The sequence below is a fragment of the Danio rerio genome, chromosome 5 (assembly GCF_052040795.2).
Source record: "Danio rerio strain M-AB ecotype USA chromosome 5, GRCz13ab, whole genome shotgun sequence".
Taxonomy (NCBI): Eukaryota; Metazoa; Chordata; class Actinopteri; order Cypriniformes; family Danionidae; genus Danio; species Danio rerio.
This window is the reverse complement of record NC_141025.1, coordinates 32,138,474-32,426,831: the sequence shown is the minus strand read 5'-3', so window position 1 is coordinate 32,426,831 and position 288,358 is coordinate 32,138,474. Positions and strand designations below refer to the sequence as shown.

General features: G+C 35.8%; 2 protein-coding genes and 3 long non-coding RNA genes across 17 annotated transcripts in view; 3 read left to right on the top strand and 2 right to left on the bottom strand.

Moving 5' to 3' along the window:
* camkk1a (calcium/calmodulin-dependent protein kinase kinase 1, alpha a) overlaps positions 1 to 117,237 on the bottom strand; it is a 136,524-nt gene extending 19,287 nt beyond the window's left edge. For 2 of the 9 annotated variants that reach the window (XM_087251877.1, XM_087251881.1), the window contains exons 1-14: positions 116,646 to 117,237; positions 108,880 to 108,977; positions 61,094 to 61,150; positions 43,905 to 44,250; positions 29,984 to 30,031; positions 29,745 to 29,798; positions 21,921 to 21,972; positions 21,630 to 21,763; positions 16,647 to 16,683; positions 15,255 to 15,276; positions 13,614 to 13,702; positions 6,851 to 7,050; positions 4,276 to 4,329; positions 4,018 to 4,091 (exon numbers count right to left, since the gene is read on the bottom strand). In XM_087251877.1, the coding sequence (XP_087108003.1) occupies positions 4,018 to 4,091; positions 4,276 to 4,329; positions 6,851 to 7,050; positions 13,614 to 13,702; positions 15,255 to 15,276; positions 16,647 to 16,683; positions 21,630 to 21,763; positions 21,921 to 21,972; positions 29,745 to 29,798; positions 29,984 to 30,031; positions 43,905 to 44,189 (1,049 nt within the window). In that variant the 5' untranslated portion in view covers positions 44,190 to 44,250; positions 61,094 to 61,150; positions 108,880 to 108,977; positions 116,646 to 117,237. 9 annotated transcript variants of the gene reach the window in all.
* A 1,680-nt stretch (positions 117,238 to 118,917) lies between these two features.
* Positions 118,918 to 124,846, top strand: LOC147844017 (uncharacterized). The gene is made up of 5 exons (XR_015491306.1): positions 118,918 to 119,026; positions 119,140 to 119,240; positions 119,590 to 119,659; positions 120,152 to 120,253; positions 124,709 to 124,846. It is a non-coding gene; the product is annotated as an uncharacterized LOC147844017 (long non-coding RNA).
* An 8,369-nt stretch (positions 124,847 to 133,215) lies between these two features.
* LOC147844016 (uncharacterized) lies at positions 133,216 to 139,672 on the top strand. The gene is made up of 3 exons (XR_015491311.1): positions 133,216 to 136,456; positions 136,656 to 137,763; positions 138,290 to 139,672. It is a non-coding gene; the product is annotated as an uncharacterized LOC147844016 (long non-coding RNA).
* On the bottom strand, positions 138,774 to 239,301 carry atp2a3 (ATPase sarcoplasmic/endoplasmic reticulum Ca2+ transporting 3). Of its 2 annotated transcripts, XM_087253580.2 has the most exons (22): positions 238,933 to 239,301; positions 209,635 to 209,652; positions 207,242 to 207,324; positions 199,344 to 199,448; positions 196,528 to 196,666; positions 186,774 to 186,854; positions 186,590 to 186,675; positions 181,580 to 182,044; positions 168,072 to 168,160; positions 167,845 to 167,947; positions 163,507 to 163,638; positions 159,842 to 159,958; positions 159,534 to 159,752; positions 156,056 to 156,391; positions 153,853 to 154,073; positions 149,884 to 150,086; positions 149,697 to 149,782; positions 146,287 to 146,420; positions 144,402 to 144,519; positions 141,787 to 141,904; positions 141,586 to 141,614; positions 138,774 to 141,488 (listed from the first exon to the last, which is right to left on the bottom strand). In XM_087253580.2, exons 1-21 carry the CDS (start codon positions 239,048 to 239,050, stop codon positions 141,610 to 141,612), a joined length of 2,976 nt encoding a protein of 991 aa, XP_087109706.1. In that variant the 5' UTR covers positions 239,051 to 239,301; the 3' UTR covers positions 138,774 to 141,488; positions 141,586 to 141,609. The 2 variants fall into 2 exon arrangements, with proteins under 2 accessions (XP_087109706.1, XP_087109705.1); XM_087253579.2 differs by lacking the exon at positions 141,586 to 141,614.
* Positions 239,302 to 239,303: 2 nt separating this feature from the next.
* LOC147844015 (uncharacterized) lies at positions 239,304 to 271,367 on the top strand. Of its 4 annotated transcripts, none has more exons than XR_015491307.2 (5): positions 239,308 to 239,537; positions 243,226 to 243,346; positions 259,562 to 259,667; positions 259,750 to 259,889; positions 266,468 to 271,367. It is a non-coding gene; the product is annotated as an uncharacterized LOC147844015 (long non-coding RNA). The 4 variants fall into 4 exon arrangements; XR_015491309.1 differs by having other exon boundaries at positions 239,326 to 239,531; XR_015491308.1 differs by having other exon boundaries at positions 239,400 to 239,537; positions 259,750 to 259,818; positions 266,468 to 267,956.
* The last annotated feature ends 16,991 nt before the right edge of the window (positions 271,368 to 288,358 follow it).

Here is a 288,358-nt window from a genome sequence, read left to right as displayed (position 1 = left end):
TTCATATACACAAGCATAGCATTCACAAAACCACCATGTGTTGTATCTTTTTCAAATAACATAATTTCAGCATTTGTTAAAAGAAAACATTTATTACCTGTATAGTCTAAAACATACATCCATTATACATTTAATAGCACTAATAAATGTAAAAAAAACATTTATATACATTTTATAGCACTAATGGCACATATGCTGCTGATGATGTGAAATGATTTGATCTGACAATATCAAACATATTATGGACAATGTATAATATACTTTATTATAATATAGAATATATTTTGGGCAATATATATACCGTCTTTCAGATGAGACGTTAAACCGAGGTCCTGACTCTTTGTGGTTGTTAAAAATCCCAGGTTGTCCTTTGAAAAAGAGTAGGGGTTTAACCCTGTCATCCTGGGCAAACTTGCCCGCTGGCCTCTGTCCATCATGGCCTCCTAACCATCCCCATATCAAAATTGGCTTCATCGCTCTGTCTCCTCTCCACCAATCAGCTGGTGTGTGGTGTGCGGTTTGGCGCAATATGGCTGCCGTCACATCATCCAGGTGGATGCTGCACACTGGTGGTAGATGAGGAGATTCCCCCAAAAATGTGTAAAGCGCTTTGAGTGCCCAGAAAAACGCTATATAAATGCAGGGAATTATTAATTATAATATGATGCAAAATTGAAGAACAAAATGTAAAGGCTGTTTTTAGTCGGTTTAATTTAAGTGCAACATGCAAATGATGTGTTAACTCAAAGATGAAAACGTGCAGAAAATATCTGTTGGCTGAAAATAAATCTCAAATATATCTCTATATCTATACAACTAATTCTTCTTGTGCTTAAGGCAAAGAATTAATGAAACTGGGTGAAGTTCAAGCTTTAAAAGGAAAGCAAAAAAAAGTGTGTAGAGAAGGCTATCAGATTAGGTATGCTGATTTCGGTTAATTTTGATAACCGACAACTGCAGCTCGTTAAACGAATATTAACCGTTAACTGGTCAATTTAATATTATTATTCATTAATTTTCTTTTCGGCTTAGTCCCTTTTTTAATCAGGGTTCGCCACAGGGGAATGAACTGCCAACTTATCCTCCAGCTGTAACCCATCACTCGGAAACACTCATAAATTCTCATCCCCACATATACACTACGGAAAATTTAGCCTACCCAATTCACCTGTACCACGTGTTTTTGGACTTGTGGGGGACTTGTGGGGGAAACCAGAGCACCTGAAGGAAACCCACACAAACATGGGAAGAACATGCAACCTCTACACAAAAATGAATGTGCTATCCACTGCGCCACCGCGTTGCCTAATATTATATTATTATTTAATTTTTTAAAAATTGTTTTTCACTTAAATGACAAATTTAGATTACAAAATGAAAACACTGACTGAATCCTTTTTAAAAACCAGAATAGGCAGTTTTTTTCCCCATCATATGTTTTTTTCTTTCTCAAATAAAAATAGCAGGCTACCTCAAATCGATCCGACACTGAAAATATGTTAAGTATTGTGTAAGTATAGGCTACTATAGCACATAACAATTTTGTTTTTTACATATGATATTGTATTAATTTACATACATGTTTTATAAACTGTAACATTAAAAACAACAATAGCCTCTTTTTGTTGCGGAGTTATCATTATGCATAAATCAAGAAAATCTTTGGATTTGTCTGATTTGTACATTAGGCTGTGTAGGCTTTTTTTTAAAATGGATATTGTATAAGAACTATAACTAATAACTTTATTTTGTTATAACTATTCAAAACTTTATTTTGTTACAACTATTCGTACCTGTCATTTTCCAAAAGGAAAAAAAGGTTGGTTTGTTGTTTGTACACTAAATCATCACAACTTTAGCCTATTTGTGGTATTTATGAGCTATGCCAGAGCGAACTCTGATGGAGAGGAAATCACGACGCTCTGATTTGTGACCGGTTTGTTTTCAAAACATCGCACAAGTTTTGTTTTGCAGCTTTTTTCTCCAACTGTCAAGAAAACAGAAATCAGCATCAGCGCTGGTTTGGCATTAACACTGTCTCAAACTTTGACCAGCAATATTCTTCTTAAAATATGAAGAAAAAATATGTCTGTTGGCACGTGTGGTTGCTTGGGTTACCATACCGCAAGTAAATAAATATGGGTTGCACATTTATGCAGCCAATTAAAAAAAATATATATATATTTTCTAATCATTTAACTTATACCATTAATCGGCTAAAAACACACCCTTTCAGTTAACGTTGAATGGGTTATTTTAAACATCCCTATATCAGATGGTACAATTATAGTAAAGTTTTAAAGAAGTGTTTATTTTAACAACATTAAATTGGCAGACAAGGGAATATCAGATAATGCAAATATAATACAATTCACAGTTTTTGGGGTTAGTACAATTTTTCTTTGAAAACCTTGATGTACATTTGACAAACACATTGATGCTATTTTCACCACCAAAATAATCACACAAAAATATAAAATAAGAATGGTTTTATTCATCTGACATCTAACATAGGCACCAAAAACATAGATAAATCTGACAAATATGACAGTTTTGTTTTCAGTTTAATTTGTTTTTTGATGCCAATGTTAGATGTTGATTCAATATAATTTTGAAATCAAATCAATTTTAATTTCTGATGCATTTTTTATGCTGTTTTGACATTAAGGTGCATGCTGGGTAACCAGACCAACTGTTTCTGTATTAATAACCAATGGTGTAAATAGTTTTATTTAGGAATTGTAATGTGTACTTTTACTTGAGTACCCTGAGTACATTTTCACTTTTACTCCACTATTTTTCTCCGTTCTGCAGTCACTACTTTATTTTTTCTTGACTATGGTGATTGGCTTATTAGAAAAATTAGTCGCATCATACTGAACAACCCCAAGACATGGGTGCTTTATAAATGTAGAAAACCATCTGGAAGCATTAAAAGTGTCCAAGAAGATGTCCAAAATCTTTATGCGCAATGATCAAGAGACTGTTTAGACTGCATGTCACTGATGAGACGATGAAGGAAGTTTACTCTATGATGACTGAAATGGCCAAATGCCCTTAAAAAATGACTAAATCCACTACAGAATGTTACATTTTCAAACAAACGCACAAATTGCATGTAAATGCAGCAACGCCTTTCACAAGCGTAATACTCACTACTTTAATAATAAAGTACGTAATACTCAGTACTTTTAAAAGGGCTACTTTTTACTCATACTTTAAGTAATATTTACAACAGATACTTTTTCTTTGCTTGCACTACATTTTTGGGCTGGTAAAGGTACTTTTACCCGAGTGTGAATTTTCAGTACTCTTTCCACCATTGTTGATAACAGGAAACACTTTCAAATCAGCACATAAGACTAATTTTTGTGCAATCATGTGACACTGAAAATAGCTTTTTCAAAGGAAAAAATGTAAGCTGTAAAATGTTTTTACTTTACATTATTATAAACTATGATAAATTAATTTCATAATTTTACTGTTGTTGATGAAATAAATTCAGCCTGTGTAAAAAAGAAAGTCTTTTAGAAAGTGTAAATGTCAAAATTATAAATGATAGTGTACACAGCATATGATATAAATCACATTCTACTAATATAAAAATATCTGATAATTGAAAAACCTAAAATATACTGAAGGGTTCTGCTGGCAAAAAATACTGAGAGCCCCTAGTCATGTAGACACTATTTTACTGAGAGCCACTGACACTGTGATATCTTTCAGTTAGTTCAGCCACTGAGAACACAACACGGAGCAGTGTGTGTGTGTGTGTGTGTGTGTAAGATAGACAAGTTGCTCTTTTATTAGCTGATGACTCCAAACACAGGCACCAGATGACATGCATCCGGATGCCCTCTGGTCTTTCACACACTTCATCAGCACATCATTTAAACAGACTTGCACAAGCATACACAAATATCCTGCATAAACCAACATGAATCAGCTTCACATTCGCTGCACTCAAACATCTCTGACATTTCCTTTCTCTGCATCTGTTCCTGTGGGGTGACTTACGTGTCGGGGAACTCCACCACTTTACTCTTGATCTTATTGTGAAGAGCCAGTATGTACTCATCAATAAATGGGCACTGGAGGACGAGGAAGAGAAATAAAAAAAGAAGACAGACGGATGAGTGATCTAAATCATCAATCACACAATTGTCACCGCAGTAGCAGCAGCGGCAGCCCTTCCATTGATCATTCTGATATATAATACCACAATGAAGAATTACTGCTATCACTCTGATCATATCAGCGCAAGAGGAAACTCACCTTCCCATAGACGAAACAGTAGAGGGTCACTCCCATTGCCCACACGTCCAGAGCCTAAACAGAACACAACTTCTGTTATAGTTATGCAGGACAGTTTTAGGGTGCATTTACACTAGCTTGGTCCACAACCGGGTTCATTTGATGTCAGAGTTCTGTAGGTTTAGCTAGTGTGAACGTTGCATATCTGTCAACCCTCCTGTTTTTCCCGGGATTCTCCCGTTTTTCACAGTTCTATCCGGTTATCATCCCGTAAAGATATTTTCCCGTATTTTTAGTCTTTCTCTGATGGGTGGCAAGTAAACATTAAAGAGCAGAGCCTCCCTATACGCAACCCATACCACCGAACCACCAGAGGACACCCCTTGCTCTTAAATGGTCTGTTCTGTGCTTTTGTTTTATTTTGGCATGAAAATAGTGGGATTCTCTTTTCTTTTTATTACAGGTGCCGTCTCCCCTCCTATGCAATCTTAAAAACAGTGTTGCGTGACTCTGACACTGTTTCCCAAACAGATTCTGTACATGTGATTATTAAAGTGACACCTGTTATTTAATGTAATTAAAGGAAAAATCAAAACAAATGATAGATTCATTCGGTGCTCTTTAATCAAAATGTGTAAGTTATGCAGTGGAGAAAAGATAAATGAGGTTTGATAACTTGATTCTATTTCTTTAAAATAGCTATTAATTTGAATAAGCTGAACTGTTTGCTAAATTGTTTGCAGCTAATGCATATTATTTAATTTAATTTTGTTAATAATAAAACATATTACTGACCTATTTAACTGTTTATTTATAATGAAACCGCTCCAGAAGAACATATTTAGTAATTTGGGGATCCTGGGGACCAGTGAACTGTACTTGACTCCACATGAAATAGGTTGTCTGGAGTACAGTTCGTGCAAACTCTGGTAAGGTTCACTTCTGATATGAATGCAATCATACCAAATAACAGAAGTGAACTGCCAACTGTTCCAACTGTTTTCATAACGATCATTCATGTGTGTATGTCTGTGTATCACCTGCCTTGGTGACAAGTTGGACTGACCTAATGCGAACAGTGATAATGTTTGCTTGCCTCCACCAAAAACAACTTCAGGTTTTAATGGTTTTTGTGGCAGATAGATGCAAGTCGCTCTCTGTATTTTGGTTTTGGTAGCAAAACCAAAAGATTCAGTAAAAGCAGAATGACAGTGATATGCGTATGTCTCCATTTTGATGCTTTGCTTTAATGGCCGTCACCTAGCAACAGCTGTACATAAAACAGCAGCTTGATGATGCAAACATACCAGGGATCAGAAGGAAAAAAAAGACTATGTGAATACAAACCAGCTGATGGGGGACAAGCGAACTTGGGTTAGGACCTGGCATTTGGACCAAGTGTGAAAGCACCCTTACACACATTGACATTTTTTAAAGAAACATTTAATCTAATATTCAAATAGTTTTGCCAAATTTATGATTTTCTTTTTTTTTTTTTTAATGCAAAACTGAATTTTTTTAATTGAAATAATTAGAAAAATAAAATCTGTATATTTTCAAGAACTTATTAAATTTTATTTTTATCATATTATAATTATTTAAAAAACTGGAAGTTTAAAAGCACTAAAGAAAGTATAAATTTGTCATCTTTTACATTATTGTCAATATCAGTATATATACATACACACATACATACACACACACACACATACATACACACACACACACACATACATACATACATACATACATACATACATACATACATACATACATACATACATACATACATACATACATACATACATACATACATACATGTGATGATTACAATTATTTTTGTGATTTTCAAATTCACTTTTGATCAATTTATAGCATTTTAGAAGAGTAAAAGTAATAGTTTCTGGAAAATAAACAAAAATGTACAGTACTTAAAATTACTGTTATTTATTTAAAATGTATACTGTCATCAGTGCTCCCAGTTGTGTTAATATTCGTAATGTGACAAAAATAAAGCCACTATGTTCTTTAAAATAAACATATTTTATATTTCATTTATTTATTTTTTTATGTAGTAGCCAAATGTGATGATTGCAAGTTTGATGAAACTGTGGTTGAAAATGTGGTTTTAATTGACAAAATTATGTGGCAAAAAAAGGATTTCAAAAATCTAAGAAATTAAGTTTGCAAAAACTGGAATAATCAGTTATTAATATGTTACTGGTTCTCATTTGCATCTGATTTGTAGCCATTATAATGCACAAACAGAAATGAAACAACTGAAATGTGGAACACATATAAAGTGTAATATTGCTTTAAAAATGAACAAAACATTATATTATTTCATATATAAATGTATTATTATTTACAACACTCCAGACATCACTTTGGGCACTACGACATGGCCACTACTACAGTAAAGAATACAGCAAGAATAAAATACTAGTTAAAAAAGAAAAGTTAAAATAATGGGTAATGTAGCAATATCTTATTCATAAATAAAAAGTCCTTTAGAGAACACTTTTCAATGATATCCTTTACAAAATCTGTTTGAATGATTGGCCCATCACAACCCATCAGCACAGCCACACATTACCTTTCCACTGAAGCTCTGCCGGTTGTCTGACAGCGTCTCTGGAGCCATGAATGCAGGAGTCCCTGCAGTGCTGGAGAGCAAGGCATCGTTCCCCTCAAACTGGTTACTGACCCCAAAATCAGCAATCTTGACATGGCCGTCATCTCCAAGCAATAAATTTGATGGTTTGATATCCCTGTGAACGATCTTCTGATAGTGCACTGAGCCAAAAGAGAGAAAAAAACAGTAATGAATAATGAGAAATAATATTCAGTATGCCATCAGTATCTATAAAGAGAACAATGAGCGGTTTCAGATAGTTATTTTGCTGACTAGATTTAGGAGATCAATCAAACTCATTCGTTTATTCAGAAAAAAATTTTAATCAAATGAGGAATATATTTTAGGGTTATCTCTATTTTCTACAACTCCTCCTAGGGATTTTGGGATCAACACCAAAATTGGGTTTTGTCATCTAAAGGCCTTGGTGTTGTCAAATTATGATGACTGAGTTTTTGTCGAAGGGCATCTGTTGCGGCCACACAAACTTTGATGTTTCGCCATGAAACAGGAAGTTGTTATAACACAAAATTCACATGTTTGATAACAGGCTTATATATATATATATATTCTTTTTACAATATTTCCCAAATGATGTTTAATTATTATTATGTTCAAGTCTTATTTGTTTTATTTTGGCTAGAATAAAAGCAGTTTTTAATTTTTAAAAAACATTTTAAGGTCAATATTTATTAATATAATTATTAATTATTTAATTTAATTATATATTTTTTCGATAGTCTACAGAACAAACCATCGTTATCAACACAACATGTTTTTCTTTTTCATTTCATTTTTGATCCAAGGAATCACATAATCAAAATTTGAATCAGATAGATTTCATGATTTTCTTTCAGTGTCACATGTTAATTTTTTTTTTCAATATCATCAATACAAAAACTGATGGTTGTTAATTTTTGGGATATAAGAGTAACAAATTGGTGATTTTTAAATTATTATAAAGGGTAATACATAAATCAATCATATAATTTTAATAATATATAAGTTATAATATTGTGCAAATTAATCAAATCTAACCTCCTCGATCTGTATAATCTTAGTTTGTTATTAATCTATTCGTTTGACAAGTTATATTTAGAAACATTACAAACAAACATTTTTTTGTGTAAGAGTGAATCTTCAAGGCAAAGTTAGAAAATTATATTATTTGGAATCAGAAAAAAAAAAATCTGAACATGAAAACAAATCCAAACTAACACAGCATTGCTTAACTTTGATAGTTTTGGTCTGACGTCCCTAGGGAAGGAAAGCCATTCCAGACTGGAACACATGTTAACATTGTTATTAAAGATAATCAAGTCAAAATATTGTCATGAATAGCAGCGATGTGAGCTAACAAAGTAAATAGTGCAAATTTAGATTTCATGATGGCTATTAAGCACAATTGAAGAGGCAGCATAAAATCAAGTGTGTCTGAGCACAGGAGGTCTCAGCTTAAATCCAGCAGAATAGCTGAAAAAGGTCACGAGCAGAAGCTGAATTTGACTGGTTAAAAGATGCCTCAAGTGGTCAATCAGAGATAACCTGTCCTTCACTTAACATCTTTCAGTCATGTGTCATTACTGCTAATATATGACAAGAGCCACATGTCAGACATCTTCAGATGACAAGCATGTTAATGAAAAAAGAAAACCCATTAAGGAACAAAGACGCGTGTTCAAAGTACTAGCAGGTTATTGAATATAATTATTTCATCAAAGTCAGCAAGTGGTGAATGTGACACAGAAAAAAGCTTATGTAAGATCATGACTATACGCTTTTAGAGTGTTGTACAGTAGATGTGCTTCTGCTTCTTGTGTTATATGTGTTTTCAACATTAATAAACATAATAACTGTAATGACTGATTTCTACTAAATAATTTCTTTTCCACGTTGACAGTACATAATATTTCGCTGGGTATTTTGCAAGGTACTAGTATTCTGGTGAAGTGTAATTTAAAGGCTTAATTAGGTTAAAAAAATAACTTGGCAAGTTTGGTTAATTAGGCAAGTAACTGGATAACAGTGGTTTGTTCTGTAGCCAATCTAAAAATATATTAGATATATGACAGCGTCACCAAACTGTTGACTTGTGCCTAAACCATTCAGAAACTGAATACCGTATATGCGACCTTAGGTTCACAATCACCTGTTTGTCTTGTTCGTATATATATATATATATATATATATATATATATATATATATTAGAATCTTGCTGGTAGAAGTAGGTCATCTGGGTACTTCTCGCCTATACTGTTTTTCAAATAAAGTGAATTCAGACATACTACTTGGCTCGCACTACAGTTTTTAACAAACCATGTGGTAGGGAAGTATGCGATTTCGGAAGTAATCGATTTTTGCCCTCAAACAGTAAAAATCTTTTTAAAATTGTAAAAAAATACAAAGCAAAACACATTCCAACTGGCATTCAATGACATTATCATCTGTGGAAAAAATATCTTTTAAGCATATTTTAAAGATTTACTTCTTCTTGTTTGATTACATCATAACTTTAGTCTGTACATTTATTTTAAATTATAATAATGTTTAAAATGCCATCTTTATCAATTCAGTTACCGTCCTTGGTGTGAACGTCCTAAATTAATAACAGTGACATGGCTCCCTGTTGCAGCTAGCATAGTGCTAATGAAACAAACAGAATATGGATGTTTCCTCTGATCGCAGTCCACAAATTACCAGCACAAACAAAGGAGCTGGTTGTGAACAGACTGATTTGTGCAAATGGCCTGTTGCCATCCAGACGGTTGCCGTAGCGAGTGTTGCCTGGCTAGTAGGATTCAAATGAATTGATGAAAGCCGCGTTTCCACTTGATGAGCAGAAACAGACACTTCAATCAACTCTGCTGAGCTCATTCCTCTTGTTTGAGCGGCCATCTTAATTAAAGGTTCAATACAATTTAGGCTCCAGCTACATACATATTGATTAGCCTAAACATGTTTAACATTGTCTGCACTACAGTGTAAATGTCTATTTACAGTAGGTATTGAGCTCTGCTAATTAATTAATATTTACTCACATGGTTTAGTTTAGGACCACTTAATATATTTGTGCAGGATTAACTGTTGTTAGTACAGTATGTGCTGTCTTTAACAAAGACTATAAATATCATTTAAACTGTAAAATATAGTGTTATTAATCATTTTAATATGATTCCTTTTAAAAATAAGACTATAAGGGCATACATACTGTACAATAGAAGTGAATATACCCTTAAAGTATAAGGTGTTTTAAGGCATTATTCTGAAAACCCATTGTTGGTTCATCCTGGTACTTGGTCACACTTTATTTTGATGATCTATTTGTTGAATTTAAGTCAAATTGCATCTATATGCCAACTAATTCTCATTAGAATACAAGTAGACTGTTCGGTTGGGGTTAGGGTTAGTGTAAGTTAACATGTACTTGCAAAGTTTCTTATAGTCAGTTAAATGTCTGTTTAGCAGCAGTATCAACAGCAATTAAGGCAGTCTACTAATGCTCAAATGCACCATCAAAATACTGCGTTACCTGGTACTTTAATTTATTGAATGTAGGGCCATTTTGGGGTGATTTTAAAGCAAACTGCTCGCATTAATACATCTCATATTTGTATTATTTGAGGAGTAAAGTTGTTTAAATAATTTTTAATTATTTAAGGGTTTATACTGTAAGCAGTATTTGCAACCTTTATTTAACTACTAAATATGTACAGAGGGAGAAAAAAGTATTCAACACGTCATACTTTTTTCTGTAAAATAAAATATTCTAAAGAACCTGTTAACATGGAATTGAACCAGATTTCGGTAAAAACCCAAACAATACAAACATAAAAATAAAACAACAAAAAAATCTGGAAAAATTGTTTCAGTATGTGTAATAACAATGGAATGACACAAGTAGAAAGTACTAAATTACTGAAATGTATTTAATACTTTATATAAAAGACTTTTGTGGTGCTGGCAGCTGAAAGCAGCCTCTCATATGGAAAACAAATTCATATGCATTGCACAGGTGTGATTTCCTTTTCACAGACTTTGACATCTTGATGGTTCTGTGAGTCTCATCTATCAAATCTAATTTTATTTTGTATATTTTACTGGATTTGAGTCAGGTAATTGGCTGAGCCATTTTGCAGCTTGATTTTCTTTCTCTGAAAGCATTTGAGAGATTCCTTGGCTGTGTTTTGGATCATTGTCTTGCTGGAATGTCCACTTTGGTTTCATCTTCATCATCCTTGCAATGTAGAAGTTGGACTGAAGCAGCTAACATTTATTTACACTGATGAAAGGAAGAAGGTTGCTGAAGAACTGCTGAGAGATTTCTGTTGCCGTCTGGGCTTTCACTGCCTTTCTATACCTTCCTTTCTTTATATGTTCAATACTTATTTCCGGTGTCATTCTATTTTATTACACATAACTTCATTTGTAAACTAATTAATATTATTTTATTATTAACCAGGTTTATTAATAACATCTGGTGAAAACTTCAAGTCAACAGCACCTTTAGAAATATGTTTTCTGAGAAAAATGGTGAAGTCGTCAAAACTTATTTCCTCCACTGTACATGAGGCATTTACAGAACATACATTTTAAAGTGATGGGAGACGAAATATACAGCAAACTCAGATGTTTTCCCGACCCAAAGAATTATAACAATGTTATCATCTCATGCAGCAAAAGTGTAGGTGCTGCAATAAAAAAGCTGCATGATAAAATATAGTAGCTGCAAGTTTCCTGCTGACATGTTGCAATACCCTTCTTTGGCATGTAAAGATTTATTTAACATGGCAACTGACATAAAAAATGAATTATTAAATGTTGATGCAGACTGGTGGTGTGTGTTATCAGTGCTTGTAAACGTGTTCAGTGCTTAAACCTGAATAGAAATATTTTCACTTATAGAAACAGAGAAACAAGAACACTGTGGTTAAAAAAACTAAAAGACTTAAGCAGTTTCATAAATGTAAATGATTACTCATCTCTTTGGGTCAGTGAATGTCCACTGCCAAAGATTTAATAGACACGTCTGAATCATTTTCATTTAGGAATAACATCCCACGGATGTATGGATCAAGATTGTGAACTTTTAATGATTATATGTCCAGCTCTAATCAAATATAATGCCAAAGATACTGTTGGTAAATGCTGCTTGGCTTTAACTGCAACAAGAATATCCCTTAAGGGGTTTATTAATTATAAAAGTCAATTTTTTAGCTTATTAATCAGTATTAAGGTAATAAATGGGTTTAGTTATTAGGTAGGACTACGGATGTAAGATCATGCTGAATATGCAATTTATACAGCAAGTACCAATAAACATCCAATATCTTAATAACAGGCAGGTAATAAGCCACTATTTAATAGGGATAATTGATACTTGAACTAATGTGTTAAACCCATATTATTACACTGTATAACCCAACAGTCAACTTTATCAAATGAAATAGTTAAATCAAAATTGACTGACAGATAATTCTACTCATTTAAAAAAGAGTTTTGAACTCAGTGTTAATAAGGTATATAAATGCCTCATTACTTCAACTTAAATGGAGTAAGTTCACAGTGCTCAAATAAATTAGTGTTTTTTTAAGTCAAATGGTTTGATGCAGTCTGTTTCCTTAAATGGTTTCAGTTGACTTAACATATTGGGTTTTACAATAAAAAAGTTGGTTTGAGTTCTTTTAATTTATTGCGTTTTACTGTGCTCAAATTGCTTCATTTACTGAAATGCATTAAGTTCAAAGTACTCATTAGGATTAGTTTTTGAACTTTAATGGTTTGTTGCAATCGGTTTCCTCAACAGTTTGAGTAACCTTAATTTTTTGGGTTTTACAGTGTAGTTTTCTAAAAGTTTATGTTTTAATTAAATAGGTCCTCATTCGCAAACAAAATTCAAACATTGGTTGAAGTCAGTTTGAAACTGTAGTTTCTTTTGGGTATCTCTTTTTATCCCTTTATAATTCAGAACAAAAATAAAATTATTTTGAGTTTATCATGTATATATAAATATTATTTATAAGCAAATCCCTCTGTAACATATTCTGAACAGATATATGAATAAAACAGCAGTTTTGTGCATGTACATGCAGCTAAAGTTCAGATTTAAGGCTCAGCGCAGGAGAAAAATTTTTTTTTTTAAAAACAACTGTTGAAAATATGTATAGTCATGGAAATCTACAGATTATCTACAGATATATATATATTTTTTTACATAAAAAACCCAAAAATAAAACCTCAAAACGAACAGGCGCATGCAATAACAGTGTTTATGCCTGCAGTGCCTGGCCTTAATACATCATGTAATGTTATCTTTATGCAACAACATGACATCTAATTTCTTGTAATCTACTACTTCTTCTTTTGACAGATGAGAAGATCAGAAAAGCCTTTAGATATAGCACAGACGATGACCTCCTCTATGCACAAACACACAAGCGCACTGCCACATTCGCTCACTTCATTAGCCCAACGGGACGCCATGATGTAGTTAAAACAACAAACACAGAGACTGAGCTCTCTTGGGCTTTTATTTTTACATAAGTAATGATTAATGTCTGCCGCTCGTCTGCTGGAGTCTGCTCCTCTCTTTCCTCCTGGGGTTTATTTAACTTCAGACGCTCGCTTACAAAAACCATGTCAAGGTGGTCTCCTTAGAAACTAAAAATGGAGCCCACTGAGGTCGATCATTGAAAAAAAGCTTTTCAAATAAAGGAAGTGACTCACAGTACTCGATGCCCAGGACAATGTCTCTGAAGTAATGGCGGGCCTGGTCCTCGGTGAAGGGACTGTCGCTTGGAACCTCCATTACAGGCCTGGAAAAAAAATGGAGACACTTTATTGAGTTAACAGTAACACTTTACAATAGGAGTACATGAATACTGATGCATTCATATGTAAGATAAACATTACTTTATTATGAATTAATGATGAGTAAATGCAGCTAAAACCTACTTGTGAAAGACTATGCTTGTTGTATCAAAAATGTAACATATCAAATATACTGTAATATGTATAGTGAGCTGTGTATGGTTAAAGGTGAACACGTTCTCTTTTTGTTAGTCTCAATGAGTATAAATTTAACAGCAAAACAGCACAAAAATAACAGAAATATTGCTGCAAAGTTTGAAAAAAAGTCACAGCAAAAATAAATAATTTTAGTCAGCAATAAAGAAGTTTTTCCTTCACAAATTCCAGAAGGGCCTGCATGGTTGAGCACTGAGCAGACAAAAAAACAAACAAAAAAAAACACCTAGAGACAGGTACTGGTATTTTAACAGGTACAGCCTGGAGACTGCAGTTGATTGCCGGTTGACAAGCGGGAAAAAAAAGGCAGAGAAAAATAGCCATATTAATAGACAAATTCCATGAAATGATGTGATAAAAATGGTAGAGAAAAAAATATCTTGATAAATGGGACGTAAAAATGACCACCAAAAATGCCTGATATACTTCGACAACAAATATATACAACATCTGGAATAAACCTTTTAAAAATCCACGATATTCAAGATTTTCCATGACCAGTGGAAACCCTAAATACATTACAATCAATTCCAAAAGTTGAGTTCACAAATCAAATGTGTGACGACGTAACACTAGGCAACTCAGTTGTGCGACTGTGAGAGAACAGAGGATTCTGGGAAAGCAAAGGACTGCAGACACAGTGGATGGAAACAAACTGTGACTCTGAGATTTACATATAAACCAATCACAAAAACCACTTAGCACAAAACAAGGTCCTCAAAGGCCATTTCATTCATTACCCACAGGCAGTGAATCACGATTGAGCAGAAAGGCCAAACATATTCAGCCAGGTCTAGTGAAAATAGACCATTCTGTAATTATGCAAAGTAACTTCTAATCTGCTCTTTTCAAGGCAGAAGCTCGCAAACACCAGAGACGCCGAACAACACATTTCTCTCCAAAACAAAGCCCGGCCACTTGGCACAAACTCATAATCAACCAAAGTAAAATGTCACATTCGAAAAAATATAATAAACTAGAAGACTGTTGCCCTTTAAATGAGCTTTTTGTGGGTTTAGAATGAGAGAGAGCAACAGAATAAATACATTCTCAAGTAAAGCTGAAAAAATTAATCGTTTGACATGACATTAAAAAAAACTATTCAATTACAAAAACCTAAAGAACTGATCTAGAAAATGAACTGAGAGACTGAGAAAGAGAGAACATAAGCATTTAATTGATCTCTTTGGAACAAGATCTAAATGACGACAGATACGCAAGAGAAGGCAGTCAATGAAGGAGGGATGAGGTGATTAATGGAACGACAGAGGATGGAAGATAACATCATGAAAGCATCAATTACGCACAAAAGATGACTAAGTGGACACGCTGAACACTCACCCTTTCTGCATCAGCTCAAACACTGCAGAGAAATCAGAAAGAAAGAATCATTAAAGCAAAACCATTGTGAATCCATTGTGAACAGGTATATTTGGGTATTGACAAATGTATTATCCGCTGCACTTTATGTAACACAATGTTCCCGGTTCTTATTTACGATGTCATCATATCCTCATATGACCCAGTTTGCGTTTTAGAAATTTGATGTGTGCTTTTATTCGCACCATTGCTTAGTGGTGTGAAGTCTTTCAGGATTTTCTTGGAGTCCATCAGCTCAAACGCTTTATATTCATTCCTACAGTATGAGTCAGTAGTGAGTCACACAGACTTGCATTTGAAACTGTTATTCTACAGAATCTCACTTCAGCCCATTAGGAAGACGGGCCGCACTGTTTGATCTGTTTGAAATGTATGCCATGCTCTGCTTTTCATTAAAAAAGTAAAGTTTGTAATGGAAGACCTCAGGGGTTTCAAACTGACTGAAATCTTGTGGTGCAAAGTGCAATGCAATAATCTGTTCTTGATACATTAAAGAGCTACTTCAACACATGATTTAAAGAGAGAGTTCACCTAAAAATCTAACTTCTTTCATTATTTACTGACTCTTGACTTGTTTCAAACCAATTGTAGTTATTTGTTCCGCTAAAGACAAAATAAGATATTTTGAAAAATGCTGGAAACCAATGACTTCCATAGTATTTATTTTTATACTATGGATATCAGTGGTTACAGGTTCCAAATATTCTTCAAAAACATCTTTTGGGTTCAACAGAAAAAAAAAATAGATAAAAAACATTTATTTGAAATACAAAGCTTTTGTAATTTTGTATATTTTAAAAGCCAATGTAATAAATCCCTACTAAATAAAATTATTAAAAATACCATAGATATAATCAGTGTTTTAGACTAAGTATGTGTCGCATTGACACAAAGATAATCAATCACGTGCTAGCTACAACAGTTTTTACACATACATTTAAAGTCAAAATTATTAGCCCCCCTATGATTGTTTTTTTCTTTTTTTTAAATATTTCCCAAATTATCTTTAACAGAGTTATGATCTTTAACACATTTTTACAGTATGTGTGATAATATTTTTTCTTCTGGAGAAATTCCTATTTATTTTATTTCGACTAGAATAAAAGTCGAGTTTTAATTTTTTAAAAACTATTTTAAAGACAAAATCATTAGCCCCTTTAAGCCATATTTTTTCTAAAGAACAAACCATCCCTATACAATAACTTGCCTAATTACCCTAACCTGCTCAGTTAACCTAATTCAACTAGTTAACGCTTTAATTGTCACTTTAAGCTGTATAGAAGTGTCTTGAAAAATATCTAGTCAAATATTATTTATTGTCATCATGGCAAAGATAAAATAAAAAAAGCATACCCATATGAAGGTTGTCCTCTGCTGGGTCATCCAGTACCTGAAAAAAGAAAGTTTATTAAAACACCATTTGCTGCACTCACTGTATAATGATACTGCACAGTCACTTTTTTACAATATGGGCACACTAAAAGGCATTAAATAATGCATAACTAATGCACAGGTAATCTTGAATTAATGTATGACTCATAAAGAGTGATTACTGCATCAGCAGCAACTGAACAATCTATATGATTCATAGCTTAAGTAATCAGTATATTATTATTAGTCAAATGTGCCACAATCTATTAATTTCCTCTTATTTTCAAATTATCAGCTCTATAATCTAAATGCATGGTCTAAATCAGGGGTTCTCAAACTTTTTAGCCTGCAACCACTAAATTAATAACTCCAGTGACTTGTGAGCCCCATTATGCTCAAAGGTGGTTATAAACATACAAATATTGTACACAATGGTGCACACACACCAACAGGAACTACCTGTATAGTATATAAACACAAGCATATTAACAACACATTGCAGGGGTCTAACAAACAAATAATTTTTATAACCATTATTCATTGTTTCACTTAATATGAATGAGAATAATATTAATATTAATAATTTAATATTTTTAATTAATAATAATTTTATATGAATAAAAATTAATCACTTAATGAGAAAGGTTGGCACAATGTTTACAGCACAAGACTATTCTTGGTATAATTATGAAGATTATCCTCCATGTTCAGTCGTGGGCTTTATTTTTTATTTATGTGAGTGCCATAGGATTGTCAAAGTTTAACATTGTGCCGTAAAACAAATCTGCTGCAATTAAAGCTTTTGCTTTGACGTTAATCTTGCATAATAACCACAGGGGTGGCAATCCAATAAAAAAAAAAATTTCAAAGGCTGATGGCTTTTTATTTGCATGGTGTTTTTTTGTTACTATTAAATATTAAGTATGTATTAAATATATCATAAGGTAAAAACAAGTTTTATCTTCTGTAGGTTATGGATAAAATATAGTAATCCTAATAGTTTAAAAACATAAATGAGACTTTGCTATTTTAGGGATGGGAAAAAATGGATGTGTTCTGGTCATATTATGCATTAAACATGCTGGATTCCACCAAAGCCCAATGAGATGAAGACGACACGAGAGTTGTTAGTGATGACTGAGTCCTTGTCTTCTGGCATTGCAAGAATGCCAGTAAAATCTTTGTGCACTGCTGCGCATCCCTGTCTGTGCAATAAGCAATGCATACGTGTTGCGAACCTTCCTATAGGCGCATATGGCTAACAAGCTCTTTAAATAACCACAAAAATAATATTGCATATTTACTTTAGACCAGCGTTTAGTTGGTCAATTGCATTCTCTTTTTCAGTTGCCTCAAAATAGCAGCACATCAACAATTCACCTCCATTACAGATCAGCACACCTATGGGTGCACAAACGGGTGTGAATGCATTTGCTATCCAAACAATATGACACTGGATGGAAAATTATACCTATGCCTGGCTGAAACTACATAAGACAGTCAAGAACTTAGTAGAGTGTCAGCTAGTTATAAACCAATGTGTGCAAATATGATATGACAGAAAAACTAACACCATTGACGAGTAAGTCACTCCGAACCTGCTAGAAAAAGTTGCTTATTACTGGAAAACCTTGACAAAAAAGATGCACTCAATCTGAAAACAGCCAAGCTCCTGGCACAGGCCTCTACTTTTAGTTTTACACGAGTGATGAGATTCGATAAGCATCGGGTGCAGCTCATCCTTCACTGCCAGCAGAGCTCCATTTCTGTTTCCTGTATTAAGGCTATACTTGAGCCGGCAGCCGGAGAGCCGAGGAGATTGGAGTGTAGGTGGTTCCTCTTCCTCACTTTCTAAGTTTCCTTTAAACATTTTTCATGCTCGGATTGAATGTCTCTCTTCCATGCACCCTCTCAGCCCTCTTTTCTAATTTTGCTGACGTACGTGGGAGACGCTGTGATTGAAGAGCACTCAGACAGAAAAAGAAAGATCATTTTTTTTCTTTCAGCATCCCTCCTTTCTACCTTGCTTTTCTTCATCCGGCCATCGATTGCACTCCTCCTCTCCCCACCCCATTCTGAGGGCACCGAGGGCATCTCTGTTCAACAGATTTACTCCTGGCTGATTTTCAGCATTGCTATAATTTCATCCTCTCTAGTCTGTAATTCGGCTTGGTTCTTGAGGGTCTAAATCAGTTAAATTCAGTTCCCATTTATATTTCCTCTCCATTTGTTTTAAGTGTCTTTGCAATTCTAATCTAATGTTTTTATCTGACTGCATCCAAGACCCAGAGTCTCCTAATATAACTACAGCAGCAAGTGTTTATTAACCAGTTAAGCTCTGGGGCTATTTGGGGTAATTCCGCCTGAATTTGGCCTTCCGATTTAAAAAGCTTCCCATACCCACATGCAGAGGTGTAAATATAAAAGTTTGGTATCATTTGAATGGAAACTCTTTGAAATTTCATAAAATACAGTTGAAATTGAAAACAATTGTTGTATATGTTGTCTGTGTTATAATAAACACAAAAAATGTGATTTTTTATATAAACTGAAGTTTGGAAATGTGTAACTCAGGCCTTGAGTGTTCCAGCACCCTGGACACAATTTTATTTCTTTCCAGCAGGTGTCAGCAAACACAGGAAAAATTATTTATTTCTTTATAATAATTTATGTGAGAGTTATTCTATTCCAACTGCAAGGAGGAAAAATGCCTTTTTTTTTATTTCCGCCTACCTATTTTGATGTCTCCCCATACCCTCATACAGTACAATAAATGCAATATCTCAGTGTCATTTTACAGAAAACCCTTTCAATTAAAAAAAGAACTGCTGAAAGTGATAAATAATATTATATATGTTGTCTGTCCTATGATGAACCACCTCAACACAAACTGCTTTTAGTTTTTTGTTCTAAAGCCTGATTAAAAAGTGTATAACTCAGGCCCTCTATGTTCCATCAAACTGCAGATTGTTTTGATTGTTACCAGCATTTGTCAGGAGAGACTAGAAAAAAGCATTTTGTTTTTATCATGTAGTATGCAATAATTATGTTAGTTCAACCGAAGGGTGGGAAATCAACTTATTTGCTTCTGATCTGTGACTTTTACGCACTCTGTTTTGGACACCTCTCTTCCTGTTCGTCATGCAATATCTCAGTCACTGATTGGCTTATCAAGGCTCGCGATACATCAGCGTAAAGCCGAGAATCTCACCTTTGTGATATGTAATACATCTGGATAGGTTAAAGCTATCATATTTTCCTGAATTTTGGAATATTATGACCCTAATTTGTTTCGTTTGGCACTTACAAAACACAGCAGGGGGTTACTGACACATCCTCAGAAAACGCTGAAAATGGACTCATTTTGCAGAGGACAACCTAACGTAAAAGATGATGTAGCTTGTTTGGCTATCTGTGCTATCTCCTGCAGCTCACGGAGCAAATAATCAATAATTTCCCTTGTATGTTTCCAAAAAATGAGTTTATACTTTATGATTCATTTTTGAGTTTAACTGGTTAATCAATAAAGTAATAATAAATTCAGAAAAATATTCTGAAGTAAAAAAAGAAAGAAAATAAAAGTAATAAAATAAATAAACAAAATAAAATAAATAAATAATAACATAAATAAATAAATAAATAATAAATTAAATTAATAAAAGAAAGAAAGAAAATAAACGTAATAAAAAATAAATAAAGGAAATAAAATAAATAAATACATAATAAAATAAATAAAGAAATAAAAGAAAGAAAGATGAAGTAATAAAATAAATAAAGGAAATAAAATACATATACTATAAATAAAAGTAATAAAGAAAGTAAAGAAAGAAAAGAAAATTAATAAAAGAATCAAATAAAATAAACATATAAATAAATAATAAATAAAAGAAAGAAAAGAAAGAAAGAAAGAAAAAAATAAAAGTAATAAATAAATAAAATAAAATAAATAAATACTAAAAAATAATAAAAGTAATAAAATAGATAAAAGTAACAAATACACTAAATAAATAAATAATAAAATAAATAAATTAATTAATTAATAAAAGAAAGAAAAGAAAAGTAATAAATAAAAAATAACATAGATAATAAAATAAATAAAGAAAAGAAAGAAAAGAAAGAAAATAAAAGTAATAAAATAAATAAAGGAAATAAAAAATAATAATAAAATGAATAAATAAAATAAATAAAATTAAAGAAATAAAGAAAGAAAAAAAAGAAAAAAAAAGAAAATTAAAGCAATAAAATAAACAAATTAATATATAATAAATAAAAGAAAGAAAAGAAAAAAGAAAAGAAAAGTAATAAAATAAATAAAGGAAATAAAAAATAAAAAAATGAATAAATAAAATAAATTAAATTAAATTAATAAATAAATAAAAGAAAGAAAAGAAAAAAAAGAAAATAAAAGCATTAAATAAACAAATACATAATAAATAAAAGAAATACAAGAAAGCAAGAAAGTTATAAATAACAAATAAAAAATAAAATAAATAAAGAAATAAATAATAAATATAGAACATAAAAGTAATAAAATAAATAAAAGTTACAAATAAAATAAATAAATAATCAAATAAATAAATAAATAAATAAATTAATTAATTAATTGATAAATTAATAAAAGAAAGAAAATAAAGACGATAAAAGTAATAAAACAAATAAAGAAAGAAAATAAATAAATAAGATAAATAAATAATAAATAAAAGAAAGAAAGAAAGAAAGAAAGAAAGAAAGAAATAAAGAAAGAAAGAAAGAAAGAAAGAAAGAAAGAAAGAAAGAAAGAAAGAAAGCTTGTTTATTCAGAAAGAGTCTTAAAAGTAACGTTTCAATGGATGAACGGAAAGAAAAAGAGAAGTAGGCTCAAAGAAACTATATTTTAGATTTGCTACTATAAACGTGTTATTAACTGGCACTAGTCATTAGCTGAGGATTATAATAATGAATGAAATAAACTGAATTTCATTTTACCTCAACAAGTTTAACTATGTTCAGATGGTCCAGTTTTTTCAGGATTGCAATCTCCTGGTAAACTCTCTCCAGAGGACCGAGCACTTTAGGCTGCTCCCCCTGGGCAGCTTTAGGACCTCTGGGAGGAGGACGTCCTGCACGGGGAAAGAATGACATTTAAATGGCATTAAAATTAACTGAAAATACTGCTTCAGTTAAACAGAGAAATGCTTCAGCATCTGCTCCAAAAGGACAACATCTGCTAAGCATAACATCTGCATGCATTAGAATTTAATTTAAAGCCATACATACTGGGAAATCCATACTGCTTCATCAGCTTCTTCTTAGATACAACTTTCATTGCCTGCAAAACAAGACAAGATTCAATAAGACAAATCTTACCAAGATTACACAAGTCTGATCTAAGTGAACTAGCTTATTTCCACCGCCCTGAGCATATCAAACGACATAATCAACAGATTTTTTTTTCATCTACATACTAATCAAACAAAGCTTTAAGAGAGTTCAATCAACGACACTCGAGATTCCTCTCACAGCAGTGCTCCTGCGTAGGTGATTGCTAAAGTCAATGTGGAAATGTGGTCACAAACAGTGACTGACAGACTATAAGAAGCTTACAAATCCAAGAGCTTGTGGTGTACATGTGATTTATTTTTACACTTTTTGGGGGGTAACACTTTACGTTCATAAGACTATGATTAAACCTTTATGATCATGACATCACGAATATGAATGAGATTCTAAACATGCATACGAAATAAAAGGTTCTATTTTTAACAATCTAGGCGCAAAGTCTAAAGCGCAAGGCGCAAAAGCATTAAGACCATGTCCGAATCCACTTTTGATGTTATAAGGATGGAAAAATACGGTATAACAGGGTTGTGCTTATTCTCTTAACGAGTTATGGATTTGTTTTGAGCATAACGTGCATTAAACCAATAGGAGTGTCATCTCAGATTTCCTTTAAGAGTCAAATGCGTCACACCATGGCATGCGCAGGTTTGTCTCTCTCTCTCCCTCTCTAGAGCTGCGCTTGATTGGGGTCCAGGTCCAGCTGTGTAGCGAGTGGGAGCGTATATACAGTAAGCGGAGGAGAGGAACAAAGGATGAATCTTCTGCTCTGTGCAGTTCGCAAAGCTCTGCCACTGCTGTTGTTCTGAGGAGCTCCTATCTCCTGCCCAGACTATTTATTGCATAAGTGTGGTGTGGTTGACTGATTTCGTTAGCTAAAAAGTCTTTATTTCTTTTCTAACTGCTCGCTGTATTTTAATCTGAGCCTGTGTGCTTTGTTTTCACTTATATTAAAACTATATTATTTTTGGATAATTGAAGCAGTAGGTTGGAAATCGTCACTTATTTTAAAATCCCGTTTTCTCCTAGTTTGCCTAGTTTGTGGCATGTGAGGGAGAAAGGGAAGTTTTGTTGTAATTTTATTTGGGGTTCTTTATTTTTAGCAGGTAATTTAAAATTATTTCCAAATAGGTTTGCTGTCTTTTTGTTTGTTAGACAAAGAGATGCTTCCAAGATCTTTATTGTTAAACATAAACCTTGTTATTCCTTGATAAACTGGTTGTGATTATTGCGAGCTGGGACAAGAGAAGGGGAAAGCCTTATATTTGTCATCTAAAAGTTTAATTTGTACTTTTGTTATTGTTCCCACCAGCCCTAGACTGGGCGGGACGTAACACACCAATAATATTGTTCTTGAAATTAACAGGTGGTACAAACTGAAATGTCATTGAATATTGATGATGTTGTTATAAAATGATTTACCAGCGTGCTGACATTATTAATGAGAAACTTTAATGACAAATTAAATTCATTCTATTGAAAAATATCCAAGACAATTCTAACAGTCTCATGACAATCACATATATCAAAGATTTATCAAGTCATGTTGTCTTGGTAGGTCAAGGATGTTACAGATTGTGATGTATTTGTTTATGCCAAGTTTTTATAAAGACATCTCAAACATGACATAAAATGACATAACTGAGCAATTGACACTTAAAGGCAATTTATGTTCATAAGCATGCATAAAACCTTTTATATTCATGATATGTGAAATGTAGTGATTATAAAGTCATGTCAGTCTAATGAACACCCCATCAAGTAAAGTTTTGTCTTTTTTCTGGAGAAAAAAAAACAACATATCCAATCGCCGATGCTCGGATCAGATGTCTTTATGTGCAATTCAAATGTTAATCAGATAAATTGCTTTAGCGCACAGAGTTTTTTAAAACTTGTACTTCCATGGAAACAAGTATTCAGTCATCTGCATGTTTTTTTTTTACAACGATAGATGTCCATTGCAGAAGAATTGTGCACCTGTGTCTTTTTATCGGGATGAAAGGATGAGACATGCATACAGCACGCAAACAGAAAATTTGGAGTCTTATGTAACGGGGAGAGTGCTTTCTCTGAACCTCTGCCACTTTTGCTCATTACAGTCAGAGAATGGCAGTGCAACAGGCTGCCAGTTTCTAGCACCTGCGTAAAACATGAGGTTTCATAATGAGCAAGTGTCTGATAACTTCAGAATTTATCCTCGAGTTTTTCATGACACATTCACATACAGTCAAGGAGAGAAATTCAAAGCCTCTTGAATCCCCGTGGTCGGTTTCATTAATTGCTCATGCTACAAAAATCCAGAATGACAAAAACACAATGAGCCTTCATCTTAAAACTGAAAGCGCACACAATATTACACATAAATCAAGACATTCAGTAATGCGAAAGTGTTTTTCTCGTCTCTCTCAAGGACAGCTGGAGGAGGGCCATGTCTGCAATGCTGACGAGTTTAAATAACTCAGTTCGTCGAGAAGTGAAGAGGAAAACATGAATGTTTTATGAACATGTCAGAGGTGGGTGCGATGAAACAAAATTGCTATTTAGAATGCAGTGGATACAAAATGAACTGAAGCCTCAGAATATAAACAACTGGGGAACTGAATCAGTAAGCAAGCAATACCCAAACACTGTTTGTTATATGGGGAGATGGAGATATATTTCCTGTATACTGTAGTCCACATTTAAAAATGACAAAACAATATTTAAAAAATATAATATTTTTTTATTGTACTGTTTGATTGAGTACAGTAAATGCAGCCTTGAACATTAGAGACATTAAAGGGATGGTTCATTCAAAAATAAAAAATGTACATTTCATTTTCTCACTCTCACATCAACTTCTTTCTTCAATGGAACATTAAAAGAACACTTCACTTTTTGGAATTAGGCTAATTTTACAACTCCCTCAAAGTTAAATAGTAATCTTTGCCCTCTTCTGTTCAAAAAATGTATTGCAATTCGTTCAACAATTCTACCGGTTTGAACAGTCACATATTTAAATCGATTATCAACTGACTCACGGTGAATTGTTACATTCCCATTGATCAGTAAGTAGAGGTCTTTGGAAACCTGATATATTCATTTTATTATAAATATTTCATACGTGTATTTTAATACAATGTGGAAGGCTGCATTCACTTGGTCAAACAAGCAATTTTTGCTGCTCAAAATGAAAACAAAAAAGAATGAAAAACATTAAACAAACAAAAAATCTTTTTATTTTATTGCAACTACAGCATAATGAACCAGAGATGACTGAATGTTGCAAAGGAGGGAAATTAAAACGAAATTTTAACAGGAGGATGACTGAAAGAGCAGGGCAAGAGAACACGCAGAGAAAAATGAAGGACAAGTTTTAATTTCAGAATCCTCTCTACCTATAAAGAGTATGTGAACGTGTGTTGCTTGCCAGAGCACTATTAGCCTGCGCACAGGTCTGTGAGGCCAGTGGAGTGTAAAGGCCAGAGACGAGGCCAGTCTCACTCTACTCTGCCTTTATGAAGGGATTTGATCTCTGTCCTCTGTTCATCCTTGCTGTTACAAATCCACACAGCATGAATTAATGAATGGAGCTGGGAAGCGGGAGCTGTATTTTGCTTTCAGACACACTGTTTATTATGACAGATGATTATGAGGACGAGGAGAGGAAAATATTCAGATGTGATCAGTACACCTGCAAAAAATATGAATTATAAAGAATGAATACCAAATGTGAGCACTTTCATATGACGATACATCCTGGATTTGTGCATTTTGATCCAAGCATAAAAAAAATATATATATTTTTTTTTTTTTCCACTGTTGAGTCATGCAGTTTATTGGTCATATATACAGTATATATGCTTTGAAAAGAAGAGGATTCTGCAGTTGAAAGCCCATTCTTTTCAAGGTTATGATTTCAGCTGTGCCTTTCTCCTGTTGCGAGAAGTGCTAGTTTGAGTGTTTGTGGCCTTTTTCTCAGCATGAAGAATCTCATCTGACCTCTCTCATTAACAAAGTGTTCTCATATAGTGAACAGGCTTTCAATGGATGTAAATTATGTGATGTAACTACTTGTGAAAGTGCCTGTCTGAAATATCTGAGATAAAAAAATAAAAAAATTAAATAATAATAATAAAATAAAATACAATCACATCTAGCATCAACAATAATGTGTCAATCTAAGTCATTTAGGCCATGTTTACACTTTCAGGTCTTGATGCCCAATTCCAATTTGTTGCCTATATCTGATTTTTTTGAATGTCCGTTGTCCGTTCTTTCAATTGGGACACATATCTGATTCATGTGTTTACACTTGCCATACAATTTACGACGTTTCGCATGCATAAAGGCAGGTTCTAGCATCTGCGCCACACTAAGAAATTGTCTTACTTTTAGCTCTATGAAATATGCGAAGATAACCCAACTTTAAAGTGATTTTAAGGCGGAGGAGGTAAAGGGCAGTCATCGCATCTTGCGCCTATGGTTTATGTATGGTGTGCTCCACCATTCATGAGGAATTTGTGGGTACGAGAGAGATCTCAGGTCTGATGGGAGCAAATTGTGGCAGGCTTTAATGAGAAGCAGTGGGTTCAAAATTTTAGGATGAGCACACACACACACGCTCTTGCTTCTACGTCATTAAACTATGAAGAAGTACCACGTTGTTGCAAATTTAATGACGTACTACACGGAATGCCTCAAAAAATCTGCTGTTTACATGACTGTCACATTGTCACATATCTGATTTATACACACATATGAAGGAGGCCTAAAATCGATCTCTGTATATCTGAATGCATGCGTTTTTTTCATGTTTACATGGTCATTGAACATCAGAATTGGGTCACATTTAACTGGCAGTGTAAACGGGGCCTCCGACTTTCTTATTAAACATCATAATTATTAAACATAAAAATGGCATACACAATTATAATAGTTTGAAAGTGCTGAGAAGAGTAGTTTTGTGTCATACTGCAGGGCATTTTCGGATATGCAGCTGTTTTGGCACATTGTTTACAACTGTTAAGGTTCCTTTTGCAGCTTTTGTCACAAAAAATAAGCACAGTTTAGCTTATTTTAAGCTGATTAGTGCTGAAAATCTCACTTCCTGTCATGCTGACTGCAGGAAAAGAGAACATTAAAACTTCTATATTAATGCAACTAAAAAAAATCTTCCTTTTCCTGATGTAAATGCTTTTTAAAAAGCCTGTCTTGACTTCATGTGGGGAAATGTTAATTAGAAAGAGATGTCCATAAAAAGTCAATTTAAAAAGTATTTTCCATTTCCCATATTCTACCACAGGGCTTGGTGACAGAATATTATCATATTTAAGATCAATTTGAAAGCAAAAGGGTGTTTTTTGAAAGAGATGCCAATTAGATATATTAGGCTTTTATTTTGATATATATTAGTGATTTTGGTCTATATGACTATTTCAGTTTATAACGAGAATAGGGACAACACTAAACAAATTGCTAAAAACTTTCTATGTATCATTTTCTGCTCCTAATTAGAACACAGCAAGCATATAAAGCAAGCTTTGAGAAGTGCTGCTAATATTTATCAAGCAATAAAAATCCCCTTTCCTTAGGCCAAAGCAACGAGTCTGTGAAGGACTGCTGAGAAGAATTTTACCGTAGAATGACATGACAGTCATTTATGACATTATTGGTGCAACCCAATTTATATACCAGTGTACTATTCAAGCCGCTTTCAACATGTCTGAATAGTGTTTACAGGACAATCTTGCAAGAAACCTACATTTTCACTTGTAAAAAATGTGACAGGGCCTGAACTTTAAGCTTGTCTTCCTGAAAAAAATCATACAAAAACAAGTATAAAATCATACAATTCATTGATAGAATGCATCCTTAATCACTGTCTGCTTCTCCTCTGTCAAATGATGTCACTTGATGACACAAATGATGTCACTTCCTCAGTCATAACCTTAAAAAATGAATGCAATTGTGACAGGACTGACAGAAACAGTAGTATTTTTTGTAGAAATTATTTATGATTTAATCAATTACTGTGAATTATAACAACTTAAACTTAGTTGTTTAAGATTTTTTTTTTAAATAACAGTTTTTAGTAAAAATGAATTATTAAAGCTGTAGCTTCAATTGGACTGAGGACAAGGACTTTGTAAACTGTGTTTTTAATAAAGAAAAACAATCTGAGAAGCAAACGAATTACATATTACTTTACAGAACAACTCACAGAAATCAACCATCAGTCCATTTCAGCAATTGTTTTGGGATTAAATTTATTTTTTAATTATTTATTTTAAAAATGTATTTATTTATTTATTAAACTTATTATGCACTGTATTTCTGTTTTTATTTCAAGAACAGATAATGCACATTTCTGGAAGAATGTCACTTACACTAAAAAGATCAAGATAAGATCTATGACTCGAACTTGGGATATACCCGAAGCGCAATGGTTGTTCATGTTGGCCTACTTTCCATAAGGCTATCAGAACCTACATTTATATGATATATTGAATACATGTACAGCATAATAAAATGTGAAATATCAATATGAAAATTGCACACTTCTGCCAATGAATTCAGTTTATGTTACTGCTGTAAAACTATAGTAATAGTTTGTGATTTGTGAAAAGAAAAGCATTCTCAACTCAGTTTATTAACTGAATTGTTGCACAATAATTCCGCTGTTTTTCTCTTCAGTGCTCTGATAAGTTTTTGATCAGTTGCTGACAAGTTTTCTAAAATATGGCGATACATCAAACTCCAACAACAGTAAACAGACATACTATTTTACCCATTGATGTTTTTCTCTGCTGCAGTGTAAATGTGTCCCGGTGCTGATATATTTTTAATAAATAACATTCTTTAGCACGTTCATTATTAAAATGTGTTGAACTTGTGTTATAAAGACTGTTAAATCATACTGTAATCACATTTCCTTTGTAATGGTTTACTCCCAATACTAATGACAAACCTCCTCCATTTACTCTCATTTACATTACCATTCTATGCATCCTGCCTGTTCTCCATCATTTCTCTTTTCTCTTTTTACAACACTGTAAAAAGAGATAGCTGTTGTCATGAATAAAATCAGGTACAGTAAACTCATTACGAATAAGTTTGTACACCTTACAATATTTAAACAAGTGATCCCAACTTTTTAGCACATCAAGTTGTTAAACTAAACAAATTCAAGTAATCTTGACTTACACTAATATGTATTTACAACTTTTGAGTGGTCATGTGTCAAAAGCATGTTAATGATAGAGAATGGTGAAGAATTAAAACTTAAGCATAATCAGACATGAGCATAATAAATCTGAGTTTTTTTATTCTTTGATGTTCAAAAGGTATAAATATATTAATATATTATAATATATTAATATGAAACAATTATATAGGCTGCAGGGTGGTGCAGTGGGTAGCAAATTTGCCTCACAGCAAGAAGGTTGCTGGTTCGAGCCTCGGCTGAGTCAGTTGACGTTTCTGTGTGGAGTTTGCATGTTCTGCCCGTGTTGGCGTGGGTTTCCTATACACACTTAAAATTATTACACTACTTAGAAATTTTAAGGCAATTGGTTTCCTCAATTTTTCGAAGGTCAACTTATAACATATTACAGTGCATGTTGTTCCTTACTTTTTTTTTAAAGCGTTAAAGCGAGTTTAAAGCGTCACTAGCATCAGAATTTTGTCCACGCAGATCACCTTGACAGATCTCACAGCACTGCACTAATCAGATGATGCAACAAGAACATGAAAATAATTATAGCTATTTTAAAGGGTACTTACGTAATATTTGTCATCATCTTCATTGTATGCCAACTTGACAACACCATATGAGCCCTTTAAGAAGCGGATAGAGGAAAAAACATGAGTCAGACTATGAGACTATGCTGAGGGTCAGAAAGGGTCAGTGTCTGCCTGACTATATGAAACGCAACATGGCCATGGCATTTCACTTGATTGCTTATGCATGTAGACTATACAAATGACACAATATGAGAATGATGTATTATAGGTGCGCTTACCTTCCCAATCTCACTCTTTAACTTGTACTGATTAAGCTGGATGCAGTCCTAAGATTGAGAGATAGAGAGAGAGAGAGAGAGAGAGAGAGAGAGAGAGAGAGAGAGAGAGAGAGAGAGAGATGGGGGGGGGGTTGTTGGGGGGGGGAGAGAGAGAATTGAATCAATCCCAGCTGCGCACACAAAGGAGCTGTGGCACAATATTAATATATTACACACCAGAGGGAACGTGTAAGCCAGTTACAGGCAGAAAAGACAAATCTCTGCATTTGTCTCACAACCTATTCCACATGGGAAGAAGAGAAACTGAACAGAAGAACAGAAACTATGAGAAAGGATTTAAAAATAACTTTTTGTCCTGATTGACAATGACTGCAATTTCCCACAACATTACATTTGACAGTTGGCAAAAATTTGGTCTGCTAAAGCCAGTGTATGATTTGGATGTAAAACATTTTGCAGCTCTGCACAAGAAGTTTGGACAGAGGAGAAATGGTTGTGCCCAACTGAGACGTTTTTTCCCCCTTAACTTTCGTCAATTCCACCAGTAAAAATGAAAATCACACTGAACTGAACTAAACTGAACTTCAACTCTGAAAACTGGACTGACACAGTTTTAATTTACTAGAACGTCTGTGTTAAGCTGCTTTGACACAATCTACACTGAATTTTAAATGTAGACATATTTCCCTCCCAAAATAAATCCTAAAGAAATGTCTTTAAACTGAAGAAAATACCAGTAACATCCCTCATCAACACCAATTGAGAAACCACCAGCACAGTAAAGCAAAGACTAAGAGGAACAGGAAGAATAACAAAAGCAGAACTAATGCGTTAAAAGAGGAAAAAACACATTGGAAGAGGAACATCACTGAGAATATAATGACAGATAATGACACATAAAAAACACAGGTATGGATTTTACACAGATACTTGTATTAAAATAGTTCTTATTTAACCAATGCACATTGACAATTTTGGAACTAGTTAAATAAAAAGGAATAAGAGGTAAAAAGTTGACAGAGTGAGAGAGAGAGAGACTTTACTTTTAAACCCCTTTTTAATATAAAAAAATTCTCAAAAAAAAGCAAAAAAACATTACATCTCAAAACAAAAATACATTATTTAAGTTTCTCATTTTAAGATCAGGACCATTACCTGCTGCATTGTGACTATTACCACAACAATAGATCCACATGCTTCTCCAATGTCTAGATAATTACACCACATTTTATATCTCTAACAAATACAGAAAAATTAAGGCATATCAGAGAGAGAACTCCCATCTGAAAACAACAGCAACAAAATATGTATTAGCCTGTCATAAACACAGAGAGTCAGTAAGTCCGTGAACAAAACTAGTCAGAGACAGTATTAGAAACCATCTGAATAAATGTACAGTTTTATTCATTGTTATTATTTTTCTTTCATTATCTTAATAATCACTAAATAATGCTTTTCTGTTCTTAACTGTGTATGTTTTTATCAAAAAATTTTATAGTTTTTTTCATGTATGTACATATATGTATTATTTTACTATTTTATTCATTATTTTTATTCATTATTCTGTACTATTTTATTAATTATTTATGTAATGTGAACTCAGAGAGAGAGAGAGTGAGAGAGAGTGAGAGAGAGAGAGAGAGAGAGAGAGAGAGAGAGGAAAGTTAGACTCCTGGCACATGCTCAGTGAGTCCTGCACTGCAGTAAACCTCCACCTGCACACACAAACAGATGGTCAAAACTTTGCAAGTACCACAAGCAGAGGACAGTACTTTAGCTAGAAATATATTCAAAACTATTTTGATGGATCTTTTTGAATTTCTTAGAACACTTCTGATGAAGCGAAACAAAAATTTTAGTTGATACCGATAGGTCACAAAATACTTTTGTGATATGGTCAATAACTTACACTATTTCACTATACACTATTGGGTGTAAAACATAAATGAAATGAAAATGAGTAATACTACTTACATTACTTATCAAATATTCATCATGCTATTCATTCTTTTCATTCCTCAATAATTCATACTGTCACGGTCTCAACAATGAAGAACAATAAAGCCCTTACATGAAGCAAATTACATGAATATTTCATAGTAATCTACACTTGCCTATATCTCAAAATTATTTGACTTACAGGCTCTATGCACAGTAATACTATTCACTATTCACTATAATACTATTCCATTTAATATTTTTATTATCTACATTACTAGCCAATTAGCCAAATTATAAGAGCTTTGCATATTACAAAAAAAGATAAATATTTAATTTATTTAATATTTAATTTCTTAAATATTTTATTTATTGTTTGCAATGCAAATTCAATTAAATCCACTTTATTTGGTAAACAAAATAAGTCTCTCAAATAATATATCTACTAAATGACAGAAAATATTTCTTTACAAACTGTATTGTAAATAAATCATAAAAACCTTTTCATATTAGTCAATAATACTACTGTAATTCATTTATAAACTGAATAAATATAAATTTTCATAAATAAATAACACAAGCAAAAATCATTGATGGGCTAAAAATCTTCGGAATTCCCTTAATGCCCTTAATGCTTTTGCACCACGCGCTTTAGACTTTGCGCCTAGACCATTACAATAGACCCATTAAAATTTGTATTTTTGTATTTTTTTTATTTTTGTATTTTTAGTTACAGCGTGGGATAGTTCTTTTTTCTTGTTCATGTTGTCTCTCAGTCATGTAAATCGAAATTGTGATGTATAACTGGTGGGTTCTAAAACAAAAAAGGCATAACAAATTAATTTGCTTTCTGTCTAAGTTCCTTTCCACACACAAGCACAGGTTTTCCAGGCTGCTAATGCTATTGTGTAGCATGTAGCATCAGGTAACACTTCATAAACTACAGAGCTCATGTTGCTCTACATATGAAGGACTCGTGGAGTCAGATCACATCTGAGCTCAGTCACAACAAATAAATGCCATGTCTACTTCTTGTCAAGACAGAGACACATCCTGAGGCAATAAGAACTGAAGGATTGCAAACAGAGAGAATGAATGACAGAGCAATAGACAGGGTTAAAAGAGTTCAAAGAGAGTTTTCACAGAAGGAAAGGAAACGTTTAAGCGTGACAGTTGCGGATTAGCACACAGGGTCAGTTTTCATTTTGGTTCTCTTCCAGGTTGGTCCTTTTTTCATGTTAAACCCGGATTAGACTGGATTATCTTGGCTTTAAGAGTGATACAGCATATTGTGCATTCAAATGTTATACTGCGATAACATCTGGATCACAAGGTGTAAGATGTGTAGGTCTGTGAGCAAGCATTTACGAGAAAGGGCACAAGTACATTATGGACAAAGGTGAGTGACGGAAAAAGTTAAGTCGAACAAAATGGAAAAGGGCAAAAGGGAAAAGGAAACTGAGAAAAGTATAAAGGGAATGCTCGTAAAAGCCAGAGAGGAAGAGAAATATCCTGCGATGTGAAAACCTGACAGTCAATTGCTTTGACTGCTGCATGTTCCCTAAGCAAAAGCACCTCACATTACAGTTCACACTTCAGCTGGAGTGTCAAGGAGAAGAGAGGAGTGGGTATATGACAGCTGTCTGAAGTCTGAGCGGGGAAACCAGACAGCTGTTCTTTAAGAAAGAGGAAACAGTTGAGACGTGTGACTGGAGGAGGAGAGAGACGGTAAAGGAGAGACAATGAGAAAGGATAAGATGGGAACAAAATATCTCAACCTCAAAAATGAATAAATAATTTCAGATTTAAAGGGTAACTGCTAAATTTGATATGTACTGTATATCTTATATCAGTGGTTCTAATGTTGAGATATTTGTATTAATGCAATTGAAAAATTGTATATCTATAGTTGTTATTACTGTAATTTACAGTTAATAATTTGCATCATATACATCTAGACCTCAATATAACAGATTATGTAACTCGTCCCATCCTGCAAAAGGTATAGTTCACCCAAAAATGAAAGTTTACTCACTATTTACCCTCTAGTGGCTCCAAATCTTTATAAGGGTTTTATTCAGTTGAACATTAAAGAATATTTAATGAAAGAAAGCTGAAAACCTGGAACCAATGACTTCCATAATAGAAAAAACAAATACTATGGATGTCAATAGCCCCTTTGACACATATACAGTGGGTGACATTTTAAAATGAACATTACTGCCGTGCCTTGTGCTAAAGTAAGAACGTGTTTTTAGATAGAACAGCAGTTTGTGACCATGCCGCCAGGAGGCACAAAGGGATGGGATGCGAACTGACAGAAATGTGCTAGCACACAAATAAATGTACATCTCAAGATGCGAAAATGTTCCTTCATATGTTTACACCGAAGTTGTTCTCAATACTTAAGCATCTGCGGAATTTGTAATGTAGTCAAATGTGTAACCATTTAGCTGTGGTTAGCACTTCTGTCTTTGGATGTCTCTGGGACAAAAGCAGCTGCATGAATGCTAAAGATTTAAAAAAAAAAAAAAAAAAAAAAAAAAAAGGAAAACCATCAACAAAAGCCTGGCCCCTATTATGTTTACAAATACAAGCGCAGCAGTTTAGAGGCCATTTATGGTTAATGATGTCAGAAATTTCAGTATTTTGGAATGATTGTGTGAATGGTATTTTCCGGAAAAGCGCTTTTCTTAATTTATCGGTAAAGTAGTTCTGGAAATTTTCTGGAAATTTACCAGTATCACTGTGTGAATGGGGCTAATAGCTACTGGTTTCCAGCTTTCTCCGAAACATTTTATTCAACAAAATAAAAAAAAATTCAAACAGGTTATTAAAATGATTTAAAATACAGAGAAGCATATTTAATACTTCTTTACTGTGTTAAGACGAAAATAAACTGCTCTTAATTGTAACACAAGTTATTTAATCAACATTTAAAAATACTTTTGCAACAGTATATATTTCCCTGATGTATGACTGCACAAAACCCTTCTAGAGTCTAATGAAATGATTTAATAAATGCAAGGATCTTCAACCGGTTTGTTGTCTGACTATTGATACCAGCATTTGGTTATCTAATGAAAAGTGTGGTGGAATGAAACAGTTTGAGCAGATATTTCTGAAAAGCAATCAGATATGACATGTGTTCGTAGCCCTGGAAACTTCACAGCAGCTCACTGACAGTGGGCAAATTCCCAAGAACAATACTAGCAAAGTGAAGTGGGTCTGTGAGAGAGAGAAAGGGATGCCTGCTGCGATTTGTGCTAGAAGTATCTTTACTGCGGTATTCATGTAATTTAAGACTTTCAACATCACTACATGTGATATGCTCTTTTGCTCCAGCCCCAACGCTTCTGGTTTGCTCTCTCTCTTGATTTCTGATCCATGACTTCTGAAATACTGTCTCTAAGTTGTGTGCACCAGGGAGCCTCCTGAATGAACTTCCGGAAGATGTTAGATGTCTGCTGTGGTCACTTAGATTTCATTCAAAATGCATGAAAATGTAGGTCAAATCTATTTTTACCCATATGTGATTCAGATGAGTGAAACTTTTACGTACTAGTTTGTGATTATGAAATCTATTTGTGATTGTGATTATGAAAAATGCACGTGAAGGTGGTCAGTGGAGCACAGGGATCTATTTTAATGATCTAGGCACAAAGTCTAAAGCGCATGGCGCAAGAGCATTAATGGTGTGTCCCAATCCACTTGCGCTATTTTAAGGACAGAAAAATACGGTTTGGTCTAACAGGGTTGTGCTTATTCTCCTAATGAGTTATGGGTGTGTTTGAGCATAACAAGCATTAAACCAATAAGAGTTTTATCTCCTATTCCCTTTAAGAGTCAGTTGTGTCACACCATGGCGCATTTGCTATTTACATGGCTGTGGACTTTGTAAGAGGAAAACCCGAATGCTTTACTAGGGAGAAAACAGTTAAACAAACAATCTGTAGCAAAGATAAAGAACAAGCCTCGTCCATTCGGCCTCTTTACTTTCTGTTTACTTTACTTTTACTTTTTACTTTACTCCTTTACTTTGGTGGATAAGGAAACAGTGTTGTACGCACTCCACTGAAGATCTCTCTTATCCGACATATTTAATATTGTATATTTGATTTGTTTCAAAACTATTTCTAAATTCAGTTCTAATATCCAGCAAATGAATAAATGAACAATAATAATAAAGTGTGGTCAAAAAGTTATTTCCAAACAGACATCTTATTCTTATGCCACATAAGGTGGACAAATCTAAAATAATATTTATTTAAAAAAATATAAATATGATTATCATAAATAATAATAGTAACATTATACAAATGCAAATTGTCATGAATAAACTGAAAAAAGTCCCCCGACATGAAGAAGGCATGGGGATTTTTTATATTTATGTAATAAAAAATAATTTTTGTAACATTTTAATCTTTTATTTTTTCATATGTAAAGATATTTGTGTATTGCTGTACATCCTGTGTGTATTAAGCAATGTGTAGGCATTTGTACCACATAGGCGTATAACTAACACGCTCTGCACTAGACTTTAGACCAGCTTTTACTTGGTCAATAGCGCAGTCTATTTCAGTTTCTCAGAATAGCAACACAACAACAATTTTCTGTCCTGAGAATGCAAGCTGTCAAGTTGACAAGTAAAAAAAAGGGCGTGCTGCACTTTTTATGTCGCTAGGCAACCACTGAATCAGTTGTGTGTTGTGCGCAAGCGCTGCTGTTGATATTATCTGTCATCTCTACTGCAAGACTGACTGGCTTCCAGGCCTGGTCCTTTTTAATAATATTGTGATATTCATGATTTGTGCAGTCATACAGTTCCAGATAAGTTGAAACAATGACCACTTTTCTCTCCTCCAACTTTTAAAAATCTTTTTGACAACACAAACACTGCTCTCACCGTAACGAAAAAACAACTTACTCAGCAAGTTTTTTTAACTCAGAGTTTAACTTTTTTAACAGCAGGCACAGGGTGCAAAAAAGCTGCTTCTCGCTGCAAAAACAGCATTCGGTGTGATCGGCCCCTTATTGTCATTTTTCAGTACTGTGAGTGATCTGTGGACACTGGCTATTCAAGTATAAAAAATAAATAAATAAATAAATAAATAAATAAATAAAAATGTATTTTGGTTTTACATTATCATTACACTTTAGTTATATGCATTAAAAAATTTATTAAAAGTAATTTTCCAAAAAAAAAAAAAAAATTATTTCTGAATGATCATGTAATTCTATATCTCAATAAAAATTGTCTTACAAAACTTTTTCAATTCAATTCAGCTTTATTTGTATAGCGCTTTTACAATGTAGATTGTGTCAAAGCAGCTTCACATAAATGGTCATAGTAACTGGAACAGTGTGGTTCAGTAACTGGAACAGTGTGGTTCAGGTTTTAGTGTTTAATTTCAGTTCAGTTCAGTTTAGCTCAGTTTAGTGTGATTTAATCATTACTGAGAGTTCAAACACTGAAGAGCCAATTCATCGATGCGTAGCTCTACCAATCCTGAACCATGCGAGCCAGTGGCGACAGCGGAGAGGGAAAAAAAACTTCACCTGATGGGAGTGAAGAAAAAAAAACCTTGAGAGAACCACACTCAGTTGGGCACGACCATTTTAATTTCTCCGCTGGCCAAAAGTCTTGTGCAGAGCTTCATTCGCCGTGGTTAAGGCTTTTTTCATAAACCTTATGAAAAAATCTACTTTTTTGAACAACAGTGTATATTTAAATCTCACTTATAGTTTCTGAATGGAGAAAAAAGAATCCTGTGTAAGCTGTGTATATAATGTACAAAGAGGTATTGAATGTAATACAACTCCCTGAAGATTCGCCATCCAATAAATGAAATGAGACATTAAAATAATACATTGAATCTAATAAAGCACAAGCATGACTTTCCCTGCAGAACAACAATCAATACGCATCGCAGCCTTTTCCTCCGGTGATAACCATCTCACAGGCGCTTTGCGTAAATGATGGCAGAACATGTGAGAACGTGGGAAAGATACATTGTGCTCTACTGATAATCTCTGCTTTATGAGGCTTCCTCTAACTATCAGAGATGATATCGATGCCTGCAGCCATTCCTGCCACTAAAACAAATAGCACAGAGATATAGAAGATTAACAATAAGGTCCTCAGAAAAGGAATGTTGGAGTTTTTTTTCTTCATTTGCTTAAAAAGAATGAGGGCTCATTAAGCAGAGCATGTCATTAAAAATAGCTTTCAACTGATTATTCAGAAAGGAAAATAGAATTACTTTTGTTTAGTCTGAATGCATTTACATCTTTTATTTTAATAATAATATAAATAATATAAATAAGAAGAAGAAGAAGAAGAAGAAGAACCATTACCCATTAAAACCTAAATTCTCATAAACATAATATTTAGAAGAAATGTGTATACTTTTTGAGCTTCAGTGATTAAATTCCTTCATGCAAAGACAGCAAATGACTTTATCAATGTTAAAAGCACATGCGCTCACTTCTCTGCAGGGTCATGATCTGACCACTTACATATTCATTGCGGCCTCTCCATTGCTTTCTCTCTTTGTATTCCCATTGCAGAAGAAAACATACTAAACCAGCCTAAACAACTCTGCAGATTCATAGCAATCTTATGATATGGTGGCTACATATGATTGGGTCATTCAAGAAGATCAGCTGGATGATCAGCTAAACACATTAAAGAAATAGTTTGCTCATAATAATATAATAAACACAGTCTGCTCGCACATTTAATGGCTGCTTAAAAGTTGCAGGGGTTATTTATATTTATTTATTTATTTATTTATTTATTTATTTATTTATTTATTTATTTAACCAGGAAGAAGGTCTGTTTATAGTTAGTGTTGAATTTAAGTTGGGTTGGGTTTTTCAACAAAAATTATGTTCCAGGATCGACGTAGATGTTAATCCATTAATTAATAATTCATAATAAATAAATAAATAATAATGATAATAATAATAGTAGTAGTAGTAGTAGTAGTAGTAGTAGTAGTAGTAGTAGTAGTAATTAATAATAATTATTATTATTAATCCAGAATCACATCGTACTTGGTAAAATTATGACGTGCTGCGGGTGAGTCTATTTAGGGAGCGTGTCTAAAGGAAACATCAGCGTTCATCTAAAAATGCTCAGCTGTGAGCATTTCTCCATTTGTCTGGGCATTAAAAAAATGCAGAGCACTTAGTGCTTTGTGTAAAATGAATGCTCAGTGCCTTGCCCTACCATACCGCTGATATTCTAAAAAATGCAATGCTCTCATTGAAAACAACTGACAACTTTTGCTTAGAGAAAAACATGCTTTAGTGGACAGTGGACACGCAAAATCTAAAGACTGAAAGGTTCTCTTCGATGTCAATCATTGGAGCAGACTGAGAGCAGATGAGGAAAAGTCCAGCTAATTTTCCTCTCACAACCCCTGCCTTTCAGTCTCTCAGTCCTCAGACAGGCTTAAGTACCATTAAAAAAACACAAATATATTGTGTAACCAAGAAGAAACAGGGCCACTCACACACAGCCATAGCACACAGACCACCTGTGCACATCTGAACAAAGGTTTTCTTCAACAGCAGCATGTTGTGAAGAGGAAGAGGTGCTGAGGCTGTGTATGAATGAAAGGAGCCTTATTAAAGAATGTCTGTGTGGGTCACCACATGACCTGGACACTAATCACAGGAAATAAGTTCTGCTTCAGGTACACACACACACACAGACAGACAGACAGCACAGGCTCTTTATGCCACGTTTGATACAACTTTATACTAGAATGAGCGAACAGATACTGACTAAAGAGAATGACATTGCAAATCAAGCAACAGCAATCAATGCCGATTAATCATCAGTTTAGCTGAAAACGAGTGATTTTAATTTGGACAGCACTACACTCATTCTCTGTCTTAAAGGGTCCTTTCAATCAAATATGAAAATTAGCCCATGATTAACTCACCCCTAAAGGCATTCTAGGTGTTTATCACTTTTTTCTTTCAATACAATCCAATTTGAGATATTAAGCATTTCTGATGGATAAAGTGGGATGTATGCAAAGCACATACAACATGGAGGATTGATCCAACTGTACATACGGCATATGCTATGCGTTCTACCTCATCAATCAGAAAGGCAGTCATTCATAAATAAACAAGTGACAAATACACAAAACTGCATCTACAGTGTTAAATATGGATATGTTTCTTACAAAACCTCATTGATTTACTACAGGAGACCTATATCCACTGTGTGCGGCACTTTTTATTATGGATGGATATAATTTATTGGAATGCTTTGGACAATTGAAGAGAAACGCCCACCTCTTGCCAGTTTAGAGCTTAAACGAGCCAGGACTACTTTTTAAATGACTCTAATTGGATTTGACTAAAAGAAGAAAGTCATATACACCTAGAATGCCTTGAATAATTTTTTAGATAATATTCATTTTCAAGTGACAGTTTTAAGACAGGACCAGAGTTGTGTGCAATGTGTTCCACAGTACCACGTCACTGTATTCAGATTACATTTTAGGGTAATGCAGTAATGTAACAAATTACATTTTAAATTTGTGTCATTTGATTTCAGTTACTCAAGTCCATGTAATTTTGTTACTAACGTTACAAATATAGTTTTTGGATGGAAAGAAAATCTGCAGCAATGCCAGTTAATAAGCATATGCTTTTAAATAGCTGGAAAAGTGAGCTAAAATGATTGCAGTCGAGAGTGGTTGCTTCTTCTAGTGAAAATACAAACATTTGGATTTGAGCGAAAAAACAAAAATATTGCTGCGAAACACAGTCTATGTCCAGTCTCAAAAGAACTTTCAACTTCTGTAATCTCGACCAGTCAACCAGACTTAATTAGAAATCATTCTAAATCAATACTCGACATCAAGGAGGACATTGGTGCCCACAAACACAGTGGTCCAACTCAACCTAAACAGGCTAAATTGGATTTTTGTGCGTACATGAAGAAAAGCAAAGCTAGAGAAGCTTACATGCTTATGGGGCTGTTCACACATTGCTTATTTTGCATGCACACAAATATTACACACGTCGACAATTCCCAGGCACACCCAGTTGAAAACGGCAAATCACATGACAAAAACTGAAAAATTGGCTACATAATTTGGAATACAATATACACATTTCGGTAGACTGAATACCTCAGACAAACACAAAGCACACAAACACTGCAGTAATTTTTCATACCATGTATGTTAATACAAACAGATATCCAGAACTAAATGTCTTCTTTTGTGTTTAAAAAAAGACAAACAGGTGTGCAACAAGTGAATGATGAGAGACTTTTAAGTTTTGGGCGAACTCTTTAAATCTTTCGAATATGTCAAGCTGCTGTGATCAACCCATTTTATTTTTTTTTCAGTGAATATTAAAGCACTGAAAGAGTTGCAGTTTATTTAGTATTTTTTTTTAGGTATATTTTATATGTTTTATAAGTAACTTCAAAGTAAAGTAACTGGTAATCTGATTACTTTTTACATTAAGTATTTAGTAATGTAATCAGATTACAAATTTCCAGTCAGTAATGTGTAATCTATTACTTTTTAAAAGTAACTTACCCAACATTGGACAGGACTTATCTAAATAACATTTGAGTATTTGAATTTATAACCTAATTAAATTACTATCATGATTACAAACACCATGGGCTAATGATGGTTAATACAGCAAAACCATGGTTTTGAGGGAATTATCTATAGTCAAATATAGTGTTTTTATAATAAAATATAGTACAGCAATTAAATTATGTTTTATATTATGCAATTATACATTTGCAGTTAAAACATTAATTAAGAGTAACACTTTAAGTATTAGTAGTATTTTGAGTATTAGTAGACTGTCTGCTTAATATCTGTTGATGCTGCTGCTAAACAGACATGTAACTGACTAAGAAACTTTGCAAGTACATGTCAACTTACACTGACCTTAACCCTAACCTAACAGTCTGCTTATAATTTAATGATAATTAGTTGGCATGTACAGTAGATGCAATGTAACTTAAACTCAACAAACGGACCATCAAAATAAAGTGTGACCTAATTAAGTACAGAGATAAAGGTGAACAATCTTATCTGACACTAATAGGCAGTCTATGTTTTACACTATCGCAGAGTAAATGGTGGTTCATTCTGCTGTGGCGACCCCTGTTAAACAAAGACTAAGCCGAAGAAAAGAGAGTGAACTGTTTACACGATCTGGCTCTTGATTCTGTTTATTTATTTTTGTCAAGGCCAGGAAGCAAACACAGCTATAATGAAGGCAGAAAATGCACTCAGTAGTAGGAGAGTCTAAGGTAGCTCACAGTGGCCAAACAAACAAAGAAAAAATATTGTCAGCAATCCCAATGGAATCGGACAGGATTGGATTTCTCAGAGAATCCCTGAGCTTGGCGAAAAACAATAGGTAATTTGCTCTGAAATTTTTATAAAGGTTGTGAGAGAGTACATCTACAAAAAGTGCATGTGTTGAACATAAATTTCTCTAATGCCCTTCTAGTAATCTAGTTCAACCCCAACAGAGCTTCAGTATCAAACATTATTACTGTGCATTTACATCGAAGGCGGTGAGAGTGTCTAAGTTTGCTCTTGCCACCCTGGCGACTACGCTGTCTGCTTTTACTGCTCTGCTATTTTGATCTCGTATTCAAATGGGCCATTGCAGCAAAGTAGTTACATACATACATAAAAACATGCTTTCTAGCATAAAAACGTTGTTGATCAAATTCATTTAACTATGGAAAATCAAGTTGTTGCGTGTCGTGTTTCGTTGCTTCAATTATTCATTATAGGTCCATATCTGAAATATTCTGAAGTCATTAAAGTTAGGATGAGATTTCTGCTTTTTAAAGAAAAAATAACATTAATGCAAATCAACTCGCTAGTATTTTTTTTTAAACTGCGTCCCTGTAAGAAAAATCTTAAAAAATAATTGAAAATCCAGCGACCTCAATTATCAAACCCTTGGGAACAACTGTGGTCAGAACTTTTTGACTGGTTGCCGCCCAACCACATCATAGCTCATTACCATAAAGTCGACTTGATTTCAACTCTCCTTGACGCCAGCGAACATCAGCAAACGCGTTGCGTTGCTCATCGCCAGCTCTCATTAAAAACAAATGACTTCAGGCTAATTTGACGCTCTCCTCGCTTTTGGTGTGAACGCACAGTTACAGAAATTGCATTTTTCATAATTACAATATAAACAAAAGGTGGCACAGTGGCTCAGTGGTAAGCACTGTCGCCTCACAGCAAGAAGCACGCTGGTTTGAGTCCCGACTTGGCCAGTTGGCAATGCTGTGTGGAGTTTGCATGTTCTCCCCGTATTTACGTGGGTTTTCTCTGGGTGCTCCAGTTTCCCCCACAGTCCAAATACATGTGGTGTAGGTAAATTGGGTTCGCTAAACTTTCCATAGTCTATCAGTATGTTTGTGAATGAGTGTGTTACGTCCTTTTAGACGAACGTTACAGTGAGTATGGGTGTTTTCAAATACTGTGTTTCAGCTGGCAGCTATGTAAAACATATGCTGGAATAGTTGGCGGTTATTACCGTTATGGCGACCTCTGAAATAGAGACTAAGCTAAAGTAAAATGAGTGAATGAATGTTTAAACAAACAGGTGAATGCGCTTAAACTTTCCTATTAACTTTCAACATATTTTCGAAAATCTAGGAATTATTTAGTTCCACGAATCTCACAAAGTTTAAGTAATCAGGTTAATCCATGCACAATTCATGTAAAATTATGTAAAAAATAAATTTTACCACCTATCTTTTAATATATAGCCTTTGCACTCCATGTAAAAACATTGATACCCAAGAATAGCTTTACTTTGGAAAAAAAAAAAAAAGGTTCAAGAGTTTACTATATTTTCATTATTAGTAAATAATGCTATAATAGAACAACATAACCAAAATGTTTCCATCTAAAGTAAAATATAATGTTGAGAACCAAATGAAGTCTCTCACCTGTGAGTCTGAGATGGACACTCGTTTGGATTCGATGGTCGGCTGTCTGGCTATTCGAGAGGACATGTACGTGCCTCTCTCCTGAAGTGACATCTTCCTGCCAGACAGGTGTGGCCTCTTGGGTTGAGCTTTCTTGACACCCATCCCGTTCTTCAGCACACTGGAAGAGCTGTCAGGCCCCAGGGACATGACGGACATCCTGTCTGTCATCTCAGCAGTCTGGGAGGAGTCTGGGTCACGCTCCACCCTCACGCCACCAGGACCACTGCTCATCGCCATCACCATACAGGACGAGGGCTTCTCATTAATTGTTCCACCTCCAGAGCCGGTTTGCAGTTAAAGAAAGCTGTGGGAAAATAAAAATACCTTAGTAATATGTAATATCGACAAACTGTTAGATGATGTCAGTCTTTCCTCATTTAGGTAAGCAGATGTTGTTACTTATTAAGCTAAAATTTACTTCTAAACCAGGTGGTACAACTTCAAGATGGCCAGCAAGATGATGAATATGTGATTACTTATTTAATTGCATTTCCCCCTCAATCCCTATTTGTTTTATCGAAGAACATACAGTACAGTCCTTAAAACTCCTGTAATCGTAAAAAGAAAATAATATTTAAAAAAAAACGTACTGCACTTTTATATATGCATATTATAAGTGATTTTTTTGGGAAATACCCATCGCCATTTAAGCTTTGGTGATGAACAAAAACATACATATTATATTAAACCTCAAGCCAATGTAGTTTTTTACAACAGTTCTGTCTGGTTCTTGAATCTGATAGCCGTGCGATATTTTGCAAATTACAGCACTCATACAGCCTCCTAACCCTTCACTCTAGTGTATTACTCCGCCCACAAACAGCGACAAGCAGAGGACACTCTACAGTTTGACAAATATTACAGCTGTTGGACAACATAATGTACTTTTGAGGCTATTTTAGTCAAGAATGTAGTTGTTTAGATTGCAACTATGCAGTTTATTTATAAGGATAGCGCCTATTTTTAAATATTTATAATTTCAGAGACTTAGTGCATCAGCTGCCATCAGCCTGTCTGAGCAGACAACAGAAAGCGACAGTTGACGTTCCTCCACAAGATGGCGACAGAGACCGCATTATAAGTCCTTACAGGAGAAAAACAGCATTTTCTCAGCGTAAGATTCAAACTACAGCAGAACAAATCATTATAAATCATTATAAATCAGGTGAGTGACCCTAAGTCGATCTCTCTCTCTCTCTTAAATTTTGTACTGCTGTTTTGACGTTCACTGTATTGACGTAGACATGAATAAGTGAATGATGATAATTGATATGCTATTTTCCTGTAAAATAATGTTTTTGAAGCTAAGGGTAAATATTTCTTGTGTGGTTGATTATGATATATCGAAATGAAAAAGAGACTGTTGGTAATCATCAAGTAGCTGACCAGCTAATTGACAATATAACAAATGTATTTTTTTAATGTTTTGGTCTGTTGGAATTTCATTGTATTAATGTAAATATGCTATTTTCTTGTGAAATAATGTTTTCGAAGGTGAGGGTAAATATTAGTGTGGTTAGTTATATGTGTTGAGGTGAAGGTGAGATTGTCTTTAATCATCAAGTGGCCATCAAATGAATTTTTTATTGTTTTGGGCTGTCTGATTTTCATTGTATTGATGTAGACATAAGCAAATAAAGATAATTGATATGTTATTTTTCTGTAAAATAATTTTTTTTAATATAAAAGTAATTAGCCCTCATGTGTTTATTCATGTAATGGTTTTTAAAACTCTCCGTGTTTGATTTACTTTTTTATACACACAATTATGCTGTTGGACTGTTGTATAAACACAATATTACACTCGTAGCAGTGCAATATGGCTGTATAATGACCTGTGGCCTTGAGCCAATGCATGCCTCCCACCAGTGCCGATATACAGCCTTATTACACTGCTGCTCGATTGACATTGCTCATAAAAGAGGCTACTTTCTTTCACATAGTTAACGCATGTGAATTATACATAATCTTGATCTACGTAATCATCTAAACTCAAACACACACAAAATAACATTTGACAGTTGAATTATTGACTACATTTAACTACGTTATTCTCTTAACACAGAATAGTAGAATAAGTAGGAACTTAAATCCTGTCACACTTGTCTAGCTTCAGCCTGACAAAATAAGATTTTGAGTGCACTTATCTGTATATTTTTTCATTTCTTAAAATAATTTTACTTAATTCCATTGTTTGGTTTTAGTGGAGGACTTACAAGCAAAATATTAACAATGTAAGACTTCTCTCTAAAAACACAACGATGGACGTGTTTTTCAACCTAAAATTTGAAGGCAGAAAGAAAGAATGTCAGTACTGGATATCTGGTTTTGTGTACTCAATTTCATAGCTGTCATTTCACTTCTTTCTCAAAAAGTAGAAAAAAATGAACTCTGTGTGAATATTACCAGCCCTCGACTTCATTTTGGACTCTAATGAGGGTCAGTTATGCCTTGATCATGCTCTCCATGGCATTTTTCTGGCATTAACTGTGCAAAGGGTGTGAATATTACTAGCAGCAAGGTGCCAATGAAGTCATCCATACATGACCAGCTAATTGAAAAAAAAGAGCGTTTCTCGGGGAGCCCAATTTCCTCAGACGGGGGATAATTAGGAGAATACACTGTGAACAAGAACTGCTTTGTACTCACGGACTGTCTCTGTGTGTGCGTGTATGTCTGTGTGTGTCTGTGTATTTCCCTTAAATAACTCTATCTGCCCATTCATCTATCTATCCATCCACCTGTCTGTCTGTCTATTTTTCTGGGTGGATTGAGACAGGGAGTTTTTTCCTCTACCCTACACAGGCTGTGTGTGAGATGGATGCCTGAGGCCTATTGATTTAAACACACTGCAGAGTCAAACTCAACCTTACTGAAACACAGCTTTAGAAAGCTAACAAATCATTAGGAGCATTACAGGACCCTAAACCCAAACTGCAAACTACAACAAATCATGAGGCAGTTCAATATACTAACATAACAGGCCAAAACAAAAGAAATATGCAAATATGCAAATGATGACACTTCTATACAGCTTAAAGTGACATTTAAAGGCTGAACTAGATTAATTTGGTTAAGTTAGGGTAATTAGGCAAGTTATTTTATAACGATTGTTTGTTCTGTAGACTATCGAAAAAATATATAGAGCTTAAAGGGGCTAATAATTATGACCTTAAAATAGTTTTTAAAAAAGACTTTCCCCAGAAGAAAAAAATATTATCAGACATACTGTGAAAACTTCCTTGCTCTGTTAAACATCATTTGGAAATATTTAAAATAAATAAATAAATAAATGAATTAATTAATTAAAAAAAAAAAAATATATATATATATATATATATATATATATATATATATATATATATATATATATATATATATATATATAAGATTCATTAACAAAACAAAACAAATGACAAAACAAACAAAAGTTTAAGTTAAATTCAATATGACTGTTTTTGTCAAAGTTAATCACTCCAACCACTTTCACATTGTTCTCCCTCTCTTCATAAATGGGATGGTGCGCCAAATTAAAGGTTAGAATGGGCCAACTTTTGCCCGCGGGCCCTAGTTTTAGCGATTTTGGACTAAAGTAATGATGCAACAGAAATAATCAAATATCTACCTAATGTAACATTTGTAGAAACTGATGACTTCCAGTGACTACTGTACCTCAAGTGAGATAACCCAAAGATTATGCTAGAACTTTTTATTTTTTGCTACTCAAGCATGTTAATTAAAACAAAACAGAAATTTCAACTCATACTATATTCTAACCGCATATATACAACACAAATAAAAGAAATCTTTTACAAGTTAAATGGAGATATTGTCCTAACCATCTGTGACTATGGCAATGATCACCTCAGGTACAGATTACATACTTTATTTAGTGTTAAATGCTACTAATGTGAGTTTTAATACCATATTTTAGGTGACATTTATGTCATAGTTTTTTTTCTTCTGCAAAAAATATGAACATTTCCGATAAAAATGCTGACCTGGTGGGCATAAGACACTTCTTTCAAAAACACCTTAACAACCTCAAACCTTGTAATGAAATGTTGCAACATTTCTTGTATGAAGTGGCCAATATATTCAAATCAAAAACTCATTTAACATGCATACAATATATTACCAATAACACCATCAAACACAAACATATACAGGTCCAAAAACTTATTGTGAAGCTCATAATGCAATGCTTATATATAAAATATCAAACGGTATGTTCCTAATTGGGCCGTCACTGTGGCCCAGTGGGTAGAACGATCGCCTCACGGCAAGAAGGTCGCTGGTTATGGGTCAGATGGCATTTTTGTGTGGAGTTTGCATGCTCTCCCCATGTTCGCGTGGGTTTCCTCCAGGTGCTCTGGTTTCCCCCACAAGTCCAAAGATGAATTGAATAAGCTAAATTGTCTGTAGTGTATGTGTGTGCGTAAAACATATGCTTGATAAGTTGGCGGTTCATTCCGCTGTGGCGACCCCTGATTAATAAAGAGACTAAGCTAAAAAGAAAATCAATGAATGAATGAACCATCAAACATAAAAATAGTCATATAAAGGTCAAAAAATTACTGTTAAGCTCATGATGAAATGCTCATAATCTAAAATGCAAACATTTACAAAAACATCAAATATTATGTTTCTAATAACCCACATTACCCTCCAAATCAATCGGTTTATGTCAAATAGTTATATCATGTTTATTGTCTGATATTCAGGGCAGATTGAATATGCAAATAGTTCACACTTTAGGTGAAGTATCCAGAATTTGCACAGACTGAGCAGGTATCTCTGTTCCCTCTTCTCACATCAATGTGTCTCTTATGATCAGACATTGTTCACTTCATAGAGAGAGAAAATCAAAGCAGAGCTGGACATCTGTTGGACTCTTTGTTTTACAGATAAAAGAGGTGAAATTACAAAACATGCCTCTTTACATGGAAATCAGGAGATAAAGTAGTGGGAATGAATTTCTTTATACTGGATCATAATAGAGTTTCACACATCTTTCTGCAATTCTTACAGTTATTGTCTCATTCTACATGCAAACCGTTTCAGAGAATCTTCTATGAGGGCATGGAGAATTACCATAGGAAACGAGGCTGAAGAATAGAAATGTCATCACAACTAAATCCTTTCTGTCCTACAGCGAGGCGAAGAGACAGGCTCTGGAAACAGAGCAAAATCCCTTAATGCAAATGTCAGGGGAGCCACTCTCGATTTGATGTATTTGGGACGCACTATCTTACTCTATTGCTCAAGGTTATCTGTAATATACAGGCCGAACATGAGAGTTTCCTTTTCTAAGCCCAAGATGCCTTTTAAAATTTTCCCAGGTGAGCCTGGCCCAACGTAACTGAATTTAGATGATATTAAAGTGTTTTACTGGTCTGCATTGAACAAAAAAAAAAGTAAAAAGCCAGACATCTGGTCTGAGCATATAAACACAAATCTAAAAAAAAATAATTAACCAGAAAGACTGATATTCTGAAATGAATAATGTTATTTGAATCATAATGAATTGTTATTTAGCAATTGGCTAAATTCTCTATCAATCAAACTAGGAACTAGAAAGTATAAGCATAAGCAAGCATAAGCAAGCGTCAAAACACTCGACTGCTTTGTTTAGATTTTACTGTAGTAACTATAACTTTTACTTTTTAGTCAGTTTGTGGTCTCATTTTATTTGTAACACTGTAAGCTATGACATCCACTGGCTGTTTACTACAAAGATGCTGTTTTTGCAAGTAACATGGTAAACAATGTAAACAACAGGTCTCTGGCAGAAACGGTGATTTAAACAAATAATTACCATCCATAATTCAAAACTTTTATGTCGGTTGACTAAATGTGTTCCATAAGATGTTGTTCTTTGGACTCTTACCTTTCAAAATAAAATCTGATGTACAGCATTGAATGTGTGTGTCTTGTCATTACAATGATATGCACTCCATATCTAATAAGCATTTTCTTTAACTAACTTGCACAAATATAGCAAATACATTCCCATTGAAAAACAACTAGCTGTAATGGCTGCTTAAGGGTTGTAGCTTTAGACCAGTGGTCACCAAACTTGCTCCTGGAGGGCCGGTGTCCTGCAGATTTTAGCTCCAACCCTAATCAAACACACCTGAACCAGCTAATCAAGGTCTTACTTCGTATACTTGAAACATCCAGGCAGGTGTGTTGAGGCAAGTTGGAGCTAAACCCTGAAGGGACACCGGCCCTCCAGGACCGAGATTGGTGAACCCTGCTTTAGACTGATGTATAGTTTGTCAATATTACTTGTGTTCTTTTTGATGTAGTCTATTGGTAAACACTGAAAAGTGCAAAAACAGCACCTCAGTGCATCCACGTCCGTGCTGGCTAGTGATTATTCTGTAATATAAACATGAGTTGAATACATTGTTAAAAAAAAAAAAAAAACATCAGAGAAATCTTAAATATTATTTATTATTATTTCTTTACACATTCTGAGATAAATGTGATTTTTTTTCTTTAGTAGAAAATTAAAGAAGGTTTTCTGTTAAAACCATGGTCTCTGCTCAATCATAAAATGTCAGTAGCTTAAATTACTTTTAAGAGTAATTATTTTATTAAGTGGGGCATTGAATAATGCAATAAAACATCTTTAGGAGTGATCTAAGAGATTGCTCCAGGCACTTAGTGGAAGCTAGAAAAGATATTGTCATCTAAAATAGGTTTTTCAGACCATTTGCAGAATTTGGAAGGTTTTCCCTACACTGTAAAACCCAACAGTCAACTTTATCATATGAAATGAGTGTTGTTACTGTAACTCAAAATTGACTGAAAGTTAATTCTACTCATTTGAGAAGAGTTTTGAACTCAGTGCTGAAGGTAATGAGTTAATTAAATACCTCATTACTTCAACTCAAATGGAGTAAGTTCACAGTACTTGTATAGATTAGTTTTCTAACTCATGATTTGTAGTAATCGGTTTCCTCAAACGATTTGAGTTGCCTTAACTTAAAGTACTCAGTTGGTTTGAGTTCTCTTCGTTTATTGTGTTTTACTGTGCTCAAATTGCTTCATTTACCCAAATGGATTAAGTTTTAAGCACTCATTAGGATTAGTTTTTAAACTGAAATGGTTTGCTGCAATCGGTTTCCTCTGATGGTTTGTGTTACCTTATCTTTTTGGATTTTACAGTATAAGCATCAAGTTCGGCCAGTTGTTTGGCCCATCAAATCTACTGTATTTTGGAAGATCAAGTGCAATACCCAAACATAACAAATGCATATGCAGGCAAAAATGAAAGTAAAGATGCAAACACAGGAGTTGTTTAGTGTTTCTTGTGAACTGCATTTTAGATTACAAATTGGAGAGATATAGTCTAAACAACTTTTTATTTTTGGTGTTTTTAGTGGAAATACTGTTATTGCATAAATACCCTACAAATTCATATCAAACTCACAATGAGGTAGTTATACTTTCTCTGCTTTTAAAATGTTTATCTCCATATGGGTGTGTTAAATCACCCTTTAGGAGACCGATCTGCCATTGTTGTGGTAATCTTTAAAACCATTATACATTAACCATCAACTGTTTGCACACTACAGGGGCAATTATATTTCACTAAACAGGAACAAAATGAAACGTTACAGGTTGTCCTACCTGTCAACCAACTAGCCCACTTGGCTATTCAAAGCACCCAGGGTTCTAAAGGTCTGATACAGTGCATATACATGCACAGCAGTTGGATTTTTGAATAAATACTAAGTTTAAGCCTTGGTTCATAAATATTAATTAGGCTATGTGGATAGAAAGTCAAGCAAGACTATTTGGCAACATCAATACTATCCAAGTAATATTCATGAGTAGTACTGCACAATCAATCAAAATGAAATTGGAATTAATCAAAAGCTGCGATTTTCATGTACATCTTGACAAGGAAGCACAATTGTGAGACAAGTAAATCTCCTCTGAAAGTCAGAGGGCGCTCCAAACACTCATAAAGAAACCAAGGAAATCCCCATTTTTTTGGCAGTTTTTGAAAAACAGAAGATTTAACTGCTTTTCACTGATTCAATGTGACTAATAATCACACGACTACAGAGTGACCTCAAAGAAAGATTGATTTCAAACACTTGACAGTAGGGATGGGCCGGTATAAGATTCTGATGATATGATAACCTTGGATTAAAATATCAAGGTTTTGCACTGTTACGGTATCGTAATTACTACTTTAAAATATGTTTTTTTTTTATGTCTGGGTAAAAAAAAACTTTTCCCCATTGAACACAATATATTATATTATAAGAAACATTTAAAATATTTTGGACCAGTAGCTTTTGATGCTGAGGATCCTTTTCTGCTGGAGAGACTGTTGCCCTAACAAGCGTAACAAAATAGTGGTAAAAAAACATGTAAACCCCTCTTAAAAACAAACTTGCATATACTATAGGAACGGTATAACAGCAAATGTTGGCGATTTTAGAACCTTGATATTTCCTTGAAAATCCTTGAAAACAGTTATCATTCTATGCCTTCTTGACAGTAGGTTAAAAAGTGAGTTTACAATAAAATTATGTTTTATTAAATGTAATAATTTCAGATATAGCAGCAACGGAGAGCCACATGGAGAACCTATGCAAACAGCTGATATTGTCACAAAAATATTATCTTCTATTTCATCATTGCCAAATTAAACTGTGATTATTCATACAAAGTTGTGTAGCTTGTCAAGGGTAGTAAACGCTGCATTATCTGAAAGCCTGTGCTGGAGATTTACAACTGATTAAAGAACTAGCTTTACTCACAATATGCGCATACGGTTTGCTTTTGAATTATTATGTTATTCATAAGCCATGAACATTATACTAACATACAGGAAGCTTCAATCTAAAACTTGATTCAGCATTTAGTTGTTTCCTTCTACCTACAGTATTTATATGCATATTTTGATATAATAAAAAATGCTCAATAAAAATGGCAAGATGCACATACAGTAGATTTAGAAAATAAGCATAAAAAGATGAGCACAAATGAGCAGGATAAACTTTTTATAATATAACTTTTTTCAGATATAACTTTTTATCCGATAATAAAATTGTACAAAAGCTTTGATGGAAACACATTTACCGAATTAATACACAAAGTAATATGATTTTGTTTTTAACAGTTTACCTAACAACAAAAATGGCCACAACGCGTTTAATGGACAAACCAGAGACAGACCACATTATGATATATCTAAAATGTTGTTTTGGTCATTCTAAAATCCCTTAGCCAAAATCCATGATTAAAGTGGGTTGGTATTATTAAAAAGCATTATTAAACGCTTACAAACAGCAGTCTTGCACCTCCAAAAGTCACCACATGTTCATTGCACCGAGTCTTCCGAGGCGCAAACAATTTATATAAGAAAGGCTTCTCATACAGTACTGCAGTAAATTGGCCCACTTGGCTATTCAAAGCGCCCAGGGTTTTAAAGGTCTGGTATATATACAGTACATATCCATGCACAGCAGTTGAATTGTTGAATAAATACTAAGGTTAAGGCTTGGCTCATAAATATTAATTAGGCTACTGTATGTGGGTAGAAAGTCAAGCAAGAATACTTGGCAACATCAATACTAAGTAACATTCATGAGTAGGGCTGCTTGATTTAAATAATGGACAAAGCATTGGACCAACCACATTATAATATATCTAAAATGTTGTTTTGGTCATTATAAAATCCCTTAGTCAACCTGTCAACAAAGTGGGTTGTTATTATTAAACAGTGTTATTAAACAATCCCAAATAGCAATCTTGCACCTTCAAAAGTCACCACGTGTTCAATGCGTTGGGTCTTCCGAGGCGCAAACAATTTGTTATACAAGAAAGACTTCTCATACAGTAATGCAGCAAATTCTATTTTTCTTTTTTGATATTTTGGACCAGTTTATCAGGAAGTTACAATTTTGTTGAGTTTGACTCATTGGATGGAAAGGTATATAGTCACAAAGGTTTTATGCAATATTCCAGTTTCTGCATAATTCTAATTTGTATCTTTGGATGGAAACATAGCTACTGACTGAAAGCACAGTTCAGAGAGACGGTGTTTCAGCACTAGGTCAAAGCACTGTCCCACTGCCAGACTCAGCACTGGAGCAGAGGATTCAGGACGGGGCTGTTTCTAGGGCATACAGAACAAACACATATCCACGCTAAAACACCTATTAGAAATGCCTCCTCTGGGCCGCCAGAATAGGCAACATAAAAGAATTCCTGATTCATCTGGACTGAACTTCAAAAACAGAGATTTTGACTCATCCAGACTGAACCATTCACAACAATGGAAAGTGGGAGACTAATGTTACAAACTGCAAGTCTTAAGAGCTCCAAAATGACTTCAGTCTGCCTATCTTCACATGCAATCGGTGTTCAGTGTCACTCGCATCGCTCACGCAGAACTCTGTAATGAGAGCTCAAGAGGCCTACATAAGACTTGCATCTGCAATTATCTAATCTATGAATGTTTGCTTTTCTGCATTATACAGTACTTGCAAAGTGTTCTATGTTAATGTTTAAATAGGAGGGAAAAATCAATATGATTAATTTGCTTAAGCTGGAAAATGTTTTAGTTGCTAAAATCTTTAATGAGTTCATGTGAGAACTGTCAACATGTATTCAAATACATTTCCAGAAATGACATAATTTCATAGGATGTGTGAGAAGCAAAAGAAGGATTGAGTGTGCTTATAATCCATGCTTACATTCATTACACTCTGTGAAAATCAATGAGTTTTCTAAGATGCCACGACAACGTGAAGCCTTTTTATGTGAAAAAAAAAACATTTAGGATATATTGCATAGTTATTTACTGTAAATGTAAGAATGTTTAAGTTTTTATATGCATTGACTTAAAGGAATAGGTCATCCCAAAATAACAATTCTGTCATCATTTACTCATCCTCCACTTTTTCCAAACCTTGTTTTTTTCTTCTGTTGAACACAAAGGAAGATATACTATGTTGGAAAAAAAGCCATTGACTTCCATGGTATTTTTTGCTACTATGGACATCATGGCGTTTTCTTTTTTTACCAATATTTCTCAGAATATCTTGTTTTGTGCTCAACCTTCTGTGCTCAACTTTCCTGGGAAAGAAATTCCTAAAAGTCTAGAACCACTTGAGTGTAAGTGAATGGTGAGGAAATGTACATTTTTGGGTAAACTCTTCAACATTAATAATGCAACTGATGCAGATATAGAGAGCTAATAATATGGTCATATATTTATATTTTAGGAAACCTATTGAAAACTAAAAACTGTACTGTCATTTAATAGGCAAACAACAAACAATGTACTATATTTTTCAATTCAGTCATTTCTCACAGAAGTATGAGAGCTTACATGTTGAACTTTTCATCCACATAGAAGAGCTTACTCACCTGTGGATTACCCATTATTATTAGAAACAAATAATATAAAGCCAGCTGTGGAACAACTTCTTCATTTCAGTGGTGTAATACATTTATTAAAGAATTATTTTAGCAAATTTTTCAACTCACTAGAGTTATAGAGTTGAGTTTAACCACTTCTGAATCTATTCAGATCTCCGGGTCTGGTGGGTGCATTTTTAGCTTAGCTTAGCATAGAACATTGAAACAGATTAGAGCATTAGCATAATTAGCATTAGTGAAATTGGACAATTTTCAGTAATATCATTGTGCCAGCTGTGGCCATGGTATGGCAGCAACGTATTTTTTTTATTTAAGCAATATGGGCGATCTCACTTAGTGCAGCACTGGGTGGGCGACAAGTGGAGACAGTAAAAAAAAATATGACCCTCAGTAAAAGCTTTGCAATACGATTTACTTTTTGCAAGTGTTCGAGTGGTAATCCCAGAATAAAGACTTTAGGGGGGGATTCACATTAGGCGTCTTTTGCACACGCATGTTTGTTACTCTCTAAGGGTGCTTTCACACCTGTGAATCGATTTCCTTTGTTCCGAAACAGGGATTCAAATTTTTACATTGTTGCTCTTCGTTCTTGGTGCAGTTTGCTTTTACATGGCAACATTTCTAAACGGACCAAAATAGCTAAAACAAGTCACGTGCGAGTAAACTCTCCTCACATTGGTCAGAGTTTCACAGTTTATTTTATTGATCCACTCCCGAGTTTGTTTTAATCGAGCCAAGACCCCCTCATTCAGACTATCCCGGACCGATTGTTTTGGAGTGGATCAGAGCGCGATTGCTGGATTAACATATGCTAAACGAACTAAGTGTATCCAAAACAATGCTGGTGAAAGCAATCTAATGCATATGCGAAGAAAACCATTACCACAGGCCTCATCCGCTGCACTGCTCTCGATGTGAATCCTGGCTGTTTACATGCACTTCAATGAAATACACATAGATAAAATACGCTTATGCGCTGTGAAACTGAAGTAACCAGAGTAACTTTTGTGCAGAGGTGTTGGCAAATACTGTACTGTATAATCTATATATATAATATGAAGTTCTTATTTTAACTAAGCATGACTATGAAGCAGAAAGGAGGGGTAATGAGTCAGGGAGGTAGGACTTCATAACATTAATTCTCGGTCATGAGTCTGGTCTAAGACAACAGATAATTCCATGAAGCATTTTTTTTTTTGTATTCTATAAAATTGTCAATAACATTTAAGCAAACATTCTAGCAATGCCCCTGGGTTTGGGTTACTCTAATGGGCTATATGACAATATAATTAATGACTTTGCAACAATGTTAAAAAGGTTCAGATGTAGTAAAATATTAGAAACATTTCAGTTTGTTTGTATCATGTCTGAATTGATTGCTTGAGAGAAAAGAGAGTGTTCCAATGGGAGTAATAAAAAGTCAACCACAGTATTTGTGGTAGTGGTTCTAGTTTGGGGGGTGTATAGGTGGTAGTTCACCCATAGGTGCCATTAAAACTAGAACCACCACTGATTACGGCAGAATGAAAGTGAAGTTTAAAGCCATATCGGTCTATAAAATAACTTCTCAATTTCCGCCAGCCTTGGTGCACAATGTAACTAAAGAAATGTTAAGCAGTAAACAGGAAATTATTGTAACTCTTTGGTTATTTTTTTAACATAGATGCTAATGTTATGACCCGATTCAATGATATCTTCTGTCATTTGACAGTTTATGACCTTAGCATTGATGTATTAATGAGACATTGATGCATTGTAATATTCATAACTATTTGCTATGGTTGAGTCATGGCCTGAGGAGAGTATGTTAATGTTCTTCTCCCCCACTTTTCTTTCTTGTTTAGCTGGTTTTGGGGGTTGGTTTTCACTCATTGACAATGCTTTGCTCAGGGTATAATAAGGAATGGTAACTGTTGATCTGGGAGGATGGTTTTTACTCTGCATCTCCCGCACATCGGTGCGTAGCCTTAAATTTTAACAAAGGTTAAAGACACGTTTCATCGTCTTTGTAACCCAGCAGTTCATATGTTACAGCTGTTTCTTTATACAGTATGTTAGTTTGTTTTATTCTACTGTCTGTATATTTAAACATGTAACTTAATAAACAACTTTGCCTGCTTTAGGGTGTTGAGATTCTTTCTCTTTATCAATAATAACAACAACTTTAATGGAGTCAGATTAACTACAATGGAGTCAGATAAACGATTTAAACACGCCATCCTTTAACTGCTTTCTGTTTCTGATTATTGGCTCAGAATAGCAGCGTAAGCTTCAAGCCTTACAGAAAAATGATAATGTTTTAACTAAAAGAATATTCATACACACTTATAATTGGTTGAGGATACATAGTCAACTTGATCTAAAGTGTTGACCAACTTGTCTATGGACAGTTTAGTTAATAGCTAATATACATTTTTGGTTTCCACACAACTCTTTCATGTGGTCCCAACACAAATCGATTAAATTAGCTTAATTGTTTTGACAAATTTAAGTGAATTAAACATAAAACATTTAAGCTGACCCCTCCAAAAATACAAAAAACAAAAAACAAGAACTGTGCTGATTTAGCTCATTTTAAAAAGGCAGCAAAAATGTATTATTTGACTTACAAGCTGAATTTAGCACATAAAACTTATTCAAACACTTTTACAAAATCTGTACAAAACGATGTGATAAACTAAGCTTTCGCAGCTCAAATAACACTAAACATATTTAGCATTATTTAAGCTTTCACAGCTCAAACAAAACTACATCTGAGGATTATCCTGCATGTTTTCTGGTGATTTCTTTCAATCTCTAAATTACCCTGTCACTACTAGGCTAGCGAGTTTACTTGACTTTCTAAAATCATCCAGGCGGGCCTGTCAGCTCCTACTAAAAAGAATATAACTCACACCCTGTTTTTCTGTGTGTGCTTGCGAGTTTGCATTCACAGATGCTTCAATTGTTTTCCCAGGTGCTGGATATCCATTTCAATCCAAGACATCTGTATGCAGTGTGCCGACATTAGCGCACAAACACACACACACACACACACCGATTTTGCATGCATTTGCAGAGTCGGGCTCCAGCAGGCGTCCTTGTAGAAGCAGTGCATTTATGTGGCTGTTAAAGCGAGTCCCGCTGGATGAGAAGGATTTCAGAAAGCTGAGAGAAGGATGTGTAGAGGGAAAACAGGAGGAGGAGAGGTGAACGACTGCAATGCTCCATGCCCACGTTCAGCCTCCTCTCACTTCAATTCATCAGTAAAGCTTTGATGCAAACTGTGAGGGAACAGAGCCCAAACCATTCTAGCGCTGTTTCAGGCGGTGGGTGGGTGATCTAGAGCGGGATCTACATGCTATTAGACAAGATAAACAGCAAACTAGTGCTCCGCTAAACACGGGGAGAAAGATATGCTGCTTTGAAATAGAAAATAATGAATGGTGTGTCTTGCAATAAATGTTCAGATCTTTTTACAGCTTAGGCAGTGGTTCTTTGGTGGAAGATCTCAGGGGTCAACGAAATATGGAAAAAATAATAGCGCTGATGGAAAAATATAAAATCCAGTGATATTATCATGCAAATAGCAGACTTTTAAAAAGGGTTGGAAAATCATGTCCAACCAAAAATCATGAGCACAACTACTGTATACTATTATTTACTATTAGTAAATATTATACTATTAGTACAGGTATTTTTTAGTGACTAACAGTTTTATTGATGCTCAGGGAATTTTCAGAATGGAATACAGAACACAACTCTGCAAAGAATCAACATTTTACACTATTAACAAACCCAACCCAAACTAATCCCTAACCATGACCTAAAGGTCCCACTTGGCTATCATTAAATACAGCTAAAACTCCCATTTTTATATAATTAGGAGAAAATTTAAATAAAATACTATAAAAAAATGAATAGGTAAATTCAGTCAATAACATATCACATTTGCACTGTCACAATCATTACATTTCTCACACATTTATTACGGTTCCATTTACAAACAGGTTAAGTACTTGGACCATTTTTTATAATATACTGTAGGTTAAGCTCGTCCATTTGCTTTTTTTTCAAATTCAGCCACCAGCAATTTCTACTGCCCATTCTTGAAGGGAAGGGGCATCTTCTGATTTCCAGCTCCTATAAGAATTATTTGTCTGCCAATCAGTAAAATGGTTTGGACCCAGGTTTTATGTTTTTTTTATCATTTATTTCATCGTCTGTCACCTAGTATAAACAGTCTTGGACATAGTGAAATATGTTCATCTAAAACCAAGCAAATGTGTTCATGAACTTAAAGCTAAAACCATAGCAAAACCATAGAGACCATATAGCTAAAACGCTCTAAATCACCTTTCTCGATCTTACATCTCCAACAAAAAAAAGTGTATATTTTAACCTGAGAGTACAGGTATTTTTAGATTAAAAAATGAAAACTTTACAAATTTATTATGCAAAAAAAAAAAAAAAAAAAAACATTTTCTTTATTTTTATGTATTAACTTTTTTTTAATTGGAACGAAAATTTTTATATACTAATAATAATACTATAATAATATATTGTAAACAACATAGTGATAATATAGTAATAATATTAGCTGACAGTAAAAAGTATCCGATAATAATAATAATAATAATAATAAAATGTTTTTTGTGCCATGAATTATTATCTGATCAGAAGATAAATGTTACACAACACTATTTTAACATTAATGTAATGGCTGTTGTACTCTGCTGATGATTATGTTTTAGTTCTGTTTATAATAATAATAATAATAATAATAATAATAATAATAATAATAATAATAATAATAATAATAATAATAATAACAATAATCACAATAATAATAATAATAATAATAATAATAATAATAATAATAATAATATAGTAAACAACAAAGTAATAATATAGAATAATGTAAACTGATAAGGGTTTATACAAAATATAAACAGCATCTACAATAATATAATAAAAAGTATCCTATAATAATAATAATAATAATAATAATAATAGTAATAATAGTAATAATAATAATAATAATAATAATAATAATAATAATAATAATAATAATATAGTAAACAACATAGTAATACTATAATAATAATATAAACTGATAAGGGTTCATACTAAATATAAACAGCATCTTCAAAATTATAATAAAAAGTATCCTATAATAATAATAATAATATATTGTAAACAACATGGTAATAATATAGTAATAATATTAGCTGAAAAGGGATTATACAAAATATTATGAACAGCATCTACAAAATAAAATGTATAATAATAATAATAAATAAATAAATAAGTAAGTAAATAAGTAAATAAATAAATAAATAAATAAATAAATAAATAAATAAATAAATAAATAAATAAATAAATAAATAAATAAATAAAACAGCGCTAAAACATATTAATCTGAAGCGTGCATTAACAGCCATTACTTTCCCTTTAAGAGTCTGTAAGCTGTGAGGGCGAGGGGGAGCTGATGAGATGAATATTGACAGGCTTTAAAGCGCTGGAGCGTACAGTGATTGAGGACACGGCCAATGTACATGCAGATGAATACAAATGGGATTTCACACATGGAGGAACAACTAGACAGATTACAGTATGAGTGCCTAATTTGCAGATGCTTACGGTGGAAGCTGCCCCTTTTGCACTGATCTACAAACATCTTTAAAGTGTGATATTTTAAAGGGACCTGTCAGATTTAACTGTAAAACCAAGCAGTTGAAGATAAAACTCACCTCAGTCTTGCAGCATTCAACGCTTCCTCCACTAGTCTCTCTGAAGCAGAAAGGGACCTGTAAGTGATACAAGAAAACTAGTATGAGTTCATGTCAAGTCACTATTCTAAATAAATATTGTGTACCAATCCTGAAACCTGAGCTGCACTTCCTTCACAAAGTACATACCCTTAAGCAATGCTGGAAAGTCATACAAGTAACTTGAATATACTGTACAGGGGAATTCATTCAAATATTGTCACTTAATGTAGAAATGGTTTAGCATAACCTGTAAGAAGGAAAGTGGATAATAACTGAGCGAAGGCACAATTCACTAAGATTAATGAATCAACACTTTTTAATGTAAAATGTGCACTAGACTGCACAGCGTATCTAGATATGCCCTGATTTTAATGCTCTCTTACATCATTTGATGAATTACTGCTGCCATGATCACTGGACGAAGTAGACAAATAGTTAAATAGATGAATAGAAATTAATATGAATAGAATAGAATGAATAGAAAATTCATTTATGGCCTGGTAAATAGCACAGAATTTTGTGTAGATAACTATAAGACTGTTCAGACTGCATGAATTTTCAAAGTAGTCTTGTCGTATATGCTATCATATTACAGGACTATCTGGGCTAGCGTTCTGTTGGTACTGTGTTTACACTAGAGGACGGATAGGCGACGGGGGGTTTCACTCTAAATGACATTACAGTAGGAGAATCCCAGACAACTTCATCTCGGTCCCCCACACTATGTTTCATAACCAAACACATGTGAGAAGTGACATGGAAACATTGCGAGATCATTTAGTATATATTTTGTTATTACCATAATGAGAAAGTAGTCTTTAGTGAGGTAGAAAATGTACGTATTTTGCTCATCTGGCCTTTTTTAAGGGAATTACAGTAGCAAATTTTTCCTCAACTCTTATCTTTTTCGACCCAGTTGTGATGTTTCTCAGATGACACATCAAACAGACACAGGTGCTCATGACAAATTTCCACTAGTTTTTCTTTCAGCTCTTGGGTCCAAATAGGCAGAAAAGAAGCCCTTAACTTCTCACCCAGCATACCGCTAGCCTGCAGATACACACTATAGTGAATGCTGCTCTCTCATTAGCAGTAGGTAATCGCCATTGTTATTTCCAATCAGAACAAATTCACACAGCATGATTCGAATCACAGACAGGTACAGAAATTTAGCATGCCACATATCTTACGGGTGTCGGTGACTCATCTGGCCTAGATCCCCCATGAATGCAAACAGACACAGCTGAAGCTATTCAGGACTAATTACAAACACTATTTGTACAACTCTCAAACACACACATACACATTGCTGAATCTTGTTTAACTGTACTGTACTGTGACATTATGACATGTTTCCCTTGCCTTACTTTGCAGTGTTGTGACCTTTGCTTTGTTTTTGCGTTTTTTTACATTGCTTGCTGCTTGTACCGATCATTCACCTGTTTATTGACCACGACTCTGGATTGCCCGTATACATCTGTTTGACCCTGTTGATCGTTGCCTGCCTGACCATTTATGAATAAACCTTGCATTTGGAGCTGCACATTCGTTGTCAGCATTCGTATCATTACGCTGGAAAATAAAACTGAATTTAGAAACAGTTTTGAAATCTTTGCACTTAACAAACTTAATTAAATATGTAGGCTAATGGATGTGTTCAGTGGAATGCGTACAATACCGTTTCCTTATCCACGAAAGTAAAGGAGTAAAGTAAGAAGTAAAAGTGAAGAGGCAGAATGTAGGAGGCTTATTCTTTATCCTCAGGCTGCAGATGGTCTGTTTAACTCGTTTGTTTTCTCACTAGCATTCAGTTTTTCCTCAAAAAAGTCTACCATATACATAGCAAATGTGCCATGGCGCAACGCAACTGACTATTAAAGGGAATGGGAGGTGAGACTCTACATGATTTAATGCACGCTATGCTCAAAACAAACCCATAACTCATTAAATGAATAAGCACAACCCTGTTAGGCCACATAGATTTTGCGCCATGTACTTTAGACTATGTGTCTAGATCAGTGGTTCTCAAACGTTTTTCATCAAGTACCACCTCAGAAAAAAATTGTCTCTCCAAGTACCACCAAAATGAGCAGTATTGAAAAACAGTAGCGTAGTAGGCCCAGTAAAGCAGCTACAACTCTGCACAGTTAAAAAAAAAAACTAGGCAGATTACCTCAGAAATATAGGCTATATGTCATTTATAGCATATTATATACATCATTTTTGATCAATTTTGAAATGTGTGTAGCATATACATGACATATTTCATTCCTCTGCGTACCACTAGAAGGAAGCCTGCGTACCACTAGTGGTACACGTACCACAGTTTGAGAAGCACTGGTCTAGATCATTAAAATAGCGCCCTATGCGCTTTATTCAGTGTTAAATACTACCAATGTACATTTAATTATCATTAAACCTGACATTTGTTACCATACTACTGAAATCAGAGTTCATCTCAGATATTAAAAATAAAATAATTAGCAAACAGTGAAAATGAAAGTCAGAACTGTGACCAACAACATTAGTCACTCAATAGCTTATTAATAATGTTAAAGAAGTTCAATATCTATTAGTTATATCAAAATCCTTTACCATTTCATTTAGAGTGCAGTGGCTGGAATTAAAATGTCATGTCACGTTGCATTTAGCGCAGACAGCCAAATTGCTCGTCTCTGAAACATGTCGCTTGATGACACAGTGTAAGTGGACATCGATGGTGTGTTTATAGGTACATGTGAGCAGTGTGACATATTTTTAACCTGCCTTCTACAGCGTGGGGGTGTCAGAAGGTTGGAAAACAGTGTACTCAGTGTTACTCAGCCTTTTCCAACTTCTTTTGCTCTAAACGAAGAACAAAAAAGAGCCTCGTTTGAAGCATACCAGGGCCTTTAGTGAACAGAGGAGAGCTGCAGACAAGCTCAAGTGTCTTCACTCAGTACGACAAAAATGACCGACCTCTTTTCCAGCGGCAATCCAGACCTCCCTCTTCTCAGAAACATGATGTAGACAAAAAGGCCACTTACGAAAAAGTCAAGCCCTCCACATACAGCGAAACAACTCGTCTGCCTTGTCCAGAAAAAAAAAGAAGATGTTAGAGTCTTTCCACTAAGTCTGTGATGTTGGAGGCCTGGATTTCAGGGCAAACGTCGGATGCGGCACACATCAGAAAGCTCCCGGGTCTGGTTTGCTGTCTTAAGCCACAAGTCTTAATTTCAAACATGAAGCAGCGCCATTAAAACCTATTCAAGTCAGCAAGGGAACAAAACAGAGCTGCCAGAAAACTGGAGTGGGATGGGGATTTGGGAGGAGGCTGTCAGAAAATGCCAGCGTGAGAGGATGAATGGCCAAACCAACACTATTCTCAGAGAGAAACTTCAATTGTATGCTTGGCGAAGATAAAAGAAACATATCAGCTTTGCAGTAGAGAGACAAAGTGAGAGATGCCCTACTGGATATCAGGCAGGTACAACAAAGGCAACCGCTTGGAGACGGTCTGAAACCAGACACTAATTTAGAACCATGCAGCATTTCACACATAACAGTGCATGGAGACCGCAGGATCCTAAAAGCAAACGGTCCAGGATCTCTGCTGTTTGTCCACTTAAAGGGCCCCCTGGAACATGAAATGTGGATTTAATGGCCACTTATGAATGACAACAAAACCTTTTATGGATTACACAGTTAGACATGCTCACATCAACAACCTGCATGAAGATATGGTAGCTGATACTGTTTTATTGAATCTACAAATACTGCTAAACAAAATAATGTTATTTTAGTTTTATTTAAAAAAAAAGCTTTTTTAATTACAATAATTGTACAACATGTACACTACCTGACAAAAGTCTTGTCACCTATCCAAGTTTTAGGAACAGCTAATAATAACCTGACTTAGTTGATCATTTGGTATTAAATAATAGTGGTGGCTTAGACTGAGAGTATCTGTTTTGCTTATTTGTGTGTATATATGAGGAAGGAGGGGTATAGATTTATTTATTTATATACTCATTTGTTTTTAGTATGTTGTATTCTTATTCCATGTTTGTGATGACTGCAGCTGAAAGCAAGAGCCCAAGACAAATATCCCTAACTGGGACAATAAAGTTTTACCTACCTTACCTACCTACCTATCAGAAGTGGCTTATATGAAAGGCAAAGTCCTCTAGATCATTCTTATTTTAACTAAATAAAATATGAGCATGCCTTATTTTTAATTATTTAATTAGGACAGTAAGGTCTGACTTTGCTTAGACAAAAGTCTTGTCACTTAACAAAAAAAAATGTACAGTCTAGAATATAAAGTCATGGTGCAGTGGAGAAAGAATATAGTGTATGACTCCCATGAGCTTGGAGGACTGCATCCATACACCTCTGCAATGACTCAGATAACTTATTAATAAAGTCATCTGGAATGGCAAAGAGCACATTCTTGCAGGACTCCCAGCGTTCATCAAGATTCTTTGGATGCATCTTCAATGCCTCCTCCTTCATCTTACCCCAGACATGCTGAATAATGTTCATTTCTGGTGACTGGGCTGGCCCATCCTCGAGCACTTTGACCTTCTTTCCTTTCAGGAACTTTGATGTTGAGGCTAAAGTATGAGGAGTGCTAGTCTGCTGAAGAATTTGCCCTCTCCTGTGGTTTGTAATGTAATGAATAGCACAAATGTCTTGATAACTCAGGCTGTTGATGTTGCCATCCACTCTGCAGATCTCTCGCTCGCCCCCATACTGAATGCAACCCCAAACCATGATTTTTCCTTCACAAAAATGGACTGATTTCTTGAGAATCTTGAGTTTATGCAGGTTCTAATAGGTCTTGCAGTTTTTGTGATGATTGGGATTCTGTTCAACAGATGATTCATTGTAAAAAAAAAAATAACTACCTTCTGACACTTTTCCAAATGAAATGAAATGTCAGGTTTATGTTGATTGATATTACTGTGGGAAATTATTTTTTTATTAGGATTTTTAAAAATATGGTAAAAGTGATTCCATTTTTACATCTTTTTTATTTCACAAATACAGATTTTGTCAATGTCTAGAGTTAAAGTGGACGTGTTATTTCTACAACAAAACTCTTTAGAAGGCCATTTATTATTTTCTCTTATCATTGGTCATAACAAGAGAATAATTGTACCAATACTAGAATCTGTGCATCTCTCAATATTACTCAAATTAAGCCACCAAAATAAATTAATACATAGTTTATGAATGGTGGCCTTTTACTGGCAAAACTACTACTGTGGTAAATTATTTAAAAATAAATAAATAAATAAATAAATAAATAAATAAATAAATAAATAAATAAATAAATAAATAAATAAATAAATAATATTTTATAATTGATAAAAAAAATATTTTAAATCCCATTATAGCTAAATCTAATATATCAAAAATACAAAAAACAGTAATGCTTAGAAATAGTCATTTAAATGAAACATTAACATTCATTCATTTTCCTTGGGCTTAGTCTCCATTTCAGAGGTCACCACAGCGGAACAAACCCCTAATTATTCTGGGATATGTTTTACACAGCGGATGCCCTTCCAGCCCCAACCCAGAACTGGGAAATTAAATGAAACTTTTTAACTAAATTTTGTAATTGGTTTTACAATAAATTTTATTCCTGTGATGGAATAATTATTTAGTTTTTCGTAACACATGATCATTCAGAATCGTTCTAATATGATGGTTTCCACTACATTCATTCTGCCATGGCGGGGTGCCACACCAAAATCCATTCCCACCACGGCATTACTGCTTCTTATTCAAAACATTTTAGTCGTTGCTTTTTTATAGCAGGTTATAGTCGCACCAAAATGTATTAAAAGGTAAGTGAACTATAATAGAGTGAATTTTCTGTAATGGTAATAGTACTGTGTGATATTTGTTTAAGACTTTAAGGTTACACACTGTACATGCTGACTGACTGATTGACTGACTGAATATGCCAATTAGCTGCTCTGGAAACATTTATTATTGTTGTTGTTGAAAACAGCTGTAAAAATAGAATATGCAAAGGTGCGGCATCCAGTTTTACTTACATTTTTGTCATAATTGAATGCATCATTCTAAAGAAAAGCAATAATTTCTTTTTAAAAAGGAAAAATATCATGCTGAAGACTAACTTTACAATGGTGTTGTGCAAAATGTTATTTAAAATGTACTTGGCTCTTAGGTAAATATATACATATAAATAGTAAAACACCTGAAAAATTTATGTAGTCAGCATAATATTGACCTCATAGGAGAACATTGTTGCCTCTACTGTATATATCCACAACCGGATGAGCTAGTGCAATATTCATCTTTTCAAATATAAAGCAACATGTGATTAAAACCAAGGCTGAATCTATATGAAGTTCACAGCATCACATATCCAGCTAACAGCTTTAATGTCTGAAGCCCTGGGCATGTGCAAAGATCTTTAGACAGCACTGCATATAACCCTAACAGCTTTAACTAGCAGTGATGTGTGAGTTAAAGTTGGGGAAAAAATGAAGATTTCCTCACTATTTACTCCCCCTTGATTGGTTACAAACTTTTCACTTTTGGGTGAACTATCCCTTTAAGCACAAACCACAAGCATAATTTTTATGCGTGATAAAAAAAAAAAACATGTACTAATAGTGTTGTGTCGTGTTAAATCTTCAGTATGACAGTAGATGTTTAATGGTTAATCCAGCATAATGGTGGATTCTGATCAGCATATCCAGGCAGTAGAGTGAATGAGAGAACGCTTCATTCATACAGTAACGGACAGCACGGACTAATCCTCACTGCTGATGTGCTCTGATCAGACTGATTCATTAATCACTGGTAATCCTACACTAAGAACGGACACAATGTGAGGACAGAGAGATCGAGAGGAACAAGCTGGAGTGACAACAGGAAGTGGATTACAAAAGGGAGGAAATCAACAGTGTAATAGAGGAAGACGGAAAATAAACTAGCGCTCTAAATAATTCCCAAAACATTTCAGCAGTCATTGTTTACATGCTATTTATCACAACTGATCACATATTTGCTAATCTGAGAAGACCATTTCGAGTCCTTACATCACTACGTCAAATGAAAGCACTGAATGAACTGTGGTTTCAGAAATCAATACAATTTTATTTCAAGCACAAGTCTATCACAGACCCTCAATCATAGCAATCTTAGACTATCTCTAGTTCTGTGTAGTGTCTTGTGTGCATTGTTAAGGTGCCATCAAGTTGCCCGTCACTGCTATACAAGAAAATAAATTACATTGTAAAGGTCAGTTTTTGAAAACTGACAAGAAAATGAAGAGATGTGATGGGAAAATCATAGGAAGAGCTCTTAGAATCTACTTTAAAATCAACAACAGCATTATATTGCAGACATTAAGCCTTAAAGAAGGATCCATTTCAAAATGCGCGCACACACACACACACACACACAAGAGTGAGCGTGGTTCACATGGGGGCAGCAAGCAGGGAGTGTTCATTTTCCCTACAGTCATTTTACAATCTCAGTTCTCCTCCTCTTTATCTGTAGCTTCTCATCTAGCCTCCTCAAAGAGCTTTTTTAAATAATTAATTTAGATTCATAATTAAAAGTATTTGGAATCATTTATAAATGTCTGTTTCTATTCTCTGTATAGATAAAGTGTGTAGAACTGTCTCGAACAGCACTTCTGTCACATTTAATGAGGTATCTTTTTAAAAGAAAAAAGAAGCTAATTAGAGATCCAACAAATGTTTATTTTTTAATAATTAATTAATCTTCTGACTATAAGAAAGATTGATCGACTAATAAGCATTGAATATTTCAGACTGGAGTACTGATGCTGAAAGCTTTGCCGTCAAAGGATTAAGTATATTACAAATGCAAAACAGTTCATTTGCAACATTATTTCACAGTTTATTATTTAAAAATCATTTAAATGTAGCTTTTATTTCAGTATTCAGTTTGATAAATGGCAGTTTCTTAAACCATACAGTTGAACATTTCTCAAATGTTGCTTACTTTCCAGCACTGGAAACATTAGTGCAATTAAAGCTGAAATTAACCATGATAAATGAAATGAAAGCATGTCGCTTGAGGTCAGGGGTAAAATTGGATTACACGCTAGGGAACCAAGCTCGAGATGTGGTTTCATTTTAAACTAAAACCCGAATAAGCAAAAAGGACATACACTAAGGCCATTTTAATCCTTGAGAACCACAATATTTCAATTAGAGACCTCCTTTTAAACTTGTACAACCAGTTGAACAGGGTGTTTGCCATATCTGATGCTACAGCTACTCTATAAATAACAGATTGTGTTTGCACTGTCAAATTTTAGACAGCACCAAAACACTTCCCATCTGGAAGCTCTAAATACTCACAAGACACAGCGTGTGTAGTGTCAGGTTTGAGTGCATCAGACTGTAATCCGGGTCACTTTAATTGAATAACGCAGATTATCTCATCTGCGATCCCAGTGAATCATAGCTGCCATCACAAGTGGACATACAAACAATGTCTACAGACCGAAAAAGATAAGTAAAAGATAGATTCGAGTACAGAAATAGCAACAAGCACATTCCCAGCCAAATGCCCGACTAAACCCCAGCTATTGAATTTGTGATTAGCAAGCTAAGAGAGGTAGAATTGCCTTATTTTATGTACTCACACAGACCAAGGGTTCGCTGACGGGTTGGCTGGTGGACAGAGGCATGATACGGCTCTATGGGGGGTGCGGGAGGGGACCCAGATGATGAGAAACCCATGGGAACATCCAGGACATTCCCCTCCCCGCACTGCATAAGACGCTCCTAAGACCTCCAACACATCCACTTTCACAGGTCACCGGCTGTCCACAAACAGCCTAACAGTAGGGGTGGAGGAAATGGGGAGGAGCTTATGATGCTTTCCCAATCCTTACACACAAGCAAAACTTAGTGGACGCACTGCCAGGATGTGCTCTCTCAGAAATGAGGATGCAAAAGCTTTCACTGGGGTAATACAATTGAAACCAGAAGTTTACATAAACTCTAAAAAAAGGAACATAGACATTTTTTTTAAATGTCTGATGGTAAGTCATACTAAACATTTACTATTTTAGGTCCGTTAGGATTACCTAAATGATTAACATTTACTAAATGCCAGAATAATGAGAGAATTTTTCATTAATTTCTAGACAGTCAAAAGTTTACATAAATTTCCTTGGTATTTTTTTAGCTTTGCTTTTAAACTGTATAACTTTAGTCAAATGTTTTGGGTATACTTCCACAAGTTTCTCACAATAGTTTAAAGGAAGTTTTGCCCGTTCTTCCAGACAGAATTGGTGTAACTTAGTCAGATTTGTGGGCTGTCTTGCTGGCACAAGCTTTTTCAACTCTGCCTACAAATTTTCTATAGGATCGAGTCAGGGCTTTGTGATGGCCACTTCAAAACATTCACTCTGTTGTCCTTAAAGCACATTTTCACTAATTTGGCAGTATGCTGTAAGAGGCTAAATTATCATATGCATTTGTTTATATGACAAAACATGTCTTTTTGACTCAAGAAGGGCCATACTGACTTCAAAGGCAGATACTGATAAGCTCAGAGCCTGATATGTGGACTTTGGGGGTTTTATGATGTGGTCACATGTTGATTAATCAGTTTGAATGTCTCAGCATTTGGGCTTCAGTCACATGGTCAAGAAAGATACAAAATAGATGTAAAACTCTGCTCTGTCTTTTTTCCTGGTCTGTCTTTTCCTGGTTGGCTTCTCTCCTGCTCTGCTCCTCTCCTCCTCTGGAGTCTATCTTCTCTGCCTCTTTGAGGCCTACTTGCTCTCTTTGTCTCTCCCTCCCTTTGTCTCTCTTTCTACCTAAGGTAACTCTAATTTTACATTTAAGCTGGGTACAATTTATATCATATGTTTTATCATTTCATATTTTATCATTTTATACAGTTATTTTGAAATTAATTCAGTTGTAACCATAGAGAATTATTGTCATTAAATCATCTCATTTTCAGGTATTTGTGAATTACTTTTAATTTAACATCAACATTTAATTGTTCCATATTGCAATACGATACAATCACATAATATCAACACTCTCCCACATTTACAGCTATTAATGCTGCCCTTATTTCCGCTTTTGGTATGAGATTGAAGAAGAATGGTTTGACTAGAAATGTACAGTTTTTTTACCATCATGCTGATTCTAATGCTTCCTGCTTTATAATGCATTAAGCACATTTTTTTCTCCAAGTATGAACCTTAAGAAAAGATCTAGCCTTACCTAAGAGAATAAATCAAGGATGCTGCATATAATAGCTTAAACACATCTCTTATAACCATTTAGGTGTAAACATGTCATGGCCAGAAGCAGCTTTACAGAAAATAATTGATCCATTCATTTCACTCTGGCTTAGTCCCTTAGTTATCAGAGGGGTCGCCACAGCGGAATGAACTGCCACAGAAAATAATATAAACCACTTATAAAAATTATTATGAAAAATTACAATGCAATTTGGAAACATTGCAAATGTTGAAAGAAGAATTCAACATGTCTCAATCAAGAAAAAGATTGGAGCTCACATTTGATGCATAAGAAGTTAAAATGCACACCTATAAATCTAATGCTTCTTTACTAAAAGGAAATAGGCCTATAAACTACTGTTTAAAGCAATGAGTGTATTACAGAAATCAGTTGTTATTTGTAAAAAGGCCTAAATACTTGCAAGACCATTTAAATATTTTGCTGGCTTACATCTACTGACAGCAGATCCCTCAATAAAAGAGAGAGGGATTTGCACCCATGATATCTTTACTGCTTTATTCATTTAACCTCAGAAATGCAATGCTCAGACCCTCACTGTGCCAGTATTTTAACTAATTTTTTGGGGATCCCAGGGTCGGTATAAATTTGCAGGAGACTCTCTGTGCTTCCGGGAGAGGTCATAAGGTTGGATAAGATGATATATAGGGGCGAACGCGTCACAGCAGCTCAAAACACTGGAAATACAATTGCTGCACTTGCAACAAAGAGAGCATCACTCGCGCAAGTGGCACCAATAAACTAAACAGAGGTCACATCGCATATGTTTTAGCTGCTCCTACACATCATTTACCTGTGTTGTGGCTGCTGTAGGCTATGCATAATATTCGGGAGTGCACATGCATCTTCGGTTCTGTCAGGTGTGCCGTGCGCACTCTCATTCTCATACAGCAGAGTGGCTACTGTATGAAGAACTCCACCTTGCGCGATTCAGAGAGCAGAAATGTGTAGTTGCGTGACCATGTGGAGAAAGAAATCACATGCCGTTGTGTAAATAAGATATTACATACGGTTATTTAGCTTATTTATTAAAAGAAGTTATGATCTGGCTTTATATTTGAACACAATTAACTTGACTTCAAGGGGGGCAGGGAAAGCCGTTGGGAGTGCGGGGCGCCCCCCTAATATAATGGTAGGGGAAACACTGATCATTGTAAATTAATATTATCTACTTCAGTCCAACATCTACATTAGCAGAATGATAAAGATAAAATCAGAGTGGACATTTCAGCAAGACAATAACCTAAATAATCTAAAACACTGCCAAGCAAACTCTCAATTTTAGAGAAAGAAAATCAAGCTGTAGAATGGCCCAGGCAATTTTCTGACCTAAATCCAATAGCAAATTTAAAAAATAAAGATCAGTTTGGATAGACAAAATCCACAGAACTTTTAGGATTTCTACATTCTGTGAAAACAAAAAAACACCTGAGCAATGCATGACTTCTTTCTACATATGAAAGTCGTCATTAAGCTGCCGGATAAATGTGACGTGTTGAATACTTATTTACCCCACTGTGTGCTTGTTTCATTTGACACCCCTTTTATTGGTTGCTACAATCCTATAATCTTGTTATATATAATTACAATATATTTGTTACATTGGTTCATGAGAACTATGTTTGTGTTTTGGGCCATAATAATTGCCAGTTTTGCGTTCACACAAGTAGGTTAATGACATCAAAATAGGAGATTTTTTTAGTTTGGCGCCTTAACATAACAACATTATTTGTCAAAATGTATTTATTGTACCTTAAATTCTATTAGCAACTGAAAACTAAGAAAACCTTGTGGAAAAAGAGACTTTCCCAATGGCATACTTATTAAACTGTATTCCTGAAAGTGTGCTTGACCATGCTTGATGACTACATATGTGCAAAGATTAACCACGCTTTGGGGGATCAGATCCATCTGGGGACATCCCAACTGAGAAGCGCTCGAGAGAGAGAAAACACACTAAATTTAGCCGATGGTAGGCATCATTTATAAATGATGAATGGTGGAATAGCTTGCTTGTCCTGTGAAAGTCTGGACCTCAACCAACTCGCACTGTGTGCCTCTAAAAACAGCCCGGCGAAGAGGAGGAGGACAGTTCTTGCACATAAACACACACAAACACAAACACACACACACAGAGCTCTTCCTGCAGCTGAATGCAATCCCTTTACATAACTTAGTGAGACACTGAGACACTAGAAATTAGCATGTACTCTGTGGTCTGGCATTTAAAGGGAGCAAAGTTAAATGTAGAAGAAACAACAATAGCGGGGTCTCCCTCATATTCTCTGTTCTAGTGGCTTGGCTGCTATATCAGATGCAAAAGGACGTTTTAATGAGAAGATTTACTTTGAGAACTACAAAGGATGGAGATGTCTCAAAGACTGACAGTGTGGGCGAAAACAGACCTGTGTTTGGACAGCTATCATTCAAAAACGACTGAATCACTTTTCCAGCATCAGGTGGGTGGCTGAGATTTAGGCAAGACTTGCATTGGACAGTACCGAGTAGCACGCTATGGATTTGGGTAGCTAAAATTGCTAAAATAAGTTTAGATAGCAGAAGTCATAATCAGCTATGAGTTATTTGACATTAGGTGAATGGGTAACTTTTTAGTTTACAGTGTGTAACAATGCTCATTATTTAGTAGGGGCTAATTATCTGACTATTATTAATGTATTGGCTGCTTATTTGTACGTATGAAGTACATTTTCTGCATGAGTGTATTCTACATCCCTAATTAAATGTAACACCTAAACCACACTACTACCTCAATGACTAACAAGCAGCACATTATGAATTCACTGAGGCTTGTTCATTGAGCGAGAACTGTACTTAAAATTAAGTGACAGGTTAATGTTCTAATTTACTACTATATTTCAGAACTTTTCATTTACTGTAATATTTAACAACAATATTGTGTTTAGTAAGATTTTTTAAATGTTTTTAAAAGTAGTTTTGAAAGGCACCTATGATGAAAATCATATTTTGTAAGCTGTTTGGACAGAACTGTGTGTAGGTACTGTGTTTCCAAAGTCATATTGGAGTGATAGAAACCCAATAAGCCTCTTTTTATAAATCTCCTGACATTAAAAAAGGATCCAAATCCCTTCCATTTTGAGGCCCACTGCAACGTGTCATAGAAGTGCGGTTTCCCCGCCCACCAAATTGATTGACTGCTGCAAATTAACATGTCTACATAGTAACACGTATGATCAGGGCCGGCCCAAGCCTTCAGGGGGCCCTAAGCAGGATTTTATTTGGGGCCCCCTTGGTGCAACAATATATCTTCAATCCTTGATAATTCGCACACTATAAATTTAAAACACTCATTATTCACAGTAGCTGTGTTGCTTACATCATAAAATATATGTTTTAAGACAATTCTAACTATTATTCTGCAGAAACAACTTCCCATTGTCAGTGTGGAATTGTCCAAAGTCAGTGTGGAAAACTGATTAATTAAATCAGATCTTTTGTAAATTTAGGTAAATATCTTGGCGCCTGAGTATGTAATGTGGTCAGAAATAACACTATAAATGGGCATATATTTTGTCCCACCACTAATCCACAACTCAACTAACTAAAACGAAAGTCACACAATAATTTCAAGCACTCTTGGGGGCCCCCTGGTGGCCACGGGGCCCTAAGCAGCCGCTTAGTTCGCTTATGCCTTGGGCCGGCTCTGCGTATGATCGTATCCACAAGACAGGACATGCGCAATGCAACCTGGAATAAAAGATCTGTTCAGCTGTCTGTGATCATCAATCATCATCAAATGTGATCATGAATGAGTTTTACAGAATTAAAACATTTTAAAACAGTGCATGTTTATAATGAATTACAGCGATTTTACCATCTTTACTTTATCACCACAACCGCATGTCAGTACAATTACAGTATAAAAGAAGATGCTTCAATCCCGGTTTGTGGACATTAAATCATGTTTATTTTGTACATTAACATAACGGATATCCATACAGCAATGGATATTAATGTGTATCCTGGAAAAACAGTGCAAAGTTAAACATACATGCTGTGTGTGTGTGTGTGTGTGTGTGTGTGGGCGTGAACTTTGTAATGACATTGTGAGTTACTCATCATCGCAGAAAGGCTTGAATTAACTTTACAACAAATACATCAAATAATCATTGGGAAAGTTCTTCCTGTAGTATTTCTCACAAACGTTATTTGAGATCCGTTTCCTTCATGTCTGTCACTCTGCTGTTTATCTGATGCAGCCAGAGATTGAGGCACACTGACAGGCTCGTGAGAACGGTGGGTGGGGAGAACCAGCATGTTTTTCTTTTTGAAATAATATTAAATCAATTTATTCAGTTGACTTAAAGCTGAATTTTTATTTTCAGCTTTTTCATTTCCATTACTCCGTTCTTGCATTATCCCTTATGAAATGCATTATTATTTGTTTAAAACTGATGTGCTATTTTTGGTGGAAACCACAATAAGTCTTAAACAAATTTTAGTATAACATTTATTACAAACAGAATTATTCAAAAATGTTTCTTTAATTTTTTTTTAGTGCACATTCATCAAACATGAACTAATGCAAATTTTAACTTATAAATATTAGTCAATAAATATTAGTCAATTTGGAAATGAATAGCCAAGAATACAAATAATGTGTTCTGATAAATAGCACATATTATTGCAAAGTATGTTTTTCACCATCACCTTAATGAATGCAGAGGCATTTGGATGCATAAATGCAAATAGGACATTCTTTCTTCAAATATAATAAACAATATTGACACATAAAACTAAACAATTAACTTGAGATCGAGTTTATGGTAGGAAATGAATGTGTGTCTCCAAGTACATCTTGTGAAATTTACCATTGCCTGTGTAATTATGTCACTCTTCATCTGAGCAAATCCAATTAAGGCCACTGGAGGCTTGAAAAGAGAAGAGCTGGAAAACAACTCAACATGGACTGACTGCCTGTGTGTGTGTAAGCCCATGTGAGTGTGCGCAATGTGAAGAGAGATTTAAAAAAAATGCCTTTTTTTATTTTCTAGTTGGAAAAGTGGCTCAGTGATTAGCACTGTCGCCTCACAACAAGAAGGTCACTGGTTCGAGTCCCGTCTGGGCATTTCTGTGTGGAGTTTTGTATGTTCTCCCCATGTTTGTGTGGGTTCCTCCAGGTACCACGGTCTCCCCCACAGTCAAAAAACATGCAGTATAAGGGTGCTTTCACACCTACACTTTTGTTTCGGAGCCTGTCTCATTTGCCCAGTTAGCGCGGTTTGTTTGGCTTATGTGGAAACAGGAATCCAGCTAGCATCCGCGCCAAATCAATCGCTCCGAGAACGCTTAAATGAGGTTGTCTCGGCTTGATTAAAACGAACTCTGTAGCGGATCGATTATAGCGTATTGTGGATTTGTAATATGCATATGGCTATATGATGAAAGAATTCTGAGTAGGGTGGGAGGTCATTCCAGACATCCCAAGTCTCCCGGAAGTTTTAGGAGTCTCCCGCAAAGCACAGAGACTCCTGGATGCCCACAAACGAGTAAAAATCTCCCGGAAATCGTGCATCTCCCTCCCGCTCCTCAAATACGTTGCGCACCCTTCTCACCCCTCCACACCGCATCTCTCCTCACTCTACAGATACGTCGCGCGCACCTAGTCAAACACCACCAAACCATCACCTCCCCTCACAGCTGAGCGAGACTCTGCAAAATAAACTATGAAACTTTGACCAAGGTGAGGAGAGTTTACTCACACGTGACTTGTTTTAGCACTTTTGGTCCGTTTAGAAATTTTGCCATGTGAAAGTGAAACGCACCAAGAGCAACAATGTAACAATAGTAATCTCTGTTTCGCAAGAACTGAATTGATTCACACGTTTCTCTGTAATGTGTTGCCGCTGTAAGGATAACCGCTATGTAAAATATATGTTAATAGTTGGCGGTCCATTACGCTGTGGCAACCCCTAATAAATAAGGGACTAAGCCGAAGAAAAATTAATTCATGTTTTGGAAATTCTAAAACAATTCAACAAAGGTGCAACACAAACAAAAACACAAGTACAATAAATATTTCAATGTGCAAACTGTAGATAGAAACTTTAGTGCAACGGATAATGAAACAATGCAGACAATACATCTGTAAAGTCTAGAAAGGCCAAATTTGTGTTTATTTATTTTTTGTCAGTGCAGTCATTGTTGAGCATCAGGTGAGATTTTGCCACTTTCTGTTGCTTTCTACACTGTTCCAACATCTTTACTTCCACAATCAACTCAATTCACACCTCCAGCAACACAGCATCGATTTTCAGTCTCCAAATGTTCCTGTGTGTGAACCAGTTGAATTATAGGAAGTTTTCCTCATATGAAACACTGGATTGGACTGGATATTGGTCAGATTTCTTTAATACTGTCAATCATGCATTTATCCATGGTTTATATAATCAAAGTTGCGAAACAATTGTATAAGACTAACCCTAACTTGACCCTTCAAGAATTCTGACAAGCAGCAACATACCAGACTTTATCTTGAGCTTCCACGGCAGATCAGATAGACAGAGTACTGACACTACAGTAAATGTCAAAATGTTTCAACCGACCAATCAAATCAAAGAACCCAAGTTTTACTGTACAAACAGTTCTTACTGTGCAATCAAGCATGGTTCAAGACAAAGCCACTTGATGAGTGATGAGTTGCACTATTTGTTTGATTTAAATAGAATGTTACCACATTTTGTCCTTTATTAATTCAATAATTTATCATGTATTTACATAAGGGCTGCACGATATTGAAAAAAAAATGACATTGTGATATCTTCTTTTTCTAAGATATATGTTGCAATATTGAATATTTAATTTCACCAGATGAAATGAATAAGTCTATTTGGAAAGAATTCATAATTTTCGATAAACTGGGATGATTTTGTAAGGAAGTGCATATACATAAACTATAATAAACCATTCACAAACATTGAGAAATATAGTACAGCAACACCACTGTGCAAACAAAATATATAGTGTAACATATAATATATTCTCCATAGTAAAAAAAAAAAAAATATATATATATATATATATATATATATATATATATATATATATATATATATATATATATATTATGGTTCGAGGCTCGAACCAGCGACCCAGCGACTTTCTTGCTATGAGGCGACAGCACTACCTACTGCGCCACTGCTTTGCTGGTTATTAAATCAATTAATGTTATTAGTTTATGTACTAATATTCTAAAAATATATTACAAGGTTATTAATTTCATGCTACAGATCATTTATGTCAAGCTGGTATCATTTCAGAGTGTGAGTTACTGGAGTGCGGGTCATAAATGACATCAAATTCCCGACGAGTCTTGCGTGTGTCTGTGTTTGGTGTATCTTGATTGTCATTCAGTCTGATATTATGACAACTGAGATCTTAAAGTGTGACATGGAGATCATGTTCTTAAAGCCTGACAAGCTACAATAGGAAAGGAATATTAAAAATAGCACAGTGTGAGCTGGGCTTTATGCAGTCCTTATGAATAAACAACTGAAAAAAATCAAAACCGATTAGCTTACAAACAATAACTGAGAAATAAATTGCTAAAACTACTGAATGCTCGTACCAATCCTCAAACAAAACACATTTCCTATATGCAAAAGTAGAATCTGAGACACATTTCTATAATTAAAAACTAGACTCATTAGTATTTGAAAGTATAGGAGAGTTGTCTCTTCTGCCAGTCTGTAGAGTGGACTATTCATTCCAGCATTAAACATGACTAAAGCTGAGATCTGAGTTTCACTCATAGTTGAAGCTCTTTGAATGGATAGAAGTTAATCTGCAGCTGGGCCTCTTTACATCCATCTAACAGATTTATGAGTCCTCTGTGGATTATAAAGCTTTTATGTTCCATGCAAATGACAATACTGCAAAAATGAATGCAACTCATTTACATTATCCTTAGTGTTTGGGAAAAATCCAACTAATGTTTTTTACTGACTGGCTGCTGTATATTACTGCATCTCACAGGAGCAATAAAGACACTGCTGAGCTGTTTTTATTCACCTAGCTGTCAGACAATATTAACATAAAACAGCATTGCTTTGTCATTAATTAAGCATAAAGCCATATACAACATACTGTTATATGGTCTGTGTGAACATGGACACTAGATTTGGTCGAATGTTCTCCGTCTCCTCACAGTGGTGTAACAAAAGGACAGCGCTTTTATGGCGAGTTGACAGCTTCCTCTGAAACACTATGTGTGGCAAAAGGTCATTGTGCCAAAAGACAAACATGATGCTTGCCATATCAAGAGATACAAACACCAGAGACTAAAAACAGATCCACCACTGCAGTAAGGCCAGGGAGAAACAGCTAGCAGTGGATTTGGGTGTCTGTAAAAATCGAAATTTGATCATCATACACTGAAGGCTGGTTATTTTAAAGAGTAAGTTGGTAAAAGCGAACAGGGAATGTGCAAAATACTTTATAAGCCAAAGGTTTATTGCTTAATGTCACAAAAAGAGTAGCAAATGAGGTTAAAACAAAAACAGATCCTTGGATGTATAAGTGAAATTATATATTTTAAAAGTTTAAATCAGGGCTTCTCAAAGTTCATTCAATCTGGACCAGACTCTATTTGTTATTGTAAGACCATGTGTGAAGGATTCTAATTGTGGATTTCCTTCATTGATAAATGCATAAACCTTGTAAATCAACTGTTTAGTTGTTTGAATTTTTGTAAAAAATAAATAAATAAATAAATAATGACAAAAAATGACAAAATATATAATGTTTTCCTGTTGTCATGACATGCAGTGATCATACGAGACTTCACATGATCTAGCAGGCTAGTCGCGCATATGCGCACCGGGTTTAACGCACCACAGCAAAGAGATCATTTGAATGGATGAAGATGTTGGTCTCGTGAAAAATAAAACTTGATGAAGAGAATAGACAGTTTACCACAAGCTAGCACAAAACCATCCTGCTTGATTTGTAATGAGAGAATTGCAGTTGTATAGGGTGGAAACGTGAAACGTCACTATGAAATTAAAACGTTGACATTTTGAACAGCAGTATCTACAAAATACAGATACAAGGACTGCAAAACTAAAACACCTAAAGTTTTCATTACATACATTCCTTTTATAATTTTGAGGGATTTGGAAAAAAAATGTTTCTGTGGGTTTATGTATATTGAATTAACAAAAACATACAGAGTGTCAGTTTGGCTGACAAAATAAAACAAAACAAAAATAAATGAATAAATGAATAAAATAAAAATAACTGAAAATTAAAATTAAATTAAAATAAATAAAACTTAATTTAAATTAAAATTAAATTAAAATGGAATAGCATTAATTTAAATAAAACAAAATGAAATTTCATTTAATTAAAAAAATTAAAATTGGTTAATAAAACATATAAAGAAATACATTAATATGAATCCGTCTTTTGGATGAGACCTTAAACCGAGGTCCTGACTCTCTGTGGTCATTAAAAATCCCATGGCACTTCTCGTAAAGAGCAGGGGTGTAACCCCGGTGTCCTGGCCAAATTCCCTTCATCGACCCTTACCCATCATGGCCTCCCAATCACCCCATTGGCTCTATCACTGTCTCTCCACTCCACCAATTGCTGGTGTGTGGTGAGTGCACTGGTGCAGTTGTCCTGTGGCTGTCGTTGCATTATCCAAGTGGATGCTGCACTCTGGTTGTGGTGTGGAGAGTCCCCACCCCCCTCATGATTGTGAGCGCTTTGGGTGTATGGCCATACACAATGAATGTGCTATATAAAATATGCACATTACATTATATAACATAAAAAAATAATTATTAAAATTACTTACATGGGAAAAAAAAAAAATCACAGTGCCAAAAACAAATAATAAAAAAAATAATAATAAACATATATAATATAATGTATATTTAAGAGTAAAAACTGCTGCACTTAGGAACTTTCATGAACTTCAAAAGGCCACACAAATGTTAATATGAAAACAAATTAAGCTTTTTGCCAAAACAGTGGTCTGATGTGAAGAATCGGTTTCTGCCTCATGATAAAAGTGTTTTGAGTCTCTCTCTCAGGATCCAGCTGTCTGCCAAAGCAGGCCAATCCATACAGATGGGAAGGCAATCTGTTTTAATGGCTCATTTCTAATCACCATATTAGAATAGTTTTCCCAGGACCTGATTTACATATCGCTAGCATTTGTCATGTTTCTCAAATGAGGTCTAGAACCTGAGCACGAAGGTTTAATTAGAGAACGTCAGAATCTGCCATTCACTTTCCGGAAGGTTTCAAATGGCAAGCAAATTAAAGAGCAAATAAACTTGCTCTGAAAACTACTTTTAAACATATGCACAACATTTCATTAAGACTACGATTATTATTAAACATCATTGCAGCAAGAGTATCATCACTCTAGCATGATTGAGGGATCATTTACAATTAGACAACAGTTGTTATTGTATTACTGTATGTTTCAAGCAAGATCGTTTTATGGTTGTTGGTAAGCAGATGGTTAATGGTATCCAAAGTCTCTCAAAATATTATATACTCACCATCCACATTATTAAGTACACCTGACTTAATCCTTCATGGCATAGATTCAACAAGGTACTGGAAATATTCCTCAGAGATGTTGGTCCATATAACCATGATAGCATCCCGCAGTTGCTGCAGATTTGTCGGCTGCACATCCATGATGCGAATCTCCCATTCCACCACATCCCAAAGGGGCTTTATTGGATTTAGATCTGATGACTGTGAAGGCTTTTTAAGTAAAGTGAACTCATTGTCATGTTCAAGAAACCAGTCTGGGATGATTCACGCTTTATGACATGGCATGTTATCCTGTTGGAATGCTTTCATGTTTTTGATGCCAAAATCTGACCCTGCCATCTGAATGTCATAGCAGAAATCTAGACTCATAAGACTCAGGCAACGTTTTTCCAATCTTCTATTGTCCAATTTTGGTGAGTCTAGAGTGAATTGTGGCCTCAGTTTCCTGTTCTTAGCTGACAGGGGTGGCACCCGGCCTTCTGCTGCTGTAGCCCATTCGTCTCAAGGTTGGACATGTTGTGTGTTCAGAAATGCTCTTCTGCATACCTCGGTTGTAGTAAGTGGTTATTTGAGTTTCTGTTGCCTTTCTATCAGCTTGTACCAGCCTGGCCATTATCCGCTGACCTCTGGCATCTGCACCCACAGAACTGCCGCTCACTGGATATTTTCTCTTTTTCAGACCATTCTCTGTAAGCCCTAGAGATTCTTATGTAAAAGTACTTGTATATTCTGTCTTGGGTATTGTGTATGGTTCAGCACATATGTGCACACATGTAGCAGAATGACATTAAAGACTTGAACTTGACTTGAGAGAGCATTCATGGATTTAAACAATTCAATGGCTTATAGACAGTAAATGGCACAGAATAAGCCTTAAAGGTTACCAAAGATGCAGAAGTAAATATTCATTTTTGATACAGACTACAAATGCAAACAGATTATAGCAGACACCAAGTATACAAGTTTGTAAAATGTACAGTAAGCTTACAAAACCATCTCAAATGTTTGCACGCAATGTTGCAGCAGCATATGTGGTAAGCTTTGATACTTTTAAGCAAAATATAACTGACTGAGGATGATGTTGTGTCCCCACTGTTTGAGAGGTTTCCTTTTTAGACTGATTAGGATACAGTCGCCTTGCGTACTCTTTCGGTTTAAGTAAATAATTGATTCTCTTCATTTTTATAACCATCTTCGAGAAAACTTGTTGATTTCTCAGAACCCAAAAGGAGAGGGGAACATTTTTTTCTAAGCGCTTCTAAAGGCGTTCTGTCTCCCTGTAGACACGTCTGAAAGCGTCATTGATGGCTTTCAAGTCATTGCCGATTTGAGTGAGATAAAGGGTATTTGATCTCCTCAATTTTCTTCCAACACTCAAGTGGCTTAGAGTCACTGTGTAAGTATTCCCACCGTGACCACCTCGACACTTCAGAGACAATAAAGTCAGTACTTCACAGATGCACCATTTATGACATTGCTAATGCTACAAAATGATTTCATCATTTACAAATCGTCCTTTCTCCAAGGATTTATTTGCTTTATTATTTATTATACAAGTATTTTCTTGTTTTAACTGTGAAATAATCAACTGTTAATAGTTCAATAAAGTTATTTGTCGTTCAATATTTAATATATTTAAATATATAATCTATTAAATGCATTCAGTTCTATGTGCAACTGCCTTATTGTCAATAATTGTTAATCAAATCAAATGATTTATTGAATTGAACAGTTTAAAACTACTTAAAGGCTTATCAAATAATTAGGAGAGTCAATTTTGGGATCAATTTCTTCATTTTATTATTAAAAATATTATTATTATTATTATTATTAGTAGTAGTAGTAGTAGTAGTAGTAGTAGTATCATTATTGTGTAAAATCTACAACTCATGCAATCCAGTGTCCTCTCTGAGGTTTAAGCTATATACTTTTTCAAGTTTTAATGGTTTGTTTCTGACTTAATATCTTTTTATATGTCTACAATACGAGCTAATGTTTGTTCATTCTTGCTCAATGTTTATACAAATAAATAAATAAATAAATAAATATTGCAATAGGCTTATCAAACAGAGACTTATAATTATTTGTGTGTATAATGGTCACAGATAGAAGTTATTTCACCATAAAGACATCCTGAAACATTTACAATGCAGATCTAGCTCCTCACAGTTTAAAACATGCTATTATTTTCAACCTTACTGAAACTTCTGAATTGTGATCTCCCGACTTTTTTTAAAATTTACATCTTTGTCTCTTAACTTGCAACTTTTTGCATATAAAATGCGAATGGCAGTTCAAAGCATTTTTTTGTTCACATAATCCTGGTAAGTGCAAGCAATTACAACACCGAGGCACACTGTTGCAATAGTTGTGGTTATGCTGTTTTCTTCTACCACTGAATCTACCTCAGGCTCATATGCAGCACTATCACAGCTATCACTGCTATCAATAAACAGAATGCTGTAAAAGAGGTTGTGTACATGCTGACATAAAATTAGCCAAATAGTCATTTGTCTTCATGTTTCATAAAGAATGAAAAAAGCGATAAAAAATACAGAATTATATATTATTTATAAAATATGAAATTATTATTATTTTAATTATTATAATTATGAAAAAATAATTATTATTCACCATCCCATCCCACCCCCAATTTTTTTCTTTCTTTGTTTTTGTCTTGATAACTTGATAGTGGATTTCTAGTTCCGATTAAAGTCATAATCGAACTAAACAGAAATCAGACTACAACATGTGTAGTATGCCGGTTTTAGTCACATTATAAAAGTGTAGTTTATCAACTATTACCATCATGTAGGATTGCATTGCTGCTTTTTGCGACAGGATATTTCATACACACACACACAGCTCCGAAATGCAGAGATTTTATTTTCTCACATTAAAACAACACTCTTACACTAGTCCTTATTTAGTATTCAAATCCAATATCTCAGTTCGTCATTGAAGCGTTGGGGGGGCACAGAAAAAAACTAAACTCCAGAAGAAATGTGGATAGTGTGATAAAGCAATTTCGTTAAACATGAAAGGAACATTAAAATAGCAACTTGTGTAAACACCATAATCACACCCTAAACGTTGTCTAAAACTCTATGAGCAATGAGTAACATTGTACTTTATCACTGTATGTATACAGTACATGTTAAATAAGTTACATTTTGCTTTGCTTTGCTAGCAGTTGATTTAAACTGTAATACATAAATTATAGTGGCTTAACTTTAAGGAAACAATGTTGATTATGCTACAAATAAGTTTCTGCAACTAAATATAATAATAATACAAATAATTATCATTTAAAAACATTCATGCAAACAGCAATAATTTACAAATGTAATGATAATGTACATCATTTAATAATGATATCTACAAAATTCACTTTTTTGTTAATTTTTTGTTAACACAAAATAGTTTTATTCATCATAAACATTTGAATTTAATTTAATTATATTTGTTAATAATCATTATTAAAAATGCATTCCCATTCCAAACATTTTAGTTAATAAACAAAGGCTGTTTTACCAAAGGAAAAAAAAACACCACCTATGCATTCTTACTCAAGTACCCTTGTTGTGACTCCAGCACATCTGCTATCTTTGTTAGCATTTAGCATCACGGATTTGAATCTTTCCACAATGCAAAGGTTTGCTCAAAGTTTCCCTCAAAATGTGTTTACAACGTTCCTGCCATCTGTTGATGGAAGAATTAGTCTCCAGATTGAGGGCTTCGGGGGTTGTTTATTTCCAAACCCGGTCCTCTAGAGATGTGATTAATTGGTCGGTGAAAACATATCCCTCTCCATAACTCCAGCAGCAAAGCCTGGCCTTCGCGCACATGGAGATGACCAAAGCAGTTTTCATCATCTGAAGTCTAATAAGTCATTGAATGTTGAGTGCTCTAATAGTTTCGAGCTTAGATCACTAAAGTAATGAAGTTTTGCCATTTCATCTGGCCATCTCATTTAGCAGTGGCTCCCACAGAGAGGCTTCAGTTTCCTATCTACCTTTGCTTTCTGACACAAAACACTCAAGAAACAGAAACAGAAGCCTTTGAAAACAGCAAAGAGAAAAGGTCACATGTTCCTCCTTTTTGATTAAAGCTTGTACATTAAAACTTAATGTACAAGAATTATTTAATCAAATCACTTTTATTGTCATGTCATTAGCAGCATGTGTGCTATGATGAGTAAAAAGCTTAGATGCTGACTCCAGACAGTACAAAATACAGTGCAAATACAACGACAGCTGGGAGCTCGCAATACGGTGGCCATGCTCAGCGCCATCTATTAAAAAAAAAGATGTTCAAATTAATTAATTTAGAGTTTTGATAAAACTATGATTATTTCCTGATAATATCCGTACCCACATTTTATGCAGAATGCATTGTATGCATGAATGTATGCAAAGAAACACATGACACATGCATTATCCACCTCGCGCCTTATGGGTTTGTTTCTGTAGGTTTTTTTAAAAATGTTTTTGGAAACTTTAAAAAATGGTTCGTCTGAAAGCGCCTGGCCTGAGGTGGAGTAAAATATGGGGTAATTTTAATATTTAAGTAAACTATTCCTTTAATGGAAATTAAAATTCTGTCATTATTTACTTACAATACACTTGCCCCAAACTTACAACATTTGTGCTTCTTTCTACTTTTGAACTAATAAAAAGAAAGATGTGAACGTTAGAATGTTAGTAACAGTTACACATTGACTTGGCTGACCTTTTAGTTTTTTACTAATATGGATGTCATTTATCTATTCATTCATTCATTTTCTTTTCGGCTTAGTCCCTTTATTAATCTTGGGTCGCCACAGCAGTTCCAGCCGCAACCCATCACTGGGAATCAATATGGATGTTAGTGACTACTAAAATTCCTCAAAATATCTTCTAGTGTAAAAGAGAAAAAAAGAAACTCATGAAGGTTTGGAACTAACTGATGTCAAGTAAATGCTGAATAAATTGTCATGTTTAGGGTGAACTGTCCCTTTAATACATTTACAAACTACATTGGGCCCGTTTCAGAAAGGAGGTTAAGTGAAAACTCAGAGTATTTTAATCCTGAATGAAAGTAACTCTGGGTTTTCTGTTTCAGAATGGCAGGTTTGTCTAACTCGAGAAAGCAGGGTAAGTCAACCCTGTTTCTGAAAGAGAGATAACTTTAACTCGAGTCAGTTACTGTGGTAACTTACTCTGTGAAACCTGGTCAAGAGCAGGTTTTATTCTCTAAACTCAAAGTTTCTGTCGGCCTCCTCCCCTTTTTTTTTAAGATGAGGCGGTATTTCTCGCCTTAGCCTTACGTTTCCACCCACCTATTTTAATTCTCATTTTTGAGATGCGCATAAAAAAAAAAAAATAAAATAAAAAAATTGGTTGATGGAAACATCATTATGCACATAACTTTTGAAAATACGCACAAAAACGCATGCATAACTGAGTAGGAAAAACTTTTATTCGATAGAAAAGATGCGCCTAAACTTACAGTATGTGCATTAAAAAAGGTTTGTTATAAGAGATCATATGATGATGAAAATGTGTGGGAATGGACAAAACAGCAGGCTGAGCACACTGCAGAACATCTGACATGTTGATTTGGTCATTCTAAAATGCCTTAACCGTTTCAGTATTAATGTTATTATATTTTGAATGACCTCCAGAGCGTCTGGAGCGTGTCAGAGCGTCTGTTTTCCTGTGTCTCATGGCTTCAAATGCCCCCATGTGTTCATTGTGTGTCAGCATTGTCTTCTGAGGCGCAAGTACATTTATTAAATAAAGAAAAGAGTTACACAGCTTCTTCTACTTGGACGGAAATGCTGTTTTATTCGCACATCTTTTATGTGATAATCCAGTTTTGCACATAAATTTAATTAATATATTTGGATGGAAACATAGCTTTTACCTACATTTCAGCCACACAAAGAACTAAGTCACAAACGAGAATGGGTTGTCCTTTTTTAAATAAATAATTAGCTTAAATTTGCAATGTCCTTCGACAGGGACATGTACGTTTACTAATTAATAGGATTATTATTTCTTCTAAAAACTATTGTTTAGTTCTGCTTACATTCTAAATATCATCAACCTCTATCACTTAATCAATAAAAAAGGCAGACACACAAGTGCACTTTTAAATCTATTAAAACTGTTCAACGTGTATAAAAGTGGGAATGTGTACAAATTTTATAAACGTCACAAATTACATTACTAATTTTATTATCCTTAAATATTTAAATACCTTAAATGTAAAATTATGCATTGACTTGAGCAGTTGTTTTCCCACACTAACTGTCTCTGTTTCCCTGATGCAGTGGTGTTGCTTTTTGAAATATATGCTCAGATTTGCTAAGACTTTGCATAAGCACATCAAGTTCAGCTGGAGAAAGAAAGAGTGATCTCTTTTTTAAGATGTTGCCATAGTCACTCGTAATATCTGCACTCTATTGATAATGCCTTGTTATAGTTGCAGTGTGTGCGCCTAACTCTGAGTTGGTCTACTCAAAGTTGATTGACCCAACTCAGATCCGCTATTCTGAAAACGAAGAGTTTTTGATCTCTCGGTAAATCAACTCAAACTTCAAGTTTAAACGCTGAGTCTGTTGAACCTCCTTACTGAAACAGGCCCTCCATCAGTACAACACTTTGATGGAATGCTGTATATTTAAAAAATAATTACCTAAAATAATTTCATTTTAAATGTCATGACATTTAATTTTTTTTTAAATCACTTTTCTTTTATCTTAAAAATGTCAGTATTTAATTACATGCTAAATTGTTTCCGAAGTTCACATTTTGAGATTTTCAGACCTTGATGTCTCAGACGTTTGGATACAATGGCTAATCACTTATGGGCCGGAGATGATCTAATGGCAGATTTTCACACTGAGCAATAAGAATGGGAGACAGGCATGAACCATCTGCTCCATCCGCTGCTTCACCTGTCACTGAACACAACAACAACAAAAACAACATCTCCACAATCTGCAGATCACTGTCTCAATAGGCAAATCAGAGCTGTCTGAGCAGAGAAACCTGAAACCTGTGATTCAATCAGTGCAGAGGAGCTCCCGCTGTTACAAACACACCTGCAAAAACTCCAAACCAGATCAAATTCATTTCACAAACAAAGACTGGCTGTTGTGTAATAAAGCCTTCAGATTTATGCATGGATTAAATGCTACAGCTCGAAAGTCTACGTTTTTGAAATGTATTTTAAGTCTACTTTTGTTTAATATAGTGAAAATCATTTAACACTTTGATATCATATTTTTAACTTTAGTTGATGCGTAATGAAGCTGTGTGAACATAAACAACATCTCTGAATGTGATATGCTCAAAGTTCAATGCACAGGGAGACATTGGCTTTTACAGAGTTAGCTTAGCATCTGGGCTAGTGAGATCACAAAGGTCTTTATTAATCTCTATTAATCCATTTGTTTTATTTAAGATCATTTATAATTTTTTTATAGCTGTAATGCACTGCAGAATCTGACAGATTGATTAGATGTGGACTGTAGAACAGTCATCTGAAGTGTTATCATACAGTGTTATGCTAGATTTTATCAATGGTCTTGCATTTACTTACACAGACTATATCTGAAGTGTTTGGAAGTAATACTTATTGGCTCAATTTATTACAGCTGTTTAAAAGTCTAAACACTTTTAATATAGTGTACAGCCAAGCACATGTGGTCAAAATACAAACGAGTCACAGGTGATAAAGTATTGAGTGTTTTCCCAAAGTAAAGTGTGTCTGAGCCAGGTCCAATGAGTGCAATGACGCGCGAACAAAATGGCGACGGTTGACCGCGCCTACTTGTGGCTTCTTTTGCACACTTCAGAAACCTATGGGTGACGTCACGGATACTACGTCCATATATTTTATAGTCTATGGGTTGAAGCTAAAATAAATCACAATAAACAAAACTAAATGAATTTGAAAAAAACTTTGCTGGAAAATAGATTAAAAACAAAATAAAGAAAACGTACCTTCCTACTAACAACACAGGAGAAACCAACCATAATAAACACAGGCAGCAAGCTTTCTACGCATGTGTTAAACAGGGAGACAGAAAACAGAGTTCCTCCTGTTAGAATTTACATATTAACAATGGTTTCTCAAAACGTCAACAAAGCAATATCAGCAACAAACACAGTCACTATAGCCTACAGTAAGTACATGATGTTCATTTCAAATTACTAAAAAATGAGACCGTAAAATAATCTGCAAGTAAAAAGGTTGTCATGAGAAATATTCAAGTAAAACGTTTATTTTGTAGACAATGAACCCAAAAAAAAGACTTCAATGACATTCCCTGAAAGCTTTAAATGGTGAACTTTTCGCATTGCTTTAACGTATAAAAACTAATCTGGCTAACAACTTACTTGACCTCATGCTAGTTTTAAAACATTATAATAGATAAATGAAGCAAGTGGATGACCTGAGCCTCATCAGCATACTCAATTTCTCATGCGCTCGCTTTCTCCTCTCTCTCTCTCATGCATGCATAATGGAGATGAATATTTGGGGGAATCCTCGGGCTCAGGGATTAGCATTAGTGATGTGTTTCCACAGACCTGTGATTTCTCTCTCCGTCGGAAGAAGAGCCTGGAGACAGTGAGTTTGTGGAGCACACGGCTGCTGATAGCAGGTTCTTAACTCTTCACTTCGCTCACACAGACTCAAATGCACTGATCAAAACAGCTAAATCTGATGCAACACAGGTCCTTTATCTTCCGATAAATTGTTCTCACACTGATCCAGAACTGAGTTTTCAGTTATATTTTATATTTATTAAAAAACTCATTAATTCATTTCGACCTTCAGTCTCTATTTCACAGGTCACCACAGTGGAATAAATGGTGGAACAAAACAGTTCCACCTGTTAAAATTAAACAGAAAAAAGTGAGCACTGGGGTTTTCTTGCTTATTCCTGCTGTATAGAATCTGTATTAAACGTGACCCCAAAACCAAGGTACCAGACTAGGGCTGCAACTGACGATTATTTTAATAATCGATTAATCGATGAATCCGATTTTGAAAAAAAAACATTAATTTCCAAACGTTTATTTAAAAAAGCTCACCCCAAAGCTGGTATAATAATAATGATGATGATAATAATAATAATAATAATAATAATAAGCATAATAAAAAAACTAAGTAGTTTTGTCCTGTTTTCAATCTAAATATCTACATATTATTAAGTCAAGATGCATACTAGACACATGGAATAGCATAAGAAATTATGTCTTGTTCTCTGATAAAAAACACTTCAAAATTAAGTAATTGTTTGTATAAAACCATTTTAAACTATTAAATTAAATCATTTGCAAATTTTTTGCAAATTGGGCAAGAAAAATAATCTTAATGAGATATAATCTCAAACAGAAGTTTTACCAGATCACATAAACGTGTAAGTGATTGTGATCTATAACGTGAGATGGGCGTCGCCATGTTTACTTGCGGCCGCATGTTTGTCTTATTTATAAGAAGCAGAACACGCAGAATTCAACATGTAAATACACCAGTTACTCCCCAAATACATGCAAGTAAATGGCTTGTGAACTTAGAGAAGAGTAGATTTAACTTTACAGTTACTTTAACTATGTGTATCTGATATGAATAAAACACATCGGCAAAATGCTGCATATTTGTGATAATATTACACGTCTTTCTCAGTGGGGTTAAGTTGTTTTCGAAAAAAAAAAAAAAAAGTTCTTTTCTGACGGTCCCTTACTGGCACTGCGCCAAATCTGTTTGATCTTAAGTTGCTGCTCTAAATCAAGCTGGATAACGAGTAAAACATCACCACCAGGGACTATACGGTCCTCACTTCAAAACGGAACAAAAGTAGGATTCTGTAGTATTTACCCAGCTGTTGAACTCCCTTCATCCTCATCCCTGTCTATGATGCGCCGAACTCTGTATCAGTGCGCGAGAGAGAGAGAGAGAGAGGCAGTGTTCACTCCGCTCCGTGCTGAGCTAAAGTTTTTTTTAATAATCAAACATCCCCGTGTCGCGCGACACAACAAATTAATTATGAAATTCGTTGCCACCGCTTTTAGTAAACGATTTTTAGCGATTAAATCGATTTGTTGTTGCAGCCCTATACCAGACCATGATTTCAGTGTACGATTACCAGTGATGGAAATAACAATGCTATAAACAAATAGTGTTACTAACGGGGATAGTTTTTTTTCCAGTAACAAGTAATCAATTGAATTACTTTTTCCCGTAACCAATATTGACAATAAAATACGCATTACTATAATTGAGAATGCTCAAGTGGTTAACATGTGAGCAGTTTTTTTCTCAGCCAGCCATAGAACTTCTCTTTTCTTTATGTATTATTCAGCAGAGCGTGAACTTACCTGATATAAAATGAAAACTGCAGAGTCAAGCATTTTTAATTAGTTTCTCACTCCATTTAGTTCTTCTGATGGCTGTTAGCCAAAGACGTCTGCGGTTGGCTTTAAAAGCAGTGTGGTGTACAGTAACATTTAAGTTTTCTATTTTTGGACTTTTGATTTTTTCAACCTACTGCACAACAGGACATGTTTACTATTGCAACTCGTCTTTTTTGCAACCAGTATGTGCAGTTGAACCGTTTGACGTCATGTGTGATGTAGGTTGGTAATTCCTTAAAGTCATTTGAAATGAGTTTTTTCTTTACTTTTATAATTATGTAACTTTTACAGTTACTATTTCCGACTTGTACTAACTAACAAGTTACAGTTACTAACTCAGCTACTATTTCCGAAAAGTAACAAGTAACTATAACTAATTATGATTTTAAATGAATGTGCCCAACACTGACCAATACACCCCTAAGTAGACATAATAGAGAATAGATAGTAGAGCGTGTTAGAAGTACAATGTCAAAATACGTTTTTATTTTTATTTTTTTTGTAGTTTTAAATTTGAACAGAATGCAAAATTAAACTAAATTAATTAATAACTAAATTAAAACATTAACTTAATTTGCTTAATGTGTTTTTGGTCTACTGCATTCACGTGTGAACATTGTGAAAAGAATCATGGTAGAAACTGAACAATACATATTATATATGTCTGTTAAAAAAAATCACAAAAAGCCTTTTTTTGATTCCCTTCCCAACACTTTTTTGAAAATTTGAGGGAACATTTTGTTAACACAGCATCTGATGCATTATGCAACCACTGTTTCCTCACAGGTACAGTAAGTGCTGAAAAAACACAATCCAGCCAAAGAACAGTCAGATATCATCCAGATACAGAATGCATATTAATATCAGGTGTAAAGAGGCCACAGAGAGGAAGAGACAGACAATGTGACGGTGCCCTTTGACACACAGAGGGAATTATTTATGGGAACAGAGCGTCTCGGAGAAGAGGATGGCAGTAAGCAAGAGCACCCCGACGGGGGGCAAGAACACAAACTAGATCTGTGGCCTTTTCAAGAGCCTGAGATACAATCTCACCACTAACTGACAAGAGCAGGTTAAAGAAGCTCCGGCTCTGCGGCGCAGGTACAATTACAGACCCATTTCACATGACCGCTCGGGGAGCCGCACATAGCCTGTTAGCTTTTATCCAGATAATAAAAAACAGATAAAAAACAGAACTGGGAACAGGTGAGAATGCAAAAGATAAGCAGGAAGAATGGTTAGCATATCTCGATCTTTCCAAAGAATACGCGGACATGAAAGCAAAAGTCAAGGATAATTAGCCACAGGCACGCACACATAAACACAGTGTTGATGACACCTATGATGACTGGATTATTCTCATGGGTATACTGGGGAAACACACTCAAGCATCACTGAAGCAAATACTCTGGAAGCTGCGTCAACAAACCTTAGGTTTCCTGGAAGCTCTTATTCCACAGAAGAGCCTGGGGAAGATTCACGCTGTTATGACGCTGTCAAGACTGACTAGGAAAACTCACCGGCATTTATACTATGAAAACTGTAAACAAATCATTATTGATTCTGAAAATTCAACAGATGGATGAATAAAACCTCCCTAGACATTATTGCATATTTTGTCCAACAATAAGCCTTTGTGGACACTTTCAATAAGAAAGGGTTTTATCTTTCAAATTCTCTTCACTTTATTAGTTTTAACATTAAGTAAAGTTTCACAAACTAAATTCGAGAAGAGGCACGTGAAGTGATTAATCATGGCTGGTCTCCCATCTGCAATCATTAGTAAGCCAGTCATATGAATCTAAATTTACTAGAAATAGCCTGTCTAGAATAACTCCCTTATCTTTGTTTTCCGAAGAATACCCCTATCCAGGCGGGATCAGTTACCAGGGGGAGTTCTCAAGAACTACCTGATCTCGTACCCCCTTACAAGCTTTTCGATCAGGCAGGAGCCCTGGGCTCAATTATCTCAGAGCTCAGGGTTCTCTCCTGGGACAGCATGCCAAACCTAATATCATCAAGCAATATATCCAAGTGTGATCTCTTGAAATGCTGTTTTGATGCTCTTTGATGTGAAAAAAAGGTTTAAATTTATTTTTGTCACTTTTTCCTCTTTTAAGATGAATAATATTCTTAATTCTCAATGAAATGGTTTAAGGCTAGTCCTATTGCATATAGTATTTGAGCTGTCATAGCTGAAAATGACTTGCAGTGAGATGCTTAATGTATGTCAGTGCCATTGTTTAGTCTCCATGTGCACACCAGTAATGTTTTAATGCATTTTTATAAAAGTGTCTATTTCACTAAGACTAAAAATAAAAACTCCATCATTATTTATTTTCCCTCAAGTGGTATTCTTTAAAATATGATATTTTGAAAAAACACGAAAACCTGTAACCATTGACTTCCATAGTAGGAAAAACAAATAATATGGAAGTCAATGGTTACATGTTTCCAGTTTTCTTCAATATACATTATTTTGTGTTAAATAGAAGAAAGAAACTCAAACAGGTTTAAAACAAGCAAAGAGTGAGTAAAACATGACAAAAGTTTCAGTTGTGGGTGAATTATCCCTTTAAGCTACGCCCTGTTTGTTAAACTGGGCCATAAAGTTTCAACACTCTGATGTCTGATGATTGCTTAACTGGCCACTAATAATGTTTTCAGTTACATTTATGCATGCTGAAAGCTTGTAATGAAGGTTACTTCATGTACTGTATGCTGATATCCTTTTTTTCTCACTTCATATGTTATTTATGCTGAAAATCTAAGATTTGCTGTTCTTGTGTGATTTTTGTTTGATTTTCTCAGTATAATCTTCAGTGATCTACACTATCGGGTCGATTTGCCATTCTAATAATACCTAAATGTTGAACCTGCTCATCTTAAAGGTTAAATGTCTGTCACAATATATTGCTATACCTTTAAATTAATGCTAGATGATAGCAAAAGTTTTGATGTGTCAAAACAGATTAAACACCAGCTGGCAACAGAACAGACACAGAACCTGACACAAAAAATGTCAGTATGAAGTTTGTTATGGGCACCACACAGCGACACGTAATACAATAGTTATTTTTGTACTGCATTGTATTGTACTGATGTTTGCACCACTGGAGCCAGAACTGAATTTATGCCTTTTCTAAAACTCTAAATAAAGCATTTCATTATGCAATCTCAACAGTCAGTATGCAAGTCACATCGCAAGATATGCAATATTGAGTCTTAGTTATAGTTAACCAGGAGCTACAGAATTGTATTTAATCACTGTATTAATATGGAACATATAGTTGAAGTCAGAATTATTAGCCCCCCTGAATTATTCGCCCCCCGTTTATTTTTTTTCCCCAATTTCTGTTTAACGGAGAGAAGATTTTTTTTCCCAACACATATCTAATCTTAATAGTTTTAATAACTCATTTCAAATAACTGATTTAATTTATATTTGCCATGCACTCTCAGAAAAAAAGGTACAAAATTGTACCTTTTAGGGTACAAATGGCCCGTCACTGGGGTGGTACCCTTAAGGGTACAAATTTGTACCTCTATTTAAAGGTACAAAATTGTACCTTCTACATTTGTACCCTTTAAGGGACAATTTTGTACCCTAGACACTGAAGGTACAAAAATGTACCTTTTTATATTATATAGTATTTTCAGGGTACTGACCCAGGCATTTTGATCCTTTGGTGACTCCATGCACAAATAAATAAATAAAATATTTTGGTTCACAGATGTCCATTTTTATTTACTAATGTAGAAATATTTCATTACAACTCACAACTGAATGTGTTAAGAAATAAAATTACACAGCAAGTATAAAGCAGACATGTAAAACAGTAAAAAGAACAATTTAGATAAGAATAAAAACTAAATAATCTACACTTAATACAAAGACCACAAGAATACTGTTTAAGATTTATAAACACATTACACAGGCTACATCAAGTACTGCACTTCATAAAGTCCAAAGTGTTTGTCTTTAGTCAGAATACTCGGTCATAATAAATAATTTGTCATCAACATTTTCTCTGAATTTCAGAATGAAGGCAATGTTTCTCTATAAATTGCTTCAACAGTGCAGAAAATCAAATACATCAGTAGCCTCTTCCTCAACATCAGTAGATTACTCCTCATCATCCTCAAGTGGAGTTGTAATTTGTTGTAACACAATATGTTTATGCTTTTGGTAAACATGACATGTAAAGCACTCATATCTGGAAAATGCTCTTTGATAGTCATTAGGACCACAAGTTATTTAAAAAGTTGCTTTATGCATGAATGATAGCAGTGTGCTGGATTAACTTGATGATTGTGATTATCCCAAGAGCATGTAGAGAAACAAAAAACAAGGTTGATCACTCTGGTAACTGGAGTAGATCGAGGCTTGTCACCGTCCACCGTTCATTCAAAACATTCCACTGCAGAAACATCAAGGTGTTCTTCTAATAAGATGGATATGTCAAAAATGTATTCGTCCACATCATTAGCCCGGCCAATCGCAATCCCATCAACTCTGAAGACTGCCGTGACTCGTCTTGTTAACACAGTTGTCCAGTCGGTGGCCTCCTCCTGTACTTGAACTGTTAGATGTTGTGAAGATGATTCACTGTAAATGACAAAGCAATAATTACATTAATATCCGTCACTCTATCACTGATGAAGAGAAAATCAACATGCATAGAAAGTTAAATAATTAATATTCACTGATTAAAAAAAAAAGTATCACAGATTAAAGGACTAATATAAATTTCATTCATTCATTCAATTTCTTTTCGGCTTAGTCCCTTTATTAATCTGGGGTCGCCACAGTGGAATGAACCACCAACTTTTCCAGCATATGTTTTATGCAGCAGATGCCCTTCTAGCTGCAACCCAGTATTACGAAACATCCAGACACACTTATTCACACACACATTTATACACTACAGACAAATAAGCTTACCAAATTCAGCTATAGCGCATGTCTTTACACTTGTGGGGAAACCGGAGCACTTGGAGGAAACCCTCACGAACACTGGAAGAATATGCAAACTCCTCACACAAATGCCAACTGACCCAGCCGAGGCTCGAACCAGCGACCTTCTTGCTGTAAGGTGACAGCACTACCTACTGCGTCATGCTAATATAAAAAATATCAAGCATTATAAAATGCATTTATCACAGCATATACTAAACAGAAAACAACATACGCACCTGAGCACAACGAAATGTTGAAGTGTCTCGCTTAACAAGGCTGGCAACATGAGAAGTGCTGCTGTAAAATCAATTCCTGGAACATAAGATTTGGCATACAAACAAATATGAATGAATCCATAAAAAGCTAGAATTTAATAATAATAATCAAGTGGAGAAAGTTTAGAAAGAGTACCTTAGAGTCAGGTCCATAGCATTCTTCAGTTGATCTCTCATCTTTCGATGAAAACCTAGAAAATAATTTTAAACAGGGTGTACATTTATTGTTGTTTGTAAGTAAAAACCTACAAATTTAAAATAGTATGTAAGCCATTAAAACCATGGTATAGATAATGAGACATACTTACATCTTGTAACTGAGCCATGCTTTCATATGACATGCCTTCATTGGTCTGATGCTGTTAGGCTGCATTCTGTTGTTCAATCTTGTCCTGAAAGACAATTGGAAACTTCAAAAACTTCTGGAAAGCAATAAGATAAAGCCATAACTATTTACTTATTTTGAGATATTAATAAAATAGGTAAAATAGCTCAAGGTACCAGTTTCAGAACAGATGAGACAAATTATTACATTAAAGAACAAAGTATAACTTAAAACGTCGATTTATACAACATGGTATGTTAATAATTCTACATTAACATAAGTATAACGATAACCGATAGTAAAGCACCAACAATTCTGGACATGAAAGTTTGTGGTCACTCCTCAACATTAATGTAACTTAGACACTGAAACGAAGATATGTACAAGCATACACACGCCACGTTTGTAACTAGCCACGTTTACATTATCAGTCACTTTGTCAGTGACAAAATTGTGATTTTTCTTCACAAAATGGCGGTGTAACTTATATAACGTAACCGTCTAAAATTACATTTCAGCGTTCAACCGTGGCTAGAAAAATGGCCTCAAAATAAAAAACATTATCGATAATTACAAATTTCCAGTATTAACAACAAAAGGTTTTATATCAAGGTATATGAAGACTTTAGTCGCGCGAGCTCCGGGCCACACCGCACATTACTCACGGGTCACGGCCCGATTCCGGTGTTACGGTTTAACTGGTGACCGTGTTAACTGGTGTCCCTTTCCAGATGTAAGCTATTCACGTTTGCAGATTGGCAGATTCGTCACTTTTTCACAGCAACAAAACATGTCCATACCAAATAAAGATTCTTATTACTTGGTGTCAGTGTCATTGTGTGCATTATTGATTTTAATATCTGTGTTGCAGAACAGTATATAACCAAAGTAAATAAAAAAATAATTAGAATTTACATGTCTTTAACAGGATTCGAACCCGTGTAGTGAAAAGGTTTAGCTCACGTATCACTCAACTTATCTAACTGAGCTACTCAGAACTTCAAACAAAGCGGTTTGTTTTAATATGTTTGTCAATTAAAACATGCCTTGCTGTGATAACATGACCCGTGTTAACATGTTACCATCGATGTTAACATGTTTACATGTTGTTTAGTTACATGTACTCGCGTTAACGTGTTTCTACAAACTCTCCCGCTGATAGAATAGCTCTATGTGACTAAACGATCCTTCATCAGTTGCTCAAACCATGTTTTTTCTTAGTTCTAGACTCATGTCTACCTGTGCCTTTGGAGTCGTGTTAACTCGTGACCCATGCTCATACATGTAACGTAAATAAAGATTTTATCCAAAAAATGAATACAATGACGATATTATTATGCAACATATTATGTCTAATATATATAATATATATTTCATATATAATATTATGCAACAGAATATTAATTGAAAATAGCAACATTTCAATGTATGATCTTGGTCACATCTGTATCAAGGTACTTATGAACATGATTTGTCTACATACGATAAAATTACTAAAAGCTGCTAAGCCTGCATCAGTGCTTGATAGCTCAATTAGTTAGAACGTATGTTCTTTTCATGCTTCTCTTTCGTTAGTAGGTTCGAATCCACATACGAGTTTTGTTTATGTAGCCTGATTTTTTTAATTCTCTTTAAAATAAAATGGGGGGACTGCGATTTATAACGTATGCTTATTTAGCCGAACAACGTAGTCATTTAGAGCTATTCTGAGAAAATATCAGCTCGTGTAACTTTGTAGACACAGACTAACACGAGTCAATGGGACTATTATATTCTGATTGCATAATATTCTAATATTCTGTTGCATAATATTATATATGAAATATATATTATATATATTAGACATAATATGTTGCATAATAATATCGTCATTGTATTCATTTTTTGGATAAAATCTTTATTTACGTTCCATGTATGAGCATGGGTCACGAGTTAACACGACTCCAAAGGCACAGGTAGACATGAGTCTAGAACTAAGAAAAAACATGGTTTGAGCAACTGATGAAGCATCGTTAACGAATAAATTTAGTCACAGAGAGCTATTCTATCAGCGGGAGAGTTTGTAGAAACACGTTAACGCGAGTACATGTAACTAAACAACATGTAAACATGTTAACATCGATGGAAACATGTTAACACGGGTCCACAACCACAGCAAGGCATGTTAACTGACAAAGATATTAAAACAGACCGCTTCGTTTGAAGTTCTGAGTAGCTCAGTTAGATAAGTTGATCGATACGTGTGCTAAACCTTTTCACTACACGGGTTCGAATCCTGTTAAAGACATTTAAATTATAATTTTTTTTTTATTTACTTTGGTTATATACTGTTCTGCTACACAGATATTAAAATCAATAATGCACACAATGACACTGACACCAAGTAATACGAATCTTTATTTGGTATGGACATGTTTTGTTGCTGTGAAAAAGTGACGAATCTGCCAATCTGCAAACGTGAATAGCTTACATCTGGAAAGGGACACCAGTTAACACGGTCACCAGTTAAACCGTAACACCGGTGCACGGATACGGCAGCGTCGCGCTTCTGCCGCCGCAGCTGGCCCGAGTGTATTTTGCTAATTGGGTTGCGATTATATTCCGCCGTGGCAACACTTATTAATAAAGCAGTAACGTAACTTAAGATTTAAGGCGCGAATACGCAACGTAACTTAGGCGACAAAGGGAACTTTTACACCGAGAAAACTAACAGCATATAGTACTCACCGTCTATAACGTTATGTCCCTCGGTGACTTCGATATCACATTGTATTAACTTCTTTAATAAGCTGCAGACATCTTAGCAAACTCCATCCTGCAGGCCAGCCCGGAGCACTTAAAGCGGGGGAAAGCCGAGACCCGAGAGTCAGACAAAATCAACAGAACACGGCTTCACATGGGTAAAACCGAGACTGAAAATATATCTTTAATACATTCTTACCTGAAAAGTGTGGACTCCAAAATAGACTTCTCTTTGAAAAGCGTGCGAAGTTCTGTGTAAACAGCCAGCATACTCTACCGACCGCCTCAGTAACAAACACTACTATAACGTCTCAACAAGCCAAATTCTTAAAGAGACAGCAACATCACCACCTGTATGAAGATGCTGTCACTCTGCATGGTTCTTATTCTACATCCTATAAACTATAGGGTCTTAAACAGTAAGCAAAGACCAGTATTTACGTTTTTAATGATTAAAATTACATTCAATTATAAATTAAATTATTAACATTTTTGAGAAAAAATGTAATTTAAATACATGAAAAAAAATTTAATTATTAAAATATTTAATTCAATCAATTTTTTTTATTTATCATATTTTTAAATTATGTATTTTAGTATTAATGTTTAGTATTAATACATTTAAATTAGTGTTATATAGTGTCTTGATCTTATCATGAGCTGAGGGTACAATTTTGTTCCTATAGGGAAACAAAATATATAATTGTACCTTTAAAGGTGCCAAATTGGTCCTTTACGGTACAATTTTTTATCCAAATGTGCTATAAAAGGTACAAAAATGTACCTTTCAAACCTAAATCTGGACATTTGTACCTTGATAGCACATTTGGGTACAAAATTGTACCCTAAGGACCAATATGGGACCTTTAAAGGTACAATTTTATATTTTGTTCCCTCTAGGAACAAAATTGTACCCTCATTGTACCTTTTTTTCTGAGAGTGTGATGACAGTAAATAATATTTGACTAGATAGTTTTCAAGATGCTTCTCTACAGGTTAAAGTGACATTTAAAGGCTTAACTAGGGTAATTAGGTTAACTGGGCAGGATAGGGTAATTAGGTTTTTGTATAATGATGGTTTGTTCTGTAGACTATCGAAAAAAAGTTAGCTTAAAGGGGCTAATAATTTTGTCCTTAATTTTTTTTTTTTTTTTTTTTTTTTTTTATAAAAACTGCTTTTATTCTAGCTGCAATAAAACAAATATGACTTTCTCCAGAAGGGAAAATATTATCAGACATACGGTGAAAATTTCCTTGCTCTGTTTAACATACGTTGGGAAATATTTAAAAAAGAAAAACAAATTCAAAGGAGGGCTAATAATTCTGACTTCAACTGTATATAATTTTTGACATTTCTGTCTTGTTCTAGTCCAAATTGTCACATGCAGTAGCAAGATGATGGACAACAGAGGTACGGATCCAATTGCTGGTTTAATAAGAATATTCATTCTTATTCAAGGTAAACAAGGTCAAAAAGATACATAAAGGAAAATCTAAAAACATAGTCAAAAAGAAGCAAAACAGGATCAAGCGTTAAACAAGGTTCAGATCAAAAATACAAACAGGCAAAACAAAGAAATGTCAGGACATGCAAGGTACGTGCTTAAGCAGGGGTTATCAATCTCGTTCCTGGAGGGCCGGTGTCCCTGCAGGGTTTAGCTCCAACTTGCCTCAACACACCTGCCTGGATGTTTCAAGTATACCTAGTAAGACCTTGATTAGCTTGTCCAGGTGTGTTTGATTAGGGTTGAAGCTAAAATCTGCAGGATACCGGCCCTCCAAGAATAAGTTTGGTGACCCTTGCCTTAAAGACTAAACTGGTGTATATGTGATGTATAAGCTGTGTCTCATCAGCAATGATCGGCAACTGGTGTGTGTGTGTGACATGGCCTGATGGGATTTGTAGTTACCCAAGACATATGTAGTTCACCAGCGATCTGTAAGAAGTGGATCGCTGGGGATCATGAAACAAACATCTATATTTCAAAAAGAAAACAAGAAGGGCTGGGTGTCATTACAAAAAAAAAAAAAAAAAAAATCACGATATCATGTTTCATATGTTCTGTATCGATAACTATTAAATATCATTTAACAATAAATTTTATCTTTTACCTAACCACTTTATCTTAATTTACTACCATTACTAAGACAAATAGTTTTTTTTTTCTTTATAATGAAATAAACATAAGTTTTAAAGAGAATCTTAAACTTAATAAATAAAATGTTACAAAGTGTGTGCAATGGTAAAGGTAGATCAACATCTGTAAGGTGTCAATAATAATGATACAGTAAACATCAAACTCTCTAAACATAACAAATTATGATGATCAAATCTGGTAAAATATGGAACCAACCATCATGATTTAAATACGTACTGCAACATTACAAATTGTGAAGTTGGATGACTAAATTACCCACTATGCTAAAACTTTTTTCAGATGAGGAGCTAGTGGCTGGGATGCACAAGAAAAGAAACCAAAAAGCCACTGCTATACGGCACTCATTTTCACGTGTGTTGTTATTCTGACCTGAAATGACAAGTGCGAGCATGTGGTTTCCTTGACCATTTGCAATGGGCTTTGCACTAGTGCTCCCCTGGCGTCTCTTGTAATAGGTGACTATTTTCTCAGAGGATGACAAACAAACAAACCATTGCTGCAGCCCCGATGAAAGTTTAAGGATGTGCTGTGTTTGTCTGAGGTAAATAGCCTGCCGTTATTACTGAAATGTGTATATTTCGTTCAAAGTGTTAAGCAGATTGGTTAGTTCTACTTGCATGAATCGCGTTGCACTCACAGTATTTGGAAATGTTCATATGCATTTCAACTAGTTGTATATGAAAATGCACGCTGGTCATGTGTGGGCTGCTTGCACACCCTGTGCGCGTCGCTCTCATGTCCGCATCGTGCAAGTTGTGCGCCTCCACTGGAAATGACAGCTTATTGACATTTATTCCAAGGTGAGCACTCAGCAACCACATTTTAATAAAACTATAGCCTTCATACCAAACAATTTTTAATTGTTATCAACAATGTTGTGCTGTCAAAAAGTAACGATACCGATTTTATCGCCCAGCCATAAAAACAAGATATTACCCTCCGCTCTGGTAGATCATATTTTTCCTTTTTTTTCTTTTCTTTAAGGAAAAACTCATAATTTGTTAGTTGTTATTTGTTATAATGATTTAGTTAAAAACAAAACAATATTATTACTGGACTAGAATCGAGACAAAGCAAAGTACTAGGAAAAGCATTGATTTGCATTGTAAGTATTCAATTTTTGTAGGCATTCTTGTGAAAACTGTATTTATTTCGCAATATTTATTGCAGGAAAATTAAATATCACAATATCAATTTTTTCCAATATCCTGCAGCACTATTCTATACACAAAAGTGCACAAAAGCAAAATCTGTTTTTCAGATAGGACGACATTGTAACAAACCCACGCATCAATTCTGATTGATTTAGAGGAATGTCTGTGGAAAAGACTGACAATTCTGACTGCAGGATGTCATGGTCAATAATATGCTGCATCACTGGAAGTCTGATGCAGATCCCCACTGATGACAAAAGACCCGTCTTCATCTCAATACACACATACGCACACACACAGATCACAAAGCCTGGGCTACAGAATTAAGTCAAGGATTACAAAGGATGCATGACGTGGAGTCTGTAAGCACACTAATTCACCTCACAAATGCACAGTAATCTCGACTTTCATCAAAAGATGACAACAGCACAAATAAAAGACTTATGCTTCTGTACGTGCATGCAGTCACACACGCACTCTTGTTTTTTATGTACAAAACACCTCGGCGTTGATTGCTAGATTTTTTCTAGTTCACAGCTGATCACAATAAATCTTGCTGGAAATGAATGTGCAGCTCTCCAGAAACGGCAAAATCTAGCAGAACAAATGTTGTGTTATGTGCATGCTTAACATTGTATTTTGATCTAGTCAAACCGGCATCCTCTTGCATTATGCAGAATCTGAATACATTTTCAAATGGCTTACATACAAGATTTATATTAGAACTTTCGACTAATTAAGCTCAGTGATAATGGGGAGTTTTTCATTACAGGTGCATAATGAAGCACTTCGAGATTGATTAGATTAGATTTTAGATTGATTGAGATGATTCTGTAGGCGAGTGCATAAAATATATTAAACAATCTACAAGCATAGATGAATTCAATAAAGAAAAATATGCCAATTAAATAAGCAGCGCTTTTTGTTTTTTCGAAGAGTCGAAATGTATTCAGGTATACAGTAGTTGAATATTCCAATGTAAAATAATCCTGCATAGTCTTCGTTTTATAAACAATTCAGCAAAATGAATAGTTATTCATTTAAGCAAGTTTAATTAAGTTACAAACGGTACGTTAACTTATGTCTGAATGTTTTTAAATCCCTCACACAGTCACTGGCCTCAAAAACACATGCAAAGTGATAAACTATAATAGAGACTCAACATTGCTTATACTTGTGATGTGACTATTGTGATTGCGATACCAATGCTGAAATGATATACAGTATTGTGCAGCCCTACTTGTTAACATTACTCAATGCACTGCAAGTTAACTAAAACTAGCAAACAACTATATTTTCATTAACTAACTTAAACAAAAGTTGATAAATACTAATAAATGTATTGTTCATTGTTTGTTCATGTTAATAACCTAGCATTAACTAATGGATTATTATTGTAAAGTGTTACGCATTTAAATAAATAGAAAAAACATACAGTATGCGAGTTGTAACCCAAAAAACTGCCAATTTACGTCAGCAACTGTACATATCATTGTATTTTACTGCACAACTTTAAAATAAATGTATTTTGTTGTATATAGCAAGGAAATCTAATTCAGGAACTGTTAAATTATATTAAACTTAGGCTTTTTTTCTTCCGTTTCATTTTTTATGTCAAATAATTCAAGTTTTAAAGGGCACCTACAATGAAAATCAAACTTTTGTAAGCTGTTTGGACAGAACTGTGTGTAGGTATAGTGTGTCCACTGTCAGATTAGTAACCCAACAAGTGTCTTGTTACAAAATTTACTGATGTTAAAAATTAGATCCAAATCCCAGTGATTTTGAGGCACACCGCAACATGATGTACTAGGAGTGCGGTTTTCCCTGCCCACCAAATTGATTGACAGGAGCCATGTCCCCATAATAACACGTATACACATCCCACAGAAATTTTTTTGCAAAGAAAATGTTAAAACTCTCTGTGATCATCTGTGTTTAAAGGTTACTTTCTTCACTAGTAAAGAGACTCACTGAGTCCCTTCAGCAATTAGTTCCTATTGTCACAAGCTGCACCTACAAGAAATATTTTACAAGTTTAAAACGTATTTTTAAACAGTGCATGTTTGTAATAAAGAGAGTAAAATCGCTCTGTAATTCTTAACCGATATAATGCCGTATGGTATCAGTAAGCATGCATATGTGTGTCTGTGTGTGTGCTGCAAATGGCATTTGTGTGAGACTCATCGTTTCAGAAAGGCTTGAATAGACTCCACCACAAATACATCAAATAAACTTTCTTGGTATTTCTGACTAGTGACCTTATTTCAGCTTCATCCATGTCTGTCTCTATCACTGACAGCTGTTTATCTGATGTAACGCAGGAGAAGCAGACACGCACATTGGAGCGGTGGGCAGGGAGAAGCAGTTCATTTAAATTTAAAGCCACAGGCTACAAAAACAGTTACACTGTAGTCTGACATTAAAATGGGCAGTTTCTATATTATATAATAAATAATCTGATGGGTGTTTTGAGCTGAAACTTTACAGACACATTCTGAAGACACCAAAGGGCTTATCTTACATCTTGTAAAAGGCGTAAAATAGGTGTCCTTTAATTTAGATATATAGAATGTAAAGCCAAGTCCTTGTTAATCATGTTAATTTAACCAAGCATTTAAATAATGTTGAATATCTAATAGCATATGTACAGTATAACACTGACAAAACATAATGATGACAGTTAACCTTATTATGAAGTTTTTCCAAGATCGTTTTTATGTTTATAGAGATGTGAAAAATGTCTGAACATGTTCTGATTACATTTCATTTTACCTATTTGTTCATATCAAATCAAAGTTTCTTTCTAGAGCACACTTAATTACAACCTTTGGTCGACCAAGGTGCTGTACAGTAGCAGTAACAGGTAAAAACAGCAATACACTACAATAAAAACAGCAATATAAAACAACAGTAACAAAGTTTCCGAGAAAGAATCAATTTAATACAGCCTGGAACCATCAATAGGGAATATCAAATGCACTCAAAAAAAGATGAGTCTTTAACATCGATTGTAAAATAGATAGAGTGGGTGCTATTCTGATTTTAATGGTATCGTATTCCATAGTTTCAGACTCACAACTGCAAAGGTTGTATCGCCCCTAAATTTATGACGAGATTTGGGTGTTTGCAATAGATGGCAGTCGGAATTTAATCCAAGCAGTCGAGTTTGGGCCTTAGAAGTAAGGGTGTCACGATCCTCCAAATCCTCGATTCGATTATATTTTCGATTCTAAAGGCAGGATTCGATTCGATTTTCAATTATGAATAATTAATTAATTAATTATTTGTAGCCTACCGTTTAAACTACCTGACCTGCATGATCTTTGTTTTACCCATAAACAAATCATACAGCAAGATACACACACCACCTGTCAATCACTTTTTCTGCGGGACTCGTGAATAGGCAGTGATCTGTGTCGTTATAATGGCGTCGGTAAAAAAGACGCACAACCAACAGGAACCAGCCAACAGTATCTGAGGTGTTCGCTAAAATGACTAAGTACAAGTGAGTGAAAGATTGAAGCAGTCCTCTGACTGCCTGGACCTGCTCTCTCGAGCGCATGGCTGTGAGTGCGTCTGTATGGTCACGTGATGTGCATTTTCAGAGGTAGAGAGGAAGAAGAGCTGCTCAGAAATGCTACACGCCACTGTGGATGTCAAATCGTTGTCGTTCTAAAATGCCATTTAAAAACAAAGACAGTGTAAACAGGGCCTGAGTGTGTACTTTTCGCGAGCGGATTTGCAACGGGGGCGGGCGGAGGATCGCTATACCGGTGTTGTCTATCGGACGAACCGTTCGTAATACGTACATAGCAGAGCTTGCAAAACTGTGTTTTTTTTTTTGTCAACAACACGAACGTTGTCAACATAACTCACTGGAAATCCAAAATGCTTACACACCGGCGACTTCATTGAAAGAGGAGAGGGTTTAAGCTCTGTCGACGGGTCTCCTGCTTCTGCAGTTTAACAAGCACTTCAACAAGCCTGTTTTTTTCCCGCTTGGCAAGCCAAGCTGACGTGACATGGGGGCGTGGCAGCATCGACGATTCTATTTTTGGATTTTATAATCGAAATTGAGCATAAATTTTGATTTTGATCGTGACACCCCTACTTAGAAGTGATCAGATTAGAAACATACGATGGTGCTAGGTTATACAAAGTTTTATAAACAAAGAGTAAAATTGAACCGGAAATGAACCAGCAACCAATATACATACATTAGTGATTGCAAAATTGGTGTGATGTGATCATACTTGTGGCAACTCATGAGCAAACAGGCGGCCCATTTTAGACTATTTGAAGTCTAGAAATAAGATGAAGGTAGACCAATATATAAAGAATACAATAATCTAATCACGTGGAAACCCTTTCTGCTTAAGAGTTTCTCTTTGTTTGTTCTCAGTCTTTCAGGCGGTCTCATCAAAGTTGACAACAAACAACTAAGAAACAATAATTTAAAAAACAAACATTAAATGTAAGACGTAAAAAAGCTACTGGAATTACATTTTTTTACTCAAAATTTCAAGATGACTTCTAATCTTTTACTTCCTTTAACCATACCCAATGTACAATGTCCTACAAATGAACTCCCTTTTCACCGTATACAATATAATTGACTTACTTTTAACCAATGAATAAGATTTTAACCATTACATTATGTCCATTTCTTTAGTGAACGACACCAATCTTTAAGCAACTTCACTATTCCTATGTCACAATCTTTAATTATTCTAGAATATTAACTAATTTTACTTGAAATGTTAAAAATCTAATAGCATAAAGTGAAAAAAAAGGCATCAACAAAACTATTAACATGCACTACCCATGACCAAGATCATTCCCATGTATCTTTGGATTTGTAATAGGTCTGAAAAAGTCCTAACCAGACTTACTTTCAAGTGTTGCTCTCAGTCAGTCTTCAAAGTGTCTTGCGTCTGGAGACTGACATGACACACCGTTTTGCCTCCAGCTCTCTGCGCTTCTTCTCGCCCTCAAAAATACATGACAGAAGCACAACAAAGATCCTCATCAACTCTATTTTTTTTCGTCTTCTCTCTGATCGGCTCTCAAGTCTCTGACAGTGGTAAACACTATACAGCTTTACACACTCGCGCTCCACAGGCACAGAAGAGGAACTAGAGGTGAGATGTGTGTGTATGTGTGTGTGTATGTGTATATGCATAGAGCAGTAGGAGGAGGAGAAGTGCTACGCTACAGCGCTGTATTCTCCAGTGTCTTTTATTGCTGAATCAGAGTTAACCCAAAGCAGAGGTGACATTGCTGCAATTTCCCCCTGGCAATGAGACGAGTCTGCACACAACAAAGAAGATCATACGCTTCTGCAAATGTGCTGCTTCTTAAAAGTGAGCATGGCATTAAAATAAAAATATAAATAATAATAAATAGTGTATATAATAAAATATACACTATCACCAGAAAGAATTGTAATGCATCATTTGTAAGTCGCTTTGGATAAAAGCGTCTGCTAAATGACTAAATGTAAATGCATCATAATAGGTTGTATAAAGTATGGATTTTGCTCAAAATATTGATTTACACAGTTAATTTTTAACAATACCTTACAGGTTGTTTTACATTGACGTCACAAAGATGGTGTACTAGATAAGGCAATAAATAATAATGATTTCGGCATTGTTTTAAATGCACATTCCGGCTACATTCTAGCCTGTAATGCCTGCTTTTGACAATCCACTGCATTCCCGGTGGATAAAATCAAGTCCCACCCTACATTTTTTTCTTATAGCGAACATCCTGTTTTATGCAAGTACTTACTTACTGTCACACACACGCTTTGTGTCAGCTTTTTTTAAATTAATAAATTTGTATTTTTGGAGCTTTGGTGTGGCCGCCTTTGATGAGTATTTAATTTGCACCTTTTGCGTTTTTTGGCTGAGCACCCAGTAAAGAGGGATGTGCGTGCTTTTGTACAGTTTAGCATTATGGATGTGACATTTGCAGTAAAAATTCTAAACATAAATTCACAGAGAAAGTATATGTTAACATTATATTGAAACATCGGTTTATATTTTACAAAACAACAAACCACAGAATTATGGCATAAGAAAAATATCAATCAGTAAACATGCTTTAAACTTTAAATAAGGAAAATAAACATGTGTTATTAATGGGACCAAAAAAAAGTTTGCAAGTTTACAGTATACTTTGTAGAAATTCTATTAATTAAACCGCACAACCCAAAAGAAACAATGCTCATATGTGCTGACTCTCTATACAACAAAAATGATTGATTTCCATTTGACATAATTGCATTTATAAGAAAAAAGCTTTGTATGGAATTGCTCATATAGTAAAATAGTAATCTAATATATAGTAAATAGTAATATATAGTAAAATCATAAAAATATAAATCTCTTATATTCATTTATATTTAGTTATTTTAGTTTCAATGTAAATTCAACATAAATGTGACTTTAAAACTGATATATATATATATATATATATATATATATATATATATATATATATATATATATATATATATATATATATATATATATATATAATTACTAAAAGCACATTAACTAAATTACGAATAAAAACAGAACAGGTTAAAAATGGCAACCAATTAATACAATCTACACTTCCAGAATATTTTATTTTTTCCAGCAACTATAATAGATTGTTAAAATACTGACACTAATTTTCATTAGTTTGAATACTGATATAAATATCCTGATAGATTGCACTTTTTTGTCAGACATTTAGTCAGAACAAGGTGGATTATGAAAGTAAAAAGTAGTAATGCTGTTTTAGGTCAGTGTCCATCAAAACGTAACAGTGATATGAGAACAGACACTTAAAAAGGACAATTAATATTATCAAATCTAAACTTTAGCTCTGAGACAGGCTTATAAATAGACTTGTTAGAGATGATATACCGTAGCAGTGCTGACTTGTTTGACTAAATGAATTTGACATACTCATTTTTAGAAAAAACTAAAATATATCAATTCAAAATTCATATGATCTTCCCTATAACATCCATCACTGAATTAAGTTTTATTTCATACCACCATAAACTTTATTTAGCTAAAAGATGTGATATCTCATGTTGGTGTCATTCATTTTCCTTCTGCTAAGTCCCTGTATTCATCAGGAGTCGCCACTTATCCAGCATATGTTTTACACAGCAGAAGCCCTTCCAGCTGCAACCCAGTACTGGGAAACACTCATATGCAACAGGCAGCTTAGTTCATTCTCTTCACCTTTGGCACATGTCTTTGGACTGTGGGGAAAACCGGAGCACCCGGAGGAAACCTATGTGAACCAGGGGAGAACATGCACACTCCACACAGAAACGCCAACTGACTCAGCCGAGACTCAAACCAGCGACCTTCTTGCTGTGAGGCGACAGTGCTAACCACTGAGCCACCATGTCGTCCTCATGTTGGTGTATCGATCAAATAAAATGTACAAAAGTGATTTTATATAGAAAATAGGCATATTAAAATGTAAGCATCTAATAAAAGTTTTCAAATCGCTTTTGAGAAAAACAAGTAATTTAAATAATGGCTGAGAAATGTAAGAATGTTCCATTGACATAGAGCATAACAAATTTATATAAAATTAAGCAGCATAAACATTCTGACCAGCACTAATTCAAATTTATAAAAGAATAATTCTTATAAACACAACTGTCAGAGACACAAAATATGTGTGACAAAATGAAACTGCCATGATTTCTATTTTTTTGCCAGAAATAATGGCGTCAAATTAATATTCTTACAGCCAAGACACCGTTTTGAAAGAGAAAACTCCTCTCTAGCATAATATTCACCAAGAGATCCTCACAACTGTCTGCCTCACAGCTCAACTCCTCTGTCTGTAGTCAGCATATATTTAACAACACACCGACTAGCACATCAGCCTGATCCTGGCTTGCATTTTAATAAAGGCTGATTATGCGTTATCAGTTTAACACAGTCACAGAGACACAGGAAGCACTGCATCTTTTCTCGCACTCACCAGGAGCGACTGAGTGCCGCCAATAGATGGAGAACCTCTGAATTATTCGCTCACATCCAGCTCTCAGCGGCCCCTGCGACTCTGCTGGCCGTGGTGCACCAAGAATGAGAAATACTGTGTCTAGCAGCTTACATTTGGAGAACAGCCATCTAATTTGCAGTAAAAGCAGATAAGGAATGCCTCTTGAACTCCATACTCGATATTAGGATTGGATATTGATATTGCTTGGATTTTTTTTACAATACAGTGGAGATTTGATACTTGAGAATAAAAAACTGGTGTCTGATATGATACTGTTTTCACTGGAACTATACCAGAATTCTGTAACTAGAATTGCCAGCGGTACTTAAGCTTTGATTGTCTGTCATCAAATTTAATGATGTTATGCTGTTAAAGTTATGCATTTGCTATCAGAAAGTAATGTTTTTGTTAGCAAGAAGTTGCCAGGCAACAGAGGCATGCATATTTAAAGTCACAGGAAAGAGTGGAAGACACCAGTGGCAGACACCGGAATGCATGCTGTCACTCTGACCACTATAGTTCTAGGTAGAAATAATCAAAAGTCTTTTATGTTTTGAAATTTTAATAAAATTATAATGTTCAAATAAATCATGCACATATTTAGTGAAGGTGAGGGAATTACAGATATGTTTGTTTTATTTCAACAAAGTTATTCCAAAGTATACCTCTGTAGTTCTAGTGTTAAAAAAGGAGCCAAAGAGGCTATGGATGACATTAAAGAACAACTTTGTTATTGAAAACAAAACAAAAAAGTAATTGAACAATACATTACACTTTTTAAAATCTAATTATATATAACAAATTCAGAATAAAAACTCAGACAGCTACAAAGCAAATAACTACAGTACAATTGAACTCTTATTAGAAATAGTGGATTCTGGAATTCAGTATTCTGATTGGCTGATCAGGACATTCCAAAGTATGCTATTCCCAGATAATAAAAGCTTAAACCAATAACACAGGCTCATCTGGATACTACAAGCAGTTAGTGAGTATAGTTGTTTGGCTGCACCTTGTGAGTGAATAATTTGTAGGTTAGTGGAGGCTGCATTTAACCATGTTTGCTTCTGCAAACTTTGCTTAATTATAATGTTTGTAAATTATAACAGCACAGATCAATGTGTTGTGTCTATACTGTTTATTGCCCATTTATTATTATGGCTACTAGACACAAAATGCAAACAATTAATGTACATCTAAGAAGTTGTTTTCACAGAAAAAGTCTAATACAAAATAGCCATGCTTTATTCTGCGAGAACAACTACCTGCAGTAGATGTGCGTTATCTGTCACCTAACCATAAAAGTATTAATAATAGCAAAGTAGTTTGTCTTTTAGTTTGCTATAAACCAGTTTCCAATTTCATAAATAAAAAAGTAAAACTACCAATTTGCAGCCTCTAGTAAAAAAACCTATTATAAAATTAATATTATAATTAAAATTCTCTTATTACACTGACTTATTGCATGTCCAGCCTTATCATAAAAATCACTTAAACGAATAAATGAACGATACATTTCCAAATAAATACAATGCTCAGCATATATAAGTACACCCCTCACAAATCAATCTTTTATATTCATTTTTTAACAGGAAGCTATACAATATTATATATGTGCATATACATTAGATTAGTCAGTACTGATGCCAAATCTGGAGCTTATCTAACAAAAAAAAAAAAAAAAAAAAAACTTACGATAATGCTCCAAAAGCTAGTGTGAAAAATATTAAATACAAATTTTTAAAAAGAGGAAAAAAATCATCCGATTATTGTTGTCTTTGGTGCTGTTTCCTGTTTCTTTTCTTACTGTGAAGCAAAAAATGAACTGGGGTTTGATGCTAAATGTAACCAAAGTAGTGCAAAAACACCGGTATAAAGCCCATGTACACACTGCTCAAACATAATATGCACAGTTAGCTGAAGTTAAGCTGCACATACAGTAAGTAGGTCTCACAATAATAACAAATTACAGTTATATTACTGTAAATGCAACTGGTTAATATGTAGCCTATGTGATTCCTTCATAAAAGAGAATCATGTTTTCAACTTCCTGCCCCTCTGATTTCAATCGACAGCTCAGGCATTTAAGTGGTACCACCAAAATGAAGCACAGTAATCTTTATTCTGATTTAGTCTGATACTGTAAATGGCACCCAGTTTTGGTAGCCAACAATACTCAGAATATGTACAAATGTATACAGCAATACCAGTAAAACAGAGCTGTATTTAGCCACATTATTCTATTCTTCTGAATGGCCGCTTCGTGGCATTCCTGTCTAGTTGGTGATTCTGAGAAATCCTTCAAGCATAGTAGAATCAATACAGTCGATGAGGATTAGATTTACAGGGGAAGAAGGGAAAGCAATCTGGTGTGTGTTACCGAACCAATCTAACAGGTCAATGGCATGTAATGCGTCCAGATATTGCATTAGAACCCCAAATTACATGCTACAGATAGGTTCAGACAAAAAAGCTAGATGGTCTGTGTGAAGTCTGTACTGAATTGTGATTAATTTTACTATAAATTGTATTAGGGTCAAAGACGAGGTATCTTAATTTGGTGTCCAATTCTAATTCAATTTATAACACCATATTAAATGAGAGCGTCTTTTTTATGCTTCAAATGACTGAATAAACTGTTAATGGCCAATCATTATTTAACACAACAGATATATTCAGGTAAAAAATACTGTACTTATTAACATACATAAAACACCAAGTGATTTTGTGAAATGTTATCATATTTTGTCTTATAAAAACTTTCCTGATAAAAAGATGGACGCTTTCAATTTAATTACTCCTTAGAAATTACATTTACATTTAGTCGTTTAGCAGATGCTTTCGATCAAAGTGACTTTCAATTGAGGAGGCATTCAGGGAATCAACAAAAAGAGGCAACCCTTCTCTCTTGAATAGAGAGAAGGGTGTTTCTACAAGTGGTTTGTCAAGCCCACTCACCTGTCATAAATGCTTTAACTTTGGTTAAAGTGTGAGAGAGATGAAAGGGTGTTTATTCTTCAGGTGGTTTGTCAAGCCCACTCACTTAATTTTCATTCACTAGTATTCTGGGGTTTTTTTTTTGTGATGAAGTCATGATGCTAAATGACATTTTAGTGGGTGTCTTCAGTATATCATGATAAAAATGTATGATTTTTATAGACCATTAATTTGGTCTAAAAAAATCTAATCTAAAGGGGGAAAAGATCAACTGCACTCACTTTATAATAATATGAAAAAAACTTAATAATATGAAATAAATTCTTAAAATAAACAATTCATATAAATTATGATTTTTTTTTTTCAAAATTATAAACATGGGAGTGGGAGTTAATGCAAAACTTCCCTTATTTTCTCTACTCTTATTGAAAAAAGGGCGATTCTGCAGGATGGTGTAAGATGCAGTTTGACCAGCTAAAACTAGATGAACACCAGATTTATCCAGCAATGTCCAGTTTAAAACAGACCAGAATAGGACAAGGGATTTTTTTTTGCCTGCATAACAGAGAATACGCCAAAATGTTCATGGTCTGCCATCTGTTTAAAGCTGAATAAAATGATATAGAACAAGCAATGTATACTGCAGGCATCTCTGGACTCCTTTTATTTTTCTGGTTGAATTGCTTGTATTGATTGCAGTCTGGTTATATTCATTGGGAAAGAGTATTTTTAAAAAGGGTCACCTGAGATGCACAAACTTTTATTCACACCATTTACATCTATGATTCTCATCCAGACAGAAATCAATAAATAACTATGGTAACCATGATTTAGTTTCCCCACTCTTGACAAAAGCTATACGGGGGATATTTAATATGCGTTTATTGTGTTATATCACAGTTTCGTATTTTCGGACACTGTTTATTAAGAATAATGTAGGTGGATGAGGTGCAGAAAAGTCCAGTCTAAACTTCACTATTGGGGAGAATAAAAAATATTTCAATTTTAGATTTTTATTTATTAACTGTATCAATTTAAAAATGCATAAATAATTGAATAAATAAGATCAAAATTACACTGATTTAGTGATTAGGGACAACTATAATATTAAACATTCACAATATAAATAAAATAAACCACAAAAGCCTTAGCTTACATTTTAGGACGGGGTTCTTCACACACTAGTTAATAGATACTACACAGACAATTACACCACGGCGTCAGACAGATTATATTATAACCCCCTTCTTATACCATTACTTTTTAGAAACAAAAAACTCGTTCAACATTAAAAATACACTATGCTACAAGCCACACAGCTATCTTGACATCTCAGAACTGTGAATTTAAAGTATATAAAATTTAGTTTTCCCTCACTAACCCGAATTTGCTTACTGACGTCATCATACTCGCTAATGGTGAATTTGTAGTAACGTTAGCCTACAAGCCAAATTTCAGACCACAAAGCCCTGCTTCTTCTGTAGTGAGCATACAGTGTATAGTGAGGGTGACAGAAGGGGGCTCTCGGAGTAAGAAACCGCCCCTTCGGCTCTCCTCCACACTAAAGTAAGCAGCTGCATTGTTCATCCAGCAGCACTGCCTCAAATTCTCCCGCAGAGCCTCACTCGAGCACCGAATGACCGACACAAAAGCTCTCCGCGCGCAGATCACAACTGTTAACGCTAGTACTCACCTGTCAACTTGGTCGCGTGTCTTTTGTTCAACAAGCTCCCGATCGCAGCGTCTGCAATTTGTGAAGTTGCTTTCGATTTTGGCTCGAGCAGACGACGCTCGGATCAATCTGTCTTTTAAAAAGTTTCACTTCCAAAACCGCGCTGTCACAGATGCTCCTCTGCGTGCGTCGGATGAGTGACAGCGGGATTCATCAATGTCACCACCGCTGCTGCTGCTACTGCTCACAGCTCCATCCGAGCACGCGTCTTTCTCTGTCTGGTTATCTTCAGTGATGCTCGGGCTTTATTTCGTGGCGGAATCTCTGCATCATTTCAGTCTCTTGTGAGTCAGTTTAATGGCATATATCTGCCCCATCCCTCTCTCTCACTCTCTCTCTTCCGCACTGCTGACAGATCCCCGACTGACCGACCGAGCTACGGAGCGAGGGAGCGCAGCTTCAAACATTACAGCCCGTCACATGCACTCGGTCATCGGCTTTCATTCACGAGACACGCTGCATTTTCATCTGGAGAATTAGCCAGTGTGAAGTTAAATAGCGTCTCTTAGCATGTGCAATGATACCACGCCAACAGAAAGCTTGGATGAACTTCACGATCCATCAAACATTTCCCTTTTCTTTTACTATGCTCGGGTCCTAAAGTCCGCCGGGTTCACGGCGCATCAGTCTTCGCTTCAGACGCCGCGCCCACAGAACCGCCCACAGCCCGCTGGACACAAAACTACAAAACACACATTACCAGCTCTGATTAATTAGAATTACGCGACACACCAATATACTTATGTACACACCAATAAAAAAGGGGTACACTAATTCATGGAGGTGATTAGAGCACAAACTAACTTTGCGGAAGCAGCAATTTTAGTGATGTCCGAAACTAGTTGTGGTCATTATGAAGTGTACTTACTCAATCCCACCCACATTTCACCAGAATGCAGACCAGGATTCTGTCGTGGTTGGTAAGTTTCAACGTAAAATACTATTTAATTAAAGCATAGCAATGTTTAGACTTTGGCTAGTTGCCATATCAACATAGTATACTCCCAGAGTCGTTTATATTGAAGTTGATTTTCAGCCACACCATGTTGTTTTTTTACAACATCTAATTTTTACAAGGTGGGTTGTTAGCCCAACGCTCAACCCCCAACCTGAAGGACCAGGGCATACACTAAGGACAATTTAGCTTACCCAATTCACCTGTACCGTATGTCTTTGGACTTGTGGGGGAAACCAGAGCACCTGGAGGTTTTGGATAAACACAAATACTGGGAGAATAAACTCCACACAGAAATGCCAACTGACCGAGCCGGGCCTCGAACCAGCGACCTTCTTGCTGTGCCGCGATAGCACTATCCACTGCACTTCCATACTGTAATCATACAGTAAACAACAAAATAAGTAAAAGTCATAATGTATTATAATATATATATATATATATATATATATATATATATATATATATATATATATATATATATATATATATATATATATATATATATATATATATATATATATATATATATATATATATAGTTTTTTTTACAGTGTAGACGTTCAAAACCAAAACTCTAAGTTTCCTCAGTCTTAGTTGAAATTTTTTATAGACAGCCTGGGTGTCATTAACAACCCCTGGATATTTATGTGCCAACAATTTCAGTGTCCAACTCCAAACCTTTAATCAGGCCCGGATTGGCTAATCGGGAGGACCATGAGTATTTCCAGTATTCCCATTTTTATTTATTTATTTGACCATAGCCTCACTCTTTTAATTCCTTATTTTACCAAAACTCCAAACTCCCACACACTGTAAAAAATTCCTGTAAATTTACGGTGAAAATAAACAGCAAAATACTGTTTTAATGTAAAAACAGCAAGTTGCCGTTTTTTACAATGCATCATGGGAAGACTTGCTCACTTCAGATTGAGTGGTTGAGCAACAACAGTAAGGGCACTGTAATTTAACGGTTTTATACCATATTTTTTTCTGTGTACACAAGACGCCATTTTGGATTATCTACATGAGGTAAGTTTGCAGCTCCATATGTGACTAACTATCTGTAAAGTACCTGTTAGTTTTTAAAATCACATGTAAACATCCAATAAACACACAACTGCAACAATGATTTGACTGTGTGAATTTGAAAAGCAAGATTAGCATAAGGACTCGGTAACGTTAGTCCTCACATCTCCTGGAGCCTGGATGGATATTTTACCTGAACTTTTAGGAACAGTGAAAATGTTGAACGTTATAATTTGTGGTTACATGAACTGGTACATTGCCCTGCATTTTATGACAGATTTGAATTGCGTGCCTCTGTTTGAAACTCCAAGGTACTTACAAGAAAGGATAATTGGATAATTTGGATATTTTCGACGAGGTAAGAAGCTATATCTGTAAACGTACTATCTTTAAAATACTTATTAAATTTAAATATCATGCCATAAACATCCAATCAACACATAACCAAAGCACCTGTTTATTTAATTGCAGGATACGACCGTTTGAATGTCTTGAGAAGAGAAAGGGGGTAACTTTAGCCTAATTTAGCAAGCTAACGATAGCTGGAGGACTCATATTCACATCACACACAGGTAAGAATGTTAAACCTAGATTTTACATGAACTTTGAGTGAAGATCGTACAGAATCTTTTTTTTTTTCATGTGGTTACATGTGTAACTTGCATATTTGGTCCATTTTATTACAGATACACCTTTTCATTTGCAACTCCGGTGCTTCTAAAAATAACATTTTAAGATCGAGTGAGACCTTTGTTATTTTTACGTTATTGCAGTTGGTTTATATAGAAATTGACTAGAGTTACGATCAGATTTTATGCTTGGTAACGTTACCTAAAGTAGCAGAGCTTTTAATCTTTTTTGTGAGTAAGGAGTAACTGCTATTATAATAAAAATTCTTTACAATTCGTTTTTGACCAATAGATGTCTGCCACCACTGCTAATCTTGAAAAGATGGGTAACCTGCCAGTGACTCCTCATTTGATTCTGCCTGGTAAGTATTTTGTGATTAAGATAGGGAAAAAATCTAATTTGTGTCCCGCTATAGACTTTGCTGGTTTGTATTTGACGAAATAGATTCATTCGTTTTTAATTCATTAAAGCAAAGTCTCATTTAGTTAGAAATGTATGTATTTGTTTTGATCTGATACCCAAAGAAATAAACTTGCCTTTTAGAAGCCTAATTATCCTTTGGTATTACTATTGACATACTATTGTCAATGTTTTAACACATGCTTAAGACATTCTGTCACTTTTCATTATCTTTGAATCTCAGATTACCTGGTTTGATTTCATGTAGTTGCTTATTATAGTTATTTAAATATTTATTTTAATTTTGAAAAATGATATTGTATGGCTTTATCACGTCTTGCATAATTTTATCATGGACCTTTCTACACCAAGCCTTTCAAAACAAATGATAAATCACAGAATTAATCTCCAGAATAATTCCTAAATAATACTTTAATCAACCAATTTATTAAAGGTTCAGATGATACTTTGGGCCAGTGGATAAAACAATGGATGATCAGCATGGAAGGCAGAGTAATCTGTGAGGGTGAGCATGCACACTGGAATTCCTTCAAAGGTAATATGTTTGCACTTACATATTTTTAGTTTAATTTAGCATGAGGACTTCATGGAATAGAATATTGTTATGTCCCACTTGTCACATGTGTGTTTGTGTGTATACACTACAAGTGAAAAGTTTGGAATCAGAAATATATATATATATATATATATATATATATATATATATATATATATATATATATATATATATATATATATATATATATATATATATATATATATATGTCGTATAATAAGCTTCTTGTGCTCACAAAGGCTAAACAATACTGTAATAGAAACAAGGACAAATACATCAAAAACTGTGATATAGTGAAATGTCAGTTAAATAGTATATATTTATCATAAACTAATTAAATCATGTACTGGTATTTTATTGTATTTAGTTTAAAATGTGATTCTTGTATTTTAAAGTTAAATTTTGATCATCATTAAAAATACTAGTCCTCAGTGTCACATAATTCTCATGGTGCTAAATATAACCATCTGCTAAGAATAAACATTTATTGTTGTTGTCATAACTTTGTGAAACAATGCAATACACATTATTCATTCATTTTCTTTTCGGCTTAGTCCCTTTATTATTCCAGGGTTGCCACAGCTTAATGATCCGCCAACTTATCCAGCACATGTTTTATGCAGTGGATGCCCTTCCAGCTGCAACCCATCTCTGGGAATCATCCATACACACCCATTCACACACATACACTATGAACAATATAGCCTACCCAATTCACCTGTACCACATCTTTAGACATATGGGGGAAACCAGAGCACCAGGAAGAAACCCACGTGAACACGGGGAAAACATGCAAACTCCGCACAGAAACGTCAACTGACCTAGCCAAGTCTCGAACCAGTGACCTTCTTGCTGTGAGGTGACAGCACTACCTACTGCGCCACCACGTCAGTACACATTATACAATACTATTTCAAAGTACCATTGAAAATTAATTACTTTTACTCATCAAACTAAATTGTTCAAGCATGAAAGTAAATTAGACAACGCGGTGGCTCAGTAGGTAGTGCTGTCACCTCACAGCAAGAAGATTGCTGGTTCAAGCCTCGACTGGGTCAGCATTTCCGTGTGGAGTTTGCATGTTCTCCTTGTGTTCGCGTGGGCTTCCTCCGGGTCCTCCGGTTTTTCCCACAATCCAAAGACATGCGATACAGGTGAATTGGGTAAGTTAAATTGTCTGTAGTGTATGAGTGTGAATGAGAGTGTATGGGTGTTTCCCAGTGATGGGTTGCAGATGGAAGGGCATCCGCTGCGTAAGACATATGATGGATAAGTTGGCGGTTCATTCCGCTGTGGTGACCCCAGATTAATAAAGGGAAAAAGCCAAAAAGAAAATGAATGAAAGAATGAATAAAAGTAAATTAATTTTTTATAATGCAAAAAAGATTTAAAAAAAAAAATTACTTTTTTTTTTTTTTATCAAACAATGGTAAAAATGTATCAGTTTCCAAAATACTTTGAAGCTTTTTTTTTTTAGCACTGATCATTATAAGAATCAATATTAGTGGTTTTGTACCAATAATATAATGATTTCTTAAGGATCATGTGACACTAAATTAAATGTGAAACTAAGTTCAATAAGAAAAAAAATAAAAATTTAAAAATTTGAATTATTTAAATTGTGTAGTAACTAGGGATGTAACAAAATTGTAAATACCGTCATACAGCAATAGTAATTTTTTTTCATTATTAGCGTAGGCGCATGACTCAATAAAACTATATTTCTGAGAAAAGTTTGCTTAGGCGAATGAAGCGAAAGGGAGGTAGCAGGAACTACAATTCCCATCAGCCCAGGATGATTCCCATCATCCTTTGCGGTCTGTTGTCGCTACAGATCCAGTAATGCGGAAATGGAGTGTGGTGCTAGTAGCTGGGAATAAAAAGAGCTGGAAATGATCGAACCTAAAGTGGGTTTCAAATCGGATGTTTGAAAGCATTTCGATTTCTCTCTAAAAAGATACAAGAAAGGAGAAAAGGTGACAGACAAATAAAAAAACAGTATGCAGGCACTGCCAGACTGTGGTGAAATTTAAGTCGGGGAATACGACTAAAAACAGTCATGGGGACTGCAGAACACAGCACACTTGTTAGATTGATGCAGACATTGACATGTACCGCAAAGAGACCTCTATCTCACTCATGGCTTGTCCTCTCAAGTGGGGGAAAGACAATGCACAACGTTACCCACTGCTGTCAACCTTGGTTAAATCATATCTCTCTGTTCCAGAAACCTCAGTCCCAAATGAGAGGGGTTTTTCTGTTGCAGGGGACATGCCCAGAGATCCCAGCTTTTACCAGATTTTAGTTATATGATAATTTTCCTTAAAAAACCCATCTCTATCTAAGTGAGTGAGTGATTAAATGTTGAATGTGATGAGTTTTCAACAATACTAAATTGAAACTTTATATATATATATATATATATATATATATATATATATATATATAGTTTAATAGTTTAATAGTTTTTTGTTATTAAAATTTAAAAATTGAAGTTCCTGTTTCGAAACTTACAGATAGATGGCTAATTTGTATGTCATTGATATGTTCAGTGCTAAGGTAAATAAACACTTTTGGGTCTTTTTTCAAGTCTTTTCATTAGTTTTGTTTTTTCCTGTAAATTATTCAATAAGTATGCCATTCATACTGAGGTATTATCGTACAGTGAAATTCTGATACTGTTACATCCCTAGTAGTAACACTTTAAAATTCAACATTTTTACTTTATTTTTGATAAAATAAATGCAGCCTTTGTGAGCAGAATAGCCTTTTTAAACATGACGTCTAAAAACTTTGTCCTTCAGATTAATATTTTGAATAGAATGCTTTACAATTATATTTTTGTGCATAAACATTAGATTAGTCAAAGCCAAAATTGGAGCTAATAAACTTAGTACACGCCAGTGAATATTTTGAATATTTTGATGAAAAATAATATTTATTGATGAATAAATACATCTTTAATAATAACAGGAATAACAGGAAAAAAATATTACTCTGTTTAATAAAACTGTTTTGTTTAAATGCATCAATATATATTTGTCTATATTCACTGAGGAATTTATACAAATATAAATTTTTTAAAGGGGCTGTTCGTTTATGCTGAACACTATATGTGGTGTGTGTGTGTGCGTGCGTGTGTGTGTGCGTGCGTGGTGGTCAAAATTATTAGCCTCCTTGATTTTTTTTTCTTTTTTCAATATTTACATATTTATGATTAACAGAGCAAAGAATATTTCACAAAATTTCTGATATTATTTCTCCTGGAGAAATTTGTTCTGATTTTTAGCTAGAATAAAGGTAGTTTTTATTTTTTTAAAAAACATATTAAGGTCAATATTATTAATCCCCTAAAGCAATACATATTTTTGATTGTTTATAGAACAAACCATCGTTATACAATGACTTTAATTAACCTAATTAACCTAGTTAGGCCTTTATATGTCACCTTAAGCTAAACACTAGTATTTTAAGAAAATATAGGCAATTATTATCTGCTGTCATCATGGAAAAGATAAAAGAAATCAGTTATTAGTTTTTACAAATTAGTTATTAAAACTAGTATGTTTAGAAATGTTGAACAAATCTTCTCTTTGTTAAACAGAAATTGGGGAAAAAATATATATATTATATTATATACAGTTGAAGTCTGAATTATTTGCCCCGTTTATTTTTTTCCCCTATTTCTGTTTAACGGAGAGAATTTCTTCAACACATTTCTAAACATAATAGTTTTAATAACTCATCTCTAATAACTGATTTATTTTCTCTTTGTCATGATGACAGTAAATAATATTTGACGAGATATACTTCAAGACACTTCTATACAGCTTAAAGTGACATTTAAAGGCTTAACTGGGTTAATTAGGTTAACTAGGCTGATTAGGGTAATTAGGCAAGTCATTATATAGCAATGGTTTGTTTTGTAGACTATCTAAACATTATATAGCTTAAAGGGGCTAGTAATTTTGACCTTAAAATCAATATTTAAAAAGTAAAAGTCAAAATAAAACAAGACTTTTTCCTGAAAAACAAATATTATCAGATACTGTGAGCATTTACTTGCTCTGTTAAACATCATTAGGAAAATAATGAAAATAAATAATTCAAAAAAAGGGGCTGATAATTCTGACTTCAACTGCACATAAATAATAGCAAATAGGGACTTAAACTATGTACACACACGTCACTGGTGTTGTTCAAAAATCAAACATTTTAACATTTGAATGCCCTTTTCATGTCTTTAATCTTCATCATATAATAATAACCTTTTTTCAGGGAAAACCATTTTAGTGCTGCAAAAATGCATGTGCTTTTTCACTAAAATTTTCTTTCAGAACAGAAAATCACTTTTGCAGATAGTTTATTTATTTTTGTAAGTCATACAGTTTTAAATACCTTGTTCACAGAAAATCTTTTATTCTTATTATTCAGATGCTTTGCTGGCATAAATCCAGAGAGGGGAACCAAGGCTGTGAGAGGAAATGTGACGTCAAAAAAAACTGGCAAGACAGTTCAGAAGAAGACCATGACTGTAAACCCCAAGGTTTCAAACCTTTTAAAGAAACTAATGGACTTTGAATGGGACTTTATTTAAAATGCAGCTAGCTTGCACCCCCCTACTTTTGCAACACAGAGGCCTTTTTTCTTTATTTGCTGAAGCTCAATTTGGGGCTATAAATTTTTTATATTTTATATCCAAGACTCAATTGTAAAGTGGCTATTTATTAATTTTTTCTATGACATTCGGTAAGTTGCTTCTTGTTGTACAATGCTGAATACAATCTTAACATTTCTGGAGAACTTACAATTTTTGCCTGTTCTTTGGCTTAATATTTTCACAAACACAATGCAGATTTCATTTTGTGTTGTTTGAAAATAAAAATGTGAAATATAACTTGGATTTATTTCTCTTTTTGAATCATTTTAATCTGAAATAATATGGTTAAATATGGATTGTAATTTAACAGCTTTATGCTTCTAAATAACAGATGCATGCTGTAGATAAAATGTAAAAAAGGTAGGGCACTGTATTTTTACATTAGAATAACAGTGGTATGCTGTATCTTACAAAACAGTATCATGCTGTTAATTTAAAATGGCAGGGCACTGTATTTTTACAGTTCCATAACAGTAGATTACTGTGGCAAAAAAAACTGTATCATGCTGTTAATTTAAAACGGTAGGGCACTGTATTTTTACAGTTCCACAACAGTAGAATACTGTTGCTAACAAAAACAGTATCATGCTGTTAATTTAAAAAACGGTAGGGCACCATATTTTTACAGTATGATAATGGCAACCACAGCTGCCAGTAGATTACCGTTTTTTTACAGGGAAATTTTTTACAGTGCAGGTTAATGATGCTGTCATTATCATTTGACTCCCCAACAGCGGCACCTTGCTCATCAGAAAAATCATTGCGAAACTTAAACTTAAAACTTAAAACAAAAAGCGCAAAGGTGGCGCTGAAAAGTTCACAATTTAAAAGACAGAGTACATTTTTCGTTAAAACCAGCGGCAGCAAAAGTACAACACATGAAGACGATGAAACAGCTGGTAGTTAACGTTAAGCTAGTTAGAAGCAGTGCAAAACAATGATGTCTGCAAACCACTGTTTATGTACCGAACATTTTCTTGTACTGTAGCTCTTCAGCAGCAGCAGCCTCTTGTCTAGTTTGCTGTTAACAGTGAAGAGTCAGGCCCTGTAACGTTACCAAGCACCAGTCATGAGCCCAACACTCTAGAACTGATTAGGATTGTCATTGAGTGAATATAAGAATTTGAATAATTAATATTAATGAATATTACACCTGCTCAATAAAAAATGCCCTGAGACAATTAATGAAATCAGATGATTCACAACATTAATAAATCTGACTTAACTTGATCAGGCTAGAAGAATGCTAAAAAGGGGAAAAAAGATAAAGCTATCGTTAGAAAGTAACACTGGTTAAAAAAAGTATGTCAGATAACAGTGCGAAACTTGTTTTATTCTTTATTTGTGTTTAAGACCTGATATCTGAGAACAATTTTGCACAGAATACATATTCAGATATTGCAAGAAAGAACATTGTGATGTTTAAAAGAATAGTGTTGGACATTAAGCTACCTTTTAATGTTCTCATGTTTATAACAAATATTTGAAGTTATAAAGCAGCTGTTTGCTTTAAAAAAAGACATGATAGTGTCATTCGACAATTCAATACATTTAATTGTAATCTTTATTTTATACATATAGCTTAATATATATATTTGTATTTATTTATTTGACATTTTTTCATTTTTTCACTAACTCTTACAGAAAATAGATTCTGATACTGTTAGATATTACATTGTGTTAACCGTTCAAATAAATCTTCACTACTGTGGTAATGATGTTATTTTAATATTGTCAGTCATGAACTGAAGTGAACCGGTCTAAGGCTTGAAACTCCAGGACTGAAAAGGAGTCCCACTCCGGCCCTGCCTTTAATAGTTGATATGCTGGGGATATGAGAAACCTGTAATCTATCTCCATGTCTTTTATTTTGTTTACATTCAACTGGGGAGAAAATTCCCCAAAAATAGCAGTATTTTATCCTGACCATAACCCCAAAATTCCCCAAGATTACATACAGTATATATCAGATCTAAAGATGTTATGCTTTTAAAATACAGTCAATGAAACCAACTGAAAGGCAAGATAGCAGAACTAACAACCTTATACCTGAGTGTCCTTAAATTTGAGAGGCAACAGCATCAAGCCCCATGGGTAATGACAAGCCAGTTCATTTATTCAAAGGTCAAACCCATCTGTTCCTTTTACTTTTGCCTATTACTGACTAATCCGAGTCTACAAGATGCTCTGATGTAAGTAATGGCTGGTGAAGTTGTGCATGTGCCAGCGGGAATAGAGGTTACGTTGCATCTAGGTACCTATAATGCCGAGCACAGAGCTTCAAAGGAAAATCCATGTCTTGAGGGAGAGTTTGGAGATTACAACACTTGTCATGATGCTCAAAGTGCAAAGAGGACATACAGGTAATCAAATGCACCACTGCCTAATTATGATTACATGCGTCTAATCCAAAGGAAAGAAAAATATGGGTACAAATGCATTCTTTCTCTCACACACACACACACACACACGCACACATAAGGACTCATTATGTAGCTACTGTGCAATTTTCTTTTTTTCCAGCCTTTTCTCTCTCACCTTTTACCATCAATGAGTGTATCGTTGCGAGCTCCATTCAGTCTTTTCTCAAAAATACTCTGAATGTCTGCTGTTGAGTTTGCTATGACTCATACCATAATTTACACCAATGCTTTTAATATGCTCTCACTGACTGCCTCCAAATCCAGAACAGAGAAAGGGGTAATAGAGGAAGAAACAACAAATGCATTATGATGCCGAGGGGAAGGGAAAAAAGATGGGAAGTGAAGGACAGAGGGATTGGGCGCCAGAGTGATTTATCAAGCTGAAGGAAGAAGAAATCAAAAGTGAATCCTTAAGCCTTCCAGCACAACACACACAGCTTTAGAAACCTCCATGTGTTTGAACATTGTGAGAGGAGAGAGGAAAAAAGCAATGTATTTGGCATTATTGTATCATTTTTTCAGTGTAGCTTCACAGATTATTATAAACTTTTATAAAGCTACTTTATAATGCGTATATGTGTTTTGTTTTCAAGTCTTTCCTAATTCCTACATAATACTTGCCTATTATCTGCTTTTGGCTGTTTATTCATTCATTTATTATTCTTTGGCTTAGTCCCTTTATTCATCAGGGATCGCCACAGCGGAATGAATCGCTAACTTATCCTGCATATGCTTTACATAGCGGATGCTCTTCCAGCTGCAACCGAGTACTTGGAAACATTCATACACACTCATTCACACACACATACACTACGGCCAATTTAGCTTATTCAATTCACCTAAAGCGCATGTCTTTGGACTGTGGGGGAACTGGAGCACCCAGAGCAAACCCACACTGACACTGTGAGAACATGCAAACTCAACCAGTGTCCCTCTTGGCTGTATTAATGGATCATTAATGGTTTGTTTAAAGCAAGAATTGACTGTGAGGGAGTAAAAGACACATATATAGACTCATAAAATCTTATTTTGTATGCTATCTTTATAAAACACTTGATGAGATACTTGGCTTTCAAAAGATATTGTTTTCTAGATTATTACAAGAATGACTTCATGTGTTAATTAAATCAGACTTCCCAACCATAGTACTGGAGGACCACCAACACTGCATGTTTGGGATGTCTCCTTTTTCTGTCACAACTATTGCAGGTCTTTCAGTCTCTCAATGAGCTGATGATCTGAATCGGGTGTGTTTGGTTAAGGAGACATGGAAAATGTGCAGAGCTGGTGGTCCTCCAGGAACGTGGTTAAAAAACAGTAATGTAAATGAAAAAAAAAAAACTATTTTATATGAACACAATTGTTCTTGCTGAATACTTCAGCATGTTTACCCTTTTATATGTTTTAGCATTAGACTGTCTAGACCAGAGATGCCCAAATTAGGGCTCGTGGGCCAAAGTTGGTCCATGGTAACCTTTGATTTGGCTCATGATTCCATCAAAGAAGAGAGGGCGAATTTTAGGGAGGGTTGGGGTCAATACCTTTAATACACATTGTAATTTCTAATTTAATGTGACCTTTCGTTTGTTTTATTTTAAGCTGCAAAAAACTAACTTTGATTAAATGTCTTGATTATATGTTGTAAACTATTCTTTTTTTTTAATGAACAACCTGTTGCTCAGAAATCCTCAGTGAGCAAATTAAGACAAAGGCAGGTGCAGCTTGACTAGTGCATTCGCCATTAAACTCCATTGTGTTATAAATGGAATTCCACTGTTTTCATTATGATAGGTTAATTATAAAGTGAAAAAAAATTATTAAAATTACTTAATCTGATTAAAGTCGTGTTTTCTAAATATTTTTGAAAGAAATGAGGCCATAACCTAGGGCAACTTTATTATACAGCTTGATTTATTTATCTTCGACCCACATCTCTCAATCCAATTTGGGTGTTTGGCCCTTCAAAACAAAAAGTTTGGGCACCCCTAGTCTAGACCAAGCTCGAAGTGCCTTCTATCTATCCATCCATTAATTGATCCATTCATTCATTTTCTTGTCCCTTTATTAATCTGGGATCAGCACAGTGGAATGAACTGCCAACTTATCCAGCATATGTTTTACGCAGCAGATGCCCTTCAGCTGCAATTCATAACTGGAAAACACCCATGCACTTCCATTCACACACATACACTGCGGACAATTTAGCTTACCCAATTCACCTATACCACATGTCTTTGGACTGTGGGGAAGACCGGAGCACCCGAAGAAAACCCACACGAACATGGGGAGAACATGCAAACTCCACACAGACATGGCGTGCTGCCCTCCCATCTATCCACCTAATTTATGTTTGCAGCTCACTCGGCTCAAAAACTGTTACTTTTTTACGTTATGTAGGTGTAAATCCCCATAAGTGGGGACAGGTTAAAATAAATAAAAATAAACATAGTGCTTTTGAATCTGACTGCATCATGTGATTACAGTAAACAAGACGGCCATGTCACAGCTGTTTTAAAATGTTTAATTTCTCGTTTTTTATCTGATCAGTTTTAGACATTTTTAAAGAAACATTTGTAAAATAAATATTCTCGTTGCTTTTACACAGTTTTACCAACAGGCTTGAAGAATGTGTGCAGTGTTTTGAGGACTTCGAAATGCTGAATCATTTTGGGAAGAAATTGATTCAGTTGATTCACAGCTTCTAAAAGATTTGTTTTCATCCCATCAACTACTGTAGTTAGAAATCAAATACTGAAGCACGGAATTTAGGTTGAACTGCAAAATCCAAAATCAAACGCTCTGTCCAGTTTTTTTCAAACGCTCTGTTCAGAGTCATTCAGTAATGATACTGACACAAAAAAATGTAACCTTGAAAAAGTTCAAAGCAGACTAATTCAAACCAATAGCCTACTTTAAACTTTTAATTAATAAAACCATCAGCTCAATAATTCAGGCATCAGACTATTTCCATTGTGCTGTAGGCCCATGTTTTTGTGAATCACTATTTATAAAGTCATTAGATTAGCTCTGAATGCATCATTTGTATTTGAATTACAAAACGTGTCAGCTCATAAAACTCATTTATTTGTGAACACGATTACATTAGTCAAGCTATGTTTTCAATTAATGATACTAGGTGTTGTTAGTTTATAAAACAGACTACATTTATCACACTTTAAGTTTTTGAGTCACTAAAAAGAGCCAGTTCATTTGGGAGTCATTTAAGTTTAGTCCTTTCACTAAAAAGATTTTACTCACACAACAGTTTGCCATTGCGAAGACAGTAATACACTATACATATGAGCTCAATGGGTAAATTATTATTTCATTATTATTTAATAATGAATATTTACATTAGTTTTAATATCAACTCTATAGTATTAATACTACAATCAACTGATCTGCTCGTCGACTGATTCAAAGACAATTTATTTGGGCAGGAAAAAATATTTTGTCTTACTCTTATGTGCAAACAGTTGCATGCCACATAGCAAGATTCAGCTTAAGAGACTCTGTTCTGTAATGCAATTCAATTAATTAATCGATTATGGAGAATTTCCCAGGAATGGGTTGCGGCTGAAAGGGCATCCGCTGAGTAAAACATGTGCTGGATAGGTTGTCGGTTCATTCCGCTGTGGCGACCCCGGATTAATAAAGGGACTAAATCGAAAAGAGAATGAATGAATGTATTATGGGGAATGTACAGAAAATATACACCTATATACAAGACATACTGTACATGCTCGATAATGAAAGAAGTAACGAAGGAGAAAGTACAGTAGAGATTTACAGTATCAGTAACACAACCAGATCATCAAAAATCCAAAATCATCTTGATTTTTAAGCGACATGGAATTGGCAAAACTTAAAGGCATCAGTTGATCAGATTTTAATGAATGTCAGGATAGAAAGGCTGGTTGAGTCCAGCTGTCTCTGTGGGTGTTTGTCTAGAGGAGAAAAAAAGTCGGGCGGGTGTGCGACAGCTTTAAATTTGCTGTGAAATTACACCCATTTCTAGGGAGTTGGCAAACAGATGCACAAACTTTAGGAGGATTTTGGAGTTTTTTTTGTTTAACTCAGGGGTGTCAAATTCAGTTTCTGAACAGCCAACGCCCAGCAGAGTTTAGTTCCATTCCTGCTCACACACACTTACCTATAGGTTTCAAACAAACCTGAAGGACTAGGATTAGTCTGATCAGATGTGTTTAAACAAGATTAAACTGTTCAGGGCTGACCCTCTCCCAGCTGACATTCTGGGATGATATGGGCAATAAATAAGAGCCCTATAGATAGATTCTTAGGCAGGTTACATGTTGGCCCTACTGTATATGAATTAGCCAATGAATCCTTTTCCACCATTCAGTTTGAGCGCTGGTTAAGAGCCAGTTTTTGTCTTACAACTTTGAACAAATGTAACCACTAAAACATTGGGCTATAGAAGTAAGAAGAACCTACGGTGGCCAAGAGAGCCTAATGTTCTGCAATTTAAAAAAAGACATGCAATTACAAAAAACACCAGCAAATTAAGAAAAGATCTTCATCCGTTTGACAGTGCACATGCTGCAAATCTTCACAACGCAAACAATCTAATAAAACGTGCTGCATTTTCCCACAACACAAACAATTTTTATTAATTTGTTTGCGTTGTGGGAAAATGCAGCACATTTTTTTTAATGGTTTGCGTTGTGAAGAGTTGCAGCATGTGCACTGTCAAACGGATGAAGATCTTTTCTTAATTTGCTTTTTTGAAATTCACTGTAAAAAAGGCAGGGTTCCACACAATTCATTCATGTTGTCCCGACACAAATTGATTAAGTTAACTTAACACTTAACAAATTTATGTGGATTGAACATAAAACATTTAGAGGTCCCAATGAAATCTCAAGAATTGTGTTGTTTCAGTTCATTTTTAATAAGTAGTTTGAACGAGCAAAAAAAATATGTAATATATATAATATATATAAATAAATATATATATATATATATATATATATATATATATATATATATATATATATATATTATTATTATTTTTTTTTTAATGTTGCACTTGTTTTCCTAAATTGCAGCACGTTAAGCTCTCTCTGCCATCGTAAGAGGCACTTACATCAGTGGCTGAGGGCGGGTTTACCGTGACCAAAGAGATGAACAAAAACTGCTTTCAACACCATGTCTGAAATAGTAGCAGAACATAATGATTGCTTGTAAACTCTGTCTATTCAAATTGCATGAACACATTGGATTCCCTTTGTTTAGATGCAAATTTATTAACCTTAATAACAACACGTTGTATCTAGCCATTATAAAAGCAAAGCAGTTGTTAGAAGAATCGCTACACATGCTAGCTCTGAACTGCCAATAGCACTGGCTCTGAACTAGCACCTGGTTTGTGCTGGTGGAAAATGTACACATAACCTAAATGGGGCCCATATTAGCGCTTAGAAAGCAACTTAAATGTCCACTTATTTTGAGCCTAGATCAATGACATATGATATTATGACTATAAATCATGTGAAGCAATTGCTAATAAAAAAATATAATCCAAAAACTGATTTTACTTTGTTAGGCACAATGTGTTGTCATTTAGAGACGTGATTACACTCTCATAAATAAAGGTACAAAACAAGTCTCTGGGGTCAAAAAGTACACTTGTACCTTATAGGGTCACATATGTACATTAAGGGTATACTGATACTTAAAAAGTACAACTGTGCACCTCATAGTGTGTTAAAGATAAAAAAGTGTACCCTAAAAATGACAAAATTTTATGTACATTTCTGGAGAACATATGGCTGCATTTCATCTTTAAAATGAATGCTACTGGGCGGCATGATGATGTTTCTTTTTATGCTTACCAGGTGACTGCTTACCTTTCCTGCTGTTACTAGTTTGTCCAGTGGCTCACTGCGTACGTCAGGGGACTTGAGACGCACAGAGGAGTTGACTGAGACGACGGAGTTCAAGCCTGATGAAGAATTGTTCCAGCAGGCCAGCAAGTAAGACAAAACCAAAAACCAAAAAATGAAATAAACAAGTAAATAACAGGGTGAGAATGTGGTAAAATGTGAAAGCGTGGTAAAAATCAGAGGGATTTTCTTTTTATGAATTGCTTTCGAAAACACAGTCGGTTGTGTTTAGGGAAGTGGGTGGGCGGGTCATTTGGTGCCTAATAAAACACTATTGGTTTGGTTTAAGGAAGAAGGGTGCATGGGTCAGTTGATCAGTCAGTCAATCAGTAGACAGCGGCCTCTGGTGGATTTACCTGAAAACAGCAGGTGCGAATGCCACTCGTGAGCGAAATTTGAGATCTGAAAATACATATACAGCGGCCTCTGGCGGATTCACAAAAACTGCAAAAAAAATACCTCTTGGGACGTATTTTGCGACTTCCAGAAATGTATATAGGGGTACGTTTTCATTTAAAAAGTTCCCTTTTTTCTGAGATTGTGTTTTGAGCATGTAAATCCAGAGGGCAGGTCAGGTTGGTCATGGTTCAGATGTTTTTTCATGTTAAAAAAAACGATTTAAAGTACTGTCATTGATAACTTACTTAAAATCACCTTGCTGACCAACAGCAGTTGCAAGAATGAATGAGATTGTACAGCCATTTCCTCCACTCCACCATGTTGCCAGATTTATGTAATAAGCATCTTGTTGTAGGACAGCTTTTTTAACATGCGACAGCATCAATACAGTAATTAAGGCATTACATGCTACGTTCTAGACAACTGCGGCATGCTAAATATACTCTTAAAAGCAGTGTTTATGTAAAAACAAGATGGCCCAGATAACTTCAATGCACAGCTTAATTATAGGCTCATTATTAACAGAGAAAACAGATGATGCTGCTGAATCACTCACACCTCCGAGTGAGCTAAATGTCAAGATTATCGTTTAGACAGGATTAGAGCAATAAGGATTTTAAAGGTGTTACACAGTGGTTGGTGGAATCGGATGTATATTTTAACTGAAGGAGAGAAATGGGGTCAGAGGTGAGATGTGATTTTTGGCAAAACAGAGGAATATTATAAATGCTAAGTTATTCATGCTGAATAGGTGTTGAGATGAATGCTTATTAAGGGATCATAGCTAGCGTGGGTAAAACAGAAGAATAAAACAGGCGTATTATATAATATGTTTCTGGCATACTGAGATAAAGTCTCAAAACAAAACTGAGAACAGATCATATGAATACATGACAGATAAATTAGGCTTCAATTACGAACATAAATCTAATCCAAATTGAAAACACTAAGTGTTACTAATTTTTGCAAGATGACATTTATTGCCTAAACTATCCAATATAGAGAGTTTCTTACTTTCATTAAGAACATATTAGTCCAACAATAAATGAATAGCTCCTTTAAAATCACAAAAGTATATCATTTACTCATGTCATTCTAAACCTTGACTTCTTTTCTTGTGGGGAAAATGAAAATGCACTCATAATTCATTCATTCTCCTTCAGCCAGGGGCGGACTGGCCATCTGGCAATTCTGGCAAATGCCAGAAGGGCCGGACCAATTTTTAAATGTGGGCCGGTTATTTTTGTTTTTTTTAAATAGGTATTGTTTTTAAGTGCAGACAGCTTTTATCTCTTGCTAGATGCTATTACGTTGATGATAATAATAATAATAATTAATGTTAAGCATTTGGCCCAATCGGCAATTGCCGCCTGGTTTCAAGATGGGCCGACCCAATCCGAGGTTACCTGGACATAATCAAAATCTGGCAAGAATGTCATATTATTTCACCATCTGTACACCAAAATTAATAGTTAATGTGCGTGTCAGTGGGTGTGGTAATTTGTGTCGGTGTGGTACTGTAATTTGTGTGGCTACAGTGCCAGGGCTGAATTTTTGTCCCAGTCCGCCCCTGCCTTCAGCTTAGTCTCTATTTCAAAGGTTGCCACAGCGCAATGAACTACCAACTATTTCAGCATATGTTTTATGCAGCGGATGCCCTTTCAGCCCCAACCCAGTACTGGGAAACATACATACACACTCATTCACACACACAACGGACAATTTAGTGTATTCGATTGACTTACTGTATAGTTGCATGTCTTTGGACTGGAGACTGGAGCACCCAGAGGAAACCCAAGTCAACACAAGGAAAACATGTAAACGCCACACAGAAATTCCAGCTGGGACTTGAACCTGCGACCTTCTTGCTGTGAGTCACCGTGCAGCCCTGCACACTATATATGGAAATAGACACGTACGTAATACATAATAATAAACACACACGTAAATATATGTTGTATGTATAGTTATATTTTTATACTTGGTGCTGAAAGAACATCTTCCATTTTTATTATTATTTTGGATATTTACAGAAACAGTGAGCTTGTTGGAAACCATGTTTCAGTGTTCTTTTTAAAAATGAACAGAACATTGAAAACATAAGCATTTCGATAATTTGATCAATTCAATTTCATTAGTATTTATTGCAAAATAAACACAATATTTTACTTTTGAATTACAGCTGATTTTGGGACGAAGCAGTGGCGCAGTAGGTATGTGCTTTAGCCTCACAGCAAGAAGGTCACTAGGTCGATCCCCTGCCTTTCTGTGTGGAGTTTGAATGTTCTCCCAGTGTTCAGGTGGGTTTTCTTCAGGTGCTCCGGTCTCCCCCACAGTCCAAAGACATGCGATCTAAGGTGAATTGAATAAACTAAAATTGGCCGTAGTGTATGTGTGAATGTGGGTGTATGAGTGTTTCCCAATATGCAGCCGGACGGGCAACCGCTGTGTAAAACATATGCTGGATAAGTTGGCGGTTCATTCCGCTGTGGTGAGCCCTGATGAATAAAGGGACTAAGCCGAAGGAAAATGAATTAATGAAAAGAAAAGAAGGTATTTGGAAGAATGATGTAATGAACAGCCATTGATTTCCATAGTAAGGAAAAATATGACTATAAGTTTCCAAAATACTTCAAAATAAAATAAAAAAGTTGTGCTCAGTAGAAGAACAAATCTCAAACAGGTTATGGCGAGTAAATTCATTTTATTTTTTTGGAGAATCATCTGTTTGTCTATTTTTTCCCTTCTTCATGTTTACACAATCTAATGTAAAGTCCAGTATTAGTCCAGGGCAGTGGTCACCAAACTTGTTCCTGGAGGGCCGGTGTCCTGCAGATTTTAGCTCCAACCCTAATCAAACACACCTGGACAAGCTAATCAAGGTCCTATTAGGTATACTTGAAACAACCAGGCAGGTGTGTTGAGGCAAGTTGGAGCTAAACCCTGCAGGGACACCGGCCCTCCAGGACCGAGATTGGTGACCCCTGGTCCAGGGTGTTTTTCATTTGTGAGTTGCATGTGATGGCAGTGATTGGGTCTGGTGGGAATATGAAGTCAGGTATAAATTCTCTGTAGTCTCAGGGTGTGAAGACTAGCTTCAATGAATGCTCATTAAGTGCAACTAATTGCCACTCATCGGCCCTGAGGATGAGCTGCCTCAGTGACCTAAAGGACCTATTTAAATAAACTCAAGAAACACCAATGTGATAAAACAAATTAAGGCTTTGTTACTAAAATTTATGTTTTTTAATCATTTGATGAATGCCAAATAATGGAATATAGGCTAAATAATACTTAAAACGCTTAAAAAAAAAAAAAAAGTCTGCCTATATTTTAAATGATGACCCTTTTTTGAATTCATTCATTTTCTTTTCAGCTTAGTCTCTTTATTAATCAGGGGTCGCCACAGCAGAATGAACCGCTAACTTATCCAGCACGTTTTTATGCAGCGGATGCCCTTCTAGCCTCAACCCATCTCTGGGAAAATGACCCTTATTTTTCTTTTAAAAAACATTTGGTGCTTATATTTATTTATTTGTTAACAAAGCATGTATTTTAACTGACAAGAAGAAACGTGTTTGAACCTCTTTTTCCTTATTATTTTTTTATTGAATACAATAAAATAATCACTGCGTTGAAGAGAAAAATAACAAAAGTTATGAACGAGAAAGAGGGAAAAAATTTGTCTGTCATTAAGAAAAAAGATAAAAAGCTTTAAGAAACATTATTCTTCTTATTATTACTATTAATAATAAGCTTAAGAGATTCAATATTGAAAGAAATTCCAGCAAGGAAAGTATTAAAACTAGGTATTGCCCCTAATTCTTATTTATTTATTGCTTTATTTTTATGATGATGTCATCTTATTGACAGCATATTGGATGTTGTCTGTCATGCATATAGTTCATTATAAACCGCTCCATCAAAGTATTAGAGTTGAAAAAGGTTTCAAAAATCAGATTTGGCAATATATGAACATAATTTTGATTCTTATAGTTTAAAGTAAATATAGGTATATGGTAAATATATAAATATATTTAGAAATATATTTTGCTAATTTTTACATACATTTATATCTGTAAAATCCATACATGAACTTGTGTGTTAAACATGAGATTTGCATATATTGCCATACAGCATTCGAAGTCCAAATCATTAGCCCCCATTTGAATTTTAAAAAAAAATTCTCTTAAATGATTTTAACAGAGCAGGAACATTTTTATAGTATGTCTGATAATATTTATTTCTTCTGGAGAAAGTCTTTTTTTTTATTTTGGCTAGAATAAAAGCAGTTATTACCTTATTTCTAAAATCATTTTAAGGTCAAAATTATTAGCCCTTTTAAGCTGTATTTTTTTCGATAGTCAGGCCATTGTTATGCAATAACTTGCCTAATTACCCTAACCTGCCTAGTTACCCTAATTAACCTAGTTAAGCCTTTAAATGACACTTTAAGCTGTATAGAGGTGTCTTGAAAAAATATAAACAGGGGCTAATAATTCTGACTTCAACTGTATCAGATTTCTATGAGTTTCTGCAGTGCTTCCACAGAAAAAAATAATAATTTAGCTTAAAAAAAAGAACATTTTAGCCAACAGTAATTAAAATAACCATTATTTCTTACTAGAAATATAAACTTTTTTCCTCTAAAAGAACCTTTGTGAAATTAAAGTGTTCCATGAAAACATGAAAATAGTATTGTCAATAATCATGTGTTTGCAAACACACAAGGAATTTTTAATAGTCTAGTGTGTTTTTTGTCTTCTTATTACCAACATTTGAAATCAAATTGGCTTAACATTAGCCAACTAAAGTGTTGACATGCACCTGCTCAATTATGAGAAATCAATTCTCCAAATAAATGAAAAAGAAGCCTATAAACAGGCTCAGCATAGTCCACCCTCAATAATTATTTAAAGAATTTTATAATATCATTAAGTATCGGTGTGTAAATGTGAATACTGTATTAGACGAGTTGTTGAGGCCAATATATAGTACATGATGTCAGTGTCCTCTGGTGGTAGCTAGTGTTCATTGCATCCACAGCCCTAGACTACGAATGAAAGATGATGTTTAAACGCAAAAAGAAAGCAGCAACAACAGCATGGAAATAAATTAGAAGATAAATAATCTTTATTTGACATGTCTTTTTCATATATATAAAATTATGTATCCACAATTAATATTACCAAGGCGTTTACAGAGAATTCTTTCTCAGTAGTGGGTGCAAAGCTCCAGCCGGTTTGTGCGCAGGCAGAAAGACAGCTGTCCAGTCCGAGTGAATCATCTCAGGACCACGAATGGGGAGAAATCGACGACACTACAATCTCTTGTTTGCGCTCCTGATTGTCAACCTTTCCGAAGTGTCCACAACGAACAATCAAGCACGTTTCAGAGTGAAAACATTCAGTATCGTTTTGATGAAAACGTTTCGCGGGAGAAGCACCAACAAAAGGCATTCAGTAACGTTAAGGAATATTACTCGAATCGGTTTTAAATATGGATTGAAATAGATACAAAGTGGACGTCCAACTTTCCGCGTAACATTTCAAATCTCTGGAGGCACAAATCCCACACCAAGCCCTTCAGGAGAACAACTTCCGAAGTCAGTAGGCTATATTGACTAGTGGACGCCACTCAAACCACACAAATCAAACAGACAAACAAAAACAGAGAAACTGAAACTCCTCAGACATTCAAACCCAATTATAGTTGCAAAAAAATGATCATTAGCACAAATCTTATCTTTATTTTACAAACTAAACTAAATTTAAAAGACACATAAACCCCTGCAACCTTTAAAACAAACTGTAACAATGAATAAACAACCGCCACTATTCTACAAAATAGTCTCAGTTAGGTGAACGCTGAAAGAAAATCCAAAAGAAGTTTTGCAACTGCTCTCTCCCGGGTGATGATGATTTTTCATTATTTAAAAAAGAATTAAATATACTGTATAGGTTATTAATTACAGTAACAAGGTTCCATGCAATCAGGTATTTCTTTTTTTTCCTGTACTGTACAAGAGTTCAAGAGATCAGTAGTTATTAGCAAGGCTGTACAAGCCCACACTTTCTATTGGTGCAGATGCTAGTGTGATGAATATGAGCGGCCATGTTGCCTCGTGTCAAAACGCTGACCCTAAAGTTAGCTACTAACTATAAGTGTAGCACATGAGACACAGAGCTTGCCTGTTTAAAATAGCATTTACACCACTCACATTTGTTACTGGCAAAACAGATGATTCGAAGCTGTGACAGAAGGACACCATTGTCACAGCTAGCAAGCGGACAGAGACTTTTCACACTGCGCTTTTAGCATATTGACACCAGGCACAGGCGTAGCTGCTTTGCCAATTCGTCTGAAAACAGCACACCAGCATTACCCAACAGATCGATGAGGGCATATCAAACCCTTAACAGCAAAACTGACAAAGCTAAACCACCTGGGTTGTTTCAGTCGAATACATTATTACTGTGTTAAAAAAACAAAACAAAAAAGTAGCCAAGTTCATCAAGATTGCAAGAAAAGCACTAGCGGTAGAGAATCCTCCCTTTGTGGACACGACGTGTTCATGATGATGATGATGGAGGATGAAAAACGTGCAAAAGAAAAAGCAATTCGGCAGCATTAAAGGAGCACGAAAAGCCTTGCTAGCAAGCAGCAAGCCAAAGTACATTCAAGTGAGACCCCTTTACTCCCTAAAGAGGGTGCGCAAGTTTGTCTGTGTGTAGGAGAGGGAAAATCAAAGCAGTCTCTGCAGGTAATGCTGCAAACCTGGACTGCCCTCAGTGAACAAAACCCTTTCTTTCCTCCTCTTCCCTCTCATCACTTTCGAAACCTGCCGTGGATAGTAATACTTACATCATGTGGCAGGTTGCACCATGTTTGGATTGAATTATTACTAGTGTTCAAGTGGAGTTCACTCTTTTACAGAATAGAGGAGGAAAAGTCTGAGGTACATTAGTTCACTTATTCGCTTTCTGTTGTTACGGTTGTTGATTTCAATCGATTTCTGCGCAGTTTTGAAATGTTTTACAGCTAAAATTCACTCCTTGGCCTGCTATTTCACAATCCTAAACCGTAAGTTCTCAGTTTTCAGACTAAAACAATTATAATGGTCATGTGCAATACAAAGTATTTGCTGCCTGGTTTAGCCTTATGTAAACAGTTATTTAAAAGAAACATCCAAACGAAGAGAGGAAAAGAGAAACTGGAGCGACCACTTAAAGAAACTGGCCATTCTGTCCGAACAAACATTCACACATTAAAAGACACCCAAACTGCCATCTTCATCCTCTCTTTAACATTTCTGAATCTATCTTTGTTGTTTATTGTACTTTCTGGCCAAATTATGATTAAATCCCGCTTGTTATTAACCCGTATTACCCAAATGTTCATCCTTAAACGCTCTTCCTCTCCAGTAAACCGCACTACTATGTACAGCAAGTGTGTGAAAGCTAAAAAGCAAGGTAAAAGAAAACATATGGACACACAACGGCTTGACATGATTGAATTAGGCCCATGCACATGCCTACACGCACACAAACACTCACGCCTAAACTCTCAAACACACACACAGTAACAAACTACAAGCCCTGCTTGTTTTAGTGGTGGTTGGACATGCAGAGAAGACACATGATGAGAGATTTCTAGAGGACGAGTGATGTGTGTGCATGTCTTAAAAGCATGGAGGAAAAAGGCAGGGGTGAGTGTGTGTGTGTGTGTGTGTGTGTGTGTGTGTGTGTGTGTGTTCATGTGTGCTTGGAGGAAGTCGTCCTAAAATTTCAGCTGCCGATTCTTCCTGTACCTGTCCTCCTCTTCACCTGCAGAGAGTTAGAGAAATTATGAAGTGCCTCCAGGAGATGAAAAACGAAATGCTGAGGTAATTCCAAATGGACAGACTGTAGGTTGAGAAAATACCTTTCATAAGACGAGAGGGGATAGTTAAACTGCCGGAGGAGAAACAGATCAGAAGAAACAAAGAAAAAAATGACAATACAGTCAGTATAAAGGAGACAGAAACATGACTGGAATGTCAAGAACAACAGCCACATCAGGGACAGTCGTGGACACAGAAGTCACACGATGAGAGAAAAACATGTCCTTGTAGACAAGCTGTACCTTCTAAGTGGTGGCGGGAGATGTACTTAAGTGCTTCGTCCAATAGGATGACAGGAATTGAGATCTTGAAGACAATGATCCATTGGGAAAAATGCAGTGGAGTGACCTGGAAGATCAGCTGAGAAACACAAGATGATATCAAATATCAAATGAGAGAAAGTGCAAATGGCAGAAAAAAAAATCTATATTGTTTTTGGTAGTTTCAAGCATGCATGTACACATCTGAAGTGAATAAATATGGAGACAGAAATGGAGGAGACCAGGAGTAGTTGAAATTATTAAAAATATTATAATTACAACATTTTGATTGATTGAGATAAATGTCAACAAACCAACAAAGAAATAAATTCCGATAATAATACAATAGGGTTACTGCAGAAGCATGAAGAAGGACTTTTAATTTGTCAGTAACCTGGGTCAAGCGCTTCTGGTAAACTGTATGCAGTAACAAAATCAGCACGTTTAAGGTCTGTTTTCTTAAAAAATCAGCGATCTTCACTGTCTATATGATATACGCAATGAAGTGGGTCTCAGAATGTACAAGAAGCACTGCATTAAATGATAATTTCCAACGTCATGTGTTTAAAACCTTTACATTTATTTTATTCTAATATTTTCAATTGGCGTTTCTGCGCTAGCCTGCTGAACCTGAGAGTCGTGTGCATGTAAACGGCTTTTCAGCTCGGTTTATGCTTCAACAACTAAATGAATGCTGAAGTCTATTTAACTGATTATTTTTTAATTACATCACAGCATCGATACTCTGAAAGGAACTGTTTAAAATTGAAAAAGTCAAATTATCCGTTTACTGGAAGTTTATCGATATGGGAAGAAACATTAGCTCTGAATATACCCTATTGTCCTGGAAAAAAAGAGTATTATTATTGTTAAATTATTATATAAAAAATATTATAAAATCCTAATTAAAATAAAATACCCAATAAATAAAAAAAACAAAATAGTAGAAATAGTACTATTTACTACTGGTAATACCAATTTAATACTTATATGTATGCTTATCTTAAACTGTTAAAAACAATAACAACAAAAACTTTATTGACATTAGATTTGTAAATAACTTTTACATTTGTGTGGGTGCATGAGTTTTCAGGTGCATGTTAGAAGTGACTCAAACTCACAATGCTTAAAGAGATAGAGTTGCATTAATTGTATGGAGGTTATGCTGTCTTTGCATGTGTTCCACAAAGAGAAAAAAATACAGGTTTGGAATAGGCCTGCCAAGATATCTGTGTTTTTGTTGTAGGTTATACTGCACCAAAATATATTGGCAGAATGACAATATTATATCATCACAATGCAAGCACGTATCCAAAGAATAAATAATATTTTATTCCTAAGAATATTCAATATAATTATAGTCATTTTAACAATTTACTATTTAGGAATCAGAATGTGAAAATGCATATACTAAAATAAATAATAATAAATGGTAGTAAAAAAGTACAAGATAAAAAGTAACAGAGGCTACAATATCTACCATCAGATCTATTTTCAGTTGTCAGACACCCACATGAAAATATACTATAGTAAATACCATAGTGTTTTTTTTTAACCATAATGACAATAGCTACGTTTCCATCCACCTATTTTTATGCACATTTTGGATATGCGCATAAAAACTGGATAATGGAATGGCAAGATGCGCATACATTTTGAAAATGACTGAGAGAGATAAATGTTTAATTGGATAAGAAAAAATGTCCATAAACTGCGATGGAAACACTTTAACTGAACAAATTCCAGTTTGCACATTAAAAAAAGTCATGTGATTTTGTTAAAAGCGATCATGTGATGACAAAAATATAAGGGAATGAATACCAACAGGCTGAGCACACTGTACATCTGAAAAAAACATCTGAAATGTTGTTTTGGTCATTCTAAAATGCCTTAACCGTTTTAGTATTATTGGTTTTATATTATTAATGACCTCCAGAATTAAGAGCGTCTGTGCTCCGCATCTCCCGCCTTCAAACGCCACAGCATGTTCATTGCATGTCAGGATTGCCTTCTGAGGTGCAAGTCATTTATTAAATGAAGAAAAAATTGACGCAGCTTCTTCTACTGCAGCAAATTCTGCTTTTACTTTTGATATTTGGCCAGTTAGTTAGGAAGTGATGATTTTGTTCACTTTGACTCGTTGGATGGAAATGCTGCTTTATTCGCACGTCTTTTATGCGATATTCCAGTTTTGTGCATAAAGTTAATCCGCATTTTTGGATGGAAACAGCTATTGACACCTCCAATAGAGACAGAGATGTTGCGCAATCTTCTATAATGTTGCTAGAGTTGGTTTTATGTATGGGCGATGTATATTGCATCACCAAAATTGATTGAGGTCATGTCCATATGTTGTGCGATAAGTCGATATATTGGTTATTGTGACAGGATTAGTTTGGAATGACATGAAGTTGAGTAAATATATAGTACGTGTGTAACCATTGCTTAAATTAGAAAATATATTACTAACAAATGAGCGATCTCTACAAATAATTACATTTGCCTTAAAACCTAGTTTATTCCTCCAGTTGTCCTGTTGTACAAGTTGATTATTCCTTGGTATAACAGAAAGAAGATTTATTGTGCATTTCACTCACCGGCAGAGGCTCCACATGCAGGATGAGGAAGTGTAGAGACAGGGAAAGGATTATGGCCCCCAACAGCCATATATTGACCCAGGGTGGCATCCTCAGGAGAGACTGATTTTCTGACAGACTGAAGGAGAGAACATTTCAACGTCAGTGGCCATGGGTCTTAAATATTTTTTTCAAATCAATGGGGTAAATTGCCACGTTTCTTTACAAATCAGTGATCTTTTAACTGATTGTATTTAAATTACATTACAACACTGATGCTGTAAAAGGAATCTTATGAAATTGTAAATAGTCACATTGACCTTTCACCAGAAGTTTATCATTGGCTGAAAAATAAAAGCTGTGCATATAGGCCATTACCATAGTCATTATTTAGTCGGTCAAATTACTGTGATACATGTACGATACACAAAGATTTAATTTTTATGGTCATTCCCAATGTCTGATATACACTTTTATGTGAAGAAAGCTTGTGCTACAAATTGCTCCGAAGGCTTGCAAGGCTGTGGATTAAAGCTAATAATGTTGAAATAATGTTTCCTTCACAGACAGGCCAATTAGTTTATAAGAACTCCTTGTATTGTTAGGAACTACAGGTATTTGTTTAGTTTTACATTCATTCATATGCATAGAATGCATGTGCATTCTCCTAATCATTGGTTCATGGATCATTGATTAGCATTTCATGAATCACTAAGTTTTAACAAAAACTATTGTTTTTTCCTTACAAAAAAAGGTCACCTACATTTTGGATGGCCTTCGGGTTAGTAAACTAAATGGCACATTTTCATTTTGGATTGTACTATAATTTCAACACAGGAACTGTAATCATGCGCATTTGCTTTGGTAAAGGGCACGATGAATCATCTCTTTACAGGAGTGAACCTGTAACCTAGAGAACAAGCTCAGATGAAAGTAACCATAACACATAGGTCAGTTATTTAAAAGCTGACATCTGAAGCAATGTAAAATCATTTTTCTGAAAGGGATAGTTCAACTAAAAATGTATATTTAATTATTTCACTCACCCTCAAGTGGTTCCAAACCTTTAAGGGTTTCTTTCTTCTGATAAACACAAAATCTACTCTCCGATAAACAAAAAATTTTGAAAAAAAACAGGGGGGCTAATAATTCTGACTTCAAGTGTATATATAACTAAGCCAGTTCGCAATTGCCTATCCTAAAGCTGGGATTCTGTGCAAGAACACCTGTGACCCTGTATATCCGAAAGCAAAGCAGGCTACATGCATCACTTTATTATTCAAACTCAAAAATAAATAAATAAATAAATAAAATAAGAAGAGACACCATCGTTACCCACTTTACTCTGTTTACAAAAAGTCCATAGTTTGCACGGATGCTGGCACATCGAAAGAATGGAAACTCAATCGGTTCAAATTATGGCACATATTTACACCCAGACAATCTGGCCGTTGGCAGAAACCTAACTAAATATAAAAAAAATCTACAAAACTGAAAATTATGTCAGATGTCACCTTTAAGAAAATTAGCTTAAAAGAAAAAGTTCACCCAAAAATAAAAATTCTGCAATCATTTACTTATTCTGCACTTTGAAATATGTATGCCACCCTTTTTTCTGTTCAACACAGAAGAAAAAACTTAGAGAAAACTAGTATCACTTGACTTCCATCCATGGTATTTTTTTCCCTCGCTATGGATGTCAATGACTACAACCTTAAAAATTTTGTGTAAGGGAATGACAAGTAAAATACAATTTTCGAGTGAACTCTCCGTATAAAAACTGTCACAAACTCTGCACAGCTCCACTGAGCTAATAAGACATCTAAAATGTGTTTTAACAAAACTAGTTGGACGTATTGAAAGAGCACAGTTGGTGCAGTGCCATCACCATGGCAGCAGGTCTTACCTGTTAAGAGCGTTGAACATCTCGATGGTAACAAGCACAGAGAGAGCCATGGTGGTTGGGTAACGGGACTCGAAGACCTCGCAGTTTATGCCTTCAAACATGGGGTTTTCCTCTGTACACTGCATGAAGTGCCGCTAGACATGAGAACAAAACAGTATTAGGGCTGTAGAAATGTAATCAGGCACCATCCTGAAGATCTGATGTGTTTGTTTTCTAAGTGGATGTACACGTATTGGGCAAGACATTGCTGATGAATTGGGTAGAAAAAAAATATAAAGTAATTACTAATAATCATACTTCAACAGCTGTGTGGTTAAATTGAATTGATAGTTCACCAAAAATAAATTAAAATCTGTTATCATTTACTCTGCCTTTACTTGTTTAACAGAATACATTTTTTCAAACTGGTTTGGAACAAGTCAAGGGTGAGTAAACGATGACAGAACTGTCATTTTTGAGTTAACTATCCCTTTACGAATTGCAATCATTTTTAGTATTACAAGTTTTTTATGTTTGAATTTGCACAAGGGATTGTTTCATTAAATAATCACACATTTGCATACATTTCTAGCACAAAAATCTGAACACTTGATAGTCACGTTTAAATCTGGTTAATCTTTGACATTATAATCAAAAAACTTTTACACTAGCTTTTGGGCATCTCTTTATCACTTCATTATATATTAAGTAAAAATTAAAATACAGCAACCAGCTAAAAAACAAAAAACGTTTCAGGAAATTTTAGAATAAAAATTTGTACAGTTTGAACTTTGAACAAAGCCCCCCTTTGAACTTTTTTTCTTTTTTAAATATTTTAAATGATGTTTGACAGAGCAAGGAAATTTTCACAGTATGTCTGATAATATTTTTTCAATAAAATATTATTAATAATAATATTATTTGGCTACAATAAAAGCAGTTTTTATTTTTTAAACACTATTTTAAGGTCAAAATTATTAGCTCCTTTAAGCTATATTTTTTCGATAGTCTACAGAACAAACCATCGTTATACAAAAACTTACCCTAACCTGCCTAGTTAACCTAATTAACCTACTTAAGCCTTTAAATGTCACTTTAAACTGTGTAGAAGTGTTTTGAAAATATCTAGTCAAATATTATTTACTGTCATCATGGCAAAGATTAAATAAATCAGGTATTAGAAATGAGTTATTAAAACTATTATGTTTAGAAATGTGTTAAAAAAAATCTTCTCTCCGTTAAATAGAAATTGGGGGAAAAATAAACAAGGGGGTTGATAATTCTGACTTCAACTTCAACTAATCAGTCAGATTATGTCTGAACATATTCTCTGTAAAGAACTTCAGAAAACAGATGTGAATAAAACTAAAGTTTGGTGTACATCTAAATGCATATAAGGTAAATGCTACTGAAGTGATAATGTGTTGCACAGTGCAGGTAAAAACACAACAAACTTTTTAAAAACTTAATTTAAATTTAAAAAAAGGTTTTAGCAAATATAAACACCACTTTAATGTGTTTTTACATCATAAAAAAAAAACAATTTCTGGAAAAAAAGTACAAAATCTTAAAATTGACAGGTAATGTAGATGGAAAATGTTATCTTGACATAATCTGAAAAAAAGGTAAATATATTGGCCACATCAGATCAGCTAGAGCAGTGAGACAGGAAATCATTTGACCTACTGATAGCAGTGACGGTGACCTGTGATATCAGAAAAAACAGCTGTGTGGATCATCCTGTGAGATCTGATCTTACTGACACTAAACAGCTGTGTCTTTATTTTAAAAACGGATGACGGAGAGAGCCACATACTCACACAAGCCTCACAGGATAGTTTAAGATTGTTATTGTGGTAATAACCAACTATTACTGTTTGTTCCAAAAAATATCAACCTTCTTAATGAACTGGGGCTTCTTAAACTTTAATCACTGTTATAATACATGTTATAATATTGTCTTGTTCAAACTTTGCTGACACTAATGGCTTATTCACATTATGCAGTACATTAGATATTTTTGACTTTAAATTTGTTTTTGTTTTTACTTAAAAATTAGCAAGGATGTATTAAATTGATCAAACATGCCAGTAAATACATTTATAGTGTCTCATTAATACTATAATAAATCAGTAAATGTTCTGATGTTTCTATTGATCATTCATTAATGATAGTTGTTTCTTAAAACACCAAATTAGCAAATCAGAATAAATCGAGGATAGAATAATCACTGCTCAAACTCAACACTACCACCAAAGGAATAATTCAGAATGGAAAGAAATATAAAAATAGAAAACAACAATTTTAAAATCTAATAATGTTTGCAATGTTACTGCTTCATAGTATTTTTAAATGAATAAATAAAAACAGACTTGGACTTTTTTTGTTAGTTAGCTTCTTTTTCTGATTCTTGTTGATTACACTGAATTTTTATTTGAAACAATCTTTTGAATATAGTTTTTGTATCCACATTTTAACATAAAAACAATAAAAGAATCATACGACACTGAATACCGAGGCAAAGACTGCAGAAAATTCAAGTTTGCCTTCACCAAAATTAATTGCCTTTTAAAACAGAAAACAATTCTTTTAATTTGTAACAATAATATCACTGAAATTTGTATTTTAAAAAATGCACCATCAAGAAATATAGGGACGTCTTTAAAAAACTTGTAAAAACTGCACATATTTACACATTTATTTTACTAATTTGTTTCATATTCAATTCTTTAGTGAATTAAAGTCTTTCCCAGTGATGGATGGAGTGCATCTGCTGCGTAAAACATATGCTGGATAAGTTGGCGGTTCATACTGCTGTTGCAGACCCTTGATTAATAAAAGGACTAAGACAAAAGAAAATGAATGAATTAATTGTTTAAAGTCATAATATTTTTTATTAATTCAGCAGAAGTGTATTTATAATTGTAAATGTGTTGGAATGCTTAAATGTTTGATAATTTCTTATGGTGTTCTTTAAGACATTAATATGGAAGCGTGTGACTTTAAAGAAAATGACATGTAATGCAAGTGATGTGGTTATGAGTCGCTGAATAGACTAACTACGAATGGATGCATGTCAATGCTGTGTTAAGTTACGTGTTTGAGAAGCTTAAAGTTACTGATGTTATAAGTCAAAAGGACAATAAAGAAGATTTTATTAACCGCTTCTTATGACAAGTGACCAACAAGGTATTTGTTTTTCTTGTTTAATGTATTAGATTATCGTGGTTTGTATAATTTCTAATATTTTTGTAGTGTTTATTTACTAATACAGTTCGTCAAAGCACATTAATAGGACAACCTTAAGAATAAACGTCCGTTCTGAAGAACCAACCTGTGTCTGTGTTGTTGTGAAGAGAGTTACAATACAAATACATACTACTGTATCTGCACACATTAAAGAAATATGTCAGGTCTCACTGTTAACTCACCAGCTGGTAAAAGGACACCTGTGGCCCGTCTTCATCAAACAAATACCACCAGGTGGCAGCACTGACAGTGCCTAAACCCACATATCCTAAAAAAAACAAGAATATAGTGATTGACTTGCAGGTTTCAAATAAGACCAGTTAAGTGCACTAATATGACCAAACAGCGCACTCAAAATATTGCTCTAACCTCCAATGGCTAGATATCTGAAGAAAAGCCAGCCTGAGATCAGAGGCTCTTTCGGGTTCCTGGGTGGCTTGTCCATGATGTCCAGGTCAGGCGGGTTGAAGCCCAGGGCAGTGGCAGGCAGTCCATCCGTCACCAGATTCACCCACAGCAGCTGAACAGGGATCAGCGCCTCAGGAAGGCCAAGGATGGCTGTGAGGAAAATACTGAGAAAACAAGGAAACCCAGGTGAGTGTAAATGTGGATGACAAACTGAAGATCTGCAGCAGTCAGACTGTCACTCATCACTAGAGCTGGGTGCAAAAAATTATTTGTTGTAAAGAAGTCTGATTTAAAGAGCCCATATTATGGGTTTTTGAAAATTCCCCTCCATGTAGTGTGTGTAACACAGCTCTAAGTGAAGTGAAGTATCCAGCTAAGGCTTAAATCTGTTAGTGTACAGTGTTTAAAACTGTTGATTCATCTATAAAAGAGTCGACTCATAGTGCTTCAAACGAGTCGCCTTGATACCGATTCATTAGGTGTTTCGCCTTGACGTACGAACGAAACCAAGTTATTCACGTGCACACGCAAACCCGGGAGATTTCAAACCTGAGGCCCCGCCCTCTGACGCAGAAACCCAGACACACACACACACACCCACGCACACACACAAACATGGCGGTCGATTGAAGTCACACTGCAGATGGATATATTGAGTCTCTACCCAAAGATGAAACCTCAGCATTATAGCCAAGCAGTTGGAAACTACTGGAAACTTCTGGAAACTACATGCTACAAAGAATACTTCATCAGCGTTTGTTAAAGGAAGGATCAGTAAAGAGTAACTTACTGATGGACGTCAGGATGGATTTTTCTTCCTCCATTTCTAAAGTGTAAGTACGTGCGATTAAAGTTGCCTCGTTGACTTTAGCTTGCAAATGTATTTAGTTGTGATTTGTTACTTGTAACCGCGTGTACTGTATCAGGTTAACTCGCTATATTCTCTTATCGCGTGCAAAGTCACGTTAAAAACGCGACGCGTGCTGCTTTGTTAACGGAGCTCCGTTGAAGAGGAGCATTGTGTATGTCTGTGTGTGCGTGTGCGCGCGCTGTCGTCCGGAGGTGTGTGTGTGTGTCTGTGTGTGCGCGCGCTGTCGTCCGGAGGTGTGTGTGTTTGTGTGTGTGTGTGTGAGTGTGTGTGTGTGCGCGCGCGTTGTGGTCCGGAGCAGGGTTAAGTGCGTGTGTGTGTGTGCACAATATGTGTGTGTGTGTCTGTGAAAAGAGCAGAGTGAGAAGCTAGGAGATCTCCTCAACTGTTTTTGGAGTTTTTGCTCAATAAAATAGTTAGCCGTCTGAATTTTCAAGTCCATCGTCTGTATTTACATTGACCCACTGGCAGCTAAAATCCACGCCTACACTATCGAGCGTGCATGAACTGTGATTACTTTTATATTGCTGATTTCACTCTCTGACTGAAGGCAGTCGACCAATCGCAACAGGCTGTCATTGGTCCAATCAGCGCAGATTAGCTTCGCGCTAAGGAGGGGTTTGGGAACAAATGAATCACTGGACGATTCATACGGGAGTCGCTGGGATAATTAGGTAAAAATAAATGCAGATTATAAGACCACGAAAGTGTTTTTTTGACCTTGCATGCATATTAAACTGTTGTTGGAGACCCTTACAACCAAGATATGACCCTATTTCATGTATAATATGGGCTCTTTAATACTCAATGTATAGGGCTTTAAGTTTCTGTCTTTCCTCCCTAAGTGCACAAATGATTTAGGAGAAGCAAGATAGAGCAGATATTTCAGTGTCAATGAGATTATTCTGTAGGTTATCTGTAAACATATCTGTGCATTACAGACAGAACTGCTTATACACAGAGAAGCAGCAAAGACACATTGATGAATGTGAATTGAGTACTGTAAAAAATCTAGTTCCATATTAACAATAATATATATAACTGAGAAGTATATTCTTTGTTTCAGAAATGTCATTTCATCCAAAACTCTAGCAGCCCAGGTGTGAGAGACATTTAACCAGATCCCAAATTAATGCAATTGCTAAGGGCAGGGTACCAACGACTGTGCTTTGTCTCCATGTAAGTCTGAACAACACTATCAGGCTGAATTAACATTAGTTAAGTCGACTGTTTCGCTGATTAGGGTGCCTGGATAAGTTCTTTCAACTATAATTCACATTTACATGCACTCCACCTTAACGCTGCCCATCTAAAACATGTACAATACATGTACAACACTGCTCAAGTCAGATTCTTGTAGACGTCTTTGAAGATGCTGTTTAATTCACATTCTTAATAAAGAATTCAGCTTGACACGAGTCTCCGGGTTTGGGTTCTGAAATTTCCTACAGTACAAAACAGTTTTAGAGTCATTAAAGCAACATCGTGTAAGGTTTTTCCTTATAGCTCCCCCATGTGGTGGAAAAGTGCAAATGTCTGTGATCCTGTCACTGTACAAGCATCCCCTTGGCCAGCGCAATGCACAAGAATTGAATAGCATTAAGCTGATGGAACTGGCAAATGCTGAAATCCTAGTTTGGAAGCCATGTCCCACTGACCAGGTAAAGTAGCCTGTGTTACACATAATGCTCTAATAGCCTATTCATCTGGCAGTGTTGTATGTTTGCGAGGCAGTAAAGTAACAGAGCCTCTTTATTTGGATAACCGTTTAGACGTGACTGAGCATAAGCTTATCTGATATTCCTTCTTGTTCAAGGTGGTAACTGATCACTCAATCTCTCTCTTTAGCTTGTTTGCTGGCATTGGTTTTGAGACTTGCACATTAGACACATTGTTTCATCATATGGCTAGCTGTTGGCTAACTCTACTTACTGTAGGTCACAAGCAAAATACACGAGGCATCCCTGAAAGCAGATATTCTGAACAAAGACATTCCTATATATGCCTTTGTTTCCACTGACAGGACGTGAAAGGCTGTGTGTAATGACCCGAACACTCAGAGTTGCAAGTGTGGTTTTAGAGAGAAGAAGAATACTCTGGTATCAGCGGCAGTATAGTTCATCCGGTTAAGGGTTGATCTATCACAACAATAATTTTAGAGACATTATTTCAAGATGGAAAACCACACTTTGAAAACCAAACTTTTGAAAATCACACTTTGCAGAGAAAAAAAAGACATGCAAAAGCTGAATCCACCTCACTTTTGTGGCTTAACCAGTCAAATGTGTAAATTGAAAGCAATTAGGAGATATTATTCGTATCTATCTATCTATCTATCTATCTATCTATCTATCTATCTATCTATCTATCTATCTATCTATCTATCTATCTATCTATCTATCTATCTATCTATCTATCGTATCTATCTATCTATCTATCTATCTATCTATCTATCTATCTATCTATCTATCTATCTATCTATCTATCTATCTATCTATCTATCTATCTATCTATCTATCTATCTATCTATTTATCTATCTATCTATCATTTTAAAGTGACAGCCACCTAATGATATACTGTGTCGGCAATATTAAACGTATTAAACAAAGAACAAAAGAAATAAGCATACCATATGCTTAATAAGCTTTAATATGTCAAATTTATTGCATCTATTCAGAATCTTTGTACATCTATACTGTATGTTTGTGCCTATATACAGTACAGTATAAATAGATAATCCGCTCACTGAAAATACATGGCCATATTTCATTTTTTGAATACTTATTTAATGCATTTGACATACAGTAAAGTTTTCATTGTGCATTCTTAGAAATATCAATAGCATTGCACAGCAGTGCTTATAGCACTTATTCATTGTTGCTCTTGGTTGTGTAAATTGCTTCCTTGTCCTCATTTGTAAGTCGCTTTGGATAAAAGCGTCTGCTAAATGACTAAATGTAAATGTAAATTAACTTTTTATTTACTGAACCGAATAGAAAATTGAATCAATAATGGAATAGAGAATTTGTGAACATCTGAATGGACACGCAGCACTACTCACCACACCACCTCTCCCACGTTGGAGGAGATGAGATAACGAATGAACTGCTTCATGTTGTTATAGATAGCTCGTCCCTCTTCCACGGCGGCCACGATGGTGGAGAAGTTATCATCAGAGAGCACCATCTCGGAGGCAGATTTGGCTACTGCTGTGCCCGAGCCCATGGCGATGCCAATTTCAGCCTTCTTTAAGGCAGGGGCGTCATTCACACCATCACCCGTCTAAAAATTAGATTGGAGAAAGAACGGAGTAAGGGTAAGGGCTTAAAAGACAATAATGAGCTGTTCACATGATGCGTTTAACATTTAAATCATCTTTAACCTTTAACTAAATTGCTGAACAATTTAAATTTTAGAATATTGTTCTACAAGCATTTGCTTCTTATCTCATTTCAATTTAAAACTGAACAAATTTTGAAAAAGTACTCAATTACATTTATTTTCATGAAGGTTTTAAACCAAGTCTAAATGCTAAGGATAAAAATGGTCATTCTTAAAAAATATATTCAAGTTATTACTATTGTATTATTTATTCAAAATTTATTATTATTTTATTTATTCAAAGGTTTTGAGCAGTGTGAAAAAACAAAACAAGCAAGAATTCAATAAACATATTTTAAAGACATTTTATTAAAGATTTTCATAACAAATAAATTATTTAATTAATAAAATACTTGAAATGAAGTTAAAAGTTAAAATAATACATTTTTCATTAATATAAAAAGCATGGTAATTTGTTAAATACTTAAAACTTTTGAACATGAATTGAAAAAAATAAATAATAAATAAATAAATGACCATATATAGAAATGTCCAATTCATGTGTATGGTACATTCTGTAAAGCCTATCCGAATGAGACACAATCATTGAAAAGAGTGGAGCTTACTAAACAGCCACTTTAAAGTCCATTTGTTTGAAATTGGAGAAACAATGATCAAAAGGTGAATCGGAAAAAGCTTCTTAAAGGCTCAGGATTAAACATGAGAATGTTTTTGAAAGAGTAATGTCCAGGAAATACCTCAGTTCCCAAATGCCAAACAGATATACAGTATGCAAACAGAAGAGCTGAGGGGCGAACAGAAGAGCACTGACATGCTCTTATAAGTCTCGCAGGTAAAATCTATTTTATATGAGAACATATATGTGAGAGTTTATAGGTGTTTGAGGTGTCTGATTAAACATAACCATCAGAAAATGTACAAACGTTGCTTGAATAATTAATAATTCAGTTCATAATTAATAATAATCATAAATGATGAAGTAAAAATGGAGCAATTCCAAGAGGGTCCTCACAACCAGTGTTGGAGGTAATGCATTAAATGTAGCACGAGTTACAGTACATAATAATATTACTTTTCTAAGTAACGAGTAAAGTAATGCATTGCTTAAAACATTAAGCAATAATATTTGAGTTACTTTTTTGAAAATGTACTGCGCTTTACTTTTTATTTGAATTAATTACCTTTTAAAAAATGAATTGCTATATTAAAACATAGTCACACTGAATCATGCACTGAATAAGAGAACGCGTTTATTATTTTGAATGCATTGATTAAACAAAAGGAAAAGGGGACAGTGATTTTACGTAACTAATAAAAAAAAAGTACAAAGTAGCAAATATAGAGCTTTAAACTTTTATTAATTCAGTATATACGACATGTATAACATGAAGTTCACATATAACATGAAGGGGTCATGAAGTTCTCAGAAAATAACATTATCCTATATAATAATTTTTAATGTGTTGTTTAAGGTAAATGTGTAGGTTATACAGTGTCTTGTGATTGCAGAGCTCATCTATTTAAAAAAAAGGAAAAAGAAAAAACCCTGCAAGTTCTGAAGGAGATCAAGTCTTACTGCCAGGTAAGAAAAAGTAACATAAAAGTACTGTAACTTAAAAGTAACTCAGAAGTAATGTACCATAAAAAGTAATTAAGTAACACAAGTTACTTTTTTAGGGAGTAACTCAATATTTTAATTAATCTTTCCAGAAAATAAAGTATATTATCTAGAACTATTTGATAAAGTATATACTATATATTCAAACTATATTAACAAAGTAACAATCTCTTTTTCATCTTTTTTTCAAGCCATGGTTTAGTATGATTTATTGGTTAGTAGAATGTTCATTCTAATTAATTTTGTTTTTAACATTTTTCAGGAATTTCATTGAAATCAATCACTAAGCACTATATCATCTCACCATTGCTGTGATTTCGTCAAAGGACTGCAAATAGGCCACGATTTTTGACTTGTGCGCAGGTTCCACTCTGGCGAAGCATCTTGCCCTCTTCACTGCCTCTCGCTGGGCTTCTGGAGCGAGATCATCAAACTCTCTGCCAGTGTACGCTCTTCCTTCCACATCTTCATTCTCGCTGAAGATGCCGATGCGTCTGCAGATGGCCACGGCGGTGCCTTTATTGTCTCCGGTGATCATGATGACACGAATACCAGCCTTATTGCACAGCTTTATCGAGCCAATCACTTCTTTCCTGGGCGGATCCAGCATCCCCACACAGCCAACGAAGGTGAGGCTCGACTGCACAGATCACATTTGGCATGTAATACAGAACATATAAACTTGCAAATGAAATGGAATGAGAAAGTATCTGCTCAGTTTTTTCTGTATTGGTTTGGCTCATTTCTTGAAACAGAAATTACATTCTCAAAATAACATAAACAAACCTCCAAACCACTTGGCTGTTGTTCACAACAGAATTCAGTTTCTCATTCACTTCATCAAATTGGAAATGTCTAAGTACATCTTTGCAAACGATTAAGTACAGATAGCCTACATTTAGCACAATTTCCAAGTGAATAGATCTTGTTGATCTAAACTGATTGTTAATTCTCAGTCTAATGGTTGTTCTTTCCAAAATATGTCAGCGTCATTTTTTATTGTATAAATCATCACATGCACAATAGTCTGTTAATTGTCAAAATTAGTCAAGACCTTAATACAATGAATACCATACAGTAGGTGAATCCTTGAAACATTTAAGTACAATTTATTACAGTTATTTATTCTGTTTGCTCTGATATATGGAAGTTACTTTGTGTGTTGTTGATCATTACAATAAAAAAAGGAGTTACCTTTTCCTTGGCGGTATGAGTGCAATGTGTGACTTGTAGGCTACTCTTACCCTAAAATCCCTAATTTCTTTTTTTCAGTTTTATACACAATTGTATTCTGTTCGCTAGACAAATATAGTACAGTAACCATTGTCAATGAAGGACTGGGCTAGGACTGCAATGTAGACATGAGGGATATTTTTGTGGTCATGTGCCATGATGACAAAACATCTAAACATTTTGACTTGCAGTGCTTACACAAAGCTAAATGGACGAAGCATTTTGAGAGCACTGACTGTTTAAATGAGAAGGAAATTTAGTTTTGAGTGATCTGTTTTGGGAAAGGTATGAGCTTTTGCAAGTGAGCTATAGTGTTGAGCTAAACTGTGACACTGTTTTGCCAAAGGATCTTAGAATTTTAAGAATGAAATTTTAGTTTCAAGAAATGAGTCAAACCAATGGAGAAAAACTGTAATATAAAACTGTTAAAAGAAGATAAAAAATATGAATAACACTAAACTGCAAAACAAGACCAGAAGATTGAAAGGTGCTTTCAAATAGATAATTAACATTACCATCAGAATGCATGTACAAATGTTGCGTCAATACTTCATTATTTAGTTCATAATTAATAAGAATTACGATCAACTGAATAAAAACAGCAATTCTAAGAGGGTCTGGGTTAGGATTGCACAATATTGGAAAAATCTATCATTGCAATATGTTTTTAGTATAGTATGTTGCGTATATTGCTATTTGAATACTATTTCACTATATGAGTTGAATAACTATTTGGAAATAATTGATAATTTTAGATTGATTGGGATAATTCTGTAGGAGAGTGCATAAAATATAATAAACAATCCACAAGCATAGATAAATTTAATTTAAAAAAAAGATACAAATAAACATAACAGCCACGTTTTATTGTTTTCCAAGGAGTCAAATTGTATTCAGGTATACAGTGATTGAATAGTCAAATGTAAAATAATACTGCATAGTCTTCATTTTATAAACAATTCAATAAAATTAATTTATTATATTAATTTATCAGAGTAACAAACGGTAGAATTTCATATACCAGACTGCTTTTTAAACCCTCATAAAGTCACATGCCTCGAAAAACACATGCAAAATTATCAATTATAATTCAGACTCCACATTGGATATTCTTGCGATGTGACTATTGTGAGTGATCACATTGCAATATTAATGCTGAAAGGATATATTGTGCAGCCCTAGTCTGGGACCTAAAATGTAGGGGTATGTACATCCTGCTTTAAAAGCTGTAAAAGACATTTCTTATCTATTTAACGAATTATTATTAGTTGCATTAATAAATAATAATAAACATTACTAATAGTAGTTACTATAATTAACTAAACAGTCAGACCTGAATTAAATCATTTGAAAAATTTAATTAGCTTTAATAATTAAATTATTAAAAATACAAAGAATTAAAAATAATTGTAAAAGTGTAAATTGTCGATAGAATTTTAATTTCTTTTGAAACTATATTGTTCTTGTTAAAATAGACGTGTGCTGGACTTCAGTAATAAAATATACTGCGCTAATGAGTGAATATGCAAGATATTGGTATTGTATGCAATATGACATGCACAAGTAACTGATTGAAAATGTAGCGCATTTCTTTGGTTGTTTGTGTTGTGACATAATGCAGCCCGTTTCTGTTGTTTGTTTTATGAGAATTTGCAACACGTGTGCTGTCAGTCAAACTGATCAAGATCGTTTTTTTATTTGCTTGTGTTTTATGTAATTAAATCTGTTTTCTTAGATTGCAGTGTGTTAAGCTCTCTTGGCCACCGTAAAAATCCCATTTAAAAAAAAATAAAAAATTGATTGAAATTACTATTTATAGGCCCATAATTTGTTAACACTGTAGAATAAGGCTCCATTTGTTAACATTAATTAATAAACTCATGAAAAAAAACAAAACTACAAAACCATTTATTAATCTAAGGTGACATTAATTTCTTAGTAACTCATTAAAATAATGTCATACTGTATCTGTCTTATTAAATGAAGCTAATAAAAAAATACAAGTATCTCTTATTTCTTTTACTAACATTGACAGTAACTGTAATAAATGTGTCTATTTCACAGTTGACTTTGTAGCACATTTACTAATGACACCTTACTGTAAAGTGTTTCCTTTGCTATTTACTGTAACTTAAAAAAAAAAAAAACATTTGTTTATGTCTGATATAATGTTGTTAATATAATAAAGCAATACACAAAAGCCTTTGTAGGCATGTTTAAGTAACCTTTTTGCAGCTTACAGTAGGTCAATATTGTGATAATACCATAGACTGTAAAAACGCTTAAATAAAAAAAAAAGTTAAGGCTAGTATGAAAGGTTTCCTTGTTTTATACTTCTTTAAAAATACTTTATGCTTTGATACTTTTTTCTGTCTAACACAAAGTCATCTGAAGTGTTGCTTAAGCTTCCAAAAGCTATTTTGGGTCCCTGCATATTAAATGATAAATAACATATATAATTCATCCAAAGTTTATATAAACCTTTGTGGACAGCAGTCAAGTAAACAGATAACATCTAATATTTCAACACAACTTTCAAACTCTCTCACCTCATACTCTGCGAACTTGCCAGCATTCTCCAGGTCCATTTTATCGACAGCAGGAGGAGAGTCTCGGGTGGCCAAAGCCAAGCAACGCAGTGTGTCTCTGCCCGTCCCCCAGTCTCTAATGGTGCTCATCAGCTCCTCCTTCACCGCCATCGTCAACGGGAAGCGCTCTTTACCAACACGCACAAACTGACAGCGGTCAATCACGCCCTCTGGAGCTCCCTGCACACACCGCAGCATGTGTGATGAACACAGTTTACTGAGGCTATTACTTACACCTGTTTGTGGATGTGGGTTAAAGTCCCTAATACCTTGACAAACATCTTGCTCTGAGAGTTTGTGCCATTGGGAGTGCAGTACACAGACATCGATTTCCTGTCTCTTGAAAACTCCAGCGTGAACTTTTTCTGCATTAGTTGTCTGATAATCTGGGGGGAAGAAAAAAGAGAGAGAAAGAAAGAGAGTGAGAAAGATTATGTTACATTTTAGGTGGAAATTCCACAATGGTCAAAACAACAGTAAGATACAGTACATACTGTAATTAATCATTAATATTATTAATATTTTATTGTTATTCTTTGCATAAAGTTCTTTGTATAAAGCTTGTATACAGACCTATTCTTGTCTTTTTAAATATAACTGTTTTATTATTAAACAATGTAATGGAAAATGCTTTGGCAATACTGTGCATGTCATGCCAAATAAAACTTTGAGAGAGAGGGAGAGCGAATGATCAAACAAAAGTCAAACACTGCTGCTATAAATGTGTGGGTTCGAGCTGTTTGCTGAATATAAATGAATTGCAGTTTATAGTGAGCATTCAAACCAAGGTGGTTGGAAAAACAGTGCACAAGATCTTAAACACAGTACAATTACTGAAAACTTCTATGCAATAGTTCACTTGTCTTCTTTTTAGCCTATAAAGTCACTATAAAATCAAAACTGACACCATTTGTTATTGATGCTACAGTATATTCTTGTGGAGAAATATTTGCCCATTTGAATTCCTTCTCCGATGATGGCTTGACTTTTCAACTACTCTTTTCCAACTTTCTCTGCTAGTTAAATTGGTAGGAACTTTAATTTAGTACCATGTATCAAGACTTTAATCAATTTGTTAGTCCTTTGGACAACTCACCACAAGGTCAAATACAAGACACCCCTTTCATTTTTAAGAAAAAAAAACTTTAACATTTATTAATAATAAAAAACACATCACTCACAATAAGTTTTGAGGTCAGTAGATTTTTTTGAAAGATTTTAAAAGGCAGCATTCACCTGATAGAATTACAGTAAAACAGTAATATTACAAAATGTATATCAGTAAAGTTTGATTTTCAACAGCTATTATAGAAATTATTTAAATACCCTGACTTGCTGCTCAAGAGTTTGTTTTATTATTACTATTGAAAATGGTTGTGGTGCTTCATATTTTGAATATAAGGTTCAAAATACGGATTTTTTAAAATTATTTTCAAACAAAAAAAAGATTTAATTATTTTGAAATTATATTAAAATAATTTCCTTTATAACATTATATATAATTTTACTGTTGTGTTGACCAGTTTATAGTGTCCTTGCTGAATATTAAGATCTAGTACTCTGAGTATGCATTAATAAAAAATATATAATACAAATATTAAAATAATTATTATAACTTTTAATAGTTTTTTGTATATATCCTCATTTTTTAAATATTTGTTGGATGGAATCCATACCACACCTCAACCTTTTCCGATTTTGAATTGAATAAAAATCCTGATATGCAAAACATTTAGTGATGTAAGAGCATGATTTTGCCACTAGGTGGAAACCCCCTCCTGCACATGAGAAGTATTTAAACTGCCATCCCTGCAGTCCATCAGTGCAGCTCTGTCTGTGCTGTTCTTTTACACTTAGATCAGATGATGTACTCAGTCACTCTTCATATGTTTAAATAAGGTGTACGCGTGAGGAAAGAAAAAAAAAAACTCCAAGTTTTTCAGTCAAATTCCCTGATCCTGCAAGGATATCACTCTTCAGCAGGGTTCGCCATCTCTCACACACACACATACACACACACACACACACACACACACACACACACACACACACACACACACACACACACACACACACACACACACACACACACACACACGTCCTGAAAAAAAAAAACACCCCAGAACCTTCTTCCATCCATTCACATGCCTATGCACCTATCTGTCATCTTTGAAAGCTTGCCACCAGTGGCTATTGACAGAAATGCCTCTCTTCCGTTTTCGTAGGCCAGTAAAGTTTTGGACTGGAGTGGAAAGTTTAGCTAACCTCTTCATAAACTCCCCCGGTTATCTAAATATTATGCTTTGCCTCTGGGAGTCTGTGTCACACAAGTTTCTTTTTTGGAAAGAAGAAGCATTTAGGGGTCAGCAGAAGAAAGAGAACGATGCTGGTCATTCACTCTTCCAGGGAAAAATGTTTTCCCAAAGGGAAAAAGCCCACTGTTCCCAGTCTCCCTCATGCAGCAGTGTGGGACGTGTGACTGCTTTCTATAAACATCTGCAAGTGTGCGGAATCTTTAAGCCCTTTTCTCAGTCCTTTTTTAAAACATCAACCTGGAATTTAATAATGACGATAGTCATAACATAAATTAATATATCAAATTATACAGCAGCTTTTCCTATTTGATAATCACTCTTTATGTACTCTGAACGTAAAAAGTTATTTTAAAACTTTTTTATTTACAGCAGTGTCAGTCGGAAGTTGGTAGGTACAAATTTGTATTAATTATTCATTGTAATATAGTGAGAACTGGTCAGCTTTTTAGAGACCAGGTATCTGGCTGACCAATCAGGTTTAATTCACCCCTTCCTATGTGCTTTCCCCAGCTGTGTGTTTGTTAGATAATGTACGCACATGTGCATTTGATAAAACACTAATCAACAAATTATTAACAGTAGTAATAAATAATAATAAACAACTGTATAGATTGCAAATATCCATAATTAAAATGTATTGCTTTAATAGCTGTTACCTGACATTAACTGTAATTTTAAATGATAAAGCACAAATCTGAAATAGTCTATATTGAATTATTTCAAAGGCCGGTAATGTCTCAGGACAGTAATGACAGATCTTAATAGAAAAGCACATTGGTTACTTGTGGTTTTTATACTTTAAGAAGGGGATTTTCAAAATATAGTCAGTGGTGCGTGTCTATATATATATATATATATATATATATATATATATATATATATATATATATAGACAGAGAGAGAGAGAGAGAGAGAAAGAGAGAGAGAGAGAGAGAGAGAGAGAGAGAAAGAGAGATAGCTCTGCACCGCTGTATTGATTATGCATGTTATAAGTAAAATAAAATATAAAATAAAAAATATATATATATATATATATATATATATATATATATATATATATATATATATATATATATGAAGGGACTGTCTAATGGAGAAATAGCACATAATGAGCAGACAAGACAACCAGTGTAAAAGGAATTTCAATAACCAATTTCCAATAAATAAAAAGCAGAAAAAAGTCATTAATTACAAATATTAATTATAAGTACAAGTAAATACAATAGTATTTTAGTAAACGTGCAACAAGAAGTCAACAAAACCCTCAGTTAATAAAATGAATTAATTCACCATTCAAAGAAACTGAAGAAAAAGAGTTAAGAAATCCATTAATCTGCTTGTTTTTTTATTTAATTTTTTTTTAAGTTAAGCAATGATAAACTAAACTAAAACATCAAAAATATGATTAGTTACTGTAGTATTGTATTAGTAGCAGTAGTAAAATAACTCCCTTTTTTTGCGAAAAAAAAAAAACACACAAAAAAAAACACTTTGTCTAAAGCCTCAACTATACCTCTCTCTATATATATCTATCATTTCTCATCACTTTCACCAGCAGTTATGTGCTCTTTTATTGCAGTCGGTCTCATATCCTCCTGCACCCTGTGGCTCTTTCTTACCAAGTTGCAAGCTGCAGCTCTGTCCACTTTACTGAGTCCAGATAGGTCTGTTTTAAACACGTTCATCTTCTCCACCAGCGTGGTGAGTGCGGTTTCCGTGGCTTCTCCCACTTTCTCATACACTCCTTTGGCCTGTGGTACAGAATAAGAACATAAGTGTGTAAACACAAAATATACAGTACTGGGGCCTGTTTCAGAAAGCAGGTTAAGTTAAAACTCAGAGTAGTTTAACCCTGAAATGATAGAGACTCTGGGTTTTCCGTTTCAAAATGGCAGGTTTGTTAAACTCGAGAAAGCAGGGTAAGTCAAGCCTGTTTCTAAAAGAGAGTTAACTTTAACTCAGAGTCAGTTGCCGTGGTAACTTACTCTGTGAAACTAACCTGGTCCGGAGCAGGTTTTATTCCCTAAACTCTGAGTTTCTGTCGGTCTCCTCCCTTTTTAAAGATTAAGCGTATTTCTCGCATTAGCCTTATTTCCACACACCTATTTTAGAGCTCATTTTGGAGATGTGCATAAAAAAGATTGATGGAAACGTCATGATTCACATAACTTTTGAAAATACGCATAATATAACATGTGCATAACTGAGTAGGTTAAACTTTTATTTGATAAGAAAAGATGCGCATAAACTACGAAGTGCACTTAACAAATTACAGTATGTACATTAAAAAAGCTTTGTTAGAGATGATGATGAAAATGTGTGTGAATGTACAAACCAGCAGACTGAGCACACTGTAGAACATCTTAAATGTTGTTTTAGTCATTCTAAAATGCATTTACTGTTTCAGTATTAGTGTATATTATTAATTACCTCCGAGCGTCAGGAGCGTGTCTCCGCGTCTGGCTTCAAACGCCCCTACGTGTTTATTGTCTGTCAATTCTGACTGAGGCTCAGGACAGGTACATTAATTAAAAAAAAATCATTGATGCAGCTTCTTCTACCGCAGTGATTCTGTTTTTACTGTTGATTTTTGGCGCAAGTTAATCAGGAAGTGACGATTGTGTTCTCTTCGACTCTTTGGATGCTTTATTTTTAGGCGTTATTCCAGTTTTGCACAAATTTATGTAATAGCCTATTTTGATGGAATCACAGCTATTGCCTACATTTTTGTCACACACAGAACAAAGTCACGTACGAGGCTTGTCCTTTTTTCATAAATAATTAGCTTAACCTTCGACATGCACTGTTACTAGATTAATGGGATTATTATTCTGTCTAAATTATTTTATTACTGCTTACCTTCTTAATGTTATATCAACCTCTATCACTTGATCAATAAAAAGGCAAACACATAACAAGTGCACTGTTAAATCTATTAAAACTGATAAAAGTGTATAAAAGTTTAGAAAAAAAAAGTATAAACATCACACATTACATTACTTATTTTATTATACTTAAATATTTAAATACTTCAAAAGTGAAATTAGGCATTAACTTGAGCAGCTGTTTTCCCACGCTAACTGTCTCTTCCTCACTAATGGTTGCTTCTTTTCAAATATATACGCTCAAATTTGCTATAACTTTGCATGAGCACATCAAGTTCAGCTGGAGAAAGAAATGCTGATCTCTTTTTTTAAGATGTTGCCATAGTCACTCGTAATGTCTGCACTCCATTGATAATGCCTTTTTATAGTCACGGTGCGCGCGCCTAACTCTGAGTTGGTCTACTCAAAGTTGATTGACCCAACTCAGATCAGCTGTTCTGAAACCGAAAACTCAGAGTTTTTTATCTCTCGGTAAATCAACTCAGAGTTCAAGTTTAAACTCCGAGTTGTTTGAACCTCCTTACTGAAACAGGCCCCTGGTATACTCATTTCAAACACAAGCCTTGAGTCAAGCACCCACTTTTGAAATGATAGTTGCTTTGCACTTTAAATGTCAAACGAAAGCAATAAAGCAAATAAGCAAGTAAAAAGCAATGCAACCTCATACTGTATAACTCTGTAAAACTGCAGCAACAATCAAACTGAAATATTTTTACATGAGGGTTCCTGAAATTAGGGGTCAGTCAATTTGGTCACACTTTATTTTGATGGTCTGTTTGTTGAATTTAAGTTACATTGCAACTAATTGTCATTAGATTATAAGTAGACGGTTGAGTTAGTGTAAGTTGACATGTACTTGCAAAGTTTCTTATAGTCAGTTAAATATCTGTTGAAGGAGCAGTATCAGCAGATATTGAACAGGCAGTCTACTAATACTCAAATGTTTTTAACATCCAAATTGTTACATTTTGAAACATCAAAAGTGTTACCGTCAATTTTCATGTCATTTTGAATAGTTTTGATGACTGAAAGAGGATTTTAAAAAGGAAAAAGTTGCATGTCAAGATTTTGATAGTTAGGTAAACAGTTAATAAATTGCATATGTTTGATGAAAATAAATGAGGAAAATCCATGTACATTAATGCTCAGATAATGCTCACTAAGGCTTTATTTAATTGACAAAATAGACATACATATGTAAAAACAGTCATCTAAAATAATAATTTCCATTATTTCTTTTAATTATTATTAATATTTTATAAAATAAATATTTTTCCTGCAAAACTGAATTGTCGACATCATTACTAAAGTTTCAATTCCACATGATCCTTCAAATGTCATTTTGATTTGCTGTTTGGTTCATAATAAACATTTATTATTATTTGATTTGGTTTTCAGACTACATGATTAATAAAATGTTAAATAGGTCAAGATACAAATTTATGTAACATGTTTATATTTTCACTTGTGCAAAATTAAATCTGAATTGGAAAAAAAAGACATCAAACTTTTAATGATCATTATTTGTTAATGCAAATCATTTCAAAGTTCAAAGATTTTAATTTAGTTTAATTGTAAGTACCAGTCTTTAGAATTTACAGATTTCACTTATTAAAGTTTGTAATGCACCAACGAAACCAAAAACATAAAGTGATTTAATTTGTGGAACATTTTAATTTGATGAAATAATCAAGGCAGCACAGTGGCACAGTTGGTAGCACAATCGGCTCACAGCAAGAAGGTCACTGGTTCGAGCCCTGGCTGGGTCAGTTGGCATTTCTGTGTGTAGTTTGCATGTTCTTCCCGCGTTCCTGTGGGTTTCCACCAGGTGCTCTGGTTTCCCCCACAGTCCAAAAACATGTGGTATAGGTGAATTGGGTAGGCACAATTTTCTGTAGTGTGTGTGAATAAGTTTTGTGTGAAAGTTTCCCAGTGGTGGGTTGCAGCTGGAAGGGTATTGGCTGCGTAAAACATGTGCAGGGTAAGCTAGTGGTTCATTTCCGCTGTGGCGACCCCAGATTAAAAAAAGGGACTAAGACAAAAAGAAAATGATTGAATAATATAATAAAAAAAAAACTTTCTTTTTTTTTTTTTATACCAGTAAATATTTTAGCATGCACAATAAATATCCAAACTGATATTTGCTATAGAATTGGTTTACAGCTATTTACTGTAGATAACGTTTGGTAAAGATATTGTAAAAACAGTGAAAGCATTAATTAACTACTTAATGAAATCTTGTAATTTATTAGTTACACTATTTATTCAATAAATATTTATGAACTTATGTTTATGATTAGATCCTTTTAGCTAAGTTCAATCAATTAACAAAAACAACTTATTAAAGAATGTGTTTAAAAAAATGTAAAAAATTTTGAACTATTTTCATTGTTGGTTTATATTCATTAGTGTGGTTAAACAATGTTAATAAATGAAGCTTTATTATAGCCTGTTAGTGGTTTATTTTTAATTTTCATGACTTTCAAAACCATCTATCTCTCACAGTTTATTCAAGTCTCTAAAGTTCACAGTTCACTTCATGACTCTCTCTTTAGAAATATTTGCATTATTCCAGGAAGGAGTCTGCTGTGGTAGAGGAACATGACATTTGATCAGATAGTGAACCATTTATCATATTTATCAAAACATGGCCGGAATACACTGAGAGGACAACTGTGTTCAAACACCTCGCTAGTTACAACAACCAGTGCCATTTATTATTACTCTAGCGATGACCTTAAACTCTTCAACATTAGATCAGCGCTTCCTTCAACAACAAAAACACGTTTTAAAAATCTCCAGCTTGTCTTAACTTGCGGCTGTCCTTTACCCAACCTGACAACCACAGAGTATAAATGATATTACGTAACGCTGTAAACACGATACCATGGCAATGGCACAGAGGTGAGAAATGCAAGGCAGAGGTACAAAACAAGCAAATTAATAAGCTGTCGTTCAGCAGAGTGAACACTTCTAAGAGCAGAACAGGACTTGAAAATACCGAATGAGGCACATTGTTGAAACCAGAAAGGTAAATATTGTAAGGAGAAGATTCAAGCACACGTTACTGACCTCATTATAGTCCAGCGAGGAGTCGTTGCACAGGGAGCAAATAGTAGCCAGTTCCACCAGGCCATCATAATCTCCACACTGCACCTGCTTGTCAGCTTTCAGCCTGAGCGAGACACAGTCAATGCAAGATCAAGTGATGGAAATACAAAGTTAGTATCCAGGATTTTGGATCGAACTGAGCAGATATTTTGGGAAGGATGAGAGTGTGTGTGTTTGTGTACTCTTACACTTCTCCCTCTGGAGCGTATGTTGAGCCGCTGATGGTGAACTCGTGCAGGGAGCAGCTGCTGTCATCAGCTTTATTGACCACAAACATCTAGAGGAGACACCAGAGAGAGGAGATGCACTTCAGGAGTCGCTCTTCTCTTGGACAATCAATCTACTGTATTTGACTTTTTTCAACCCGTTGTTCATGATGATTAAAAAATGGATCTCATATCTAAATTATTTTAAGGAGACTACACTCGTAATATCAAGATGATTCAATATTTTGTGTTATTTGAACATAAATTGAGGTTGAATAAGGATGATCCACTGACCAGAAAAGTCACCAGCCTTTTTGGGACCACTTATGCATTTGTTTGTTTGTTTTATTTTAAACAAAGATAAAATAGTTTGGGTGAAAGTTTTGTCAATTCATTTTTGAAACTTGTTCAAAGTGTTCAAAGTGATCAATGGCTTGTAGGGAGTAATATTTTAAAAAATGTTTATGTAAAGTAAATAGTAATTTGTTAAATAAATTAAATGCTTTTAATATATATTTTTTAAATATATTTTTATCCTTTGATGGTGGAGTTGAATTTTAAGCAGCCATTACTTCAAACAAAAGTTTAGTGTTAATAATATATTGATAACAATGATAACAATAAAGATAATTCTAATAATAATGATGATTTTGATGATAATATTATTAATAATAATAATGAGGATGGTGATGATTATAATAATAATAATAATGATAATAATAATAATCATAATATATATGACAATAATTATAATAATGATAATAATAATAATGATAGTAATGATAACAATAATATGATAATAATAATAATGATAATGATTATAATAACCATGATAATAATAATAAAGATGATAATAATAACAATAGAACTAATAATAATAATGATGATGATGATATTGATGATAATAAAATAATAATAATGATTATGATTATAATAATAATGATAATAATACTGATGATAATGATTATAATAATAATGATAATACTACTACTGTACTACTACTACTACTAATAATAATAATAATAATAATAATAATAATATAAATAATAATAACAATATTAATATTGATGATAATAATAATAATGTTCAAAGTGGTTTCTACTATCAAACAGACTGACTGAAAATAATATTAAAGCTAGAAACAAAATAATATACTGTAGATATTTTTCCTTAATTTCCATTTAATTTGCAGGCCATAAGTTTCCCAATTAAAAGTGGCTATTGCAGTATAAGTTGGAAAAAAACGAAGAGATCTGTGGATACTAAAACATGATTTAAAACAAAAAAGTTCTCATCAGCATATGACAACAGCTACAAACCTCAACTACATAAAAAACAGAAGAGAAGAAAAGAAAACAACCATCAACAGACAGTTATGACTCCACCCAATCAGCGCTGGGGTTTCCCTCATCCTGCGTCCAATCAGAGGGAGAGCAATGACATCATAATGCACTGGCGGTGGGAGGTTCCTGTGTTTAGTGGCCTGGCATGAGCTTGTCTCTCTGAACCAGCACACAACTGCCAACAGACAACACTGTCTACAATAAACCACTGCCTCCTACAGAAACGTCTGCTTTCACTGGACCCAATCAAAACAGAGGATGGGGACAAGAGTGTAACCAATCGCTTTACCCATGTTCTGGCTGACATTTATCCAATTTTATGATAATTAACCCCAGACGCTGCACAGTTTTGTGTTGTCTTTGTGGCCAAATTCTACTGCATGAATGAAGAAAATCAAGTGATTCTGGTTCCTAGAGTAAACACCAACAAAAAGAGCTGGACGACACAAGAGGTGAGGATGAGTTCAGCTGACAACATTGGCCAAACCCATAATGCAATGCTTCAGTGTTTTTGTCAGAGTCTTTGTCATGACATTTATCATGCTGAAATGAGGCAGCAGGCGCAGTTGCAGCCCTGGGCGAGTTTCAGGAGAAAAAAAGAAAAGAAGAGATGTTATTTCCTCACCATCCTGTTCCTCCAGTGTATGAAACAGGTGGATGGTGGAATGAAACTCATAATAAAGCCAATTTAGCCAATGCCATTGATCGCAGACCCTAACTTTCAGTTCGGGTGACAGCTCTGAAATGGAAGTGCACGCTGGGAATGAGGAAAAATGAGTCCCGATCTTACGAGCCACCGTAAATAGTGATCATGCAGTAGGTGGACTTGCTGAAATGTGTTTTATCATGATTGAAAGCCACTGCGGTCGGTTTCAATAATAGCATAGACAGTAAAATATACACACAAACAAATTCCAAAAATAGGTTATGCAGTCAGCACTAAAACCGAGGCACCTAAAAACAATCATCTCAAACATACACAAGCGCAAAGGGAAAAACATTCTCTTGGCGTGACTTCACTCGGAGCAAGACTCCATTACATGTGTCTGATTAAAGAGTTAATGAAGCAGTTAACTGTAAAACTTTCAGGGCTCCGCAGTACTTCTGCTTCCTGTTTGAAAGGGACGCACACACACAAAACTTAATTGTGGAAAACACAAAGCGAGCAGCAGGCAGCAGCAATCAGAACACTGCATCATGCCCTTAAGCCCTTAAAATAAATGGATTATTGAGTTAGCGTGCTTTGTAGAAAACAAGTCTTTCAGATAAAAAAAGTGACTTTATAAAGTGACCAAAGTATTGAGCAACTTCTGGTACAGACACTGTGCCATTTCTTTGCATCTATGCTCCATCTAGTGCTTTAAGGATAGCATTAAATGGTATATTAGGAATATTACAGCATGAGACGAGCTGATGCTAACCAGAGGTTGCGAAAGCAGCATGGTTCTCTTTTCTGAAAAAGCTCTATTTTTGTGGTCTTACAAGACGCAGGAATCTGTGCCGCTCGATTTCCACACTCAAACACCGTGCAAACAGACACTGTCAACTGGGAAAGAGGAGGAAAAGGAAGAAAATTAGTTCCAGTTGCCTGTCTACTATAGCAGCGTACTCTTTGACATTGGAAAGCTTGACTTCCTGCATGTTTGTGAAGTGAAAAAGCGCTGCTTGGTTGTAATGTCATCTTTAGGTATTTACAGGCCTTCACGTCAGCCCTATAACTTTACAGAAACCTTTACAGTTCTCCAAACATACTTTACCCACAACTCACCATTACCACTCACTGCATGAAGTATTTACCCACATATTCAGCTAGAAAATGTCAAATTAAGATGAAAGAAAACAGTTTCCCAGTACTGGGTTGCGGGGGAACGGGGGGAGTGGCATCTGCTGCATAAAACATATGCTGAAATTGCTGGTGGTTCATTCCACCGTGGTGACCTCTGAAACAGAGACTAAGCCGAAGGAAAATGAATGAATGAAATCAAGAAAATAATAATAGAAATAATAGGATGAGGAAAAAGTGCGCAGACTCTGTATAACTAGATATTTGTAATCTGTTTTAGGATTTGATGTGGACATTTTCAGCTCTCAAGTAATGACTGTTAGGAAAAATATAAAACACTGTTGTTTAATACTGTAAAGCTGCTTATCTACAGGATAAAGTGATATACAGTATAAAACCCTGGACAACAAAACCAGTCATAGCTGTCTTTTTAAAATTATGCTGAATAAATAAACTTTCAATTGACGTAATGGTTGGTTAGGATAACACTATGTTTGAAAATATCTAAAACATTTAAAATATGGGTTCAAATGTATCTAAATATTTAGAAAATCCTTTTTAAAGCATCCTCTTTATGATATAGTTACACAATATATTTATAAAATATGACCTTTACTTAATATTCTAATGATTTTTGACATACTGTACAAGCAAAACATATCATTTGGACCCATACAATATATTTTTAGCTATTGCCAAAAATATAGCCATTTAAAGTAAGACTGGTTGTGTGGTCCAGAGTCAGATACTGTATACATAAACATGACTGTGGATGACTTGAGTGCCAAATTTCCAAGCTTGTGCAAATACTATTACATGCTATTATCAGATGCTTTCCTAACTCCCCAACAGTAATTTTCTGTTTAATGTTTTTTATGTTTATTTTGCTATTGAGGAACATGTAGTACATGTTTACAAATGTATAAAAATGCCACATGTTTTTCAAAACCTATTTTTACCCATAAAAAATAATGTTTACAACTATTTTACACTACCGGTCGCTTTATTAGATACACCTAATATCCAACATATCTAACTGCTTGTTGACGCAAGATTCTAATTAGCCAATCACATGGCAGCAACTCAATGCATTTAGGCATGTAGAAATGGTCAAGACTATCTGCTGCAGTTCAAAACAAGCATCAGAATGGAAAAGAAAGTTGATTTAAGTGACTTTGAATGTGGTTTGGTTGTTGGTGCCAGACGGGCTGGTCTGAGAATTTCAGAAATTGCTGATGTACTGGGATTTTGCACAAACATCTCTAGGGTTTACAGAGAATGATCCAAAACAGAAAAAAATATTCAGTGAGTGGCAGTTCTGTTGGAGCAAATGCCCTGTCCCAAATTTGCAACATGGATGTGTAGCCGACAAACCTGCAGCAATTGTGTGATGCTTTCATGTTAATATGGACCAGAACCTCTGAGAAATATTTCGAGTACCTTCTTGAATCTATACCACAAAGGATTAAAGCAGTTCTGAAGACAAAAAGGGGTCCAACCCGGTACCAGTAAGGTGTACCTAATAAAGTGGCCGGTGAGTGTATATCATTTATTTGCTATCAAATTGGTAAAAAAAAAAATTCAGTTTGCAATTTATACCCAAATTGAGTAAAAACTGATCAATATGTACTATATTCCAGTACTTCTGTAAAATGCAAACTTTCATCACATTTCAACAAAATACTATTGCTATTTCTGCAATATAATTTTCTCATTTCCAGTGTACATCACCATTTAAAGGTTTGTTAAAATCTGAATCACTGATGAGCACGTTTGACTTTTTTCAACTCAATTTTCCACCACAAGTTGACGAAAAAAATCTAAAGGAAAAAGTTTCAACATTGTAGTACTTCATAATATGATTAAACGTGGAGTAACAAACCACCTTGACATGACACCAGTGTTGGGTAAGTTATTTTAAAATGTAATTAACCTCCAATTTATAATTACATCATTAAATCTATTTTAAATAACTTTGCTAATTATGTGAAAAGTCTTAACTGAGTTTAGGTAAGTCTGCACACTCACCTAAAAGTGAACAGTAATCCCCTTCTTTAATTAGAGTAACTAATTACAGTATGTACCAATGCTCGGAAATGTACCAAGAAGTAGCAGTGACACACGAGCAGTATAAAAGTATCTGAAGGAAAAAAAATCAATGAGGGTTGTTGCTAACCTGTATTGTTTGTTTACAGTCATTTATAAATCAGACTTGCACCAAAAACACCAACAACCATCAGAAACTTGGCAGACAGGGAACTGTGTTGCTATACGTTGGCATGGCAACAGATGCCAGGGAACAGGATAGCATGCAGTGATATGCAATGATGAGCCTCTGATAAGGGTGTGTGTGTGTGTGTGTGTGTGTGTGTGTGTGTGTGTGTGTGTGTGTGTGTGTGTGTTTCACAGGAGTGGAAAAGGATTTGAGGCACCCATGTTTCCTCCTAATTTAGCCAAAGTGACTTCCAGCGATGGTGACACTTGGATGACGTCTGACGACTGCCAGTACACTAGCTTAGGTCATCCTGTTCAACACAGTGACGGTGCTAATTCCAAGTCTGGGATAATCATCTTGTCTGTCCCTAAAATAATCCTCTCAGTTAGGCTTTTAGTGCTCAACATTACGAAGCACAGGATGTTTAACACAATAATGAATCCACATGGGGTGCATTTTTATGGGATCGCTTTTAAACATTCAACACTTTATAATAAGTGCACACTATAAATCCTTCATTACGCATTAGCAATTATTTAGTTTGTTTGTTAAGCATTAACTCTACATTGATATACGTTAGTAAGCATATAGAGTATCATGTGCTTGTTGTATTTTCATACTTTTTCATTGAATGTAGAGTTAATGCTTAACAAATGATAATTTAACTAGCAAATCCTTAAAAACATATTTATAATGTGCAGTTATTATAAAGTGTCAGTAAATTCTATTCAGAGTGCATTTTTATTTTTAGAGGAAGAATTTTATAACTTTGCTTCAGGCTGAGGCTGAACATTTTCCCCATTCCCCATTATGAAGAATTAGTTTTTTAAATGCAATAAACATACTGTACAAATAACCATTTGACCCTGCTTTTAAATAAAATCAGCTTTTATTTGGTTGTAAATTTAGTTTAATAACCGTTTTGTATCGCTCATGTTTCTTACTGTCTTTGTGTGCCTAAAAATGAAGCACAATAAGGTAATGATGATTTGAATGAATAGTAATGGAAAAAGGCAGTCAAAAGCAAACAGTAAGTGTTGAGCATACAGCAGGTTACAGTCAATAATCTTCACTGCATTAAGCTTTCTAAACACGTGTCTGTGACTCTGCTTCCTACGGCATTCTTAGATCATGCTGCAGAGGGAGCAGATGCTAGGAAGAGCGTGAGTGGCATAGAAATGATAAGGCACAATGAAGGATGGCAGGCGGGAATCCCTTTCTGGTTAAGATGCAGAAAGCCAAATTAGGATGGGAAAAAAACAAAAAGCAGAAAGGCTTGCAGAGACAAAGCCCAGCATGGGCAAATTAAAAATAAATGTAACTATAATATGTGATTTCTGCATAATACTGAACAAAAAAATGAATGAATGAATGAATGAATGAATGAATGAATGAATGAATGAAAGAACGAATGAATAAATGAATGCATGCATGAACAAATGAATCTGGAATTTGCAAGATAAAACAGGTATTTTGAATGTATCAAAGTGACCTGTACTATGTTACAATTAAAATGTCTGTGTTATGCAAATACATAAATATTTATAAACATATAATAATAAGACTGTTTTTTTGTTTTGCAATTCTAATTGATTTAAAAATTACCAGCTTATTTTACAGCTACAAATTCCTATTTTCTGTCCCTATAAATTTAAATAAAAATGGCTATAAAATACAGTTGTCAACGTGTAAATAAGAGAACAGAATTATGCGTCCCAAATCCAATTATTTAATAAAGCATATCCGCCAACACCAATCCGTATCCAATACTTGTATTTTCATAGTGCTTGGTGCAGTATTAGATACATATAAGAACAATTTATATTCTGACAGCTACATAACTCGGTAATGCATTAAAAAGTCCAATCTGTTCTTTAGATTTGATTAATTGAACAACATAAACAAACTGAACATATTTAATTTTATTAGTGTATATACACTGTTCAGGTTAGCCAAAGACTGTAGTAAATATATTGTTTAGAGCAGTCATTCTCAAAGTGGGGGTCGGAACCCTCTGAGGGGTCATGGGACAATGAAGAGGGGTCACCTGGTGATTTCCAAAAATCTATTTATTTTTATTAGACCATAAGAATTACCATATTTTATATATAAACTACTGAAAAGAAACAAATTGTTATAACAATTAACAATTATATTGCACCCCCTGGGGTAATTACATTATATTAAAGACACAGAAATAGCGTCAGATGCAGCAGATTTTATAACACCAGGTTAAACTTTCTGGCACATTTACAGCACTCACATACATAAAAAAATTAAACAAAGAATAGACTTGGGGATATTGGGGGTCATGAGTCACTGGCATTGTCATTCTGGGGGTCACGGGCTGAAAAGTTTGGGAACCCCTGGTTTAGAGCACCATATAATACTGCAAACATTTAGACAATACTAAAATTAAACTCTTAAATCTTAAAACTGTTTAAATTAAACTATTTACATGGAGTTGTGTCAATTTTTCAATGTGAGCGCCATTGATTGCAAAGAACCACGGGCGTAAATCCTGGGGGAATGGGGGGGCATGTCTTATCTAGATAACGTTAACTTGTTGCTAACGCTAAAGCCGTTTCCCATGCATTGTTTCATTTGTGACGACTTGGGATAATGTTAACTTAACATTAACAACCATAATTAGCATATTGTTTAGTTGTGTATTTGCTAAATGAGCGCTGCTACACTGTGCACACTAACCCCACTGTATTTTTTGTATAATCAGTTTCTATTCTGTTTTGAAGTGACTCAGTTAATTTGAAATTAAAATGTTAACCTTTTTTAATTCTTTGTTTGTATTGTTGTGATTATTTTTATGATAGTTTTGCATTCTTTATGTAAAGCACTATGAATTGTCATTGTGTATAAAATGTGCTACAGTATAAATAAACTTGCATTGCAGTGTCATGTATTGGATAAAATGACAGAGAAAATAGACATAAGATCTTTTTTCAGTGCAGCTAAACACCAAGTACAAAAAGTTTACATATTAAGCATACTAGCTTTCAGAATGAGTGCTTATGAAAATACTAATGTCACATTATCAATCACAGGCAAAGGAGAAAAAAATGATTGAGAAACAGGCAGAGCAGGGTCAGTCAGATGAACAGTGTCAGGTAAGGGTGTTGTGCTTTATTGAAGGGATAATGACAATTCTTTTGGAGGGTGAACAATTTTTTTAATGTTTTCGGAGTTGTGGCTGTTTAGCAGATTTCACAGGCTCACTGATTTACAATATGATCAGTTATTTTGACATTTTTAAAGTTAGTTATTATGAGTATGGAAAATGTCTTTTCCTGCATTTATTCTGCTTCAGAAGTCAGTCTGTTGACTGTAAACAACACAACAAACAATGCAAAAAATAAATTATGATAAAACCATTTTTAACTGTGGGGACATATCTTTATTAGTACAATTCGGCTGTATTATTTGTATCCCCTTCAAAAAAAATGCTCGAAAGAAATTTTATATTTATTGTCCCCCCTACTGTTAAAAAACCAAATCACAAGTATTTTACAAATACCACTGCACTTTTTAGTTTTTTAGGTGACAATATAGTTATTAAATAAACAAACTTTGAATATACATTCTGCTTTAAGAATCTATGATGAGTTACTTTTGATCAACAGAATGTCCGAAAGAGCGTTAAATTGAAAAAAATAAAAAACTTCACATAACATTTGTTCTTTTGAAATTTGTATAAATCAAAGGCTGCATTTACACTGCCGGGTTCAAGTGACTCAATTCCAATTTGTTACACCCATGTGGCACAGAGTGAATACGGTCCATGTACGTGTAAGCAGGAAAAAAAAAAAATCACATGGATTCTGATTTACTCAAATCAGATTAATTCTTTGTTCAAATGTGAAAATCTATCCAATATGAATCTGATCCATGCCCTTGTATCTGCAGTGTAAGCAGGTAGATCTGATTTCACCTGTCAATGCGAATCACGTGTCATTAAAAACTATAGAGAATGATGTCAAGTCTGACGCTTTCATTTCAGAACAGACTTCAGCAGAGTCGCAAACCTTAAATCTCATACACAATAACTAAAAAAGCTTTTATATTGTCATGTAGCACAAGTATTTAAGCATGCTAATGAGAGCGAGAGAGCACATTATACGCCATGTAACTAATATAAACTAATATAAAACTGTTGCATCCTGCATAGATCACGCCATGGACATCACATTAAGATGCCTACTGGTTTAAAAAGGCCTAGATTAAAAAAAAATATGGCTAAATGAGAACTTTTCAGTCATAAACTATAGTAAAACAACTTGTCCAAAAGAATTTAAAAAAAAATGAAACCCTGCAAACAGATGAAATACAGGAACGAAGAAAAGGGCACTCTTTTATTATTAGCTGTCAGTCAGCACCCACTCTTTTTTCTTAGTCATTGCACCTTTGCTGTGTGCAGTGTAAATGCAGACAATCGGATACGAATCACTTTTAAAAAACAAAAAATAAGATGCAGTCACAAAATTGGAATTGACTAACCAGATCTGCAGTGTAAATGCAGCCAAAAAAAAGCTACAAAAAAGTAATTAAATATTAGAAAAGCATACAAACATTATTTCATTCATTCATTTTTCTTTGGCTTAGTCTCTATTTCAGAAGTCGCCACAGCGGATTGAACCGCTAACTATTCCAGTATCTGTTATACGCAATGGATGCCTTTCCAGCCGCAACCCAGTACTGGGAAACACCCATACACACTTATACACTACGGCCAATTTAGTTTATTCATTTCACCTACAGCAAATGTCTTTGGACTGAGGGAAACTGGAGTACCCAGAGGAAACACGTGAAGAAGGGGAGAATATGCAAACTCCACACAGAAATGCCAACTGGCCCAGCCAGGACTCGAACCAGCAACCTTTTCGCTGTGAGACAACAGTGCTAACTACTGAGTCACAGTGCCACCTAAAAAAGCATACTTTTTTAACAAAATGTGTTGGTTGTAACAGAAACTAAGTAGTTTTAGTTTCCAAGAAACTAATGAAGTTTCTTAATTTGAAAGTGTGTTTTAATCGAGGATCTCCCTGAACAGGATGTATAATCTGTGTCCAGGAAACAGTCATCACTGCTCAAGTGCAGAGTAAATTGAACGTTGTGGTGTTTGACTACATCGCTCGCCTTTAATGTTTGAGCTCTGTTCATCACAGGTCTGGGATCAGGGTTGCGGAGTGAGTAAATATTTACTCCAGAACAGTGGGACTCTTTCCGGAAGGTTCCCGGCACTTGCAGGGAATTAAGCAGCCTCTGAACAGAGGGAACACCCTGCTGTTAAACACAGGAGAGACTTCAAGTACACACACAAAGACGGATGTTCAACATACACATGTACTATATGCATGTAGCCACTGCAAAAAAAGAGACCATCCCTGACCACTGGACAAAATTAAACCTTAATAAAAACACTGGAATAGCTCACAATGCAAATAATAATAGCAAATAATGCTAAGGGCTTCGTATGAATGTGTGCAGCATAAAAGGGGAGAGAAAAAAGGTGGTATGACCTCAATATTGCAATCATGATTTTCCAATTGAAACCATAAAGGTCACAAAACTGGAAGCGGGAGATGCAAGGAGCCTGATAAATGAATGAAAAAGGGTGGGAGAAGTGCAGACGGTGGAAAGAAAACAAAGAATTCATTCTCCAAAACTTCCTGAAGCCTGCTTTTGAAATAACACAGGCATAAAACACACAGGGACAAACCGGTGCTATAAAAAGCTATGGCCTAAACTCTGACCATGTCATTGGGTGAACCGATAACCAAGTCTTGCGTGACTGTAAACGGATCTATCTGAGTGGTTTAATGGATTCGCGTCCTCTGCGGCATGAGAATATAATGCAAAATATGCTGCAATCGTGTCCTGCCGGCCTGTCTGTACAAGTCTAGGATTTTCCATTGCGTACAAGCGTGCACGTTCACCTTAAGTGTCCTTGAGTGTTTCAGAGTGACTTTCACATGGAGGATGCCAACATGTTTTTGAAGCAACAACATAAAAGGGAACAGAGCACTCTATACTATTCAATGGCACTTATGAATGGATCTACACCAGCAACTCAAACCCAGAATGCTGGTGAATAATGCAGGTAGCATTGTCAAGTCTCCTTCTACACGGAGTAAATAAGCTAATCAATAACCAGAACAGCCTCTAGGACTGAGTAACACCTAAAGAGACAAAAGTATACATATATTAAATACAAGCTGTTCTTGTTTGTGCTGTAAGGTGTGTTGTTTTGCATCACACACACACCTATCTGAATATGTACTGTATATTCATGTCAACACAAACACTTATTTATAGATACGAATACTGAGAAAATCGAATTCCATAGAAAGCAAGCCTACAGTTTGGTTGTAGTGCTTAAGGGTGTGTTTGGGTAAACCAGATCAACACTTGGATTATAGCTTCAAGATGAAGTGTGTACTTTCCGCACCATTAGAAGCATTAAAATAATGACTGTTTTCACACCAGTTTCCCAAACACTTTGCCTGACTGCCATTGGACAAATATGTAGTCCTGTCCTAAACTTCCACTATATGCTGAGACAATATTGAAACGGCTACAGTGCTTGCGATATTCTGAGTAACCAAGCTACTAGAAAGAAATTAATACATTTATTAAGTAAAGATTAAAAGTGGCAGTAAATATGTTTATAATATTACAAAAAAAATCTATTCTGACAAAAATATGAAACACCACAGTTGAAATATGAAAATAATTAAACATTCATTCTCTTTTTGGCTTAGTCTCTTTATTAATCAGGGATCACCACAGCGGAATGACACACCAACTTATCCAACATATGTTTTACGCATTGAATGCCCTTCCAGCCACAACCCAACACTGGGAAACACCCATTCACTCTCACATTCACACACATACACTACGGCCAATTTAGTTTATTCAATTCACCTATAGCGCATGGCTTTGGACTGTGGGGGGAACCTGAGCACCCGGAGGAAACCCAAGCGAACACGTGGAGAACATGCCAACTCCACACAGAAACGCCAACTGATCCAGCCTGGGCTCGAACCAGGAATCTACTTGCTGTGAGGCGATCGTGCTACCCACTGTGTCACCATGACCCCCTAAAATTAAACATGTTACTATGAATAAATACAAAACATATAGACGAGTATAAGAGACCTCTTTCAAAAGATTTGTAAAAATCGAACATACCTCAAACTTTTGAGCGGTAGAGTATGTCTCTGCACTATTAAATAATCAAGATTAGATTTAAAGCTGTCATAATTAAATAATAATTCAAAGTGTTTATGACAGCATTCCATGCACCTCCAGTTGTGCCAAAAAGTCTTTCAAACAGCAGCTGTAAATCCAAAGTGATTTCATAACCTGGAAATTACCACTGTAGGAGTAAATGAATAAATACAAGCTTAAATCTTTATGGTCTCTAAACATTACTTAATTTCAGAGTGCAGCTGAATCTTTGAACTGGTTCTGGACTGCTATTTAGCATCCAACTAGGCTAGTAGTTCCAACTCTTTCTCTCTCTGTCTCTCTCACCTCTTGTGTTGTGCCTGATGTGTTTCTCTGCTCTCCATATGGCAGCCAGAGAAAGCTGCTGCTGTTGCATCACTCAGCTCTGTATGAGAGGCTCTGGCACAGCATCAAAGACCTGCTCTGACGGTAAACACCACTGTAATATTCAGGCCTGTGAAACCCACCTGCCAGTGCTCCACAAACCACAGTAAAGACCTACACACGGGTCTGGAATCAGTGGGAAAGAATCCTGAGATGTGGTATAAAAGGAATTAGCATGACTCTCTCTGGCCTCAAGGGTCTCTTTTGATTTTTTTATGTATATAAAAGGGGGGATTCCTCACATGGATCATGATTTTGGAATCTCCAGTGGCTCATGACGATTTGAAAGTTCTGGCTCTGGTTAAAGCACACAATAAATCACCTAGTTCTAAATCTGTGCTTTTAAGATCTATATTAAAAGAAAGCTCACATAGTACCATATTTCAGTGAAAAACAAAATGAAAAATGACAATGTCATCGGATCAGACATAAAAATTGAAATCTGCCCGCAGACATCAGTTCCGATGCTGAATGAGACAGCATCTCTGTGTCTAGCTGGAACAGCCACATCACTTACCCTGCAGACAGACATCTGGTTGGTTGTCAGGGTCCCAGTCTTGTCTGAACAGATAACGGAGGTGCATCCCAGCGTCTCCACCGAGGGCAGTGAACGGACAATGGCATTTTTCTTGGCCATGCGACGGGTGCCCAGTGCCAGACAGGTGGTGATGACAGCTGGCAAACCCTCTGGGATGGCTGCTACTGCCAAGGCCACAGCAATCTTGAAGTAGTAGATGGCACCTCGGATCCAGGACCCGCCGTGGACTGGGTCAGCAAAATGGCCAATGTTAATGACCCAGACGGCAATGCAGATGAGCGAGATGACCTTGGAGAGCTGTTGACCAAACTCATCCAGCTTCTGCTGCAGTGGGGTCTTCTCCTGCTCTGTTGCCGCCATCTGGTTACGGATCTTGCCGATTTCGGTGGAAACCCCAGTGGAGACGACGACACCGATTGCCCGGCCTGCAGCGATGTTTGTGCCCTTTCGGAAAACATGAGCAGATGCACAAATAAGCACGTACATTCTGAAATGGAACAAAGCCTCCAAAAAAGACCTTTCAGGTCTAAATTTACACTTTTGCAGTCTTGGAAACAACAACAGCAGCAGCATCACAAGTTCCTTCATCCCATATAATTTTATAAAATGCAGCTTGGAAAAACCATTGACTTGTGTGGAGCTGGCCATAATGTCATTAGGGACATTTTGCCCTAATAGGAAACTACATCTTTCATTACCACAATGTTATGGAAAATGCATAAAGCTGGACTATAAATGTGGGCGATATACAGCTTATTTGAAAAGACTAAAGAAGAAAACAGACAGACTGCATTTACTATCACTCTCTAAGCCATAACGTCACCTGAGGTGTTCCCTATGCTCAGATGATGTTACCGCAAACTAAGTGGATTTAGAGAAGACAAATGCATGCCTACTTAAGAGTGTCTCAGTGACTGCAAATGGACACAAACAGGAAGAGTATGTTAAGACTGAGTGCACGGACAGAATACTGCTGTCTTACTATATCCTACAGTAGGGTTGGACAATTAATCGGAAAGTAATCGAAATCGTCATTCAGAAATTGTAATCGGTTAAATTTTTTAAGGTAAATTTTTTCAATTACTTTCCCTACCGCATGTGGAGTCAAGTGACCCAGCTCTGTTAAGGCTGATTTAAACGTTTGCATCTAATGCATGGGTATTGTCCGGTGCAGCCTTTGCACACACCTCTCAAAAAAATTAACTACACATCAACTACACATCACAAGTTTGCACTATGCAAATGCTTAAAAGCTGCACCAGAGATGCCTTGAGACGGCATATTTTCCATTACAGTAAAATGTATTTATTATTTGGTAGTGGTGTGTTGAATTTCATAGAAAGAAATTTTGTGTGTTAGTGTGATTTATTGAATTGGAGTTTATGTATCTGAGGAAACTCTGTCACAGTATTTAGTGCATTAGTTGTTTTTTGTCATCAGCTTTGTTTCCATCCACCTATTTTTATGCACATTTTGCATATGCGCATAAAAAACTGATGGAAACGCCAAAATGTACATTCATTTTGAAAATGCGGATAAAAAACATATACGGATAACTGAATAGGATAAACTTTATATTCAATAAGAAAGAATGCACATAAACTGAGAACACTTTTACCAAACAATTTCCAGTATGCGTATTAAAAAAGGTAATTTGATTTTGTTATAGGAGATCATGTAATGATAAAAATATGTGCGAATGGACAAACCAGTGGCTGAGCACACTGTAAATCACCTAAAATCTTGTTTTGGTCATTCAAAAATGCTGTAACCGTTTCAGTGTTAGTGTTATTATATTATTAATTACCTCCAGAATCAAGAGCAACTGTGCTCCATGTCTGACGCCTTCAAATGCCACCTCACGTCTACTGCAAGTTATTTATTAAATGAAGAAAAGATTGACGCAGCTTCTCCTACTGCAGCAAATTTCATTTTTACTGTTGATATTTGGTCCCAGATAGTCAGGAAGTGACATTTTTGTTCGCTTTGACTCGTTAAATGGACACGATGCTTTAGTCGCACGTCTTTTATGTGTTAAAAGTTTTTGCGCATTAAGTTAATTTGTATTTTTGGATGGAAACATAGCTACTGCAACTGACCTCTGCCTGTTAACGAACTATTCTGTTGTTTTGCCCTTTTTGGATTTGTTTGCTGTTAATATTTGTACATTAGTAAGTATGGAGCCTGACGCCATTTTCTTTTGTACCTTCTTTTTATTGATTGTTTTTGTGGACAAGGGAGTTAGGTAATGAAGTGTATTTTCTTTTCTTTTCCTGAAAATAGTGAAGTTAGAGGGAATTTGAATTAAGCTTGTTTTGTTAATTTTTTTGGCCTGGTCAGCTTCTGAAGTTGAAAAAAAAGACAAATTTTGTTTAGAAAAATGATTGTGTAAATAAAATCGCTATATACTTTCTTAAGCAGCATTGTGTGTGCAGTCTTCTCTTTCATATTGCATCCTTACCCCTAGACGGGGTGTAACACATAAAAATATCTGTTGACAGAAGATTCAAGTAATGCACTGCTTAAAATATTATCCACAGGATATATGTACAAGACTTATTTTATTTAGAAGAGATACTGCTTATTTTCTACTTTTAATGTGAAAAACATTGAAAATAATTAATGGTGGGCCGTTAACAGCGTTAAAGTGCGTTAACGCAAGACTTAAAAAAAAATATTGCCGTTAATCTATTCTCGATGTTGGGTTGGGAGCTGGGTCTATTCTACGCAAGCTATGATGGCTTTGATCTGGACATTTTAGCGCGGATGTATACCTGACCAGTGAGCCGTCTGATAAAAAAGTGCCCTTCTGAATCAAATCAGCAAGATGCCCTTCTGGATCTTTCCCTTACTTCAAAGACACTACTGACTACGCTTACATGGACATCGGTAATCTAGTTATTTGCCTTAATATACAATAATATAATCAAGGTGTTTACATGAAATACTTTAGGTATGGGTTTCCTGTAATTTTGAGTGACTTTAGCTGCAGTTCAGCAGTTTTACTTTAACTCATGAACATTTCATTCATGCCCCCGTGACAAGCTGGGGTATTAGACGCAAATAATGAGTAAGGACTAGTGAGAGTGTTATAGACATGAATAACGCACGCTAAATGGAAAGAAAAAAACAAACGCATTTTGCGATGTGTGTGTGTATGTGTGTGTGTGTGTGTGTGCGGTCCTTTACTGACAGCCACGTGTGTCGGAAAATATGGCAAAAAAAAAAGTCCTACATGACAGTAATAGTTTGATTGCGGTATTTACTCCAATAATGCCACTATTTATGCATACTCCATGTCTTAATTCCATTTCTGTTTAGTCCAGTTATGGCTTTAGTCGGATTAAGGTAATTAAAAATCACTGTTTGAAGCATATGTAGGCCTATGGTAAAAAAAATCATGTTTAGCGGAATAAACAGTTAGTAAACACAAGTACATCGTATTGAACATAATTTATTTTCATTTCCAAGTACCATAGTAGACCAGTTTCTCAAGGAGTTTGTGATGCATTTTGGAAACCAGAAATAAGCCCCTAGTCTAATGCACCACCTGGCTTGAGAAACCCGTTTTCAAAGACTTACTTTTAGTCATTATTTGGGTAGCACACATGATCTGAATGCCTTCGGCAGAAATCAAATGATTAATTTTAATCTAGATTAATTCCACATTACAGTGAAATTAATCTAGATTTTAAAAAATAATCTATGCCCACCTATAAAAATAATTAATTTTGTTTCCAAAAGTGCAAGTTATTAATCTGTGACTGCTGGTTTTAGGAAATGTTTCAGGCAAACATTGATGTTCGATAAATAATCATAGATAGTAGATGGTGTGTTTCCTTCAATTATTTTTAAATCAAGTAATGCACCCTTCACTCAAATATCTCTCACTTGTAATATGTGAGCATATTTATTGTGCAAAACGTATCAGTGAACTATAAAGGCAAAAAAGTTAAATGAATAAATTAAATAATCGTTTATCGTAATCAAGTTAAAACATTCAATTAATAAAAACTTTGGATTTAGGGCAAATCGCCCAGCCATATCCTAATATATAATGCCCTTCTCCTGACAAAACTAAAGGTGGGTACTAGGGATGCTCCAATTGATCGGCCAGAGGATCGCTATCGCTGATAATCACATTTAATGACTCAATGTGTACTCGCCGATCTCATGAACTGACCACAAATGTTTGTTTATGCGTTTACAAGTCGAAGAAGATGCACATGAGCATCTGGGTTATACAGTACATGCAGTGCAGCCGCTTCTGCATGTATTTAGGCCTTTTTTCTTATAAGAACTGAAAGTTCTGTATTTTTGACAATATTGCAAGTTTACTAAAACCCAGCTGGAAGTATTAAATAAATTACTAAAAACTTTTTTAAATGATATTTTTAACATGAATATTTAATAATATAACTTCTTCTAATTTACTTATTGCAAATAACAGTACTTTGTAGAACTATTTTCTTTTAGTAAGTAATGGATTTATAGATTTTCAACTTCTTATGCATCACATATGCACTCCAAAGTTTTTCTTGATTGACACATGTTGAATTCTTCTATTATCATTTGCAATGTTTCCAAACTGCCTTGTTAGTAAAGAAATTTTGCCATTTTTTTTATCTGTGCTATTTATTATGTTCTGTAAAGCTAACCATGTTTAAACCTACAGTAAATGGTTAAAAGAGACGTGCTTAAGGGATTTTATGCAGCATCCTTCATTTATTCTCTTAAATATGGAGAGATCTCCACTTAAGTATCATACTTAGTGCGAAAATGTACTTTATGCATTATAAAGCATGAAGCATCAGAATCTGTACTTGGTATATGTCGTTCACCATGACCAGGTATCGGTACTTAGTATTGGCTACAAAAATTCTGATCGGAAAATCCCTAGTGGATACACTGAACATATTCATGAATAAACAATGCTAATATACACTTGACACATATTTCCCCTCCCAAAACAGGAAGTAAAATGCTTACAGAAAACAGCATGTTCTTTTTGTCTTGATTGACAGCTCTGGGATCTGGCACAGGATCAGTGTGCTTGATAACAGACACAGATTCACCTAAAAGCAAAATACACACAGAAGTGGTTTAAATAAAAGGATACGGAAAACGGAGAGGTGAAATGCAACACTGTTCATCTGAGATGTCCACACAGTACCTGTGAGGATGGACTGGTCTACCCTCAGGGTGGTGGATTTAATTGAAGTGATCCTGATATCTGCTGGCACCTTGTCTCCAACTAGAAAACAAAACCAGTTGAGAGTTGGTTCATCAAAAGGCAGACTCCAGTGCTGCTGATGAATGTGAGACAGGTCAAAAAAAAGTTTGTAGGACATATGCCAAAAGTGCCAAAACTGCAATCATAAACAGGAAATTAGACAGATTGCTGAACGGAAATCATTCAAGGCAGTTCTTGAACTCTTGTTTTCAAGGTAAACACTTAATTACTATAGATTAAAGCTGAGCTACTAGGGCACAAAGCCTTAAGCTACGTGAAAAAATGACTGAAACAAAAAAAAGACATTTAGAGAGAGCGCTAGCTGGTGCTGCTCTCTCTCTCTCTCTCTCTCTCCCTGAGACTGTTCGATACCTAGTTGATGAGAACACACAGAATGATCAATATTTGGTCCATGCACCATGTTTAGTCCAACAGAAAAAAAGGTTTTAATACAAAAGAAAAAAACAACAACAGGATAGAAAAGTTTGTAAGATGAGCCAGAATCAGTCAATATGTGTCATTTTCTTTTTGTTTTGCATGAGCAGCAGATATTGTGTGTCAGCATGACTTAATAAACCTTTTTTATCCTTCCAACCCAAGACATCAAGACAAAGCATCAATAAACATTATATATCACACACGCTTAAGTGATCTACTAATATATTAACAGCTCACAGAAATGATGATACAAGTCCAGTGTATTAATATAAACAAAACTTCATTAAATAAACAAAGATTTCTCGACATATACTGTATACTACACCTGCATGGAATCTAAATCTTCATATTTCCAGTGAAAGCTCCAGAGATTTTCATAGAACCCATGATACAACATTCTTGAAGACTACCTTGTTTTATTTATTTTTAAGTAGGCTGCATTTATTTGCTTAAATCTACAGCACATTTTTGTTAATTATTATTACAACTTCCAATTTCTATGTCTAGCTATAACCCTGCGGCTGGATTCATATAATGACCCACATATAAATCCTGGACCAGGATGAAGAAGCAGCAGGGGGACTTACTGGACATTTTACAGCAATTAGAGAGCCTTGGTGTCATAATTATACTCCATTTAAACCCTTGGGCTGAGCATGATGTGCCTAGGGGCAGCAAGACATGCAAGAGAGCAGCCACCCTTCCCATTAGTCTTTAACACATTGTTAGACAGATAGTGGGTGAGTGGTCCAGACAGTGTTAAAGCTAAAATGCTTCCTTTTTGCTCTGAAGGTTGAAGATCAGACTCTTTACAGGACCCTAAAAACAGTTATATCGGCAGTAGAGCTGCATGCTTCTGGATGAATCTACAATCACAAAGATATTAAGATTGTGAATTTGAACTGAAGACTTAAGAAAATAATTAAGAAATTCTTACAAAAATCTTTCACTGCAATACATAAAAAAAATTAAATTTGATAGATTTGAAAAAAAAAAAAACAAATCTATTTAAATGAATGATTCAATGACTCACTAACAGACTTCACTTGTAATTCTGGATGAATCTTTTTTAACAAATTATTCAATGACAAACACAATTTTTATCAGTCATTTCAAGAGTTCACACTTAGCTGATGATTGTTAATAAAGCTAGTTTGGCGTGCTGTCCCGGGAGAGAGCCTTGAGCTTATAGGATCCTCGAGCTCTGGGCTCCCTCCCGGTGCAAGGCGAGAGGGGAGTTTGAGCTCAGGTAGATCTCGATGACTCCCCCTCTTGCTTGTTGTAGCTAAGTGTCAGATATGGATGCTGAAAGGTGTACTCAGAGTTTAGCTAAAGTATTTGGATTAATTGTTTAGAGTGCTTGTTTTTGAACTGTAGGAGGAAACCGGAGGACCCGGGGAAAACCCACGCGACCACGGGGAGAAGGAGCAAACTCCGCACAGAAACGCCGTCTGGTTTGAAAAGAAATGAAACCAGGGGCATTCTTGCTGTGAGGCAACAGCACTAATTGCTGGCCACCATGACGCCCGTTTGAAAGGAGGGAAAGTAGGGTTGGGTGGGGGGGTTTCTTCAAGACGAAGATATTGAGATGAGAAAAGTCTGGTTATTTATAGTGAGTTAAGGATCGCCTGATAGGATAATCAGTCATTAGCTAAAGTTGGAACAGCGGTGAACAATCATAAGCACGTGATCCTCTCGACATTTGTTTAAAAATAAACTTCACTTGTTGCCATCTACTGGCATAACAAGATAATTAATAAAATCTTCACCAAAATTAGTGTCAAGTCACTTTTAAAAGGTGCTCTTATAGGGCCGATCACACTGACCAAGTTTTGTTTCGTTGAGAGGCGTCTTTTTTGAATGATTTACTAATCGTGAGAGTTTTGCACACTGCTTATGCTCCCTGCATGCCTCGTCTTTTAACTGCTGCGCCTCGTGTTTTTGCCGTTGCAGGCTGTGCGCTCACAGTTAAGTCAACTCTGAGCGAAGAAGCTCACTTGCGTCTTTTTCATTCTCCAATGCAATGAAAGCAGGGGCGGGATTTCCACTGAGGTGACAGAAGTGCTTGTGTTGTCAAGATGACTCTGGAGATTTTTAAAATGGAGGAGAGACTAGTAGTCGCTGTTTCCAGTTATCCAGAGCTGTATGACTTTACAAATCTTGAATATCACAATATTATTAAACATTACAATTATAACAATATCAACAGCAACACTTATGCACAATACGCAGCTGATTTGGTCATTGCCTAGTGACATAAAAAAGTGCACCACACTTTTTTTTTTCTTGTCAACAGAAAGGCAGTTTGGTGCACCTTACGTTTTTGAAACGTAAAAGCGTGTTGTGTGTTTGGCTCCCTTTTAAGTATTTTGATTGCTACTATCGTTATAATGCTTAGATCTGAACTCAAAAGATTTCTCCAGGTACTTCTGAAATACTGTGACTTTTTTTAAACACATAAATATCAACACTGCCTAAAAACACTAAAGACTGAAACTGATCACAGAACTGAATATTCCACTGTGATTATACAGTACTTGTTAAATATTTAATAGACATGGCCAAATCATTGTCATGTAGGAATAACATTGTGTGGGTGTTTGAATCGAGATTTAAACAATTAATTGTGCAGTATGTATGTGTGTTTTGCTGCACAATCATTTGTTTTGTTAGTCACAATAGCAGGATCTGGCATAATACTGAGATGTACAGTAAAAGATCCCCTCTCCCCACCTCTCTCTCTTTTTTTCTTTTCTTTCTATTCCAACCCTTTGGACATGATTTCTCAGTCATGCAGTCTCTCTTCCTCCCACGTCACAGAAACAGCTCCTGGGGTCTCTGCTGAGGGAGACAACACCCCCATCAGGGGCTGCTGTGTGTGCGTGGGAGAGGGGATAGCGAGGGCACGGCGGGCGGGAACCCAGAACGACAGACCGTTCACGCTCCCAGAACGACAGACCTTCCTTTTCTCTTTCTTGGATTTTATCGCTCCCTCTCTCTCCCCCCTCAGCAATGTCTCCCACCCACACGGCCACATTTCGAATGGGTACTGAACCCATCTAAATGCTAATGTGAGCAGCTTTTCGCCATACCAAGCCAGAACAATGCAAAGTGAGCTAAATATACACAGACATTATGACAGTAGATGGCAAGCATCTGATAGCAGGAAACAGGCCGCCACGGACTTCGGGCATAAACTTGATTAGGGCGGGTGACGCATGCTTACTTGAACGGTGTAATAACAGAGGCTGGCGAGTTCAAGACATTTGCGAATACTAATCAAAACGGTCCCAGAGCCTTTGGGTATGACTAACAGATGATGGGGCTAAACTGAATTCATTTTAAAAATACAGACTCTTTGGGTCACCTTTACTCATCCTATTGAGACGGAGAAGAAAAAAAAAGTGTCTTTCTAAATCTCCAAGCTTTCTGTACCCGCCTATTCTAGTTCCTTCGATATTCTAATGAACTGAGAATGTTATTTTTGAGCCTCTGAAACAGCTAAGGGAAAGTTCCATTTCGGACGCTGTGATTACCACAATCATAACACTGGCACAATGCTAGGCTGACTGGAAATTACAAGTGTAAATAATCTATAAATATCTATAGTACTCATGCATGCAAAAGGCTGAATGATGTTTTCCAACCTCCAATTCTCTTGGTGGTGGTCCATGCCAAAAGTTCACATGGAATTGCCACTCACGAATGAAGGAGGTTGCAGCTAAGAGAAGGGAATGAATGCTGCGGGTCATATTTTTGGTTGCTTTGTTTTGAAAGATTTTTTTTTTCTGTAGTTACCAATTTAAAGTTCTCACAAGTGCCTTTTTCCAACGTGCAATTATCATGCAACCTCTAGGGAAAGTGACAGGGCTTTTGGGTTGCATGTTTGTTTATGCATGTTTGCTAGTGCTTAGCAACAAGATTATGTCATCGGCACAGTGGGTTTAGACAGAAATCGAGAAATATTTCAGCAGACAATCCCGACAACATCTCCGACCTGCCAGTGCTTCCTTCCTACTGAACAGGACTTGTTAAATGCTACAACTCTAACCAATGAACTCAGCAGGAGCAGTTTGGAGTGTGTGTGAATGTGTCCACACCTCGTTAGTGGATTCTCATGGCTATAAACCTGGTGATGGATCTTAAACCACAGAACCATCTCCTTTTCCCCCATTGCCCATGATAATAAAAATACAGAAGATGCATAGAGTGCCAGTTGTTTCCACCCTCACAGACTTCTGGAGTGGAAACACCTCTAACTCTTATCCCACCGGAGCAATTCACCTTGTTTCGTTTTTGTGCAGCGGGCTGGGAAGTGCTCAAGGCCTCAGGAAAAGGGAAAATGACAAAAATCTCATTTGCAATCCAAAAATATCCATCAACGTGCCATTGGTGTTTGACTATACAGCAACATATGCCCTAGGGTGCCCTAGGATTTTCAATGTTATTGCTTCAGATACATTGACTTTTGCAGTCATTTATATTTTTAATGATGACATTTACATTTATAATGTGAAAAATTGTGCAAAATATTACATGGTAAATATTTAGACCATGTTAATTTGGCATTATGCTTACTTAGGTTTTGTGTGAACCTGAACTTTAATATAGATAACGTCAGAACTAGGCATGGGACCATAACCATTTTCAAGGTATACCGTAGTTTGGAATAGTTTGTTAAACCATTCCTAAGGTATATGTGCAATTTTTTTAATTTCCTTTTTTTATCCAAAGATTCCATTTTAAATTGTAGAGAAATTTGTTTTTTAATCTAATGAAGATAGCAGTAGTCAATGATTCATTTGAATTATTTAGGCTGACATGTTTACTTTATATTATAAATGTTTCTCAAAATAAATATATTGTCTGTGTCCAAAAATTGCCTACTTCTCAGTAGATACTGCATTTGAATTTGCTACTCGACCAATAGAAAAGTATGTTCTATACATTATGAATGTGAGTAGTATGAGTGAAGCACGGACGTACTACGGATGCCATTTTGTCATTATCACGTGATTTACCCATTTCACTCCCATTCATGAATCCTCCCACAGTGCATCATGGTATAGCATAGCGTCCATCGGATGCGCACTTCAGAATCTCGCCGATGGTAGTAGTTCATCCGGGTACTTCTTGCATACTATTTTTTGAATTCTATGAATTTAGATTTGCTACTCGGCTTACATACTGTTTTTAATGTACAATACAGCTTGGAATTATGTGATTTCGGACAGCCATTGTGTTCAAAGAGGGAAAAAAAATCTTTTTTTTACCCAGATATTTAAAAAGAATACATTGTAGAGCAGTTTACAGAAAAAAAGTTTTGACGTTGGCGTTGTAGAATAAAATATTCAACTAGTGTTGAATTAGGTTTACAACAGACCTTATTTCACTTACCAAATGAAAATCCCAAATTATAATAATCTCATTAGAACTTTATCTGTTTTTTTTACCCAGATTCTGATGATCCGAATCCTGTTTTAGGAATACTATACAGTTCATTTCCTACATGAAAATAAAATTTGCTATTCTTTCTAGGTACATTTTTTCCAGTTTCCATTTCAGGTACAGTGCTCATCATTTTAATAATGAATATTTTTCTCCATTTCTCAGTGAATATAGGCTATGTATTTTGGTGCATTTAAACAAAACAGATTTATTAAACAGATATATTTATTAAAATAATATTTTAGTCACCAAACATATTCAGAAATTGAAAGATACAATAATACAAAGATACAATTAAATTCAAGCAAAATATTCCAAAAATAAATAACAGCCTACAAAATTTCAACTAAATTTGTAATTTTTTTGCTTCTCTTGATTTTTCCTCTTCTAAAAATTTGTATTCAATATTTTTTCTACAATATATAAATTTGGTTAGTTTTTTTTAGGTTAGTTCAGATTTGGCTTCAGTACTGACTAATCTAATGTATATGTACAAATATAATATTGTATAGCTTCCTTCTTAAAATATGAATTTAAAAGAAAGATTTGTGAGGGGTGTACTTATATATGCTGAAAACTGCATCTCCACCCAAAACTATTTCTCATTGGTCCAAAATCCTAATTAACACACCACCGCTGTATGATAAAGTACACTAAAATATGGTGAGAACCATGATTTTTGCTTTCAGGAAGCACACGTACTGGATGCTGGAAACATCTGTACTGACAGTAATTCTGAGTTACTTCACATGTCTGCCAGTTTGACCTTGGCACAGGAGGGACTCTGGGGCCGGTTACCATGGTAATATGGCCCATAGGTGTCAGGGGGTGAAGTCTGACAGTGTGCACGTCTGGCCGCTGGAATGTGGGCTTGTCAAGACAAAAGACCAAACGGCGCACCTAAACAAAGAGCCGCTTGTTATCACTGCGCTAAGACAGGTAATGTATCCCACATCTCATCCGCATCTCTTTAATTCCGCCTGTCTCTCTCTCTCTGCATCACGCTGCTTTTATCTCTCCCTCCCGCTCATCTGTCTTTCACGCTTTCGCGCTCTCACACTGCTTTCTGCCTCCCTCACACATTCTGCATCTCTCCGTACACTCGCTCTCTCTCACTCCCTCCGCACCAGGCTCTTCGTGACTCCCTCTTTTTCACTCCCATTCACAAGCAAACGCAGCAATGTGCCTGCATCCTTGTATCTGAATGAATGCGGATGCTCTCAAACATGAATTGGAAAATCATGTGGTGTACCACAGGTATTACTTTTCCATTCTTTTTGTTTTCATGGTGGAAAACAGATCCTCATTGTCATCTTCTCTCTTCTGCTACACACTTGGCTGATGCAGACTAGAGATCATTAGCAAGAAGGGGATTAAAGAAGCAAATGCTAACTACCGTGAAGTGGTGACTCACTCATTCATTTTCTTATCGGCTTAGTTTATTAATCTGGGGTCGCCACAGCAGAATGAACCGCCAACTTATCCAGCATATGTTTTGCGCAGCTGATACCCTTCAATCACTGGGAAATATCCAACACACACTCATTCACACACATACACTACGTATATTTTAGCTTACTTAATCCACTTACACCACATGTTTTTGGACTTGTGGGGGAAACCAGAGCATCCGGAGGAAACCCAGGCAAACATGGGAAGAACATGCAAACTCCACACAGAAATGGCAACTGACCTAGCCGGGGCTCGAACCAGTGACCTTCTTGCTGTGAGGTGATTGTGCTACCCACTGCAGCTACGTGGAGCCTGTGAAGCGGTGACTAGCACATTTAAATGTGTAGATATGATATGGTCAAGTCAAGAATGACAATGGGTCTATTTTTATCTCTGTGTCTGCATCAGCGTTGTGGAAAGTTACTTTTGAAAGTAGTGCATTACAATACTGAGTTTTTCCACCCAAAAAGTAATTAAGTGCATTACTCAGTTATAATACTTTTGAGTTACTTTTGCGTTACTTTTCCTTACCTGGCTGAGGCCTGATCTCTTTCAGAACTTGCAGGTGTTTTTCCACTTTTTTATAAAGAAGCTCTGCATTTAACAATCCCCTACAGTACAGTATATAACCTACAGCTTTATTTTCCTTTAAAAAATGTAGGATAAAATGATATTTTGAGAACTTTCTGAGACTAGAGCTATGCATGCTATATATACAGATTAATGAAAGCATGTAATGTGTTTGCTAGTTTATATGTTTTGTTATTATTAGTTAAGTAAATTACTGTCCATTGAGATAAAAAATTACAATAAAGCCCAAGAGTACTAACAAGAAATGACATGACATGACTAAAATGACATGTCGTTTCCCAAAAGAGAAAAAAGCTTACTATATCACAAAAGGTAGGTGCTTCTACAGTAACGTTAAGACAGATGCTGCATCTCCTTAACAATAAAAGCAATAACCATTTATTTAGTTTATTCTAAACAATTGTTTTACCTGGAGAAAGTGAACTGATGTCAATCATAGATGAAGGTGGGGTGCGGGTCTAGTGCTTTGCATATAGTTTTGTTAGTTGAGTTTTACTAACAAACAATCTATACTTAACAACAATCCATTTCTTTTCTTTGATGAGTTCAAAATAACAAGAATCCATTGCAAAAATGTCTCTGGCCTGCCATTGTTTCTGTTTCTGACTGTCTGTAGTGATGACGGGCGATTCACGAATGAATCGTTTGTTTTAACCAGATCTTCTAAATGAACCGGTCGAACAGGTTCATTAAATTGAACAGAGTTGTCGTGAAACATACTGGATACCTCACTGACACGAAATAAATCCATATCCTGAGATGTTCCGTTACTAGAACAGTACTCTGACTCATCTGTTGTGAAAAAAGAGACCTGATGATGAACATGAGTGTGTGATTCAACTTGACTAAGGTCATTTTTATTCTGAATATTTTTAAAGCTAATTAAGAAAGGTAAAAAGTAACTTGTGTTATATTTTTCTTAAAAGTAACTGGAATAATATCACTTACTTTTTAAAAGTAATGTGTTATATTACTCAATACGGTGGAAAAGTAATATAATTGCATAATGTGGGTTACTTATAACACATTAAACCCCCAAACTGGTCTGCATATACTGTATATTGGCATGTGTGTATGTGAGGAAACAAGGACAAACCTGCGCTTACAAGGAAGTGAAAAACAGTGCGGCTGACAGTATAAAAAGAGAAGGCTATATATTTCAACAAGACGTGAGAGAGAAAAAGTAAAAGAGTGTACAATAATCAGGTTGGTATACAATGAACAGAATATGAGCACATTCAGGTTTTTTCCTGCATGTCTCTGCTTGCCAATCTCATAGTCACAGGAAAGTCACTTACGTAACACAGTCTGGGATATTCCTGCTCTGCTTTCAAGTTTTTGGCAAGAAGCCCACAAACACACACACACACACACTGAAGGGCTCTCGTTCAGGGCAAAGAGCTGCAGTATAACGCACACAAACACACACTCTGGGCAGCCACACATACGCCAATAGGATGACTGGGGGAAAACAGCAGCCTGTGTTTGTGTGTTTTGGGTATGGCGAGAGGTGGAGATGACTGGAAGAAAGACAGAAAAAAAAGAAGCACCAGACCACCTCCGCTGAGTATTATACCTAACCTCTTGGGCAAATTTTCAGCAGAAACCTCCACAGGACACAAGCTGGAGGCTGCTGTTCTCCTTACACAAAGGATGAGACTGTGAGCAGACGAAGTTTAAATGGAGAGACAGAGAGTGAGAGAGAGTGCTGTAGGGGGAAACCCATGAGAAAGAACGGGACAACTAGAAAGAGGTCCAAACCTACCAGAAATCTCCACAATATCTCCGGGCACGATGTCTCGAGCTTTGATCCTCTGGACGGCCGTGCGGTTCATGCGGTAAACTTTGCCCATCTCTGGCTCGTACTCTTTTAGAGCTTCGATGGCATTCTCTGCATTTCGCTCCTGAGAACATACATAAATCCACACAAAGGGTATCAGCAAAAACACACAGTATATATTTAATCTGTATTATTTTTTCCAGCACTTTACAAGCAAGGCAAATTACATATTTACTGTACATTCATATACATACAGTACTTCGTCATATTATATCAGACTGTAGTATTCTATAGCAAAAGATATATACGTATATTCCAAAGACAATTTTTGATGGTATGCTGGCCAGACAATTTACTTTACTCACTAAAATATAATTTACTCATCTTAAATGTGTCATCTTTTATAATAATTTCATAATTTAGCTTAAAAGTTTAAAAAGTGTTAATATCCATGAATTTTGTTTGTAGATATTATCCAAAGGGAGCAGGACAAAAAGACAGCTAGATCAAGATCAAAACAGCACAGACTCCAGAGATTTCATTTTATGCAATAGCTATTGTATAAATAATTCATTTTTTTAACCCATTTAGGAAGAAACTACTATGACAGCAACACAATTACACTTTTATTTCAAAAAGCATTTTATTCAAAATCTAAGCACTTTAAAAACCTAAAAAACCTAAACTAAAATTGAAGCATTTTCAAGGATTTACACTAGTGTTGGCCCCTGTTTATGCCATTGTTCTATAAGGCAACAGGAGCCTGTATAAAAATTTTCAAAATAAATAAATCAACTACTTCACAGTTTAATGTTCTGACATAAGTTGTAAAACAATGGAAAAATGGTAATAATAAATAATATAATATAATAAAATATAATATAATAAAATATAATATAATATAATATAATATAATATAATATAATATAATATAATATAATATAATATAATATAATATAATATAATATAATATTATATAATATAATAGATTCCTCTGGGTGCTCTGGTTTCCCCCAAAGTCTAAAGAAATGCAGTATAGGTGAACTAAATAAGCTAAATTGGCCGTAGTGAAACCTAAATTGGCCGTAGAATGCAATTGTGTATGGGTGTTTCCAAGTGTTGGGTTGCGGCTGGAAGGGCATCACTGAGCTGAAAAGAAAATGAATAATATAATATAATATAATATAATATAATATAATATAATATAATATAATATAATATAATATAATATAATATAATATAATATAATATGATATAATATGATATGATATAATATATTATAATTTAATATAATATAATATAATATAATATAATATAATATAATATAATATAATATAATATAATATAATATAATATAATATAATATAATAATATAATATAAAATGTAATATCTAAGAGTGAGAGAATTAAAGCATGTTAAATGTTAGCACATAAATTGTAACATATTTTTGCTTGTTTGTGCTATTTTTGTCCTCTGGAACTGAAATCTACATTATGACGAGGTCACACATTGACATGGCAAATGCCTTGAGTAATTGATGAAACATTAATAGCTCATAATTAGTCATGAATCTGCATGTCTTTTATTCTATGAAAACACACTTTGTTTAATTGTTCATGACAGAATGCGTTGATTCATACGAGACATTTAAAAGTCCATACACCCAGAGACTTACACACAAAATTCATTAAATCTAACATTTAGGAAAGCATTTACAGCTCCTTTAAAACCTTAAAAGTTATTACAAATGCAACAGAGCATGCATACACATTTTTAGCCCAAGTAGATATGCAAATGACTGTCCATTTATTTGTGCATTCCATTATAGGAGTCACAGGCTGTAATGAACAGGATGTGCTGTATTTAACAAAAACCAAAAAAAACTTTAGAAATGCCATCCTGTGGCCAGTGGATTAAAGAAATGACTAGCAATCTTGCTACGGAGAAGCTGACATACACTGTTAAAGGAAAATTACAATTTTTTGATTTTTTTTATATAAAATATAGACCCCCATTCAACTCTTTATTAACCAGATGGACCATGCAACATTTTTTGATGTTTGAGCTTTCAAACTCTTGCGGCTGTCTTATTGTATTGTTCAGATGTCTTACATTCCAGCAACAGTTAGAAAATTTGTTTAACCAGAACACACTGGAAAGCTGTGAAATGCAAGGTACAAAAATATGTATTGAACATTGTTATTATTTATTATTTGTTAGTTATGTACTGTTATTATTTAAATTTATGTACACATTTATTTTACATTTTTAACCATATGACTTTTAAATTTTTTATGGTATTTTGTTCTGCATTTATAACAAAACCCAATAAATATATTTTGGGGAAAACAAAAAAACTTTTGTCAACTTTAAATCTTTTAACTAAATGAGAGCAAAATACAACTCTTTTGTTGACTGTCTCCCTGATTTTCATTCTCTTTAATAGACACAACTGAATTATTGCCAATTAGGAAGAAGTGTGCACATTTGAATAAAAAGCATGAACTTTAACAATTAGCCATGCAGCTCTAATAGACACTCAAATACACAGGCTTATGTTTGGGCCCTGCTATTGTGGTATGAATGTAATTACACAACACATCCTTATGTACACAGTAAAAAACAAACAAACCTGCAAACCCGATAATCATTTGTCATGGTTAGGAACAGACGACAGTAGATGCAGAAGTACATATAATACAGAACAAGCAGAGCTGCTGTCCTGACATTACTCATTGAGAAGATAGATATGACCATTTGTTGAATTTCTACATGGCCCCCCACACACACCCACACCCACCTGCCAGACTCCAATGACTGCGTTGGCCACCAGAATGAGCAAGATGACAATAGGCTCCACGAAAGCTGTGGTGGACTCCTCCCCCTCCTCAAACAGTGCCAACACCTGATAAACAAACAGCAAATAAATTACTCCTGCCTTACATTCACAGAGTTCTGTTCAGGTTACTAAAGCATTCGAGTTAAAAAAAATAATAATAATAAATAAAAATAATAATAATAATAATAATATTTATATTTCTATATATATATATATTATATATATATTTCTATTTTCTATTTTTGAGATTTCCTTGTTTCAGCATTGCCTTCATAGGAATAAATTACAGTGAAATATATTCACATGGAAAACAGTTCTTTTAACTTCATATTCATAATATTACTGTTTTTATTGTATTTCTAATGTAATAAATGCAGCCTTGGTGAGAGCTGGAAACTTCTGTTCCTGTATCTTAGATTTGGAAAAAAAGCTAAAAAAGGCTTAAAGGCCTCATCATTTATTCTCTGTCATGTGGTTTTAAACCTTTATAAGTTTCTTTTGTTGAACATAAAAAAAGATATTTTAAAGATTTTTTTTTTTGTTTTAATGCTCGTTTCTTGCACCCTTTGATTTCCATAGTAAAAAATACTATGAAAATCAATGGGGGCCAGCTACCAGAATCTTTCAAAATATCTTCTGTTGTGTTCAACATAAGAGGGAAACTTAAATAGGTTCTGAACAAGTGAAGGGAGAGAAAATTATGATAGAATGTTCACTTTCTAATGAACAATGACTGTAAGCTGACATGCAAAGCAAAATATTAACTCTAGTTGACTCAAAAAAAATGCTGTTTATTCAAACAATTTAAAATAAGCGGAAACAACATAGGTCTTGGTTTTTAGAGCAACTTAAATGTTTTATGTATATATTTACATTTTTAAAAAGTAATATCTTAACTTTAGTTCTTCATGTTTTGAAGTCATCTTTCTGTTTGTTCAAACTACTTATTTAAAATAATCTGAAAACCTAATTCTTAAGGGTTTTTTAGGACAACTTAATTGTTTTATATTTAATACACTTAAATAAAAATGTTTAACTTCATCTTTCTGCTGTTTGCTTAAACTACTTATTTAAAAATATCTGAAAATACAATTCTTGGGTTTCTTAGGACAACAAAATGGTTTAATGTGTAATGAACTTACTTTTGGAAAAACTAATGAGTTAGTTTCTTCATGTTTTCAACTCATCTTAATATTGTTTGTTCAAACTACTTATTTATACTTATCTGAAAACACAATTCTTGAGTTTTTTAAGACAACTTAATTGTTTTATGTTAAATACACTTATATTTTTAAAAAGTATGTTAACCTTATTTCTTTATGTTTTGAAACTCAAATATATGCTGTTTGCTTAAACTACTTATTAAAATGATTTGAAAACAATTCTTGAGTTTCTTAGGACAACGTAATTGTTTTATGTTTAATAAACTTACATTTGCAAAAACTGAATTAAGTAAACTTCTTCATGCTGTATCGACACAAATCGATTGTGTTGAACACAGCAGTGTAAACTACTGAAAACAGATTAATTGTGTTGATAAGCCTGGGGTGCCGACAGTACCAATTTTAAGCATACAGTACAGTGAAAATAAACATCAGACTCTGTCTGTTATGAAAGAAGATACAGCATAAATCCACACCCATTACAAATATTCCAATGAAATCATGCCATCATGTACAGGTTCATGCCCCGGGCTGATTTGTGGGAGTTCTGGGTGGGAGGTATTTTCAGAAAGACCTGGAGTTACCTCAGAAGGTTAAAGACGTCCGTGAAATATGCATGGTAAGGAAAATATAGAGCATACATAAAAATGAAATGGAACGCAACAGCAAAGTTCATTACTTTGTGACAGGAATCCTCTTTTTACCTTCACATCAGATACTTAAACTCCTAAAAATGTTTGGAGTGAGTTGACCTCAAATATTAGAAGTTTGGAATTTTTTAAAGTAAAATATTTGTTCTGTTTGACTGCAAACTAGGAGGTGTGCTATATTTATCATCTACAATAATATTGTAATGATATTCAAGCAGATATTATTGCATCAAGCGCTTTTCATAAAAACAGAAAACAAAATTCTATAATTATATTTATAAGAAGTTATATATATTTATAAGTGATATTTTTGATATTATAAAAAATAACACAAGCCTGAACATTGTTTGGAGTGCTAAATATGAAGAAAATTCCTATGCTACAGTATGCTGTTCACTGCAAAAAAAAAAAAAAAAATATATATATATATATATATATATATATATATATATATATATATATATATATATATATATATATCTTACCTAGATTGTGTCTTGTTTTGATTAAAATGTCTAAAATAAATTTAATCAATAAGAACTTCTTAGACAAGCAAAAAATATTGTCTTGTTTTTAGAAATAATCTCAAAATTAAGTGAGTTTGTTCTTTAAAAAAGGCTAATTGATCTGTCAATGAGTTAAGCAAAACAATCAGATTTTTAATTTTTTTTTGCTTACCCCATTGGCAGATTATTTTCCTTGCCAAAAAAAAAAAAAAACTAGCCAGAGCAGTTCCATTGTTTCATTCTTGAATGAATCTGTTCAGGAGAAGGATTTGTAAAAGAACTTCAATGAGTCATTAATAAAGTCATTTTGTAAATAAAGCAGCCATTTTAAATTGAACTCTTTTGTTGAACAGCTCAATGAATCGCTTACATTATTTTAATCTCTGACAGCCATTCAACAAATTAGCATTTAATTGTCCCTTACTAAAGAATCCCCGAAAATGCACATATAATATTTTGTGGTGATTCACAGTATATTAGCGCTGGTCAATAAATTCAACTAAAAGTCTGATAAATCAAAAACCACTTGAGATGTGCTTCTGCAAATTCGGACTGGTGCTTTCAACATGACATAGCAGACACACTCTGTAGACTTCAGATCTACAATTTTTAAATATGTTTTTTTTTTTTTTTTTTGCTGCTGTTATGGGCTTTAAAATTAAATCAGCGGTCCTTTACATTTGTTTGCATTTTTAATTTGTAGTTGTAAATATCAATAGTTTTTGGTCTATAGCTCAGTAATTGATGTCTCTATATAAAGTGTTATCATACCAGCCAAAATGTACATATCAATGCATATCTTTTGCTTAAGCTTGAGTGATGTCCAAAGATCTCTTTCATATCACGTATTCACACAGGCTTTCTCTGCAGCCATTTAATTCTAAGCAACTTAGATACAGATCAACCTTAGAGCGGTCTGTCTTTAACCTTTCATTACAGACTGATGGGTCCAATAGAGAGGCTTCTTTAAGTCACTGAGCAACCGTGAAATAAGATGGGCAGGCGAATGAGAGGGGGCTGAATGAAGAGAGCAAAAAATGGTCAAAAAGGCAGAATGTAAAAGAGATTAGGAGCAAAAAGGAGTCCATAAAACAAAAGGAGTGGAAAGATGACAATTACTGAAATATTGAGGAGAGCCACACAGATGAAGGGCTTAGAGTTTAGATCACAGAACTCAGCTAAATCCTGTCAAGTCATTGCTCTGGGCGGCTTGTCTGACTGAGGTCTATTCACTCATAAATATCAGTAGACTGTGGATCTTCTCTGTGCTCCCTTAACCTTTACACTTCAAAAAGAACACAAACAGACTGGTTACTGCTTCACAATGGCCAATTCACCAAAAAATGCTAAATCAAATGGTGGTTTGGTGCACACACAGAGAGAGAACTTTTGGATCTATACATTAAAAGCAACTAGATTTCCAGGCTTAAATGGTGAATTAGATTTTTCTTCTTTTTTGTAAATTTTTTCTCTTATTTTATATGATCTACATACTTTCATTTTATATTGTTGAATATGTATTTATGTATGTATTTGTATGTGTATGTACGAATGTATTTCTGTGTGTATGTGGGTGACATGGTGGCGCAGTGGATAGCACTATCGCCTCACAGCAAAAAAGTTGCTGGTTCGAACCCCAGCATGCTATATATGAATTTAATTAACTAAATTGTCCGTGGTGTATTTCTGTGAATGTGTGTATGGGTATTTCCCAATACTGGGTTGCAGCTGGAAGGACATACGCTATATAAATGGCAGTTCATTCTGCTGTGGCGACCTCTGAAATAGAGACTAAGCCGAAGAAAAATGAATGAATGATGAAAAAACAAACAAATTAAACTGCTCTGCTGGGGTTTTTCTCAAATCTTCCAAGTAAATCGATCTTCGCAGCCCTACTGTTATCCATTTAAATACAGGAAGTCTATCCATTGTTTAGATGACCTTTTCTCTGATGACATGCAGTGTTCGGCTTGAGTCTCAAGCTTGGAAGATTCTCATTTTATACGGAGGCCTAACAGAAATTATGTCAATGCCATTATAGTGATGTACACTCTGCTGAAGCCGTCACTGATACTGCACAGAGTGCTGTACGGCAGGAATGTGTGGACAAGATAGGGAAAAAAAAAAAAAAAAAACTGATGAAATGAAAGAATGAAAAATGAGAAATGACAGAGAAGGAATGAAAAACTCATTAAGACTGAAGAAGCAATGCAGCTAGAAAATCTAAAATGAACTCAATTGAAAATGGGCAAGCATTCCTGGAGTCTTGGGACGGGCAGTCGCATGGCTGCACATGCAGATCTGTTTGTTCCCAACCAATAGCTTTTATTCCCAGCACATGCTGTTCTGAGATGAGTCAGGCTATCATACCCTCATAACACTTGTTTCAAAAGCACAAAAATAAATAAAAAACACTACATTTTTTAATGTCTTTGCGGCTCCCCCGTCGCTTAGATACTGGCGACTTTGTTCTCATAACATGCAAAAAGTCAGGAAAGCTGAATGCTTAAAGATTTTAATATATTCAAAAAGGCACACAAATGAGTTCAAAGACCGGGCTGATCTCCCCGGAGTATTTCCATTGCACCACTGCATTTGTCCAGCCCACAAACACACTCTCACAAGCTGCTTTCTGGGAGGTCTAATGCAATATTTTTATCAGTTTTGAGTGCTCCGCAGGATTCCAGCGGTTGGAAGACTTGCTCGCCTTATAGAATTTAACTACGGTTCAGACAAACACACAAAAAAGGATGGATGAAAGACACAATGATAGATGACATGAACAGAGCTCCCAAAGCTTGGGGAAGACTCTAAACGCAGATGTATGGAGACAAAGAGCATGAACACAAAGAGCAGAGCAGTTCATGTGTGTGTTTTTGTGAGTCCCTGACTGTTCGTTGGTTTGCAATATGTTATATTCCTCTTACAGAGCGGCAGGGGGCTGGAAAGGCTCGACCGTGGCCCCTGTTGTTTCTTGAAGTCAGACGGAAAGTTCATAAAAAGGTAAATTCATAAAAGCCAATAAGAAAAACAGACGGTGCTCACCAGTTTAACAAGTCAGCCTGTTGGAAAGTCTGGAGTCCTGCTCAGCAGAACCACAGCACAATCATTACGTCACAGCGAGAGGATTGTTTATCTGCTGTATTCTACACAATCCAAACTTTTGAATGGTAATGTACATGTTTAATGAAATATATTTGTTGTCAGTACCAAAAAAGAATGCATTAAATTGGTCAAGTGACAGTATAGACATGCATAATGGTAATGTTTTATAAAAGAACCAGTGTTTCCCCAACCATAATATTAGCAGGGCGCCCTGCCTTCCCAACGGCTTTCCTCGCCCCCCTTGAAGTCAAGTTAATTGTATTTTATATATAGCGCCAGGTCACAACTTCTTTTTAAAAAACAAGCTAAATAGCCATATGTAATATCTTATTTACACAACAGCATGTGATTTCTGCATAGCCTACAGCAGCTACAACACAGGCAAATGATAGGTGGTTGAACCATACTGTAATGCTTCTTTTCAAAGTATAACTCCTCTACCAGAAATACTATTTGTGAGCAATTTCAGCGTTATGGATGTGACATTTGTAGTAAAATCTCAAAACATAAATTCACAAAGAAAGTATATGTTAACATTAAATTGAAACATCGGTTTATATTTTCCAAAACAACAAAACAGAGTTATGGGAGTAGAAAAATATCAATCTGTAAAAAAAAATTATATTTTAAATGATGGAACATACACCTGCGTTATGGATGTGATGAACAAGGTTAGTGAGTTTACAGTATTCAAAATAATTTGTAGAAATATTTTATTTTATATTAGAAATATATTGTTTTGTGAATTAAACTGCACAACCAAAAACAAATACTGCTAATCAAAAGGATAAGAGTCGGCTCTCTATAGAACAAAAACAATTGATTTTATGTTATTTTACTTTTTTTTTTTGCATTTATGAGGTAAAATCTCTGTTATGGATGTGACAGATGTGAAATTGGCACTTGTGTGATCTTGGTAAATCAAATGGAATAGTTTGAAAACATTGACAGAGACATTTTGGCGTATTTTTATAGTACTGTAAAATACTTGCTTACACAAAAAACACAAATGGTTTTGCTACTTGGCAAAAACCTACTTTTTTCATGTCAAGGTTGACATTTGCATGGAATTGCTCTTATTCTAATAAATAAATTATTCAAAATATGTGTAACTTCTAAACAGAGTTTTTAGAATTTACAGCTAACTTCTCGGGAAGGATTTTAGTGAGCTGAGAAAGTAAGACGGCTGTAAGGCTGTCAGCATAAACTCGAAGATGATTTAATTTCATTCTGTTTGCTCCTCGTCTCGCACCCCTTTTTTCTGCATCTTGATGGCTGCATTTTTAAGACCATGTGTGAATCTAAAAAAAAGTTGCTCTCCTCTGTTCTGTTGTGCTTCATCACTTTATAATGTGTCCTTTATAGGGATGCTCTGATCAGTATTTTTGCAGCCGATACCAAGCACCGATTCCTTGTCATGGTGATTGGCTGATGCAAAGTACTGATTCTGATGCTTCATGCTTTATAATGAAAATTAATGAAGAATGTTCCAGATAATCCCTGAAACATGTCTCTTATAACCATTTACTGTGGACATGTCATGGCCAGAAACAGCTTTACAGAACAAAATAGATAAAACAGATAAAAAAATTGGTAACAAAAATTATTGAAAACGCAATTTAGAAACATTGCAAATGATGGAATAATCATTTAACATGTGCGCACATGCGTCTGTCTGTAAAATTGTAAACAAACACTTGCGATTGGTTCATGAGATCAGAGAGATTGGGAAGTACTAATCAAGTCATAAAATGTGATTATCGGCCGATATCGATCTCCAGCGAATTGATCGGATCATTCCTGTTAATGTGCCATAGGTCTGGTAGATGAGACCCTAAATCATGTTATACCTGTTATACCTTTATCTTAATAGAGCAGATAATAACAAAACTACCTAAATTAAAGACTTGCACCTAATTTGATATAGAAACAAATACTGTACAATTGATAAACTTTCCGAGATCTACTGAATCTGCAGAGACTGCTGACAGCACATGAAATGTCTTGGAGTTTGTTGACAGGGTTTATTTACAAAGGCGCTTTAACTTCTTCACCCCATCGATTTACCTGCGTTCTCTGGTGGTGAGCACCAAGGTAAATGACCTTAAGCCACACAAATGAGTCCAGGTGAAGGTTTTACATATATCATTTGGCTACAAAGACAGACTTTTAAAATTGAAAAGGGAAGATTAAAACTCTCTTCCGTGCTCTGATCATTGACAATCATTTAGTGAAATTTGAGGTTATAGTTCACCAAAATGCAAACTCGACATGACAGATGATCTTAGCATTTCATTCACTCTCAAGCTCTGCATTACCTCACCGACATCATTACCTATACCTGCTATAAAGCTTGTGGTGGGGTCTGGCTGCCATAGTGTTTATTTTGATGGAAATTAAACAACTTTCTGTTAAGAAGAAAGAAAGTTACTTACAAAAGACACACAGGCTGCCAGCAGCAGAATCCTCACCAGGAGGTCCTCAAACTGCTCCACCACCAACTCCCACAGAGATTTACCTGGCAGAGAGAAAGAGACAGAACAATGGCTATGTTTACATGGACACCAGTAATCTAATTATTTGCCTTAATCTGAATGAGACAATAATATGATTAAGGTGTTTACATGAGTTGCTTTTTGAATGTTCCTTTCATGATCCCGTTTTACATGTTATAGTACATAATTCGATTAACATCGAGTCAATACGCTATCCACGTTTCCTCCGGAGTTTCATGTAATTTTGGGTGTTTTATTTTTGATTTGTCGACTTTAACTGCAGTTTGGGACTTTCACTTTCATTTAGAAACATTTCAAGCATGTCCCTGTGACAAATGAGATATTGGATGTGAGTAGAAACTGCTGGAGGAGTGCACTTTTAATGAAATTCGATACTGCACACCGTATAGAGAAAAAAAACCCTCCGCATTTCGCGATGAGGGGTCTGCAGTCCTTTACTGACTTAGTAGGTGCAGATAATAGTGTCAAACAGTATCTATTGATGCGTCTTTATTAAAACAATCACCCCAGGGGTCGCAATCAAATGTAACATATTTTTTTTAATGTTGTTTTTTTAAATGCAAGAATTAATGGCTATTTTTTCTTCCGTAGGTTAAAGAATAGTTTAGTCTAATAGTTTAATGAACTGGCATAGGGAGAATACACAGAGCACATGATGCATATTCAGGTTTCGGCAGGATTCTTCAAGTCAAATTTAAGACTTTTTAAGACCCTTTTAAGACCATCATGAATTAAATTTTGGACTTATACAGAGCTAAACTTTTAAGATTTTTTTTCTAATGGGCCAGTTACTTCTGCAAATAGTTTTTGTATTAATGGAAGATCACTTAAAGGGATGAGTTGCTTTAGTTTTCTATCCTTTATTAGGGAATTTAACTTGCAGAATTTGAAGTAAAAGTATCAATTGTGAATTGTCTCTTTTTGCAATAAAAACTTTAAATATATATTTTTAAAAAGTTTATATGGATTATTGGTGATTGGGTGTTGGCTCGATTGGGTAACTTTACTTGGACATAAGAAAATTAAGAGCTGTTTAAAATAATTTAAGACCGACAACCCAATATTTCAGTCAATTTAAGACTTTTTAAGGCCAAAAATTTAGCTTTTAAAATTTAAGACATTTTAAGACCTTGAGGATCCCCTGATATTTCATCAAGTTTGTACAACTACAGTGTTATTTTTTTTTACATTAAATGTTGACAGAACTGAGTTCAAAGTTCCGTAATAGAGATCTGCATTCCAGTGGCTATACCGCTGGAGCTGCAGGACCCGACCAGATTTCTTGCGGCGCGGGAATGCATTTTCAAATAAAGCACGGGATCGGTTGGTAACTGGTGTAACTTTGGACGGGAACGGGCGGTCTAACAATATCGCTCCCGAGCACGTGTATGTGTGTGCGTGAATTTACCTTGTTTGTTGCTGTCTATGTTTGTGTGTGTCCGAGGAGAGAGAGCTTTATGCTGTGTGTGTGTGTGTGTGTGTGTGCGAATGAGAGAGAGTGATGCTGTCTGTGCGTGTGTCACTTGCTTGGTGCTTATGTGTGTGTGTGTGTGTGTTTATACAGACAGCTTATGATAGGCTGTCTGGACTCTGTATAGCTGGGTGGTTTTCGGTTTTGTTTTTACCCCGCTCTTTAGCGGGAACTGACGCGGCGTGTAGAAAACGGGGCGATCGGACAGCGGGACAACAAATGCTGAATATAAGCAGGAGCGGTCGGGTTCAGACTAAAACCTGGCGGGAGCGGGATTCAAAATTAGTCCCACGCAGATCTCTATTCAGTAATGCAATTTAAAAGTGCAAATAATTGAAAACCTGTGAATCTGAAAATACAGGAAACTGAATTATTAGATATTTTTGGTCAAAACTAAACAAGCCTTTGTTTTATAAACAGAACGACAAACTACTGAACATGGCAAACCAACAGATGCTCAGACTGTTAGAATGTATGTGTGGAGAATAAAATGCATCTGCGACCTTAATCAAGAACAAAACGTTTGTATCATTCCAACACACTTATGATCATGCATGCTACTTTAAAAGGCTATGCGCTGAACTGTGCATGTACGCTAAATATGCACAAAATTATATACACTGTACTTTAGTAGACATCAAAGTTGATATGTCATAGTTAACAGAATGTCTACAGGGGACCATCAAAATAAAGTGTAACCCATTAAATGCAGTGCATGTGTGTATTTGCCAAGTCTTAAAGTTTATCTCTTTCTAGTAAAAACAGAAAGACGGAGGCTGTGCTAACGGTGCAACTCATAAAGAGAGAGTGGTAACAACATGATGGAAAGATCAATATTTACCTTCTTCGGCTGGGAGCTCTGTCAGTCAAAACACAGCGAGGCAATCCGTAGTGGAATGAGAGGCAGGGTATGTAGAAGAGAGAGAGAAAGAGAGAATAAAACAGAGGGTATTCTGTTAGAAATGACATACAGATAAATTTGTGTTGTTTCATTTATATTCACAGCTATGTAGGTGTTCTGCCTGAATGTTAAATACACAGAGACTGTACGAATGCAGATTAGCATAAAGGCAATTATTGATTTAGGATTAGACGACTGCTTGCTGCAGAATAGATAAGAACACCTATTTGCGGTACCTGAAAAAAATTGTCCTACACACTGCAGAAATAAACTGTAATAACTTTGCTGTCATCGAACAAACAGTTAAAAGTTAATCTTTAAAACTGGAAAGATTTAAACAAGGCTGCTAAATGTAATATTTAATGTTGAGCAGTTAAAGTAGTAACATATATACTATACTGCAAATTGCAAGATTTATCAAAGTAAAACAAATTATTCAAGATGGAGGCTCGTCAGTTGTTGTAATAAAATGGATGGGATTTAAAATAAAAAAAATATATAGGAGAATTCGGCATTAATCAACAGCATTCATTAGGACAGAAGTGAATGGATTAGGGTTATGGGGTTAGAGTTGTTTAGTATTTTATTATACCAGGGGAGAATAATAAAATGAGACTATGCCAAATAACATAAGATATATACAGTAAGATGAATCTAAAAAATACATAGGGTAAAATTCAATTAATTGTAAACTTCATTGCAAATATTTATCAAAACAACCCATTGTTTTGTACCATAAGGTCTCTAAATGCAGTTGTAAAAATGATAACTTGGATTATTACTTGGTTGACATTTACAAACTTAAAAAATTATCAAAGTATAGAAAAACCAATCATTAAAGCATATTACACACGCGCTCAAAATAATTTTTTTACAGCTTGTTCGAACTACTTCTATAAAATGAGAATATACAATACAATTATTGAGATTTGTTTGGGAAAGCTGAACAGTTTTATGCTCAATCCACTTAAATTTTGAAGTTAACTGTCAGAGTTGTTTCTTAGGTTTGTTTAAGTCTTAGCTTTGTGACAGAACTCTGACACTCTATTCCAACACAAAATGCTTAATTTAACTTAATGGTTTACAAATTTAGTGGACTGAACATAAAACAATTAAATTGGCCAAAGAAATTACAAGAACTGTGTTATTTCATCTCATTTTTAAAAATTAGTTTGAAAAAGCACCATTTTTTGAGTGTATTTGTCATTTGTGTGGGGCATGGCATTCGGAAGTTCAGTGGTTACAGCATTGTGTCAGGATCTCATGCTCCATGTCTGTTTATCTGCTCTGTTTGTTTTTTTGTTATTTTGCTTTTGTCTGACATTCTTGTTTATGTCTTTGTATGCGGTTTGTGTTTGAGGCTGCGTGCTCAAGTCAGTTTCACATGGTTCTTGTTTATTGGCAGTGTGCTATGTTTTGTGTTAGTGCGTGGCCATGTGCTCACTTATTAGTCAGACCCCGTCCATTTGTTACCTGTTCATTTTGTTAAATTGCCTCACCTGTCCTCCTCATTTGGCCTTTGTCTGCTCCTCTATGTATTCTTCCAGTGTGCTATTGTCTCTTGCTGACTCATTTGTGTTATGTGATGTTTGATTCCTGTTTTTCTTCCTGGTTTGGTTTACTTAAAATGACTAATTACTAGGGCCAGGCAGAATCTGCTGATATTTTTTGCTATTTCTGCAGACAATTTTGTAAAACAAATCTGTGGATTTATGTGGAATGATTTTAGAAGTATTATAACTAAAACCCTAATATATCAAATAAAAAAAATTAATTAGGGAATGAATTTAAAAACCGAATAAATATACATTTACAAATAGTAAATAAAAAAATAAAAAAGTAAATACATAGACTCAATGATGGGCTAAAAATCTGCAGATTTCCGCGTGGGCCTACTGATTACCCTACCATAGGTTTTTTGTTTAACCCAGGCTGTTCTCGGGGCTCTGTGTCCATTTTATGTTATTGTTTTTTTGTTCGTTTTATTGTTTGTTCTTAATTAATTAAGTTTATTTTTATTGCAGATCTGCATCTGTGTTCTGTCCTTACACCTGACATTAACTGAATTGATTTGTGTTAGAACAATATGAATTAATTGTGGAACCCTGCATTTTTTACAGCGTAACATTATACTGTAAAGTATGAGAAATACATTTTCTTTATTATTTTCATGTTATTTAGGGCATGGTAAATGGATAAAAACAAATTCTATAGAATTTTGTCATATTTGTCATTTGCTGGCAGTATTGTTCTAGAGTGTAACACTAATTTGAGGCAATAATTCATTCAGTAAATATTACATTACAATGTTTGATTTCTAAATTTTACATTTTCAGCTTTTATTTTGACAAAGCACAGATGACAAGATGCCACAACAGAATAAACCACCAACTTATCCAGCACGTTCATTGAAGTGGATGCCCTTCCAGCTGCAAACATCCATACACTCTCATTCACACTCATACACTATGGACAATTTAGCCTACCCAATTTACCTGTAGTGTATGTCTTAGGACTGTAGGGGAATCCAGTGCACCCAGAGGAAACACACACGAACACGGGGAGAATGTGCAAACTACACACAGAAATACCAGCTGACCCAGCCAAGGCTCTAACCAGCGACCTTATTGCTGTGAGGTGACAGCACTATCCACTGCGCCACCGTAAGATGAAAATTATCCACCATAAATATAATTATAAGACACAAACCCTTTCAATTTAACACAATCAAATCCATTCAACATGATGTGGGCTTCTTTGAGCGTCCATAGTGATATTTAATAAAAACCACAGCAGGTACATCAGAAAACGTCCTGCTATATATAAAGCCCAACCATTACACACACACACATGAATATATATCATCTGTGGTGGATAAATGTACAGATGGACCACCGACTGCGATGGCATTTGCCTACTGCATGTGCTTCCTGTGAAAGAGGGACAGTTTCATGATGAAACCGACATTTCTGCCATTGTGCACGAGTCATAAGACATAGATGCGCGCTGTGGCCTACACACTGCCATTTAGTCACTTCTAGAAGCTTCTTCAGTCAGAGCGAGTGGGAGCCCAAGAGCATGTGGAGAGTGTGGGAGGAGCTTCACACACACATACTGTACACACACACACACACACACACACACACACACACACACACACACACACACACACACACAAACACATCATAATTACAACACAGATACCCTCTTTGTTGAAGCTCTACTCAAATATCTTAAGGATTTGCAGTGTAGTGTGAGGGGGTGAAAGAAGCCTCATTAATGAGCAGTTTACACCTTTGCTGCTTATTACGGCTCACTTTTAGAGCATCTGACTATCAAGGGCTTTCATTAACTTACTGCTACTGCTTAACAAAAGGTACACAGACATGAACAGGAACAGTTTGTTTCTGGGAGAGCGTTCATGAATGGACCAAAGAGAAAGCACAATGGAAAATCCTTGGAGCCGACCCAAAAGATAGTGAGTGAAAATACAGGGTGTTCCTGAATTCCAGCAACCGTGTGTTTATGTGTGTGTGCTCGGGTCAAGCGTTGTGCAGACACTATCGGGAGTTTCCCTGTTGTTAATTCTGATACACAAGAAAATGTCCTTTGTGTCTGGTTTGGAGTTTTAGAAAGAACGCTACTAAACTGGTAATCATACTTGTTTGGTTACCCTTTACAAAAACCATCTCAAACCATCAAATAAACAGAGAGTTTAAAAACTATTCAAAACGGCTGCATGAATAATCGAAAAAAAGATCACAATCTCGATTTGACCACCCACACAATCCTAATCCAGCATCTCTACGATTCAGCCAATTATATTTACAAGTTCGAGAGAAGGATTAAGGATAAGTGTTACTAAATGTGAGAAATGTGACTAAACCTTTTCTCTTATAGGCAAGTTAGGATTATCAAATTTGTTTCTGGCATGCTTAATAGCAGAATAATGAGAGAGATTTTTTGAGAAATTGTTATAACATCTCTTGAAAGACAAGTTTACATGCAATAAGATTACTATGCCTCTGAAAAAGCTCAAATGATGGTTTCAAGGTTTTGGAAGTTTCTGATTGGCTATTTGACAACATTTGAGTTAATTGGGGGCACAACTGTAGAATAGTATTTAAGGAAAACCTCAAACACACTGCTTCCTTGTGTGACAACATGGGAAAATCAACAAGCCAGAAAGAATAATTTTTGGAGACATGTCCTGTGATCTGATGGAACTAAGATTGAACTGTTTGGCCATAATGACCAGTGTTACATTTGGAGGACAAAAGGGAAAGATTTCAAGCCTAGGAACACCATCCCAACTGTGAAGTTTGGGGGTGGCAGCATCATGTTGTGGGGCTGTTTTGTTGCAGGAGGGACTGGTCCACTTCATAGCATAGATGGAATTATGAAGAAAGAACATTATGTAGAAATACTGAAGCAACATCTCAAGACATCAGCCAGGAAAATAAAATTTGGCCACAATTGGGTCTTCCAAACAGACCATGACCCTATGCATACTGCCAAATGAGTTAAAATGGTCTTTAGGGACAACAGAGTGAATGTTTTGGAGTGGACATCACAAAGCCCTGACCTCAATCCTATAGAAAATTTTCCATTCTCTCATTATTCTGGAATTTAGCAAACGTATATCATTTAGGTATTCCTAATGGACCTAAAATAGTAAATGTTTACTATGATTTATCATCAGACATTTAAAAAAAAAATGGTTATGTTCCTTTTTTTTTTGGAGTGTATGTATTTGTCTGGTTTTAACTGTTTATAAACAGGGTTATCTTTATAGTGATATAACAAATTGTGGTTATGCTTATGTGGCATTACGAACAACAAATGTAACAGAAGATTAAATTACTTACTGTTTATTTTTTTGCATTTTAACTCATGTTTACTGTTCATTTTTCTTTGCATTTTAAAATCATGGGTCTCTTCATGGTTTGTGTCTCATTTTGTGAGTCAACTGACAACGGTTGTTCAATCCCTTCTTATTGCCCTGCTCTGCCGGCCAAGCCCACTCATCCCATTGTTTGCAGGGCCCCACGCCCATCATAAAGCATTTTTTGAAAAAATTCGGAGGTAGGCTTGAACTGGAAGAGAGGGGTTTCGTAGACCCTTTAAAGAATGCTGGCAAATGTACGACTGGTTTCTCAATACAAGCACAATAAATGAACCTAACTGTTCTGAGATTTGGAATAACATTGGTTGGAATATTGGTTTTATTTCAGTATAGCTATCAGACAGAGACATGCTGGAAACAGGGCAAGCCAGTCATGACATCATGATTCCTTCATTGGTCAAGATTCCGAGCAGCTGAGGGAAACTCAACATGTGCAGAGGAAACCAAGACGAAACTGACTGGAGACGTGTAGTGAAACTATACAGCCGAAAGTACCAGGATTCCCATTTCCAATTCATAAAAAGGCACACTGCCAAGCAATCTTAACACACACACAGACCTGCCTTCAATAACAGAATTTCCAGCAACACTTGGGGAAAAACTGACTCTAAAAACACAAGCAACATGTTTACTTCATGATGTTCAGACTTATTTACATGTTAAGATGTTTTGGTTTTTTTTGCAATTGAATGTGTGAATGAGTTGGTTCAGATGCAGCAGTGAATGAGGATGGATGGAGAAAGGTATGAAAGAGTGTGTTCTGCTTTGAAGAACAGAGCAGATTCTTCTCTTCATCTTTCCTCGGGCTATAAGATCTGTCTGTACTAGTGAATCTGGAGTCGAGAGCTCCGTCTGTGTGATATAAGCTCACTGATATACTTCAAAAGTCCCAAGAAACAGTGAGTCATCCTTTTCTCTGTAGGGACTCTGTGCATACATTACAAAAAAGCAGGAATATCCCATTCAGTTGTCCTTGCTTTTCTCTCTATTACCAGCTATAGTATACAGAGGCAGATATACTTCAATGCAGTGATTTTTTTAAACAGTTACATGACAATAATTTGCACATATGATCATGCCAGAGACTCCCATAATGTAAAGGCAGAAACAATAAAAGGGTCAAAAAGATTCATCTTTTTAAATATATGTTAATCATAAAATATTAGTTAGATATTAAATTATGTAACAGTTATTACAATCTAAATGGCATTTATTTGTTGTTTCTTTAATACCATGCATTTAATTATCGTAATAATGTTTTTTGTTGATTAAATGATTACCTATTATTCATTTTGAAAACCTTGGTTGAACTAGGAATTGCACTTCTGAATCAAAACAAACGCAAGCCCAGGTTGCCAGATTGAGGACAGGAGCAAGTGATTTAAACCTCACAGGTGAACAACAGAAAACTATGACAATGATCACCTCATGTAAACATCTTGTGCTTTATTCAGTGTTAAATGCAAGCAATGTGAGTTGGAATGCAATTTATTGCCATATACTAAAAGTAGCAGCAGACAGTTCACCTCAGATCTTAAAAAATAAAATAAACCGTTTGAAAGTGAACTTAATAAACTGTTTGAATTGAACTTAACATATGAGTGATTCGGCATGTACATTTAATAATGTTAAAGAGGGTTAATATGTATTAAATATAGATTATAATTCTTGGCATTTCATGAGTGAGAGTATATTAGGGGTGTCAAAATTAATTGCTTCTTCGGTGCACCGCGATGCAGACACAGACAATTCGGTATCGGTTCAGTAATAATCAAAACCGGTTATTATGTACTGACGTTTTTATCTCATACTGTATGCGCTCTGTCGCGAGGGAGGCGAGCGCGAGTATTTACAACACTCCAATGACTTAAAACTCATAAACTGTGCACAATTTCACTGTGTGTGTTTGCTGGATCAGTCTTTCAGTGACATTTATAGTAGAATCCCCTATTTTACTGCGATTGAGAGAATGAAAGTACTCCATTTCTATCTCTCTCTCTCACACCCACACACACACACACTGTGGCCCATTTGACCTGCTGGCGTGACTTTTCTTCTCCTCTCAGCTGTTTTACAACGTTACTTCTAGATATAGACACGAGCGCATGTCTGCAGAGTTTTCTCCATCTTGTCTATTATGGATCAGCTGTGATCGCCGCTGCCGCCTGCCGCTTATCAGTATCACTCATCTGTGAAGAGCGCAGTGCGCAAGAGCCAATCGCAACCGTTTTTGTTGATGGTGTGACCAATCAAAGGGGTGTAAGAGAACTAGACAAGGATCAGAAAGCGAGCTGGATGATTATATTTGTTTATATTATTTGCTAAATGCTGGTGTTATTTAAAGGTACAGTTTATATAAATGAATGTATTAAATGACAAAATTGTATTACAAATAGTATATAAATATTAATATATTCATACATTTAATTACAAGAATTGCTGCTGTGAAGAAAATATAAAACTGTGTATGAAAAGCACCGTCAATGCACCGAGATATTGAATTGAACCGAATCTATGGCATGATAATCGTAACCGAACCGAACCGTGAGACTAGTGTAGGTTCACAGCTCTAGTGAATATTCTGTGCTTCTGAATGGCTGTATTTAAATTCCTGTCGTGTTTCATCTGGTGCAATTGACACATGCATTCAGAGCCTTTTCCACCAAGGCAACCTGGGCTGCTGAAATATAATTGGCTAAACTGACATTGGGCAGGTTAAAATGACCAAATCAAAGACAGCATTCCGGCACGTAATGCACATTTTCAAAGCAGAATAACTGACTTCAGCATTTTTTTTTTAAATAAACAAGAATGTTCACTTGGCATGTTTCTTAAATATCTGCAAACATATTATGGAATTTTTCAGCTTTAGAAGATGTACATGCAGCACCGTTAATTGGTTAAAAACTGGTAAAACCAATTATATTAATACCCAATATTACTGCATTAAGCAGAGCCATTTTATATGATCAAAGTTGGACATTTTAGTGGAAACACTGAATGGTCCTAATGAATTTATACAGACATATAATATGTATACAGCATTACATATCAGCATTTTAATTAAACACAATGTGATTTATTGTCAATCAATGTGAACATAATGTGAATTTTATGTTATGCTAAGCTTTCTATACAATCTATTTAAAAAACACCAACAACGTCATCGAGCTGTGGGCCGAAGATAAATATATAGTACCATATTTTACATTAAAGTTGGCATGGGTGATTTCCTAATTTATTTCATATTTTAAAAATAAGTCGAAACATTACTTTGTATCATATTAACTAACGAAGTTTAACTTTCTAAATTAAAACTTGCTGTAATTAAATCATAAACAATCACATTTATAACACAGTGAAGCTCAAAGCGGCATACACTAGTCAAGCCAAATCTGCCTTTGCCTTGATTCCCTCACCAAAGTCTCTGCATTGTCTTATATCCGTCAGATGACAGTATGTACATTTTAAACTAAATTAAAGCATTTACATTGAAACATTAATTCTCAGTTAACCTTTTTTGTTGCTTAACAATAAAACAAACAAAAAGTTACATTATTTATCTCTAAACCAGGGGTGCCCAAACATTTTTCTTATGAAGGGCCAAAATCCAAGCTTGATTGAGATATAGCAAACTGTAAAAAATACATAGAAAAAATGACATCGACTATATTTACTAATGCATTCAATCTTAGATAATTTTCTTTCTAATTGAAACAAGAATGTCTATTAAAGGCATTTACTAATCTTTCCTAATCATTTCACTCTGGCAGTTCAAATCCAAGGATGCAAAGGGCCAACTTTGGCCAGCGGGCCCTAGTTTGGGCATCATCACTTCTCTAAACCATCTCCATCATTCTCCCTCTCTTCTCAGATGGGATGATGGGCCAAATCAAATGTTATCATGGGCCAACTTTGGCCCAGGGGCCCTAGTTTTGGCATCTCTGATCTAATTTATCAATCTTCCAATGAATCTGGATTCAGTGTGCCCCAGATCCCAATAAAACTTCAGAAAGCTTTCAATAAACTAACAAAAAACATCATCTCAAATATTCAAGAGCATCTGAATGGAGATACCTTGCCATCTTAAAACAATGCAAGCATTTCCCCCAATTCATCTTAGTGAACTTTACACTTTAGATGTGTAAAAGCCTGCAGATTTTTATTTTTTTTTCATCCTGAACCCAATAACTCAGTCTGCTGCTCATGATAACCACAGCGGGTTCAGCTCTAATTCAACATGATATTATGTAAGAGCATTATGAACTCATCTGAAGTCTGTTGTGGAAAGAAATCAGCTCTAAGGGCAGCAGCGTGTTCCTCCAGTAGTGTGGAAAAAGCGTGTGGCAGGCAGGATAGGGGTAGTAATGGCCCCGAGTTTCCCGCTTTCCAGTTTCGAGTGTGCGTGTGTGTGTTTTCACCAGGGCACATTGTCCTCATGTCTCTTTGCCTTTCTTCTTCTAGGAGCAGATTTCAGCTGATACAATCAACTTTACTGTGCACATATTGAAGGAATACTTAAAGCTATCCTTAAATCTGAGAAAATGGTGGAAAAGCCCAAACTCTGCAGGCAGTTCTGGATTCAACCGCTGGCCTGAAGACAAACACAGCTTTGCTGAGAGGAAGGAGGATGGAAAAGACGAAGAAAGAGAGGAGGGATTGAAGGGGTTCCCTGTCAGGGTGTGCCAAGGATTCCCTCAGAGTCATCAGGGCCTTTTCTGCACGTCTGGCCTAGGCACATTCCTGCGGCGTGACTTCACCCTCCCCTCACACATAACAAACACACACGCACGCACACACACAAGTGCTTTTGTTGTCCTCCTTTAACATCTTGCTCTACTTTTCCACCCTCTTTTTCAACTATCTTTCTCTCCCTCTACAACCACACAGTAAATGAAAACAAGTGGCAGAGTGTTTACACGGCAGTCAGTGGGAGAGGGGAAACACTTCCTGGAAACGGTTGCCAACAACACACAGAGTCTGTAACGTCTGCGCCCGGTTAAGTAGGAGGACGTTTATGAGCAGTGTTCAGAAGAAAGAGCAGACAGCAGCACACAGCGGGATAAGGTGAAAGTGTGAGGAACCTGAACTGACTCTCACTGTAACTTATTTCCGACATGACGTCTGTGTAGTCCGACTACGGTGTGATTCCTTAGTATACTGTAAAATCATACCTGTTAAATAACAGTTCTCGTATTTTATAGTTCACATGAGTTTTCAGTTTATTTACGATTGTGAATTGCATTATGAGACCTTAATCTCTGTCGACTTTTAATGTTGAAAATTCAACTCTACAGTTAAACAAAGTGACTTTTAGTGACATTTTAAAAGCGACAAATAATATAATGTATAATAAATCATTTAGTGAGAAATAAGTCTGCAAAATTACAGAAAATGTACTGGCAAGGTTTTTGTAGCATAACATGCATTATCAACCCAGACAATATATCACTTTAAACTAATTATAGTGTGTATAAAATTTAGTTTTTTCAAACTTTTTAAGGTTAAAAGCTGTTGGAAGAAAGATCAAGGTCCTATAATGCAATTCAAAAACAAAAATAAATGAGAAAAAATAAAAACATAAATCACAAAATACGGAACTGCTAATTTACAGATATTTTTGACAGTATTGCATGTTATTTGGTATTTCATCTTGGTCAATAAAATAAATACTAATACATAAACAATTGCTTTTGATGTGTGTCACAAATGTTCTCATGGGTGTGCAAAAATACTGATTGACACTTTGACAAGCAATTACAGGGATAATAACAATTTGGCTGCTGGAGAGACACAAGTTCCAAACCTGCGTTCACACACTGTAATTATTAGGTATCTCTAAACACCCTAATCAGCTGCTTCCTGTATGTTTTACTGAGGTTGGAGAGAAATCTGCCGAACAGCTCTCCAGAGCAGGGCTGAAGACCCCAGGCCTATGATAATCGATAAACTCCCAGGGCCGTTTAAATATCGAAGTTGATTATTTAGCCGCACCATGTTGGTGTTACGTAACATCTAATTTTTTCGAGGTGGGTCGTTAGCTCAGCACCCACCCTGGAGGACCAAGACATACACACATGCACTACGGACAATTTAGCTTACCAAATTCACCTATAGCGCTTTTTTTTTTTTTTTTTTGGACTGTGGGGGAAACTGGAGCACCCAGAGGAAACCCAAGCAAACACAGGGAGAACATTCAAACTCCACAGAGAAATGCAAACTGACCCAGCCGGGGCTAGAAACAGCAACCTTCTTGCTGTGAGGCAAAATTGCTACCCACTGTGCCACCATGCCACCCAATAAAATAAATATAGAATTAGATTGAAAAACACAAAGAATAAAACAATGGGTCTAGGACTGTGTTGTATTAATTCTTTTTTATTGTTAATTGGATTTTGAGTTGCATAGGCACTGCATACAGTATTTCAACAATGAGATGTTTCACTGGAAGATCAAGTTACTTTGAATGAACATTATGAGGTTATTTTTTTATCCTAACATACGTACTGTATATGGAGTTGTGCAATGGATCCACAATGGATCATTTATTCATGCTGAATAAAGAAATTCATGCAGACTAAAATCCAGCTAAAAGCTCAATTAGATTTTCTAATTCAGATTTTTGAATAAAGATTTTCTTCTATTCAGAATTCTGCATTACTGAACTTTCTGCTAAAATTTAATAATTAATTTTTTTTCCGGCTCAGTCCATTTATTCATCAGGTGTTGCCACAGCAGAATGAACTGCCAATTTATCCAGCATATGATTTACACAGCAGATGCCCTTCCAGATGCAACCCAGTACTGGGAAACACCCATACACACTCACATTCATTACAAATAATTTTAGCTTCCCCAATTCACCTACACTGCATGTCATTGGACTGTGGGGGAAACTAGAGCAACCGGACCAAACCCACGCAAACACGGGGAGAACATGCAAACATTACACAGAAACGCCAACTGACCCAGCCGATGCTCGAACCAGCAACCTTCTTGCTGTGAGGTGACAGTGCTGACCACTGAGCCACCATATTGCACGAATTTACATATTCAAATTAAAATTAAGCAAATAAGTATTAAGTTAACCTTGAGGGCAGTAAAATTATGTCACCAAGACATTTAATGACTGACCATAGTTAGTTTTTTATATTTATATTTAAAATACAATTTAATACTGTGCATATAATTGATTTTAGGAATGCTACATTTACAGACATTATTCTATACTATGATTAAATAGACTATTTAAAAAAAAAACCTGTCTAATGATACAAGTAAAATTTGCAGTCACAACACTACATTGTATAGATTGAAAAAATGTATATATTTTAATATTTTAATCTCCATTACTGTAGACTAAAGGGTGGAGACCCTCAATTCAATTTAAGACAATGTTTCTTATTATTATCTTCAACAAGGCAGATACCAAGTACATGACCCCAAATGTTTTATAAAAAAGGACTCGTTTTATCATTTTATTGACAAAATAAAATCAAAACGGCACTAATCAGATCTCCAGTACGTTCTCTATTTCTGTCTGTGCTTTTCAACCATGAAAACACAAAGTTTTAAGAGTAGTTGCCATGACCACCTGGCTCGTGGACATGGCTGGAACAGCATCTCTCTGTCAACGTTCACCCAAAATAAATGTTACGCAACATAAATCCTACTCTTGATTTATACCCACTTAGATTATCAACACAACGCTGTACTACCATAAATCAGAAATGACCCTCAATACATAAAGTCACTGTTTGAGTAATTTCATGTGAACTGAGGCTTATCATAAATCGACTGCACGTTGAAGGCAGAAAGTAATTCTCTGCGTTAAGTGCCATTTACAAAGCAGCCATTAAAACACAAGTTCCAGACCTCCTTCAGCCTCTCAAAATAACTTGGAAGGAATTCTAATGCAGTCGTGCTGAAACTATTGACTTCTGCTCAAGATAGCAATAATGGAAACTGGAACGTAAAAGACAAAAGAGTTACTGTAAGTGCAAGTGTCCATTATTGTGAAAGAAAACACTCATAATGCACACGTCTGTGACTTTTATGAACAAAGAAGTGGTAAAAGCGAAATCCTACTGGACGATGTGTGCATGAACATAAACACCGTTATATTGAACTTGTAAAAGCTCAAGTTAAAGCAACAGTAAAAGCACCCAGAAAACCCTTGATATAAACTGCCATTTGCACTGACACGCAGGCTGCCAAAGTAGGGCTGGATGGTTTTTCCAATATTACAGATGGAATCAAATGTAATGTTTTGACATAATTTTTAATATTATTAAAATCAAAGGAACAGCAGATTTTAACAAAGGTATCAGCAAATGATACAGATTACATAATTCCATATCGCTTGACCTAAAATGTCACAATAATGCCACATTTTGCCTTCCCATGGGATGATAACTGTTTTCAAGGTATACGGTGGTTGCTTGTTACACGGGAGTTACGTTCTAAAAATATCCCGCAATAGGCAATATCAGCGAAGTAGTCTGCTTTATTTTTAAAAATTATTATAGATGTTTTAAGGCTACACACTTTATATACTTTTCTCAGACAGTCATTAACATTTTCACAGATTTCCCTCTCAGAAAAAGTATTATATCCAGTATTATAGACTGAAAACCATTTGATCTTCATTTATTTATTCCGTAATGCCACCATATAGCCATAAACTTTTTGTGCGATGGTTAGCATCTTTCTCAGCCTCTGGGTGCTACAGCAGGTGCCTTTGAAGGTGCAGAATATATTTCGTGGACATAGTGGGGAGAAAACTTGCAAACATACAGTACAGCACTTTAGTCATGCTGCTAGTGATCGAAGATTTATGTAAATTTGGCAAGCTGAAGGCATTCTGTAGTGTACAGGAGACACGGCATGAAAGAGATTGATTAACAGTGGTCTACAGTCACACAGGATGCAGAACCCAAAGCACGGTAACAAAAAAAGCATGTCAAATTACACAAAAAAAATTGCAAAACTGTGAGGCCACGAAAAGTGAACCACGTTATAGCAAGAGACCACTGTAACGCAGTTTGGAAAAGTTAAGATTTTTAAACGCCACAATTTACTGCTATACTGTTCCTACGGTATATGTTCTTTTTTTTTTACTTTTTTTTTAGGACAACAGTATCTCCAGCAGTAAAGATATCCAAAGATGCCATTTTAAATTTAAAAATCTGTGTTTGTGAAAATAATGAGAATAGCAGAAGTTATCATTTGATTGATTTAGCCTGACATGTTTACTGTTACAAAATATTTTAAAAGTTTCTCGAAATAAAATATATTGTGTTCAAAGGAGAAAAAATTACCCAGACATTTAAAAAGTAAATTTTTACAGCAGTAATCACAATACTGTCAAATCGTGATATTTTTATATAAGGTTATCATACCTTTAGAATCTTGTACAGGCCCACGCCTAATTTACCCAACCAGAGACAGTCGCACATTGGTCATGAAGCAACCACAATCCTCTACTTACTCATTACGATGACTGAACGATTTTAATGACTAATACAATGAATGTATAAATATAATCAACAAAACAAATGTTCTTTGATTTAAATTTGCAATTTGTGGTGCACTTCAAAAGAAAATTTTCTTAATCCAGATGGTTAATGACACTGTCTATGTTTACATTGACATCAGTATTTCAATTATTTACCTTAATCTGAATTATACAATAATGTGATTAAAGTGTTTACATGAGTTTTTTTTAATGTTTCTTTCATGATCCTGTTTTACATGTTATAGCACATAATTTGATTAACGTCATTGCGTAACCGCACTATCCACATTTCCTCCAGAGTTTCATGTAATTTTGTGTGTTTTATTTTTAATTTTTCAACTACATCTTCCCACTTTCACTTTCATTCAGGAACATTTCATGCATGCCCCCCTGACAAACGAGATATTGGATGCGAGTACGCTCGAACTGCTGGAAGAGTGATATCGCACGCCCTAGGCCTATGAAGAAAAAAAAAACTTATCATTTCGTGATGCAGGTGTCTGTGGTCCTTAACTGACTCGGTAGGTGCAGAAAATTGTGTCAAACAGCCGAATGTGTACAGACTACGGTTGCAAAATGTAGCGAAAATTCTACACGACGGTAATAGTTTGATTGCTGTGTTTACATGTCTGTACTGCACTTCGATAATGCTACTAAAATCAGTATACTCAACATTTCTGTTTAGTTCAATTATGACTTTAGTCGGATTAAATTAATCGCTATTTACATGTTAGACTCTTTATCAGAGTATTGTCTTAATCGCATTAAAATCGGATTATTAAGTGTCCATGTAAATGTACCCAGCGCTATTCAAATTATCTAGTATTTATGTTTAAGTTGACATTATATATGTGCTCTGCCTGCCTCATTTGAATAAAGATGAATTGTGCTCAACTCGCTGGATTGCAAACAACTGCTTTCACTCATGCTGCCAAACAGTCACTGCCAACTTACACTAAACCTGAGAAAGTTCCAAATACAGAACTTTGCAGAAGACACACACACACATGTGTATGCAAATAAACACAAAGACAAATACAAGACGCAAACTGTGTGTTTACATATATTTATTTACACCTCAGTAAGTAACTGTCATTAGTAAAGTGAGAATCATGGTGATATCCATGCCTAACGTTCAGTACTTTATAAATCTGGGATGCAGAGTATGAAGTTTATGCAAAAGAAATGTTGATTAATGAAAACCGGGATGTCATTATTTGACTCCTTTCAGCTTGAAAGAGGATTTCTCATAACATTGCATTAAAAATATAGATATACACTACTCACCAGAAATGATCATTTTATGGGACTAATTTGCAATTGTTCCTTCCTTTCTTGTGTGAGAGCCATTAATCTCTGGAATAGCACACGACCAATAGGGTTTCGTTTACAGTTCAAAAAACGGGTTGGATTATTAATAGAGATTCCCACTGTTACAGTACAATGGTGTTGGTTTAGCACACCTGAAAACAAGCATAACTATTCTCATGTAAATATAAATATATAACATATAAATGTTATTTAATTGTCTGCATTATGGCCAGCTCAAAGCTCTAACATTGGCGGTCTGAGGTGTTACGTAACAACAACACTGCTTCTCTCTGAAGAGGGAAGTTCTGGTCTCACACAAAGTTTCCACTGACACTGTACGGCAAACCTGCATACGTCACTCACAGGGATCCTCAGTTTAACAGAACAGCTTTCACATCTGCAACACGCATACACGACCAACATAAATCATCTCAGCTCAAAGAAACCCTGAATGAATGACTTCTAAATGTTTCTGTTTAAAAACACAGAGGATCAAGCACAGTTCAACTTCAGCAAATACATTACACACACACACACACACACACACACACACACACAAAACTAAAACAATGACAACACAATCTGTTGCCATTTTGCCATTTTTATGGTTGCATGTTGTCACGCTATGTTCTGGATTAGGTGTTTTTAGTGTGTTGTAGCATTTAGATTTTAGTTGAAAGGTAAATGAACCAGGACCCAACTTTTCAGTGATCTCACCCCACTTTTATACTGCACACTAGTTTCAAATGGCAGCATTCACTCTTATTCAAATGAACTGCACAATTGCACCAAAGTTGGTTTGAACTGAACCATATCTCTGTCAAATAACTGTGAACAAACTTAAAAATATATTTCATCTTCATCTTCCCCCTTCGCTCAGGGGTAGCTTTAATAATATGTCGGTTCTCTCTGGGTAAGAGATTCATCAAAATAAACAGCAAAAATCATTCCAAGGCATTCGAAAAATGTTAAAAATATTAAAATAAAAAGCCTTCAATCACATGGCTAATCTTTAAAAAACCTACATGTTTCAACAAAGAACTGCTTTCACCAGGGTAACAGTTTAAAGCTTATTCAAATTTTTAACAAACAACATAAGCATGAGTCCCTGCATTTTGTATTTGTTTATTTATGTTTGCATTTCATATTCATGGTGTTTTGTGTACACTCTATTGTCTGTGTTTATTTATACATTCATTCGTTTTTTTTTCAGCTTTGTCCCTTTATTTATCTGGGGTCGTCACAGCGGAATGAACCGTCAACTTATCCAGCATACTGTATGTTTTACGCAGCGAATGCCCTCCCAGCTGCAACCCATTACTGGGAAACGTTTATTTATACAGCAGATCAATTTTTTGTCTGATTCAAAGTATGTTTGGTAAACCTACACTTGGAAAACTACCTCACAGGGATCCATGTTTTCTTTCAAAAACACACAAAGCGTATTATTCAAAGCCAAAAAGGGGAAGTGGGATTTGACGTAAATATCAAATTGTTATTTTTCCAACTGATATTGCAATTTAATTTGCGATATTTTTTTTTTAATTTAAGCTTAAGCTAAACACATCACACACTTTGAATCCAAAGGAATACAACATATTAACATTTTTACTAAATGTTAAAATGAACACATTAATGGTTTGCTGTATATATAAACACATATAGTATTTATTAATTGTCTATAAATATACATTTAAATTACAATCTTTGGCTATTAACTACTAATCACAATGTTAAAGTATTCACTGTGAGTTATCAAAATCGTGATAAGCTATCAGGGTTTTAATAATAATGACACTATGAAACAGTAACAATATCAGTGATAATATATCATACCTTGAAACTGGTAAACGTGACAACACAAAAGAAGATATTTTAAATATTGGCAAGTTAATAGTTTTGGTCATAACAGACTTTAAAAAATATATACAATGTAGAATTTTCAGCATTGATTGAACTTTGCAGATGTTTGTAAAACAAACTGGAAAAAAGTTGACTTCATCCTGGGTTTCCAACGTAGGGTTAAATCAACTGAGCTATGCTTCCTCAACCTGACCTGCATATCTAGAAAATAACAATGGCAAAACAGACAGGATGGTATCTGAAAAAAAACAAATGCACATACGCTCATTCATAACACTAGACAGACATGCAGGAACACAAGAGAAATTTCTATGTAGCCACCTAGCTACACAGCATCATGGAGTAAAAGAAAAAAAAGAGAAATAGTCTTTATGAATATGATTAATAAAAACACTACGCTCGTACAGGCTGAGTCAAATGAGCGGTTTGCCACAAGGAGGTGATGCTGTGTGCTGAAGTGGGAGGTGAGAATGAGAGCTGAGTGACAAGTTAGATGCTGATCACACAAACACACAGACACACGCACACACAAGATGTGCTAATGATAACGCTCTAGCCTCGGTTTACTTCCTTCACTCAGGCAAGCATGGCAACAAAAAGACAATAAAAAGCGATATAGCTATAGCAGGGAATAAATAAAGACAAACTTTTTGCCAGTGTTTTTCTATGTTGCACAGTATTAGAAGTGTTGGAGTCAAGTAATTATTTACAGTAAAATATACCTTTCTGAAGTGATGCTTCAAAACACTTAGCATTTTACAGGTTTTGGTATGCATATAAAAAGCTAAATTAAAGTGAATTTGCAACAATAAAGATTGCTTTAATGCTAAGAGGAGCAATGGAACAATGCAGCAGTTGTTAAGCAAGACGTTTCTGTGATTCACACTAGCTGATGATATTTTCTTGTGGTTATGCTAATGCAGCAGGGCTACAGAAAATAGCCAAGCATACTTAAAACTGTTGAAACTGTTCAAAAATGAAACTCAATACTCATAATATAAAAGGGCTGTGCGATTAATCGAAATCGAATCGCAAGTTGAAACGCTGCAATTAGCTAATCGCAGGAGGCTGTGATATGATAAGAATTATTAAGCACCACAGGCAGTACAAAGTACAATTTCAGAGTTGTTTGCAGCTGAACTTACACCATATGAAAAATATCACAAAGGCACCAGGAGATAACTAACGCCATAACAGACAACTATTTGCTCTAGAGAAAAAAGTGTTTAATTTCTGAATATTTATAAACAACTTTGAATAAACGTTGGAGTTTATATCTTTTCTGTTCCTCCTTAAGCTAACACTCACTGCATTTTAGCAGTAAGAAGCTACGATACAGAATATTGAGTTGAAGCCTGATGACTAAATTAAATCGCAAATCAAATCGAAATCGCAATATCTGTTATAAAATAAATAAATAAACAAATAAATAATGAATTAATAAAAAAAGATAGATTTAGATATTTTCCCCAAATCGCACAGCCCTAATGAATGAGACCCTTCTTGGCATGACAGGATGACTTTGTCATTCACTACTGTACAACAGGCTTTAGGATTATTTTGTACAAAAATACTTTACTAAACAAACATGCAAAAAAATCGTGACATCACAGACTTTTGAAAGTGTTGTAAATTATTTTCCAATTAATGCTTTTAAACTAGGGCTGCACAATAGACTATAGGTTTCAGTAGGCAATTTTAAAAATAGATATTGTATAAGAACTACTGATAACTGTAATTTTTAATGGAAAAAGGTTGGTTTGCTGGTTGTACACTAAATTATTACAACTACAGGCTAATTGTTGTGTGTATGATCGGTGCCGGAGCATGCTGTGATGGAGAGGAATCCCGATGCTCCGTCTTGTGGACGACTTGTTTCAGCGCACATTTCAGAAGTTTTGTTTTGCGGCTTCTTTCTCCAATAGTGCTAATAAGAAGTGTTTATAACGTGGATCCAGCACAGAGGCATTCAGCAGCAGTGCTGGTTTGGCATCAACTTGTCTGTGTCAAACTGTGACCAGCAATATTCTTCTTTCATTTTGCTTCTTTGGCAAAATATGTCTGTAGTCATGTGTGGTAGCATGTGTTACCATCACGCGTGTTAACAATGATGTTGTGCACATTTATGCTGGCAACTAAAAAAAATTGTTTAACTGATACCATTAATTGGCTAAAAATGCACCCTTTCAGTTAAAGGTAATTCGGTTATTAGATTCAGCATCGATATTGCAATGTGATCATTCGCAATAGTCCCATCACAAGTATATGCAATGTTGAGTCTGGATTATAATTTATCAGTTCACAAGTGTTTTCTGAGGCCTGTAACTGTGTGAGGGTTTTAAAAGTATTCAGGCCTAAGAAACTGTCTCCTTTTTAATGTTGACAAATTAATAACAATTGATTTTATTGAATTGTTTATAACGAAGACTATGCAGTATTATTTTACATTTGATTATTCAACTACTGTATACCTGAATACAGTTTATAAAAACAATAAATTTATATTTATTTAATTTGTATATTTTTCTTTATTGAATTTATCTATGCTTGTAGATTGTATTATGTTTTATGCGCTCATATACGGAATCATCCCAATCAATTTAAAATGATAAATTCTTTACAATAGTTATTCAACTTATCAACTAAAATGGTTTTCATATCACAATATTTATTTCGGAATAAAAAAGTATTGCAATGTTAGATTTTTTCCAACATCGACCAAAATTTGACCGAAAGTATTAGTCAAACATTTTTAATACTATTAAAACTGTTCTATTAAACACCAAATTTCCAAAAACATGACATTTTGAAATATGAGAAATGAATTTACTGTATTTAATGAAATGCTGGTCATAGGTATTGAACAATAACCAGTTTTAAGGTTTACCTCGGTTGAAAAAGTCAAGATTTGAAAACAATTTTTGCAAAAGATTTCTGTTATACCATTCCCATGGTATATGTAAGGGTTTTTTATGTGTTGTAAAGAAATCTGTTTTTGAAACTAATGAAGAGAGCAGAAGTCTGACATATTTACAGCTCCAAAATATTATAAATGTTTCTTAAAATAAAATATATTTTGTTTAATGGAGAAAAAGTTTTTTTTTTTACCCAGACATTTAAAAATAACTTTAAAGCATTAATCACAATATCGTCAAACCTTGATATTTTGATCCAAGATTATCATACCATCAGAATCTTATACTGGACCAAGCCTAGAAGGTTACTGTATTTATTAATGTTTATAAAAATGTTCATGCTTAATTCCGAAATGTTCAGCTAACCGGTCCATTAAATGAAATTAATAAATACAGCTTTTGATTGACATTGAGATTAACATTAATAAATGCAATTTTCCAGTGTTAGCTCCAAACCTATAGTGAACTCTAAAAACAGCAGAAGGTTAGCAGGGCAGGCCTACAGAAGTTGGAAACACGGCACTTGTTGTCATGAGCACAACCACAAAGAGAACCGAGAAATTATGCTAAAAATATCTTTTAAACTGCTTATAGCACCGCTTGATCAAACCATAGGGGAGATTCTTCCATTAAAACCAGCCAAAAACTATAATAATAATAGTTAAATTGCAAATTTGAATAAAACCCACAGCTCACATTGTGGACTTAAAGAGCTGCTGTACGAGTAATGAGCATTTTAGTATTCTAGTCTGGTGTAACTGGGGACTTCTGACAAGGAGGAAACAAAACCATCCAAGCATAAGTCTGCAGTTTCACACAGATGATGTGCCATTCCAAACAAACATAACTATAAGCTTTCCAATGATGCACTGTGAAAATAAGAAAGACAAAAGAGCAGTAACATAAACAGGGTCCTCTGAGAATGCCCACAGGTCAGTGTGTGCCTTTCTGGTGTGTCCATGTCAGCCAGTTGTGTGTATTATGTACATTAGCAGTCGTCTACCAATGCCAGCTGCCAGCCAGTATGGCTTACAAAAACACAAGCATGTGCAAACTCACATACAAAAATGGCGCGCAAAACTGAACCACAAAGATCGAAACCCCCAACAGGTGAAAGTGAGAAAGCTGTATCAACAACATCTCAGCAATATAGGTAGTTACAGTGTTCACAAATACAAAAAAGGACAGTCTGTAAAAATTAACATCCTTTTAAGTACTGTATGACCACCGATTTTAATTACAGCAAATTTAAACCTCTATACTACCTACTGTACTGTATCACATTAAGTTTTGTGGAAAGCACATACCCAGCTAACAGACAATGAGTTTAACCCCAGAGGGTTCAATCCACCACAGTTACAGCAACATCTAACCATTGGCCTCTTTTTACACACAGATGAAATAAATGCATAATAGATAACCTCATTTTAGCACAGCGCAAAAGCAAGCTGTATAGCTTCTTCTGTGCTAATTGTTTGCCCTACTTGTTTAACAGACTGGCTTTTTTTATCATTCATGAAGACGGGTTTCCTCATTCTAAGGAGGACTGAAAGAATGGAGGAGATGGACGGAGTATGCAGTCACAAATCCTTAACATTAAAGGGAATCAATTTTACAATGTTTACAAGACGTAAAATAAGTCTTTGGTGTCTCCAGAATGTGTCTGTAAAGATTCAGCGCAAAATACCCATCAGATCATTTATTATACTCTGCTGCAAATGTCAAATATGGGGTAGGCGGAAATTGTAACTGTTTTTTTGTAACTTGTGCCTTAAAATGCGAATGAGCTGATTCTCCCTGCCCACCGTTATAACATACATGTCTGCTTCTCCTGAGTAGTGGCAGATAAACAGCACAGTGACAGAGACAGTCATGAATGAAGCTGAGATTCGGTTTACGAGAATATAAAGTAAGATTATACCAGATTTAATGTCCACAAACTGAGACTGCAGTTGTGTGCTTGAATCATTTTCATTTATAGTTTTATTGACACTATGCAGCTGTGGTAATTCTAGTGGATATGAATTAGATAGCGGATTTATTGTCTTTTCTTTATTACAAACATGCACTGTTTTAAAAATGTTTTAAACTTGTAAAACTAAGTGCAGCTGATGACATTTACGCAATAAAGATACAGATGATGATGTTAAAATGGGATTTACTATAGGATAAGACAATGAGAAACTTTAGCTTATGAATACCTCTACTTATGAATAACTCTAAACCCCATGATAAATTATGAGCAGTATATAATGAAAAGCAACATAACCCAGCTAATTTTCCCTTTACCCTGATTAAAATTGACTTCATTGGTTCATTATTCGGTTCTCTCCATTAGGGCACAAGTAATCGAAATGAAATCGACATTCAGAACCTATAATCGATCAAATTCTCTAAGGTAAATTTTTTTTAGGAAAATTACTTTTCCTACTGCGTGTGGAGTCATGTGACCCCACTCTGTTTATGCTGATTTAAACTTTTGCGTCGAATGCATGGGTGTGGTCCGGTGCAGCCTTTTTGCGCACCTCTCAAAAAATGTAACTACAAGTCGCATGTTTGCACTATGAAGAGGATTGAAAGCTGCAGAGATGCCTTGAGACGGCATATTTTCCATTACAATTAAATTATTATTTACATTAAAATATTTGTTTACAGAAGATTTAAGAAATGTGCTGCTTAAAATATTATTTACAGGATATACAAGGATATAGAAGAGATAGTGCTTATTTTGTACTTTTAATGTGAAAAACATTGAAAATAAATAATTTTGTTACCAATATTGGTTGGTTTTAGGCAATGTGTGTTTAAATTTCAGTTGTTCAATGTTGATATTAAATAAATAATTATAGATAGTAGATAGTGTGTGTTTCCTTCAGTAATTTTAAATTCAAGTAGTGCACCCTTCATTCAGAAATCTCTCACTTGTAATGGTTCATTAATTGTAATCGAGTTTAAATGTTCAATTAATCGAAAATTTAATTTTAGGCCAAATCGCCCAGCCCTACTCTCCATTGTTGTTACATAATCTCATACAGTATAACATAAAGAAAGATGTATAAAATTGCATTGACTCTAGACAACAGATTGTATTTTAATATTTTTTTGAGAACTGCTTACGTTCACTTACAACAAAGCCCTTTTAGAACAACTTAGAACTAAATTCTATAACCTTAGAATAAAATATCTATCTCCCTTGACACTCAGTGGGTAGCACTGTCACCTCACAGCAAGGTCACTGGTTTAAGTCCAGGCTCTAGCCTATCTGTGCTGAGTTTGTATATTTGCCCCATCATCTGCATGGGTTGCTCTGGTTTCCCCCACAGTCCAAAGACATGCTAATTGGCCATCTAGAATGAGTATGTGTGGATTAAGAACGTGTATGTGTGTTTCCCAGCACTGAAAGCTCAGGAAAAAAAAAAAAATACCAGAGTAACTGGTGGTTCATTCCACTGTGGTGACCCTGATAAAACAGGAACTAAGCTAAAAGTGAGTGAGCATTTTGTAAATGCTAGTTAGTGATCTCATTGCAAGAAATTCACCCATTTTGAACAAACGATTTTTAAAACGCCTCATTTATAAGGGTTAAAGGTGACGAAGTAGTGTGCAAATTTAATAAATCTCTAGTCAGATAAATTTCATCACCAGTGTAAATAACTACACAGGAACCATTGTTTTAATTCAAATTAACGAGCAAATTAAAAATTTCTGTTAATTTAAAATGTAATAATTAAAACTAAATTATTTTTTGTTATTAGATTCGTTTTTAAGAAACAGTTCACATAAAATTTTATTGTATCATTTGATGCCATGTCTTGTGTGACTTAATTTCCTTAAAATATAAACTGAGATATTTTAAATGATGTTAGGAGCCAAACTTTGTTTAAATATGGGATTTTTATTGTTATTAATATTATTCTTATTTAACCTTTTTATGTGCTACAAAACATTTCTTTGGAGGAACATTCTTTTTAGCCAGAAAGACCGCTGGCCTGTAACACTCCTTTTAAGGAAGTCAAAATATACAAAGAGCAAAGTTCAACTGCAAATCTGTTTATATTTGTATTGGTAAGTTATGCTAAGGCCTGTAGAATGTTTTAGTCATGTATCATTTCAGGGAATGTCGCTACAAATCATATTCAACTTCTACAAAAGGATTTCCTGCAAAACATAAATAGAGGAAAGTGGAATGTTTTCTGATGAATAGTTATGTGGGATTTCAGATGCATCATGCAAAAGTCTGTGCCAGAATTACCTCTGGGGGAAAAACATGTGGGTGCTAATATACAATAATGATTAATGGCTTAATGGTAAACAAAACCTCCTGTCCGCCTGCATTAACAACGTGGCAGCATGTCAGAATAATCTCAAAAGGGTTTGGAGCATTTCCCACCCACACGCACACACAAAACAAACACACAAGGTTTGCACAAAAGCACTCTGTTGCATACACAAAATGCACATAAACAAGGCAGAGAGACGAAATATGAAAATAAAAAATGCATCTGAGCACACAGGCAAATTCCTAAATTACTTCAAATAAAACAAATGTCAAAAAGGCAACATGGATTTATCGCAACACCTGACACTTCATAGCATCTTGTCAACTTAAGATAACTCTTGTGTGCATTTAGAAAGCACAATTAAAGTGCATTCAAAGATAAATATAAATACACTAACTGCAACAAGGTCAAAGAGGAAAGGGTATTCCCTGCGGCATTCAGCTGCATGTCAAACAGGAAGTTGATTACCAAAACCGAGAGAGACATCAGCTACAACAAGACGTTTACTTTTTCCATTAAGTAAAATTCGACCTCAGGCTGCTGTAAGGTCTTAACCAAATCATGTTACAAACAACTCTTGACCAGATATTAACAGCCATGCAATTATTCACTCTTTAATGTTTCTGTGACTTGCATACTGTATATGTATGTGTATTGGATGTTTATATAGCAGGAGTTGCTGCACAGAAGGTTTTTTGGATTAATAAAAAATAAAGGTTAGTTTAATGGTGATCAGTAGTTCCATGACAAGCTTTTACATTACAACAGATTCTTAATAGTGTACAGTAAAAAATCTATAACTGAAATGTTCTTCTCATTCAATCGATATTTTATCCAAAAAATGAGCATGTACTCACAATTCACTCGCCCTACATTGGTTTCCATATCTTAATGAGTTTGAATTCTAAATTTGCATTGAATTCACAACAGGAGATTTTAAAGAAAGTTGAAAGTCCTGCAACCACCGACTACTATTAGTAGAAAAAAAAAAACTATTACAATAGAAGTCAAATTTCTTTAAAAATTTTCTTTTTTCAATAGCAGTAAGAAAGTCAAACAGATTTTGAACTAGGATTGCATGATTTACGGTACTTTGTAAGCACCATGATACTATGGCTAAAAAATACTGATGGTGCCACTGTAGTCTGTAAACGGTAGTATCATCATTACAGCTCAACAATAGTTAATGTTGCATACTGTGGCTCTAAAATACTGTCGGTGCCACATAGCCTGTAAACGGTAGTATCGTCATTAATGGCTACTTTGGTAGCACCATGATACTATGGCTCCAAAATACTGACGGTGCCACTGTAGCCTGTAAATGGTAGTTCCGTCATTAACGGCTACTTTGGTAGCACCGTGATACTAGAGCTGCGTCCCAAATCGCATACTTATGCACTATTTTACGCCATTTTGTAGTATAAATAGTGTAAGTAGTGTGTTCACATTGAAAACTCTCAAAATAATAAGTGCACTTTAATTACCCGGATGATGCACTCATTCAGCCGCTAAAATGAAGTGTGTAATGATGGACACTTCACGCACTCAACGCGTGAAGGGGCGGAGCGATCGGACGCACATGTTGAATAACTTTATTTATTTTGGATAGTGAAAGCAAAATTCTCCTACGAGAGTGATTATAGCGCCTCCGGATGGTAAATGCGGCAATACTCACGGCAGGTATTACTTGATAATTCAGTCGTTTATTTCACTGATTTGGCAACAGTCAAACGTCATCAGGGAAACGGTTTGAATTTCCGCTTAGTAAAAAAAACATTAGTGTGCCATTTGGGACAGCACTACATACATATACTATCCTGTTGAGTGTGTAAGTGCATAAGTACATAGTGCATGAGTGCATAGTGTATAGTGTGCCATTTGGGACGCAGCTTATGGCTCCAAAATACTGATGGTGCCACTGTAGCCTGTAAACGGTAGTATCGTCATTAACGGCTCTACAATAGTTAATATTACATAGTGTGGCTCCAAAATACTGATGGTACCACTGTAGCCTCTAAACGGTAGTATCGTCATTAACGGCTACTTTGGTAGCACCATAATAATATGGCTCCAAAATCACTGAAGATGCCATTGTAGTCTGTAAACAGTAGTATGACTATCAACGGTTGGGGGAAAAAAAAAATCACTTAAATGCTTACACATTTGTGCTGGTAAATAATCAATTGACTACTTTATTTTAATTACATTTTAGCTATCTGCATATGTGTCGTAGTTTGCTGCAGTCATGACAGATCATATAGTGTGATCAAAGATTGATTTATTTATTTTATTATAGCAGTAACAACAAGAGTCACAGTATGTACAAAAAATAGAAAGTCTGTACAAATAATGTTTTCAATAATAAGGGAATTCTGAATTGAATTCAAGTAATATGAAATAAAAAAATATAGAAGTTCTGACAATTTGCTTTATTTCATAGATTTGAATAATGAATTATTACAGTATCGTGATTCGATTTGGGATCATGATACTTCAGCTGGTATAGTATTGTGGCCTGGATTTATGGTATAGTGACAACTCTATTTGGAACAAGTTATTGGTGAGTAATTGATAACAGAATTTCTGTTTTGGGTGAACTAAACCTGTAAAACAATTTTGAAAAAAATAATTTAAAAACAGTTGACTAAAATGTTCTTTAACATTTTAAAGCATCACGCCAAAATGGCTCTTCAGCGGCACTGCTGTAAAAAAAAAAAAAACTATTTTAGGAGTGCTTATTTTAAACAGTGTGGGTATAAATACCATTATATCAGTCATAAATATGACCTCCTTCATAACCCTAGTGTGGGGTTATCGAGAGCAGTCCTATAAGACAAAGAAGCTGAGTGTTGCTGAGTGTGTATGTAATGAGTTAATGAGTCTGTCGCATTAACTGACCCAAGTGGAAAGTCATGGGACATTGTGCTTATGCAGCAGGAGAGTCTGCAGGGAGATCAAATGCAATGGGAATTCTTTATTAATTGCTGATGTCTCGTCAAGCGCTGTCACTAGTGTAATAAATTACAGTTGACATGAGATCTCTGTATGCTCATTTGGAAATTTCATGTTTCAATTTGAATGACATGCACTTGGTTACTCTAAGAGCAAAATTAATGACGTGCAATTTTTGTACGTTTAATATGACTGGAGATGTGGAATGACTAAACAACAGCAAGCTAAAATGAGAGAAAATTATTATTTTTTTAAATGTCATGCACAAAATGTATTCCTTTTGCACTGAAAAGTGTTCAGAGGCACTGCTGTCAAGTATATTATAGATAGGCTATTGAACGTAAGGAAAACTGACTGGAAAAAAAGTGAGTGCCAGAGACACCTTTTCAAAACCATGACACATAGGACAAGCGATTGAGACTTTCACACTTGCTGTGTCATATACTACAGTCAAATACTCAACCCTCATATGAGGCACAGCTGTAAAATAAAAAAAAATAAAGCTTCCAGTGTCATCATTTCAGGAGAAAAATTAAGAGCACACAAAATGTACATACAAGAATTACTCTCTTATTTAGTAAATACACCGACTGTGCCACAAATACAAGCCAAATCTATAATGAAATAGAAAGCAAAACCAGATATATTTACTACATTCTTGCATCATGAAAAACAGCTTTTCTGAAACCAACAGTAGTAGGGTAACGTAACCTGATGCGCACTGTTTCTACCTGAACATTTTTTAGAGGAAGTAGAAAACAGGTTTCTCAAGTTCTATAATACTAGTTACTGGTACAATATCTAGCTCATTATCTATTGTAACAATATTTCCTTTTGAAAGGCTATTCCCCACATGTGCCTTTGAGCCAAAAAACACTGAGGGTAAAAGCTGGTGGCTCTGATAATAAGAGCGGTCTGAAATCCTGCAGGACTCCTGCATCTGTCTCCAGCATAAGACACCTCAACAGAAGGTTTTCCACTCTGAGGCTCACAGCCAGGTACATCACAGAGTCCAAATCACTTTGCATTTGCCTGAATTCAAACTAGTGGTAATAAAAAGGGGTGAATGGAAAATGTCCTATCATAAATGAGAGCAAGCTAGAATAGATATGACTTCATTCTTATGCTACATTAGCAAACTATGCAGGAAATAATGTAGACACATTTATCTCAGAGTCAGAATTAATTATGGCACACGCTTTAAAACAAAGTGGCTAATGATGTCAAGGTTACTGTGTCAGTAAAAGTGCAAAACTTAGAGACTGTGTGGTAATCCATCATTCCTAAGATCTTATCAGCAATGTGCTACACTAGAGACCTCACCTCACCTAACTGGATTCTACAGAGGAGATAAAAAAACCCTACGAGGGAGGCAACGGTTATACAGAATAACTTTCTTCCGCTATAGGAAACGCGTGCTCTGCGTAAAAGCAACTCCACCGGCACGGGTAAACACACACACAGCCATGTAAAACAACACGAGAGTTTACTCACCGTTCGGTCCATATTTATCAAAATTATTTTTCACTTGTTCCAGCGTGAGTCCAGTGTTTTCGTTCACACCGAAGTTTGCTAAAACTTCTGATGCAGATTTAGTGTGGGCGTTTTCCATCTCGAGGAACTGTTTACTACGAGCACTTGAACGGCATGTATTGGTGACAAATGACAGCGAGATCGCGGACGGGCTGTGAGAAGCGGCCAAATGTCCACCGAGGTGCTTTCAGACTGCCAAGCGGAGGTGGTAGTCTGCGCGGACGTCCACCTGCCCCTTCTGCAAGCCGCCGGTTTGAGCCCGTGAGAAGCTGCTGCTCTGTGACTGACTGGCGGAGCTCGAGCGATGTGGATGCGCGTGCACGCTGCTCTGAAGGTGCGCGAGGTTCCCGCCTCTTTTTCCGTGAGCTCGCGTGTTTGAGCGCCGTCCGCGAGCGCTTATTGGCTCGCCTCACCTGAGAGAAGAGAAAGGCGACTCGATGTGTGCGTATGAAAAAGACAGCCCGCCGTAACCGAGAACTGCGCCAGCCTGATAATACCCCGAGTCTCAGGAGGAGAATGAAACGATGAGCAGTTTGTCGTGGATGAAGGAAGCTCGTGAGGTGACTGTGAGTTCCTCCAAACGCGTCATCTGTGAGCTTGAGAAACCGTCACAGCTCAAACTTGTCAGTTCTGATATCTTTCTAGAAAATATTAACTATTAACTGGCCGTCATGAATGAAAATATGTACCCACGATGGACACTGTACTTTGGCATGAACAAAAAGTTTCAGCGTTTAATGTACAGTGCCTACACCTTTAGGAATATGCAGCGTTGTGCATAGACAGTTTAGAGATTTAGTTTATCTTTATATTATATACCACTCACTCACTGCTATCAAAACATCTCATATTGCGAACTGCAAAATTATCAATAATTAATAATTCAAATGTGTGGCATTGAGAGCTGCCGCCTTACAAGAAAAACATTATTGTTGCAGCATTGAACTGCACAGAGGGGGAGATGGATTTAGAACAAGGTGCTCCAGTTCTTTCCTGGCTCATAGTTTCTCATCTGTCCCTGTGCAACGCCTATATATAGAAAATATACACTGCTAAACTCGTGATAAAACAAGAAACTTTATAGGCTACATCATCCTTGCCCGCAGAAGTGATAGGAGATCATTGGGAAAGTAAGGTATATGGTTAGGTCAAATCTGGCATCATAAATGAAACTGGCAGCCCCATCTGGCTAGACTTTTCACCTCTCAGACTGTTTTCACACTTAGTTTGATAGGTTGGTTTGAACACGAGTTCAGTTACGCCAACCTCCCCCAGTCCTCGCTGGTTCCTTTTCAGATTGTACTTCTGGGTCATGAATAACCTCACTCCAAAGTCAACTACAATGGTCAAACAAAAGTTCTGCAGCAGTTAGGGTCATGTGATTTACAATTGCGGTTTACAAATGTTTACAAATTTATGAGGATGCAAATCTTGAATATGAATAAAAATATAAGCATGACATGAACACACCTTCAATTCAGAGTTTTTGGAATCATGGATTTTGACAGATAATAAAGTATTTTTTTTCATATTGTGACGCAGTTCCAGAAACAGACTTTTAAATGAGCAAACACATGGCTTGTTTTTACAACAGTGAGCTGAATGTACGTAGTAAAGTAGGCATTTTATTCAGAAAGATTGGCAAATGGGATTTAGAAGAGTTATTGCAACCAAACAGATCCTCCTGCTCCCCATTTCTGTTTGTTATCAAAACTGACAGTTGGAAGGGCGTGGTTAAGTATGATAGCCACACCCATTACCTCAAAATCACATAATCTGATGAATTAACTGAAAACAAACAAGAAGTGCATTTTCAGATTTCAATTAAACATTAGAAGGGCAAACAATTTTTATTTCCTAATGACATGCGCGAATGTATTGTTCACCACAAAACTAGAAATGTGAGCTAACAAAAGATTTTTGATAATCAAAAAGATTATCTTTCTTTAAAATATTTAAAGTAACATTGAACTCCCCTAGTGGGCCCTGTATGGTCCCTAAATTGAAGACCAGTGGTTTAACGTTAGAGAGTTGTTTGAAATATATATGACCAATGAAATCTTTAATACCTGCCGTAGGGTGGTTTTTGCAATATTTTTGGGTATGGGGGCATATACTCAAACAGTAGCAGCTACTACTGTATGTTTAATATACGTTTAATACTGAAACAATAACGACTTGGGATGAGAACATGGTTGGGATGAGTAAACCATGTTCACAGCTTTATTAATTTATGGCATTAGACTTTTTCCCAAACTTGTCAGGTACAGTGATGAAGAAAAAAATTGAACGGTGATGAAGTCAGAAAAATTCAAATACATTTTTTCAAGAGTTCACACTTATTTATTGCTTGATATTAATAGCAGGTTTGGCATGCTGTCCCAGGAGAGAACCCTGAGCTTGGAGAAAATTGAGCCCAGGGCTTCTGGCTGGACAGTGACCATGTAAGGGGGTACGAGATCAGGTCTTGAGAGCTCCCCCTGGTAAAGAAGGAAAGGGAGGAGATGGGGTGGATAAGGGTTCATTCAGAAAACGAATATAACGGCGTAAAGCGCGACAGGCTATTTATTGTGAATTTTGAATAATCCGATTGGTTTATTAATGATTTCAAATGAGAGACCAGCCGCAATTAATCATATCACGTGCTCCTCTTAAAATTAGCTTGTGAAACTTTACTTCTAAGAGATTCACTGTTTCAAAGTGACAATAAAAAAACATTACTGAGGAAATTTGCTGTATAAAGCTAAATGTGCATCATTTAAAAAAATCTTAATGCAACATATAGATCTGTATTGGACAAAGAGTAAAGCTGTTTTAACAAAGCTCTCTCTGAGAATTCTGTAATACCCTACTTTAAACCCATTGCTTCTAGAACACAATGTGCTTTTGAGGACTATATTTATCTCAAAATGGCCCAGGTCTCTTTCCACCTATCCAGGTCATAATCAGTACCGGAGCTCTGTTTAGAAATAAGCTTTGGTGTGCTGATCTAGGACCAGCTTCCGCCGCTGAAAAACCTTCATCACTACAGTATGTTCAGATAATAAGCAAAGGGTGACGGGCATGTACTCAATAATGGTGTTCTCAGCAGTTACACTCTGGCATTTCATAAACTGAACTTGGAAAAAAGGCTACATTAGTCAACATCATCGTACCACACTAGTGATCAGTATTCAGACCACTTCCTGCTGTCGATTAGTTTAGATATTGACTTCCGTCTTAACACCACATAAAGTTGGACAGAGGTCTTCTTGGGTTAAGCCAGTGACTTGAGGTATAGCACATGGATGCAAATTGATGGGTCAGATTGCATTTGAAAAGAATATTAATAAGACATCATTCTTATTAGTTTCAACCCCCCATGTTTAGTAGTATATCCAGCTTTAGCATTGGGGATGTGTCTCTTTCAGGTTTCCAAATGATGCTGCAGAGACCTAATTCTTTTGGCAGGGACCTAGGAGAGAGCATGAAGTATCCAGATAATTTGACCACACAGTGTCATTGTGGATTCTCAAATAAAAGCAGTGGGACTTATATAATTGAAGTCTCCTTTCCACTAAAAAATAAAACATAAATAAAGAGAAGGGAAACCCTTGAATGCCAGAGTCCTTACGGAAAGGAAATCCTTCCCCCTTTTCCCCAACACTTTTACCACACTGGCATACAATGGATGTCTGTGCAAGTTACAGTTTCAGACACCAAATTTTCCACTCGGCTTTGCGAGCCTCCCAGCTGCATTTGCCTTTAAGCCTGGCTGATCTCACCATCACTTTGCATTATGGAAATCAGTTCCTAAATAGGTTTAATTTTCTTTTTTTGTATTCCATTCTAGACATATGTTGTTTCAAAGGGGATGCTCTTCTCTCTATCTCTCTCATTTCTGCTTTCTATTTCTTGTGTAAAGAAGAAAATCTGGCAATATTACATTATTAATAAAGATACATAATAATGGCAAAATAAGGACATAAAATTTGTAATAACTGCCATAATAATAGCTGGGAAAGCGGCGCTGTGATATCTGCGACAGGGACACTACTGCGGTACCTTCATTGACTTTGACTCAAGGAGATTTGGAGTGAGACTAATCCCCAGACTGCAGCAGCTGCACCTGACAGAGTGAAAAAACGAACGAAAGAAAGAATAAAAAATGATCAGAAAGAGAGAGACTGTGCACATCCTAGCATCCCCTACACTCTGTCCCAATCAAATACATTGTACTTCATCTTCCTTTCTCTCTCCCTTCTACACACACAGACTCCAAGCACATTACATCTGTGACGCAGCAGTCATTTCACAGGATGGTACCAGGGGATGCCAGTTTGCCTGACAGGAATAAAAGATGAGCAAAAGAAAAGGGGAGGAGGAAGAAACAGAGGTTTGGCTGAATTGCGGTGCAGCAATTGTGTAATCATTAATATCTGTTGTAGATATTAACATTGTAAAACCCAGAAAACTTTTTGAATGGAAGTTTTGTTATGGTTTATAAACAAATTTCAGAAGAAGCATGAACAGTTTTGATGAGGCTGATTCATTATTGACAATCGTTCTATAATCCAGTCAGCATAAGACCAAACCCCTATAAATAGTCAATCATGTCCAATTCTATTTCCATTTTCTCTCAACCTTCAGCATCCCTCCACCACCCCAACTCCACACTTTTAAACTCGATTCCTACATAAATTAAAACTTGTCTGTAGCCAGCACACCATGCTCGGACCCCTAGCTCTCTGTATCCTAATGGAAATAACATGATTTAGAGTGTTTTTTGAGTCTTAGAGCACCAAATATGCATATTCCATTCAGTCAAATATCTGAGTGAACTCTTAACATTCAGATAAAAGAAAAACAAAGTTTTTTAAATGCAGACATGACATAGTGAGAGAAAAGAAAAAAAAACATTAATCAACATGACATCAATTTACATCAACATGACGTCAGATTGACATTGTACCCCAACGGCATGGGACGTTGCATTTTGTTTGGAAATGAATATCGGGTTGACGTCAACGCCAGGGATGCACTTCCCAAAAAACGACATAACTCTCAGCTGAACTATCATAGTACGATGCATTAGTTGGGAAAAGAATGATGTAGTGATGAGTGTTTCCCAAAACCATAATTCCTCTGTCCCAGATCCATCATTTGAAACACGTTAGTTATAATGTAAAACGTCTATAATGACGCTCTAAACGGTGTGGAGTCACAACTTTTTTAAAGAAAAAACCCATAATTCTTTGTGCAATTTGTAGTTTTACATGCATACACATTTTAAAAAAACAATATTAGTTTTGGTAAAAACATGCATTTGCTTTTCATATTAATAAAAATATATATAAACGGCTGTGTAGTTGCAAGCGTACAAGTTTGCGACGCAGTTTTCAAATGATCGTTGGAACGATGGATTTGGGAAACGCCAAATCAACAAACTATGTTTGTAACTACAGAACTACCTTAGTTGGCAAATGATGGTTTTCGGAAATGCACCCCAGGCTGATGCCAATGTCTAACATCGAACATTCATTGCATTTTGGTTACCTTCCATGCCAAATCAACAAACTATGTTTGTAACTACAGAACTACATTAGTTGGTAAAATGATGGTTTTCGGAACTGCACCCCAGGCTGACGCCAATGTCCAACATCGAACAGACATTGCATTTTGGTTACTTTCCAACCCTACCTAAAAACAACAATATATCAACGTCCAATGATGTTACAGCTTGACATTGTATGGAAGTTAGCACTATGACGTCTATTAGACATTGGATATTGCTGTTGGCTCGACGTTGGATTTTGGTCACTTTCCAGCACAACCAATCAACAAAATATCAACGTCATATCAAGTCATTATTGGACGTCACAATAACATCGTCCTTATAAGCTGGTGACCTAAAACTAACCTAATATTAATGTCATATGACGTTGTGTCCGCTGGGGTTATTCCTTTGCAGGCATGAAAATTAACATTAAACACTTTGTCATCTATCCATCAACTTTTCTTGCTCCATATTACACTTCCACAGAAGAGTCACATCTCAGCCGCTTTGCCAATCTTCATCTATCAGTCGACGCCTAATGGAATCAAACAGGCTATAATGAACCAATTACTATGCAGTGAAAGTTGTTGACTGGTAAAATGCCAGTCAGCCAGGTGGTCTATTCAAGTGACTCCACTAAACATAATTTGTGCCCTCATCTCATTATGATGATCTTATTCATTTTCAGTGCTTTGCAAGTGACATTCTTTCCCAGAAGCTTTCGATACTGCTTCCGATAGAGGAAAAGAGATTGTTTGCTAACAAAACAATTGAAATTTCTATTGTTAAAAAATGTGTTGCTTTCAAATGTAATCTTCTAGTCAGTAATTTTTGGAACCCAATGCAACAGCACAGTCCTTCCAGAAATATTTTCCATTCTGTGAATGGTCTGTCAGACCAGAAGCATTACAGTAATGGGTGTCAGTGCTTCAGCACATGCATTAATGTTCAATGCAAAATGGCCAATATAAACCGCAGAGTGATGTAAAGTATTAGCAACACAACAGGAGCAAAAGGGAAGGGTGATGTATGCGTGGACAACTATTACTAGAAATATAATGTTATTTCATAATGCGCAAAAACCGGATGAACATTGCCCACCAGAAAGCACCTACATTAAACATGAAAAGAACATCATGATAAACTCAGCACCAAACAAAGCTAGAGATTTAAATTAAATTAGTGTTAATTACGTGCATCAACAGGTACATAAAACAGTACAGGAGGAAGCATGCAAGCAGCACCTTGAGTGTTACTCTAAATCAAAGTAATTATCCTTTTAGAGAACAAACAATGAGCAACCTTCACAGACTGATACTATACTCCAGAACTTGATGATCTTAATCGAGCTCATCTGCACTATTCGTTACATACAATAATGTGAGGTTTTATGGATCTATAAAATTTGACAATTAATCTTTCCATTCAAAAAGGTTCAATAATTTTGGTGATTCTGTAAGTTTCTATTATTTATGTTTGTAACTCTTTTAACTGTAACTTTAAAACCTTTAGATAAATGAGTCTGTAAGAGTACTATTTTGCAAAGCCAAAAAGGAATTGTAATGATATATATATATATATATATAAATTAAACAATAAATAAATAAATTAATTAATTAAACAAATTGGCACTGGTATTGCTTAAAACCAATAGAAGAGCATAAAGTAGCCTAATATAAATTACCTGCTTAAAAAAATTGATATATACAGTTGTACAGTCACAGTATTTGAAAAGCTGCTATTAATACTTCTGTCAATATCCTTTAGACATATATCACACTACTGATGTTGATATCATTTCCATTGAAACATGAAATATCTTGTACTAAGTGTCTTAATAGTGGCATCCACATACATTATTGACATTCAGCATTATAAACATTACACAGATTGTTTTTAATAATTTTGACCATGGGCGACGCAGGGCGCAGTAGGTAGTGCTGTCGCCTCACAGCAAGAAGGTCGCTGGTTCGAGCCTTGGCTGGGTCAGTTGGCATTTCTGTGTGGAGTTTGCATGTTCTCTCCTCGTTCGCGTGGGTTTCCTCTGGGTGCTCCGGTTTCCCCCAGGTACAGGTGAATTGGGTAGGCTAAATTGTCCCTAGTGTATGTCTATGAGTGTTTCCAACACTGGGTTGCAACTGGAAGAGCAAACATTGTGTAAAACATATGCTGGATAAGTTGGCAGTTCATTCTAGTGGCGATCACTGATGAATAAAGGGACTGCACTGAAGGAAAATGAATGAATGAGCATAATGATCGTACAACTAATACAAATAATAAAGTATGAAAAAAAGACAAATAAATTGATAAGTGAAGTTTCACAAACTAATTTCTAGAGGAGCACGTGATATGATCGACAACAGCTGGTCACTAATTATTAGCTAGCATAATCGGATCATTACAAAATTACTATGAATGTCCTGCCTAAACTTCATTCCCTATCTTCCTTTTGGAACTCTTGAAAAATAGTAAATACAAAAAAAGTTTCGTAATCTGGACTTCTGAGATTCACATTTATTTAATATTTTCATTTCATATTTAATTTTTCAAAACTAGAGAATATTCTTTTTTTTAGGTTCTGTAAGTTTAGTTTGATTAGTATTTTTAAGCAAGTATTTAAGCTTTACTAACTAAATTAAGTTCAGATCTGAGTTGGCTAAGCTAATTTCAATTTAACAAACTGAGTCAGGGACACTCACATATTCTGGATAGCAATACAATCAAACAAGTATAAAGTACATCATCTAGCAAAGTGGTATTATGCTTTTTCATGTTTAAAAAATGGGAGACTTAGCACTGTCATCTCACAGCAAGAAAGTCGCTGGTTTGAGTCCCGACTGGCTCAGTTGGCATTTCTCTGTGGTTTCTACGTTCTCCCCGTGTTCACGTGGGTTTCCTCAGGTGAATTGGGTAAACTAAACTGGCCGTAGTGTATGAGTGTGTGTGAATGCGAGAGTCCCAGTACTGGGTTGCGGCTGGAACAGCATCCGCTGTTTAAAACATATGCCGGAATAATTGTCGGTTCATTCCGCTGTGACGACCCCTGATAAAGAAGGGAATAAGCCGAAGGAAAATTAATGAATTGTTTTAAATAAAATGGTTTAAAATAAAATGGATTTAAAATGTAATCAGTTTCCATAGGGATTTTTGAGTAAAACCAATTTTACATTTGACAAGCCCTCATTATTTTTTCCAATATAATGTATTGCAAATATTGCAATAATTTGAAAAGACATTTAATATAAAGTAAAAAAAATTACATTACGTTAGTTGATGGATTTGGCAGACAAATTTTCTTGTTTCACTTGAATATAGGAAAATGTTATAAGGAAAAGATACAATTTTAATTTCCACTTTTATTCCAAAACAATTCCTCTCCTGTTTATCGAAAAGTTCTTAGGGACAGTGTCCTTGGGACAGTCAGCAACATTAATTTATATCTTATATTCAACTGTATTTTTTAAGACTTAGCTGGTGTGCACAGGCCTGCACTTGCTCTTATTTACATGTTTTTTGTAACTGTGACAAAAAAGGATGTGGATCAATGCTGTGATGCTAAACAGTTGTACTTCAACCTGTCCATTCATTGTACTGGAGTCTGTTTTATAACTAAAGGTAAACATCCAAACAAAAACAGTTAAGCTGCTGTGCTTTGGGAAAATAAATAATAAAAAGAGGGTGAAGAGATATGGACAGTCAAACTCAGTAACAGAGAGATGGGAAAGCAAAGAGAGAGAAAGAGAGAGAGAGAGGGAGAGAGAAAAAGAGAGAGAGAATAAACCAAATTGTAAGAGACACAGATGAAGTGGGAAAAGGGTGGGTGAGAGAAAATAAAGGAGTTAGGCCAGGCGAAATCAGGGATGTAAAAAGAATGTGTGAATGAGAAGTGCAGAGAGAGAGATTGAATTGAAGCCGGTGTCATTGATAGCTCGGCCCAGCGGTAAAGAAAAGGCTTAGGTGGATATCGATTTTGAGAGCAGGCTGGTCTTGATTTACAAAGCCAAAGCTTCTTAAGCTGGCCAGTGTTTTTTTTTTTTTTTTTAGGTGTAAACAAAGGCATACTGCATTACTGAAGAAATGAGAAAGAAGAAAAGCAAAGAAGGGCCTTTCAGGAACAGGCAGAGAAAAAGAAAGAATGGAAATGCAGAATAATAGCTGGACTACTAATATGAATGCAACAGAATCAAACACTGGGCTCAATGAATCCTGGTCACTTAATAATTACTAACTGTATGGCCATGTAGAAAAAATCAAGGAGGCCAGTTCCCAGCAAACAATTTTGTGTTTAATAGCTGTCTAATAGACATCTAAACATAGACAGTTTGGCTAAAACAAGGCTGGACTTGGGCTGTCAGTGAACATCTTATAGACATAATAGCCCAAAAATAGACTAGTCGTCAAATAGACAGATTAGTCAGACTTTATATATGTAGCCATTCATTTTTGTTTATTTGATGACTAGTCTTTATTTGATGACTAGTCTAGATTTTCACTGACAGTCCAAATCAAGCATTGTTTTAGCCTATTTGGACTATGTTGAGACATCTATTAGACATCTAAATTAAATCTTTAAAAAACAAAAACAAAAATGCTTGCTGGGTTATTATGAATCATAAATGTTTTGACCACCCCTAAAACAACAACAACAACAACAAAAAAAGATTAGTCAAATTAGTAAAAAAAAAAAAAAAGAAGAAGAGTGAAATCAAATTAAAAATTATAGAAAGTCCTTTGTTAAAAAATGACCACACACACACACACACACACACACACACACACACACACACACACACACACACACACACACACACACAAATATTTCTCTTTTTCGTAATAATTTCCTGGTTTAAGGGTCGTGCAGATTGTTTGCAGGGATTAACATCTTTCAGTAGTTCCTTAACTCAATTCACTTTCACATGGTAAAAATACCTACATATGTCAAATGCTAGTAATCTCTCACTTCATTGGTCAGTGTGCACATGTATGTTTATGTTTATGGATGTAGCTTAAATCAGTCATTTGAATGGATAGACAAAAACTCCACAGGTCTGTCATTCATTCATTTTCCTTCGGCTTATTCCCTTAATTATCAGGGGTCACCACAGCGCTATGAACCGTCAACTATTCCAGCATATGTTTTACGCAGCAGACGCACTTCCAGCCAATCCCAGTACTGAGAAACACTCATACACTCTTACATTTGCACACAAACTCATAAACTATGGCCAATTTAGTTCATCCAATTCCCCTTAGCGCATGTCTTTGGACTGTGGGGGAAAACGGAAAACCTGGAGGAAACCCACGCCACCACGGGAAGACCATGCAAACTCCACAGAGAAACGCCAACTGGCCCTTTCAAGACACGAACCAGCGACCTTCTTGTCATTGGTTTGTCATTCGTCATTCTTTTATTTTATTTTCGGCTTAGTCCTTTTATTAATCAGGGGTCGACACAGTGGAATGAACCACCAACTTATCTATCCAGCATATGTTTTACGCAGAGGATGCCTTTCCAGCCGCAACCCAACACTGGGAAACACCCATACACTCTTGCATTCACACATACACTACGGCCATTTTAGCTTATTCAATTCACCTATAGCGCATGTTTTTGGACTGTGGGGGAAACCGGAGCACCTAGAGGAAACCCACATTAACACAGGGAGAACATACAAAATCCACACAGAAATGCCAACTGGACACGGAACAGCGACCTTTTTGCTGTGAGGCGACTGCGCTAGCCACTGAGCCACTGTATCACCCTAGCTTTTTTATTATAATACTTAATATAATAAGTAAATCACTACATAAAGCTGCCTCCAAAGTATCTAATTAGACCTCCTTTTTGTCACCAAAAACCTCAAGGCTTATAGCCCAGTGCAGGAGTCATCGGCTTTTTCGGTCAAAGCTCCAGAGACGAAGACTTATAGAAAACAGATCTGACTCTCTAATTGCACTCCACCTCTCTTTGATTACCTGCCCTATGAGCCGAGCACGCTCACATGGGCGACTGATCTCGAAGTTTCCCCTTGATGAAGTACCCAAAGGAGGGATCATGTCCAAGTGATTAGTGAATCACTGAACAGAGTTTACACACCTGTCAACTTGTTGCCAACTTGTGTGGTTCAAGGATCACTGCGCTTCCTCTTAAAATGCCTCATCTTTTTGATGGACTCTTTTGTCGCCCGTTTCCTTTACCCTCTTCCCATTTCCACTCTCACTGTCAGTAGGTTATAAGTGTTCCTTCAGTCATGCCATTTGTAATAAGCAACAAACGGCTGCTTCAGTGGTCTTTTCTTCATAGGAACCACTATGAATGGACCTGGCATTACAATGTTATATTGATATCCAGGTCAAAATACAAACTTTTCCTTTGTTATTCTCTGTTATGCTCCCCTTGTACCTTCAATTTTTGATGAACTTTTTCTCCCTTAGGTCCAGTTAGAATGTTATTAAAGGTTTTTTTGTTTCACCAAAGATGTCAACATTCTGAAAATGTATCCCTATTTACTTTTCTGGAAATCGCGAATTATGTAGCACGAGGAACGTATGGTTGCATTTCATCGTTAAAATTAATACTACGGAGCAGTAAAACGCCGTTCCTTTTCGTGATTACCAGCTGACCGCTTGCCTCCGTGTGGACAGCTTTTTCACTGTTACCAGTTTGTCCAGTGGCACGTCGCGTACGTCTAAGCCTTTGCAGAGCAAAGTTGATCCTGACTATGGGGCTAGAGTCCGGCGAAGAACGGTTCCAGAAAGCAGGTAAGACAAAAATAAAAGCCAAAAGATAAAACAAACAAGTAAAAAACTGGGAGAGAATGTGGTAAACATTTAAAAATGTGGTAAAAATCAGGCTGCCATGATTTTTATTTTCTGGATTGCTTTTGAAAACACTGTTGGTTGGGTTTAGGGAAGTGGGGGGATGCAGGTCAATCTGTGTTTTTGAAAACACTATCAGTTGATTTCGAAAAATAACCCCTCACTAAAAAAATGTCCAAAACTTGTCCTGTACATCAGCTTATTTGACTGCTATGACAACATAAACAGTGAAAATAACCCATTGAAAAAGGCTTTAAGACCAAGCCGAACTATCTGTTGGCTGTCGCTTTGTTTTGACTTTAGCTAATCAGTTTTGACCAATGCTAACAAATATTTTAATTTTATAATTTGACAAGTGAAGTCATCTTTCTCTACTGTATTGTTTTTTCAAAAATAGAAAAAAATGAAAAACGTTATATGTTTTAATTTTTTTTTTATTGAAATGGCCAAATTCTGGCTGAGGAAAGTTGAATGTGGCCAGTTTGTTATTTGCCTAATAAATGACAATAGACTACAGTTTATTGTTTACTTTAGCAGATTCCTATTTTTTGAGGAAAAAAAAAGAACCACCCCTTTCACCAGGCTGGCTACGGGCCTGTTACTGGGAGCCTTTTCATTCCACTAATAATTCTTTAATGTAAAAAAGAATAAAAACTGCTTATTAACACTAATTTTAAAAATGGTTCTTTTAAGAACTATTCAGTAATAGGTTATTTGGGGAACTAAAAATGCTTCTAAAAACTTTTGGAATCTTTCATTTATAGAGTTTTCCTAGAACTGTAGAAAAAACATTTTAAAATGTCTGTGTTATTGATAATTATGAATTGTTCTGTTGCACATATAATGATAAATGATTAAGGATTATTTTTGAAGTCATCTATACAGATGTAATATTGCTATCAATAATTCTGACTCCTTCTGTGAGGAAAATCCACTGGCAGCTTTAAAATATAGTACTCTGGAAATGTTTTTCAACATTCATTATAAAAACCGAACTGTGAAAAAACAAGAACAAACACAACTGTCATTCATAAATAGTCTTTGCTACAGTATAACAAATGTTGTGTCTGCTGCACAGCTTTGACTGGGACAGAATCATTTACACAACATGTCCCTAAAGGCCTGAGCAAATAAGATGCATCAATTTGGCATCGATCATTGAACATTTTTCACTCTTTCCTCCTTTTTCCTCAAGTCTGACAGAACTTCAATTTGTCTTCTTCTGTGTTTAAAGTAATGTTCAGCTTGTACATCATGCGGAAAAGAACTTTGTCTCTTTCTACTCTCATGTTTCAGCTGGATTATCTGCACAGTCCAAACTAAACATGCAGCTAACATCTTAAGAGTTATGAACTCTGTCTTGTGAGTGTCTTGGTGACAAGGATTACGTTTTGGGGTCAAGGGTTAAAAAAAAAAAAAAGTTTCTATTCCACTAAATAAAACAAATAGTAAAATCCATGGGTTTTTAAAAAGTAGATTTTCTCATAGCACATTTATTTAAAGTCACATCATCCTTTACACATATAATATGCTGTTTAAAAGAGTTATCATATTTGTTGTAATGCTCTGATATTTTAATGGAAATTGTAAGTTCATTTATTTTTATTTATTTATCAGGGGTCACTACAGCGGAATAAACTACCAACTATTGTGGCCTATGTTTTATGCTGATGTCCTTCCAGATGCAACCCAGAATTAGAAAACACCCATACACTCCTGCATTCATACACACACTCATTCATTAATTTAGTTCATCCAATTCACCTATAGCACATGTCTTTGGACTGTAGGGAAAACCGGAACACCCAGAGGAAACCCACATGCAACCTTTGCAAGAACATGCAAACTCCACACAGACATGCCAACTGGCCCAGCCAAGACTCAAACCAGCAACCTTTTTGCTGTGAGGCGACAGAGCTAACCACTGAGCCACTGTGTGAAAAATCTAATAACGTTAAAAAAGTTTTAACTGACAGTTTAACGCAAACTTCCAATTTTTCTACACACTGTCACTTTTCTAGATTCTATTATAATCCACTTTTCCTTGTTCTCAGAGTAATGAAAACATAACATCAGTTCCTGAAAACTAAGAATAGAAAAGGCTTTGGAGATGGGGAGAGTTAGATATGAAACATCTTGGGCGGATGTGAGCTTTATCCAGCAGCAGATCCGCTCCTCTGGGATGTGTCATTTCTTGACCTTTTAAAAAAAACAGTATCTGATTGAGGCCTGCAGTGGGATAAGAGATTGATCAAACAAAACACGGAGGGAATTTAAACATTTGAGTTGAAATGTCCTTAAGTAGCTTAGACACAATGTCATAGTCCTGCAGTAACACTGGTGTCTCAGATTATATTTTTATAAATAAAATGTGATAAACAGCAATTGAGGTTACCTTTAGTATAACACTAGTAAACATGATTTCATATATTACAGGCCCATAGCTAACCTGGTGAAAGAGGTAGTTCTTTTTTCTTAAAAAGTAGACCTTTTTTGTAGTTATTTACCTCATTTTCTGTTTTAAATTATAACATTTAAATACTGCATTTTACTAATGTTTTAAAGGGGTGGTCCAGAGTGTTTTAAGGCTTGGTAGTGTTTATAAGAAGAAAAGCAATGTGTGCTCATGCCTCACTTGTAGAAAATCATGTTATTTTTTCATATATCTTACTTTGATTATATACAGCTACTCAGCTAACATGAAAACTACTGTCAGATTTCCTAGTTCCTCCAAAAGGCCCACCCTCAAGAGGCTCTGATTGGTTAGCTAACATAATGTGCTGTGATTCACAGATTGTCTCCACATCACCACATCACACCCCTACAAGCACACGCTTTTGTGCAGTATAAACAGTCCACTTAGAACAGCTGTTTACAGCGTTAGCTGTCTAAATCAGACAGAAAAAATTAGGAGTACACAGCTGAACCTCATGTCTGCTCTCTAAAATAAAGCCTGAAAATTGTCTTTTACATATATTTGTAATAAGCATGTGTAAGTTATATGAAAGCACAGAAAACATCCACATAGAGAGACACTGAAAGTGTCCACATAGAGACACTGCAGCGCTGCTGAAGACTGTGGGTGTTTACATCAGTTTGATAAATAAATATGAATTTGTAGCTAAATTGTTAGCGGTGCTAAACAGCATTTCCTGTTGTTTACATCATTGTATACATCCTCGCTACAACATACTTTTAACGTTAGACACTGTGCATGTAATAGATCAATTTTAACAAATGAAAATTCTTACTGGTTGTGGCTTACAATCCACAGCTTCGACTGTTGGAGGAGTATTTAGCTAAATCCAGCACTGAACTGGGGGAGATTCTGGAAGTTGTCCTTTGTCAGCTGTTAGCTATATTTTATAACTTTCTGCTAAATTATTATATCATATTGTTAGAAGAAAAAAAATTATATCTGTTAAAGTTTTAAATTAAAAACTGTAGTCTATTTTCATTCATAAGGCAAATAACAAATGGCCACATTCAACTTTCCTCAGTCAGAATTTGGTCATTTGAATAATAAAAAATTAAAACATAATAATAATAATAAAAGAGCTTCATGATTTGTCTAGCCTCTAAATTACCATTCAAATTAATTTTAATATGGGCCGCTTTTGGTGCTTTACACCTTTTTATTGGTCATTGTTTTGTTTTGTTTTTCAAGAAAAAGATGCAAGATTTAGAATAAAAGTTACTTGTAAAATGTTTTCTCAATTTAAAAACAATACAAAGCAAAAGTAACCACTTACATCTGATTGTATGTTTTCTTACACACCAGGATGTTGAACACAGCTGATGTATTTGTTAGCATTGGCTAAAGTCACACTGATGTGATGGTCAACCAAGCCGAATTCTGGTCAAGAGAATTCAGCTTGGTCTTAATGCCTTTTTCAGTGGGTTATTTTCACAATTAATGATGGTGTAGCAGTCAAAATAGAACAAATGAGCTCATGTACCAGACAAATTCTGGACTTTTGTCATTGAAGGGTGGGTCTTTTGAGCCACCCTAGCCCCCCTGGCTACAGGCCTGTCTTAGAGCGATGTGATGTGATTGACGTTAAAACTGACCTTGCATTATTACCCGTTGATCTTAATTTGGTTGTTTCCATTAAAACCATGAGAAAACGTCAAATGAAATGAGTAGTTTACCAAAGATGGAATTCACAAATTGGAAAGAAATGCCATAAAGGGATGAAACACGAGCTGCACTTTGTCTAATTCATGTTATTAAAACAAAATTAGCAATGCTACGGCAGAAGGACCAGACTGCTCTCTTCATTTATCAGTGGTCTGGCAGCATATGTTGTAAGTGCAGCAGAGAGGAAATGTCAAACAAACAGGCCCTCCGCACCTTATCAACAGGAAGTCAAGAGAACGCTTCTCTGTCACACATCATGCCTTTGAATCTCTTCGATCAGAAAGCTCCATCCACACACAAGAACAGCAGAAACATCTTTTCTATGAAGAAGGTAAAGATGGATGACTTTTCCACTGCTGATATGAGCTGTGATCTGTCCAGACTGATGGTGCAGTCACACGCTTCTCCTGTTATCACCCTCCAGGGCCATCTCTGTTCACTGAGAGCTCAAGATTAAACTGTATTTTACAGTTATGAATGAGTTCACGTTAGACATACTAGGGTTATGAAATAGGGCAGATATGCTTTGCTATACTCAGTCTCAGAGTTCTCTCTTGAAAATACAAGTGGAGGAAGAGCTCAAATTGATGGTATAGGAAGGATGAATTTTATATGTGCATAAATCAAGCATGCATGATCCAGACCACTGGTTTTCATGTCTGCAGACTTTAGTTTGCACTAAAATGCAAAGAGCTCCTCCCAGGGAGGATGTGACCCTCTGCAAACAGGATTCAAGATGGAAAATCAAACAAAGCTTACCGTGCAAGTATGCCAAGCTAAAGATGACAGCAGGGAATATCCTTATCGCTGTCTGTCTTTTTTTTTGTGAGTGCTACTATATATTTTCCTCAGAATCTGTTCTTGTCTAACTTGACATCATATTTACTACATTGTATTGCATTTGGCAGACAGTTTTATACAAAGATATTGCATTGAATGTGCATATTTGATCATTTCTTGCTTTCCTTGGCAATTAAATTCATAATCTTGGCATTAGTAGTGTCATGCAATGCATACTATTTAAGCTACTTCAACACTGCAAAAAAAAAAAAAAAAAGAAAAGAACACAGTCAACCATTTATTAAAATGTTTTAACTACATATTAACTTGCAGTAGTAGACTGTTTTCTTAATATCTGTTATCACTATTTTTTCATGGTCCCCAGTACATGACTATTGGGGGTCAAATATTTTTTGTAATATTAGTTTGTTCAAGGGCGTATATTTGGCATGGACGGAGGGGATGTGTCCCCACCAATATCCATCAATTACTGAAATGTCCCCACCAATAATTTAATCACCTTAAAAATAAAATAATGCTCCGTCAACCCCTTAAAATTCTAGACATGCATAAAGGGTTAAATCATGTTCTCTTCTCGGGTCCTCCCTCCCAAAAAACACATAAGGACAGTGTGATTGGGCCTATTATTGCTGTTAATGTTAGAAGTGCCAAAACAAGGAATTTTCCCAGTCCTCCTTCACTGTACAAGACGTAGACATAAGTAGCAATTTTTTCAAATAGTCAAGTTTTTAAAGTCAAGATCAACTGGAGTCCACCATAATAATATTAACCAAAGCTGCGCAATTACTCGAAATTAAGTTTCGATTTTGACTTTCATGATTAGGAAAAATAATAATCGGGATAAAACGGTTAAATTACGTAACTTGCCACTTTAAATTTCTCTACATTCATACCTCCTTAAAGCCAGATTGCAGTAAATTCATGTAAATTGACTTTTGCAGCATAGGACATGTTTCATTAATTGTTATATGTATTATTAAGTGTTTAAAGGCCTGATTTATCTTTTTAAAGGCATGAATGAGCTATGGATGTACTGTATATCCCCACCAATGTCAAGAGCAAATCTACCCCTTTGAGTTTGTACAATAAATATTCATGCTTCAGTCAACCAAATTCATACATTTAATTCACTTACTTTTCATTTCTTAATCAAACATGTAAAACTTTTCAGTGTTTTGAGGTATAATGAGTGTACTTGCTGTGTGTGCTGACCTACAGTAATATCTGATTGGCTATAGCAGCAGATCTCAACGATGACCTATTTTGATATAAAACAAAATGTAAAAACAACCACATCTTGTTTTGGCATCTCTCAGGGGAATCAAGTGGTAATTAAGGGAGTCCAATCCTCTTAAACCACCCTATAATTTGTACTCTGAAGATGTCTTATAGGGCTGAAGAATGCATACTTTCAGCATCAACATCGAAATGTGCAACATTCACAATAATCACATCGCAGGATCTGCAGTGTTGAGTCACTATTATAGTTGACCAAGAGCCACAGTTCAGAACACATGAGATTTGTGGAGTCACTGCACAGTTTACCCTTAAAAGAGTGAAAATGTTTTTTAAGGCCTGTGACTGTGAGCATTTCAATAGAGTTTAAAGCACAAGAAATTATAACTCTTATTGATTATTTATAAGATGGAGACTATATAGTTTTATTTTACATTCAATTATTACATTTCTGCATCTTAATAATGTTAAATTACACAGAAAACCATTAATCACAGTTTCTTTCACTTCCATCTTTGCTCTATTATATTTATTCATGCTTGTGATTTGTTTATTATATTTTATGCCTGATTTACTCGCATACAGAATCATCCTAATTAATTGAAATTAACGAGTTATTCCAAATAGAGCTATTCAAACCATCCAGATAAATTGTATCGCAACACATTCATTCATACATTTTCTTTTTGGCTTAGTCCCTTTATTAATCAGGGGTCGCCACAGCGGAATAAACCACCAACTTATCCAGCATGTGTTTTATCCAGCCAAAACCCAATACTGGGAAACATTCATACACTATTGCATTTACATACACTACAGCCAATTTAGCTTATTCAATTCACTTTTAGCACATGTCTTTGGACCATGGGGGAAACCGGAGCACCCAGAGGAAACCCACGAGAACATTCAAACTCCACACAGAAATGCCAGGTGACCCAGCCAGGGCTCGAACCAGCGACCTTCTTGCTGTGAGGCGATCGTGCTACCCACTACGCCACCGTGGAGCCCCATATCGCAACATGCATCATAAAAAAAATAATAATAATTTTTTGACTGGAAGTCAGTGTAGTGAACTTGCCCTAAAAACTGAATCAAATCAGTTCAGTACAATGCTAAGAATATATATAATAAAAACAGAACAAGATGTACAGCTTTGTGTGTTTTAGACTTATTCATTAAGAAATGACACTTAAAAACTGGATTACTTCAACATGAGTTTCCTTTTAATTATCAATGGCTAAATTGTAAAGAGAGAAAAAGCCACCTTATCATACCCAGCTTTTAAAAACACTATAGTTTAACGAAAGTTGCTCCCATAATGCAAGCAAACCATTGTGGGTTAAAGGAAAAAAGTGGTTTAAAAAGTTTAACATATTATACTATTTGAATAAAAAAAAGAGGATTCAGGGAGATACTCCAGACTGGATTCAGACCGATCTGTTTGCTGTATATTTTAAATGTTGTTATATAAGTCAGTTCATCATCATATGCTGTTATTTAATTAATCTTGGCAGCAGTCATGATAACAGCTGTACTGTTTACTGCAGAAGAGAATATGTTCATACCAGTCAATAACAGAATACATAAGATAACCTTGTTCATTCATTCATTCATTCATTTTCGGCTTATTTCCTTTATTATCACTGGGAAACACCCAAACACTCTCATTCACACTCATACACTAAAACCAATTAACTTTACCCAATTCACCTAGAGCGCATGTCTTTGGACTTGTGGGGATAATCAAAGCACCCGCAGAAAACCCACGGTAGAACATGCAAACTCCACACAGAAATGCCAACTGACCCAGCTGAGGCTCGAATCAGCTGACCTTCTTGCTGTGAGGGGACCCACTGCACCACTGCCTCCCCAAAACCTTGTTTTATTTTTTAAAAAGTTAAAATAAATTGCTCTTACTGTGGCTCAAGAAATTTAACATTCACAACAATCCATCAAGGCTCAAAGGATTTTGCCATCAACTGACAACAGACGCATGTACAAGCCACTAAACCCACTAACACTGTTAACACAATTTGTTTCAACTTTCAATTCAACAGGCTGGTTTAAAAGATAAAGTTACTCCTAAGATGCCAGCTCACATCCATTCACTTCTATTCAGCTCTAGAGGACAAAGCTAACCAGCTAACCAAGTACCCAGCAAAGGTAATTGTCCATCTCTGAGTATGTCTCTCATTCTGTGCTATGAATCATGTAATTGTTGTGCTTTATTCTGTCTGTTTTACAGTGTACTGTCAGTGTGCTGCTCTCAGCTTTTGGCATCAGTGACAGGCGCTCAGTGCGGCGTGACATGGAGGTATTCAAGGGAAATAGGCCTAATTATGTGTTTTGCAGGCTCAGCCATATTTGGAGAGATATAGCTGTAAGGTAATTGATATAGGACACAATATAACTGTTTCCATCCAGACATTTTATGTGATTTTTGGGACACTGCATAAAAAAGTAATTGACTGAAAGAAAGTTAAACTTTACAAGTCATTCTAAAAATATGAATTCTTGCTCAAAGTGAATTTAAGGTCTAAAATGCTGCTTCTGCTGATACAAAATAATTTTCTCGCACACAATGTTTTATTTTTCTGCAATATTCAGATTTACCTAATTTTTAAAATGAAATATATTATTACATAAAACATGACATGTATTATATATACATTTTGTTTTAAAATAAGCTTATCCTGCTCTCCAAGGCTGCATTTATTTAATCAAAAATACAGTACAAATTGTGAAATGTTATTGCACTATAAAATAACTTTAAAATGGTTTATGATTTATTTAAATAATTTATTTCAGTGATTTAAAGATAAATTTTCAGCTTCACTAATCCAGTCTTCAGAGTTACATGATCCTCCAGGAATCACTCTTATATTAATTAGTTATTGTTGTTATTATTATTAGTAATATTAATATTATTATTAATGGCAATAATAATAAAAGCAATAATGACTGGAGTAATAATTTCATTTAAAACTACAATAAGTAATAAATGAATATTTAATAAATAAGTATTTAACAGTTTAGCATTTTTATATATATAATAAATGCCACCAGGATGAACAGAATATTTTTTTTTAATTATTAAATAATTTTTTTTTTTTTAACTGGACCCAAACTTTTGACCAGTAGCGTAAGTCTTAACCACAGTATTTCTATATTCTATAAACATTTCATCAAAGTTATCCTAAAACTTGGAATAACACCCATTCTTGTCTTTTTAACAGTTTTGAAAAACATTTTTGATCCACTTCAAATGTGGACTGCTGTGCCTGCGTGAGTGCGTACGTATACCCCCGCCAACACAGTAAGAACATGCAAACTCCACACAAAAACACCAACTGGCTCAGCCCAGGGGCTTGAACCAGCAAACTACTGAGCTACCTTGCTACCCCAAATATAAAGCACATATAATTGACATATTTTTTCCTTTTCCCATACAAACATACACACAAACAAACAGCTACAATATATATATATATATATATATATATATATATATATATATATATATATATATATATATATATATATATATATATATATGTAAACTCAAACAAACACAGAAATATAAACCCAGACTGAAACATAGTGCTGCCCTATTACTCAAACAAATAGTTTTGCAATTAAACACCTGCACGCATTTGATAGCAAGTCGATAACACAGTTCTTGATGCAGTTAAACTTAAAGCTTTGATATTTATTGAGATTCTTTTGCCAAACACTAGCGAGAGACACTTTCTCTCTAATCACTGCCTATATCAGTGGCTGAAGCCTCCATTCATTTGTTAAATTTCCTTCATCTTAGTCCCTTTATTCATCAGGGGTCGCCACAGTGGAATAAACCGCCAACCTATACAGGATATGTTTTATGCAGCGGATGCCCTTTCAGCTGCAAAGCAGTACTGGGAAACACCCATACACTCACATACATACACGTACACTAGAGCCAATTTAGTTTGTTCAATTCAGCTGTACCGCATGTCTTTGGACTGTGGGGGAAACTGGAGCACCTGGAGAAAACCCATGCCAACATGGAGAACATGCAAACTCCACACAGAAATACCAACTGGCCTAGCCGGGACTTGAACCAGCTTCTTGCTGTAAGGCAACAGTACTAACCACTGAGCCACTGTGCCGCCCCCAAAATCCTCTATTAATTCTAAAACGATATTTTCAAATGAGAAGTGGAAGCTTAGGATGAGATGTTCACGAAATGAGTCCTACACAAGATAGTTGAGAGTTGAGAATCAAACAATTGAGATATTAAGACAACCATAGTATAATTGATCACAATAATTGTTGAATTGACTAAAATATGCACTTTTTATTGCAGTTTTTGCATTACACTCAATTCAACAGCATGTCATCAGTTATTTCTTATGTATTAAATATATTTGAAAGCATATAAACTTACTTACATGATAGATTTAACTGCAAACTAAACTGCAATAATCTTATTGATTGTGTACAACATTGTTACACAAACATTAATGCAAATCGAGTTACCTTGAAGAAAAGAATTATTAAATGAGTGGTGCACACAGAGCCGGAGCTCATGAATGGCCTTCAGCACTGAGGGGGAAGTGAAGCATTTCTCACAAACTGCTCTGTGCTACTGACTGTTTTCCATTTCCTAGGAAGAGGAGGAGGGGGAATAGAGAAAGAAAAACAACATTTTTTGTTCTTTTACACTTCGGATGAGTTTAGACACAGACACACACACACACACACACAACTCAAGGATAAGAGGCGATCAATCTCCATCATCACAGTTGTTCACTGAAATAGCCATCAAACAGTGCGTCATCTTCATGCCTCATTTGGTCACTCCATCCAAACACCCTCACCCAACAGCTTCACGTCACCCTCTCTGCTCTCTCGCAGATCCAGCTGGTTTCTCCTCATGTTTCCCATGCTGTGGTGGTGGGTGGGTGGGCTTCCCTCCCTCCCCTTCTCTCATCCAGCACCCATTACCAATGCAGCACCAGTGACTCAGCCTGCCTTCTTCCATCTTACACCTCAAACACACGCGCACTCACAAACAAACCAACCCATACACAAACAACACATGCAAAGCACATGCCCACAGTCACCCTGCTCTCCCACACACACAAATACATGCAAACGCAATTAAAACCCACACACAGTCACTGACCTCTCAATCCCTTCAGATCCCTCGAACGCGTAAATAAGGCCGGCAGATATGTCCAAACAATTAGCGCTGTTGACTGCTTACACGCACACAGTCATGATAATGTTTCAGCTCACGCAAATGCAACACTTAGTCAAACCTACTGATGGGATGACAAGCAGTCACGATGCCAGCTCTCAACTGAGCTACGTCCTGCACAACACACACACTGAAAGTGTCTCGCATCATTTATGTGATTTTTACTAACAAATCATGTAAGTAGATAAAAAGTACAGTTCTGGCAAAAGCATGTGAACCCTTATGCCTCATTCCCACTAGCAGCGACTTTGTAGCTGCCTGTCGCTCTAGCTGGCGATCTGCTGCAAACACATGTCTGTTTAGGTCTACAGCATGGAGAATACAACCGGCCTCTGAGCGAGCTGAGAGGATCAAGTGAGCTCTACTGATGCTCCTATTGGCTGTCGCTCAAGAAAGTTGCTCTTCATTTGCATAGAGTTGAAGGATTCTCAACTTTGTCGCGTCACTCGACATGTCCACCTGGTTGCCAACGGTCGCTGTCACTTGCGTAGATGGAAATCGCTGGAAGTCGATAACTCTCTGTTGAAATTAATGGTCCCTTGTCGCTATACCGTTGCAAGTTGCTCTTCATTTGCATACTTTTTTGCGTTGCTAGACACGCCCACCTGGTTACCAACAGTCGTTGGTGACTCGGGTCGCCAGAAGTCGCTCACTTTCTGTTAAAATTAACGGTTGCTTGTCGCTTTGCCGCTGCGAGTCGCTCATAGTGTGAATGAGGTTTGAGCAAGCTGAGAGGATCACAAGAGCTGTACTGGTGCTATTATTGGCTGATGCTTAAGAAAGTTGCTCTTTATTTGCATTAAGTTGACCACCTGGTCGCCAACGGTCGCTGTTGCTCGCATAGAAGACTTCGCAAGAAATTGCTCACTCTTCGTTAATACAAACGCTTTGTCACTGCGAGTCGCTCGTAGTATAAAGCTGCGGTCACACTGGGCTTTTCCTCTTATAGACTTCCAGTCATACGTATTCGAATGCGTCAGACCGGAAATACGGGTCTCAAGTTTCGCAGGTTGCTGCGGTGCAAAGTTTAAACTTGGTGAACTCTGACCTGCGAAATTGCTTCACTTGACTGCGTGAGAACAAACTAGAATCAAAATATGACCTTTCAGGACAGAAATTTAAAACATGGAGCAATTGCTCGCTTTTTTTAATGTCTAATAATCTTGTTTAATCCTGCCCCTTTTCGCAGCACCATACGACAGAATTTGGCACACACCAACTCTAGTGTGACTTTAGCGTCAATGAGGTTTGAGTGAGCTATGAGAAGAACAAGTGAGCTCTACTCTTGCTCCCATTGGCTGTCGCTCAAGAAAGTCGCTCTTCATTTGCATAAAGTTGAAGGATTCTTAACTTTGTCACGTCGCTCGACACGCCCACCTAGACGCCGATGATCGCTGTTGCTCGCGTAGACAGAGGTTGCCAGAAGTGGCTCACTCTCTATTGAAATGAACGGTTACTTGTTGCGTTGTCGCTGCAAGTCGCTTGTAGTGTGAATGAGGCTTTATTCACAATGGTAGATTTCAAATTAGGAAACGTGTATTTATTAATAACTGATTAGTGTAAATAAATGCTGGGTTCCACACAATCGATTTGTGTTGGAACAACATGAAGGAATTAAGTTAACTTGTTTGTTTTGACAAATTTAAATGGATTGAACATACAACATTTAAGTTGTCCCAATGAAATCTCAAAAATTGTGTTGTTTTGCTCATTTTAAATAAGTAGCTTGACCAAGCAAGTTTTGAGCAAGTATTTTATTTATATGGCTGTTTATTAGTACTTTTCCACATGAACATATTCTGGATCTCTATGCCTAAACATAACTACTAGTACTCATAACAATTAACGGAAAACACACTGGTCCCCTTTTTAATCAGGAGGTCATAAGAGAAATTTGTATTTCCGAGATGAACTATTATGCCCTCCTGAGATTATTTCCACCACAAATGTTTACCTCTGTGATGTTGGCCCCCCACCCAACACAAAACGTCAGCAAAATAGTGTCATTCGTTTTTACTCCATTTGTGCTGCAAAAATACTCATTTGTGCTGTTTTGGGTTTTGAGATATTGAATTAACATTTATAGGTCATACAGTGGTCACGCGAATCCCTAAAATGAAAGGTCCAATCAGTAAGTACATTTACCTCTGCTTTTGAACAGAGCTTAACAACAGCATTTTATTCTCTTAACAGCATTTAAGTCTTCATTTGTCTTTACATGTGTGCATGACACATTGCATAATTTGATATTTTAAAGATTAAATGTTGCACATCAGCATTTTTTTGTTGGAGGAAGCACAAAATAATTGCATTTACATTTTCTAATAACATCTCTCAGGCCTAAATGTTTACTTGAAACCTTCAAAGTGCATGAAAGCATGAGTCAAAATAAATTCCAGATGTTGGTTAAAGATTATAAAAAAAACAACTTTTAACTTGTTAACAGAAAGCTAGAAAGATTTAAAAACTGTACAAACACATATCACCATTTGTTCCAAGTACGACTATAAATGGAGAATTTTAAGCACTGTTGCTACTCATCCCAAGAGTGGGCGTCCTGTAAAGATGACTGCAAGAACACAGATGCGAAATACTCAGTGTTATTAAGAAGAATCAGAAGGTGTCAGTTAAAGACTTACAGCTTATGCTAAAGTCTCTGTTGACATGCTTACGACAAATAAACAAGATCATTGATGAGAGCACACAATAGTGGAGGCCACTCCTGTTCAAGTACAAAAACCTGCCTGAAGTTGCAAAGCACTAAAGTTTGCAATAGTATACAGATGCAGCCTTTATGATGCAAGCTGAGATTGACAATGCATCCCATGCAGACACAGTGCACTCGATGGAGCTAGTGAGGGGTATGGTTAGGGGTAGGGTTAGGTGAGCCCATTAAAAAAAGCTTTGCTTGCAGCTCTGATTGCATTTGCACCAGGTCTACATCCAGGCCCCTGTCAAAGTTTGGGGGGAGGGGGTACAGAAAAAGAAGCAAGCACAACATTAAAATGCTCTGATGCCTCAGAGCTTGGATAGCTTGCTGCAATCTTTAGAAAATCAATTCTCCACTTTTTTTAAGAACGTTTGCTGGAGATTTTGAGACCATCTGTTCGCCAAATGAAGCTCAACAGAAGTTGGGTGATGCAACAGGACAACAACCCAAATCACAGGAGTAATCAACAACAGAATGGCATCAGCAGAAGAAAATACGCCTTCTAATGTGGCCCATAACCTCAAAAGAGCGATTCGCATCAGACAACCAAAGAATACTGCTGAAATGAAAGAGTTTTGTAAAAAAAAAAAAAAAGCACTGGTGAAAAAGTCTTCGTGACTGTTGTGAAGGCCTGATCTGCAATTACAGGAAGCGTTAGCTGGAGGTTATTGCTGCCAAAAACAGGGTCAGCCAGTTATTAAATCCAAGGTTTCACATACTTTTCTACCCTGAATTGTTCACACTGTGAGTTCGGGAAGACAAGAAAAAGTGTTTTTTTTTTTTTTTTATGCAGACATTGTTGGTTGTGAACTTGTCAAAGATCAAATTAAAATTTACATTAAATGAATGCAGTACTTGCTCCTTTATTCCCTATAGCCATATGTTTAGTTTACTTTCAATATGACATGTTGTTTACCAAAATATAATGCATACTAATGCTTATTTAAACTTTCCTTCCTTCACTACATAAACTGCTGTGCTAGCTATATTTGTTCTTTCTCTTTTGATCAGATATGCTGTGCCGAAACGTCCCAGTGGAACACAATGGCAGTTGGAGGCTTTAAATAAAACGATGGCCTGATTATGAGAGCGAGGGAGAGAGAATAAGAGAGAGAGTGATGGAGAGAATGAGGCACTGCCCGGCTGGACCCCAGATAAAGCACAGAGTTTGGGTGATTGATTTTACTCATTTTGAGTTGCAAGTCTAAGGTGAAATAGTGTTTCTTTGTGAACATCTCATGAAGAAATAAGAGAACACTACCTTTGAAATGATGGATAGATGCAAAGAGAAATGAGAAGACGGTCAGATAATACTGATTTGCAAGGCAAAAGACCTCAGACATGCAAATAGCTTTACTTGGGAGTAGAAGAGAGCAAAGGGCAATACCAATGGTAAGAGATGAATTTGAAAGCAGTAGTGAGCATGCTGGGAAATGTAGTTTTGAAAACAATCTTCTGATTCTGTTTCTCGTCTTCTAAGTTTCAAAACAGTCAAAAGCTTTTTACTAAAATGACAACTTACGAAATTTCCTGCAAAAATTTGAAAATGACTCATTTTGCTGATTCAGTTATGCTCTTTTCAGCAAGGTCCATTTGGCCCTCTCACTGCCCACATGGGCTAGCAAAGTGTAAACGGTTATAAACAAACAATACAAAAAAAGGTCAATATAGCAGATAAATGCTTTAACTTTGTAATTAGCACTTAGTGGAACTGAACATAACCTGTGCTGTAATATAGGAAAAGTAGTGAGCTTGAAAAACCTAGCTAATGGCTAAATCATTCACAACTGATAATCACTAGATGAGCACTGACCTTCAGAATAAACTATGCTTCACGCAACGTACTGTAGCTAAATTGTTACTTGTTATACAGTTTTTTCTTAAAGGGTTAGTTTCCACAAAATTAAAATTATGTCATTTACTACTCGCTCTCACATCATTTCAAAAACTATTTTGTTGACAAGTTAAGGGTTATTACCTGCCTATTATTAAAATTTGAGCTGTTAAAAAATACACATTTTACATAGGGATGCTCCAATCGATCGGTATTGGCCGATAATCACATTTTATGGCTTGATCTGTACTTGCTAATCTGGCCGATCACATAAACCGATCGCAAGTGTTTGTTTACAGGTTTACAAGTAAAGAATGATCCATTTAAACTTCTTATGCATCAATTAAGCATTCCAAAATTTTTCTTGATTAAGACATGTTGAATTCTTCCTCCATGATTTGCAATGTTTCTCAATTGCTTTGTTAGTCATTTTTCTTACCATAATTTGTTATCTGTCTTATCTATTATTTTCTGTAAAGCTGCTTCTGACTATGACATGTCCACACTAAAAGGTTATAAGAGACATGTTTAAGGGATTATATGCAGCATTCTTCATTTATTCTCATAGGAAAAGAGAAATCTCCACTTACTTAGAGGGAAAATGTGCTGTATGCAAATGTAAAGTTGTACAAAGTTGTTTATAAAGCTTGAAGCATCAGTATCGGCACATGGTATCGGAAAATTACAATGACAAGGAATCGATTGTCAGTATCTGCTCCAAATATCCTGAGCATCTCCAATTTTGCATGATCTTATTCTAAATCCCTAATCCTACCTAATACCTCCTCAACTACTACCCTAACCTTTTACAGGGCACTTAATGAAATACCTATTAGTAAAACCCTGGAATGTTTACTACAAGACTTTTATGACATATCTATATCAAAGTAAATTAGGTTACCATATAAATTACTATATGTTTCTCATTCAATAAATGGTTAATAACTATTAATAATCAGCAAATAAAGAGTTTAATGAGCTAAAATTCATAGGTAATGATTTGTTAATAGTGAGCAGTAAGAATTGTGCCTTAAAGGACTCCTATTTTCCCTCTTTTTCAAGATTTAAGTCTTTTGTGTCTCTAGAATGTGTCTGAAAAGTGTCTACTCAAAAAAGCACATCAGATTATTTATTATACCTTTCAGAATATTGGAATTTTCTGCTCTGAACACAATGTAGCTGTTTTTACACAGTGTAACATTTGTGAGAAATACTACAGTAAGAACTTTCCCAATGATTATTTGATGTATTTGTTGTGAAGTTAATTCAAGATTTTCTGCAACGATGAGTCACACACAATGTCATTACAAAGTTCACGCGAGGACACACACACACCAGACACATACACAGCACATGCGCGTTTAACTTTGCACTGTTTTTGCACGCAAATGTGACAGGATACACATTCAGGCTTTAATTCACATATAAAAACAGCAAGGAACAGTGTTTACAGCATTCAGGCTTGGTCATGGACACTCTGTCATGCTCACAATGCATAAGAACCAATGGCTTCATGTTCTGAACTTCACGTAGCATGTTTGAGATTCTTTTATTCATGCACATTTTTTTTTTTCATTTTGAAGCATCCAATGAATTTAAGTGGAAGTTCAGAAATCTCTTATTTTGCATTCAAATATCTTCATTTGCATTCTGAAGATGATCAAAAGCTAACCATGTCTTTTGACTTGCACACAAAAGCAAGAGTCAGTGGCACATTTGTACCCCCTACAATGTCAAAGTCATGTTCATGAGACAGACGCTGCATATTTAACTTGCTAAACATGTTTCTCTTTGTGTGCGTCCAGGTGTTCTTGACAGATCTTTTACTGCTTGGCGTCCAGCTGTCCATGACAGATTTTACAAGCGCTCTTCATTTAGCTTCTCTCTCAAAACACATGCACATAATCTCACTAAGTACCTGCTCTTACGTTCCCCCTCAAAACATGAAAAGCAGCACAACCGGCTCCTCGGCACATTCAAGGGTGTCGGAGTTAAACTTTCATGAAGCCCTTTCGCCATCCTATTTTGTCCATTGTTTTTAAGGTCACCATTTATGAGCGAGACAAAGGCTGTGGAATAGTACAGCAAAACTGAAGTCGACAGAGCGTCATGTTTCAGCATTTTTAGCCGTCTCCTTTGGAGTGTGCAGTGTCAGGTTCTAGTCACGCAGCATGAGAGCTTCAAACCCCCTGTTCATCCGTAACACTGCTGCAAAGCATGCGCTAATTAGTCTGTGTCTCTCCTCAGAGCGTGAGGTGAAGTCATCTCTGAGAGAAAGACCAATATAGTAGCAGTCAAATGCGCTTCAGAGCAAGACACAGAGGACACTAGTGAAATAAAGCCTGTTTCTATCTGGAATAGAATTTGGAAACACTTTATTGTGAACGTCCATTTAAGTTGTTATGTTAGCAACTAATATCTAAGTGACTTCTTCCACTTTCCAGTTGCTGACGAAAAAGAATACAACTGATAGACCCTTCATGGTTCAGATTATCTCAAGATTCATCATGAGCCATGATGATGGGATGCTTTTTTATAATCAGTGTTTTTTATCATTATTATTATTATTTCATAATTCTCAGTTGGGCTTTCATTGAATTATTTCCTCTCACACAGGGGAAACCCACACCTGCTAATTGGTCATTGTTGTATTCTTTTTGGCCCAAACCTCAAATTAAGGTAAAGAATAACTGACAGTTTGACGACAAAAAATCTTGAAATACAATATTTAAAAACTTTCTTGGTGTATTCATTTCATAGTATATAGATGTGGTAATCATTCATCCATTCATTCATTCAGCGAGAGACATAATCCCTCCAGCGTGTCCTGGGTCTTCCCCCAGGCCCCCTCCCGGTGGGACATGCCTGGAACACCTCCCTAGGTAGGTGACCAAGAGACATCCAAAACAGATGCCTGAGCCACATTAGCTGACTTCTCTCGATTTGGAGAGGAAACAAATTTTGTCATCTTGTATCCGAGATTTAGTCCTTTCGGTCATGACCCAAAGCTCATGACCATAGGTGAGAGTAGGAACATAGATTGAGCGTTAAATCGATAGCTTAGTCTTTCAGCTCAGTTCTTTCTTTACCACAATGAACCGATACACCAGCCGCATTACTGCTGCTGCACAAATCTGCCTGTCAATCTCATGTTTCTTCTGTCCCTCACTCGTGAACAAAAAAAACTCAAGATACTTGCATGCAAAGATGGCAGCAAACCGCCCGCCCCCAGTGCATGCTGAAGGTCCATATTTGATGAAGCCAACAGAACAACATCGTCTTCGAATACCGGAGATAAAATCCTGTGGTTCCCGAACTGGACCCCCTCCGGCCCAAAACTGCACATTCAAATTCTGTCCATAAAACTTCTGAACAGAATTGGTAAGCATTGAATTATTTAATGTAGATTATTTGAAAAACTAATTTGACATCGTCATATGGAAGTGTGATGCTGTTGAGACTTGTGTGGAAATATGTTAGCTATGAAAAAAAACCCAAAAAAAGATTTTTCACAACATTTCTTATCTGTGGAAAAGGGGTCACATCTGTGGTTCTGTTCATTTGTCTGGACGAAGGGCAACACATTAAACACAGTTGCATTTTTCTGTGGTTTCGGTTTCTTTTTAAACCACCCTGATTGCTCTGGTTTTAACTAGTTAAATTGAATTAAAATGCAGTCATGTGACAACATCCACATCACTCGTTGGCCAGATGTATCATTGAATGCATTTCCTATACTGCCATTTGATTGGTCAGAATTGTGTAAATATGTCTTTGAAAATCTCAAACTTTGAAGGCAAACAATGAGAGGATGAAAAGCCAGTTGGTTTAGTCCAAAATTGCACAGTACTTTTTGCCATTAGTCTGTTCAATTTGGAGCAGGTTCTCATCACAAACGAAGCATTCCAGTGTTCGTTTGAAAGTGTTTGGTTCACTTTTGCTGTGCATTTGAGTGCAATTGCTGCATTCACACCTGCACAAACGAATCAAAACTCTAGTGCAATTCAGCTAAACTATATGAAGAAGAGTCAAAGTAAATGATAAAAGTGGTTTCATTTGTGGATGAACCAGCCCTTTAAAAAAAACAGATGTTAATTTGTTTTGGAGAGGTTCAGCTAAAGAACCTTATGCTTAAAATAAGGCCTACTGCCAAAGGAATTCATCACTTATGAAGGTGACCTCTCAACACAGCCAAGAAGAGAATATATCCTCCCTGCTTTGAGTGAGATAAAAACCCGCACAGTGAGCCAGTGAAGGTCATGGCCAGTGGCCACCGCGTAAAACCAGTTACCATAATAGAAATGCACCACGCTCATCCAGAAAATCTTCCATTGCCTCCCTATATTACCTCCCTCCCTTCCATCCCTTATAGTTTGCATTCTCCTTTCCTTCCTCCCACAATTGCTTTCTTCCTGATATACAGTCTTGCTGTCATTTGTTTGGACTCGTTGCTCCCAGCAGCTCCCCTCTAGTTGTCTTTCTCCTCCCTTGCTTTTTTACCCATCCGTGCATTGCTAAAGCTTTCACTGACAGAACAAGAACTGAAACACATCCTAATTAAATTAAATGTAATATTAGAAAAAGAGTACAAGACAAGAATAAAAAGAAATCAAAACTATTATTGTTTATACACATCTTTGTTTGCATAAACAAAAATGCATACTGCAACAAACCAATTGTTTTACGCATTCATTTTATCACCAGGTTAAAGGAGTCCTAGCTTTTCTTGCTTCACGTCTCACTGCTCTCATAATTAACCAGCCAAATCTCAGGAGGAAACATAGTTACAGTGTTTTATGAATTGTCAGAAAAGTGGCCAATTCGCACAAGTTAATTTAAATGAAAACTTGCAAATTTTTAGGAGGTATGCCCCAAAACCCTACCCCTAAACCTACCCCTCATTGGGGAATGAGCAAATTATACTAGAATCTATGGATGTGATCTTTCAAAATAATTAAATAAGAATTAGTCATTAAATCAAAAAATTACGAATTGCCGTGATATCTCATGGTTAACATTTAATCCTCATGACAATCTACTGCCATCCATCAAATGCTGAATCTACTGTTTAATTTTCGGCATTTCTGCGACTGTCCAAAACATTTTATTGTGAGGCATCTAGGTGTAACATTTAAAGTAATTTTTTTTAAATGAACATAACCCACAGTTATGTGGCGTAAAAATGCTTCAATGTGACATTTCTGAAGCAAAACTACTGAAATGGTATTTTCTTGTAAATCATTTATATAATTTTATACAACAGTTCTGTCTGGGTCTCAAATCTGATTGGCTGATAGCTTGTGAGATATTAAAGTAATCAGCACTCATACAGCCTCTTCACCCTTGTGTATGACTCCGCCCACATTTGTGGCAACCAATTGACAAATATAGTTTGACAAACATTGCAGCTGTTAAGGCTCCTACACTTTTCGTGCTTTTCGTTTGCGTTTATTGTGAGCGTTTTACGAGGCGTTTTTTCTGTATTTAAACCCAAGCGATTTTCACTGGCGTCAAGCAGAAGTGTATGCAAAATCACTCCTTGGCGTTAGATGGCGCTACACAACTTTAAGCTTATGACACCCCGCTTATAACACAGAAGAAGAGGAAAAGAGGAAGTTCACATGCTTGTTGTTAAAGTTACTGGTGACTCGAACAAGCATAGATGGTTTAACAGCAGCTCCAGCGATGAAGAAAGGATTATTGTTCGCAAGAGCAATAAACAGCTAAACGTTCATATCGCATCTGGGAATCTTCTTTAATGTGCGTTTGCATTGACAGTTTTTGTGCTTGAGCGCCTCGAAGTACTGTTTACTGTAACTTCAGCAGCTCCGTGCACGTGAACAAAATGCAGATCGGCGTCAAAACAAAAAAACGAGCATAAGGAGTTTTTTTTTTTAAATGACGCTTTTGCACCAGGCGTTTTGCACGTTGGTGTGCACGATCACATTGACACCCTTTATTAACATCGACAGTAAACGCAAGCAAAAAACGCCTCTGTGTGCACAGGCCTTAAGGCAACATAATGTACTTTTGAGGCTTTATAGGCGAGAATTTAGTTGTTTAGATGGCAACCATGCAGTTTATTTATAAAGATAGTGTCTTTTTTATAAATGAGATTCAGCACGTTGCGGCCATCAGCCTGTCATACTTAGAAGAGCAAAGACGGTTGACGTTCTGCAAAAAGATGGCAACAGAGACTGCATAATAAGTCCTTAGGGGAGAAAAACAGCATTTTTTTTCAGCGTACTCAGCAAACTACAGCAGAGCAAATCATTACAGAACAGGTAAATGACATTCTCAGATCTCTCTCTTTTGTGTGTCGTAGTGCTGAATTTATACCATAGTAATCTCGTAGTGTTTGCTTTACTCTAGCTTTTTCAGGGTTAATTATTGTGATCTTCCGACTGCGACAGAGAAATACTGGGAAATCTCTGTAGACTGATGGCATCTCATGTCGTTCAGCCTCATAATCTTAAAATGTCAGCAAAATTACCTGTTTTGTCATCACAATAAACATTATGCTAGAGAATCATTCAAATATTAGCTCTAAAGTGATGTTGGTGAAATAGCAACAGAGTGCCTCCCACCAGTACCGATATATAGCCATACTTGTGTGACATTGCTCAAATATAACACTATTATTTTTTTTAGGGGGTTTTTAACTTTTCGGGATAGGATAGTGGAGAAGAGACAGGAAAGCATTGGGAGCAGAGAAAGGGGAAGGAGCGTTATTTATAACAGTTATACAATCATCATATTCAAGCTAAATTTTATATTTATGGTTCACTTTAAACATTTTGTTGAAAAATTAAAACTAAATGTTTAACTTTTACTGGAGTGCTGACTTTCTAGATAAAATAGTTTTATGAGTATGAGCAGGACATTTTTCTCCTTATTTTGCAATGTCTTGTCTGGTCCACCATTAAAACAGCCTTGTCAATAATGACTAATTGTGGCGAGCTGTCATTTTGAGTAACACGTGTTGTGAATGGCAACTCACATTTACCAAGTAAATGAAATGACACCTGCATGTTGGTCAAGTGGGTGTGTGACATTATCTTTACTTTGCTTACTTACAAGGAATCAATATGCGTAATTAGCAGCTAAACAAATATGACTAGTAGCTATCACTAAAACCGACAGCATATTAGGGCTCAGCAGTTCAATAAAAGCTTGACTATAAGCAATTATAATAGCCATAAAACCACAATTGACCAATCTTACAAAAGAAAAACTGAAGTAAGGATGTGTCCCATTTTATGCTATAACTGCAGTCCTGTAGCCCTATATTTGAGCATGCAGAGTCCTGATGTTTTGAGGTTACCGCCCTACTGCAGAGACTGCAGCGCTGAAGCTCTCATGTGAAGATCACAATTACACATCACAATTACTCCTGCTTCAGGCATTAACACGAGTGCAATTTTAGTATCACTGAACCATCATTCAGTCTTTCTAAATGATACCTTTTATCACCATCAGTGTGGCATAGTATCACATTATTATTGGATATCAACTACAGGCATCATAATGGCTTTTGTTCACAATGATACTTTACAGAAAAAATGGCATAAGAAAAGACCTCACAAATGTGAAAGAGGAGCAGAGGAAGATCAAATATTTCTATCGTTTACTCACCCTGATGTCATTCTAAACCTGTATGACATTTAGCCCTTTGTGAAACACAGTAAAAGGTGGTGTTTATTTGGCAGAATGTCTAATCCTTTCCCTACTTTTATTATACGGAAAAAGAGGAGAATTGGGAAGTCTGCTATAGGCTTCTTTTTGGTTGATAAATAGTTGACTAAATGTATATATTTTGTACTGAACAGTCAACATGGTGAATAAGAAAATGTAGGGAAATTGTCACTCACTAAAAAAAATAACTGCAGAACTTTATCCCAGCCTCTTTAAAGGGATAGTTCACCCATAAATGAAAATCCTGTCCTCGTTTACACGCCCTTTACTTTTTTCAAATCTTATGAGTCTTCTTTTCTACATGTTCATTCATTCTTTTTCTTTTCAGCTTAATCACTTTATTAATCTGCGGTTGCCACAGCGGAATGGACCGCCAACTTATCCAGAATATGTTTTACACAGCAGATGCCCTTCCAGCTGCAACCTAACACTGGGAAACACTCATACGCTCTTGCATTCAAACACATACAATTTAGCTATTCAATTCACCTATAGCTATGTCTTTAAACTTGTGGGGGAAACCGGAGCACCCGAAGGAAACCCAGGTGAACACGAAGAGAACATGCAAAGTCCACACAGAATGGCCAACTGACCCAGCCAGGGCTCGAACCAGCGACCTTCTTGCTGTGAGGCGATCATGCCACCAACTCTGCCACCGTGTTAAACACCACAAAAGATAGTTTGTGGAATGCTGACAACATGTAACCATCGAAGGCGATGAGAGTGTCAAAGTTCCCTCTGGCTGCCCTGGCGACAACTCCAGCTCCAGCAGCGAATGCATGAAAACTCGCTACATTGATCTCATATTTAACAAAGCCGTTGCAGCATATCAGCAAATCAGGTATATTCCCGCATAAAACATGCTTTCTAGTGATAATGACCATTTAACCATGGAAGATCCAGTTGTTGCGTGTAGTCTGCCTTTGCCCCACTTATCCAGTATGTGTTCATATGTTTGAAATATTCTGAATCAGCAATACTGTTTTGCATTGTTGCATAAATATATATATATATATATATATATATATATATATATATATATATATATATATATATATATATATATATATATGTATTTTTGTGTGTGTGTGTGTGTGTGAGAGAGAGAGAGAGAGAGAGAGAGAGACGGTAGTCACCATGCGAAAGGTAAAGCAAAAGTCACGTTTATTGGCCTTGAGCAATACTTTCAACTAATCATCTTTCTTATGTGATTGTTTCGCACACAGTGAGCAGCAAAAATAAATAATGGCATAGTGAGCTACTTAAATAATATCTGTATTTTCAAAATAGCAAAGAGGCAATCAGGCATATTTTCATTATTTCAAAACAACAAATAAATCTGATAATAAGCCTGATCAAACGAGATCTCCAGAAACTGGAACTACATCCCTGGATCAGGAGAGTGGAAGACAGAAGCAAAGTGAGTCAAGTGAGCCACAGAACATGACGGAGGAGCTAACTGTGGGCTCTTCTTGAAGATTAGAGTGAGTCATTTAGTAACTATTTTTCGCTTGGAACTGAAATGGCACTTAAAGAGTTAAGATGAGGTCTCTTGCTCTCTGGCAAAAAGAAATCAAAGTAATGCGTACATGGCGGGATAAAAGAAAAGTAAGGAACTCAATGCAGATTAATGTAGTCATCTACAGTCACATATCGACACCTGTCCATTGGCAATAAGAGTCCCTGATAACTCGGACAAATTATAGAGTCGCACCATTATTTGTGGGTCATTTAAGGCTTAAATACAGATGTAAGCATAATATTAAATAGCAATGTCTTTTCCGTAGGTGTTATATGAATTTAAAAGCGGCTATGAATTAAGTTCATGCAGCACAGCCCTAAAGTGTTTTATGTTCAGGGAAGTAGGTGGCATTATGCAACAGGCGCTAGAGAGAAAGAGATCGCAAATCAGAGGAAAAGTGAGGAAACATGTACTGCTGAAAGAACAACTGGAGCTCTTAGAGAAGAGGTCTCCACCCACAGTTTTAGCTTGAGTGGATAGACATTTGTGGGTAGATGAGAAGAAAAGGTCAAGAAATGTTTCTGGACTTTTCTTAGTGGGTCCTTCTGTTTCATTAACCTCTATTCCAGTCCTCTTATCCTCTAATCAACATTTTCTCTTCATCTGCTGAGAGAATCTTCCCCTCCGGCTCACTGAACACCTTACTCTAGTGGAAACAAACTGGCAAAAGTCAGTTTAACTGTGGAATAATCACATCATCAACTTTCCACACTAAATTTTAAAATAACACAATGGGAGGACAAACTTTTGATCTTGTACTTTTACCTGACCTATACGAGACTCAGAGTACACAATAATTCTGTCTCTTACAGTGATCATTGTGCTAGATTAAAATTTGACTGAGGAATTTTTGTTGTGGACAAAAAAACTGAACACAAGTTGCTTCACGACCAATCATTGCTTACCATCCATGCTGTAAAAATTGCTGGGTTCCACACATATAATTAGAATTTCAAGAGTTCACACTTAGCTGATGATTTACAAAAGCTTGTTTGGCATGCTGTCCCGGGAGAGAGCCCCGAGCTCAAGGGCTCCTCGAGCCCGGGGCTTCCTCCCGTTGGCAGAGCAAGAGGGGAGCCTGAGCTCGGTGGATCTCAGAACTCCCCTGCTGCGATAGCTAAGGGATCACAAGGGATTAGACAAAGCTTGATTTTTATGCATGTTGAATGTCTTTGGATGGTGGGAGGAAACCGGAGAACCCGGGGAAAACCCACGCAGACACGGGGAGGACATACAAACTTCTCACAGAAACACCCACCGGTCCTGTGGAACCGTGGCCGGCAGTGTTCTTGCTGTGGGGCTCACAGTGCTAACCACTGGGCCGCCGTGCCGCCCAATCACAGGTAAAGGAGGAGAATAGGGGAGGAGGGGGGTTTCTTCCAAACGAAGATAAAGTGAAGTGAAAACTGTGGCTATTTATAGTAGCTTAGGGCTCATATGATTGGAAGATAGTGATTAGCAAATGCGAGACTGGCCGTGATAAATCATAAGCACGTGATCCTCTCGAAATTAGTTTTCAAGAGTTCACACTTAGCTGATAATCAATAAAGCGTATTTGGCATGCTGTCCCGGGAGAGAGCCCTGAGCTCGTAATATCCTCGAGCCCGGGGCTCCCTCCCGTTAGAAGGGCGAGAGGGGAATTCGAGGTCAGGTAGGTCTCGAGAACTCCGCTGCTTGTCACCGTGAGAAGTGTAAACTCAGGTTGTACTGGGGGATAATTTGTTTTAGTCGATTGGCTATGGTTTATGTTTTTGGACGGTGGGAGGAAACCGGGGAACCCGGGGAAAACCCACGCGAACACGGGGAGAACATGCAAACTCCACACAGAAACACCAACCAGCCCGATGGGTTGGACTAGCGGTGTTCTTGCTGTGAGGCAACAGTGCTAGCCACTGGGCCACCGTGTCGCCCGATCAGAAAAAGTGGGAGGATGTAGGGGTGGAAGGGGGGGAGCTTCAAGACGAAGATAACTGGAGTGGAAAACTCAGGTTATTTATAATGCTTCCGTAATCATCTAATAGGGCTGATTACGGAGCTAACAAGGAGCCAGCCGTGTTGATTATAAGCATGTGATCCTCTCGAAATTAGTTTATGAATAAACCACACTATGAATAAACTTCACTTATGTACAAATAGATTTGTGTTGGGACAACATGAAGGAACTAATTTAACTTATTAGTTTTTACAAATTGAAGTGAACATAAAGCAATTAGGTTCTCACAAAAAACTCAAGAATTGTGTCGTTTCAACTCATTTTAAATAAGTAGGTTGAACAAACAGCAAACATCATGTGAGTGCATTGTGGCATTCATAGCAACTCATAGAAATGTAAATAATATGCAAGCAATGACTGATAGTAGTGTGTTTTGTACTGGCTATAAGTACACAGTAGCAGCACCAACACAGCTGTCTTTATTTTGTTTTTTCCAAGTTAAAAAAAAAAACTGTATGAAAAGCATCTGAGCCCCTACTTCTCACGATCAAAAATGTGACAGAACTTGTTGTGGGAGACCAAAAAATGTGAACATGCTAGTTTTTCTGTATCCCAAAGCCGGTGTCAGTTGTTGTCCACTTTGACACACTTTACAAGATCAAATGATCTTTTCTTGTGTCCCAGCCCCCATTGTCATTTCAGATATGAAAGACACTGACGGTATCATAACCTTGGACAAAAATATCACGGTTTTACAGTATTGTGATTACAGCTCTAAGATATATTCTTTTTTTAATGTCTGGGTAAAACACAAAACTTTTTTCCCCCTTTGAACACAAAATATTTTATTTTGAGAAACATTTATAGTATTTTAGGAACAGTAAACATGTCAGGCTAAATAATTCAAATGAATCTTTGACTTCTGCTGTCAAAAACACTGATTTCTTTACAACGGCATCTTTGGATATTTTTTCTTTTGGATATTCTGTTGTTCTAAAAAACAAAGTAAATAAAATATTGCTTTATTTACAAATTGTGCGTTGTGTAAAAGGTGCTCTTCTTTAAGGTGAGGTGCTCTGGTGCTCCGGGAAGTAGGTGAAGGACAGTGAGTAGTCGGGTGAAGGATCGTCACGAGCTGGAGTCCGCTATAGAGAGACAGAGAGACAAGCATTAGCACAGGGAGTCATAGAAGGAATGAAGCTCATCTTCTCCTGGCGTAGGTTGGGCTTATATGTCTCTCCGCTTGATGCTGTCCAGCTGTGAGCGATCCTGGCTTGATGATGGTCCAGCTGGGTGAAATTAGCGACCAGGGCGACGTGGCATGTAATCGCTCGCTACATTTCCCCCCCCCCCCCCCCCCCTTAGCGTCGTCCTGGTCCTGGGTGTCCTGCGGAGAAAAGGTAGAGTATTGAGAGGGGGGGTAGAATGGTTTGACAGACCTGCCCATCCTGACCATAGCCTTGAGAGCCCGTCGGCGTTTCCGTGGGAGGCCCCGGCTCGATGTTGCACTGTGAAGTTATAATCCTGGAGCGACAGGAACCATCTGGTGACTCGAGCGTTGTTATTTTTCGCTGTTGACATCCATTGAAGTGGAGCGTGGTCGGTCACCAGGGTGAATCTTCTGCCAAGGAGATAATACCTGAGCTCCAGGATTGCCCACTTGATCGCCAGGGCCTCTTTCTCTACCGTGGCGTACCGGGTCTCTGCAGGGGTAAGCTTCCGACTCACGTACATGATGGGGTGTTCTTCATCGCCGTGGACCTGGGAGAGGACCGCGCCCAGGCCCAAGTCAGAAGCGTTTGTCTGAAGAATGAAGGGGCAGCCAAAGTCAGGTGCGTGCAGTACCGGTGAGGATGTCAGTGCCGTCTTCAGGGCTTGGAACGCGCCATCTGCTTCTCTGTTCCATTGTATCCTCTCTGGCTGCCCCTTTCTGGTCAGGTCTGTCAAAGGGCTGGCTATGGATGAGAAATTGGGAATGAAACATCTATAGTAGCCCGCTAACCCCAGAAATGCACGTACCTGGGTCTTTGTGGTGGGTTGTGGAGTTTCTTGTAGTGCTCTGATCTTGTTCTGTTGTGGCTGTATGAGACCTCTACCGATGTGGAAACCGAGGTATTTGGCTTCTGCTAGACCCAGGTGGCATTTCTTGGGATTAGCTGTGAGCCCAGCCCTACGAAGATCAAGGAGCACCCTCCGTAACCGGGATAGATGTTCTTCCCATGACTCGGAGTGGACGATAAGGTCGTCGAGGTATGCTGCTGCATACGGCTGGTGGGGTCTCAGCAGGATATCCATCATTCGCTGGAATGTTGCTGGAGCCCCGTGGAGCCCGAAGGGAAGAACCCGGTATTGCCAGTGCCCACCGGGAGTGGAGAAGGCGGTTTTCTCCTTGGCGCTTTCACTTAGTGGTAATTGCCAGTAGCCTTTGGTGAGGTCGATCGTGGATATGAATCGGGCTCCACCCAGCCGATCCAGCAGCTCGTCCACCCGAGGCATGGGGTACCCGTCGAATTTGGAAATTTCATTCAGCTTCCTGAAGTCATTGCAGAAACGGAGGGTGCCGTCGGGTTTGGGGACCATCACTATGGGGCTGGACCACGGGCTACGAGATGGTTCGATGATTCCCAATTTCCTCATCTTTTGGATCTCCTCGTTGATAGCCAGCCGGCGAGCTTCTGGTACTCGATAAGGCCTCTGCCGGACGATGGTGCCAGGTGGGGTGATGATGTCGTGCTGGATGATGGTGGTTCGGCCCGGTTTCTCTGAGAACACATCCCTGAACTGACCGACCAAGGCTTGCAGCTCCGCCTTCTGATTCGGTGAGAGTTGCTCACCTATATGGACAACGGGAGAAGTTTCTTCTGAGAAGGCAACTAGATGACCTGGAGCTGCAACCCATTTCTTCATCAAGTTGATATGGTAAAGTTGTTCTTCTCTTCTTCGTCCCGGCTGACGGACTCGATAGTTTACCGGCCCTACCCTTTCTACCACTGTATATGGCCCCTTCCAGGATGCCAAAAACTTCGAGGTGGTGGTAGGTATCAGGATCATTACCTTGTCCCCTGGGTGAAACTCTCTGGGTTGGGCGGGCCGGTTATATAATCTTTGTTGGGCGCGCTGGGCTTCGGTCAGATGTTGCTTGACGATGGGCATGACTTTCTCTATTCGTCCTCTCATGTCCCGCACGTGCTCAATTACTGACCGTTGTGGGGCTGGCTCTTGTTCCCAAGCTTGACGAGCCACGTCCAATAGCCCTCGTGGTTGGCGGCCGAACAGCAATTCAAAGGGTGTGAAACCTGTAGATCCTTGGGGAACTTCTCTGATCCCGAAAAGCACGTACGAGATCATGAGGTCCCAGTCGCGCCCATCCTCTGCCACCACCCTGCGGAGCATCTGCTTCAGCGTCTTGTTAAAGCGCTCCACCAAGCCATCAGTCTGCGGAAGATAAACAGAAGTTTTTATTTGCTTGACCTTTAGGAGGCGGCAGAGGTCTGCCATCAACCGGGACATGAATGGGGTGCCCTGGTCGGTCAGTATCTCTGCTGGTATTCCTACTCGGCTGCATAATAAAAACAGCTCCTTAGCGATTGCCGATGACGTGGCTTTTCTCAGAGGGATCGCTTCTGGATATCTGGTGGCGTAGTCGAGGATGACAAGGATGTGTTCATGTCCCCGGGCCGACTTCGGCAAAGGCCCTATCAAGTCCATGCCAATGCGGTTGAAGGGCACCTCAATGATGGGTAATGGTATCAGAGGGCTGGGGGGTGGTCGTTGGGGAGACGTTCTTTGGCAGATGTCGCATGCCTGACAATACCTCTTGACTTCTCCATCCAACCCGGGCCAGTGGAAACGATCTCTGATCCTTTTGATCGTGTTGGCTGCTCCTAGATGTCCTGCCATCGGGTGAGTATGTGCCAGTTCCAGAACAGTCTCCCTTTTGGTCCTCGGGACGACCAATAGCATCTTCGTTTCCCCCCGCCTCTCTGCGACACAGTACAGCAGACCATTTTGTACAATAAAATGTGGGAGGGGGTGAGGGCTGGGAAACCGTTCGTTACCGTCTATGATCCGGACTTGTGGCCAGCAGTGCTTCAACGTTTCGTCTTCACGCTGTGCTCTTCCGAAATCGCCACCTGCGGTAATCTGTTGGAAAAGATCATAGTACAGGTTAGCCGATGATGACTCACCCCCTCTGTCGCTCTCGGTGGCCATCAGCGCTGGTTGGCGGTCCCGTTGAGTTCGTCCCTTGCTGTTCTTCTTTGCACGAGCCGATCGAGCCTGATGGTGGGTGAGGAGATCATCGAACCCCGGCCAGTCTCTGCCCAGAAGAAGGGGTACTGGAAGATCTGGAACCACTCCTACTTCGATGCGCCAGCTTCCCGACTTCGTCGCTATGGTGACTCTTTGGGCGGGTACGTGGCGGGTATCACCGTGTACGCATGTAATCAGGATTCAACCTTTCCCTTCTTGATGGGATTTTAATGTGTTTAGGTGGACCAGTGTTATTGCACTTCCTGTATCCAGTGTGGCCGTCTGCGTTTTCCCGTCTAAGCATACTTTTCGGGTGGGAGCTTCGGGAGGGACGTTGCGATGTACCACGCACCCTGCCGTCCAGGCCGGGGTCGAGAGTGCTGTTGGCTCTGTGGGCATCGGCTCGTCGACTGGGCTGGGGACCGCCGGTCTGCTGCCTGGTCGTGCTGTGCTCTCCACTGGTCGCCATGGCGCATTTACCCTCCGGGGTGGCAGAGCCGCTCTCTCCCCAGTCTCCCGGGCCACGTGAGCTTCTGCCAGCTCCACCGCCTCCACCAAAGCGGCCAGCGAGTCGGGGTTCCTCATGCTGGTAAGTGTGCGGAGCCGTCTGGGTAGCGCCCTCATCATCTTTTCAATGACCACCTTCTCAGCGACCTGGACTGCGGTTGGATCTCCTCCTAACAACCATAATCTTCCCAATCTGGATAAGTTGGCTGCTTGGGTCCGAACCGGCTGTTTGTCATCATATGACCACTGAGAAAATTGTTGTGCTGCGCTTATGTTGGAGAGTCCCATTCTGGCGAGTATCTCCTTCTTTAATGCTTTATAGTCGTCGTTTTTCGGTGTCTCTAATGCGAAATAAGCTCTTTGAGCTTCTCCAGTCAGGAATGGTGCCAACATCCTCGCCAAACTTTCCTTCGGCCATCTCTCTCTTTCCGCGATTACCTCAAAGGTGTGCAGGTAAGCATCAATATCGTCCTGGTCGCTGAGTTTTGTGATAAATCTATGGGCGCTCACCTCAGAAAACTGGCTGGAACCGGCCACTTGGCGGAGCTGTTGTTCCATACGGTCTTGCCTGGCGGTGAGTTGTTCAGTTATCACTTGTTGTCTTCTTGAGATTTCCGCTAGATGGCGTACTACCTCTTCGATCGACATGACTCAGGAGGGGATGACAGCCGAGTAAGAGAGCGTGAGTGAGAGAGAGAGAGCGGATGCCTGCATTCTCCACCAGTTGTAGCGAGGCAGAGGGAAAACAGCGGCACAACAGGATGAGTTTACAGGCAAGTCCCCGGAGGGGTGCTTTATTTACAAATTGTGCGTTGTGTAAAAGGTGCTCTTCTTTAAGGTGAGGTGCTCTGGTGCTCCGGGAAGTAGGTGAAGGACAGTGAGTAGTTGGGTGAAGGATCGTCACGAGCTGGAGTCCGCTATGGAGAGACAGAGAGACAAGCATTAGCACAGGGAGTCATAGAAGGAATGAAGCTTATCTTCTCCTGGCGTAGGTTGGGCTTATTTGTCTCTCCGCTTGATGCTGTCCAGCTGTGAGCGATCCTGGCTTGATGATGGTCCAGCTGGGTGAAATTAGCGACCAGGGCGACGTGGCATGTAATCGCTCGCTACAATATATATATATATATATATATATATATATATATATATATATATATATATATATATATTCCATTTATGTATACAGTATGTTTCATAGACATTTACTGAACAGATCCACCTCTTTTGACACTCATAAATGTTTATGAAACTCATCGTGCTGCAGGTATTAGGAGGTTTGCTGACAGTGCAGCTGATGTGCAACGATGGGTTTGTATCTTTAATAAACTATGACAGTTCACGTTCATTGAAAAGAAAGAATAATTTATAAATCCATATGAAACAGTCCCTTAAAAGTGACGTCAGGTCTTCAGTTTTGTGCTCAGGCTCGATTTACTAAAAGAGTACTGTGCCAAAGCCCAACCAAACCGCGCTCTGGCACACCTCTTCCAACCAGGCCATGGCTGGCCAACTGAACCGTGCCTGGACTAGATTCAGAGCACTCACACTTGTCAAACAAACAAGGAAATGGGGGTGAAATGTGCCTGGGCACAGTTCAGATAGTGTAGTGGGAGTACACCCTTAAGGTATATAAAAGGTTTTGGTATAGACAACCCAGGCTCATTCTGATTAAGTACCCCTATATACATATCTGGAGGGAGCAAAATATGTCCCAGGAGCTATGTTTTTTTGCAGTTTCTGGTTTTTGCGAATTGACCAGAGGCCACTGTTGATGCATTATCAAATATCTCTCACGAGTGCCATTCACGGCTGCTCTTCTTGTGTAAATCCACCAGAAGCCGCTGTTGACTAACTCACTGACAGACTGACCAACCGACCAAACTTCCCACCCTCCTCCTTTCCTAAAGCCAAACAATAGTATATTGAAAAGCCGCGGTTGACCGGCCCACCCCCTTCTCTAAGCCCAACCACAGAGTTTTGAAATATAACCCAAAAAAAATAAAAGCCCTCGCCTGCTTTTTACCACGCTTTCAGATTTTACCACATTCTCACCCTGTTATTTACTTCTTTTTTGTTTTTTAGCTTTTGTTTTTGTCTTTCCTGCTTTCTAAAACCGTTCTTCACCGGACTCGAAACCCATCATCACGTACGAGTCGAGCTACCAAACTGGTAACAGAGGAAAAGTCCACATGCAGGTAATGGTCAACCGGTTAGCGAGAAAAGGAACGACACCATACCGCCCCGTAGCATTCGTTTTAAATACGAAATATGCCTGGCTACACAATCGCAATCTCCAGAAACGTATATAGGGCTACGTTTTAAGAATGAGCCCATGTTGGGTATGGACGGGCGTATGTTATGGACAACGAGCAAAGCTGCATGTTATGGATGGCATTTTGAGCACAGAGATATTGCGACGAAAATCTGACGCCCATTGTTGTGCCATTTATCCACTACAATCAGCTCATTTTATAGCATGATAATGCATGGCCCCATGTTTTAAGGATCTGTAAACAATTCCTGGAAGCTGAAAACAATCCAATTCTTGTATGGCTAGCATATTCACCCGACATGTCACACACAAGCCCCTTGTACACATACAGACCTTTGTGTATGTGTGAACAGGCCTTTTGGAAAATACCGATAAATTCGTTAAGGCAATTTTCAAGAAAGAGAAGTTGTAATTTTACCGGTAATTTGCTGGAATGCTGTGCTGTGTGAACGCAGAAGGAAAATTTCCGGAAAGAGCACGTTCGCGCTTACTGTAGAATGCGGTGACGTGAGACGTGTACTCCAGCCAATCAGAACATTTAGATGCATTCACATCTGTGCTGTTTATGAAAATAAAAGCCTTTGAATATTTTTCCAGACACATGTAGCTGCTAGATGTTAGTCAGATAATGTTTCTATGTTCCTTCTTAATACCAACTGTGTAAAGGATTATCGATAAAATGCTTATGATAAGTCGTTGTTTGTTTATCACCAAGCTCTGCTTCCTTCAGTTGCAACACCTCTATATGTTTTCATCAAAGTTGTTCAAAATACTCATCAATCCACAGAGTTTGTAATTTAGTCAAGTGTTTACAAATACAAGCCCAGCCTTTTAGAGCTCATTTCAGGTTAATGTTGTCATAATTTACCGGTATTTAGGAATGGATGTGTGAATAGTACTTTACGGAAAAATTCCTTAACGTCCTCGCCTGTGTGAACAGCGTTTGTTTTAAATTTACCGGTGAAGTCATTCCGGAAATATTCTGGATATTTACCGATATCACTGTGTGAAAAGGGTTAATGAGCATGTTTAGGATGCTCTGGATCAGCAGTGTGCTCCAGTCCCTGCCAATATCCAGCAACTTCACACAGCCATTGAAGCTTGGCTAGAAAAATAGGCCACAATCAACAACCTGATTGATTCTATGTGAAGGAGATGTGTTGAGGCAAATGGTGTTCACACCAGATACTGACTGTTTATTTATTGTTTGTTTTTGCCTTGGGTATGCATATTAATCATTCCATGTGTATTGTCAAGAGTCTGTGTTTTGTTCCAATTGGCCAAGATTTAAAACTCACTGGATTTACATGAGAATGAGGAAATAATGGTGCTTGAGGCTCACAGTATGTCATTTCCAGGCACTGAACTCATTCAACATATTATTCAGCTTATCCAGATTTACATTCAATGGCCTACATCCATCCAGTTCACAACCATCATAGCTTCTTCAAGCCTTTTAGTTATTCAGGGCTCGGAATTGGGACCATTTTGGTTGCATATGTGCCCGAAATGTAATGTGTCCTGTGTAATGTGTCCTCATAATATATTTGTGCGACTGCATATAATGGTTGTAGTGCGACCTGTTTTGTTTTTTCTAAAATGTGCTGAATCGGACTTCCCTGCCGCTATATTGGTTCATATTAGCTGTCAATCACTCAAGGCTTTCCGCTGTCAGATGACAAGGAGCTTTTGTGACCACGGGAAATGCAAACGGCTCAAGTCTGAGGAAGACACAATGAAAAGTACACAGGTTTGCAAACCCACCTGAAGTTACAAATAATGGCGCAGATGAGAGTGATCATGTGTTTCGGAGAGAATGCTGAAAGACTTGGAGTGGATCAGCTGTCACTGATTGGATCCAAGACCAGCGACGAGATGATCCCAAGGTTTCCATATCCGGGACCAGGCCATATCCTGAGCTGCTGCTGTGCTGATGGTCGTGGGGAGTGGAGAACATGAGTCTGATTCCAGCGACGCTCCAGGGACAGACGAGTCTTCGCCGAGGCCAGCTTCCACCGCGGTGACTGAAGCTCTGCACAAGACTTTTGGCCAGCAAAGAAATTAAAATGGCCATGCCCAACTGAGTCTGGTTCTCTCAAGGTTTTTTTCCTTCACTCCCATCAGGTGAAGTTTTTTTTCCCTCTCCGCTGTCGCCACTGGCTCGCATGGTTCAGGATTGGTAGAGCTACGCATCGATGAATTTGTTCTTCAGTGTTTGAACTCTCAGTAAGGATTTTAAATCACACTGAACTGAGCTAAACTGAACTGAACTTAAACACTAAAAACTGAACTACACTGTTCCAGTTACTATGACCATTTATGTGAAGCTGCTTTGACACAATCTACATTGTAAAAGCGCTATACAAATAAAGCTGAATTGAATTGAATTGAATTGAATTTAATGGGCAGAATTCTTGATGCTTTGCATTCACTGCGTGTTCAGCTCAAATGGCCCCTAAATGTAAAATCTAACACTGTATATCATCTGCAAAAAAGTTTACCTTTACTAAGTTTAAACTGAAACTGTGGCTCATGACAAAGAATGGTACTGCGCCGGTGGTCATCACAAGAATCCTGCCCTGCCGTGCTCATACATTGGGTCGGCTGACTAGCCTGATTTTTTCCAGAAAGACAAAAAAATGTAAATCAGAGCATAATGAGACTGAGCATTTAAAATGATCCAAACCGAAACCAAAACTTTTAAAAAGTGGTAGAAGTGAGACTTTAACTCCTTTCTTTTGTCTGTTCTTCTCTTGACATGAATATTATTTTTCTATTTAGTTACTGATGACTGATTTTCAGATTTCAGCATTGAATTGAATGATTTATTATAATCTTACGTTTATGTTTTGTAGCAGAAATATTATTTATTTATTTATTGACATGCA

What these genes read in the sequence shown, in the direction of transcription:
- atp2a3 (XM_087253579.2), bottom strand. Translation starts at nt 239,050, where the DNA reads ATGGAAAACGCCCACACTAAATCTGCATCAGAAGTTTTAGCAAACTTC. An exon ending in AGATATTGTGGAGATTTCTG is followed by an intron (nt 186,855 to 196,527) that starts GTAGGTTTGGAC and finishes TTTGTTTTCTAG; the next exon opens with TTGGAGACAAGGTGCCAGCA. An exon ending in AACGTGGGAGAGGTGGTGTG is followed by an intron (nt 150,087 to 153,852) that starts GTGAGTAGTGCT and finishes TTGTTTTCTCAG; the next exon opens with TATTTTCCTCACAGCCATCC.